General features: G+C 47.2%; 2 protein-coding genes and 2 long non-coding RNA genes across 6 annotated transcripts; 1 reads left to right on the top strand and 3 right to left on the bottom strand.

The window, feature by feature from the left end:
• Window positions 1–56,095: 56,095 nt before the first annotated feature.
• Window positions 56,096–220,381, bottom strand: LOC129385933 (uncharacterized). Of its 3 annotated transcripts, none has more exons than XR_008613403.2 (6): window positions 220,307–220,381; window positions 218,757–218,794; window positions 128,911–129,119; window positions 108,001–108,129; window positions 94,902–95,020; window positions 56,096–56,235 (listed from the first exon to the last, which is right to left on the bottom strand). XR_008613403.2 is itself a non-coding variant. In XM_055073109.1 (6 exons), the coding sequence occupies exons 2-6, from the start codon at window positions 218,770–218,772 to the stop codon at window positions 56,116–56,118; spliced, it is 489 nt and encodes a 162-aa protein (XP_054929084.1). In that variant the 5' UTR covers window positions 218,773–218,794; window positions 220,307–220,378; the 3' UTR covers window positions 56,096–56,115. The 3 variants fall into 3 exon arrangements, 1 of the variants encoding a protein (XP_054929084.1); XM_055073109.1 differs by lacking the exon at window positions 94,902–95,020 and adding an exon at window positions 107,889–107,903 and having other exon boundaries at window positions 220,307–220,378; XR_011895380.1 differs by lacking the exon at window positions 94,902–95,020 and having other exon boundaries at window positions 220,307–220,378.
• Window positions 159,549–163,590, top strand: LOC129385934 (uncharacterized). Its single transcript, XR_008613404.2, has 3 exons — window positions 159,549–159,957; window positions 160,708–160,853; window positions 163,522–163,590. It is a non-coding gene; the product is annotated as an uncharacterized lncRNA (long non-coding RNA).
• LOC140219244 (uncharacterized) lies at window positions 169,180–171,144 on the bottom strand. The gene is made up of 3 exons (XM_072289051.1): window positions 170,674–171,144; window positions 170,313–170,520; window positions 169,180–169,721 (listed from the first exon to the last, which is right to left on the bottom strand). The coding sequence occupies exons 1-3, from the start codon at window positions 171,142–171,144 to the stop codon at window positions 169,324–169,326; spliced, it is 1,077 nt and encodes a 358-aa protein (XP_072145152.1). The 3' UTR covers window positions 169,180–169,323.
• On the bottom strand, window positions 187,781–194,413 carry LOC129385935 (uncharacterized). The gene is made up of 4 exons (XR_008613407.2): window positions 193,961–194,413; window positions 192,868–192,993; window positions 190,457–190,655; window positions 187,781–188,030 (listed from the first exon to the last, which is right to left on the bottom strand). It is a non-coding gene; the product is annotated as an uncharacterized lncRNA (long non-coding RNA).
• Window positions 220,382–243,286: the final 22,905 nt, after the last annotated feature.

Here is a 243,286-nt window from a genome sequence, read left to right on the forward strand (position 1 = left end):
GGGAGAGGTCGAAAGCTTGGCTGTTCGTCGATGAAGCGGATATTATCATTTTCTTGCGTTTAGTGGGTTGCATGGGTTGGTTCATGGCGTGTGTCTGGACGACACATCGGGCATCGAGAAGGCGTGCGCTGAGCCCGTTGGTCATAGCGCATAGTCGGAGGGCGTGTTATCATCCTCGACTGTGGGGCTGCGCTGTACTCTACGGCCACTGCGGTAACCAGCGGTTGCCAAGGAGCCGAATGTGGCGCTTTCATAGCCTCACGTGACGTATACACGCCATGGTGGTCGACAGTTGAATGCAACAACTCTTCGCGGCGGGAAAGTTCCTAGCAAACAATCTGTCGGATGGTCGAAGGAAGGTCGAGGCATGGGCTCGTGTCCGCACTGGCAACCGTCGTAACGTTTGCCAACCGACCAAACTTTGGCGCAATCCGACGCATCTTCAGCGTTTCAAAAGTTCTGCAATGCCGAATGACGTCGGACACAGAACTGAGGCTCTCCTTTCCAATTAGAAAATTGTATACATCCTCAGCCACTCCTTTCAGCAAGTATCCAACTTTATCTTCTTCCGACATGCGATCACTGACCACCTTGCACAGCTTTAACACTTCTTCGATATACGTTGTGCATGTCTCACCGGGTAGCTGCGCCCTTTGCAACAGTGTCCGCTCCGCACGCTTCTTTTTGGCGACTGAGTCCCCAAAACACGTTTTTAACTCGTCAACGAAATGTTCCCACGTAGTAAGCGCGTCCTCGTGGTTTTGGTACCACACGAGCGCGATGTCGGTCAGGGAGAACACCACATTGGTAAGCTGAGCGGTTGCATCCCACCCGTGGGACTTGCTCACTCATTTGTAGTTGACAAGCCACTCATCGGCATCTTCCCCCGCTTTGCCTCCGAAGGTGGGTGGAACACGGTAGTGTGGCAGTGGACTGCTAGGCGCTGCCCTCGGAGCGGCTCCTTCTTCTGGCCTGTCGAAGACGGTCACGGCTGATGGCGGGAGGCCGGCAAGTCGACGGCTTCGACGAAGCCGCGGCACTGACGGTTCCGTTGTTGTGAGCGCTACCTCGCACGTCCACCACTTTGTTATGCACGAAGGAGACCGTTTACCACCCTTACGGATGCATGGAGTTGTTCACTTTAGGTCGGGAAGGTGAGCACAAGAGCGGCCAGCGGGTGGATCAATTCAGCGTCGTTCTCTTCTTCCTTACCCCACTCGGGACCGCAAGCACGTTCGCCGGTCTTCGTTTTCTTCATGCGTAACAATATATATATATATATATATGTGTGTGTGTAATCACGTTGTAGTGATCGTCAAGAACGCAGTAGCAAAGCTTTAAATGGCGTACTGGGCGAACTTGTGCCCACAAAGCAAATGACACTCGACGCACAACTATAGCGGCGAACACAGTCGGTGATCATCGAAAATCCAATCAGCGGGTCAAGCGGGTTGGCTTTTATAGATGTTTCCTCCAAGGTTCTAGTGTAGTGGCTGGTGCCCGCGTTGTTCACAGAAAGTGCAACACAATTCATGTCGCGCATGTGCTATGATTAATAAGATTCCGTTCGGATACATAGAAGAGACACAACAACGATACTATTGACCTAAGTTGTGATTCATGCAGGCAGGTCATGCGCTGAGCGATACATTCAGCCTGTTAGCGGGTGAAGTGCAGCCCCCGAGAAAAGGGTGAATAAGCACACTTGTCAATGCGCCACTCTTAAAAAGCGTTGCCGCGATGCTACAAATTCGAGATCAAGAAACTAAGGTACGTGTAGTAAAGAAAGACTTCAAGCAAACAAAGGGACTGAGTTAAGGCTGGTAAATGGCTTTAAGGCGCACAAAATGGACCATTTCAGGTCGTGAGCGGCGCCACTGTGATTGCAAAATGCCGTGTGGTATGACTTCATAGTCTAGTGCGCCAATATGTCAGAAGACGCCATGGTGGCTTAGAGGTTATGGTGTTGGGCTGCTAAGCACGAGGTCGAGCAAGGGAATCCCGGCCGCGGCTAACTGCATTTGGACAGGGGCGAAATGTGAAAACGCCGTTGTCTCGTGAATTGTTGGCATGGTAAATAAAAACCCCAGGTGGTCGGAATTAATGCGCAGTCCCTCACTATGGCGTGCGTCATAATCAGATCGTCGTTTCCGATAAAATTATGGCCGTGACATTTGACGTGTAGTATGACAATTAGGATGCATTTGAAAAGAATGATGCGATGTATAAAATAAATGTGATTCTAAAAATTTTCTAGAGCACTACTGCCTCCTTATAGCCCTTGAAACACAAGGCCCCGGACGCATGTGCAATGCAAAAACAGTTATCGCAGCGGCATCCTCTGGAACGAGGATGGTCTACGAATTTAATGCACTTGTAACATGTAAGATAACATCATTTAAGAAACCGAGGATTGCTTTGGTGTTAAATTGCGGCTCTCGGCGTCTATAGAGGGTCTATTACGAGGACATGAAGCACGGTCAGCCTCTCACCACATCTACCACAGGTAGGAGGTTCATTTCCAGTAAGCAGAAAATTATGGGTGCCAAACGTGTGCCCTATTCTGACATGACAGAATAGGACATCCTTTAACCGTGATTTTGTTATGGAGTGCCAGCAACCTAGCTGTGGCTTTATATAGCGCAGTTTATTATTAGTTTCTGCGTCCCATATGCGTTGCCAGTAGTTTCGCAGTTTTTTACGTAAGAAAGGCTTCAGATCTACGACAGGGACAGTAGCCGTGGAAGTAATAGCTAGTGAGGTGTGTGATGCGGCCATTTTGTCAGCTAGTACATTACCATTGATACCTCTATAGCCAGGTACGCAGCATATTACATGTCTATATGATAAATAAATACCGCATAAGAGTGAGTAAAGTTCAATTGAAACAGGATTTGTTAACTTTTGTAACGAAATGAGCGCTTTTACAGGACTTAACGAGTCTGTGAACATTATTGCTTTGTCATGTTTTATTTTCTTTATACGTTTTACTGCAAACAATATAGCATAGGCTTCTCCAGTGAAGATACTTGTTAAGGGGTTCAATACGTCAGATTCAGAAAAAGAGGGACCAACAGCAGCATAAGATACGTCAGCATGTGATTTTGACGCGTCTGGGTAGAATTCGGAGCAGCTGTATTCTGATTGATGTTCATGAAAAAGCATTGTGATTTCGAGATCATCAGCGTGCTTTGTGACCTCTACAAAGGATACATCACAGCCCATCACCTGCCACTCCAATGGCGGTAGTAGCTTAGCTGGAGGCATTAAGCGATATGCGAGAATTGGGACATCCACTTCTTCGCTTAGCTCTCTTACGCGCAGTGACAAAGGCACTCTCATAGAGGGTCTATTACGAAAAATGTTTTCATATGTCAAGTCGTTAGCGGTTGTGAAACACGAATGTTCCTTATTTGAGTGAACTTCAAAAAAATAGTTAAAGCTGATGTACGTTCTCTGAAAATGGAGTGACCACTCGTCTGACTCTACACCTAGACTTTAAACAGGGCTTGTTCTAAATGCGCCAGTGGCCATGCGGATACCGAGATGTTGAACGGAGTCTCACATGTTTAGCGCACTCGGGGCGGCGGAGTGATAAGCCACGGCACCATAATCAAAGCATATTTAGCGCCAGCAAAACAAAGACGGAAGGGAGACGACGCCGTAATGCGCTAACTTCAACAGCTTGATTTTCAGGAAATACACCTATATAACGCATGCACAGTGGCGCCACGTCATCCAAATCTTACCATCCAAAAAAAGCCGTCTCCTTATCTAACAAGTCAACTGAAGAGGTACTAACACACGTACCACTATTCCGCCAGATAGCCTGAGCCTCAATATTCTCCCGCACGTCTTTATGTTTGTGCTTCGCAAGAACCCGGCAGAATCCATAAACCAGCGCACAGCCGCATTCCTGACAGTGGGTTGACAGATGACCGTATTGCTTATTTTTCAGATTTAAGCTATGTTCCCGGCTATGTTTTGGATGGGTAAGATTTGCATGAGGTGGCGCCACTGTGCATGGGTTATATAGGTGTATTTCCTGAAAATCAAGATGTTGAAGTTAGCGCATTGTGGTGTGGTCTCCCTTCCATCCTTGTTTTACTGGCGCTAAATATGCTTTCAGTTTACCAACACGGCCAACAAATGGCACTGCTGACCATAATCAAGTCGTGATCGAACTAGGCTCCTGTAAAAATTAAACAGGCACCTCCTGTCGCTACCCCTAGTAGTGTGCGAGTGGACTTTAAGTAAGTTCATGGTTTTTAGACATTCTTCTTTAAAATATTTAATGTGTGGAATGAAAGTGGGCCTATACTCAAGTATAACGCCTAAGAATTTGTGCTCTTTGTTGACAGGAATTTGTTGTCCGCCAGTTCTACACAAGGATCTGGGACCAGGCCTCTCTTTCTTGTGACGAGAACACAAAAACTTTTGTGGGGGTTGATTTTAAATCCATATTGTTCTGCCCACATGGACACATTGTTTAGGGCCTGCTGTACCTGTCTCTCACACACTGTGAGGTTGCAGAATTTGGAACCTATTTTTATATCGTCTACGCAGACGCAATAAAAAATAGCTGGTGGCAGTGAAGCACGAAGTGTGTTCATCTTTACGATAAAGAGCCTGCAACTGAGGACGCCTCCCTGGGGTGCACTAGTTTCTTGTATAAATGTTCGCGATAATACGTTGCCGATTCTTGCGCGTAAGATGCGATTCGACAAATAGCTTTCAATTATTTTCAACATATTTCCACGGATGCCCATTCCCGACGAGTCTCTAAAGGTGGCGTCGCACCAGGTTGTGTCGTACGCCTTCTCCATGTCGAGGAATATGTATAACAAAAACTGTTTGTGTACAAATGGGTCACGGATTTATCCTTCAATACGTACACGATGATCGGTTGTGGACCACCGTTCTCTGAAGCCAAACTGATAGGGATCAAGCATTTTGCTCAGTTCAACGAAATGGATCAGTCGCCGATTAATCATTTTTTTGAAATACCTTACAAAGGCAACTTGTGAGGGCTATTGGGCGGTAACTTGCCACTGAGGAAGGGTCTTTGACTTGTTTCAATACAGGGACCACAATGGCTTCTTTCCATACGGTTGGAAGGTATCCTACAGTCCAAATAGTGTTGAAAAGTGCGAGTAGTGTAACTTGGGTGTAACTGTGTAAGTTTTTGATCATTCCATACGTGATTCTGTCAGATCCCGGTGCAGACCTCTTGCATACGCTCAAGGCAGCTCTCAACTCAGCCACACTGAAAGGAGGGTTGTACGGTTCATTACGTCGACACTTTATTTTGAGTGGCTTACATTCTTCTATTTGTTTATATTTGAAGAGAATTGAGAATAATGGGTTGAGCTCGACACGCTCTCATAGTGCTCCCCAAGTGAGTCTGCCTGATCTTGTAGGGTATCGCCTTGTGTGTTTGCGAAAGGGAGTGACTATGTTTGTCGCCCTCTTATCCTATTCACGCTGTTCCAGACGTTGGCCTCATCTGTGTAAGAGTTCATACTCAATAAAAACTTCTCCCAACTTTCTCTTCTGGCCTGTCGGCGGGTTCTCCTGCCTTGGGACTTCACTTTCTTCAAGTAAACCTTCAAGCTGTCGCTCCCTCTTGACCTGACGATTACTATCAGTGTTTACTGAGGTCCGGCTAATTTGGTTTCATTATATTGTAACCGAGGCAAATAGAAAAATTTAGCAAGGTTAGAAATCTACCTTGCGATCTACGACCTCAAACTGATGTTCTGGCACTATGTTTGAAGGTGAAATTATGAAAATATACGTTTGGCAGTATTTTCATAATAAATCAATTTGTTGGTGTGAAATTTGCCTAAAATGCTTTGATGGTCTAAACCGCTATTTTGTTCCTCTTTCTCTCTATATTGCTCATCACCTCCGATATATCTTACATTTAACTGCTTCTCATACAAACAATATCAAAAATGTTACAGTTGTTATAATGAAGTGGCATGATAATTAGACTCGGCTAAATCATTCGTATAATGTTGGATTTGGCAGGTGATACGGTTCTTAAAATATCTCAGATATCTGCAATGAATTCTATGTCTTGTACGCTGCACTGAATGGTCCACATTCTCTTCATGTGTCGAAAGAACTGTGGCCAAATCACTTTACCATCTGAAGTATAAGACATTACTGTATCGTCAGTGCAGAAGACAACAAACTTTATCCCTGCACCTACATCGACATCGACAATTTATATTTATTGAGGACGGCTCCGCGCGATCCGTCGTTGAGCGGTAAGAAAGAGTGGGCTAAATAAGTCTTGCTGAGGACAAGTCTTATCCCCACGAGCTCAACGAAAAATACGGCGGCGCCTTTAGAAAAATGGCAAAGCAGCGGTGGGAGATATGCTCGTCGCTGGATCTTCGAAAGCAATATTCGAGGATCTGTCAGATTATACGAAGTTTTCGTGCCCCTCTTCGACAACAATATTCTTTCAGTGCTCTAGCACTTGATCAATCTCTGACTGAAGTGCAGGTCGGCGAAGGCACCTGTAAGAGCGTTACCAGTAGAGATATTTCAATACGTCTTACATTGAATCAGCGCGCACCATCTCCCAAGATGCTCGACTTGACCTTTATTTTCCTAGACATAAGAGGAGCAGTTTTCCAAGAGATAAAAATTGTCTTCGACAATATTCTGCCAAAAGCCAATCATGGTCAAAAGCCAATATATGGCCGTCTTTAAGCTTAGATTGTAAGTTACCAAGATTTTCCCACAGTCTTCACGTCCATGAATGATGGCGAAACGAAACGTTGTTGTCTGTGAAATGCCTCAAGAAGAAGTGCTAAGCCCGATAATTTGCAATGTTGCTGTGATTGACCTTGCGAATATAATTCTTAATACGGTACGCATTGACACTTACGACGGCGACGTATTCTTATCTGCGTCCGGAGTCACGCGACCGCACATTAGTGCAAGATTGCAGTGAGTCGCTTCGTTTGGTTTCCAGCACCTGCAGCGCCAATCACTGCAAATGTCCACAGATGAGTCAGCTGCAGTAGCATTCACACTGAAGTTTATATGTCGGTATCTGATTATTATTAACGGCAATGTCCTTGCCTATATGACCGACCACAGATGCCTGGGCGTTTTCACACTGACCGCGGTATTTCATGGCCGAAGCATGTGTCAATGTTGCAGAAGAAAATACCTAGACTTGCTCAAGTTTCTCTCTTTTTGGCCGGTGCGAAGTGGGACCCATGTGAGCATTTACTATAGCGCTTCTACCAGGCTCTGTACGTCGGCTACATTCGGTATATCCTGCCAGTTTTATTAAGCATGAGCACGTCGCGCTTGCGCACGCTGGAAAGCGCCAAGGCACAAATGCTGACAACATAGCAAGGTGTTCAATATCGCACCTCAAAGTATGATACAATTGAGGAAGCTCGCGTGAACCTTACACCACTCTTTCTACGGATGCGACCGTGTTCGGGTGTTCCGGCGGCTGCTGCGCCGTCAACGACGCCAGCCCTTATCGACACTTTCCGACAAACGGCCTGAAACGACCAAAACACGGCCGAAAAACGAACAAAAGGTCCTGCGCTGTGCGATAATATTTGTTAGGTGGTGAAGCGTGTTCGCCTGACAAAGGTAGGCAAGTACACGTGTCAATATGGGCAAATAGAAGTCGATGAGTGGCATCGCGAAAAGACTGTTTTTGTGACTCCTGATGGGCTGTATGAATTCAAAGTTCCCTCTTTTGGTCTGTGTTCTTCCCCAGCCACGTTACAAAGGGTAATGGATAATGTTTTCTGAGATCTTAAGTGGAAGACTTGCTTAGTGTACCTAGACGATATGATTGTTTATTCTGCCGCATTTGATGAACATCTCAGACGGCTACTGCCAGTTCTTCAAGCCATACGGTGCGCTGGGCTTACCTTAAAACCTGAAAATGGCCATTTTGGCTATGAAGAACTACAGTTCTTGGGTCACGTTGTAAGTCAAACAGGTGTCAGACCTGATCCTGAGAAAATCGCAGCCATCGCAAAGTTTCCAAGGCCTACGGACAAAGAGGCAATCAGGCGCTTCCTGGGTCTGTACGCATATCACCGGCGATTTATTGCGGGTTTCGCACGCATCGCCTCAACGCTCAGCTGCCTAACCAGAAAAGATGTGACGCTTGTGTGGGGCGAGGAGCAGGAGACTGCATTTAACGAGTATCAGCACTGTCTAGAAACTCCGCCTGTTCTTGCCCACCTTGACGTGGATGCGCTGACAATGATCCACACCGATGCCATCAACGTGGGTCTAGGCGCCTTCCTTGTTCAATGGCAAGAGGGCGCTCAGCGAGTCATCTCTTACGTGAGTATAACAATGTCACGTGCCTGTGTCAAACTACTCCAGCACAGAGAAGGAATGCTTGGCTGTAGTATGGGTAGTTACCAAGTTCCGCCCATACATTTACGGCCGCCCATTTTAAGTCATAAGTGACCACCATTCTCTCTGTTGGTTGACCAACATGAAAGATCCATCTCCACGATTGGGCCGCTGGAGCCTATGGCTTCAATAGTACGACATGACAGTAGTCTATAAATCGGGAGGCAGCACTTAGACGCTGACTGCCTTTCCTGATCGCCCATCGATTTGTCAGGCAGATATGATGACGAATCCACAGGCTTTTTAGGAGTTCTCGATGCGGCCACCATCTATAAACAAGAGCAAGAAGACCAGGAGCTCGCTTCACTAATTGATTTCTTAGAAGGCCGCGCTCCAAACAAGCCCGGATTGTCATCAAGGGACCTGTCATCATTCTGCATACGCAACCCTGTTCTTTTTTAGGAGGAACTTCTCTTCAACAGGGAAGTGATATCTACTTGTCGTCCCTAAACTCTCAGAAATGAAATCTTGCAGGCCTGTCACGATGAAGCTGCCTCCGGCCACCTTGGCTACACAAGAACATTAGCACGGATCAAACAGAAGTACTGTTGGCCATGGCTCGCAGCACAGGTGAAGCACTACGTTCGAGTGTGCCTTGACTGTCAGCGACAAAAACTGCCACCTACGAAACCTGCCGGACTATTACATCCCGTTCCAGGGCCGGAAACGCCCTTTGCACAAATTGGAATGTACTTTTCGGGCCCATTCCCAATATCTGCTGCCGGAAATAAGTGGATCACAGTTGCGACAGATTACCTCATGTGATATCCAGAAACCATGACGCTTCCGAGCAGCCCAGAAGCCGATGCCGCACACTTCTTCCTCGAAAACATCGTCCTGAGGCACGGTGCTCCAGCGGTCATCCTAACTGACAGGGGAACCGCGTTCACGGTTGAACTTTTGCGCACCGTATTCACGCTCAATTGCACGGCACACAGAAAGACGACAGCCTATGACCCGCAAAGCAATGGACTTAAGGAGCGCCTCAACAAGACTCTCGCAGACTTGCTGTGCATGTATGTCGATGTGGAACACAAGAACTGGGATCAAATATTACCATACGCAAGGTTTGCTTATAATTCGGCTCGGCAAGAAACAACATGACGCTTTTCAGTCTTCTCCGCGGTCGGAAAGTGACTACAATGCTGGATGCTATGCTTCTTAATGATTCCAACGAGTCCGAGACTGATGCCGCAGATGTTAAAGAGCGCGTCTAAGAAGCAAGACCGCTCGCGTGCGTTCGCATAACTAGCCAGCAAGACCCTGATGCCCGGCGTTCCAATCAACACCATCGATGCATCGTCTACGAGCCCTGCCAAATTGTCTGGGCTCCAGTACGCCGCCGAACTCTCGCGGAGAAACTTCTACGCCAATACTTCGGATCATACAAGGTTCTATGACGCCTTAGCGACGTCAATGATGAAGTCGTTCCTGACAGCCCATCCTGCTCGAGGCGCCGTCAGGACCTGCCCGAGATTGTGCACGTGGTGCGCATGAAACCTAATTTTTTTGTAGGACATGGGCACTCTTTGGCTGGGTGGACAACGGGTGCTACCCGCCGAGCATCTGGACGGTGCTTCTTCTTGAGGGGGACAAATGCCGCGACGCTATCTGTGCCCAAGCACGCTGATAACGAAGACGATGAGATTTACTAGCTCCTCCTGCTGCACTTCCTCATTTCGGCGTTTTCACAGTGAGTTCCGGTGGTCATCGCGTGAACTTTGTTTATGTTGTCTTGCGCGAGAGTGACACCATGCTTGTTAATGTAATGAGTAAGCGAATGTTTACAACAATAAACGGCTGATAAAACTGCTACTCATCGTATAGCGCTGTATCTTTCGCTAATGCAATGGGATCTTCGTCTTTCGGGCTAAAATGTTTTCTTGTTCTAACGACTAGTATTGGCGTAGGAATATATATATATATATATATATATATATATATATATGTATATATACATATATATGTATGTATACATAGTGTTTGTAGTAATTTTCTGTTTTTTTCAGAAATTTAACGCATGGCTAACTTACATTTGCAGTGTGCTGTTGAGCTTGTAGTATACTATAGCTTCGTATTACATAACTTTTATACGCATTACCACAAAATATGTGAATTTTCTGTAGTCAGGAGGATTTGTTTGTAAACTAATCTCACACCAATGTTTAAGTTGAAAAAATTACCTGTAGTGCGTTTGTTGCATTGTATATATTGGCTTGCTTTCGTTTTTTCGTTCTGTATATTTTGCACATGAGTGAATGAACTTGCTGTTTTGATCTCAGGTAAGATTGCACGTATTGTAAGAGAACAACTTCTAAAATACAACATAAATGGCACGGGTAAAGAAATCATTCCCGCGGGGACTCACCGGTATCTACTACTAGCATAGGTGGACGCTGCTGTCCCCATTTGCCGTGGCATTCGATTGACAATCTCGAGTAGGACCAACGCGGTACGGCAATGACTGTAAGAAGTCAACGCAATGACAAATTCAGAATGTCGAAAAATAAATCACATCTACGAGCATGCAAGTACACTATCGTGAAGTCTATATGACGACAATGAATTCACAATTCATTAAATGATGATCATGACAGTATAACGACGACGACGTGAGTACAATGGGATGACGACGACAGTATGGCGACAATATGGCAAAGATAACGGTGTGCCGACAAGCAGATGACCAAGCTGGAATACCGACGATGGCACGACGACGGTGGTTTGATGACGATGGCATTACGACGACGCATGACGACGGATTCACGATAACAACTCATTGAGTGCGGTGCACGGCCAACGATGACCTGAAACGGTGGCATAATCACGAATATAGACAACAGCATGAATAGGATATATGGACACAGAAGGAAAGGCGATGACGAACAGATGAAGGCGATATGATGAAGAAGGCATGACGGCATTGGGATGATGTCAGCAAAGTAATGGAGATAGTAAAGCGGCCACTGGACGATGAATGTGTGACGGCGATGGCGCGATCACGACGGAATGATGAGCGTCGGTTGTCGAAGTCAGGATCACGGTGGCAGAATGAAGGGGACAGCATCATGACGACGGTGGAGGAACAAATACAAGACGACGACTTTAAGATAACGAAGAAATCACAATTATACTAAAAGGACGGTATCAGAACAATGGTATGCACCGTGTATGAGGACAATGGCATGATGACGCCTGTATCACAAAGCCTGTTTGTAGAAGGAGGCGTGGTAGACGGAGTGACGATGATTGCTCTACCACGATGACATTGTGGCACTACAACAGACGCATGATATCGACTGTCGGACGATGACGCAATTACGACGAGGAGATGATACTGGCGACAAAATCACGATTGAGTGGAGACAACATGCCTGCAAATGCAGAACGAAAATAATTCTAATCGATGGAACGACGAAAGTGCGATAGCGACGATTACATCACGACAATGGTATAACCTTCCTGAAATGATGACAATAGTAAAACGACAGCATAACGACAACAGCGCGATGAGAATAGGATGACTACGAGTGTGTGATGACGGTAGGCCGACGACAACGGCATGACGAGTCGAATGACAATGTTAGAAGGTCGAAGACGGGAAAGACCGCATCGAACTCACAACGACGCATTGAAAGAAAAATGCCTGAAGATAACTGTGTAAAGACGATGACGTGACAACAGTGGTGTGGCGAGTGTCGGATGATAAAACTGGAATCACGCCAATTGAATGGTAACGACGGCATCACGACCATATGCACATATGTAGTGGTCGAATCCATTGGACAAATAGGCCTACTGGGTCGGCGTAGAAATTTTGATGAAGACAACGACACCAGAGTGAGATCACGAAGCTGAAATTACAACTATAGAATAAGCGCGATGGCAGAAAGTTCACGACCATAAACCTAGCAATGCCTACTGGCAGACCACTTGAGTCACTGGTTCGGCGTAATATGCTATACAGTTATATATATATATATATATATATATATATATATATATATATATATATATATATATATATATATATATATATATAATGTATGTATATGTATATATATGTATATAAATGTTTTTACTGTGCACACCATTAGTTCCTGAGTTTTTATCATGCCCTACCATTATGCGTATTTTAAACCCCGTCAACTGTTCATGCACCTAGATTCCGCCTATCTTTGGTTGTAGTTTCGTTTCTTGGTACTGTTGTCATTGTAATCGGTATACTTTATAGTTCTGGTATCCAGTTTCCGTATGTATAATGCCAGCTAATATTTTTTTTCTCTCTTCATGTTATCCTTTTTCCCGCCCAACCTTGTACTTGCCGCCATACCACATTATCATCAATTCCTCTCCTTTATGTTAAACTGCAAATTTGAGCCGTACGTCGTACACCGACAAGTTACTTTGTACTTTTTTTATTACCCCCCTTACTCAATGCCCTGTCAAGGGGCCTGTAAGGTATGTTCAATAAATATATATATAGTGTGACACGTTGATGAAGATGTTTTCGTCTTTGTCAGAAGTAGACGACGCTCTTGACTCTGCGCGCTTTCTGCCATCTTGTTAGCTGCTACAATTATTGTAAATATCCTGTATCCTGTCCTGTTTTACCTGTCACTGTTTTACACCCCGTAACATTTTTGGCGGAGGTTGCTGGATCAATATCAAGACGGATTTACGCAGCGGGCGCTCCTTGGCTGCATCTACGATGTCAGCTCAAGGCGAGGATGCTTCAGTTACTTCGGCACCCATGCCCACTATCATTCCAGCAGAAACCCGCCACCCAGGAACCATTTCTGGCACCGACGACACTGATGTTGAAGACTGGCTTCAACTATACCAACGGGTGAGCGCCAGCAGCCACTGGGACCAGACCATCATGCTCACTAAATTGATATTTTACCTCGTGGGCCCGGCACGCTTCTGCTTTCAGACCTACGAGGAAGAACTTACCAGCTGGGACATTTGTAAACAAAAGCTCAAAATTCTGTTCGACAAGACTGTTGGACGTAAGCACGCCGCCCCAAAAGACCTCGCTTCACGTGTCCAGACGTGCACTGAATCCTACCTCACGTACATCCAGGACGTGCTGGTTCTCTGCCGTAAAGTGGATCCTAAGATGCCCGAACCTGATAAAGTTGCCCCTGTCATTAAGGGCATAGCCGATGATGCCTTCGATCTCCTTGTGTTCAAGAATTCTTCCACTGATTCTTCCACGGAGAATTCTTCGCTCTGATGACATCCTACATATCCGACGTGAAATAGAAGCCGCATCTCCTGTCACGACCCCAACCCATAGCCCCGAAATTGCCAGGCGACCCTCTCATTGATCCAGTCGGTCATGCGCCAAGAATCGGCCAACGTTGGCTTGACCAACGTCTGCCCAGTTAGTCGGCTTGACTACACTCCGTCCAGCGCTGTCAAGCACCCGCAGCTTTAATGTCCCAATGCGGTATCCCAACCCGGCCGAATGGCGTACTCGAGACGATAGGCCTACGGACGACCGCACGCCAAGTTTCATCCTAGACGCCAGCGCTAGTTTCTCCCCTGGCGGAACGATTTCATCTCCAACGGGTGTAAGTTTCCGCCACCGCTTCCCTTCGCGGTTGCGCCCGCGTTCATTTCGCGCTGCGCGCGAAACGCTTCTTGTTTGCGACGGCGCCTCTTCGGATGACCGGAAATTATAATTGCGTTGTTAACTGTCACGACAGCAATGCAAACACGAAAGGGTTGATGCCACCAGTGAAATTCTGCCGATTCACAAGACAATGGCGCGAAAGAAGCAGACGACAGACATGGATTACTGCGGTGCGCCGAGCGAAGTAAACAAGTGACAAACGAAGCGAGCTCGTTCATTGATCACTCCTGGGTGTATGACAGTTTTTATATGTAACCCACTAAATTTAAGAATTATTTGGTACATAATCCTTTTATTCATATAAAAACTTTAGGTTTTTCGGCGAGCGCTTGTCATGTCTTCTTTCTCGTGTTTCGCTCGTGTGTGTGCGCTATCTAAGAATGGAAACCACTTCTGTTGTATGCGCTAGCAGTGGCCGAAGTTCACGCGTGCTGAGAAATTGAATATGTGCACGATGCATTGAATATGACCGGAGTTCATTCCCGCTTCACCACTGCACCGATCGATCGAGTTACTGGACGATACACGCTCGCGTCTTGGTCGCACCGGATTGCTGAAGCAGGAACTATTCCTAATACTTTCAACTTCCGTCTCTTGAGTACTCTTAAAAAATGGCCAAGCTGTCTACATTGCTGCCTGTTTTCCATATTGTAGGGGTCGTACTAGTTAAAGTTGTGTGCGCATGTCGTACTTGTGCTTTGCAGCGATATATTTTTTTTATTTCCGCACAGTGTCGATGGAAGTCCGTTGTCACCATCAGAGACAATACGGATTTGTTGCAAACATAATGTGAGAAACTGCAAAAATGGCTTTAGCTCGTAGGTGCGTATGTATGTGCCGCATCGTATGTGCTGATGATTTCGCAGCGGCACATACGATGTCGTTTCCAATTACCTGTTCAGCGTCACTTGCATGGTTGAGCAGACGCTGCCCTTTTGCCGCATTGCAGCCATAAAAATAATCGTCAAGCGTACAGATCCTCTTAAAGGCAAATAGAAGCGTGTACAGTCTGTTTCACACTGAGGGGAAAACTTGGAACGTATTGCATCGCGATGCGGCAAGCAATGGAGTCGTGCGGCGGCAGCAGCTCGAGCAGGTGCAGACGCTTGAGGGGCGGTGTCGTGATCTGCGTCATCTGCTACGGCGGTGCGCGCTGGCCGCATTGATGGGAAGCGTGCTACTGTCAGGGGCAGTGCACCGATTTCATCGGTACTGCGGGAACTGAGCTGGTATTCTTTACTAAACGTTGTGCGACGCCAAACCCTGAGCCTTCATTGGCGATAATGGAGTTCCACAAACTTCTTTCGACAGCATGCTTCGTTCGTTCTTTCGACAGGCCGGGGTAATGAGGGCTGCACGTATATTTCTTCACTATGTGTGCTACCGTAATAAGCAGCGACAAGACGCATCAAGATGTGCGCGTAACGTGCTCAGTCTTTGTTTGACTCGAAAGGAAAACAAAGCACTCAACAATGATAACTATGGGGGTCGAACACGATGAAACAAACGGATACTATTAAAGGAAGGTTTAGGTTAAGACAATGAGCTGGAAGTGATTTTTCTCGACAGTCATTCACTTCACCAGACAGACCCTGCCCGCCGGCGTAGAATTCGACACGTCACGCTCGGAACTTCAGTCAGTATCTCGGCATGTCCCCAGCGGCAGCGATGACAGCGCTCATCCTGGAAGGTAGTGAAGTGTAGAATGACTTGAGCAGGGATGTGTTCGTTCGCAGCACGTCTCAGTCGCTGACGATGGTGGATCGAAGCCTACCCTCGGGCGACTGATAGAGGGGATGGTGCGGCAGCGATACTTTCAACGAGCCCCAGACATCTTAAATGATCTTGGCGCCCGGGGATTGAGGCGACCACTTCAAGAGAGTGACTGCGCGCTCTTCCAGCAGTTCTTGCACAACACGAGCAGTGTGGATCGGCGACCTATCGCGTTAGAATGTATAGTCGCCTTCCAGAAACGGGCCGTCAAGAATATATGGAATCAGTACGTCGTCTATGACTGCCCTGCAGCGATGAACATACTAACGATGAGATCGGCGCCCTGCAACTGACAGTAGAAGTTTTTCCGACAATGCGGCCAGCGCGCGCCGCCGTAGCAGACGACGCCGTTCAAGATCCCGCTCCTCGAGCACCTGCGTGAGCTGCTGCCACCGCCTGACTCAAGCGCTCGCCGAATCGCGATGCGATGCGCTCCGAGTTTTCCCCTAAATGTGAAACAGACTCTATATCGCCCTCCGAATGAAATGTCCACGCGCACACACGTAGGCACACACCACGGGCGGCACGAAACGTGCCCAAGCACACGCAGTGCTGGAGGCAATCAAGGCGGTGCGAACGAGAGGTGGGAGAGGAGTACCACCCGCTAATAGAATTTTTCTTCGAAAGCGGCGCTCTCAACCAACGTTACTAGGCTAGCTTTAGTTGTAAAACTCCCCGCCCGCGCGCTTGCAGCCGCTGTCGCCACTTCTGTGACAGCCGCCAGATGGCAACGCTGTTCTATCGGGCTCCACTGCAGACGCCTCGTCACAGACTTGAGCTCGTGCGGACGGGCAGTTTGCACGTGTTTCACGCTCGCTGGCGTGCTCCCTTGTCGGAAATAGTGATACCACGAGAAAGCGGTATCCCCATCCAGCAATAAGATTTATCGCGCCAGTTCGTTAATACTGAAAGAAGGGTAAACTGCACGAAAGGAAGAAATCCATACAGCGAAGCACAGAAGCTGCGTTTCTAATTGTCATGTGTTTCTTCCTGTCGTCTTAACGTGTCGCGCAGTTTAGGCTCACGAGCCTGAACATCTGGCCAAAGTGCGCGATTGTAGGATGATCTTCATCCCCACCGATGCTTCTCACCACGCCAAAGAAGCGCTACAAAAAGAAAGAGCAGGTCGGTCTTTCTACACACAAGGCACAAAAAAGAAAAAAAAGAAACAAGTCGGATTTTTCATTCCGCGAAGATGCTTAATCAGCGGAACTTAAACGTGCGGCCCCTGTTTTTATCACTGGGTTAATCCCGAGGGTTCATTAATGTATTTCTCAGTTATGAGGTTACACACACAATCGGCAGCGACGGAGAGAACGACGTCACTGACGGTATGCCCGCAGTCCGCAGTTCTCGCTTGCGTTCGATGTCTCGCGTTAGCTCGGCGGCGTGGTTAGCAGCCTTCGCCTGCGATTTGCCGCTTGTGATTCTTCGAAATTAAATTTCTTCAAAATGAAATTTTTCCGTTACGTAAGACCATGAGTGGCTCATAACCCCGTAAACGCGGCTTCCCCATTACGGCGACAGAAGTGAAGTGAAATTCTACGCTGGAAAGATGAACCGCCACGCAGCCAGCTGTGGAATACGACGACGAACTCGAGAGCAGTGGCACGAGCGCGTGCCGTTGATTTCGCAGAGAGTTGCCGGTGGGCACGAGGAATCGCTCTGTTTCACGCCGACCGAAGCGTCGCATTGCTGGCAGCACAGAAAACATGGTGCAACGAACTGTCGACATCGTTCCGATAGCAGCCATTGCAGCCAGCTACGCAGCACGTCGGCATCGCCTGCTGATATTCTTAAAAAAATCGGCGAAGGCTACAGTTCCACGGATGACATGCTTGCTGAAATTCGCTGTCAACAACGAACCACAGAATACACTAACGCTGCACCGCGTGCTTAGTCCGGCCCGCCCGCGTAGCCGGCTAGTGAGGAAGTGTAGCCGGGCGCGACTGCAGCGCCACGAAGGCGCGGGCGGGTGGCGGTTCCGCGCAACGGCGCCGAGTTTTAAAACTGAAGCTAGTCTAGTAACGTTGCTCTCAACGCCGGCGCAGCAGCGCCGCTCTCGGTGCCGTTCTTGTCCATATCCAACACTTGTGGCCGTATCGGTCATATTTCACGTCACTACCGCCCCCCGTGGAATTCGACCCTCTGGTTCTACCTCCTGTCCCACGCCATCCATGCTGCTCCTCGGATTCCCCCGCAAACACAGACAGTAAATACTGGCGACACTTCTCTTCGTACCAGCTCTAGCCGCTCTCCTTCGCCAACACTCCGCTTCTCCCGATCGCCCTCATCTCGTCGTTGGCCGTCCCCTAGCTCCTTCTGGCACACCCTTCCGGAAAACAAACGGGAGCATCACTTGGAGGTGATGATGCCAAACCGACATGACGCAAAAATCCTCTTCTGGCCTTGCCAACACATGGGAACCTCATTAAAGTGAACGTGGATGGTGTACCTGTTACGGCTCTGATTGACACTGACGCGCACGTATCTGTGGTGAATGCACAGCTTCGGAATCGTCTCAAGAAATTCCTCACTCCTGCCCCGTCTCCTGTGGTCCAAGTCGCCGACGGCGGAATACAATCCGTTATTGGCATGTGTCCGGCTCGCAGGAGTGTCGCCGGACATAATGCGTCTGTTTTATTTTATGTTCTAGAGCACTGGTGGGGGCGGGGGAGGCCCTTACGACCTCATCCTCAGCCTTGACTTTCTGTCTACACAATCTGCTTTTCTGCTGGTGTTGTGCAACTCACTCTACCTGCCTCTATTGACTCTCCCGATAGTGCTCCGATACAGCTATGTTCTACACAGCTAATTCGCCTCCCTCACCGCGCTGTTACCCACATAGGTGTCTCCCCCATTCCACCTATACCAGACGGTGACTATATTATATCCACTAATCCGGATGTCCTGTCCTCGAATAACGTGGCTTTTCCTCACACCGTCATTACCATTTCGGACAACACGGCCGGCCTTCCGCTTGTGAACATTGGACTTTGTACACAAGTACTTCCGCGCGGAATATCCCTTGCGCAAATAATGCCAGCCAGATACTTTTACATTTCGGCATTAATGTGTGACAGTTCCTCGTCTTCAACTTTTGCTTCGCCCCCTGTCCTTTCAGACATGAATTCCCTAGAAAAAATGATTGCTCCCGATCTTCCGCCTCAGACTGCTCAAGAACTACGTTGCATCCTTGGCTCATACTGGGACATATTCGACTTTGAAGAGCGCCGTCTAGGACAAACAGCTCTTTTAAAACATCGAATAAAACACCCGTATTGCGAGTTCTATCCATCGGCGACCCTACCGCGTCTCGCCTACTGAGCGACATATCATCCAACATGAAGTTGACAAGATGCTTTCTCGAGACATCATTGAACCTTCTTGCAGCCCATGGGCATGCATTGCTGTACTAGTTAAAAAAAAGGACAACAGTTGGCAATTTTGCTTCGGTTATTGACACCTCATCAAGGTAACAAAGAAAGACGGATATCCGCTACCACGCATTAACGATGCCCTAGATTGCCTGCATGGAGCACAATATTTTTCGTCCATGGACCTTCGCTCCGGCTACTGGCCAATTGCCGTCGATGACATGGACCGTGAGAAGACAGCTTTTATTACTCGCGATGGTATGGGTCTATTCAAAATGATGCCTTTCGGTTTATGTATTGCCCCGGCTTCATTTTAACGAATGATGGATGCCCTCCTACACGGTTTCAAGTGGTTCACCTGCCTTTGTTACCTGGACGACGTGATCGTTTTTTCTCCCACTTTTGCGACACACATTGAAAGCCTATCGACAATCCTATCTGTTTTACGTCAGGCGTGGCTACAACCAAATGCGTCCGACTGCCACTTCGGTCGTCGTGAAATTTCTGTGCTCGGGCATATCGCTGATTCTTCTGGTGTACGCCCTCATCACGATACACTACGGGCAGTGAAGGATTTTCCAGTGCGAACATGTGCCAAGGATGTTCGCAGCTTCTTGGGCTTTTGCTCCTATTTTCGTCAGTTTGTCCGAAATTAAAGACGCTGCATTCATTTGGCGCCGTGAGCAAGCTCGTGCTTTCATCGTGCTTATTGAGCTGCTTACGTCCCCGCCCATTCTCGCTCACTTTGATGCGTTAGCTCCAACAGAAGTCCGTACCGATGCCTGTGGCCAAGGTATTGGAGCTCTCTTGGCACAGAACCAACAAGGGCGAGAGCGTGTTATTGCCTACGCAAGCCAACTTCTTTCCTCTGCTGAGCGCAGTTATTCTATCATCGAACGCGAGTGTCTGACTCTCGTTTAGGCAGTGGGTAAATTTCGCGCCCATTTATACGGCCGCCAATTCACAGTCATCACTGATCACCACGTTCTGTGTTGTCTTTCATCCCTCAAAGATCCTTCAGGGCGCCTTCACCGCTGGGCTCTGTGCTTTCAAGAATACAACTATTCAGTTGTATACAAGACCGGCCAGTTACATCCAGATGCGGTCTGCTTGTCGCGCCATCCTGTCGGCCCTCCTGACGTTTCTGCGACCGGCATACCTGTCCCCGTTCTCTCTCTCACTGCTTTTCGCGACATTAGAGCCGAACAACGTCGGGACGCCTCCTCGCAACACCCTATTCAACGGCTCACTTCAACGATGCCCGATCCTTTCCTTCGCATGTTTGAACTTCAACGTGGTATATTGTACCGCTCTAACATGCGCCCGGACGGCCCTGACCGACTCTTCGTAGTGTCTGAGCATCTGCGTCAGGCTCTTCTCTCCCAGCTTCATGATGTACCGACTGCCGGTCACCTTGGCCTGTCACAGACTTATGACCGCGTTCTTCGGCGCTTCTTTTGGCCTGGTCTATACCGTGAGGTCTGCCGTTAGGTCTCTGCATGCGACCTTTGTCAACGACGCAAAAAGCTGACCACACTCTATGCCGGTCGTCTTCAACCACTTGTCGTACCATCTGAACCATTCTTCCGTGTAGGTGTTGATCTTTTAGGCCCTTTTGCTACGTCTCCTTCAGAAAACAAGTGGATTGTTGTAGCGACAGAATACGCCACCCGGCATGCAATCACACGGGCTCTTCCGACAATCTGTGCAACCGATGTCGAAGACTTCCTCCTGGAGAACGTCATCCTTCACCACGGCGTCCCTCGACAACTCTTCACTGACCGAGGCCGCTACGTTATTTCTAACGTTTTCAATGACATTATACATTCGTACGTGAATAAAAAGAAACTTACTACTGCTTACCATCCACAAACGAATGGTCTAACCGAGCGCCTTAACCGCGCACTCACTGACATGCTAGTCATGTATGTCTGCGCTGAACAGCGCGGCTGGGACATTGTCCTGCCGTTCGTTACTTTCGACTATAGTTCGACTCGCCATGATACCGCAGGCTTCTTTCCATTCTTCCTCTTATTTGGCCGCGACCTTACGCTACCTTACGACACCGTTCTGCATGCTAGTCTGTATTCCACATCCGAGTACACCCGTGAAGCCATACTGAAAGCACAAGAAGCACGCCATATTGCCCAACGTCGACATCCTGTGGAGTCGAAGGACAATCAGCGGCGCTTATATAACGCCCACGATCGTGACGTCTATTACACACCGGGCGCCCTGGTTCTCCTTTGGTGGCCGTTGCGACGCGTTGGCCTATCAGAGAAGTTACTTTCACGCTACTATGTACCTTACCGTGTCTTGCGTCAAGCAACTGACGTCACGCACGAAATCGCACCTCTTGAGCCCATCGTGGCTCATTATCGCTCCGACGTGGATCACGTCGCGAGTCTTACGTTGTATCACCCGCCTTCCTCCTAACCAGCATCGAGCCGGTGTTTCAGCCGCCGGACGTCATGTGACACGTTGCTGAAGAAGATATTTTCATCTTGGTCGGAAGAAGACGACGCTCTGGACTGCGGGCGCTGCCTACCATCTTGTCAGCTGGTACAATTGCTGCAAATATCCTGTAAATATATGTTTCACTATTTTAGCCCGTAACTGTATGTATGTATATATATATATATAAATATATATATATATATATATATATATATATATATATATATATATATATATATATATATATATTGCTACGGAATAGTATTTCCAATGCCGAAGAAGCGAGCAGTAAGAAGACGACGACGACGATTGGAGGCTAGCGTGGGCTGTTGCCCCTTGGCCAAGTGCGTCCTATCACGTTGTAAATATACTTGTATATAGCTTTTCATCTGCGTCTTCTTACGTAACATATCTGGTAGGGGTGGAGGTTCCCTGTACCTCGCCACGGAGCTTCGCAGTCGACGGTACGTCGAGCCTTCCTTCATGGCTCCCAGCGATGACAACTCGTCCCAGCCGCTTCCGACACATGCTGCCACTTCGACGACCTACATCACTCTGCCCGCTGCCCGTGATCCTGGCATATTCTCGGGCAAAGATATGAAGACGTCGACGACTGGATCAGCCTGTACGAACACGTCCGCCGCAATAACCGGTGGGACCCTATTTTCATGCTGGCCAACGTATCTTTTACCTCGGCGGCACACCTCGAGTTTGGTTTCGGACGCACGAAGATGAGCTCACCAGTTGTGATTCGCTCAAGCAAAAGCTCCGAGACTTGTTCGGCAACCCCTACGGTCACCAACTTGCCGCGCAGAAGGCACTTTCCGGCCGTGTGCAGACGTCAACAGAGCACTATGTCAGATACATTCAGGATGTCTTGGCCCCTTGCCGCAAAGTTGACGCACACATGAGTGAGTCGAACAAAGCAATCCACATCCTAAAAGGTGTTGCCGATGACACCTCCAACTTGCTCGTATTCAACAACGTCGCGACGGTGGATGCAGTTATAAAAGAGTGCCTCCACGCGGAACTCGCTAAAAGCCGACATATCAACCAGCAGTTTGCCCGTTTGTCCAACACCCCAGCGACATCTTCCTGTGCCGACGCTCCTCGCCCCAACAACACTGGCGATATTACCAGGATCGTGCGGCGTTAGTTTGACGTGGCCTATCCGGCTGCCTTCGACTCCAGCCCCACCAACGCACCTGCAGTCACGGTTTCCCTGATCCAGGTAGTTGTCCGCCAGGAGTTCGACAACATGGGTCTTCACGCCATCTGCTCGGCCCATCGCCCTGATACCCACCCGGCTTCTTGGATTCCGCCCGGTCCCACATCTTCTTACCCACCACTTTTCCGCAACCCATCTGAATGGCGCACTGCTGACGATAAGCCCATTTGCTTTCACTACCGTCGAATCGGGCACATTTCTCGGCACTGTCGCAGTCGCTGGACTTGCGCGACCTGGTCTGCTTATACTGCCTACCCTCGCCCCTCAGGTAACCCTTCTCGTCGCTATGCCGCATGCTCCAATAATGCGGCCACTGATTCTCCTGCCCCGAACCGCCCCTATTCTCGTTCACCTTCGCCCCAACGACGACAATCTCGCTCACCCCAGCCCCGTCGCTCCTTTTCGCCGACTCCCTTCGGACGCCGCTCCCAGCCGGAAAATTAGATGATGCAGCACCTCGAGGTGACGCTGCATTGCTCCCTACACCGCCAAATCCTCTACTGATGCTGCCCACTCATCTAAACCTTCTTGACGTGCAAGTCAACGGTGTTTCTGTATCTGCTGTTATAGGCACTGGGGCGCATTTGTCGGTAATGAGCGCGGACCTTCGTAACCACCTGAAGAAAATAAACACGCCCGCCACGACGCCTGTTGTCCGTGTCGCCGATGGAGGAACAGCCCCCGTAATTGGTATGTGTGCCGCCCGCGTCTGCTTCGCCGATCGCTCCACTATAGTGCTATTCACAGTCATCGCCCACTGTCCCCACGAGATCATCCTCGGCTTAGACTTCCTCTCCGCACATTCTGCTCTCATCGATTGTTCCGCCAGTACTCTCCGCCTTAACCTGCCTGTTCTGGATCCCACTGAACCACACCCCGGTCGCCTCAGTTCCGTCGACTTCGTCCGCTTGCCACCTTCGGCTCTGACTTACGTTGACTTAGTGTCATTACCACCACTGCCCGGCGGCCACTACATCGCGGCTTCTATTCAAGAGGTTCTAATTACACACGGGATCACAGTACCTCATACCGTTTAATCTATTTCGGTGGATTGCGTCTTCCTGCCAGTGGTCAATGTTGGCTTGACAACACAAGTGCTGCGACGCGGAATGTCTCTGGCCCAGCTTTGCTCATTCGAGGATTACTCAATAGCATCTATTGCAGTAGAGGGCAATTCAGCCGATCTTCCTCTACCATTGCAGTCGGCAACTTGTACCATCGCCGACTTACAAAAAATGATTGCGCCCGACATGCCGTCCGAGCATGATCGTGAGCTCTACCGCGTCCTGTTTTCCTACCACGATATTTTTTACTTTAACGATCGTCCTTTGGCCTAAACTACAGCTGTTAAACATCGCAATAATACCGGCGGTGCCCCTCCTATTCATCGCCGCCCGCATCGAGTGTCACCGGCTGAGCTTCAAGTTATTCACGCAGAAGTTCGCAAAATCCTTGCCAAGAACATTATTGAACCATAATATAGTCCATGGGCGTCACCTGTTGTACTAGTCAAAAAGAAGGATGGCTCATGGCACTTTGCGTGGACTATCGGCACCTTAACAGGGTTACCAAAAAGGACGTGCATCCCCTACCTCGGATTGATGACGCCCTCGACTGCCTCCACGGTGCTCGCTATTTCTCCTCTATTGACCTTCGCTCCGGCTACTGGCAGATTGCCGATGACGATCTCGACCGCGAGAAGACTGCTTTCGTAACACCTGACAGTCTTTTTCAATTCAAAGTGATGCCGTTCGGTCTATGTAACGCCCCTGCCAATTTTAGACGCATGATGGACTCCCTTCTCCACGGTTTCAAATGGTCCACGTGTCTGTGCTACTTGGACGACGTTATCGTATTCTCCCCAACGTTCGCTACGCACCTCGAGCGCCTCTCGGCAGTCCGGGACGTTTTTCGTCGAGCCGGTCTGCAACTGAACGCATCGAAGTGCCAATTCGGCAGTCGCCAGATTACCGTCCTTGGGGATCTCGTTGACGCGAACGGAGTACAACCAGACACAGACAACATCCATGCTGTTACGCACTTCCCTGTTCCGAAGTGTGTCAAGGATGTGCGAAGCTTCATCGGCCTTTGATCGTATTTTCGCCGTTTCGCAGAAGGATCGAAATGAGCCAGAACGGGAGGCGTTGGGAGAAGGTAGATTAGATGCGAGAATGCAGAGGCCTTGTTATCGCCCCACTGGAAAGGGGCGTCCTTTTTAAAAAAGCTCGGTTAGTGGTCGTGCTATGGCCGCGAAATTTTTCTGCGCCTACCGAAGTCCGTACTGATGCCAGCTGTTACGGAATCGGCGCAGTACTGGCACAACGCCAGTGCGACAACGACCGTGTTATCGCTTACGCCAGCAGGCTCCTCTCACCCTACAAGCGCAACTATTCCATCACTGAGCGTGAGTGCCTGGCCCTAGTTTAGGGGGTTGCGAAGTTCCGCCATGGTCTTTCCCTTTTCCGTTGTCACACACCATTACGCGCTTTGCTAGTTATGCTCAGTGAAAGATCCTGCAGGAAGACTTCGTCGCTGGGCCTTACGCCTCCAAGAATATTCGTATACTGTCACCTACAAATCTGGCCGACTACACAAGGACGCTGGCTCCGTGTCTCGTTACCCGGTAGACGAGCCCGACGACGGCAACAGTAGTACCACCAACGGCATGTTTTTCTGTGTCTGCTTTCGCTAACATCGCCGATGAGCACTACCGAGACCTATCGCTAGGAGCACTCATCGAGCGTCGGCGCTCTACACCTACCGACGCATCCGTTCGCCGATATGTCCTACAGGACGGCATTGTGTACCGAAGGAACTTCCTCCCTGATGGATCTGATCATCTTGTGCCAAAACATCTACGACAGACTGTGCTCTTAGAGATGCATGACGGACCCACTGCAGGACATCTTTGGGTAACCGGCACGTACGACCGCATCCGCCGCCGCTTCTATTGGCCTGGTCTCGCTCGCTCCGTCCGACGCTATGTTGCTGCCTGTGATGCCTGCCAGCGTCGGAAAACACCTCAGGTGCTCCCTGCCGGTCATCTCCAGCCGATCACGGTCCCTGTGGACCCGTTATTTCGTGTTGGATTAGACCTTCTCGGTCCCTTTCCCACTTCATCCTCTGGGAACAAATGGGTAGCCGTCGCAACTGATTAGACCACCCGATACGCTATCACGCGGGCTCTCCCTATCAGTTGCGCCACTGACGTCGCGGACTTTCTGTTGCGTGACATTATCTTACTTCACGGCGCCCCGCGACAGCTGCTTACTGACCGTGGTCGTAACTTTCTGTCGAAAGTTATCGCCGACACTGTGCGTTCCTGCTCCACTCAACACAAGCTGACTACCTCATACCATCCTCAAACCAATGGCCTGACAGAGCGGTTAAACCGCACTCTTACCGATATTCTGTCCAAGTACGTTTCCAAAGACCACCACGACTGGTACATTGCCCTGGCTTACGTCACATTTGTTTATAATTCTTCCCGGCACGACACTGCCGGATTTTCTATATTTTATCTAGTCGACGGTCGCGAACCGACCTTGCCCCTTGACACTGCACTTCCTCCTGTTGCGATCTCAACAAGCGAGTATTTGCGCGACGACATCGCCCTCGCTGACCATGCACGCCAGCTTGCCCGCGCTCGACTGACGGACTCGCAATCCACTCAGAAGCGTCAGTACAACACCCGCCACCGTGACGTACATTTTTCGCCTGGTGCGCTCGTGCTCCTGTGGTCGCCCTCTCGTCACGTCGGACTTTCAGAAAAGCTCCTTTCGTGATACACAGGGCCCTACCACGTGCTGCGCCAGGTGACGCCTGTGACGTAGGAAACTGCTCCTGTGAGCTCAACTTCGTCATCTACTCTGGCATCTAGTGATGCTGTGCACGTCAGTAGGCTCAAGGCCAACTAAACTGCCTCCGAGTGCAGCCTTTAGTCGCTCCGGGGTAGTGCTACGGGATATTATTTCCAATGACGAAGAAGCGAGCAGTAAGAAGACCACGATTGGAGGCTAGCGCGGGCTGTTGCCTCTTGGCGAATTGCGGCGTATTACGTGTAAATATACTTGTATAAACCTTTTCATCTGCGTCTTCGTACGTAACAACACACACACACACACATACATATACACACACACACACATATATATATATATATATATATATATATATATATATATATTGTTACGGGTAAAGTTAAACCGGCTTTATTTAAGGGACGAGATTGATGGTGAAGTCAAGATGGCGTCCAGAGGCTGCACCAGCTAACGTCTTCTTTCTTTTCTGCTCGCCCGGCTCATGTCGTAGCAATGCCCGGTTGCCAGACGAAGCCCGCTGGGCAAGTCCAAATCACTCGAAAAGCGTAGGGTGAAACCGCTTAAGACGGCAACATGTACTAACTGGGTCCGGCTAGACCGACGACCAGCGGACGTCAAGCGTGCCACCAGGTACGTCAAGTCACTCAAGCGATCTACAATGACGACTGGGCCCGTGTACTGGGGTAAAAACTTTTTGCATAAGCCACGTTTACGTTCCGGAGTCTACAACCACACAAAGTCTCCTTTAGCGTACGAGACAGACTGGTATCGGCTGTCATAGCGCTCTTTCGATCGGTGTTGCGATGCCACAGTACGAAGACGGGTGATACGCCGGGCTTCTTCGGCAAGACAAAGCGCCTTGGCAACAGAGCACTCGCTGTGAAAGTCAAACGGTAGTATAGTGTCAATGTAGCTTAGCGGTGAAGGTGCGTAAATGATACAAAACGGACTGTAATCCGTCGTCTCATGATTTGCAGTATTATAAGCATAGGTGATGAAAGGGAGTACGTGATCCCAGTCCTTGTGGTCGGAAGATACGTACATGGCCAGCATGTGAGTTAGAGTTCTGTTCGTACGTTCTACAGGCCCATTTGTCTGAGGGTTGTAAGGCGTTGAATAACGGAACTGCGAACAGCAGAGAGGAAGCAGTTCTTCTACGGCGTCCGCAACGAACTGACGACCGCGATCGCTCATGATGACACGGGGGGGACCATGTCGAAGAACAATGAATCGAAGCAAGAACGTCGCAACAGACGCAGCTGTTGAAGATGGCACGGCCGCCGTTTCCGCGTGACGGGTCAGATGGTCGACACATAGGATCACCCATCGGTTGTCATTAGATGATCGGGGAAATGGGCCCAGAAGATCGATACCCACTTGTTCAAATGGAAGGCGAGGCGGCGGCAGAGGTTGGAGAAGACCTGGCGGAGCGGTCGTAGTGTGCTTGTAGCGTTGACATTGTTCGCAACTGGCGACGTAGTGCTTGACTGTGTCCCGCATTCTGGGCCAGTAAAAACGATCCTGTGTCCGGTTCAACGTTCTGATGAATCCTAGATGGCCAGAGGTCACATCGTCGTGCATGGCTCTTAGTATGTCCGTTCGCAGACTCTGCGGCATCACCAGAAGGAAGCGTGCGCCTTTAGCCGAATAATTGGTCTTGTAAAGCAGGCCGTCACGGACACAAAATCGACCGGTGGCTCCAGGAAGCCATGCGGCTACAAATAGAGGTTCCAAACTAATATTATTTTCCTGCTCTGCTTTGAAAGTCATCGAGTCTGGGAATGTAGAAGAAATGGGAGCAACACAGTAATCAATTGTCTTCGTGACACTCCGTCGTCGTCAGAGGAAGGCGGGAGAGACAGTCCGCATCTGCGTGGCGACGCCCGGACTTGTACACTCTAAGAAAAAAGGGTGTGAAAAGTGAGTCACGGCAACTTCACTCTCTTTTTTTTTACGAAGACCCATTTTCGCGCGGGTAGAGTCACAAAACAAGAGTCAACATTAGTGTATGGATCGTTTGACTCTTAATACCACGCGAAGAGTCATCGTGGAAGATCGCGACTTCTCTGATATTCGAGATGAGTCTGGCGAGAGAAAGATTAAAAACGGTGGAGAAGAAATACCAGATAACGTCTTCTGTTTTAGGCAGTCTCTCGGGTTCCAGTCCTGGTTGTAATGCTGTGTATCATTCTCTCGTCCTTGTCATGTTCTGCAATTACATCGAACTTTAAATATCGATTTTCCTTGAACATGTTTGTTAATATCTCACACGCTTAAGCGATAGCTGGCTTCCTATGCTAAGGAAGACCCGGAATTGTCACACTGGATTCTGACCATAAGTAAATCTTAAAAAAAGCATTGGCTACAAAAGAGACTCAACAGTGTCGATTGTAAATGTAATTGCGCTACGTAAAATTAAATGTTGAGGATTTAGGTTCCAAAATCAAGATGTTGTTATGAGGCGCACGGTAATGGAAAACTGCAGATTTATTTTCAGCAGCTCGAGTTATTTAACGTGCACGGAATGCACAATATACGCGCGTTTTCGCATTCTGCCCCCATTGGAATGCGACTGCTGCGGTTGTGATTGGACCCGTGACCTCGAGCTCAGCAGCGCAACACCAAAGCCGCTGGGCTACCGCAGTGCGTTGCGTTCCGCGACCAGAAACAAATATTAACGTACGCAGCACTGCTTTTGAACCCCCTAGAAATGTCAAAACAAAAACGTAGCAGTTTCCCCCCAATGCTGCATGAACCACTGCACGAACAACTGCACGAACCAAGGTTCGTAGTTTCCTCGCCTGAATAAACTGTAGTAAACAATCGCTTACTCCGTAAATTAGCAAGCACGGGGTCGCGCGCGCACGTGCAAACATGAACAGATCTCACTTAATGACCGCGAACACTCGCTGTCACAGCGTCGGCGTGATGAAGGGCGCGAACAGAGCGGACGGAACGCTTCTGCTGCCTCGTCCTTCGAAGCGTCTCCGAAACTTGAAATGGCGCTATAAAAGCGCCCTCCCTCTCCCCCCCCCCCACCCCCTTGCTTTGCCCCATCGGAAATTATCTCCAAGACAGAGCGAGAGTGGCGCCAGACCGGGCTGTCGCAACGGCCAGAGGAGAAGCGTGCTAAATCAACGCCTCCTTTCCCGGGCTTGCGCGCGTTTTATCACGTGAACCCCTATAGATACTCGGGGGCACCCATCCAGGCAGTGTACATCTCGGCTCACTCTCGTACACTTCCTTTAACGCGCACAGCCAACGGCGCAAGATAGGATCTTATCGCACTTGACTTTATACGTAAGCTCACGGCACACCGACAGATATATTTCGGCGGTTGTGTCCATATAATTGCTATCGCAAAATTCGCAATAAATAGAAAATTTTATTAAGGATCAACCACACTGCTTCTCCATGTCGTGAGAAAGCGGTGAACGATAGCTCTAGAAAATGCGTTGCTAAATCTCCGCCAAATGACTACGCTCGCATTTGGTGACAGCGGCACACAGTCGCAAGAACTTGTGGAGGAAATACCGGAGTTCTGGCAGCTTCAGGTGCACTAGATCATTCACTAACATGGGCGGCTTTGCAGTTCTACCTCACATCAGAGCAAACTGCACTCGACAAATCAAGGGCAGCCGCACCTTTATAGCTAAGCAAATTAAGGACACTTACGCCGCGTCTTCACACTGCGAGCATGCACCGACAGCCCACTGATAGATATTTCAAACACAACCACGCTCGGACGAGCAAATTTTGCTTCTGCCAAGTGAACGTAGCGGGTATTTCAACACGCGTGTTAAATTCATGGCTGTTTCATTCGTGAACATTACTTAAGTGACGTAAAATTATCAGTGAGCAAAATAGTTTTTATTTCAACGCGAGGAAACAAAACCGAAACTAACGCAACTGTTTTGCTCAGTTGTGCAAATACAAAATGATCCAAAGCCGAAGCCGTCAATAGCATGACGCCATTTTGAAGTTGCGCTGCATCATGCGCGAGTACGTTGTCGTTGAGTGGTTCTGAAATAGCTGCGTTAGGGGCGACTGCAACCAAGCGTTGCGGCAAGTTACGGTGGGATCTACTGTCCGTGCTGTGTGATTGCGACGAGGGGACGGCCGCCAGCAGCAGCGTATCGCCGATTTCGTGTTTGCCGACATCGAGCAAGTGCAGCTCGCCGGACCGCCACAAGCGCCCGAAGTGCTGCGGTTTGCACTGCATCTTTCATTGTGATATGGGAGATCGCAACGGACAGAGACGACCAGAGGCATACGAACCACTACCAGCGGGGACCTGTGACTTGTGCCATATTTCTCTTAACGTCTCAGGTAAGCATATCAGCTTTTGTTCCGAGTTTACAAACGGCGCGTACTCGGCCCTTCCGGTATGGCTACATTTTGCGCCACGTTTCTCGTGGCAGTTCACTGACGTTTCTTAGGCATGCGTGCGCGTATGTATGCGAAAATACTACTGGCAGACGGAAGCCTCAGGAGAGCATCTGAAATTATTGCAAAGTTGTACTGCCAGGAGAAACACCGTTCTTAACGACTCTAGTGACAAGTGGCCTGTCGCATCGAAAATACGTAGAATATCAAGTACTGCGTAACTTGAACTGGAGATACAATACTAGCACCAGTGTGACTTTGGCTGGCGAAGACAGGTAGTCGAAAAGACAGCTTGTGTATTCTGAAGATTTACTAGCGCTTTAGGTATATTACCGCGAATAATAAAAGCGCTACAACGCTGTATAGCAGTGTCAGGCGATGTGGCAGCACATATATTTTAAGAGCGGTAAAGTGGCTGCATGCACAAGCGGACAGACTCAGCGCTTTAAAAACGCTGAAACAGAACAAATTTTATTTGCATTTGGCTGTAAGTAGAAAACACAAAACGCATTAGCTGACAATCTACGCCTATATATAATGTATTATTTTTACGTAATCTTTATTTTCACGGTTGTATATTTTTCAAAGCATGAATATGCTGCAACATTTATATAGTAAATCCAACTAGGCTTACATAACGTGGCTGTGTTATGTGGTGAAATTGTAATATTGCTACTGGATTTTTTATATTGAGTCAGGTGTTTTATGAAAAAAAGGGTCCTTTTATTTGTAGCTTTATGTTAGGGCGTATAGTTGCCACGCAGAAATGAGTTCATTGCAAGGTTTTACCTTCCAATGAGCTGCATATGAACCGAAGTTTATCCTGTCTTGGCTATTGTAATGTGCATACAACAATTTTAAGTATATACAGCTGTAGTTGGCTTAGTCGCTGCAGCATATTTTGTGAAAGTAGAAGGCCATTTATTATTTTGCTGCTTCCATGCAGAAATACCTTTTTTCTTGTACCAAGAAACGCTGACAGTATTGAATAAAATGAAGTATGGTGTATGTTTCTACTAATTTAATAAAGGAAATTTCGTCTGTCATGTATCAGACATTAGTTTACCTTCTTGTACTAAACAATGCGTTATGTCTTCGGCTACTGCTGTTGTCCTGTGTATTTTGAATTTTGAAATGTATTTTTTTTTAGGTATTCAAGAAATGGCCGCAGCCAGAAGTCGCCATCTTATCCAGCACTTTATGGGCGAGACAAATCGTAGCAGGCACTTTCGCATATCTAATTAGCATATGATGCTATTTGTTGTAATTTTTCTGTCCACTTTCCTGTCTTTATGCATTTTCCTATTATTGTGCAAAGGGTAACAGTTTTACATTGAGACAGAGTAATCGCCCAAAGGGGAGACATGGCTGGAGGAGACAACAAACACAAGCCTCCCTTGTCCGTATGTCTATGTTGCGCAGTTGCTCTGTCATTATCTACCAACAAGCCCAAGTTCCTCATCAGCTACATTTACTAATGATCCGTCATTACAATTTCATTGACATAACATTGAAAGTACAGAGATACACAGGAAGACAGACTTGAACTGATGAAGAGCCATAGAACAAGGATCGCTGGAGTCAATATTTCGACAAAGAGAAGGAGATTTTTCTTCTCAAAACATTGGCTCCAATGAATTTTCTTGTTCAATCACTATTCACGATTAAAAGAAAGCATTATTGCTCTTGCTGAAGTATTATGCATTATGGCATAAAAATTAGCAGGGTGAAATATCAGGAATGTCAAAATTCTCGTATATTCCAGTGCTAGAGCGAAAGCCAGGAAAACAAGATGTACAGAACCACATTTTTATTTTTCACTGGCCAGCTTGGCCAGCTGCATTCCGACCTTGCACTTTGTTGCATTAATGACCACTGGAATTCGTTAATTGAATTAGCTTGGTGATTTACTTCTATTAAGAGACATTGAACTTGTAATGATGCAGCTAAAAATAATGCCTGTAAAAAAATTGGCAATGACATTTTAAGGTGGCAGGCTTGCAGTTGACTAGCAGATCACTTGATGGTATGAGCTCAGGTTTCAACCGAGCTTCCACGCACAAATCAGTTGCACATTTTTCTTTCATTGTTTAGATTTTCATAAACATAAGTACTGTTTCATTTTTGGCGGGCTTCTAGTTGTGTCGTAGGACCTAACTGTTTACCTTTATTTGTATTGGTAGCCGTATTACACAGACAGCTAAATTTTTATTGTAAATCGTGACATGATAGGACTAAGAACAATTCTGCCAATTTGTTGCAGGTACACTATGGCGGCTCCTGCTCCTGCGTCCTACCACCCCCCTGTCCTAACTGCGTCCACTAGGGAGTTGGGAGCCTTTGGCGGCTTCTGCCACTGCATCCTGCCGCCACCATGTCTTAACTACGTCCACTAGGGAGTTGGCAGCCTTAGTGATGATGCCAGCAGGCTGACAGCCGACAGAAAGATTCATGTAAATACCTGTAACTAAGCAGCGTCTTTTTGAGTGAAATGGCTTGTAGTCACTCAGCAATGAAAGAAGTAACTTCAAAGCAGTTCAGACTCCCTGCTATCTGTGCTGGGATGCTCAAGTCTATGCATTTTGTCTTAGCCGCCAAGAGGCTATGTGTATTAGGCGAAATGCGATGCAAATTTTGAAACTACAAGAGACCACTTGTACAATTTTTTTCTTGCTTAACACAAGAACTACTTTGATAAAGCTTTACCAATTTAAAAACAATACAATGTACTCTCATACATGGTATTTGGCATAAATTTACTAGGGCTTCCTCAATCGTAAGTAGGCCGATAATGGTGGATCCACACGACGGACGAAATCCATCTTTTTCGCGACGGACTGCGCATCACGTGACTACGCGCCACGAATTTGTGCCGTCCGCGCGTCGTCCGCGAACCCCACGGACGGGAAATGCCGAGCTATTTTTCACATCCGGATTTTGGGGGTCGAATGCTGCGGATTTAGCCTAGCATGCTCTACAGTCTAGCAACAAGCGCGGCTTTGGGATCTTTCTGACACAGCTTCATCGCTGCTGACACCATTCGTGTCCAATCCGGACAAAACAACAGCCATTGCGGCCAACCGTCGTTTCCTTTCGATCTCTATTTTCATTCAGAGTGAAAACACCTATGACAAATTCTTTGTTACACCAATGGCGCCATCTAGAGTGAGTAGAAACAAGCAATTATATTAACTTACGGCCACTGAGATACGCTCGGGCCGCCGCAACATCTTCGAGGCGATGTTCAGCCAATACAGCCACTCTAAGCTGTTAAGAATGGCCGTACGGGGTGGCAACGTGCCAGCTTTCAGCCCGCTGCACGTGTTCCAAGCCCATCAGACGGGGCGCCCTTCGGAGAACTGCGAAGGGCCGGCAGCCACGTGGCGCGCGATCAGCTCAGGAAATTGGTACTTGGCCGAGCCATCCGGGACAAAGCAGAGTTCTACGAAGCCCTCTGACGTCGGCACTGAAAGCTGGACGGTACCGAGAACTGTCCGGCCTTTTCACCTGTGTGTGAGTGCAGCACGAACATTTCCGTCCACGAGGCTCGAACGTGTCAGCCTTTGTGTGTGTAGGCTCGAACGTGTGTGCCTTTGTGTGTGTGAGCCATACTGCGGGGCGGCGGCAAGTTTACAATGATTGGACGAACATTCCCGACCATTCCTGCTCCGTCCACGCCGAGCTATGACGTCAAGCGGAGAGCTTATAAGCAGCGTTTGCCAATGCAGACTGCCAATGTATCTTGCTTAAACTGTTAATATGTGAATAAATCCTGTTCACCGAGTTCCTGTCTACGACCTTCATCCCCTTCAAATGGTGGCAGCGGCGAGATAGTCCGACTACTCCTACATCAGGTCGACAGCGGTAGGACCGTCCGACAAATCTTACAACCGGTGGCAGCGGTGGGATGCGACTACGGATCCTAGATCGGCCTACGACTCGGGAGACAGCAACAGCAGCTGACGGACGTTGGCACATGGTGACCGACCGGCATCCTGATCAAGTTGGAGACTACTTGAGATTGACCACCTCTTGCAACTGACTGGATACGGCGGGGAAGGACTGGTGATATGGTGCTGCTTCAGTGGGTAAGTGTTTGGTCTTGGCTGTAAGATTTACCAGGCTTCAATTTCACTGTGTTTTTGGATTTGATTCGCTGGGGTCTTTTTCTTGTATTTTGATTTGCGTGGGTATCGCAACAAGTATTGTGTGACAGCAGAGCCAAAGCTTAAAGTAGCGACCATGGTCCTAATGTGTTTGGCGAGAGCTGACCTGTTGTGGTTGTGTGAGGAGATCGGGGTGAACGTAGATGAGAACTTGAAGGAATCAGAAATTCGTAAGACAATTCTGGAAAGTGAGAATGATTTGAAATTCATAGAGCAAATGGGCAAACGAATTCTAAGTAAGAAACGGGAACAGGAAGCAATTAGGCAAGAACAGGATGAATTTAGGCAAAAACAGGAAAAAGCTAGGCAGAAACTAAAAGGCGTTTCGCAGGAAGAAGGCCTAACAGCAGTAATGAGGCAGTACATTGATGCACTGAACAAAGAGATTGAAGGTTTTGAGCAGTTATTCGAGCAAAGTCAACAGTGGTTTGAAAAATCTGTAGGCTGGACGCAGCGAAAGTGGCAGGAAGTAAATAGCAGATTTTGTTCAAAAGCCGAGGAAAGTAGTAGTACCTGTGAGAGTAGCAGCACGTTTACAAGTGAACTCGAAGTGCTAGCAGCTAACGAAGCCTTTGTGGCAACAGAGGCCGTTAAAGGCCAGAGTGAGAGCGACGAGGTGCTGTGCCAACAGATGACTGTAGAGACAGCTAGGCCAGCTGCGAACAAATTGGCATAGTTACCGCGCGTGTGCGTCGCATCTCATGGTAGCGAGGTCGTTAGCGAGGTACAGAATACTACGGACTTGACAGACGCGAGCACCCATGTCGAGTCAGATCTGCGTGCAGAAGTGAAGTGCGAACTGGACGATGCAGTTGAGAATAGTTCTCGGGGTGGCGAGCTCCGTAGCTCACGAGAGAACAACTGCATTGTTCAGGGATCGGTGCCGCTCTCCGCCAGTCTAGATAGCCTAGATGGGGATGATTCAGTTATTCTTCATTCGGACTGTGCGCGTGAGACAGTGATCGATACCGACGGGTTGTGTGCAGATGCACAGCGTGAGCTGGGCAATGCAGTAGAGGGCAGTTCGCAAGAGTGCGAGTTGCATAACTCGAGTAAAGCCTGCTGCATTGTGCCAGAGTCGGTTGAGCTGTCCGCCAGTCGAGGGAAAGTGAGAGTAGATTTTAATGTAAATCACTCAGACTTTGCGGGTAAGAGACCGATCCGGGCCGACGAGATGTGTAACGGCCAGCACGAGGCGCGAGATGACGGCATGAAAGAGAGTTCGAAGAGAAAGCTCCGCAGAAAGAAGCGCCGAAAGGATCGGAATGCGGTGGCTAAAGTAGCGAAGCCAAAGACGTCGACAGGCGCGAAAAAGCAGGGCGCGGAGAAGAGACAGGTGCGGTCGTCACGGACGATGTTGATGCATCCTAATCGTTCGAGCTACCGGTCAAAGGGGGACCGCGAAGCATGTTCGGCGCGGACGCGGACAAAGGGCACGGGGCAGTTAAATTCCTTGTCGTTCCGTCGTTCTCTTCGAAGCTCAGCGTGCAGTACAAAGAAGCGCAAGGTGGCAAGACGAGACCAGGTGGGGAGTAGCGACGCGGTCAATCGAGGACATGCTGAAAACGAGGCGCGAGGATGCAAATTGGCAGGGGACTCAAACGTCTTGGGGGAGCTGATAGTGAGTCAGCCCTTTTGTTCTTCCCCCGTAGCCAGAGTAGCTTTTAAACCGCGACCACCTCGGTTGCGGCTGAAAGTATGAGTCAGTCGTAAGCAATCGGGAACGGGAGGCCAAGAGAGCTGCCGTAGTAGTGTTGTTTTGTTTTATTTTTGAACATTTGCAAATTTTCGCGATTTGAGACTAGGATTGCTTTCAATATGTAAGGTATGAGCTCTGTTTATGATTTGTTTGAGAAGCTCGAGATTTGAAAGACCCGTTTTAAGTAAACCTGTAGTCTCGCGAGGTGTTCATTATTAAGTATATAGGCCTTCTTTTTTTTGTGTGTGTAAGTAACCTGAGTGTCAAGGTTATCTGTGAGAGGCCTATAGTAACGAGCGTGTGTTTTAGTTAACCTTCTTTTTTTATAAGCGTTTCTTTATTTTCTAAGGTTAACCGCGTAGATTTTCAGTAAGTGCGTGATTTGCACTGAGAAGAGCTCTTAGGTCCATTAGCACGTGCCCTGTGTGGACTAAAGGAACAAATGTGAGTCAGCGTGATGAAAACTTTGTATGATGCAAGCACGTGTTCGGAATAGGGACCACAAAGCTAGCGCGATTGGGATTGCGTACCTGTGGAGTTGGCCAGACTGTTCAGTGGCAACAGTACGTGAGATAAGTACGCCACTGCGATAGGGTAAGAACAGGCTGTTCGTGAAGTTAGGCTGCTTATGTTATGTTTGGGTATTGGTGTTTGAGAGCCTTCGGTTTAACTCTGCGTAAACCTTTACTCTTGTGCACCACGACAGTCAGGTTTGGTCGAACTGAAAAGGGAACGTGAACGCTCGCTTTGGCGGCACGAAATTTTGGGGAAAAATTTGGGATTCCCAGTTGAGTGACTTGCATTGGAATTGTGATAGGAGGCCTGGTGGGTTAGCAGCTGATTCCGGGCGTTTGAACGCTGAGCGGTATTGTGTTGCCGGGTCGGCTCTTCTGTGCCAGTAGTTTTAAGATGGTTGAAGGCATTCCAAGTACGCAGGGGTTGCAGAGAGCAAAGCCATCATCTTGCTCGCCAGCCATTCTCTTCCTGCCCAGCGGTTGCCAGCACTGGCCAGGCGAGATTTTCCGGGCCATGGAGGAGCTGTTAAGAATGGCCGTACGGGGTGGCAACGTGCCAGCTTTCAGCCCGCTGCACGTGTTCCAAGCCCACCAGACGGGGCGCCCTTCGGAGAACTGCGAAGGGCCGGCAGCCACGTGGCGCGCGATCAGCTCAGGAAATTGGTACTTGGCCGAGCCATCCGGGACAAAGCAGAGTTCTACGAAGCCCTCTGACGTCGGCACTGAAAGCTGGACGGTACCGAGAACTGTCCGGCCTTTTCACCTGTGTGTGAGTGCAACACGAACATTTCCGTCCACGAGGCTCGAACGTGTCAGCATTTGTGTGTGTAGGCTCGAACGTGTGTGCCTTTGTGTGTGTGAGCCATACTGTGGAGCGGCGGCAAGTTTACAATGATTGGACGAACATTCCCGACCATTCCTGCTCCGTCCACGCCGAACTATGACGTCAAGCGGAAAGCGTATAAGAAGCGTTTGCCGGCTGCTAGAGGGTGCTCGTGTCGTGCTCGTTGTCGGGAGCTGAGTGCTCTGTCATACTAGAAATGTACTAGTGATCTGTGTGCTCGTAAGCTGTTCGCTGTATGTTAGTCTTGCGGGCTCCATATGGGAGTCGCGCTAGACTGCCAATGTATCTTGCTTAAACTGTTAATATCTAAATAAATCCTGTTCACCGAGTTCCTGTCTACGACCTTCATCCCCTTCAAATGGTGGCAGCGGCGAGATAGTCCGACGACTCCTACATCTGGTCGACAGCGGTAGGACCGTCCGACAAATCTTACAAAGCCTACACGCCGAGAATCTGAGTATCGCTTTCGGAAACGGTGCCCACTCATCACGAATACATTGCTGTCGAAGCTTCTGGACACAAATTTAAACCAAATACAATCCTCAGTTTGAAAGTTACGGGCCACACAGTGGACGACGACGACTTGACATGTTCAAGGCGGACAGCAGTCGCTTCGGGCGTAGCCGCCATCTTTATTTTTCCATGGCGGTCGTCTACTCAGTCCGTCCGTCGTCTGGATGCGCTTCGCAGCCGGACGGGCGGCGGAATAAGCGTCCGCGGCACAGATTTGCGCGGAGCCGTCCGTCGTGTGGATACACCATAAAAGTACACCAAAACTGACTTCTTTTCCAAGTTCATCCTCCTTTCTCTGCACTGCTTCATAATGTATCTTTCTGATACCATTCTTACACGCAGCACAAGTCCTAAACACATGGATTGCATAAATTTGCAGCTTTTGCTGTTGGTGACTTCTGTGAAAATAAAGTTAATAAGCTATTTTTTCCATTTTTATTCAGCCATAATAAACTGAGCGGTGGCTAATAAGCAGTTAACTTTTTGGTATAAGGCCTCTCTTCATTGTCGTTAAAAATTTGGCCCTCTTAATGAAGGAACCAAATTTTTGGCTATGCCATTTTATGATGGTGCGTTATACAAAATTTGACATAATGTTTATGCCAGTGAAAAATTTTTTTTGCTTTAGGTATTTCGTGAAATTGAGATTTGTTCTATATTGAGGTGCCCTCAGTTTTCAAACAGAAATTCCAAATGGTCGTGTGCCAGGTTGGAACAGCTGGCATGGAATAGCCTACTTACACAAATAGGGAGGGTCTTCTACACTTGATTTTATGTTAAGATACTATTATTGATCCACAAAAGACAAAATGAAGGATTCCATTCTATAAGCAGCTCTTCACATTCATTTACACTTTTGCACATTTATATACCTTGAGTCTGGTGACTTGTGTCTGTTTTCATCATCTGCTATGTGCAGATGGTAAACTTCAGATTTGCCCTATGGTACAGAATATTTTGGAGCTTAAATATATGGATCTGTGTTATTCAGGTTGCCTCAAAATTTTACTTAAGCCATGCCGCACACTTGGGCCAAGCCTCTTGCGAACGACGTATAACCAGGCTCAACGCATGAGGGTCGAGTGAGTCCGGAGATCAAGGCAACCTGCTGTGCAACCAGCGTGCAACCTTTGGTGACCCCTCTAATGTTCTACCTATTTCACAGCTGTGCCTCACCTACCATCTATCCAAACAGCATCACCATCTGTGATCACTTATCGAACCATTGATGAATGTTGGGGTGGAGTGATTTGAACATTCTATTTGTCTCTTCAAATTCTTTGCAAATATTTCTGCTATTATAATTCATATGTCTTTAGTACCTAGCTTTTAATAGTTCCTTTCTCTTAGAATTCTCACCATCTACTGCTGCTATTATAATGTATACCTGCCTTTAAGCCCTGTTTCTTGTAGTTCTTTTGTAATTGTGGATGTAATTGATAGGTTCCTAATTTTTGTTATACAGAAGGCCAAAATGCCAACTTACGGCATTTTTTCTTCCTTTGATAATCTACAGCACTGCAATGTGTTCAAGAAATGTAACATAACACGGGCTCTGGTGCAGGATAAATTTAGGAGCAATATAGAGTACTTATTTCAAGCACCCATTATTTTTTAAAAACTCAAGGATATAGGAGCACAAGAAAGAAATTATTGAACTGGAAAAACATCGCTTCCCCTCATAAGTCTGGTAATAATGTGACTTCCTTTCACTGCAAAGATACTGGTACTCGCAGACAAGGTTTCAGACATGAAAGCTATGATACCCTTGGCATTTCTCAGTGCTTATTTGCCACACTGACGAATGTCAAAAGCAGCATAGGTTTCATGCACACATTGGTTGTATTACACCTTTTGAGTATTGCATTTCTTAAACACTCAGGTTTGCAGCAGTGCTTTAAATAGCAGATGTATTTCCTAATTTTCAGAATTTGTTAGTGCAAGAGTAACGCTACAGATCATGTAAAAATAATTTTACAGACTATATGTCCATGGATGCATGGTTCTTCTGATGACGTAGCAGTGCCATGTGGTTGGGGGATGAATGTCTATTTCAGATTTAAATATTGGCGTCCAGGCCTGGGTTAGTATCCTACACTGAGTATTCTAGGTAAGAGCCTAGTTACTCGAGGAAAGTGAATTAAACTAGGAATTATAAACATCAAAGGTCTTGTTCGGGACACTAATGTAACAATCAGCAAGATTCTTTGTGCATTAATTTCCAGATTTGCAAGATTATATTTTGACTGGTTTCATTAATGCGAGAACAAATATTTGTTTATTCTCATGCTAGAGTTGGCTGCCCCCATTCGCATACAACCCCTTTACAGGCTAAAAATTCAGTGTAATAATAGGCTGTTTGTTGGTTTTGCACCGTCAGTGTTAAGGGATGCAAACGGTGACATACAACAGAATGCAGAAAAATGTCTAAGGAATGCAAGCAGGGCATAGGGCTTTTTAGGCAGATGCGTGCATGTGCTATTTATAAAACTCCCTATGGTATGCCTCAAGGCATTTTTACCCTTTTAGTAGAAACATTGACGCCCACTTATTAAGGGGAAATGCTCCTCGAAACCACTTTTTTTAATTATTTGTACTAGAGATTTGAATGTGCCGCCATTCATAGGGAGTTTTATGTAGATTTGAATTGCCATTGGTTTTTGTGTAGCTGGTGTTTTTTAGTTATGTCCTACGTAGTGGCAATATATTTTTATGGGCACTTTCGTGTGTAAAAAGTTTCGCAAATAGTTTCATGCTGTATCTTATTTAGCTAGTTGTATACCGTGAAGTGGCGATACCTATCCAAACAGCTTGTACAATTTCTGGAACTATGCAAAAATATCTAGGCCACTTTAAATAATTTTTACAGATTGCAATTTCAATTAGATATCGGTATTCTGCACATTTTGAAGAGTATGTATGCCAAATTTCTTTTCTATAGAACAATTATAAGTGCACAAGGTCATTCTCATGCCATTATGAGAAAGAATTATTGAAGTATTCTCAATAATTTTTTTTCACAGAGTACATGAGAGGTATGCAAGATTAGTAGGCAGGCCTTCCTGCCTGCCTACTATCTTGCATACTTCTAGTAACTTTACTTGCTGTTTGAATAGATATCGGCACCTTGCAGTCTACAGGGAGCTGAGTTAGCTGCAGCACACTGCTTCTTGTGAAGATTTAATACACAAGAAAATGCCCGCAAATATCACTATGTATTTTGCCGTTGTGTAGGGCATAACTCAAGATGCACCTAAACAAAAACTAATGGAATATATGAAATCTGCATGAAGAACTCTACAATTGGCTCTCTTTTCAAACCTCTAGTACAAATAATAAAAATATTTCGAGTATTATTCAATCAGCAAAACGTTCCCCTTGCTACAGTGACCTACAACATAGCGACGCAAAGTTTAAGGCAAGTCCTTTTGTCGAAGCGAATCTGGGCTGTCTTCCCAAGAGCTTCTGTTAAAGACGGTGAATTTTCCTGCATTTGCCAGAAGTGCAATACTAAAATGTTTGTGAATGTGCCATTGGTATTGGCACGCTAACAGAAAAAAACACAGTTCTGTGAAATGTAGACTTGATTATAACTTTGTTGGGCATTTAAATTTTGACTCCATTTATTTATGTTGTGTTTTGTACTGAGTGTTTCAGCGGTGACTGCCACTAATTATTGAACATAACTGCTTCATGACAGTGCGACAATTTTCACTAACAGAAATTTATAGCAGTGGCAGGCATTAGAATTACAGTACTCAATAACGTCTACTTTGTAAGAACTCAGACTAGCACCAGTTCTGAGATACACATACCCAAAAAGTAATGATCAAATAGATTTCTCTTCCACACAGAATTGTCCCACAAGGCTTACAGGAGGCTTTTTGGCAAAGTAATATCTGAAAGATTAAAGCATGTTCGACCAAGTATGGTGACAAATATTTCAGAGCTGCCAGTCTGAGGACTCCTACAAACTAACAATACCTTCAGAACTGACTAGCTTCAATATTGGGATGTCAGCATTTCCTTGAAATTAATGAAACTTCAATTATCGTGATCTTGTTTAAGAAGACATTGAAATTAACATGCAGTTCTAATCTCTGTCACTTTTGTAAATATTTCCCAATTATTTTTTCAGGCTACAGTTTTTGGTAATAATGTTATTCATTGCAGAAAGAGCTAGTACATGGCATTTAATAAAAAAAGGTACTGGTCATTGTAGATTTTGCGTCTTGAGCATTTGTTCTGTTCCACCGCTGTTTCTTGAAATCTGAAATGATGTACTCAGCTCTTTGTTAGCGATAAACAGGGAAATCTGTCACTATGTTTTGTTTAAAATGGAGCTGATCAACCCAATAGTTAGGCTATTTGCTAATTATAAATTACAACGATAACAGCACAGGACCATAAAAACAGATTGATGCTGAATAACAGCTGCGCCCAGCTACATCCACGCAACTGTGCCACACAATGTGCATGTGTTCAGAAGAGCCAAATGCCCCAGAGAGAAAGCAAGAGTAACTTATTGTTCGTCATCTTGTACAAGCAGATTATGCGCCAGATGTAATTTATACTCAGTAAATACATAAATCAGTCACGTGAGGTGTCTTGCTTTAGGTTGCAAATTCGAACTTCTTGTCATCTTCCTTGTTTTTATTTTGCTTTCTTTGAGAGCATGAGTGACTTGATTGCCTTGGCACCTATTGTCAAAACTGCTTCATCACTGGGAATCACGAAAGTTCATTTACACATAAAATTCGCAGTAACTGATATGGTAGGCTTCGACCTTAATTTTCTTATCTTTCATATGTTTATCTACCAAGTAGTTGTATCGTTCATTGGGACGTATCCACGCAATGCACAGTGGGAACCCAAATTATAAATATCTATTCTTGCTTTCTACCCTGCTCTACAACATAATGAATATACAAAGCAAAACTATAAGGTTGCAATTGTCCCCCTTAACCAGAGTTTTGCTTAGAATTTGAAAAACAACATTGACATCCTGCTATGGTGTGAGAGTTTCTTTGGGCACCAAGTGAACTGCGTAGCACCTGTGCTAGAGCACATAACAAAGCAGAAAATCGCACCAGATTGGAATGGCAGTGTTAAGTTAAGAACATATGTTTTATTTCACACACCATTAATGTGGCATATCATCTGCTCTCGTTTTGTGGGAACGCATACATTGGGAAGACAATTTTTTGCGCCAATCTTACCTTAGCGGGACACCAGAGAAACGTAGAAATCAAGAACAGGTATTCACACTTTGTTGCCCACAGTGTATTATCTGGATGTGTTTCACTCTACAAAAGACTGCTGTGGTAGATAATCATAAAGACAAAGACAAAAGAATTAAAAGAGGTATGTGTCAGTCATCCTTCCATGACATCCAGTGTTTATAGAAACACTTCTTTCTGTATATGTGCCAAGCCGTAGGGAGGCTTTACGTAAATCAATCATGCTTTCCAAGTTAAAAATCGGAATAAGGACAATCACAAGAACATTGTATGAGTGATTTGTAAATGTGGCACCTAATGTAACTTATTTACGTATGCGCTGAGGGTAGATTACAGCCAGGGCATAATCTGCTCTTACAGGATAACTTGTGATGAGTAAAAGAAACTTTCTTCACATCTTCCTCCTTGTTTCTTTTGGATCTTGGTGCACCATGTATATTGTTACGGCTGCATGCATGCAGCTGGGTATAGGTTATGTGTTCTGCTTCCTCCCTTGTCCTCATTATTCATGTGCTATCTTTGCCGTAACAAAATACAGCTACCTGTGCTACATATTTTGTCAGCGTGTTTGCGTTACGGCAAGTTTTGTATTAGTGGTTATTGCAATCTGTGAAATTGTCTGTGTCAGCTACTATACTTTGTCTTGGAAAAGTACGTTTGTCAACATAAATAAACAATTAGTATAAATGTTGCTGTATTTATTTTTGTAATATTATCTGTTGTGAAGCTTTTATACACTGTTGCATGTTGTTTGACAGAATAAAATTGATGCACAACTTTTTAATGTAGTATTTTTCAGATCAATTTTCAACTGACGCTAACACGCACAAGTTGTGGGGGAAAAGTGCCAACAAGAGTACCATAAGGTAGGACAGCTGTTTTTACTGTTAGATTGGATTATCAATTGCCAAGCAGTTGTTTTTAGCAGGCATAGTATAACGCATAGATTATGTAATATAATTTGGAATATTGTTTTTATTGCACTTGATTATCTGGGTCTCCTCTGTACATAAGTGCAGCCTTTTTTATTTGTTATGTGTAGCTTACTTGCTTAAAATGTTAAATCGTAAGTTCTAAATAAAAACATGTCTCGAAGAACAGTGAAATAGGTTTAACTTAGAAATGTTTTGACATTAGAGACTTTTGCAGCGCTGAATTGAACTTCTACACGAGTTACATAATATTTTGGTGTCTCGTTATGGTTGCGAGTTGCATTGCAGTGTCATGCTTATGCACCTGCAGGCTACATATATTTAAGACTGTTTTGCTTGGTTGGCTATTGATTCCAGTTTAATAGTAATGAGAACTGTCTTGCTTTCATGGTGATTCTGTGCTGACTACTACATTTGAATTTTCCAGAAGATAACAAAGGGTGATGAAATGTTATCTTTTTGTTGCTAACCTGCCATGTCTTTTTTGGCAAGCTTGCTATGGGTTCTTTCGTATATGTTGTCTTTTTACAGTAGTCATCTTGAGAACTAGCCGTAGTCGTGCGTACTTTCAGCAAAAGTTGGTGACACATTTTGAAAATCGGTTCGACACTGCCATCCGAGAGTCAAACGATTTACATGGATTATTTATTTTACTCTATTTACAAGAGTCCTGCACCACGCACTAAGGGTAACTTGACACACACTGCTAGAGTTATCAGACTCATCAAGAATAGTTACCCGAATCCTTCCGCAGTGGTCATGTGACCCTTTATCTTGAGTCGTCTGACTCATGCAGAATAGTTAACGGACTCCCTCAGCACTAGTCGTGTAACTCTTTTGAGAGGGTTAGCAGACTACTACAAGAGAGTTCCATGACTATTGTGTGTGGAGTCACGTAACCACCTTGTTAGTCTCGGCACAGATAGTCTCGGGACTCTCTGCCGAAAGAGAGTTCGCGTGTCTCCCACATAGTGTGTCGTATACGTGGCGATTCCAGACTCTTCGAAAAGAGTAAGAGCTACTCTTTTTTTTCTTAGTGTGTAGGAAATAACGAAGTCGTACTCCTGCAGTCGAAGAGCCCAACGTGCCAGTCGTCCACTCGGGTCAAGGAGATTCATTAACCAGCATAACGCGGGGTGGTCGGTAGCGATAGGGAACGGGCGTCCCTCGATATAGGGCTGAAATTTGTGCACAGCGAAAACAGCTGCCAAGCATTCTTGCTCGGTCACACTGTAATGACATTCTGCCTTAGTCAAAGAACGACTAGCATAAGCCAGAACGTGTTCAGCTCCTTGATGACGTTGCACTAGTACGGTACCGATGCCGATGGCACTGGCATCAGCGTGCACTTCCGTAGGTGTGGATTCATCGAAGTGACGAAATATGGACCCTGACGTCAGTAGAAACTTTAGCTGGCGGAACGCGGCCTCGCAAGCCGATGTCCAGTTGAAAGGGACGGCTTTTTGGAGAAGACATGTTAGGGGGTACACCACGTCGGCGAATCTTGGGACGAAGGTACGAAAATACAAGCACAGCCCCAAGAAACTCCTCAACTCCCGCACTGACTTCGGTGCTTCGAAGGAGCTGACGGCCTCAATCTTCCGTGGATCTTGCCTCACACCGTTTTTGTCGACCAGACGCCCAAGTACTAACGTCTCAGTTTCCTTGAAACGGCATTTCTTGGAATTTAGGATCAAACCGGCTTGTTTGACACAATCCAGAACAAGGCTGATACGGCTGTTATACTCGCTCAATGTGCTGCCAAAAATCACCACATTGTCGAGGTATGGTATGGTATGGTGAAACCTTAAAGAAGTCCTGCAGATCGTGAGTCCTCACGAAGCGGGCCGCTCCCACGTGCGAACCGGAAGGCCCAGCCTTTCAGCCGCATTGTGGGCCTGCTGGACAGCCCAGAGTTGGTCAGCCAGAAGAGGGCTGCGGAGAACCGCCTCCCATCTGGCCGAGCTGTTAGCGATGATAGAGCGTGACCGGGCACACTGCCAGAGCATATGGTCTAATGTGGCTATATCTCCACAATCGTGGCAGGTAGCGTTGGTGTAAGTATTCGGATATATTTTATGTAAGAGCGACGGATTCGGATAGGTATTCGTTTGTAGTAGACGGAGCGTTAATGCTTGAGCTCTATTGAGGCGCGGATGAGGAACAAAGTAGGTTCTACGGCTGAGATAGTAGTGTCTAGTAATCTCGTTGTAAGTGGAGGGCGTGTCCCTGTTCTCTGGGGAGTCGGCTTCCGATTGGTCGAGGCTAGCGCGGTGGGCAAGTTCACGCGCAGCCCCGTGAGCCGACTCGTTGAGGTTGGGAGGAGCACCCTTTATCTGACCCTGATGTGCCGGAAACCAATAAATGAAGTGGTGCGTGATTGCCTTGCCCCCAATAAGTCTGAGGGCCTGTTTGGAAACGGTGCCTTTTTCAAATGCTCTGACTGCAGATCTTGAATCACTATAGATGACATCCCGTGAGCTATCCAGCAGGGCTAGTGCAATAGCCATTTGTTCAGCTATTTCGGAGTCCCTCGTCCGAACCGAGGTAGCATTGGTGATTCCTTGCCGACCATCAACAGTGACGATGGTGAACGCCCGACGTCCCTTACCAGAAGCGGCATCCACAAAGCTGACCTGTCGCTGATCAATGTGTATTTGCCTAAGGAGGTTGGCCGCCCTTGCCCTCCTTCTGCCGCGATTATGATCGGGGTGCATGTTCCTAGGTATTGGCGCGACCGGTATTGTCGAGGTAGCACAAAGAAATTTCCCATTTTATTCCTCGGAGGATAGTATCCATGAATCGTTCGAATGTTGCTGGCCCATTTCAACGGCCGAACGGCATAACGTTAAATTCATAAAGACCGCCTGGTGTCACGAAGGCCGTTTTCTCCTTATCGTATGGGTGCATGGGTATCTGCCAATACCCTGATCACAAATCCAGTGATGAAAAGTAGGCAGCGTAATGTAAACAATCGATGACATCATCAATTCTAGGAGGTGGATACACATCCTTTTTGGTGACCGCATTCAGTTTCCTGTAATCAACGCAAAACCACCAAGATCCATCCTTCTTCTTTACTAAGCTCACTGTGCTGCCCACGGACTTGAGGACTCTTGAACAACACCTTTCCGCAGCATGTCTTTCACCTGTCCTCTCTGCTCTGTCCTCTCTGTTGAAGAAACGCGGTAAGGCTTTTGCTGAATGGGGTGCGCAGATCCGGTGTCAATTCTGTGGCGAGCACGAGTACGCGGAAGTGAAGCCTGCTTGTCGCCTTGTGTGAAATCGAATACAGAAAGATGTGCCCACAAAACTTGTGCGAGAGCGTGGCGCTCATGTGAGGGCAACGCCTTGTTGATCATCCATAGGATCTGCTTTTCAGAAGTGCTTTGGTGAGGATCGCTAGTATGAGACTGCTCCTCCTCGCTTAGAACTGTAATGGAGCTGTAAGTAATCTCGTCAAATTCAGCGAGCTTCATATCACACGGAAGAACAGCACGGACGCAAGAACAATTGAAAGCCCACAAATTTGAGGCGCCATTCACTACTCTCACGACAGAGCGTGGTACAAGTGCATCTTTCTTTGCGCAGCTCAACGTAAGTAGCTGGACTTGCGCGTCAAACGATGAAAGGTCGGCAGCAGCGGAGTTGACAGGGATACGTGACAGCGACCAAGGCGGTAGCATCAAATCGTTCGAAACAACACAATAGTTTTTCACTGGTAAGGATGTGTCAGCAAGGGTGGAGGGAAGCGCGCTATTCAAAGTAATTTTGCCTGTGCCACAGTTAACGGATGCACCAAAATCCTGAAGAAAGTCAATCCCGAGAACCACATCATGAATGCACCGTGGTAGTACGAGAAATTCTGTTTTAAGTTCTTCTCCTCCGAACAAAACACTTGCAACACAAATACCAAGAGGAACTAGGCACTCTTCACTGACACCACGAAACGTCACATCACCATTCCACGGGAAGATAACTTTCCGACCCAGCCTCTCTTTGAAAGTCACACTCATGACGGAAACGGCAGCACCAGTATCCACTAATGCTGTTGCAGGTATACTATCAATTAACACACGCACTTTGTTCTTGACCATCATAATAGGCAGAGGAGTATTTCGCAGAGACGCAGACTGTCCGGCGACCTTACCTCCATCGGCCGCGCCGGCTAGTTTCCCGACGGCGGTGGGGACGTAGCACGTCGCCGTGCTGACGGTGGACGGCGTTGGCGACTGGTTGCGGGCGTCAGGCTGCGGTCTGAAGCTGGCGAGCCACTCCTTCTACTACGTTGACGGAAGGTATTCCGGGGTGGCGCGCCTGTGGTGTTTGCTGTATGAGGATCTGTCGGCCAACCGTCGTCATAACTGTCTCGTTCAGAATTAGGCCAAGTTGGTGGTGTGCCATATGTTGTTGTCTGTCTACGCCGGCGACAAAAACAAGCAATGTGTCCTGAGGCGCCACAGCTGTAACACACAGGCGATGCGCGACCGACGTTGTAAGCCTCCGGGTCAACCCTGAGACGCTGCGAATAATAAACGCGATCTTCCGAATTCAGATTCGTGGTGGAAGCTCGACGAGTTCGTTGATCGTGCGTCATGTCGCCGGGAAAGGTACGTCGGTGCTGTCGCAGCTGATCGACTCGACACTCTGCAACGCCTAGCATGGCAGACAATGCGGCCACAGCAGATGCACGTTCTTGAGGTTGGTTGGAAGCGCAGCCAAGCTGATCGACATCCGCCCCTTTGGTGTGTCGTTCAAGTTCTTCGCGCACAATTTGTCTTATAGTTGCCGCAAGGTCAAATCGAAAACTGTAGTTGTCATTTTCGTCAACGCTTGCCACCGTTGTAGCATTTGCTAACCTGCCGAACTGTGGCGTGATACGGCGCAGCTTCAAGGCCTCAAATGTGCAGCAATGCTTGATGAGGTCGGCGACTGAGGCGAGACTCTCCTTTCCAATTCAATAATTGCACACATCCTCGGCTATGCCTTTGAGAAGGTGTCCAACTTTGTCCTCTTCGGACATTCGAGGATTGACCGTTCTGCAAGGCTTCAGGATTGCCTCTATGTACGTAGTACAGGTCTCATCTGGGACTTGAGCACGCTGCAGCAATGTCTGCTCCGCCCGCTTCCTTATCGTGGTGGAATCGCCGAAGCACTCTGTGAGGTGAGTAACGAAGCTGTCCCACGTTGTGCAGGTATCTTAATGGTTCTCGAACCACACTAGCGCAGTGTCTGTGAGGAACAGAACCACATTGTCGAGCTGAGCCATGGAGTTCCAGCCGTTGTACTTGCTAACACGCTTGTAGTGGGTTAGCCATTCCTCCACGTCTTCGCCTAATTTTCCTGAGAAAGGGCGGGGCTCCATTTGATGCATCAAGGCGCCGGTTGTTTGCACTGGAGCAGCCAGAGAAGGCTGTTGGTCGCCGCTGTGGGACATCGGGATCTCAAGTGGTGTTGGAGGCAGGCGAGCGAAGCGTCGCTCCGACGTAGCACTTGCTGCAGCAGCTCCGTCGTCTTGGTCGAAGTCCCCCCCACCTCCACCACAAAACTGTTACGGTGAATGTTAAACCGGCTTTTTTTAAGGGACGAGATTGATGGTGAAGTCAAAATGGCGTCCCGAGGCTGCACCAGCTAACGTCTTCTTTCTCTTCTGCTTGCCCAGCTCATGCCATGGCAATATATATATATATATATATATATATATATATATATATATATATATATATATATATATATATATATATATATATATATATATATATATATATATATGTATGTATATACACATTGCTTGTTTTTGTCGCCGGCGTAGACAGACAACACAAAACAAGGTAAAAGCGGAAGCCAACTATTCGACAAGTTCACTTGCCCTTTTTAATCCGACATATGCTTTCCTCGCCAAGGTATACAGGGTGTTCCAACTAACTTTAGCCAGAGCTTAAAAACTGAATTGAATTGTACGATGACGCGACCAAATCCATGTTGCTCACTTTTACGTGTAGTGGGTCACTCACTCATAATTAGTCACGATTATTTAACCAACCTAACCAGCTGTAGAACGAAACAACGATGGTCCAGAACACGGCGAAAAGTGGACACAGCCTGGCTGGGCTCTTTTCTGGAACCGTGAAGGTTTGGTCTTTGTAAATATATCGTAAATAGTTTTATACACGTAACATTTGGTGGAGGATGGTGTACTCGCCTTCTTCGCAACGCAGCTCCGCAGTGGACGCAGTTTGTGACAATGGCTCCTGGGGAAGACACGTTGTCTACGCCTGCACCAGCACTACCGGCTACCCAGACCCTGCAGGTTGTCCTTCCACATACGGATGACCGCGGCACATTCTCCGGTCTCGGTGGTATGGACGTACAAGAATGGCTCATCATGTACGAACATGCTTGCAAGGGGAACAGGTGCGACCTGTTCTATGTTACGGAACTTTCTATGTTAACGGAACTCCATGCGATTGCTCCCAAACACGCGAAGAGGAATTTACGAGCTGGGAGCTGTTCAAGCAGAAGCTATCCGGCATTTTTGACAATCCCTCTTGTCGACAGCTAGCTGCTAAAAAGGAGCTCGCTACGCGCAGGCAAAGAGCTACCAAGCCATACGTTTGCTATATACAAGACGTCCTCGCCCTTTATCCTAAATTCGGCACGTCTATGGCAGTGTCCTACAAGGTATCAGATATCCTAAAATGCATTCCGTATGACGGATTTTATCTCCTGGCTTTAACGATGCTTTGACTGCCGACGCCGTCGAAAGGGAATGCCGTCGCTTCGAGCTAGCAAAGAACCACCGTGTCGCCCATTAATGTTCCCCCTGCCGAATACCGCCACAATATTGCCTTGGATCAACGAAGACAGCCCGCCACGGTCATGCGACAACGTCACTCGCATTGCGCATCGCTAATTTGAAGCTGTGTTTCGCGCCTCCCCCCGCAGACGCTCTGGCACTACTCCACCGCAACAATATCATTTGTTGAGTACGTGGTGCGCCAGGAAGTCGCTAACCTGAGCTGACCTGCTAAGTTAACCACCCTGACGCCAGCATGACTCCTCCTATGACCATGCCCTACCGCAGCCCTTCCTTCCTTCCCGTTATTGGAATCTGTATGCATGGCACACACCAGAAGACTAACCGGTCTGTTTCTGCTGCAGCCGAATTGGTTATGTTTCCCGGCACTGCCGCAGTTGTTCTCCGCCCGAAACACCTTTTGATATCCCTGCACAATGCCTCGAAGCGCTTCCCCTAGCTGCTCCTTCGCGGCTTCCAACGCCTCTGGTGCTGACCGCCGTCGTCAATCACGCCCACCTCAACTTCTCCGCTCTACTTCGCCGTCGTACTCAGGAGCCACCCTGCCCGAAAACTAGAGGATGCGGCACCTCGAGGTGGTGCTGCACTGTCCGACTTACCGCAATATCCTCCACTGGCGCTATTAACAACGTGCAACCTACTACATTTTCAATCAAACGGCACACCTGTCCAGCACTCATCGATGACGGTGCACACAACTCTATGATGAGCCCTCTACTTTGTCGCCATCTAAAGACAGTTCTCACAGCTGCCATCACTCGGGTCGTACTCATCGCCGATGGCAGCATGGTTGGCCTAGTAGAAATCTGTACATCCCTCGTCAGCGTTGCTGGTCGCCATACTGTCGTCCTTTAAACATACTTGCCAACTGCCCCCATGACCTAATACTTGGTCTAGACTTTCTCTTTGATCATTGTGCACTCTTCGATTGTTTCGCAAGCACTGTTTGCCGTGACCTAGCTCTCCTCTCCAATGCGCCTCCGACTGTCTGACTGACTGAGCAGTCCGACTGACTTTGTTCATGTCCCACCGCACGTCCTGATGTACATCGAAGTGCCACCTTCGCGCCAGTTCCAGCTGGTAATTACATTGCTCCACCAATTACTGCCTTTGTTCTCCCGCACGATATCACGGCCCCTCATGCCGTACAAGATTTCCTGTAGTGAATTTTGGCTTCACAAAGTAAGTGCTACGAGCAGGAATATCCCTGGCCACGATGAGTGTTTTGCCAGATCACTTCGTTAACAATTTTCCCGTCAGCGATTCCTGTGAGCCTTGCAAGTCCGCCAGTAGTTCTGGCAAGGACATTACAAAAATGATTGCCCCGGACCTCTTTCCTGGTGAAGCTGAAGCTCTCCGTAACCCATTGAATTCTTATAGAAACATTTTCGGCCCAAACGACCATCCCTTGGGCCAGACATCCCTTGGAGCTGTGCCCGTTCATCGACAACCCTACCGATTTTCAAAGCTGGCGCGCCAAGTCATTTATTTTATTTATTTCTACACACTGCAGCTCCATAGGAGAGCTATTGCAGGAGTGGGCAAAACAGTGGGGAACAAAAAATAAAGGTAAATCAACAATGACTGTTTGACGTAATACGCCTGCAGAAACCCGCAAGGTGAAGAGAAGTAATGAATAAAGGGATAATCAGACATCCACCCGTTCGTAGCAATTGCTACAAAGGAAACCCATACGGGTTCCTCGAAAGAAAAGCCTCATAGTTGAAGAAAAATTCGTCCTGGTTCGGGACTCGAACCCGGGACTACCGCCTTTCCGGGGCAGACGCTCCACCATCTGAGCTAACCAGGCGGCTTGGCGATGGCAGATCGAAGTTGAATTTGTCGACAACACGAAGCAAAGGCAAGTGTTTGACGTAGTATTTCTGCAGAAACCCGCAAGGTTGAGAGAAGTAATGACTGTTTCAACACCGTTACAATCATTTACAACATCTTACGAATCGTTTTCATCAATCCTTAAAAGCAACGGCACAGCGATATGCATACACAAAAAGTATAAACTAAGCCTAATTTATGAAGTTAGACGTACTGGTATTCATAGAGAGCACTTTCGAATACGCTTATCGGGAGTGAACGAAGGCAGCCAGGTAAGGAATTCCATACTTCTATTGTGCGGGGAAAGAAGCTGTACTTGAAAGCATTTGTACGGGCATAGAAAGGGTTAAGATTATGCTCGTGGAAGTTACGCGTGCAAGAAGGCTTGGTGAAAGATATCCAAGCAGTGTTTGAAGTATGATAGGACTTGTTAATTATGTTGCGCAAAAATTTTATTGATTCCACATCACGACGTACTGAACGCAATTGTTTCAGCATAGGGAGGGCAGACGACGGTGAAAAAGAGCGGTCATGCGGGCGAAAAATGAAATGGACTGCTTTTTTCTGAACTGCTTCTAGTTTGATTATGTTGGTTTAATTATGGGGTGACCAGACTGTTGCGGCATAATCTATAATAGGGCCAACAAGAGTTTTATAGATTAAGAGTTTAGTTGCCTTCGGAGCCTTTTGCATAATACTACGTAAGTATCCAAGTTGTTTTAGGGCCTTGGAACATGTTTGGTCAATGTCTGTAGTCCTTCAGAGATTGTGAGTAAATGTTACACCAAGGTATTTGTATTGTCGATCTCTGGTTAAAGGGGACCTATTCAAGGACTATGTCGCCATTACAGGTGCTGCCCTTTTCGTGAAGGAGAAAACGACCGTTTTTTTTTTTAATTAATGTTCATTTTCCCTTTTTCACACCATCACCGCAAGAGACAAAGGAATCGTTTAGTCGCTTATAACTAGCCGCAGAGTGAGTCACGTCATCTAAGACGCAATCGCCAGCACAAAGACGAATGCTGGATGAAGCATTTTTGAGAGGTCATTGACATAAATTAAAAACAATAAAGGACCCAGGACGTATCCTTGAGGAACCCCGGCGCCTACTTCAAGTATGGATAACATTGCAGAACTAAAGTCGACGTATTGGGACCGGTTAGAAAGGAAACTAGTAATGCAATCGACCAGACGGGAAATTTTTAGTATCACATTTAAATTTTGCGAGAGGTGAGAGTGAAGTAACGAAACGAAAGCTTTAGAAAAATCAATGAAGATAGCGTCAATCTCTTAACCGACTTCAAACATGACATTCCTTATCAATTAGATCTCGGTAAACAGCGTAATAGTACTGAAACAACGTCTCAAGCCATGCTGAACATTAGTTAGAATGTTGTTGGACTCAAGAAAAACTATTATGTGTTTGTAAATAATATGTTCCAGCATTCTGCACAATTTGGAAGCTGAAGAAATTCGTCTGTAATTCATTACGTCTGTCTTATCGCCTGTTTTATACAAGGGTATTATTCTTGCAAGTTTCCATGATGAAGGAACCATTCCTGTATCTAGAGACTTATTGAACATAATTTCAAGATAGCGTGATGTCCATTGTGAATAGAGAAGTAAAAACGTATTCGGAATACCATCAGAGCGACTAGAATTTCTGTGTCTAAATTCAAGATCAGATTAGGAACACCTTTAACGCCAACTCAAATGTCGGAAGTAGAAAAATCTTAATCATTATCAAAAGCAGGGTGATTTTATTCCTAACCAATACCGCAATTTGACACAAGAAATAACCTGTCCTTCATCGTTTTTGCTGAATAATGACTATCTATTAATGGACAAAGATTGGTTAAACACTGAAATGGGTGAACTTGCCGAAGTTGTTAATTATAATTCTCTTACTGCTCGTATTTTATTGCAGCTGTTCTTAATAACTTTTTTTTTGCTGTTGAGCCACTTTCAACTCCATGTAACATATCATAGAAGGTCTCCCTACAGTGTTTGCACTATGTGACCTCCTGTACATTATCGTACCCACCTTTGTATATGCTTCTTTATCAAACTTCAAGCTTTAACGCATTATCTTAAACCAGGGCTGAAAACTAGGGATTACCAAAAACTGAAGTTCATGATGGAGTTCCTTTCTTCACCAGTTGTGCGGGATGGCAACATGACGTTTTAGTCTATGCGAGTGCGCGTGCGGTTAAGAGCAATTTGGAAAGGCCAAAGTTCTTTATCATTTGAAAAAGAAACACGACGAAAAAAACTCAAATTCATATTCGCGCATTACACGCTATATGTGTAAAATATCATTCAAAGACGATAGACTGCTGAGGATAATAACTGCGGCCTTCATACTGCTGCTATTGAGAATTCTGGTTAGTATGCGCTCAACTGCCAAAGCGCCTGACAGACATATCAGCCTCAGCTGCGGGACTTGGAAAATATTTTATTGATTTTTGGGTATACGTAGCCCAGTTAAGACAGACGTACAGTAGAGTTCCTCGTACCGATCAGAATCTCTCAGTGCTGGATCGTCCGTTACTATGCCCCAACATCTTCTATTGGCCTGGAATGCAAAGTTCATGATTACGTAAGTTGCAGATAATTTCCGTAATATATTTTCCCCTCAATCTAGTGCATAAATTAGAACGCGTCTTTCATAGGACAGTACAATACCGTTTTATTGGTTTACTGCGTGGCTTCAGTTGGGGTATGTTCTGATATTGCCCTTAGGTAAAACTTGGCGGGGCACCACAGTTCTACTCAATAACATACTAGAAGTATTTGAAGATTCAACAAAACACCCAACATCTACGGTTACCAAAATTGAAAGTGAAGGACAATACAATGACTGTTACGAGGGCGAATCAGAAAGTCCTTGCCCCTGCTTTTTTTGCCATAATAAGCTAGATACATGTGTATTACAAATGCACGTACCATTCTCCCTACCTTACATTATGTTTCTACCTAGTACCCACGGTGGTTTAGACATTTGCCCCATCGCAACATTAAGTTTGAGATGCCCCAATAAGCGACACAAGTGGCCTCTTCGAAAGCACATTGTCATGCAAGTCTTCACAGTTTTGCGAACTCCCGCCACCACCACCACCTCACACTTCTCAAAACGAGACACGTTTCCCCATACGTGGGCAGCGTTTCCCTGTTCATTTCGATGAGTGTTCATCCCTTTCTCCATACAAAACAAGTCGCACTTCGTTGCTCGCTCACCGTGGACGTGTGAATCAGAACCACCATAAACAACTTACAGGAGCGCCGTGCCCCGAAGCTACCGGCAAATAAGGCTGGGCCAGCCTAAGAAAAGTGCACTGCAGACACTGGATATGTTGACTTCACATTTACAGCCGCAATTCGGCTCAAGAAAGGGGGTAAAAGTTTTCTAATTCGTCCTCGTGTATGAGGGTTTCCCCTCTGCAATGGAAGCGAGACTAAAACGGCGAGAAATATTACTATTGAGCTTGTATTATGGCCGTAGTGGCGACGTATACTCTACAAACAGTGTTTTCTTAAATATACGTAGATACGAGGTAAATACACCTAGAAAAGGACGAGTAGCAATACTACCGTTCGCGGCACGTGCTGGAGAAATGTGTGCAGACCTATCTGCCAGAATTATACAAATCCAGAATTACCTCAATTACAAAAGAGGATTACCAAGTAATTCTGCTCAATAATGCAGATACTGCTCCCACTGATCAATACTATGTAAAAATCGAAGCCACCTAATGATAAAATTAAGGTATTTGAAATGTACAAGACACACGTCGGCCAAATACACAAAAGCACCTCGATACTGGTTCACAATTTGTATTTGTACCTGCGGATTTTCTCAGACTCCAACGTACCAATAACATGCAATATAATTTGCCGCCAATCTAACTCGGGTTTACCAAGACCAATCACACGCTGGCCATCTCGGGCACACATGCTCCTAACTAGGGCTCGTTTAGTTTAATGAAATCCCCCAGTTTTGCATAAAATCCACGGCTCCCACTCAGCCAATCACAAACGCTGACAGTCTCTCAGGTTTATCCTCAGCCCGACACACACTCACCGCCCTTATTTCTGTTTGTAATCAACGATCATTAAGACTCATCTCGCCACGCTTTATTACTCAGGTCTTATGTGTTCCTTTCTAACTGCATCACCCTCACGAAGGTAAAATTAGTGTAAGCAAGAGTGACTGCTATAAATAGTGGGCATGCAAGCCCATGCCGAAACGTATTGGGATTAAATATTGTAATAATAAAATTGTTCTGTCACAAGCCATGTTACTGAGTGAAGTAATTCATGAAAATCAGCTAGGAAATAGCGGTGTGCGTCGGTTGGAATATAGCATGCATCAATAGCTGGGCGGGAAGCGTTGTTTTTCAAAGACAATTTCTAAGGCTGTAGTTACTGTTATTTCAGCACACTGAAGACATTTGTGTATACATATCAGTACGCCGCCACCCCTTCTATGGGCTTTGTCGCGTGGAAATATAGACAAAAATTGCGAAATCTGAATGAATTCCCGCATTTCCAACGGCTGAGTTAAGCCAAGTTTCAGTAATAATGGCGATGTTCAATGACGTTGTACTGAGTAGGCTTAGAGGGCATCAGGTTTGGGAAGAATACTGTGAATATCGGTGTAAAGAAATGGAAGGAAGTTGCTGGGACAGTTATTGGTACGGCTATTAGGATAGTCAGATGCTAGGAACCCGGTGATCGAGTTACTACCTTATCAGAACTATGGTTATATGTGTAAGTTGTACTTTCTATCAGTAATATGTGGTGACGCACTTTGAAGGGTCTCGGTTGTGCTTTTCCAAACATAAATAGGTGCCCTATAGCAGTTAGCGAGTTAGGAGAATAGTCTTCCGAGATGAGGTATTCAGTTCCTTTTTGTTTTGTAGCGCGCGACATAACACGCACTCATTTACTTCAAATGGGCGAATTTAGCAGTGATAGGTTTATTTTTCTTACTATTAACGCCAACTAATCTGTGTGCTCTTCCTGTGTCTGAATGCTCAATAGGGCTGTTTAGTTTTGCACTGTAGTGCTGAATCACTAGGGTTTTGGACGCAGCGCATGTTTCGTTTTCAGCGTTTCTCAAACCAACGAAGACAAGATGTGATATTCACGCCCCATTTTTGGAATCGTCAAGTTGAGCCTGAATGTTTGAAGTAATAACTTCGCGCCATAAAAACACGGAAACAAGAAATGCGGACAAGGACAAGCGATACTCACAACTGTTTAACGGAAGGAAGGATAAACAGTTGTGAGTAGCGCTTGTCCTTGAGCGCCTTTCTTGTTTCCGTGTTTTTTTATCGCGCTAAGATACCACTTCAAGTATGTACGACCAACGAGCCCAACATTCAACTCTCCTAGAGCCTGAATGGACGCAATTCGTTCGTAGACGCTCTGTTCGGCGAGCGTCTAGAGCTCGTCGACTTCATTTTTTTACCGCGACAAGTGCTGAGCAATCTTCGTCTATCTTAGTTTGTCATTTTTATGTCATTAAAAGAGTTGTCACTCTGAGATAATCTTTGCTTTATGACTTAATGTCATTTGGAATTGATGCTTGGCCAGTACAAATTTTGTTAAGTGCTTCCATTATGTGATTTGGTGCTTCATTGCTGCGGGTGTTGGGCCGGGGTTAAGCTCGATGTCACCGAATAAAATTCGTAGTTGCCGAAGAACACGAAAACAGTCGAAAAAGCTTCCGTAAAACAGCTCCGGCTTGGCAGCACCAGGAAAGCAGCATAGCGAGTGCGTAGAGGCGTAATTAAGGAATAGTGGGAGTTTACCTGCGTGAGAATCAAGCGGCTTAGGTTAGCGTTTGTAGCCATAGCTGTGGCGCTGCCAAACCCATGAAAAGCCGCACGAGATCCGATCAGCCTTATAAGGCAGAGTCGGGGAAAGGGCGAAGAAGTTTAGCAATTAGATGAGGCTGATACCACGAGGATATGCGCAAGCCACTGCGGGAAAAGGCTTAGTGCAGCCACACACTTGGATTTTTGCGATGCGCCGATGCAGCTGCAGGGCGAGTGTTGTGGTTTTACAGGCGGTGGCGTACGAGGAATAGTCGATTGGACAAGGGGCCTGAGCTTTCCCGGATCATCGGCGGCAAACCCATCTCCTGGTTCACGCGCCGGCAATACTGGCCTGGAAACATAGCCGGGCTTAGTACGTCACGCTAAACGGTGAACGGCACGGCCAATTCGCGAAGAGCATTGTGTGGGTGGGGGAACAGGACCGGCGGTTCCTTCGGTCCCACCAGGAGTTTCCTCGCTGTGTTGCAGGAGGTAAGACAGCAAGAGCATGTGCCGTGATGCTGCGAAACCCATATATATATATATATATATATATATATATATATATATATATATATATATATATTGTCATGTGGTAGTGACGTTAAAGAACACAGTAGCAGTACTGTGAAAGACAAAACTAGCTTTTATTGGGCGAACCAGTGCCCACAAAACAGGCTACAGTTAAAGCACCACGAAAGCGGCGAACACAGTCGGCGATGGTCGAAAATCTGATCAGCGGGTCAAGCGCGTCGGCTTTTATAGAGCAGTAATCGAATGTTCCAGACTAATCGTTGGGACCCGCATGCCTTCTACAAAGTTCTACAACATTCGAGTCACGCAATGAAATCAGATAACACAAGTTTCGGCGACGAACAGACAGCGGATAGAAGCATCGATAACTTTCCAGAAACTTCGGATACATGCAGACGCGTCCTGCGCTGTGCGATAACATTTGTTAGGCGGCGAAACGTGGTCGCCCGTTAAATATAAGTACACGTGTCAATATATATATATTGTTACGGAAGGATGAACGAAGACAGAGGAAGAAGAAGATTGCGAGACGCTGGCTGCTGCGTGTTGTTGGGGGTCACCATTCTTGTCTACCCTGACTCATCCTGTATGTATATTGTTAACATAGTCGTTATATATTCTAAACATCCCCGTAACATATTGGTGGAAGTTGCGGGCTACTACGGCTGGAAACGGAGTTCCGCAGTGGACGTCGCCTCACCGTCCTCACGATGAGTGACTGTGAGCACGCGGTATCAACGTCATTCCTGCCTCAAACGTCACCGTCGCCACCTACGTCGCTGTCGCATTTCGGTTGCGGTTGTGCAACCCAAGAACCCTTGGACATTCTGCGAGACCGATGGCGCCGACGTTGAAAAGTGGGCGGCTATGTATGAACGGGCGAATGGAATCAACTGATGGGACCGTACGCTTATGCTAGCCAACCTGTTGTTCTACCTATGAGGCACGGCAAAGTTGTGGTACGAAAACCACCAAGAGGAGCTCACCAGCTGCGACCAATAGAAAGAGGTGTTGACAGAGTTGTTTGGCAAACCAGCCGGCCGTAATATTGCAGCAAAGCGGTAAGTGGCCTCCCGTGCCCAATCCCCCACGGAGTCCTGTTTCTCGTACCTCCAGGACGTGCTGGTAGTTTGTCGTAACGCCGATCGCGAAATGATAGAAGCTGAAAAGGTCGGGGACGTGATTAAGAGCATTGCTGACGACGCCTTTAATCTTCTCATGTGCTAAAGCGGTTCTACAGTTGGTGCCATCGTTAAAGAGTGCCGACAATTCAAGCAGGCAAAAATCCGACGCGTCTTGCAACCATTCGCCAGATTTCCCAATACTGCCGCGATGTCGACGCGTGGAGATCAACCCGCACAGTATCATGCGTCGCCATCAGACGACGTGTTGCGAATCGTTCGACGTGAACCGGATGCGATGGCGCCCGTAGCTTTCTCTTCACGTAGCCCTGATGCTACCCCTTTTTCGGTTCCACTCGGACAAGTCATCGTGCTCCAGGAACTTGAAAACATTATATTACGTTCTGTCTTTAGAGTCGCCAAACCCAGAGCTAACCAACGCCCTTCTACTATTTCCGATCCAACCCGACGCGTCTCTCCGCGTTATCGCAACCCCATTGAGTGGAGAACTGCGGACGACAAGCCGATATGTTTCACCTGTCGCCGCATGGGTCATGTCGCCCGATATTGTCGCAACTCGTGGCGCTCAACACCTCGCACGCCCAACAACCCGAGCCGTTTTAATGGAAATGCCCGCAATGTTTCGCCCACTACGGAGTCCAACAGCGCCGACAACTCTGCTAGGAACACGTAGTACAGTCGCTCACCATCACCGCGTGGACGCCAGTCGCGCTCACCGTAAACACGTTGCCCATCTTCCGGCTCGTCGCAGCCACGTCGCATTTCGTCTACTGTGGCTTTCGACCGCAATTTTTCCTAAAACTAAGCATTGCAACTAAGGTGCTTCTGCATTGCCTACTACTAAACCGAATCCTCTGTCTGTGCCCACAAGAAGAAGCGTGATTGACGTTAAAATAGTTGGCGTACCTGTCCAAGCACTCGTCGACACTGGAGCCCACGTTTCTGTGATGAGTGCTAGCTTACGTAGACGTTTAAAGTAGGTCCTCATGCCAGCAGCTGCCCGAGTGCTTCCGGTGGTCGACGGTGGCGTGCTGGTTGTTCTTGGAATGTGTACTGCGTGTTTAAGGATAGCCGGCCGCCCAACTTCTGTTCTCTTTGCTGTGATCGACAACTGCCCTCACGACGTTACCCTTGGATTGGACTTTTTATCCACTCCTTCGGCTCTCATCGACGGCGCGACCGGCGTTCTTCAGTTGGAACTACCTCAACTCGTCAATGCTCCGAGCACTGCCCCGCCTACTTGTGCTCGCTTCACGATGCGCGTCTGGCACCCGAGGCAGTTACTTAGGTCATTTTGACAGCTCAGCCGCAGGTTCCTGCCGGTGAATATGTGCTACGCCCCCTTGTCGACTTGCTTTTTAACCGGAACGCTGTTGTTCCGCATACGCTGGTTACGGTTACTAATAACGACGTAGTTCTACCGCTTCTGAATTTCAGCTTGTCCCCTCGAGTGATCCCGGCGGCATGTTCTTGGCTAGCGTTTCAAGTAGTTCCCAATTTGACAATGAAGGTCTCAATGTCGAGAGTGGTTTCTTAGTGTCAATTGCAGTTCACAGCTCTGGTTCCTTAACGGACCACCTCGCGAAAATGATTGCACTTGACCACGCCTCGGCACAGGCCACGAACATACGTCGCCTGCTTGAATCGTACAGTGACATTTTTTAGTTAGGAGATAGGCCTTTAGGCCAAACATCTGTTGTTCACCACAGTATAAACACTGGAGACACGAATCCTATTCGTCAGCGTCGCTATCGTGTATCGCATGCTGAGCGTGAAGTCATCCAGTTGGAAGTGGACAAAATGCTCCGCAAAGGGGTCATCGAGCTATCAGCCAGCCCTTGGACCTCGCCTGTCGTGCTTGTGAAAAAGAAAGATGGTACCTGGCGTTTTTCCGTCGACTATTGCCACTTAAACAACATTACGCGAGAAGACGTCTACCCAATACCACGCATCGATGACGCCTTAGACGGCTTGCATGGAGCTAAATACTTCTCGTCCATGGATCCTCGATCCGGCTACTGGCAGATTTCAGTTGATGAAATCGACAGCGAGAAGACGGCCTTCATCACGCCGAATTGCCTATATCAGTTCAAAGGCATTCCCTTAGGCCTATGGAATGCTCCGGTGACATTTGAACGTATGATGCACTCTCTTCTGCGAGGCTACAAATGGAACACCTGTGTTTGTTGCCTTGACGACGTTATCGTTTTTTCTCCCACTTTCGGCACCCAGCTTACCCGAATCGCTGGAATTCCTGCGATCTTCCGAAAAGCCGGCCTCCAACTGAACTCCACGAAGTGTGAGTTCGGGCGCTGCCAGATTACCGTGTTGGGACACCTGGTTGACGCATCCGGTGTTCAACTATACCCAGAAAAAGTTCGCGCCGTACTCAGTTTCCCTGTGCCACGTTCTGCTTCTGATGTGCGCTGCTTCTTCCAACTGTGTTCTTACTTTCGCTGTGTCGTCCAAAACTTCGCCGATGTTTCTCGGCCTTTGACAGATCTTCTAAAGAAGAACACGTCATTCTTATGGGGTCCGGAGGAGGCTTACGCGTTTGCCGTTCTCACCGTATTTCTGACCACTTCTTCCATACTTGCCCACTTTGATCCATCTGCACCGACCGAAGTCTACACTGACGCGCAAGCGGCCATGGCATCGCGCTGTTCTCGCCCAACGCCAGAATGGTATCGAGTGCGTGATAGCTTACGCCAGCCGCCTCTTCTCATCTTCCATGCGAAATTACTCCATCACCGAGCGGGAGTGCTTGATTTTGTTTGTGCTGTCGCCAAGTTCCGGCCCCATTTGTACGTTACAGACCATCACGCACTCTCCTGGACCTGACAAGATGGCTTGGTCGCTGGGCTTTGCGGCTCCATGAATTTTAATTTATTGTCAGTTGCAAGACTGGACGCCTCCACAAGGACGCTGACTGCCTCTCGTCATCCCGTGGATTCGCCTAACTTTGCTGCGCATGATCTCATGACCTGCATGATGGCTTTAACTGACATGACCGGCATGAGCGCTGACCAACAACGCGACGAATCCTTGCAGTCCATCATCGCCGGAGTGCAATCTGGTAGCACTGACGGCGCGTGCCGCATGTTCGTGCTGCACGACGGCATCTTCTACCGCAGCAATACGACCCCTGATGGCCCTGAGTTGTTCCTTGTCTTTCCTCGTCATCTTTCATCCATCGATCTCGAAGAACTTCACGATGTACCTATGGTGGGACACCTTGTAGGTTTGCGTACATACGACCGCGTGCGACGCAGGTTCTTCTGGCCGGGTCTCTACCGCTCCGTGCGTCGCTATGTCGCAACTTGGGAATTGTGTCAGCGCCGGAAGAAACTTCCTCCGCCACCTGTCAGACGACTCCATCCAATCGAAATTCCCTCGGAACCGTTTTTTCGCATAGGCCTTGACCTGCTTGGCTCTTTTCCGACGACGACGACTAGAGGGAATAAGTGGATCGCCGTCGCTACTGATTACGCGACACGCTACGCGATAACAAAGCGTTGCCGACTAGCTGCGATACCGACGTCGCCGACTTTCGCCTTCATGACGTTATTCTTCACTATGGTGTGCCTCGACAGTTACTTACAGAGCGTTCTTGTCTTGAGTTGTCGACGACATCCTCCGCTCTTGTGCCCTTCAGAACAAGCTGTCCACCGCCTACCACTCACAAACGAACGGTCTTACGAAACGTCTCAACCGAACGATCACAGAGATGCTGTCGATGTACGTCTCCAACAATTACCGTGACTGAGACGCCACGCTGACCTACGTGACGTTCGCGTACAATTCGTCGCCACATGACAACGCAGTATATTCACCCTTTTTTTGTGTGGTCGCGAGCCCAAAATTGTCGTTTGAGACCACCTTCCCTTCGGTACCACATGTTACAGCTGAGTACGCTCGTGAAGTCATCGAACGCGCTCACATCGCACGTCAAGTCGCCTGATATAGTTTATTAGCCTCGCAGCATATACAAAAACAGCGTTATGACCGGTGCCATCCCGTTGTTAAGTTCGCGCCAGGTGCTTGAGTGCTCCTTTGACCACCATGTTGTGGAGTTGGCCTCTCCCAAAAGCTTCTCTCCCGCTAAACAGGGCCTTATAATGTCCTACGGCAAATTACAGACATAAATTACGAGTTTTCGTCGCTACAGTTTGATGCATCTTCAAGTCCGACGCCTGTTGACGTCGTGCACGTTTTGCTGCTGAAGCCATACATCGCTCGCAATTCTTCGCCTATGATGCGCCAAGACGGCGCTTTACCACCTCAGGGTCCTCTTACGGAAGGATGAAAGAAGACAGAGGAAGAAGTTTGCGAGATGCTCGCTGCTCCGTTTTGTTGTTGGACAGCCATCCTGTCTACGCTGACTTATGCTGTATATATATCGTAAATGCGCAGTCTATATATTCCTAACATCCCCGTAGCGCTATATATATATATATATATATATATATATTGTAACGACGTGGGATCGACGAGTATGCGTGGCAGCACCGCCAAGAAGCGCACTTTATCAGTCGTCCAAGGGAACAACAACAACGTCTTCTTCGTTTCCCCCGCATCACCTAAAAACCCGCGCTACTTCAGCGTCGTCCCCACTGGCGCATACCCGCTGAATTATAGTTCTGCCAAATATAGTTGTGTCATTTGCTCCCCCTTCAGAAAAGATCATCGTCCCGATGATAGAGGCTTGGAAAGCAGCGGTAAAGAACTGCGCAGTCTTGGCAGTCCTCATAGTACGGCTTCATCCGCAGCACGTGAACGACCTCGGGTAAATGCCGTCGGCGCTTTGAACAGTGCGAGCTGTCTGGAACGACTTCGTAGTTGACGTCACTGATGCGTCGGAGAACTATGTAGGGCCCGAAGTATTTGCGTAGGAGCTTTTCAGAGAGCCCACGCTGTCGAATAGGTGTCCAGATCCACACTTTGTCGCCGATGTTGTATGTTACGGCTTTGTGCCGAAGATTGTAGCGTCTGGCGTCAATGTCCTGTTGTTCGCGGATTCGCAGACGCGCAAGCTGCCTAGCTGCCTCTGCTCGGTGTGTTACCTCTTCAGCACCCGTCTCGTTGTCGTCAAATTCATGAGGGAGCATTGCGTCTAATGTTGTTGTAACCTCACGGCCGTATACGAGACTGAAGGGCGTCTTGCGAGTGGTCTCTTGACGAGCCGTATTGTACGCGAAGGTGACATAAGGTAAAACCTCGTCCCAGTTCCTATGCTCTACATCTACGTACAGGCTGATCATATCAGCCAATGTCCTATTGAGTCGTTCTGTCAGTCCGTTCGTTTGAGGGTGATACGCTGTTGTTTTCCGGTGGGCGGTACCACTTAGACGTAGAACGATATCTAAAAACTGGGCCATGAACGCAGTACCTCTGTCCGTGACGACTACTGCGGGAGCGCCATGCCTTAAAACGATGGATTCCAGAAAAAATCGTGCCGCTTCATCTGCTGTTGCCCGTTGCAGGGCACTTGTCTCGGCGTATCTAGTGAGATAATCCGTGGCAACGATTATCCACCTATTACCAGTAGTAGACGTTGGGAAGGGGCCCAGAAAGTCCATGCCTACTTGTGCAAATGGTGTGGCCAGTACGTCAACAGGGTGCAGTAAGCCGGCTGGTTTGACGGATGGCGGTTTACGACGTTGGCAATCCAGACATGTCTGAACGTAACGTTTAACGACCGCAGTAAGTCTCGGCCAGTAGTAATTCTGCCGAATCCGTGCCAATGTGCGAGTATAGCCCAAGTGCCCAGCAGTCGGCTCGTTGTGGCAGGCGTGTAAGATTTCACGTCGAAGCGGTGATGGGACAACAAGTAAGTAGTTGCTGCCGCTAGGCGAGAAGTTCTTCTTGTAGAGGACGTTGCGACGCAAGCAGTATGATGCCACCCCTCTTGCGATGAGCCTCGGCACGCTGTTGGTTCGTCCTTCGAGGTAATCAATAAGCGGCAGCAATTCAATGTCATCCCGTTGCTGGCGTGAAAGATCGGCAGTATCCACGAGTCCCAGAAAAATTGTGTCGTCATCGTCTTGTGCTGCCGGCTCAACAGGAGACCGAGAAAGGCAGTGGGCGTCTGCATGCCGTTTTCCCGACTTGTATGTAACAACAAAGTCGAACTCTTGGAGTCGAAGACTCCAGCGTGCGAGCCGGCCGGAAGGATCTTTCAAATTAATGAGCCAGCAGAGGGAATGGTGGTCACTAACGACGGTGAAAGACCGACCATACAAATACGGACGAAATTTCAGAACTGCCCATACCATTGCGAGGCATTCTTTTTCAGTGGTGGAGTAGTTAGCTTCGGCTCGGGATAGTGTCCTACTGGCGTAAGCAATCACTTTTTCGCTGTCGTCCTGCCATTGTACTAGCACCGCCCCTAGACCGACATTACTGGCGTCTGTATGCAATATCGTCGGGGCTTCCTCATCTAAGTGTGCTAATACGGGAGGCGATTGCATGCGTTGCCGGAGCTCGTGAAATGCCCGCTGCTGGTCTTCGCCCCAAGTAAAAGGCATATCTTCTCGGGTGAGCTGTGTTAACGGCCATGCGATACGCGAGAAATTCGCAATAAATCGCCGGTAATATGCACAGAGTCCCAGAAAACGTCGTACGGCTTTTTTGTCTGATGGAATCGGGAAATTAGCGACGGCGGCAATTTTATCCGGATCAGGTCGGACTCCTTGGCTACTCACGACGTGACCGAGGAACTGGAGCTCATGAAAGCCAAAATGGCACTTCTCAGGCTTCAAAGTAAGACCGGCAGAGCGTATTGCTTCAAAAACAGTTTTCAGCCTTCGTAAGTGTTCGTCGAACGTTGCGGAAAAGACAATCACGTCATCCAAGTACACCAGGCATGTTTGCCATTTGAGTCCGGAGAGCACAGTGTCCATTAGACGCTGAAATGTTGCTGGCGCCGAACACAAACCGAAAGGAAGTACCTGGAATTCATAAAGTCCGTCAGGCGTCACAAAGGCTGTTTTCTCACGGTCTCTCTCATCCACTTCGATCTGCCAATAACCGCTTTTCAAGTCCATTGAGGAAAAGTAGCACGAGTCTCGCAACCTATCCAAGGAATCATCAATACGTGGCAGTGGATAAACGTCCTTCTTTGTGACCTGATTGAGCTTCCGATAGTCGACGCAGAAGCGCAGGCTACCGTCCTTCTTCTTCACTAAAACTACAGGTGATTCCCACGGGCTATTAGATGGTCGTATAACGCCATCTTCTAGCATCGTCTTCACTTGTTTTTGTATTGCTTCGCGTTCCTTTGGGGCCACACGATAAGGGTTTTGTCGGATGGGTCTGGCGTCGACATCAGTAATGATGCGGTGTTTGGTAAGTGGCGTTTGACCAACTCTTGACGCAGAGGAGAAACAGCCCTGGTACTGCTTGATGAGCTCAAGCAGACGGGTCCGCTCAACGGCCGTTAACGTCGGATTAACGTCTACAATAGATGCAGCTGTGTGGATTGTAGAGGCCGACTCCTGTGCTAAGTGGCAGTCTTGTATTTCTGTCACTTCGTCGAAATAGGCGACAGCAGTGCCTCTAACGATGTGTCGGCGCTCCCTACTAAAATTTGTCAGCAAGAGTTCGGCGCTTCCGTCGATTACATTGATAAGTGCTCTGGCAATGGCCACACCGCAATTCAGTGCTTGCGCACTGATGTGTTCAGCGACTCCAGTCCCACTTTGCAGGCTGTCACAGCGCACCTGTAAGAGAAAGCAACTCCGCGGCAAAAGTATGACGTCGTCCGCGGCAATACGTAAGCGAGGTTGTTGTGGCTTCTCATGGGTGACATTATCTGAACTCGTGGCAAATGTAACGCTTCTGTCACGGATGTTAATCACGGCGCCGTACTCCCGTAGGAAATCCATGCCCAATATAAGTTCTTTACAACACTCAGTAAGGATGACGAGGTTGACGACGAAGGTTGAACCGGCGATTAAGAGTCGGGCCGTACATTTCCCGACAGGTGTCATCAACTGACCTCCGGCGGTTCTTATGTTGGGCCCGTGCCATGGTGTCTTCACCTTCCTCAGTTTGTCAGCGACCTGTAAGCTAAGGATTGAAAAATGGGAGCCAGTGTCAACCAGAGCGGCTATTTCGTGGCCGTCAATGCAAACGATGAGCTCGGCGCTGACGATGTCAGTTACGTTTTTCGTACTTCTATCCGTCGTATTCGTCGTCGTGCTGGGCGTCTTTTTCGTCAATGTCGTCTTCACGTCGTCGTTCGTCGATAACGGGGGATGTGGAGCAGTTAGAGTATTGGCAACCTCACCCCCGGAGGTCGCTGCGGCTAGTTTCCCCGTCGAGGGCTAGGCGATCTGCCCCTAGTGACGTCAGCAAAACTGCGACGAGTCGGCGAATGGTAGCGCGCCGGAGATGGAGAAGGAGAACGTGGTCGCGGCGTCGTCGTATTTGGTGGCTGACTGTTCACAGGAGCGTCGTTGTAAGCGCGTCGACCGTCGTACGGAGAACAAGCATAGTTAGCAGGAAAACTTGGGTGTTGAGCGGCGCGATAGTTGTTCCATTTGCGGCAAACTCTATAGACGTGTCCAGCTTCACCACAATGGTAGCACACCGGTCGTCGATCGACGCTGCGCCACAAATCGGTTTTCCGACGCTGGTAGTTCGGCTCTCCATGGAGCCAAGGAGTGGCGTGCGCATGTCGAAAATACGGCGTTGTTTGTGCTGGCATGATCGGCGGGGTCGGTAGAGTCGACGAGGGTGGCGATGTCGGCTCTATTTGTGGCGTAGGTGGTGTTGTAGTTATGGGAGTCAACGGCGCTGAAGTTGCGTTGAGTGGACGGCGAACAGCTTCCGCATAAGTGAGGCGCCGCGGAACGTTGCCACAGTCTGGCGCTGAAAAAGCTTGCCGGACTTCCTCCCGGACTACATCAGCAACAAAAGATAACGCTGGCGTCGGTTCCGTAGGCGCAACCACAAAGCCGAGCTGCCGAAGCTCTTCTCGCACCACTTCTCGGACAACTTCACGCAGAGACATGTCGTTACTCGCAGCCAGTACGGAAGTGGTCGCCGTCGAGTTGCCCATGTCATGCTGGCGGTATCGTTGATGCAGGGCCCGTTCAATGGCTGTAGCCTCTTTTGTGAACTGTGCCACTGTTGTCGGTGGATTTCTCACAAGGCCGGCAAACAGTTGCTCCTTCACTCCTCGCAGGAGATATCGCAGCTTTCTTTCCTCTGGCATGTCTGGGTCTGCCCTACGGAAAAGACGGGCCATGTCTTCCGAGAACATAGCAACACTCTCATTGGGCTTTTGAACGCGGATTTCAAGGAGACGCTGCGCGTTTTCCCTCCTGTCAATGCTTGAAAAGGTATCCAGCAGCTGTGTGCGGAAGTCGTCCCACGTGGCAAAGCTCCTCTCCCGGTTTACGTACCACGTACGAGCATTGTCCTTCAAATAGAAATAGACACTCGAGAGTTTGTCCGCCGAGCTGGTCTTATGGTTATACTGGGCAACGCGCTCGAACTGGTCTAGCCAATCTTGGACGTCTTCAAAGGCATCACCATGAAAGCTCTCCGGGACCATAGGATTCTGCAGTGTTACTTGCGATGGAGCTGCGGTGGCCATGTTATTTGTAGGAGGCAAACGATTTCTCGAAGTTTCTTGCTGGGGACTGGACTCGGGCGCTAAGCCTAGCAGGCGACGACTGAAGCGGTGGACCGGTGTTTCGATGCGCGATGGTGATTCCGGGCTCGATCGTCGGCTCCGCGAAGGGGTGCCAAGCATGAAGAATACCCAGCACCTCCACCAGTGTAACGACGTGGGATCGACGAGTATGCGTGGCAGCACCGCCAAGAAGCGCACTTTATCAGTCCTCCAAGGGAACAACAACAACGTCTTCTTCGTTTCCCCCGCATCACCTAAAAACCCGCGCTACTTCAGCGTCGTCCCCACTGGCGCATACCCGCTGAATTATAGTTCTGCCAAATATAGTTGTGTCAATATATATATATATATATATATATATATATATATATATATATATATATATATATATATATATATATATATATATATATATATATATATATATATATATCAGAAGCCACAAAAACTGTCACCAAGGACAACATAGGGCTAATTACTTATGCTTAATAAATGAAATAAAGAAATGATAAATTATGTGAAATAATGTGGATGAAAAAACTGCTTGCCGCTGGCGGGAACCAAACCCACAAGTTTCTCGTTCTCGTGACGCCTGCGGCAAAAAGGACGTTCCACGTCCGCCGCCAAGGTATGTGAGTGGTGGCACTGGCTAACACTCTCAGGGTTATACTAGGACAAATACATACCCAAGAAACTGGATGGAGAAACAGCGCCGCGGTAGCTCAATTGGTAGAGCATCGCACGCGAAATGCGTAGATTGTGGGTTCGGTTCCCACGAGCGGCAAGCTGTTTTTTCATCCACTTTAATTTTCATTAATTTATCATTTCTTTATTTCATTTATTATCCATAAGTAATTGTCCTTGGTGTCAGTGTTTGTTGGCTTCTGATATGACTAATAAAAATCGGGCCCCTCGGTTAACTCCCTTTCTCCTCGTTTATATATATATATATATATTGTAAAGAAGATTTATTGGGGTTCGTAGCGACTGCCGGTTCTACGATGCACCGAGCAGTTCCCGAGCTTGAGCTTCTGCTGCGAGCTTGATGCTGCCGATGCTGCTGACCCAGTGCGCACGTTCGTTATCTTCCTTACAATGGCCCCGCGGAAATAAAGGAGCCATCCTGGCGACTTAGGTTTCTGGAAGGACGGTAGAATCGTGATACGGCTTGAGACGCTGAACGTGAACGACTTCGCGGTTACGACGTCGCATGTCGGACGGCGGCGTTAGCGGCTCAATCAGGTAATTCACGGGCGATGTCCTCTTGAGAACGCGGTATGGCCCGTCGTACTTCGGAAGGAGTTTTGAAGCGAGCCCAGGCGTGCGGTGTGTCACTAACAACCATACGAGAGCGTCGGGAGAAAAGTGGGAGTCGAGTTCTGGGCATCGTGAACGGCTCTTTTACGGTTCTGGTCGTCCGAGGTGAATCGGCGGGCCAGCTGGCGACATTCCTCGGCATGTCTGGCGGCTTCCGAGATCGGCAGGCATTCGGATGGGTCTGGCCGGTAGGGCAGAAGGGTGGCGATTGTGTGCGAAGGATGACGGCCGTAAAGAAGGTAAAAGGGTGAGAATCCGGTAGTGGCCTGAATCGCGGTGTTGTAGGCATAGGTGAAAAATGGAAGAACGAGGTCCCACTTAGAGGGATCAGGTGAAACATACATGGCGAGCATGTCACCAAGAGTTCGATTAAAGCGTTCCGTGGTACCGTTAGTCTGTGGGTGATAAGCAGTGCATTTACGATGAACAATAGCGCATTTAGCAAGCAGTTGTTTGATGACTTCAGATAAGAAGGCGCGGCCTCTGTCGCTTAAAAGTTCGCGTGGACCTCCATGACGAAGGAGAAAACGGTGAAGTATGAAATTGGCGACCTCTTGCGCTGTAGCATTTGGTAGAGCAGTGGTCTCCGCATAACGGGTTAAGTGGTCTACCGCAACGATTATCCATCTGTTGCCGGTAGGAGTCAACCGAAGTGGCCCGTAGAGATCTATGCCCACGCGATCAAAGGGTTGGGATGGGCATTGCAGAGGCTGGAGTTCAGCGGCGGAGTTGTGTGGTGGCGCTTTACGGCGTTGGCACTCACGACAAGAGCGGACGAACGTTCGAACGAAATTCTACATTCCCCGCCAGTAATAGCGGTGTCGAAGTCTTTCGTAGGTTTTGAAAAGTCCCGCGTGGCCACACTCAGGGTCGACGTGGAACGAGGAGCAGAGCGCTGATCGTAAGGTTCTCGGAATGACGAGCAACCAGGTGCGTCCCTCTGGGGCATAGTTGCGTCGATATAGTAGCTGGTCTTGAATCGCAATATGAGGAACTTGGCGCCGAAGCGTACGTGACGCTGGAACTTTCGACGTATCCGAGAGAAGGTCGAGCAGAGATGCAGTCCAGGGATCATTACGCTGTGCAGCAGCGATAGTGTCAACGTCCAGAGAGGATAATGTACACTCCCAGGCGGAGTCGTCACGGGCCTTCGGGGGAAGCGGCGATCGGGATAGCGCGTCAGCATCGGAGTGCTTTCGCCCGGAACGGTAAACCACGCGGATGTCATATTCTTGGATTCGCAATGCCCAGTGGGCAAGGTGGCCGGATGGATCTTTGAGCGTCGACAGCCAACATAGTGCGTGGTGGTCGGCCACTACGTCAAACGATCGGCCGTATAAATATGGGCGAAACTTGCCAAGCGCCCACACAATGGCCGAACACTCCTTTTCTGTAACGCTGTAATTGGTTTCCGCCTTGGTTAACGTGCGACTCGCATATGCGACGACGTATTCTGTGTGGCCAGGTTGACGCTGTGCCAACACAGCGCCAAGGCCTACATCGCTTGCATCGGTGCGGATTTCGGTTGGCGCTCGAGGGTCAAAATGGCGAAGAATGGGTAGCGTCGTGAGAAGACGGCGCAAGGTTGGAAGGCGTCGTCACACTCTGGAGACCATGATGAGAGGTCTCTAGCGCCACCAAGGATCTGCGTGAGAGGCGATATAATAGACGCAAAGTTTCGAACGAATCGTCGGAAGTAAGAGCAGAGGCCGATAAAACTACGTAGCTCTTTCATAGTGGTAGGTTTTGGGAGCGCAGTAACAGCACATAGCTTCTCGGGATCCGGGCGAATTCCCTCCTTTGACACGACATGGCCTAAAATTGTGAGCTGACGAACAGCAAATCTACACTTCTTCAGGTTAAGTTGCAACCCGGCGTTGGTCAAGCAAGTGAGCACGTGCTGGAGACGGAGCAGATGCTTGCGAAATCAGGGGCGAACACCACAATATTGTCAAGATAGCAAAGACAGATTTTCCATTTGAGGCCACGTAGAACATTATCCATCATCCTTTCGAACGTAGCAGGAGCGTTGCAAAGTCCGAAAGGCATGACGGTGAATTCATACAAGCCGTCTGGTGTAACAAAGGCAGTTTTCGGGCGATCGGCCTCTGCCATCGGAACCTGCCAGTAGCCTGACCGCAAATCCAGCGAAGAAAAGAACTCGGCTCCCTGTAAACAGTCCAGAGCATCATCGATGCGTGGTAATGGGTAGACGTCCATCAGCGTGATCTTGTTCAAGCGTTGAAAATCAACACAGAAGCGGATGGAACCGTCTTTTTTTTTTTTGGGACGAGGACCGCGGGAGAGGCCCATGGGTTTTGGGAAGGTTGAATGACGCCTCGACGGAGCATGTCATCGACCTGGTCCGCAATGACGCGACGTTCCGTAGCGGACACGCGATATGGTCTTTGTCGCAGCTGTGAGTGAGAGCCAGTGTCGATGTAATGCTCGGCCGTCGATGCGCGGCCAAGAGATGGTTGCGCAACGTCGAAAGAACGGCGGAACTGCTGAAGGAGTGCGAGAAGTTGAGATCGCTGCGAATGCGCCAGATCTTCGGCGATGAATGGGCTGAACACACCAGTGCATGTTGAGTTGGGTACGGAGAGGGCACTCAGTTCATGGACGGTAGTAGCAGGCGCTTCGTCGAGGACGGAGACAGTTCGTGTTGAATCGACCGACTCGACGTCACCAAGGCATTCGCGGCTGAGCAGTGATAGCGGCGATGAAAGATGATTGTAAATGGGCATCGTGCTGACACCGGCGGCAAGGTGAAGAGCTGCAAAGGGCAAGGGAAGCGCTTTTCGGGTAACAAAGTGATAAAGGGCATGAAGAAGACCGTCCCGTCGGATATGATACTACAGAAGACTGGCACGAATGCTGAAGAGCGCGGAGGAATACACGCGTCTTCTTTCACGACAACTTTAGCGGCAGGATGAGCATCGACGGAGGCTAGGTCACCAAGGTGGAAAAGTTCAATCTCAGCCCGAGCGCAATTGATGGCGTTGTGGCGTGAGAGGAAATCCCATCCTAGAATAACGGCGTGGGAGCACGATGAAAGAACTATGAATTCAGTCTTGTACAAAACATCCTCTATGGTCACAGGGGCAGTACAAGCAGCGGTAGGGCGAACGGGTTGAGCACTCGCCGTTCGGAGCGACAATCCAGACAGAGACGTCGTCACTTTGCGAAGCGAACGGCAAAATCTTGCATCCATAACTGAAATAGCGGCACCGGTATCGACGAGGGCGACTGTAGCGACATCTTCGATAAACAGATCAATGACATTAGCCGGTAAAGGAGGAGGACTTCGGCATGTCGACACTTGCGCAGTTCTTGCCTCAGGAACTGCGTCGTCTGGTTCCGTTAGACTTCGTTAGAGACGGGCCGTCGACGCATAGGGGAAAGCGATCGGCAACGTGGGGAGGGTGACCGCAGGCGTTCGAAGCGAGGACGGCGATCAGTCTGGGAGCGAGCTGGTGATGGGTCGAAGGATCCGTAAGGCGCAGGTGGATCAGGCGGCACATAGGGCGCGCGGCGATCGCCATCGAACGCCTGCGATCGGCGGCGGCAGAACCTTGCGACATGACCGGGACACCTACAGGCGAAGCATATAGGGCGATTGTCCGGCGTACACCACGGGTTAGTGACGGCAGTGGTGGTCCAGGGGACGGGAGGGGGAGGGCGGTGCACAGGCTGCTGGAAGCGACGCACGGGCACAGTGCTAGGGGCCATTGCAGCAACCGTAGCATAAGTGAGTGGTGTAGTCACGACATCTTGCTGGTGAACAGCTGGCAGCGCTTCCGTGACCTCTTCATGGATCACGTTACGGAGATGAGATGGCAAAGTGCTGGCAGACTCCTGAGTAACGGACACCAGACATAGCTGTCGTGCAACGTCTGCGCGGACGAAATCCTTGATTCGGGTTATCAGGGAGGCTTGTTCTGGGCCGGTGGTCAGGCTGCAGAGTGGCGTCGCATTTGGTGTGGGATGTCGCCTTGTCGGAGCTCGCTGCTTACGCAACTCATCATAGCCCTGGCACAAGCTGATGACGTCGCCAACAGTGCGTGGGTCATTGGCCAGAAGCATCTGGAACGTGTCATCATCGATTCCCTTCATGACGTGCTTGATCTTTTCCGCTTCCGTGATGGCAGCGCTCACGCGCCTGCACAAATCTAGAACGTCTTCTATATAGCTGGCGAACGTCTCACCCGTGTCCTGCGCGCGTGTACGCAAACGCTGCTCGGCTCGGAGTTTCCTGACGGCGGGTCGGTCAAATACTTCGGTAATCAAACTCTTGAACACCGACCACGTTCGGATATCCCTCTCATGATTTCTGAACTAGAGACTGGCCACGCCCTCGAGATAGAATGATACGTAAGCCAGTTTATCTGTGTCATTCCATTGGTTATGAACGCTCACCCGCTCGTAGGACAAGAGCCACTCTTCAACGTCGTTGTCGTCGGTTCCGCTGAAGATGGGAGGCTCCCGTTGGCGGACGGTACCAGGGCAAGGGACGGGTGGCGGTGGAAAAGTCTGCTGGTCGGCGTCCGGCATGGCAGAGGGTAGCGTCCGAGAACGGAGTTCCAGGATGGTAGAGTGGAACGTTACCCCGCACGGCTCCACCACTTGTAAAGGAGATTTATTGGGGTTCGTAGCGACCACCGGTTCTACGATGCACCGAGCAGTTCCCGAGCTCGAGCTTCTGCTGCGTGCTTGATGCTGCCAATGCTGCTGACCCAGTGCGCACGTTCGTTGTCTTCCTTACAATATATATATATATATATATATATATATATATATATATATATATATATATATATATATATATATATATATATATATATATATATATATATGTATATATATATATATATATATGCTGTCTCCTTTTCAGGAACAACGTGTGCAAAAAGTTTTTTTTTTAGTTTTTTAGATATTAGGCGAGCGTTATAAATTGTAGAGCTGCCGTTATTACCAGATATATTATCCACACTTTGAAGATAACTCTTCATTTCACAATATTCTTACTTAGAACGAGTGGATGCAGCCTAAGTGCCATGTCTGTCGAAGCTTTAAGCTTTCTTGCTGGTTTATAAGCTTTACGAATAATCTCTGAATCCTCCTTTTTCGAGGCTTTTTGTTCGTGATGCGTACATTGAAATCACCTGGTGGCCTCAGTGCACTAAGTAGGGCAGCTTCTTTATGCTTCGTTACAGTAATGTCAAGGTAATTGGCTTTACGTAGGTATGGTTAAAAGTGGTTCGGTAACTGCGGCTGCGGTAATAAACTGTGCATGCAAGCCCTCCAGACCACTATTCCTGTGTCTGATGAACGGCGCAGAGTTTACCCCGTTGCCCTTGCAGAACTACAAATACCACTGAGATACAAATTAGCAAAAATTGAAGAAAAACTATTAAAAAAATTCTGTGCGAAAGTAAATGAGTTGGATCGAACACAGCGTTTGTAAAACATTCTCTTATTCAAGTTTTAGAAGTTGTAATACTTCGGCTTTCAGCTATGCTGTCAACTGTGCCGTCTTAGCTGTAGGTTACAGCAAGTTTAAACTTCCTGGAAATAAGAAGGGTTTTGGGAGCTCGGTTTAGGAGAGAAAAGTAATATACGTTTTGACAATTTGAGGATGGTGAGTGTAATGGCTTTATACTAAAGTAAAAGCAGGTTTGCCGAGTGGCAGTGGTAGGGCCCTAGTCGGGCACTCAATTCCAAAGAAAGAGCAGTAGGCAATAACCGCCGAGCGAAGGCAAGGATAGGTAAAATGGGATTTCCTAGAGGTGCAGACAACGTATAATGATGCATGGTCACTACAAGGGCTCCCCCCATGGAATGCCAGAAGCTTAGGAGTGACTGGCGGAAGGAACGAAGAGTTAATTTTAAAGATAAGTTGGTTCCACGCGGTCGCGGGACACTGTCTCTCCGTTACCGCGTGCGTCAAATTCCTATGTTTTCTCTTAACGCGCAGCCACACGAAAGCATCCTTCATTGGAAGGAGCCAACGGGGCTTGATAGAGCCGCGCAGCAGGAAGATGTGCGTGGCTGGGTCCATTCTCTGGAAAATAAACAGAATCTGACCGCGAGCGATACGTGGAGTTGCAGGTAGAAGCAGGTCGAGCCAGGGATGTAGCCTCTTGCCTGCGTGGCCGCGGGCAGAGTGCCTTGCTGGGTACCGAAGAGTGGCCTGGAACAAGGATAGCTGACCCAAAGAGAATCTTGGCTGCGCTGACGCCGAGGTCACCCTTGATTGTTGTTCGCAGCCTTCACACCCAGTGCTGTTTGTAGAACGTGGCGGTCAATAACGCCTTCAGTTGTCGGTGGAGACCCATGACCATGCCATTGTTCTGTGTGTGGCAGGCCGTGCTGCTGTCAAGGCGCATACCGAGCAGTCTTGCCGGGGCAGAAAAAAGCGAGCTTTGAAATTGTCGGCCTCGGTGTGTAGTGATTCGCAAAGAACAATCGTACCACGACACCCACTTAACAACAAATGCTTCCGCCACTCTTTTGCCCGTGAAGTCTTGTGGAGGCGCCACTTTAGGCCTCCTTGGGTACCGGTCGACACAAATGAGGAGGTACCTGAAACCTCGGCAGAACAGAAAAGGCCCCACAAAGTCCAAATTACCGTGATTGAAATGGCTCCAGAGTGGTCGAAACGACCGCACCGCTGACCGTGCGTGATGGGTCAATTTCACGGCTTGACACGCTTGGCAGCTTCATGCGAAGCTCTTCATTCGAAGGGATCTGTGATAAGCCTCTTTCTCCCTGTGAGGCCGCGATGGCTAAGTCTTCGCAGTAAATCAAATATTGGCCGCCGAAACTGATGGCCCACCAGCGGGAGAGGAGCTGCCTGCAATGCGGCGCACGTGGCCTATGTTTTCAGAAATGCGGCACCTCCGCAAGCTGGAGCGACGAGCCTTTTGCCCGTAATTGGCACAGCTCGGGGTCGTTTTGCTAGGTGGAGCCTAAAGCTTCGAAATTCATAGGGCCAGCAGGCACCGCGCCGATTAGCAAAAATCTGTCAGCACCCTGATTTCCGCCCGCGAGATATGGCGTATGTCCGTTGAAAATTCGGACATAAAGGATGGTTGCCGAAGCCCAAGTTCAGAGTACGAGGAACTGCTTTTCTTAAAAACGAAGGTTAACGGCTTGTGGTAGGTAATAATGTAAAAGCTACACCCTTCAAGAAAAAAGAAGAAACACGGAAATGCCCGTCGGGACGTGGGCTGGTTTTCTGACGAACCCTGTCACTTGTACGAATGACACCATGTTCCTATATCATGATTGGCTAAAAAGAAAATTGAATCAATCGTTGTTCAAGTATGTGAGTGTTATCAAGTGGTAGTTCGTTAGTGCAAGTTGCAGAGAGGCATTTGCTAAATGTTTCTGCGCTATCTCTTGAGTAAAGCGCGGCTCCGTTTTCGGAAATTAGTTAGGAAGCAGTGTGATTTGGTTTTTGATTAACTATCTTCCAAAACTTCTTCGGACCCGTTTTTATCATATTGGGAAGGGTGCGATTGAAAAACTTGTCTTTAGCCTCGAGAATTGCAATTTCTGTATGGCGTGCTATGGTTTAGAATTTTGCAAGTGTTCTGGAGCATTCGTTCGGGCAGCTTTTCTGAAGGGTCTTTTTTTCTTGCTTATGCTTTTCTTCAGCTCGCGATTAAATAATCGATCTTCTGCCTCGAACTTATCGTTATTTTTGGCACCCACACAGTTTCAACTTTTTTTTAGTTTATCGCGGAACAAGCACGAGTGATCATTTACCGTTCTTTTTTGAAAAGTGTTTGCAAAGTTTCTTGTAATAGAGGCTGACATACCAATCATTCTGCCGGTGTCGGCGTGTGCGTAGTTGAGAATGCATTTTTAATTCTATTCTGCTGGGTAGGTTTAATTATATAAAGGAACACTGAACCACCATATGGTCACCTATTTGTTCTAGTATGTGCGTCGCAGCAAGGCCAGGATGATCTGTTAAAAAAAAATATCTAGTACGTGATCACTACGTATCGTTTTGCGCACGATTTGAGTTCATTTGTGAAAGTGAAAGGTTTGTAGAAAATGAATACGGTGAGATCTGTTGCTATTTGCCTTGAGAGACGATGTCGACCACTCGAAACTTGGGTAATTAAAGTCACCCCTGCCCCCTAATATCAATATGTATTTTGGGAAGTGGGATACTAGTGGACAATTGCATGCGCCACTGACATGTTGCGCAGGTCCAATGCGTGCAGATACCCATAATATTTCAAGAGAAGAGTCGACAATCCCTATAGATGGCTGATAGTCATTCTTAATGGCTATAATACCTCCGCATACTCTAAGCCTTCCCTGTGCTATCAGAAGGTTAAAAAAGACGGGCCAAGTGCTAATTCACTGGTTTTGATTTCAATGGAAAGCCACGTTTCCGTGCCTCTTAGTATTTTAGTGCGCCATATGTGTAATAAACGCTGCGCAAATTTGCCATCGGCAACGAGACTGCATCTATGGACGTAAGCTTACGCCTTTCGGTTGGTTTTCGCCAATTTCTAAAAGGTTGCTTCATTGCAGCAATGTGTACTGCATTAGCAGTGCCTGAGTGATACCAGTAAATCGAGACTTTAAAATGGAGAGTTAAAAGTAATAAAAACAATCGCTTTCTTCACGATTGCTCTTAGCAAAGTCGCATAACTTTCTGCGAGCCAACTATACCTAAGGCCTAGCCAGTATGGCATGTGACGCACTTTAGGTCTAAATTATTGCCTACCTGTGGGAGGAAAACGCAGAAGTTAGCACATGCTGCTTGTGGCCTCAAATCGCAACATGTAGGTGCTGTGCTGGAGGTTTTATAAGTCCACGTGGCGCTGCCCCCAATACCGGTGACGCAGGCCCATTGAAGTTCGATGCTCAACCCAGATGACCTTCAGATGATGCAAATCTTTGGTGATTTATGATGGGTATCCAAGCGGCACACAGCGTCGCGCACGAATCAGCCTATGGAAGGAAAATGGGCCACTTAGCACATGCTGCTCGTGGTGGCGAATCGCGACGAGTAGACGCAGTGTTGGTGGTTTTGTAGGTCCAGGTGGCACTGTCCCGACATTGGCGATGCACACTCAGTGAAGTTCGCTGCTAGACACACATAACCTTCAGATGATGCAAAGCTTCGGTGATTGAAGATGGACGGCCAGGCAGCACACGGCGTTAGGCGCGAGTCAACCTCTGGCAGGAAAACGCGCAACTTAGCGCATGCTGCTTGTGGTCGCAAATTATCATGATGCGTCACCTTGTGTTTCACGTGCAGTGCATCGTTTCGGGGCTTCATGAGTTGCGGGTACTAAGCAAGCATCTTGTCATACGTTGAGACCGGCCATAACGTGCGGATGGCAAATGAGGTGAGGTGTGACTGCAGGCCAAGTGCGTCGAAGGATGTGACGTTATCCTTAACGCGCCGATAGCGAATACACATTTATGTTGAAATGGCTGAGGATGTCAGCTCCTAGTAGGGCAAAGCTGACGTTGGCGATCACAACCACCCATTTGTGCAAGCGCCGCAGTCCGATGTCTAACGTTGTCGTTTGGAGCCCATACGACGCGACGCCAGTGTTGTTCACTCCGTGGAGCGTACTTGTGGACTTGGCGTGTTAGCGAACTGCGGCCGCGGCGGGAACGATAAAAAGTTCGGCTCCGATTTCTATGGGAAGACCGGTGCCGGTGACGCGGTCGACTACGAAGAGCAGGCCGATGTCGCATACCGCCGTTAGCGACTGGGCGGCGCGTTTCGCGTCCACGAACAGGGCTGGGTGCAGCGACTTGCTTGTGCGCTAAAGCGATGATAATACCAGCACAACTGCCGCGGCAAGTCTCTAGGTGCGCTGAGAGACTGTGAAGCCGAATGGTTGCGGCGAAGTTGGTTGCCAGTGTTGCCAGCAGTCATGAGCTTCTCCAGTGCACTGGTAAGGTGCTCGACTGCTTCCACCAGGTGCGAAAGTCGGTCTCCTGGTTCTGAGACTATCGCAGCGGCGATAAGTAACACTGCCGAAGACGAGTGGTTGCTTATGCTGTGTTAGCAAGTGCAGCTAGCCGATGAACACTTGTCTCGTCGGAAGCCGCCAGTGCGATGCGTGTGGATTGTGGGAGGCACCGCAATTATACCTCTCGCTAAATTGGAAGCTGGTTGTTTGCGCTCAACCAGTAACTGATGCATCCGGTGCAGGAGTTGTGACAGTCGTTGTTCGCCGAGTTCCCCAGCGAGGAGCTGTTGGCGCATAGTGTTTTGATGGCTCGAGGTTCTGCAAGACCATGCGTTCCAAGTCGTCGTATGCTGTCGCCGAAACTATGTCCAATAGCAAGTAGTCTCTGACATCGCCGAAGTCGGAGGGTAGTGCGGTGAAGCCGTGCAGGTACTTTGCTGTCTGTGAAGTGATGTGCCGGAGTTGATAACAGTCCTCCACTTGCATAAACCAAACTGGACAATTCTTAGGCGAAAAGCTGGGAAGCTGAAGCTCTGAGGTGATGACAGGAGACGTTATCGTTGCGTCTTCTCTGTCAGCAGGAGTAGAATCAGTGTCGTTCATGGCTAGCGTCGGCAAAAAAAACTTAAGTGTCCTGGGTCATCGCTTGTTGGGAGCTCGCTTAAACGGATGCAAGTACATTTCCTTAAAAAACCTTTTTTGCACAGACAAACAGGGACAAAGAAGAGTAACAACACAAGGACGAGCGCTAATTCTTCTGGATTGTAAAACTTTATTTGTCCAACAGATGTAGGGAAGGCTTTAAGCCTTCCCACCTAGACGACGGCCAGGAGTCCTTGGACCCTAGCGGCGGTTTCACCCAGTCGGACGGTCTTCAGTTGAATCTCCGGAGCGGAGCTGAGTAATAAGAGCTCCCATTGTTCTAAAGACTTTATTCTGCCCTCAGAGGGAGCCTGTGGGCGTTCCCACAGAATGTGATTAAGATTAGCCCTGGCTTTACATAGCTTACACTGGCTGGAGTGCTGACCCGGGTAGTAGAGGCTGCAGGACACCGTGCTTGGAAACGAGTTGGTTTGCAGGCGACGCCAAGTGGAGGCCTGGCTCTTGTTTAAGGATATATCAGCCGGAGGATATTTAACCCGCCCTAGTCTGTAGTGTTGTGTGATCTCTAACACACTAAGCGGTCGCGCCCCGTGAAGCCTTCGGCTAGCCCATCAGCTCGGAATGCAAGTCCTCGTTCCCAGCGAGGGAGGCGTGCGCAGGGGCCCAGATTATTTCAATTTTCCTCCTATCTCTGCAGGTCTTCAGGATTCTGTTCGCCTCGGGAGAAATTCTGCCACTGGCTAAGTTCATCACCGCAACCTTAGAGTCGCTGACTATAATTTTGGCTGAAGTACTTTCAATTGCAAGTCCTATGGCAGATTCTTCTCCAATCTGAGAGCAGTCAATTGGAACTGTGCCACTGGCTATCAATCTAGTTTCAGCGCTCGCTACAGCTAGGGCCATGCGGCCGTTGCCATAGTCTGCAGCATCAACTTAGAGCACGTCCTTCGAGTTTTTGAAACGCTTCTCAAGAGCCTCGGCCCGTTTCTCTCTGCGTTCCTTGTGATGGATTGGGTGCATGTTTTGAGGTAGTGGTGGGATTATTAGTCGGTTCTGCACGCTTCGCGGCAGGTCAACTTTGATGCCTTCCTGCCCCTCATAGTTTATGCCTAGCTTAGCTAGGATTTTTCTGCCCGTAGGGCTTCCCGCAAGTCTCATACTGCGAGATCCTCACTGCTTCAATTATCTCCTCAAGAGTGTTGTGGAGCCCTAGAGCTAAAAGCTTTTCATTTGCAGTGCGGATGGGAAGCGCCAGCGCCTGGTATATACTTGACGTATGTGCCCTCAATCTTCTTCTTCTCGAATGACCTAAAACTGAGGAAGGGAGCAACATAAGCTATTCCACCTATAACAAATGCCGGGACTAGCCTAACAAGGTTCGCTTCTCTCATCCCAACCCACCTGTTGGCAATGCTGCGGATCAGCCTCATGGTCTGCAGTGCGCAGCTGTCTAGTTTCCTTGTTGTTTCGCCATTAAAGCTGTTGACCTGAATCAAGAGTCCCAGAACTGTGATTTTGTCTACTTTTGGAATGGGGATCCCCCCAGCTGTGAGGGAGATTTGCGGTTCCTCCTTACTGGCCCTGCCTTTCGGCTGGTATAGAAGCCGTTCCGATTTTTGTGGTGAACATTTAAGTCCCGTAGGTCCGACGTAATGTTCAACTGCCTGGATAGCCCTTTGGAGGCTCTCCTCTATTTGGGCATCGCTGCCCCTAGCTATCCACAACGTGATGTCATCAGCGTCCATGCTGTGGTTTAGTCCTTCAATAGCCTCCAGTCTTTCAGGGAGTTTGATCATGGCCAGATTGAAAAGAAAGGGCGAGAGCACAAAGCCCTGTGGGGTCCCTTTGCTGCCTAATTTACTGTCATTCGATTGGCATTCTCCAATCTGGATTTTTGCTTCTCGGTCTGACAAGAAGTCCCTAATGTAATTGTAGGTTCGTTCGCCTACTCCCACGTCCTGAAGGTTCTCAAGAATGGCTTTATGTGTAACGTTATCAAAGGCCTTCGCTAGATCAAGCCCTAGGATTGCTTTTGCGTCCCCAGTTTCCGCATCGATGATTTGGTGTTTTAGTTGCAGCATTACGTCCTGGGTGGAGAGCCTGGGCCTAAAGCCCACCATCGAATGCGGATAGAGGTCATTATCCTCCATGTAGTTATTGAGCCGCGTTTGAATAACGTGCTCTATAAGCTAGCCTGCACAACAGGTTAGAGAGATAGGTCTTAAGTTCTCTATCTGGAGTTTCTAGCCTGGTTTTGGGATCATCACCACCTTAGCGGTTTTTCACTGATTTGGTAGTTTACCCTCTTCCCAGCACTTCTGCATAAAGGTTGTGCAGTTATAGAGTTATCGTCTAGATTGCGAAGCATTGTATTGCTAACGCCATCCGGGCCTGAAGCTGATGGGGTTTTGAGCTTGGCAATCTCCGCCCGGACCTCCGCCTCGCTGATGGGTTCGTCTAGGCTGGAGTTGCCTACGCCTTCATAGTTAGGTAGGAGTTCCTTGCTAGTGTCCCCTATGAATCTCTCCTGTATGCCCTTCATTAGATCTAGCTCCGTTCCTTCGTACAAGTGAAGAATTTTTTGTAGGGTCTGTCGCTGCGCTGTTTTGCAGCCCTGTGGATCCAGTAGGTAGCGGAGCAGATTTTATGTCCTAGCTAGGCCTATATTTCCATCCATCCTATCGCAGGTGGACTCCCAGTTCTGCCTGGTTAGTTTGAGCGCGTAATCTTCTATATCTTTATTGAGCCTAGCGATCCGTCTCCTGAGATTGCGGTTCCACCTTTGCCTCCTGAGCCGTTTTTTCATGCTGAGCTTAGCTTCCCACATGTGGAGGAGGTGGGTGTCCGCTATCTCCAGCACCGAGTCCTCTGTTATCTCCTTGGTTGTGTTCTTAACGTCCTGGCCCAGTTTCTTAGCCCATTCATCAATATCCCTTATCTCACTCACTGCCGTCTCGCTTCTTATTTCGCGAAAGGCATCCCATTCAACAATTAGCTTGTTTCTGCCTTTTCTCCTGGCAGGGCCTGCGCTCACCACTGTTTCGAGAATAAAGTGATAGCTACCTAGGTTTTCCTTTTCCTGAGTATTAACCCAGGTTGCATCTCCCACGTTTTTCACGAAGGTGAGGTCGGGTGAGGTGTCTACGGTGACACTATTCCCCGCTGTAGTAGGGGTTTGGGGGTCCGTCATTAAGGTGAGCCCCTCTTGCTCTGCATCCAGCCAGAGTTCCCTTCCCTTAATTCCTTTTTTCTGTACCCCCGGGCAGCGTGTTGGGCGTAAAAGTCTCCCACCACTACCAATGCTTGCCTGTTGGCAATCTGCACAGTTTTTTGGAGAACAGGTCCAAATCGGGCTTTCTTTTGTTTCGGGCCGCTATAAATATTGAGAACGAAGAGGCTGCCTTCTGTCTTTTTTGGTGGAATGAGTTCAACAAGGACGTGGTCTACGTTGATAACCTCCGTATCGTGCTTAACGACTGCCAAGTTTTTCCTGACCAGGGTGGTTACGTCGGATCTTCCATCATCTGTACTAAATGATATGTAGCCCGATAATTTTGCCATCGCCCCAGTTTCTTGTAAAGCGATTACGTCCGGATTGTCTTTTCCAAGAAGGAGCTGCTGTAGGACCGCCCTTTTGCGACGGTACCCGCGGCAATTCCACTGCCAACTCGTGTGTCTATTGTGATTTGGCATGATTGAATTGTGGATTATCGCCCAGTGGTATTAGGGTCGCAGCGGTCATAGAACCACCATGTACCTTCTGCTCTGTTTCCCTCTGCCAGTGATTAATGCTCACCAACTCGGCCCTGTGTTTCTGGCTTTCTTCCGATAGCGCCTTGATGGCTTGGATGACTGCTGCGAACTTTGCCTCCCAGCTCGCCTGGCAGTCGTCCCTTTTCTTGCATAGATCTGCCATTGTGGGCTCTTGCGGCGCGTTCGCGCCTGGTTTCCTTTTCAGAGGTGGGGAGTGGGTGTCATCTACCTGCATCGCCACAGTGCTTTTAACGGTTGGGTGGGTTCTAATCGTGTTAGCTCTTTTGACTGCATTAGCTACTTTCTCCCTAGCATAGCGTTTTCCATTTCGAGGTCATCTACTCATTTAATGAGTTTCTCTACCGTGATTCTCATCTTGGCGAGTTCCTCAGACTCCGTATTTTTAGAGAGACCTTATCTACCCAGCTCACCTCCCTTTGCTTGTTGGCTTCATTCCTCGGCCTTGACGACGATCTTGCCCTGGAGCCGGAGTGGACCTCGGAGCAGGAGCGACCCCTGGAGCTGGAGCAGCCCCTGGAGCTGGAATGGCCCGGGGGATCGAGGCGAGGGAAGGAGTCGGAGCGGCTCCGGAAGCCCTCCCGGTTTCTTGAGCGGCTTTTCTGCCCAGACGGTGGTGTTTTCTTCGCCTCCTCTTCTTGGAGCTTCCACTCCCACTGGCGTTTCCTGACGATGTACGGAGTTTGGTAGATCTCGCGACACTTTTTGTTTCCCAGTTCATGTCCCTTTCCACAAAGAGCACATTTGGGATCGCACACGTGTCCATTCGGTGGCTTCACCGTACCGCAGCCGCGGCACTTGACGTCGTCCGGGTCCGGACACACATCAGAGCGCTGCCCAAGATGTCCGCATGCGTTGCACATTTCAAACTTCTTTTTCTAGAGGAATCACTTGAGGAGCCTGCCTCCATAATAAATCCAAAACGGCACATTCTCATTGACGAAGAGTATGAGAACTGAGGTCGATGTCTTCCCCATTCTTCTGACCCCTTTGATTTTGCGGTTCTTTGAACAATCCAGGTTGTCCAGAATCTGTGCTTCCGTGTGTTCCACCGGGATCCCACGCATAACTCCTTTGCCACTACCTTCGGGGGCTGACAGGTAGGCGTTCACTTCGTATTTTGCCTGATCAACCTGAAGTATATTTATCTTCAGGTACCGATGCATTCTTTCTTCACTTATGGTGCCCACCAAAATGGTGTTTTGCTTGGTGTTAAGTTGAATAATGTCTTCCTTAGCCTCCTTCAAATTCACGCCTGCAGCGGCTCGAACAATCTCATATATCTTGACATCTCCACCCAAAGATAGAGCTTTCAATCCTCCGCTCGTTCGGATTATCACCTTATGCAGGCCAGTAGGTAGGCGTGGTTGCTGCGACGCCAAGGAGCGCCGCGCCAATTTCCCCTCCGCCATCTTGATTGATCTGGTGCTCACGTGGCCGCCATCTTGTCATTTTCCTCGATCCGAGCCGACACCTTGGCTTCCTCCTTCGCGGCCGCCATCTTGGCTGTCGCGTTGCTGGTTTGTGTTGATCGTGAACCAACCGACCTTTTCGGAAAATTCTTCAGGAGAAATATCCTCCCTTTGAACAACGACCTCCATTTTCGCCGAAAATATCCTGCCCCAGGGGTCGGCGGCGAGGCGCACCTATGCTTGGCCGGCGGGCAGTGGTCGGAGTCGACGCTAGGTCGAACGCAGCCGCCGGGACGACGCATCAAAGTCGAAAAATAGCCGAAAATTTGGTCCACTTACCGCAATTTCAGTATCCAGGTGATCCTGGTGACTTCCGCTAGTTGGAACAGATTCGTTTTTTTATTAGCGCTTTTTTTTACGAGCGCTAATAAAAAATGAATCTGTTCCAACTAGGCCGACTCGCAGTCATGCTTCAGTTAATTTCTAGTTCTAAGCGCTCGTCCTTGTGTTGCTACTCTTCTTTGTCCCTGTTTGTTTGCGCACAAAAAGTTTTTAAAAAAATGAGTCTGTTCCAACTAGGCTGACTCGCAGTCATGCTTCGCATGCAAGTAATACGCGTTTGGATTGGTTGAGAACGGGGAGTCGACTGACTTTAATGTAAAGTCAAAGCAGGATTGTCCAGTGGTTATGTTGGCGCCCGAGCCGCGCAGCCACCTCAGTTTTAAGATAGAGCAAGGGACAATGGCCCCCACGTGGATGCTAGGCGAGATAAACTGGGATTTCACAGAAGCGGGGACACCGTATAGTTACGGGCGGTCACTTTATGGTCATGGAAAGTGTCATGCCGGACAAAAGTTTTTGGAAATAATTACTGCACATTCGTATCATTTTTTTCTATTTTCATGAATCATAAAGCGTTAGTGAGTGGTTTCTGCAGGATCCTTGGTGAAATAATCAAAATACCTGGTAATATTTCGCGAAAATAATGTGTCCCCATGGGCGATGTGTAGGGTAAGTTTATAATGAGGGGGAAAATTACAATTTGTCCCCAATCAAGCGTGCAAGTGATCAGGAGGTTTACGTATGTGGAGGAGACGAAGAAAGCAGGATTTACCTCGCTCCTTAGGAAGATCTGGGGAAGAAACGGACATGAAATCTTACAAAAAATCGTGGCAGGAAGGAGGAGTGCTATGTTACATGCTATGGTCAATGTTCAGACGAAGTAGAATGTGCGTTGGTATATTGCTGGCTCTCCAAGATTCTTAATTTACTGGAGACGAACTAGCACTATGCACTGCTTCAAGAAAGACGATGACGATTTGGTCGAAACCTAGTACCTGTATTGCCTGAGCCATGTGACCTCTCGGTGCGGTGTTTTCCTCTCTGAGGGTTTCATTAATCAAAGCATAACGCATCTGTCTTCGCGTTCATGGATATGCCGGGCCCTTTCTCGACCTACAACTGCCTAGTTGGACGTTCTCTCCCCTTTCTGTCATGTCTCAGGATGCCGCACAGCCCCACGCCTGCCGTCTAGTGCAGTGCTCTAGCTCAACGAGGTCATCCAGTCTTCAGCGGCAACGACGACCATAACGTGGAGGATTTGCTGTCGCCATTCGATCGCGTGAGTGCGTATGAGAAATCGGATGAGACAAGTAAACTAATTAAGATCATCTTCTATGCTTCTGGAGTCGCTATCGCTGGTTCCGAAATCAAGAATCGAACCACAGCATCTGGATAGCATTGACGAATTGTTTCAAAAAAAGTATTCGATGGCCCTGCTGTGCGCAAGCTTCGAAGGAAGCTGCCCTTGTATTGCCGCGCCTAGCAAAACAGTGCAACTGTAGTTGAGCTTTGCCCACGCATTAAACTCGCTATGCCCGAAACAGATAAAATCAAGAATGTCATGAAACTATAGAGGGAAAACACGGGGAAGGCGGGAGATGGAAATACAAGACGATGAGCAAAACTAGGAAAAGGTGAAAGCAGGAGCCGACGTTTCGACAAGTGCACTTGTCTTAAAGGCAGCATATGCTTTCCTTGCCATTGTATATTTAGGTGGGGTTCTTCAAAAGGGGAGAGGGCGTAAGGAGGCTGAGTGCGGCAACAAGCGAAGGTGTGTTAGCGGCAAGGGCGTATAATTGCGTATAAAGGAGTGCTGTGGACACCTGTCACGGCCACCTGTCAATCACTTGTCAACGCCCGTGTGTCAGCCGGCGTGTCAACAGGCGCGCACAGCAGCCCTCTATTACCTGTTTCGCTGGTGGTCGGGGGCTATCGTTTCCCTGACAGAGATAATAGAAGGAGCGGTAGAAAGAGCTGCTGGTGAAAAAAAAAAATAAAAGAAAGGGAAATGCTGAAATGGAATAAATAAATAAAAGGGGAGAAACGAAAACAAGAAAGAGAAGAAGAAAAAGAACGCTAGGAAACCAAACTAAGTGTTGTTGCCTATAGCTTCCAATTTAGCATAGCGAATAGATTCTAAAGCTTCCTTAGAAACGTTTATGCCTATTGGTTGTAATATCTTGATCTGATGGATAAGGTATGATTCTCTGTATTTTATTTCTCGTTCAGAAGGAAAATTCGACTGTAAGATGTTGAGTTTAGGTTCATCAAAATTATGAGCTGTTTGGATGAAGTGCTCTCGTCTGCACGCAATCTCCCCAGGCAGTGATACGTCCCGGACATGTCCCTGGTGTAGCAACCGCACAGCGACACTCGCGCACATAACACATGAATTGCGCCACGAGTCACAACACACACACTCACTACGTGGTCTTGGGAGGCGAGACTCTCCGAACTGGACTTTGGAAGCCAACTGGCGACCCTCGACCAGGGCCTGCGAGCCGCGATCGCCAGGGGAGCCCTGTCAAAGGGAACCACCCAGGAATAAACCCAGCAACGACTTCTGCGATAATAAAGTTCCTCCTCCTCCTCCTCGGCCACGGCTTTGGGAAGATATTTAGCTGTGTCCGCGCGACGTGCGTTTAATCTGACGTTCATTGATTGTTTCGTTTCGCCGATATATTGTTTATCACAGAAGGAATATTCAAGGAAGTTGATCCGACTAGGAGAGTGGTGAGCATTAAGTTTGCTACTCGTGTGAAAACGATTGAAATGGCTAATTAATACCCGCGCCACACGGGCAACTCGGATCTCCTTCAAACTCCCTTCCCTTAAAGGACCGCAAGGGAGTTTCACATCAAAGGAGTTAGCCCCGTGTCACACGGCCTATAAGCGAGCTTTTGAAAGCTGCTGCTGGGGGCCCATTAGGCGCTGCTCACCTCGTACGCAGCCCTGAAATAAACACGTTATATATTGCTAAAAAATTTCGGGAAAGACGTGAATCACTCATTTCGCATGCGCGAGACGTGGGATCGCGTTGACCAAAACAACCCAAAATGGCGGAGTCAGGGCAAACGCAGCAGCCATTCCGAAAACGCCCGGTTCGAGAGTCGAATGTAGCTGCTCAACTCAAATATCTTTGTCAGTGCTCAAATACTATATTATATGCAATCAAAACAGTTATAATTTCTGGTAAAAGTGCAATTAATAAAACTGAGGGTGATTTCTTGACTAGAAATTCAAGCGCGCGGGGAGCAAGAGTACTCCCTTCAGTCTGCAAGGGAGATCTTCCATCTCCTTTCGCTAAGAACTTCCTTAAACTTGCTTTGCTAAAGGACTGCCGTGTGACACGGCGCGCATCTCCCTCGAGATAAAGACGTCCTTGGTTGAAGCGAGTTAAAAGGGCTTTAGCCGCGTCCGTGTGACATGAGTATAAGTCGCCTAACGCGCTTGTACCTTGTTCCAGTAATCTAAATATGTCGTCAAGGTAACGAATATAGGTGTGGGGTTTTTGAGGGTGGGATTTCAATAGGTCTGCTTCAAGCTGTCCCATGAAAATGTTCGCGTACGTGGGAGCGAATGGTCTTCTCATAATAGTGCCGAAAGTTTGGAGGTAGTGAATAGACTCGCATTTAAAATAGTTTAACGTGAGAACTAACCTATGGAGCGACAGGTAAACTTCAGGAACGTGCGCTTGGAGATTCATCGCGAGGGATTTAGAAACGGCTTCGATTCCTTCACTCATGGGTATATTAGTGTAAAGGGCAGAAACATCCAAAGGGATTAGAATATGGCGGTCGGTAAGGATTTGGTTGGCGTTGATGCCATCGATAATTCAAAGCAAGTGCCGTGTGTCTTGAACAAAAGGTGGTGGGGTGGTGGGGATGTTTGATAGGTCGTGATTTAACAATTTAGATAGTGACTCAGTAGGTGTCTTGTAATTACAAACAATAGGCCAACCTGGGAGTTCTGCTCTATAGATTTCTTCGACCGGAACTTTATGTGTTTTCGGAAGAGGATAAAAGCCGCTGGCTTTTGTGTTCTTGGGCATCATGAAGCCTGATTCAGATTGCCTGATTAGTTCCCTGGATAGGCGCTCCGCTATTCTGTATTGACAGTATTGGTGGAGTCAGAAGTTGGGTTGGAGTCGATTTTTCTGTAATGGGTTTGGTTGCTCCATCTGCAAAGGTATAACACAATTCTCAAGGCAGATGCGCATCAACAATAGGCCAGGCGTAGGAAAACAAGATAGAGACTCTCTTAGACCACCTAGCGCGTGGACACCGAAAACCGAACAGTGCCCAGACCTGGATTTATACATAAAGCTGATCTCAAAGTAAATTATAAAGTCAGCGCGGCATTACCACGAAGGCAAAAATTTGTCGCCCGCTCTGCAGCAAATCCTTGAGAAACTCGCGGAAAGGAAAGATGTTGTCATAAAACCAGCAGACAAACGCGGCAGTATCGTAATCGGGCCTATAGAAAAGTACAAAATGAGGCCTCCAAACAACAGACCAAAAAAGACCCATTAGAGAAACCTCGGCTCTAACCCAACTTCAGACTGCCGCAATGCTGTCAAAAACACAATAGCAGCGCTCTTGTCCAAGGAACTAATCACGCAATCTGAATATCGCTTCATGATGCCCAAAAACAAAAAGCAGGCGGCTTTTACCTTCTTCCGAAAATACATAAAATTCTGGTCGAAGAAATATTTACAGCAGAAATCCCCGGTCGGCCTATTTGTAATAACAACACACCTACTAAGTCACTATTTAAATTCGTAAATAAGCACGTGTCAAACGACCCCACTACCCTCTCATTTTTTGTTCAAGACACACAGCACTTCCTTCTAATTATCTACGGCAACCAATTCCTTTCCAACCGGGCTATTTTAATCACTTTGGATGTTCCTGCCCTTTGCACTAACATACCGATGAGTGAAGGAATTGAAGCCGTTTCTAAATCCTTCGCAATGAATCCCCAAGCGCACGCTGCCGAAGTTTATCGGTGGCTCCTTGGGTTAGTTCTCACGCTCAACTATTTCGAATTCGTTTCTATTCACTACCTCCAAACTTCCGGCAATAGCATGGGAACACCATTCGCTTCCACGTTTGCGAGCACTTTGATTGGACAGCTTGAAGCAGACCTATTGAAATCCTACCCTCTAAAAAAAAACACCTATCTCTGTTACAATGACAACAAATATACAATACTGGAACAAGCTGCAAGCGCGTTAAGCGAGTTAATTAGCCATTTCAATTGTTTTCACCCGAGTAGTAAACTTACTGCTCACCACTCTCCCAGTCGGATCAACTAGTTCGACCCGACGGTCTACATAGAAAACGGAAAACTGAGAACGACGCTTCACCGGAAGCCTACGGAGAGCCAGCAATATTTAGACTACAACAGTCATCACAGACGACGCTGCAAGCAAGGAATTTTTGTCGTACAGGCAAAACGAATAAGAAGAATCTGAAGCCAAGACCACGATTACATCGAACACCTAAATGACCTTAAAACAACGCTAGCAGAAAGAAACTATCCACAAGCTCCTCTCGATAGAACTTATCATATCGCGTCGAGATTGGAGAGGCAGTCCGAATTAGCGAAAAAACAGCCTGCACAAGAATCTGACAGACCGCCAGCTTTTATAACAAAATATTCTAATGCAATCTCAAACATAAGCAACATCCTACGTATATGCCACCCAATATTATGAAGTAATGAGCGTTTGAGGAAAGCGTTCCCGGATGTTCCAAGGGTTACCTATCGCAGCAACAGAAACATTAAAAACGTATTAGTGTCATCAGTCACCCGCAATAAGAGCATGTTGTCGCCTCAGGTGCAAAACAAGCAGGCACCTTCGAAGTGACAATAAAATTAAAAGCACCGGAAATAGCTACACACACGAAGTCAAATCTAGCTTCACATGTACAAGTTCGAATGTGATTGATATGCTTGAATATTCCTTCTGTGAGAAACAATATATCGGTGAAACGGGACAATCAATTAACGTCAGATTAGACAGACATCGCGCGAACACAGCTAGAGAGCTTCCTAAAGCCCTAGCCGAGCATTTCAACCAACCCGGTCATAACTTTGACTTACTTAAGCTGGAAACCTTACAGTCGAATTTTCGTTCTGAACGAGAAAGAAAAATCAGGGAATCATACGTTATTAATAAGGTCAAGACATTACAACGAATCGGTATAAACGCTTAAAAGGGAGCTTGAGAATCAATTCGGTATGTTAAATTGCAAACTATAGGCAACAACACCTATTTTGGTTTCATAGCGTTCTTTCTTTTCTTCTCGTTCTTTTTTCCATTTTCTTTCCTTTTATTTATTTATACCATTTCAGTTTTTTCTTGCCATTTATTTCTTTTTTTGACAGCCAGCTGTTTCTACCGCTCGTTCTATTATCTCTGTAAGATACACGATAGCCCACGACCACCAGCGAAACAGGTAAGAGAGGCCCGCTGTGCACGCCGTTGGCACGCCGGCTGACACACGGGCGTTGACACGTGATTGACAGACGACCGTGTCCCTGGCCTTGCGCACAGCACTTCTTTATTCGCAATTCGACACCCTCGCCACTAACACACCTTCGCTCCATGCCGCACCCACCCTCCTTACGCCCTCTCCCCTTTAGAAAAACTATACCTACATATACAATAGCAAGGAAAGCATATATCACCTTTGAGAAGACAAGTCCACTTGTCAAAACGTTGGCTCCTGCTTTCAACTCGTTCTCGCTTTTCTCATCAGCATGAAACGATAGAGTATGACGCCTTCCAAATGCCTTTGACGAAAAATCTGCAAATGAATGACGTGGCCAATACCCTGTGCCAGAGTTACGACAAGCTTTGCACACAACGCATTATTACACACCCATCGATTGCATCGGGCGACATGGTTTCGGACCAAACAGACAGCTGCGGTGCTGCTCCCTCCCGCTCCTCATTCGTCGACCAAATCAAATAATTCGTTTGAGAGGAAGTCTTGCGTCAGTGGTCACTTCTGGCTGCTACCCAGTTGTGTGAGTCCTCTTTGGCTCCACAATTCTGACTCGTCATGCATGACCAACTCAGCGGTTCACTACCTTTCATTTTTCAGCCATCTTCTGTGCCGGCTACACTCACATACACTGCCCTGGTCTTATTTCTTGAAGCAGCGCGTACTGTTCGTTCTCCTCAACACTAATAATGAGTGATCTAAAGTGCTACATGCGGGCAAGTTTTGAAACGGAACCGAACCAGTTAATAATGTGTAACTACAGGGAACGAAAACTCCTATTTCACAGGCTCCGCAAAGCAGCTTCGGTAGAAATTAGTTTGTAATTCTACACGGTAGGCAACATCTACTGTGCGGGCTTTCTTTTCTTTGACCATTGCAAATCTTAATGTTGACTGTATTTTGATGTGTACAGCATCGACAATACTCTTGCCCTAACTAGTAATCAATTGAAGCTTTAGACTTATACAACGATAGTATTATTTGTAGAATCATTAACTTTAGGAAACGTCTACTTTTATAAGTGGAGTACTGCTGCTACTGTGTGCCGTCAAATAATTCTGTGAGGAACTAATTGTCTTTTGTCACTGCAATATCTAGAGATATTTAAAATCTCAGGTAATCTACTAAAATCATCTTTGGCCCTCCATGCTTCACCATCTGTTGGGATAATCCCGGATATGGCTGGTAATTAACAAATTATTCAACAGCGGCCTTCACCGACTCTTTCTCTTAATCCAATATATATATATGTTGTTACGGTGAAGGGAACGAAGAAGCTGGATTGGACTAGACGAAGACGAAGTCTGGCAGTTGCCTGAACGCCATATACGCCACTTGTAAATATACGTTATTTTTTACACTCGTGGGCCTGCTTTCTTTCTGCAACATTTTGGTGGAGGTGCTGGGTACAATCACGGAACTTCGCAGCGGACGTCATCTACCTGCCGCCACAATGTCAAATCAGCGTACACAAGCGACAACGCCTCACCATCCCATGCCAACGGGCATTCTCACTCATCCGCGGGACCCAGGGACATTTTGTGGCACGGACAACGCCGACGTCGAGGACTGGCTTACGATGTACGAACGAGTGTGCGACAACAACAGGTGGGATCCAACAATGATGCTAGCAAACGTCATATTTTACCTAAGAGGAACAGCGAGGCAATGGTACGACACACACGAAGCTGACCTAACGAGCTGGGATGTTTGCAAAGAAAAAATGCGAGACCTCTTTGGCAGACCTGTCAGCCGTCAGGTGGCGGAAAAAAAAGAACTTGCGTGTCGCGTTCAAACGTCCACAGAATCCTATGTCGTCTACATACAGGATGTGCTGGTCCTCTGTCGTAAGGCTGATAACAACATGACCGAGGCAGACAAGATTGGTCACATATTGAAAGGTATTGCAGACGATGCCTTTAATCTCCTGATGTGCAAGGATTGTGCCACTGTGGATGCAATTATAAAGGAGTGCCGGCGCTTCGAACAAGCGAAGGGCCGCCGCGTCGCTCAGACTTTCGACCGGTTGCCCAATACCGCCGCGACATCTTCTTGGGAAGACCCGCCGCGCTTCGTTCAGCCCACAGGACCGGAAGAAATCACGCGCATCGTTCGCCGTGAGTTTGAGGCCATGGCTCCGGCTCCAGTCCGTTCTGACTGTCGGGAAAGCGTGCCCGCTATCTCCCTTATACAAGCGGTCGTTCGGGAGGAAATAGCAAGTTTGGGCATTCCATCTCTCTGCACGGACCGCCATACAAACACCTACCAGATTTCTCCGGGCGCTCGCTCCCAGACGCAAAGCTTTCCGCCCCATCGTCGCAACCCAGCTGACTGGCGCACAGCAGATGATAAACCTATCTGTTTTAATTGTTCCGGTATTGGACACATCGGCCATCATTGCCGCAACCATTGGTCGTCGCCTCCTCGGTGGTCGTCTCCGAGTCACTACCGCCAAGTACCAGACAATCGTACATTCTCGCCCTATACGCCGGCTAGGAACATCAACGCCGACAGTGCTCCACCAAGACCCAGCCGCTCCCCGTCTCCGCAAGGTCGTAGGTCCCGTTCGCCTCTCGTTCACCGCTCTTCGTCCCCTTCTGCAACCGGTCGCTTCGCTTCGAGAAACTAGGCGGTGCAGCTCCCGGAGGTGAACCTGCAACTCCGACCAGGCCCAAAAATCCTCTGTTGACCCTGCCTACATGAAACCTACTGGGCATGGAAGTTGGTGGCGTTCCTGTTAGATCTCTCGTTGACAGAGGAGCGCAGCTTTCAGTTATGAGCGCTGCTCTCTGCCGAAGGCTCAAAAAGGTTCTGACACGCGCCGTACCATGCACTGTGCGAGTCGCCGATGGGAGTACTTCACCTGTCCTTGGAATGTGCACAGCACGTGTGACCATTGGGGGCCATTATGCCGTTGTTCTATTTATCGTCTTTGAACATTGTCCACACGACCTAATTCTCGGCCTCGACTCCCTTTCCAAACACTCTGCCCAAATTGACTGCTCCGTAGATGTTGTACAGTTGGATGTGCCGCTTCTTGCCGACGCAACAACTTGTGTTTCACACCGCTTATGTTCTGCTGAGTTTGCAAGGCTGTCTCCACAAGCGGCTACAAATGTCCTCCTGACGTCCTGTCGTCCCGTACCTGATGGCGAGTACGTCGTGTCGCCGCTTACTCACGAGGTTTTGTCGCGCAATATTGCCCTACCGAGCACCTTAATCCGGATCCGCGAAAACTGCGCTCGCGTGCCCATCCTCAATTTTGGATTTTCGTCGCATGTGCTGCCATACGGTATCGCCATAGCGCATATCACTCCTTTGGAAGAATTTGAGATTTCTTCTTTGACCTCTGACTCCTTCGTCAGTACCAACGGACTTTTGTCACCCACTCCTCCGTACTCGACGCCTGCGGACGATGTTTCTAAGAGGATCGCCCCTGACCTTCCTTCCGAACAAACAACAGCTCTTCGTCACCTCCTGTCATCTTTTCGGGACATCTTTGATTTGGACGACCGTCCACTTGGCCAGACATCTGTTGTCACGCATCGCATCAACACCAGTGACGCCAGCCCCATTCATAGGCGGCCATATCGTGTCTCCGCAAAAGTAAGGGCCATCATACAGAAAGAAGTAGACGTGATTATGAACAAGGACACCATTGAAACTTCCAGTAGCCCGTGGGCATCACCGGTTGTCTTAGTACAGAAAAAAGACAACTCGTGGCGCTTCTGTGTTGACTACCGTCACCTCAACAAGATAACAAAGAAGGATGTTTATCCCCTGCCGCGCATTGATGATGCTCTTGACTGCCTTCACGGATCCCAATACTTTTCATCAATTGACCTCTGCTCCGGTTATTGGCAGATTAGCGTCGATGAGATGGACCGCGAGAAAACAGCATTCGTCAGACCGGACGGTCTGTACCAATTTAAAGTCATGCCGTTTGGATTATGCAATGCGCCAGCTACATTCGAGCGCACGATGGACTCTCTCTTGCGCGGCTTGAAGTGGTCTACATGCCTCTGTTACCTCAGCGATGTGACTGTGTTTTCGCCGAACTTTGAGAGCCACCTGCGGCGCCTCACAACTATACTCTCCGTGTTTCGCAGGGCTGGCCTTCAGCTAAACTCCTCTAAGTGCCATTTCGGTCACCGTGAAATTAACATGCTCGGCCATCTCGTAAACGCCGCCGGAATCCAACCTGATCCACAGAAAGTTCACGCCGTGCGAAACTTTCCTGTACCTTGTTCAACAAACGATGTCCGCAGTTTTCTGGGCTTATGCTCTTATTTCCGGCGATTTGTGAAAAATTTTGCCAACATCGCTCACCCTCTCACTGCCCCTCTTAAGAAAGACGTCTCTTTCTCTTGGGGACCTCTGTAGGAGAAAGCCTTTTCTACCCTGATTGAGCGGCTTACAACTTCCCCAATCCTGTCACACTTTGACCCTTCTGCGCCCACTGAAGTAGGAACTGACGCGAGCGGTCATGGCATCGGCGCTGTCCTCGCTCAGCGTCAACAGGGCCAAGACCGTGTCATCGCTTACGCTAGCCGCCCTCTTTCCACGCCCGAGCGAAATTACTCCATTACCGAGAGAGAATGTCTCGCGCTCGTATGGACGGTCGCGAAATTCCGGCCGTACCTTTTCGGTCGGAGCTTCTGCGTCGTAACCGATCATCACGCCCTCTGGTGGCTCTCCTCTTTGAAGGACCCAACTGGACGACTTGCACGTTGGGCATTGCGTCTACGGGAATATACATTTTCTATTACGTATAAGTCAGGGCGCCTGCATAGAGACGCTGACTGCCTGTCCCCCAATCCCGTGGATCAACCGGACGATACCGATGCAGACTCGGACATCAGTGTTCTATCCATCTCCGACTTCCTCCATATTGGCGACGAGCAGCGCCAAGATCCTGTTATTCGAACACTTATGGAACGCCTAAGTTCCTCGCCCAATGACCCGTCCCTCCGCATGTTTACTTTGCGCGATGGAACTTTATACCATCGTAGCGTTCGTCCTGACGGCCCGGAGCTCCTCCTAGTCGTTCCCAAGCACCTTCGTCTAGCCGTGCTCCAGCAACTTCACGACGCTCCTACTGCTGGACATCTGGGCATCACTCGTACATACGACCGCCTGCGGCGCCCCTTCTTTTGGCCCGGCATTCTTCGCTCTGTGCGCCGTTATGTCACTTCTTGCGACCTGTGTCAGCGCCGGAAGACGCCTGCTACGCCTCCCACTGGTTTGCTTAAACCAATCGATATCCCCCCAGAGCCTTTCTTTCGTGTGGGCCTAGACCTCCTGGGCAACTTTCCAATTTCTATCAAAGGCAACAAATGGATTGCTGTAGCAACCGATTATGCCACGAGATATGCCATCGCGCGAGCGCTACCAACCAGCTGCGCTACAGATGTCGCAGGCTTCTTACTATACGGCGTCATCCTGCACCACGGCGCCCCTCGCCAGTTGCTGATGGATCGCGGCCGCTATTTTTTATCGAAGGTCGTCGATGACCTGCTCCGCTCCTGCGCAACAGAACACCAGATTGCTACCACGTACCACCCTCAAACGAACGGCCTCACCGAGCGACTCAACCGCACGCTAACTGAAATGCTGGCCATGTACGTTTCCGACGATCACCGTGACTGGTACGTCGCTTTACCATACATCACTTTCGCATACAACTCGTCCCGTCACGACACAGCCGGATTTTCACCATTTTACCTTTTGTATGGCCGCGACACCACCTTGCCCTTTGACGCGTTGCTACCTTCCTCAGTACACTCACCCATCCTTGGTTACGCTCGCGATGCTGTTGACTTAGCCGCCCAGGCCCGAGATGTCGCCCGTCATCGCCTCACAGTCTCGCAAGCTGCTCAAAAGCGACGCTACGACCTTCGGCACCGAGACTACCATTTTTCACCTGGTTCCCTTGTCATTCTCTGACGCCTTCACGTCGTGTCGGCTCGTCGGAAAAACTACTGTCCCGGTATTCTGGTCCGTACCAAATCTTACGCCAACTGTCCGACGTGACATACGAGATCGCCCGAGTCGGTCAGCCTTCAGTGCATCGCAACGTCACCAGCGATGTTGTTCACGTCGCCAGGCTTAAGCCCTATGTCCCCCCCCCCCCCCCCCATTAAGTGAGGCTCTATAATTTGCACCGGGACGGAGCTACTCCACCGGGAGGGTGATGTTACGGTGAAGGGAACGAAGAAGTTGGATTGGACTATGCTAATTGGAATACGCCAGTTGTAAATATACGTTATTTTTTACACTTGTGGGCCTGCTTTCTTCCTGCAAGAATATATATATATATATATATGTATTGGTAAGTGCACTTGCCTATCTTTATCGGACAACCACGTTTCGCCGCCTAAGAAATCTTTTCGCACAGCGCAGCAACCGCCTGGATGTATCGGAAGTTTCTCGAATGTTATCGATGTTTCTATCCGCTGTTTGTTGTCGCCGAACCTTGTGTTATCTGATTTCATCGCCGGCGCGAATGGCGTAGACCTTTCTGGAAGACACGCGGGTCCCAGCGATTAGTCTGGAACATTCGATGACTGCTGTATAAAGGCCGGCGCGCTTGACCAGCAGACCAGGTTTTGACGATCGTCGACTGTGTTCGCCGTTGTCACCGTTTTCAAACTGTAGCCTGTCTTTGTGGGCACAGGTTTGCCCAATAAATGTTAGGTTCGTCTTTCACAGTATTGTTACTGCCTTCTTCATAAGGCACTCCACGTGAAAATATATATATATATATATATATATATATATATATATATATATATATATATATATATATATATATATATATATATATATATCTATATATATATATATATATATATATATAAGCTGATTACGATCGGCTTATATTAGGCTATGTTCGAGCGCATCGTGATGTCCTCAGACAAATACGATGGCGTGGTTTTATCCTCCTCGCCACGTTTTTTCTCAGAGAGCACTGGTAAGTGGCGCCTTTATGCCGTCGTGTCTCGAAAACAGGTGCGTATAGAAAAGCCGAAAATTAAAAAAAAATTAAATTATGGGGTTTTACGTGCCAAAACCACTTTCTGATTATGAGGCACGCCGTAGTGGAGGACTCCGGAAATTTGGACCACCTGGGGTTCTTTAACGTGCGCCGAAATCTAAGTACACGGGTGCTTTCGCATTTCGCCCCCATCGAAATCCGGCCGCCGTGGCCGGGATTCGATCCCGCGACATCGTGCTCAGCAGCCCAACACCATAGCCACTGAGCAACCACGGCGGATTCGAAAATCTGAGTTGCCACGATATGTATCGATTGACTTCATTACTCGATAGGCGAATGACGTAGTGTATCTCAGGTGCCTTTCACCCTTACAGTAGGTAGGGCGCGTATCGCCCAGACTGCGAAAGAAAAGCGCGCGTGCAAATCGCAACGCCTGGAGCAGAAACGGGAATGCGCGAGGTGACGACGGGCGGTACAGGATGCCGACAAAACTAGCGCGGCAAACGCGGTCTATGCGTGTCGCCAGACAAGACGACGCATATTGCGAGGCGGAGAGTGCTACCGAGTAAGTTTAGCACAAATGTGTCACTGTCAATCGATACAAGGGTGGCAATGCCAGGTCCCAAGTAGAAATGCTGCCCCATAACTTCGATGCCAGTTGCAACGTGCATCGTTGACTCTGGTTTGACAACGACCTTACTATCATGGCCACATTCAACGTCGGCGTGAAGTACGGACTCGTCAACGGTGCCATCGGCATAGTTGAGAGATCGAGTACACAGAAGGCGACGCGCACGTCGCAGTGCGCATTTGGGTCAAGTTTGATGTGCCAGATAAAGGGCACCTGGCTCTAATCAAAGCCAAACCCCTCGCGCATGCTGCTTGGAGACGGAGTATCAAGCTCGTGGCTTATTGGGTTTTCATTTAGTGGCGTAGCTTCATCTCACCCTTTATAGGGAATGGACTGAACGGCCGACTAAGGCAGCTTTCTGGGGTGCAAACTAGTGTGGTCACCATGCACAAGTCTCAGGGGGCCATCAACTCTGACGTGGTGTACGAGTACGGCCAGAGGCACCCATAGAAGCTAACGTATGTGGTATTTAGTGTCTGCACAGACGTGAACAGTCTCTACATTACCAATGCTAAGGGTGATACCACAGTCTTCCATACTAAAGAACACTTGGATCGCAACCTACAGGACGAGTTTAAGCGCTTATACAAACGACAGCTTCGTACTGTAACCAAACCGTGCGCTGCTCGGATCCTCAAGCCACATTTGCTCGCGCTTGGCCCGTTGAACGTGAGGTCGCTGCGTTTTCACGCAGCGGATATCGTCCACAATGCCGCTCTCGGAGACGTGCATCTTGCGTGACTGTGAGAGACCTGGATGGAGGTCCTGTTTCAGGTAGATTGCTCCACTGGCGTTGTGTGCGACAGGCACATCGTTTCCAGGCTGGGCGTGGTTGCGGTCTAAGCAAACTAAGCCTGTGGGGCCATTGCACTCTATGCCTTACCGACGACGGGCGAGAGCCCTGACGTGGAATGTGCCAACGCGTGCACCGTGGAGACTGGGGACGGAATCATTGTCGCCACCGTATACGTTAATCGCGTGACGTCAAATAGGGACCTTCAAGACTTCATGATGGCCACATTTAGGTAGATCCTTCCGGTGCACACCAATTTCGAGTTCTAATTCGGGAGCTGCATTCATGTTTCTACCAGGGCTTCTGCCCTTTGCTTGCGTACGATGCTCGTAAAGGTTTACCGGAAGAAGTTGCAAAGCAGGCCCAGGTAGTCACTGTCCACTCTCGGTTCTCAAACCAGGTCATTGCGATATACTCTAAGGAAATGCACACATGGCGCCATTTCTCCTCAGAGTGCCAGTTGTTGAACGTCGCGATGCCTTCGTGAGTCTCCAGCAAGCTTTCTGGCTCTTCAAATGATGATCCTCGAAAGGTCGGTGGCACCCTGGACTGTTGCAAGACGATAGGAGACATTGGTGCTCTCATTTCGGCAGTTGGCTTCAAAGTCTCCGTTAGAATTCGTTGCTCCGAGGTCAATTTTTGCAATCTGCGGCTAGCTGGGTCATCCGTTTCGACGCGGACGGTTTCCTCAGGGCTAAGGCTTGCAGGGCGTTGTCATTACACAAAGACGTACCTCCACCAGATGTCGCTTTGCAGTAACGGTGAGTAACACCGTAGTGAAAACTCTGAGTCTCGAAAGCCAGTCTTCATTGGGCGCACATGTGCCCAGAAAATCAAGCAGCATTCAAATGTAACGATAGTAGCGAGCACACGTGGTGACCGTCGACTGCGCGTTTGACCCACTGATCATCTGGTCCGCGGGTCAACAGCGCAGGCTATTAAACATGACTCGTAGAATGTTCAAGCGTTATCGCTCATGCCCGGGTGCCTTCCAGAAACTGCTAAATTGTTCGCGTCCCGCATGCAATTAGATTCGACTCGGTGGCTCACCACAGAGAATGACCAGCACTATTGATAAGTTTAGAAAACTTCGCGATACAGGCAGGTCCGTTTTGTGCCTAGCTTCGACGTTTAACCTTTGCAAGAAGTGATAAGCGGTCACCGCTTAAGATAACCAACTAACCATGCCAATATGTTTGAGTGATGCAGCCTCCACAGAATGTGCTGCTTCCCGACAGGCACAGTGCCCTTGATACAAGGGGCATCGCAATGCTTCAATGAGGAGGACCGCCACCAGCAGCGCTGTACTTTCAGTGCAACTAAAGCACGTAAAGGGGCTATAAGTAAAGCCGATGAAAGCATAGCGAAACCACCCACGTCCCTATTTTGAAATTGAATACCTAATCAGCATCGGACAACCATATCCCCGACGATATAGCATACATGCAGCTGCTCAGGCAGAAGGCTGCCTTTTGTGCACAAAACAATTTAACTATCCCCAGCAGGCAAACCGCTGCCCTGGCTTCACCGCAGAGCTGATGAACGCAGCGTTATTGTTTTGTAGTGGTGCGACTATCGACCCTAAAGGAGGCGAAGCACCCTAGCGTGTTCTATTCTCGCGTGCAGATAGCGCGAGAATTGAACAAGCTAGGGTGCTCGACCTTATCGCCCGCGGTGGCGGCCGCTATTCAGATCCTGCTGCACCATGGCAGTCAGGTTTAAATAAATAGTGGTCGCGGTGGTCACCTCTCCACGCCGCCCTCCTCGAATTGGTGACCCGGAAGATCGAGCCCAGCCATGCCAGCGTCAGCGCACCGGTTCTACCAAGGCAAGTGACGTGCCCTCACGCAGTCCGGCAGACGTCCAGTGCTTGTAGTGTTTCCGGGAATTCTACACAGAGATGTCGGACAAGTGGTTCCTCCAGCTAGACAGCCACTTGCTTCTCAACAAGGTTCCATGCTCCGGCTGCGTTGCACGCTCCGCTTGTCATTCCCCGGCCCCGACGTCTACGTGTACTTGCTGGCAGTCGTCCTTGCTCACTGTATCACCTCGAGCGGTCACTCACAAGAGCTCTCGCAGTTTCAACCGTTGAGTCACTCCGCGTCTTGTCGGCTCATATCACCTTCATCAAATCTTGCCGACTATCAGCACACAGTCGCAAGTCGTCCGCTTTCCTTTCGGGGGCACCTCACTCATCACCGTTACAGAGGCTCTCCCACCGGCTTTACTAGGTGCAAATTTCACTCTTGCAGGCCTGGGCATGCCACAAGGAGAATCTTCGCGATGAATTCAGCGACAACCACAGCTGTGATACTATTGGTATTCGAGATTTCGCCCAAGCAGCAGCAGGGGGACCTTCAGGCGTTCTGTGCTCCCAGCGTCAATGGTTACATGATCAACCGAAGTTTTGCAGGAGCAGCTCTACCGCCTGGTTTATTCAGTTCGATCATCACTTCTACGCCAACATCGTAAGTGACCACAACTTGCGCTTTCTCCACGCAACTCCCGAGCTAACAGACGGTCTACTTTTGCGGGTCCTACTTCTACAGTCCGGGGCATCTACGAGAACCTGCGGCAGGTCGCGATTTCGCACTAGTGTATCACTATGTCCGCACCTCGCTCATAACCTACCCTGCCGGTGTTGCCTTGTACATCCTTCCCGGATTGCAAAAACCCGACCCCACCAACGACGACACCAGCTTCACACTTTAGCCGGACTTCTTTACCTCGCTTTTACCATAGGACTTTATTTCAATCGCGATTCGCAAAAGCAAAGCGGCCCTGTAATGGCGGGACGATCGCCTCCACAGCGGCCGTAGAAGAAGACGGCTCGCGTGCATGTAGCGCAACGATAGAACACGCTAGGGTGCTCTGCCTCAGTGGTCGTGGTCTCGACTTCTCCAGAGACCTCGCTGCACCCTGCATGGCCGTCCTAAATAAACTGTGGCCGTAGTGGTTTTCTCATCTCATTTGCATAGTGGTTATCTCTTTGTATCACCCCCCACAAATTGGCGACCCCGACGAGTCAGCTCACCCATGCTGGCGTTTTTCCCGCTCGCCCTCTTATTTTTCATCCGAAAGCATTAAACGACCCACTGAGCAACAAAAATGACCCAACCCTTCCTCTACCGGAAAATGTGTGTAAGCGAAACTTGTGCGTGCACCTGGCTTTCCGCGTGGTTAAGTAACCCCCAGATAACGGTGCGGGACTCCTTCAGCCTCCCATGCCTTCACATGGGGATCTTGTTGCTATCGGATCGCCTGGGCTTGGGCTGCTCTAAAGGCGCGCTTATTGGCTGACGTTATTGGCGCGCGGGCGAGCATCGCTGCACGCCGGGCGCAACGGAGCGCGCTGGCAGCATTGGCTTAGCGACAGTGAAGAACCATTGGTCGAACTATAGACGCTTTTCTCGGCGACGTGACGGGATGTGTTCTGAAGCTAGGTCGACTAATTTAACCCTTAACGGCAGGTGCGACGCTCAGACAGTGCAGACTCACCGCCGCTCGTCGAAGGCGGCCTGTTCCTCGAGGAAAAGCAAAACGCGGGGCGACCCATCCATTTTTCTAGACTGAACTGCACGTAAGCCAAGCGGGCGCAGCGCATGAAAAAGCCTTTCCTGCACGTTCCATCTCCGGTGGAAGCAAAACGGCTCTTATTCTTTGTACGCGTGGCGTGCGTGCGCAACCAATCAAACCACCCTATTGTGAGCTGCCTTGCTCTGGGAGCAACTGGCTTTTTTTGCGTGACTACATCGGCGCCGAAACTTGGCATAGAGCGGAAGCTTTGCTTAAATAGGCAGCGGCGTCCGTAGCAGCAAAACGCACCATAGGCTGCTACGTCTCATCACGAGTACGTTCACGTTGGATGTGAGGACACGTCACGAGGGGCGCTGTTAATTCACGCTGCCTCACGCTTGCTAGCTCGGGTTTCACCCAAGCAGAGCTAGCGAAAGCGAACGCGTCGTGCAGCGCTACTGCGCGAAGGAAGAGTTCGTCGCCGCGACGGGACGTTGCTTTGCTCTCGGAAGCCCGCGTTATCTGCGCGTTTCTTGGCGCGCAAGCTTTCGTTTGCGTTCTATCTGCGCCTCTGTAAGGTAAAATCATGACGGGCCAAGCGTCTCAACGTGATCGCCTGCACGCGAGAAGTTCACAACTCGAAGGATCGCTCAGCGGTGCTCAATTGGAAATGAATGTTTTCGCATTCGCTGCTCCTAAGTGGCCAGGCATATTCATATGTCTTTGTAGCGGTCGCACAGCCTTATTTGGCCGCTTCAAAATGTCATTGCCGATGACGCGCGAGCGTCATTGCCATCCGCATTGATAGATCGTCTAAACAACCTTATTTTTGTCAGTGTTGTTTGTACAAATGAGGCTTTCAATGCTGCTTTGATGAAGCATGATATTGAAGTTGTGCATTTAGTAGTTTCTTTTCTTTTTTAGTATTTCCGTGGTCATTGTTCTAGTTATTCCTTTTTTACTCTTTCTATACATAGTGTATATATATATATATATATATATATATATATATATATATATATATATATATATATATATATATATATATATATATAATCTATGTATTTTTCACAGTCTTGCACAGCAAGCATTCTTTTTCGATTTTTTATTATTATAACTAGTGTACTAGCATGCTGTTTTTTTTATAACCATGCGATTATTGCAGGCTCGTCCATTTTCGTGTCGATCTGCGTTAGGAGCAGATGCCTTTGTCAGGCTATGCAGCCCTTACCTTGTAATCCCGTTCCTGTAAATCAGGGCAAATAAACTGCAACTCACGGTAGGGAATGTGCCATGTATGCGCTGGTATTGCTTTGCAACGGTGCTTCACCAAACACACTCACCTGGTAATAAAGTGCGTAGCAGTTCCTTACGAAGTCATCGTAACCATAGTTATATTGATAAGAGGGCGGGCTGCAGCTTGACATGACTGTGGTGAACATAATTTTATAGCGCGTGTGGCCCCCAATACGCTGCGAGAAAATGCGAGAATACATTGTTAATACGCAGGTGCTAAAAATAAAAGCGCTACTTTTGTAGTCGAATTTCTAACTTTTGTTTCGCAGCGCTGCAAATGCAAGGCAGGGGGTACATAAGATATCAATAAATACCAGCGAACGTCCTAATAATTGATTCAGTTAGTTGGAAAATATACTCGTATACTTTTAAGACAAGCGTATATACAATATTTTCCTATTCAACCAATATATGTCTTGCATATAATGCAAACGAGCACCAAAAAGCGTCATTGTGATGATTCAAAAAACAGCATACATAAGTGGCACCACTATGGAAAAATTCACACCTCTGTTGAATTTTGTTTTTGGCATAAGAAAGAAATCTCTCGGCAATTTTCCTCGCTTCGCTCGGCTGAAGTAGGAGATCCTCCGGCTCATTCGCTAGTCTCTTATTCATTCAGGGTCAGTCCATGCCAATTGTCCAAGATGTGGCGCTGAGCCACCGCACATTTGGCTGACGAAACTTGTGGCTGTTTCCTGTACCACGTGGAGCATTAAGTAGAAAAATTTCTGAATAAAAAGAGATGTGTGCCGTGGTACCCTGGTGCCGTTATAGAGCCTTTGTTGACACGTCTTTTTGCAATAATTACGAAATTTTGGTGTCCCGATGCCTGCTACATATTGTCAAATATAATAAATAAATCAACGTTAAAGATTTCCTACTAAACAAGCTCGCGGTCTCCCTGAGTTATTTAAGTATTTGTGTGATTTTCAATAATGTACATTTTGGATTAAAAATGGTTATAAGAAAATATGATCCAAACTCTCTTTACAAAAATTGTGAGATTGAAATGCAAAGTATAATACATTTTATGGTGTTCTTTTTTATTGACGCGGTCAAGTGCGAGCGAAGCAACTTTATCAGGAATGCCTGCAGAACTATCAGCTCTCCCCTGAAAGAGAGACGTCATCGTGACGCGGCCACGACGTCATCCCGCAGTGCGGCGCTTCTACTCCGGCCGCACGACTCCCTTCGATCGACCACGCCTGCCACTCTTTTGGGGTGGCAGCCTCCCTCCGGTTTCGCTCGGTCGTTGCTTTTCGAGGGCCGCCGAGATCTGCTTGACGGCCTGGGCTTGGACCTCGCGATCATAGCTCCTGATTGCGGCCTCGAGCCACGGCGGGATCGTTGTCATCCTTGGAGCTTCGTGCGGATTCTTGTCACCGTCCCAAAGGATGTGAGTTGCAGTGGCCCTTTCCCTTCGGCACACACAACACAGATTACTCACATAAACACTGGGACACACGTGCCTCATCAGCACCGGGGTGAATAACGACCGTGTCTGAAGTTCTCAGTATAACACCGCTTCCTTACAGGTCAATCCCGGAAGAGTTAGCGGCATTGTCCTTCTCTCTAGTCTGTACCACTTCACATTTTCTTTGTAGGATGTCATTCTGTCTTTCGTTTCCCACCTACACGACGGGTCGACGGCAGTAGCAGCGGCAGGGTTAGTTAGTCCTTGCGCCGCCATGTTCGACGTCTCGTTGTGGTTTGCGTTGCCGCTGTCCGACACATCACTAGTCAAGTGCGCCGGCAATAACTTTATCACGACACATCACTTTTCCCTGGCGAGATCTACCGCCCCGCCAAACAAGCGCGGCCTCACCACACACTTTTGCTCTGGCGTAATTTCTGACTGCCGTGCTTTGATGCCGTGCTGCTCGCTCTGCATGTTTGGGGCGTCTCTTCTTTGCATTTGTAGCAATATGCGCTTTCCCTGTGGCACACCAAGCGTTCCAACTTTGAGATCAATGTACCGTCCATACCCCTGGCGTTTTTTCGTCCACGCCGCGCTGGTACCTGTGCATGTTCGCGGCCTCTCTTCTTTGCACCGTGTAGCAATCTGCGCTTTCCTTCGGGTACATCAGGCGCTGCACCGTCGAGATCTACGTAGCCTACGCGCCGTTTGCGTTTGTGCTTCGACGCCTCGCTGATCACTGTGTCATGTTCACGGCGTCCTTTTTCGCACGTGTAGCAATGTGCGCTTTCCCTCTGGTACATCAGACGTCGCACCGTCGAGATCAATGTAGCGTCCATGCCCTTGGCCTTTCTGCTTGGACGCCGCGGTGATGGATGCGCGTGTTCGCGGCGTCTCCTCTTTGCATGTGTAGCAATATAGGTATTCCCTTTGGAACACCAAGCGTGGTAACGTCGAGGTCATTGTAGCATCCATGCCCTTTTTGTTTGTGCTCCAACGCCACGCTACTCGCAGTTCGTGTTCGCGGCATCTCTTCTTTGCATATGTAGCAAAATGCGCATATTCGCGGCGTCTCGTCTTTGCACGTGTAGCAATGTGCGCTTTCCCTCTGGCACAATATGCGCTTTCCCGTCGAGATCTATGTAGCGTACGCGTCGTTTGCGCTTCTGCTTCGATGCCGCGCTGCTTTCTGTGCATGTTCGGATCGTCTCTTTTCTGTACGTGTAGCTATATGAGCTTTTCCGCAGGTATGTCAGGCGTCGCACCGTCTAGGACAATGCATCCGATGCACCGTTGGCGTTTGTGCTTCGATGCGGCAGTGCTCGCTCAGCATTTTCGAGTTGTTATTGTTTGCATGTGTAGCAGTATGCGTTTTCCCTGTGGCAAACCAAGCCTCCCACCATCGAGATTAATGTAGCGTCTATGCTCTTGGCGTTTCTGCTTCGGCGCAGCACTGCTCGCTGTGCATGATCGGGGCGTCTCTTCTTTGCATCTGTAGTAATAAACGCTTTCCCTTTGGCACACCAAGCGTTCCAACATCAAGATCAAACTACTGTCCATACCCTTGCCATTTGTTCCTTAACGCCGCACTGGTCGCGGTGCATGTTCGCGTCCTCTCTTCTTTACATGTGCAGCAATGTGCACTTTCTCTGTGGCACACTAAGTACCCCAAGGTCCAGATCAATGTAGGGTCAATGCACTTAGCGTTTCTGCTTCCACGACGCGCTTCTCGCTGTAGATGTTCGCGGCGTCTTTTCTTTGCACGTGTAGCAATATGCGATTTCCCTCTGGTACTTCAGGTGTCGCACCGTCGATATCTATGTAGCGAAAGTGCCGTTTGCGTTTGTGCTTCGACGCCGCACTGCTTGCTCTGCATATTCGCGGCGTCTCGTCTTTGCACGTGTAGAAATATGCGCTTTCCCTTTGGTACTTCAGGCATCGCACCGTCAATATCTATGCAGCGAAAGTGCCGTTTGCGTTTGTGCTCCGACGCCGCGCTGCTCGCTTTGCATGTTCGCGGCGTCTCCGTACATGTAGCGAAAATTGGAGGATGCTTAAGCTCCGCCTTGAAGAGTGGAACGGGATAGCGTTACCACACCCGGTTCGCACCGCCCACTCATTCGCTCGGCATGCTCATAAATCACAAAGACGAAATGTGGCCTGAGGAAGCGGAACGAACCAAAGAACTCGGTGTCTCGGAGGGAGAAACGATCTACGTGAGCCAAACGTCGTGATAGGCACGGACAGCCGGGCTGCGACAGGCCATGAAGGCGGACGCGATCATGGGGCTGGCGCCTCGATGAGATGGTCCTCTATCTCTCTCGGGAGCAGCACGCAGACGCATGACTCCTCGCCAGCAGCACGGAAAACATTGCAGGGGACGCCTTCCCACCAGAAGCACTACGGCGTAGCGATCACGTCAGAGGCGTCCCGCATCGGACGGTGCACTTAGGAATCACGCTGTGATCGGAAACAGGAGCCACGTCGCCTAAACACGGGGGTTGGTGGAGTGACGCAAGTTTGAAGTTGGAAGGGGAGATAGCGAGAAAACTTATTAAAAGGAAGGGTATTGGGCAACCTCGCACCGGTCCCCGCACGGCCCCAATGTGTTCAAACGAGACGAAGGGGAGAAGCGGGCGAGTGGTGCGCCACCTCTCGGGGCAGCGCTGTACATTGCGAGGAGAGGGTCTTCTGTGTTAGCCAGAAAATGGGCCTGCGTGCGCGCGAAGCACAGAAGAAATGTAGCGGAAACGTACTTCGCTACGCGTTTACCTGCGACTTCTGTAATTTACATGCTCATAATAACCGATATCCACCGCAGTATAACTTTCTAAGGCACGTTTCTAAGGCAACACCGCATTCACTAGAGACGCTATTGTTGCGATTTGGAGCATTGAACTCATGGCGGAGTGGTAGTGTCTCCGTCTCACACTCCGGAGATCGTAGTTCGATTTCCACCCAGCCCATTTTGCAACTTGTTTTTATTTATGAATTGCCTTCGGCCATTTTTCTCTTCCGGCCAACACCGAGGACGCCGGCGACACCGCCTTTTCTGCGACACAAGCTCCTTAATGCTGTCGCGTTAAGATCAAAGCCACTTAGAAAACAATATAAGGCCACCACATCACCTTCTCTCCTTGTCAATACGTCACGAGAGTCGGATGTTAGCGGTGGATGGGGGAGCGCTGCGTTTTTACAACGCGGCGCGTGTTCTGAAAACTAATTTTCTCCGTGACTGCAACGCTAGAGCGGCAACGCGTGGAGCTTTTTCTCGGTGGCTTTGGTGGGGCTTGCCGCACCGTAAACGCGGTTGCTTTCCTTCGATTGTGCGTGGTTCGTCGTACAAGAAAGCGCAATGATGCCTGTCTGTTGTTGCGCAAGAAACTGCAAGCTCAGTTACGACGGAGGACGAAGTGTCCGAGTGCACAAGTTCCCATCTGACCGAGCCCCTCTGGAAGCATGGACGAGAGCTGGAAGGACTTCTCGCCAACGAAGTACACACTGGTAAGCATTTCTTCTCTCTGGTATTATTCTGGGTTTCCCGACGAATAGGTTTTGTCAGCATAGTGCGCAATTCATCCGTGAATGCGTGCACAATAGATGGGTCTGGGCACCTGTCCACGCGCTTGTAAATTCAACATTTTCGTAGAGCTTCATACCTGTAAATTTATTTTTATTTCAGCTGTGTGAAAAGCATTTCTTGCTATCGGATTACTTGAAGACATCTTACACGGACGTCAAGATAGGAAAAGTGGTCGAAGCTGCCATGAAAAACATTCGTCTGAAGAAAACTGCAGTTCCGAGCATATTTCCCAATTGCCGCGCTTATTTATCGCATCCGGGAGCGTGCGTTCGAGAAGCGCTGGGTGCGAAAAGAGCGCGCTTGGAAGCCGCATCTTTGAAAAAAGCAATAATGCTTTCTCAGCAAACTCAAGCAGAAGAGGACGCCAAAAATGTGGCTGGTAGCTTTGCGGACTTGCTGAAGGTCTTTCCAAGCTTTCAAAGTTCGGACTTCTGGGCAGTTTTGAACAAGGGCTCCAAGGTTTTCTTTCTGGACTTGTCACTTCAATCTGCTCCTGCAGTCCGTACTTCGGTGGTCCTTTCCACAGACCTGCGCGTCGATGTATTTTTGGTGAAACGGGTGTGAGGAAGTGTGGTGATGTGTTAGTTCCTGAAAAGCTGTGCGACTTGAGAGATTTGAAAAGTGTGTTACACATGATCGAACAGACACATAAAGATATCAGCACTGAGCGTTCTAAAAAGGGCCGTCATCTACTGACATTTCGTATGCGAGTCTCAAGAATGGCATTTGAAAGTGATTAAATTCTTGAAGAGTCACGTTGATCTTGTTATGAATAATGCTGGCCGATATCCCTCGGTTTATTGGTGAAACTGGTGTGAGGAAGTGTGGTGATGTGTTAGTTCCTGAAAAGCTGTGCGACTTGAGAGATTTGAAAAGTGTGTTACACATGATCGAACAAACACACAAGGATATCAACACTGAGCGTTCTGAAAAGGGCCGTTATCTACTGACATTTTGCATGCGAGTCTCAAGAATGGCATTTGGAGGTGCTTAAATTCTTGAAGAGTCACGTTGATCTTGTTATGAATAATGCTGGCCGATATCCCCCGATTTATTGGCTTTTGCTAGTTTTTTTTCACAATTTCACTTCATGCATACATATTCCTGATAAGTTCAATGAAGCTTAAGATGTCGCATCCTGATACGATCAGAAGACTGTGTTCATCGTAAGAGGTAAGCCCTCAACGGAGAAGCAAGAATGTAGCTTTCGTTCCTATGCAAAGCGCATTCTAAGCACATATTAAGAGCATGAAAAGACTGTAACGTTAATGTTTGATGAGGTTCACCTTCAATCATTTGTTGGTTACAAGGCTGGCTTTGGTACTTGTGCTGCGGTAAATTAATCGACTTCAGCAAAAACTGCCCACGTATTTATGATACAGAGCCTGCTTTCTTCAAACAAGGATGTTGTACACATTCTTCCTGAGCACTAATCGATGCTAAGGCGCTGCACGACTTCCTTTGGAAGATTGTTCTTGATCTAGAAGCATCTGGTTTTAGAATAATCGCAGTGATCTCGGACAATAACTCCATTAACAGAAAAGCCATGTCCTACTTCGCTAAGACGGCAAGTGTCAGCATTGTTTACCAGCATCCTGGTGACCCATCACCACCCCAGTCTTTCGTGGTAGGCCCAGTTCAAATACTAAAGTGTATAAGAAATAACTGGCTGAATCAAAGAAACATTGGCAAATGCATGTACTTTCCTGAACCGAAAAATGATGAGGCTGAACCAAAGATACTTACAGCCTCTTTCAAGGTATTATGCCAGTTGCACGAAGCTGAAAAGCATGAGCTCTTGAAGCTAGCGCCATAGCTCACTTTGAAGGCACTGAACCCCTCGAACATGGAACGGCAGAACATTAAACTGGCCTTAAAGATGTTTAACTCATCTACTGTTGCTGCTCTCAGTGTCGCAATGTTCCAGCATGCAAAGGAAACATCTCCATATGTCGACATGATTTTGACTTGGTGGAACATTGTTAACGTCAAGACGCCAAGAAAAGGACAGCGGTTACGAAATCAGTTGCAAGGTCCAATAGTTTCATCGTCATGTCCTCAACTAGAATTCTTAGAAATAATAGTTCAGTGGCTTGATGACTGAAAGCCTCAAACATGACAATGGCTGCCTGACACGTGAAACGCACACAGCTTTCAGCCACACTACCCACGCCTTGCAAGAGCTTGCCAGATACTGTCTCGAAGAGCTTCATTTCGAGTATGTTCTTTTGGGCAAATTTCAAACTGATAGCTTGGAGGATCACTTTCGAAAGTACTGGCAATTTTCTGGTGCCAATTACCACGTGTCTATAGGGCAGATATATGAATCTGAAAACAAATTGAGTTTGCAGAAGGTTCGGTACCTTACAGATTTGGACATGCTACAACCACCGAGCGCGAGCACGTTGAAGACAAGTTTCACGTCACTGCGACCGACCCTGACATTGAGACAAAACGTCAAGGCTACCGGCACTAACCTATGTTGTCGGCTATTGTGCCCATGCAGCTCTAAAAAAGTTGACATGCGCATCTTGCAACGAAAGCCTTGTGATGCAAGACGTCGATAAAGATTATCCTGACAATCCATTAATGACGAAGATGACGGGGGTGGCCTGAAGTTTCCACAAGCAGTTGTAGGTAATGCTGTACTCTTTACTGAAATTATATTCGACAAGCTCAGGACACCAGAATATGCCGTGTGATTTTTCAGCCTTTCTCGGCAGAAAGATAGTCTTGTCGACCTTGTGTTCACTGCCCTTCATGACTTTGAGGATGTAGAAGTGTGTGATTTCGGTTGTCCTGCACAGAAGGTGATGAGGCATGTTGTAAGTGCTGCAGCGAATACACTGCTGAACAACTTGTGCCGCACAAAAAATGACAAATTACGCAACGCCAAGAACGACTGAAAATTTCAGACCTTGAAGGCCTGAGATATGTTTCTCATTATTTATTTTTTATTCATGAAGCTCTGTTTTGCTGAAGATCTACGTATATTTGTGTTGGCAGAACCCTTGTAAAAACAAACCTGTGGCGTAGCTATGATTTATTTGCCTACATTCTCAAAATTTAAACCCTGCATATTTGCCAATTCAAATGTTCACGTTTGAGCCTATTGTGCAACCTGGGCCGGTATTTTGTAGCGATGCCTTTTCCGATTCTATGTTCTTTCAGGCTTTTCGCGCTTGGCCACTTGTCAGAGCGACGGTCTGCCCACATTATCAACGCAATCAGGCGGCCGTGTGTGGTGGATGATAAGAATAGCGTAGAATAAGGCATAAGGCGTCGCTACAAAGAAGCGGCCCTGTTTATGATTGGAACTCTCCATGCTACTGCAATCGATTAATTGCATGTTGTCCTTCAAGACAGAGAGTAGGCCTCTCGTTTTCGAATTGCTTTTCACCATTATCTCAGCATTTTACGAAGACCAAGAAGGCCTGCAAACAAGGCGGGTGGAAATAAAAGAGACACAAGAAATGGTACAACAAAGGCGGATTTATTCTACTTGACAATTACTTGTGCGTGCCATATAGCGATGAAATTGTAGCAATGAAATGAACCTCAATATTCGTGCGTCTAGCTAGAACTGTTTTACACAATGCAAGAGCGAGAATAATAATTGTTTATGGAAGATTTCAAATGTTTGTTTTTGAATGCAGTTCTTATCATTTCTGAATAAAGTATATTATGTGTCTTCAATATACAGTTTTCCTCTTTCTTTCTTTGCGTCTAAGGTTGAAGTAACTAAGCAGCATGCAGTTTGCCTGTCTTAGTCCCAACCAAATATCACAAGGGCAATAAGCGGATCATGTTGCGATACACGCAAAAAACAATGTCGCCATTCAAGTAATTTAAGGAAAGTATGAAAGAATGTTGCTTTCTATGGTGGTGTTGACTGCGGTGAACCGGCGGCACCCCTTATTTTTTGCGTCAGCAAAACGTGTCTTGCTTTTAAACCGAAGCATATGCATTTATAGGTTGCTATCACTTTAAGGAGAGCGCTAATTTTCCGAAGCCATAGTATGAACGACGCGCAAGGAGACATCCTGCAAGCGCAACGAACCCAGGCAAGGAGACGCCGACGGCGTCGACTGTCCTGCCCATCCGTCTAGCGTGACGTCACACTGGCGTACGGAGGCCATATGTTTTTTTTTTTTTTCTAGGTGGCTTCGGTGAAGATGCGCTTTCCATGTGGCACGTCAGGCCTCGCACCATTGAAATTTATGCAGCATACGTGCTGTTTGCGCTCGTGCTTCGACGCCTCGCTGCTCGCTATCCATGTTTGCGGCGTCTCATTTTTGCACGTGCAGCTATGTGCGCTTTCCTTTGGCACACTAAGCGTCGCACCGTCGAGATTGATGTAGCTTTTATGCCTTTCGCCTTTGTGCTTAGACGACGCGCTTCTCGGTGCGCATGTTCGCGGCGTCTCATCTTTGCACGTGTAGCAAAAATTGGAGGACGCTTAAACTTCGCCTTCAAGAGTGGAACGCGACAGCGTTATCGCACCCCGTTCGCACCGCGTACTGAAACGCGCTACGCTAGCCAAACGTCGCGATCGGCACAGATAGCCGGGCACCGACGCGCCGTGAACGCGGACGAATCATGGGGCGAGTGGCGCGCCACGTGCCGGGGCAGCGCCGTACATTGCGAGGAGGGGGTCTTCTGTCTTTGCCGCAATGTAGCGCAAACGTACTTCGCTACTCGTGAAACGGCGACTTCGGTAAGTTACACGGCCATAATCACCGATATACACCGCAGTATAACTTTCTACGGCACGTTTCTAAGGCAACACCGCATTCACTAGAGGATTTCGTCCCGTTTTGAAGGAACGAGCTGGTGGCTGCCTTATATGTAAACAACTAGAAACCATTGACCACGTTTTTTTGCATTGTTGGGTAGGGGTTTTCTTTTGGGACGTTCTTCAAAGAACACTACAGAAAGAATTGCCCTTAAGTCCATTAGGTATTAGATTTTTGACGGTAGAAAATGAGGACGGCATGCCTTTGGACCTAATTATGCTAATGGGTCTCCACTGCTTATGGCGGGCTCGAATGGCCGGTTTCTTTTGTGAGCCTGACAGCCGGCGTGCGCGGCTGCTCCTCCGGGAAGCTATTTCCAAGTTCATTGATGTAATTAAAGAACAAGAATGTCCTCCGGATTGGCAGGCGAGCATTGAGCCCCTCGCCACATTAAAGGAATTTGAAAACTGGACATGGCCAACCACAGTGTGACTGGCCGCACAAAGTTGAATGTGTGTTTGTGTATATTTATGTATCGCTTACCTTACTTCAAGAAATGATGCCCCTTGTGTTAGCTTGGTGAAACTTCCGGCAATAAAGAAAAAAGAAGAGCTCGTGGCTGAGTGGTAGCGTCTCCGTCTCGCACTCCCGAGACCCTGGTTCGATTCCCACCAGCCCATCTTGCAAAATGTTTTTTATTTATGAAGTGCCTTTTGGGATTTATCGCTCACGGAGCGCCGCCGACGCCGACACCGACGACACCGGCTTTTCTGCGACACGAGCTCCTTAACGCTGTCGCGTGAATATGCGCTTTCCCTCTGCTAAATCAGGCGTCGCACCGTCGAGATAAATGTAGCGCTCATGCCCTTGGCTTTTGTGCTTGGACGCCACGGTGATCGATTCCCATGTTCGCGGCATTGCATGTCTAGCAATATACGTATTCCCTTTGGCACACCAAACGTAGCACTGTCGAGATTATTGTAGCGTTTATGCCCTTTGCGATTTGTGCTTGGAATCCGCACTGCTCCATGTTCGTGTTCTCCGCGGCTCTTCTTTGCATGTGCAGCAATATAGTTTTTCTCAGTGAAACACCAGGCCTCGCACAGTCTGTATCAATCTAGTGTACGCGCTGCTTGCGTTTCGACAGCGCGCTGCTCGCTGTACATTTTTGCGGCGTCTCTTCTCTGCAGGTGTAGCAATATGCGCTTACCGTCTGGTAAATGAGGCGTCGCACCGCCGAGGTAAATGTAAGGTACGCGCTGCTTGCGTTTGTGCTCCGACGCCGCGCTGCTCGCTATGCATGTTGGCGGCGTCTCTTCTTCGCACGTGTAGCAATATGCGCTTCCCATGTGGCCCACCCAGCGTAGCACTGTAGAGATGAATGTAGCTTCCATGCGCTTGGCTTTTGTGCTTAGACTACGCGCTGCTCGGTGTGCATGTTGGCGGCGTCTCATCTTTCCTCGTGTAGCAATATGCGCTTTCAGTGTGGCAAGTCAGGCGTCGCACCATCGAGATAAATGCAGCGTTTATGCCCTTGACTTTTGCGCTTTAATGCCGCGCTGCTCGCTGTGCATGTTCACGGCGTCTCGTCTTTGCACGTGCAGGAATATGCGCTTTCCCTGCGGCACACCAAGCTTCGCACCGTCGAGAACGGTACAGCGTTCATGGCCTTGAATTTTGTGCTTCGACGATGCGCTGCTCACTGAGCATGTTCGCGGCGTCTCTAATTTTCACGTCTAGCAATATGCGTTTTCCCTCTGATACATCAGGCGTAGCACCGTCGAGGTCAATGTTACATCCATGCCTTTGGTGTTTGTGCTTCGACGCTGCGCTGATCGCTGTGCCTGTTCGCGGCGTCTCTTCTTTGCTCGTGTAGCAATATGCGCTTTCCATGTGGCACATCATGCGTCGCACCATCGAGATCAATCTAGCTTACATGCCCTTGGATTTTGTGCTTGGACGCCGCGCTGATCGATGCGTGTGTTTGCGACGTCTCCTATTTGCACGTGTAGCAATCTAGGCATTCCCTTTGGCACACCAAGCGTGGCAACGTCGAAATCAATGTAGCGTTCGTGCCCTTTGCGATTTGTGTTTGGATGGCGCGCTGCTCGTTGTGCATGTTGTCCGCGTCTCTTTTTTGCATGTGCAGCAATATACGATTTCTCAGTGGCACACCAAGCGGCACACCGTCGAGATGTATGCAGCTTGCGCGCCGTTGGCGTTTGTGTTTCGACGCCGCGCTGCTCGCTGTACTTGTTTGCGGCGTATCTTGTTTGCAGGTGTATCAATATGCGCTTTCAATGGCACAATCAGCGTCGCACCGTGATGATAGTGATCTAAGGAAAGGAAGGACGCTTGATTCTGCAACCCGTGAGGGGTCGCACCGTCGAGATCTATACAGCGTCCATTGCCTTGAATTTTGTGCTTCTACGCCGTGCTGCTCGGTGTGCATGTTAGCGGCGTCCCTTCTTTCCACGCGTAGCAATATGCCCCTTCCCTCTCATAAATCGGGCGTCCCACCGTCGAGATCAATGTAGCATCCATGCCCTTGGCTTTTGTCGTTCGACGCCACGCTGCTCGCCGTGTATGTTCACGGCGTCTCTTCTTTGAACGTGTAGCAATATGCGCTTTCCCTCTGGTACATCATGCGTCGCACCGTCGAAATATATGGAGCCTACGCGCCGTTTGAATTTGTGCTTTGACGGTGCGCTGCTCTCTGTGCATGTTCGCCGCGTCTCATCTTTCCACGTGCAGCAATATCTGCTTTCCCTGTGGCACATCAAGCATTGCACCGTCGAGATCAGTGTAGCTTCCATGCTCTTGGCTTTTGTGCTTAGACGTGGTGCTGCTCGTTGTGCAAGTTCTCGCCGTCTGTTCTTTGCATGTGCATGTGCGTCTCCTCTTTACATCTGTAGCAATATACTTTTCCTCAGTGGTACACCGGGCGTGGCAGAATCGAGATCAATCTAGCGTACGCGCTGTTTGCGCTCGTGCGTCGACGCCGCACTGCTCGCTGTGCATGTTCGCGGCGTCTTTTCTTTGCACGTGTAGCAATATGCGCTTTCCATGTGGCACACCGAGCGTCGCACCGTCGAGATCAATGTATCGTCCATGGCCTTGGCTTTTGTGCTTCGACGCCGCGCTGCTCTCTGTGCATGTTCGCGGCGTCTCTTCTTATCAGGTGTAAGAATATGCGCTTTCCCGCTGGGAAAACAGGCATCGCTCCGTCGAGATCTATGACGCGTACGCGCCCTTGGCTGTTATGCTTCGACGCCGCGCTGCTCGCTGTCCACCTTTGCGGCGTCACTTCTGTGTACGTGTAGCAATAGGTGCTTTCCCTCTGGTACATTAGGCATCGCTCCGTCGAGACCTATGTAACGTATGCGCCCTTGGCTGTTATGCTTCGGAGCCGCGCTGCTCGCTGTGGATGTTCGCGGCGTCTGTTCTGTGCACGTGTAGCAATACGCGCTTTCCTTCTCGTACACCAGGCGTCTCACCATCGAGATCTAGATAGCGTACGCATCGTTTGCGTTTGATCTTCGACGCCGCGCTGCTTGCTGTGCATGTTCGCGGCGTCCCATCTTTGCACGTGCAGCAAATTGCGCTTTCCCTGTGGCACGCGAAGCATCGGACCATCGTATTAATGAGGCGCCCATGCCCTTCGCTTTTGTGCATCGACGGCGCGCTGCTCGCTGTGCATGTTCGCGGCGCCTCTTCTTCGCACGCGTAGCAATATGCGCTTTCCCTGCTGCCGCGCAGTTTCATCGGCCTATGCTTTTATTGGTGATGTTACGTGCATAATTTTACCTTTAGCATGGGCGCGTGGCCCAGCAACTTACAGGCCGTTCTGACCTATCGCACTATTAAGCACTGGTCCAGCGCAGAAATAAGTACGGATCAGAAGATAAAGACAACAAGAATGGTTGACGTCTGGTCATGCCCCAAATTCTATTCACATCCGACTTGCCAAGCAGTGAACGCTTACTGACCTATCGGTCTTGTCGCAAGCGTCTGATGGCGCATTTTAAGGAGATCGCCGCCTGTTCACGTGTCCTCCAGTACGTCGACACTTCGATCACTCTGCGTCTACAGATATTGTTACGCATGCCAATTGTTTCGGGCTAGGAGCTGTTCTTGCACAACGGAAGAATACCATTGTAGAGTACATCGTGGCGTATGCCACCAACACCTTTACCAAAGCCGAGACGAACTAGCCCGGTGCTGTGTATGAATGTCTGGCCAGTATTTGGGCTATCAGAATATTCCGTTCTTCCATGTCTGGTGGTCCATTTGTCATACTGGCCACCATGTGCTATGCTAGCTATCTTCATTAAAAGATCGAACTGGTTGGTTCGCTCGTTGGGTAATGTGCCTACAAGAAGGTATTTGATTTTTTGACCCCTCAAGACGAAAGCATTCACACGCGGACACTCTATTCTAGTCAACCGCTGAATTTTAATCCTTTCTGCTCGTCTATTCCCATCTGCAGTGTCTTCGCCCTCAACATTTGCGTGAGTAATCAGCGTAGTGTAGTGCCCATGGATCTCTTCACTTCTAGACTTCCTGTCTAGGCGGTCGCAACTCTCACCTGTCGGATGCTTCGTCGCTATGCCACGCACGTCATCAATCGGGATAGCCTAATCTACCGCTGCAACTAGAACTCCAGCGGCTACAAGTGGTTCATTCTTATTCCCCGATGCCGGCCCTCCGACGTCTGCCCCACTTTTCTGAACGGCCCGCTGTGCTACCAAGCTGGTATATGATATACAAATTCTCACCTCTAGCTTATTTACTACTGGCGTTGAATCAATCCTTTCGTTCACCTGCATCTCCAGTATGTCACCGACGCAACAACGACGCAAGACGCCACCTGCACGTTTTGCCGGCCCCTTGCAACCTTACCCATACCCCGGTTGAGCCTTCGACCACGTCGACACTCACTTATATCGTCCGCTTTGCACCATTCTTACTGACATACGCAGTGTTATTTTGCTATCGAGCACCTCACGCGGTGCGCTGAAGTTTCAGCGGTGCTCTTATCTGCAACAACAAGGTATATTACCGGCTTTATCTTTGAAAACATGATTTTCTGACATGGAACACCTCGAGAATTACATCTCGACAGCGGTCTCGTTTTTCTCTTCGATGTGATTACAGCATTGATAAAGGAGTTTCGGATCATTCACCGCACTGCTACAGCATATCGCCCACAAATTAATAGCTTGACAGAGCGTTTCAATCGCACCCTTGGTGAGATGTAGCGATGTGTGTTTCATCCAACTACTCGAATTGTGATCAGATTGTGCGGTTCGTCCAATACGCTTAAAATAGTGCCACGCAAACTATCACATGGTTTCACCTTTATTTATCCATTACCGGCATAATACGTCATGCACTACAGACACAATTCTAGACTACCGACTGGATGCTTCACAGTCGGTGACTCTTTCCCGAGTGGCTGCATACGCCGAAGGATGCCGCCAGCTGGTTCAATTATTCACATCCCAGGACCAGCGGCACCGAAAGCATCGCCATGATGCACCCGCTACGACTAAATCCTTGCTCCCGCCTCGCTGATCTAGTGGCGGGTCCAGTCTACTAATCCGGCCCTTCCCACAAAGCTGCTCTCTAAGTATCACGGTCCTTTTCGGCTACTGCAACAAACATCCACGGTTAACTGTTCCCTCGAGCCAATGAAAGCTTCTTCAGACCGGCGTCGTGGCGGCCAGGAAATTCTCCACATCGTCGTGCTCAATGAGTGCAACGTTGCATGGATGGCTCCTATTTCGGTGAGGAGTGATAGTACCGAAGGCACTGGCCATGTTGCATGTAAAGTTAGAAGAAAATAGAAGCACTTGCTCACCCGCTTCAACATAGCTTTGGCTGACTTGTTTAGTTTTACCGCTGTAAAGCTACGTCAAGTGCTGCTTGCCAAACAACCCCTTGTAGCTTGATTAATATATCCCGCGGACAAACGCCTACATCTGTTCCATAATATATCCATTACCTAGGAGCATTGCCTGGTATTGCACCGTTTCTCTTCCACTGTTTGTCCTCGTTCATGGCAACAATTGTAATTTTATTCTAGCAGGATAACACTGCCTATTTTCTTTCCATATGCACAGCTTCTTTTTATTTACCTCTTTTTGTAGTTGAAGATAATATATTTGGCTAGCCTTCAACATTTCATATCTATAAACAAGCGTTGATTTGCGGGAATTGTTTATATTACCATGACAGTTTTCGTAAAAGCGAAGTATTTTCTCTTGCAACACAATCAGGTTGTTACAGTTTTTGCCCTCCCATACTAATTGTCTGTCTCGAACAACGGAATGAATAGAACAACTTCTTTTTAGCCACCGATGAACAAGGAAACCACTTCGGTTCAGACATCCGACTGTTAGCAGAAATGGCTCAAATAAATTACTGTGAAGCACACGCCCATCATTTTTTGTTGTTCTTTTTGCTTTATATTGTTCAAATTAAAGTTTGCCTTGATGCCACATCTTGCTTGTTTATTTAGTGAGCTAAAGATAATGTAAGTGCTTTTCATAGCTTTTTAATCTAGCGTTTTTTGTGTGATCCCTTTAAAGTGAGATATCGCATAGTCATTTATTTTTTTATTGCTTTTAAATGTTATATACAGAACACATTCGTGTAGTCTGCAAACATAACTTGCTTTGTCGAGGCTGGCATCCAGAAAGTATGTGTCGTAGAGCAGAAAGAGTTGTGGATGTAATATAGAAACTTGCGCAACTCGTTGGGGGAATTTAAGCTCACTTGATGTAGATCTTTTACTCGCACATGCAAGTGTTCGTCCGCCAGGAGTTGGCGAAGCTGGGTTCCTCATCAGCAGTCCTTTCTGTAGGTACCCCTGCAAATCCCACCAAGAACCAGGTCTACCTTCACGCTACGGAAAGGCGGCTGACTGGAGAACGGCCGACGATCGACCAATATGATCCAACTGCTCGCTCGTTGGACAAAGTGCCCGCCGCTGCCTCAGTAGCTGATCATCGACTTCAACCTGGACCACTCGAACCCTGGAGGCAACATACGGCGTTTTTCTCCTCGATCCGATCAGCATGCTTCTGATTCCGCTATTCGACGCTCCAGGTTTTGCCGCTTAGCGTCCCCACAAGGCCATCGATTTCTATCGACACGACCATAGTAGTCTTTGTCCCCTGCATGGCCTGGCACCTACTCTCCGCAAAATTAAGCCATGGAGTTCCAGGATGTTATGCTGCATCAGTGACCCGGTATAAAAATATTCTGCTGACTGCAACTACGCGTTGATACCTTCTGGGCATTCAAGTGGACGACGGTACCGTTACGGCTCTCATGGACACCGGAGCGCAGATCCGGTGTTCATGATCCGCACACCTGCCATTGAGAGCGCAGTATGGGTCGCTGATGGCAGCAGGTCTGTTGCTCTTGGAATGTGCACTGCCCAGTGTGCATTGCTGGTCATCAGACCACTGTTTTGTTTGCCGTGCTTGCGCAATGCCCTCACGACGCGATCTTCAGCCTAGACTTTCTCTCGATACACTCTATCCTTATCTACTGCTCCTCAGGTGGGCATCAACTGGAAATTTTTTTTGACGCCCACGAAATATCCGACACACCCAGCACCTTACGTTCTCTAGAGTTCCTCCATCTGCCACCGCAAGCTGCTACGTACATCCCATTACGTCCCTCTCCTCTTGTGTGACATGGTGATTACGTTGTCTCCCCGATTCCTGACGTGTTCCTAATGCACTTTCTCGTCCTCCCGCACACTTTGGTCACCGTACGCATGAACACCTTGCCTGCCTCTTTTGAACTTTAATCTTACTACACACGTGATACCTGCCAGTATCGCGCTTGCCACTGTGTCGTCGTTGCAGAAGTGCAATGTTTCTGTGTTGACACTCTACGGCCCTCAATTGTTTCCGGCTCTCTCACAGCTATCGTGTCACCATGTGCCGATTTCGCAAAACTATACGAAGACATTCCACCTACGAAAGTAGGCGATTTTCGTCGGGTATTGGTGTCCTATGTCAACGTCCTTGATCTCGAAAATTGCCCTTTAGTTCAAAGATCGTTGGTTGAGCCCGTCATCCACATTAGCAATGTTAAAGCGTTTCCCCGGCGCCCTTATCGCGTTTCCATTGTGGAACGCGTCATAATCTTACAAGAGGTCGAAAAAATGATAGCCAAGGACCTCATCGAACCGTCCTCCAGTTCATGGACAGCTTCCGTAGTGCTGGCCAAAAAGAAGGAGAACACATGAGCATGTTGTGTTGAATATTGACTCCTCAAACAGATAAACAACAGACGTTTATACTTGCCCTGTAGAGACGACACACTGGACAGTCTTCATGGTGGCCAATGTCTCTTTCCTACTGGCCTGCCTACTCATCATAAATTGCTGTTGACTCACTCGACCGCGAGAAAACCGCGTTCGTAACTTCAGATGACCTCTGCCAGTCACGCCTTTCGGTATTTTCAATGCCCCGGCCATATTCGAGCGTGTGATGCAGTCGCTTCTTCGTGGCTTGAAATAGGCTACCTTCATGATGTCATACGTTTCTTTTCGTCAGTATTTGATAGCTATTTTCAGCGCCTCTCCGCGATTATCGAGATGTTCCGCAATGCCAACCTACAGCTCCAAGCCGCGAAATGCCGTTTCGGACGCCGGGAAACAACAGTAGTTGGTCATCTCGTATACTTGGCGTGTGTCCAGCAGATCCTGAAAAAAACTTGTGAAAAATTGTCGGTCCCTTGTTCGGCTTGACACGACGAAGCTTCATTGATAATGGCTCTTAATTTCGCCGTTTCATACGTAATTTCACCGAGATTGCGCGGCCCGTTGCAGCGCTCATCATAAAAGACGTTGCTTTTACTTGGGACTCCTCCCAAGCTTCCGCCTTTTCAACGCTTATTGATGCCATCACACTTCTCCTATTTCAGCACAATTTTATTCGATTGCGCCGACAGAAGTTCACACAGATGATAGCGGCCATGGAATCTGTGTCGTCCGGGCTCAGCGTCGGGACGGACACGAATGTGTTGCTGTTTAGCGTAGCCGCCTCCTGTCTGCTCCGCAGAATATTTGCTCAATCAAAGAAAGAGACCGCCTTGCTGTTTCCTGGGCTGTCGCCAAATTTCTGTCTCTATCTGTTTGTCCGCACCTTTACCCTCGTAACTGATCATCATGCCCTCTGCCATCAGGCCCTACAGGCCGTATTGGTCGTTGGGCTCTTCGCCTTCATGAATACTCGTTTTCTGTAGTAGACAAGTGCGGTCAGCTTCAGCAAGATGCCGATTGCCTGCCACGGCATCCTGTGGATTCCCCTGGTTTTCGAAAACAAGACACCAAATATACGGGACGAACAGCGCCGCGACTCGGCTTTACATTTTATCATCGACAGTCTTAGCCCTGCCACACCCAACCGTTCACTACACTTGTCCTACCTTTACTACGGCACCTTATACCGCCAAAATATGCAGCCTAGCGGTCCTGATGGCCTCCCCGTCGTGTCTGCACCTTTTCATTCTGCTGTCTTTCGCCAGCTTCACGATGAACCCACTGCTGGTCACCTTGGTATCAACCGCACTTATGATTGCGTCAGGCGCCGTTTTCTTCTGACGTGGTCTCTGCCGCTCCGTGCAACGATATGCGGCTAGCTGCAACCAATGTTAGTGCCGCAAGCTACCAGCTATATGCTACCGGCCCCTCTCCTTCCTCCTATCGACATTCCCACTGAACCGTTATTTCGTGTGGGGCTCGACCTTCTTGGCCCCTTTCCATCCTCAACATCAGGCAATAAGTCGGTGACCGTCGCGGCCGACTACGTGACGCGATACGCCTTTGCCCGTGTCCTTCCAACCAGCTGCGCTACGGATGTCGCGGACTTTCTCTTTCATGACATGATAAATAAGTCAAATGAAATTGTGTCCTTTCCGTGCCAAAACCACTTTCCAATTATGAGGCACGCTGTAGTTGGGGCCTCAGGATAATTGGACCACCTGGGTTTTTTTAACGTGCACCTAAATCTAAGCACACGGGTCTTTTCACATTTCATCGCATCAAAATGCGGCTGCCGTGGCTTGGATTCGATCCTGCGACCTTATGCTTAGCAGTCCAACAACAAAGCCACTAAGCAACCATGGTGGGTCTTCATGACATCTTCTTGCATCATGGTGCTCCTCGACAGCTTATGACTGATAAAGACCAGTACTTTTGTCTCACTCATCGAGGACATCTTTCGCTCATGCTTGACCCGCCACAAGCTCACAACTGCTTGTCACCTACAATCGAATGTACTCACAGAGCGTCTTAACCGAACTCTGACGGCTATGCTTTCAATGTGTGTCTCCGCCGACCAGTGCAATTGAGATGCTACTTTGCCATATGTTACATTCGCCGACACCCTGTCCAGGCATGACGCCACTGGCTGTTCACCTCTTTAACTTCTGTATGAACGCTCCATCTCTGCCTCTCGATACTTTACTTCCTCTGCTCATCCACTACGTATGTTCGCGATGCCACAGTGCGCGTCGACACAGCTCATCATATCGCTCGCGAAAGGCTCACAGTGTCCCAGTCTTCCCAAAAACCCTGTATGACAGTAGCCACAGAGACGTTTGTTGCTCGCCAGGTGCCCTCGCGCTACTGTGGTCTCCGTCCCACTACATCGGTGTCTCCAAAAAACTCTTCTGCTACGACGGTCCTTACAAGGTGCTACGACAAGTCGCCGACGTTACATATAACATCAACCTGTCGTCAAACCTGCGCCGTCTACGCCACCATCCTCTACTATGGTGCATGTAGTGAGACTTGAGCCGTACGTAACGGGCCCCTCTGGTCTGCCATAACTAGTACGAGCTAGGCGGTCTCGCCCCCCCCCCCCCCCCCCCCGGGTGTGGGGGGCTGTGTCAGGGAACCGTGAACGGGTTCTTACTGTCGGTCGTACGAAGACGACGGCCACGAAGTGGCCAGAGGCATTCGGGAAAGTCTTGCATCTGTCACTACTGCTTGTGGCTGTTGTAATCTTGTATATAGTGATACTTTCTAAATACACGTTATCTCTTTAACAATATTTTTCTATTATGCAATGCCGCATTAGGTGACAAGTTAGCGACGACTCCGGGATTTACTCGGAAAAAGATCTGTACTCAATGAAAGAAGTCAAGTCGCATTTACGTGTCGCAGCAAATAGCTTCGTTATGTACTCACTTGCATCTGCCCGAGCTCCATATCAAAAACCATCGCCATCTTGTTGCCGATCATAACCTGTTTGCTGAACAACGCCTTCGTGAGTAGTTCCCAGATTTTTGGATCGCTGTTTGGGTCTATGACGTCCCAGACGCTATGTCGTTCACACGTTGTAGCCGCAGCCAGTAGGGCCAATATAAGCATCAGCAATATTTTCCGAGACTTGCGATCTGAAAAAAATGCGCGCAGTTCCCACTAGACTTGCGAGGCTGGTGCCAACAGCGGAGCTTGTGGTCACCCAGATTTTGCGTGGCTTGCCTAAATTGTGTGTAGGTTTTTCAAGGTTTTTCTAGGTTTTGCTAAGCTTTCAGTAGGATTGGCTAAATTGTTTCTACGTTTTTTGCAGGCATTTCTAGTCAAAGTTGGCAAACACCAAGCCTGTACAAATTTCTTTGACTGTATTTGGGAAGAAGCCCCACTTTTAGCATAACACGCCATCCCAATTGTGGTACACATGTATTCGACAAGTAACTTGTGCTTGCTAAGGTCGACGCTGTCTACGCCAATCCGCTTTCGCGCGGAAGAACGTATGTTGGTCAGACTGGCAGTTGCATAAATGAAAGGCTAAATATATGCAGTCTGCACTAGTGCAAGCATAGTGCAAACGGCCGATCGCGCTTTGATGGGCCGTTCGCATCCCCCATGTCTCGGCGGCCGTTACACTGGAAGGTTTCGAGCATTCGCCAGCTGGGGCTGCTTTCTCGGCGACTTCGAGCGTTCAGGCGCCGACTCTCGCGTACCCTGGACTGAAACTCAGAATCCTCGACTCGGCGTCTCCTCTTCTCAGCCGCAGCTTCGGCGCAGTGTTCTGGATAAGCTCGGCGGCGGCGCATCGCTTCTCGATTGGCAATACGGCGCTCTTCGTCCGGTTTCCCTTCGGTTTTCCCAGTGCAGCAGCACCTTCGCGCGGAATAGAGAAGGCGAGAGGTAGGTCGCCGCGCAAGCTCTTCTGAGCGTTTACTCGCCTACGTGCATGGGGGAGCGAGGAGGTTACGTGGCATGGTGCTATTGCAGGTGGTTTCTAGGCAACGCGTGGCGACGCACAGCTAGGCTGAGTTTTCTGGTAACATTCCGTGGCGTAACTAAAAGCTAAGACAGCTCCGCTGTTAAAACAAATACCTGACACCAGAGGCCAGAATACGTCGATAATATAAAGCATTAAGCCGCTAGTATTAAGGTCTATCGAGTGCCTTGAAATTTCGAACAAAATAATATGAATCTGACTATTTAAATCATGCTTGAATCAATAATACCGTACTCATTCCGTGCTAAGTATTTATCTGAGCATGAGTTTTTATTGAAGTCGAGAGCTGCAACTGTACTTAAAATAGACTATTTTAAAAATGCTTTCAACAAGAAGTGTTTCATTTTGTTCAGCAGATGTAGGTTTATTGGCATTCAAACACCACCTTTGATATGTTTCGAGGTACTTCCGCTCCTCTTTATAAGCATTGCACAGTGAAGGTTGAGGAGCAGCGGACCAGTGGACCATTCGGGGAGCTAATGACTGAGGCTGCAGTTTCCAAATTTTTGTCACTGCAGTACCCTTACATTTTTTCGATTTCCTATCGTTCGCATCGGTAACTGCGGGACAAAGGGCTTAAACTGGGAGAGGGCATAGTACAGGCATTGACCCGAGGCCAAGATCGTAAAATCGCGTCGCTTTCGGCTGAAAATGCACAAGCTGCTTCAGCGGAAGCAGCAGATGAGATAACTTCAATACTCGAATCCAAGCTAGGCCCAAGGGAGAAAGAACAATTGAGGAGAGCCTGCCAGCTGACCAGCTCAATGAGAGCGTAGCACTAGAGTGTCAAAGTACAAGCCTGCAGGAAGAGCAAGCTGACGTAATCGCAAGCGAGACAGGGTCGTTATAATCACCGGCCTCAAAGAACTTTGATAAACTCTTACGTGTGGACAGAGAGTCACTCGCAGCGGAGCAAAAGAAGGATGACAGCTTAGCTAAATTATACCACACAGCTAAAGAAGGCATTGCTAGGCGGAATGTGACGATAGAAGAGAGAGGAGGATTGTTGTATCGGCACTACAGAGATCGAAAGGGTACGATTCTAGATCAGTTAGTCGTACTTACTAAGTACAGGGAGGACCTTTTGAGTCTCTGTGATGGCAATGGGTGGTCCGGCCAACTAGGCATAATCAAATCAAAGGAAAGATTGCTTATGGAATACTACAGGCCTGGCTGTTTCAAAGACGTAGAAAACTTTGTAAGATCATGCGACGCCTGCCAGCGCTCAGGTAAACCAGGAGAGACATGGAAAGCTCCACTAAAGGTAGTGCCCTTAATAACAGAAGCTTTTAGACGACTTGTGATAGACACGGTAGGGCCTCTACCAAAAACGAAATCGGGTTACAGGTACCTGTTTACCACGCTGTGTCTGGCTACAAAGTTTCCAGAAGCAATCCCTCTGCAAGAGCTCAGCTCCACCGAAGTAGTAGACGCGCTTTTGACAGTATTTGCACGAGTTGGGTTTCCAGCCGAAATTCAGACGGATCAAGGGTAAGTATTAACCAGCGCACTGACTTTACATTCTTGCAAAAGCGCGGGGTAAAGTCGATACATAGTTCCGTCTATGACCCTCAGTCAAATAGTGTAGAGAGCTGGCATTCAGTGTGTCACATATAAGAGGGAAGATAAAATAAAATGGTAGACGAAGAAAGGTTTCAAGAAGACGACGAGGATGGCGTTAAGAATGACGTGGATTAACCGAAGACGAAAGAAGATAAAGAAGAAGTTCTCAATGAGGTGACAAGAGATGATTGGTGGAGAAGAGAAGAAGAAGAAGTATCCGGTGAGATGGAAAGCGATGATTGGTGGAGAAGAGAAGAACACGCAGAGAAGCGTGGACTACCAAGGCTATAAAAGGGCGAGCCAGGGCGAGACACGAGGGGGAAGAAAAAGCAACCGAGACTCGGCGGGTCAAGGACGGTTCGACCGGAAGAGAGCGACGCCGGCTACTGCTCCGGTGAGGTCGCGTTCTACGGCTTTGCACCGCAGACTTCCTGGCGTTCCTGAGCCCATTCCGGGGAGTCCACGGAGGACGCTACCACCTGCTACGGCCAGGGGTGTCTCTACCGCTGTTGCCACTCTTCCGGGTGGTGCCCCGACGCGAACATCATCGGTGACACCTCCACGGGCGTTTGGACCGGGAGCGTGTACGACGCAACCAACGACGCCGGCAGCGACGCCAGCCCTAGAACGTTGAATGCCACTCCGACGCCGGCTACGGGACCCACACCACCCCACATCCTCACCGAACCAGACGTGAGCACGAACGCCAACCACTAACAGTAGAACGCTAGTGGCAGTGTTACCGGGTCGTATGTACTGATAGTCTTTGTATCTTGTGTGTTAGTTTTGTGATGTTTGTGTGCTGCTGTTCGTGTCGCGTGGGTTGTAATAAATGAGCATCTGTGCGGGTACACTTGTCGCCTAGTCCATTCTTTCGGCCAGAGTGTTCACCGGAGGAGATCCGTGACAAAGACAAGTGGCGAGCCTGCCAGGATTCATTTCCGTGTTTCTTTTTGATTTGTATCGGATCTTTCCGATCTCTCTACGGCGGAGAGTATGGATGTGGCAAAAACGCTAGAACTTGCGCTCAAGCTAGGGTTAAGCAAGGAAGAGGCGACGCATCTCTGTGACGAGGAAAAGAAGAGGCATTTCGTGGAAACAGGTGTTCATTTTCTTGGAAACAGAAGTTCACATTGTGGAAACAGGTGCATATTGCAGGAGGCTATGACGGTATCACGGACGATGATCAGCGCTCTTTAGCTGGTACCGAATCTCCTAGACCGGCCACAGTTTGTCCCAGAAAGTTGATGGCTCGCTTCGATGACAAAAGAGATGATTTGGACGCGTATCTGCAACGATTCGAGCGGATAGCTTTGGGGCAAGGCTGGGAGCGTAGTGAATGGGCCACGGCATTGAGTATGTGCTTAGTCGGGGAGGCGCTGAATGTGTTTGGAAGGATGCCGGCTGCTGAGTCCATGGACTACGAGAAGGTTAAGAAGGCACTCCTCGAAAGATTCAGGCTTACGGCAGAAGGTTTTCGGCAAAGATTTTGCACCGCGAACCCCGAGGATTCTGAAACCGCTAAGCAGTTTTCCTGCAGGCTGACCAACTATTTCGATAGGTGGATCGATATATCCAACACGGAAAAGAGTTTTGAAGGGGTGTGTGACAAGCTGGTCACAGAGCAATTTTTAGCATGTTGCAGCTCAAAGCTGTCACTATTCTTGAAAGAAAGGAAGTTGTGTTCATTGGAAGAGTTTGCCGACACTGCAGACCAATTCCTCCAGGCTCAGGGGCTGAGAAATATGAGTAAGGGGAGGGAGGAGACTCAGGAGGTCCCAGAGACAGATGCGGCAAAACCAAGAACACCTGGTGGTGCACCTAAGGTGCCAGTAAGGAGGTTTCTCTGCGGCAAGGTGGGACACCGTGCAGCTCACTGTCGGACCAGTAACGTTGCTCAAAAGACGCAGGCTCTGTGTCAGGGTTGTAAGAGAAGAGGGCACACTGTGGATGAGTGTCGGTATGCATGCGTTGTCAACTCTCGGGCAGAACTTGTCACACCACCTGAAGTTCCACAGCTGAAGGAAGTACAAACGCCACTGGGAAACGAGGTGGTGAGTGGAGAACCCAAGTCAAAAGCAGCAACGCCGGTGGTGGTTGGGTAAATAGGGGACCGTCCTGTATTGGTGCTTAGCGACAGCGGAGCCAACACAGTTTTGGTTCGGAGAAGCCTGGTGAAGGACGAGGATCTTACAGGGGAAACGTCGGTTGTCACTCTTGTAGGTAGCACTGGTACGTCCCCGAAGCCAGGATTCTTGTGTCCATGCCATATTATACCGGAAAGGTAGTGGCAAAATGCGTAGAGCAGCCCATCTACAATCTCATCTTGGCAAACATTGCGGGGGCAAGAAGTGTCGAGGACCCCGATCCCGAGCGAAGGATGCTCGACGTTGAAAAACACCCCAAGGAGGAAAGGCCCACGACAGTTCAGGTGGGTGATGGGGCAGTCAGTTTATCGTCGGCAGTGGAGACAAGAGCTCAAGTGACAGCCAGAGCAACGCAGTGTCCACTCTCTACGCCCGTTACGAGGTGCCTGAGCATAACACCGGGTGAAATTGCAACTAGGCAAAGAGAAGACCCGAGCTTGAAAACCTGCTTCGAAAGAATCGGGGGAAAAGTGGAAAGGAAGAGGAGCCGTACGTCATTGGAATATGTAGTCGTAAATGGTCTTCTGCACAGGGAATGCACATTTAGTTCCGGAAGGTGGGTCCAACAGCTGGTTCTACCGAAAGATATGAGAGAGACAGTGTTGCGATTAGCACATGACGCCATTATGGCGAGACACCAGGGTGTCCAAAAGACGGTGTCTAGAATCACCGAGAAGATCTTCTGGCTAGGCGTCCGGAGTGATGTGAAACGCTTTGTTCGCTCATGTGACGTGTGCCAGCGCACAGTTCCGAAGGGTAGAGTTGGTCCCGTACCTCTGGACAAGATGCCAGCCATCGACCTGCCATTTCAAACAGTGGCCGTCGACATTGTAGGGCCAATCTCTCCAGTATCCGCCAGAAGCAATATATGTGTTCTTACTCTGGTTGATATGGCCATTCGTTATCCTGACGCCATTCCATTGAAAACTATTGACAGTATGCAAGTGGCGGAGGGTCTTGTGGAGATGTTCCCGCGTTATGGGTTCCCGAGGGAAATTTTGAGTGACCGGGGCGCGAACTGCCCGTCGCAGCTGATGGAGGTCAACCGCCTTTTGTCAGTAAGGCAGTTACTGACAACGCCTTACCATCCCATGTGTAATGGCCTTGTAGAGCGGTTCAACGGTACCCTCAAAAGTATGATTAAGAAAATGTACCAGGAAAGGCCTCAGAATTGGGATAGATATCTCCCAGCTCTTTTGTTCGCTTACCGCGAGGTGCCGCAAGTGAGTCTTGGTTTCTCGCCCTTCGACATGTTGTATGGGATAGCCGTTAGAGGTCAACTTACAATACTCAAGGAGCTGTGGGCCAATAAAGCGATCGCGTCGGATCTCCAGACAACATACACATATGTTCTTGAGTTGAGGGAGAAGTTGGAGGAGACATGCAGGCTTGCACATCAAAACTTGGAAAGGGCGTGCGAACGCTATAAGGGCTACTACGACAAGAAAGCCACGCACAGAAATCTGAAGCCAGGCGACAGGGTTCTCATCCTGCTACCCACGGATCATAATAAGCTACTGATGCAGTGGAAGGGCGCTTACCTTGTGACGCAGAAGAAAAACGACATGGATTATGAGTTATTGGTAAATAACACCAAGAATGTTTTCCACGCAAACATTTTGAAAAAGTACGAAGAAAGAGTTCCCGTACGGTGCGCCGCCGAGGTAGTATGCGCGGTAGTGGCAGAGGAGACAGATGATGTTGCCGAGGTGCCCACGTGCAGTCGAAAGAACACTGTAGGATGGGACTAGGTGGTAATAGACCCCGATTTGAATGAAGACAGAAGGTCACATATAAAGGCCCTACTTCAATCCAAGGGAGATGTGTTTTCGTATGTGCCGGGAAAACGGATATCATAAGTTGCAAACTAGATCTCGTACTCGAACTAGTGTGAAACAATATCCACTGCCTCTAGTAGTTCAAGAGTTCATTGAAAATGAGGTGCGGGATATGTTGGAGCTTGGTGTAATTGAGAGGTCATGGTCAGCATATAATGCGCCTCTCGTGGTTGTCAAAAAACCCGATGGTACTAGCCGACTGTGTATATATTTTCGCCGGCTAATTGCCATCATAGTACCCGATGCCGAACCTATACCAAGAGCGGACAAGGTGTTGGCTAAGGTGGCTCACAAAAAGCCTTTCTCTAAGTTTGACTTAGCTAAAGGGTATTGGCAAATACCAATGGAAGTCTAAAGAGAAGACTGCCTTTTCTTGCTCGGCAGGTTTATTCCAGTTTAAGTTCATGCCGTTTGGTTTGAATACGGCGTCCGCAATATTCACAAAGCTGATGAGGAAGGTGTTAGGGGGGCTTCAAAATGTAGAACATCATATTGATGACATCCTTGTGGCAACAGATACGTGGGAAGAGCATATAATAACGCTGGAAAAGTTATTTGATAGAATTCAACAAGACAGGTTGACCATAAAACTGGCAAAATGTGAGGTGGGCTTTGAAGCCAATTCTTTCGCCGGACACAAGCTGGGGATGGGCCGCATAGCGACAAAGGACGACATCGTGGTCAAAATACCGCAAGCCCAGACACCGACGACCAAGAAAGAAGTACAGTCGTTCCTGGGTTTAACAGGTTACTACAGGGACTTTATTCCCGATTATTCCCACATAGCCAATCCGCTTGTGGAACTTGCTAAGAAGGGGGCAAGCAATAAATTGAATTGGACTGCTGAACTTGAGGATGCTTTCGTGATGTTAAAGTGGCATATGGCAAAACCGCCCGTTCTACTTGCTCCGAATTTGGATAAGGAGTTTGTGCTGCGCACTGATGCATCTGACAGAGCTTTAGGAGCCGTACTCTTACAAGAAGAAAACCATGTGCTGCATCCGGTATTTTTTGCAAGTAAGAGACTATCGGCTACTGAACGCAACTATTCCCCGGGTAAGGAATGTTAGCGGTGGTGTGCGCAGTAAAAAAAAATTCACATTCATCTTTATGGGAGACATTTCAGAATTCAAACGGATCATCAGCCGCTTGAATACTTAACCAAGGCCAAAATGAACAATAGTAAGGTCATGAAATGGAGTCTGGCCTTGCAAGAATACTCATTTCAAGTGGAATATATTAAAGGCAGGGATAACGTTCGGGCGGACTTCATGAGTAGAGCCAACTGAACAGCTCTAGGTGCCTCTGGGAACTATCTTCTTGTTGCTGCTGTGCTACGTATCTCAGGGATGTATCGTGTTGGTGTTGTTGTGGTTGTTGCGTGATTATACAAAGGAGTGTGTTGTGGACATTAACATGTTTATTAAGGACACCGTGTGGACAACGGCAGTGTTCCGAAAACGCAGTTTGGTTGTGAACGTTAACGTATTTGTTAAGGACACTGTATAGACAACGGAAGTGACGTGTTAGTGATGTGCTTTTGGTGTGTGCTGGTCATCTGCGTTGTGCTGTGTGGTGTGCTGGGGCCAGAATCGCCACAGAAGATAGTCGGCTGGCTGGATGGCTTGAAGAGGAGGACGACGTGAGCAGTTTTTCAGGGAAAAACTCTTGAGAGAGGGGGCCCTTGTCACATATAAGAGGGAAGATAAAATAAAATGCTAGGCGAAGAAAGGTTTCAAGAAGAGGAGGATGGCGTTAAGAATGACGTGAAGTAACCGAAGACGAAAGAAGATAAAGAAGAAGTTCTCAGTGAGGTGACAAGAGATGATTGGTGGAGAAGAGAAGAAGAAGAAGTATCCGGTGAGATGGAAAGCGATGATAGGTGGAGAAGAGAAGAAGCCGAAGAGAATGATTACGTGGACTAACAAGAAGGCTATAAAAGGGCGAGGAAGGGCGAGACACGAGGGGGAAGAAGAAAGCAGCGGAGACTCGGCGGGTCAGGGACGGTTCGACCAGACGAGAGCAACGCCGGCTACTGCTTCGGTGAGCTCGCGTTCTACGGCTTTGCACCGCAGACTTCCTGCCGTTCCTGAGCGCGTTCTGGGGAGTCCACGGAGGACGCTAGCACCTGCTACGGCCAGGGGTGTCTCTACCGCTGTTGTCACTCTTCCGGGTGGTGCCCCAACGCCAACATCATCGGCCACACCTCCACGGGCGTTTGGACCGGGAGCGTGTACGACGCAACCAACGACGCCGCCAGCGACGCCAGCCCTAGAACGTCGAACGCCACTCCGACGCCGGCTACGAGACCCACCCCACGCCACATCCACGCCGAACCAGACGTGAGCACGAACGCCGGCCACTAACAGTAGAACGCTAGTGGTAGTGTTACCGGGTCGTGTGCATTGATAGTCTTTGTATCTTGTGTGTTAGTTTTGTTAGGTTTGTGTGCTGCCGTACGTGTCGCGTGGGTTGTAATAAATGAGCATCTGTGCGGGTACACCTCTCGCCTAGTCCATTCTTTCGGCCAGAGTGCTCTCTGGAGAAGATCCGTACAGTGCTTAAGCGAGTATTGCGGGTGCTCTGTTACGAGCACAACGAGGACTGGGAGAACTGTCTGCCGGCAACTTTGTTTGCTTTGCGAACGGTTCCACATGAAGCTACAGGGTTCTCGCCAGCAGAACTAGTGTATGAGAGGACACTCCATTGTCCACTGAGAATGTTAGGAGAGATGTGGGAGGAAAGAGGAGAGAGTCAAACAGTGGTTGAATACGTGCTATATCTGCTGGAACGGCTAAGCGCAATCCATGAACTAGTCGAAAAGAACATGGGAGTAGGTCAAAAGAACGCCAAATTCTATTACGACAAGAATGCGAGGCTTCGTATATTTAACGCCGGAGACCAGGTAATGATCCTCAATCCTTCATGAAAGAACAAGCTTGAAGGTCACCGGGACGGGCCGATTAAAGTGTTGCACAAACTTTGATATACTAACTTTGCTCTGAAAATGCTTGATCGCAGGAAGGAGGTGAGGATATATCACTGCAATTTGATGAAGCCGTATGTAGAGTGGAGCGGAGTCGTTAACTATACCATCAATGAGCAGAATGACACTAGTACCAAGTTTATAGAGTGTAAGGCGACCTCCAACTCTGATAGCGGCCTAGAGGTAGTAGTAAAACATTCGGTAAGCTCGCATGCTCTTAGACCCGAGCAGCTAGGTGAGCTAAAAGGGGTGTTAGGGGGAATATCTCGACAAATTCAGCGATCGTACAGGTAGAACCGAAATAATAACGCATGAAATAGAGCTGATATCAACCGAAACCGTAAGATCAAAGCCTTACAGGGTTTCTCCAAGACAGGGAGAAATTATGGAAACAGAGATACAGCGTATGCTAGAGTTGGGCGTTATTGAGCCCGCTGAGACACGTCACCGCTAATACTGGTAGAAACCCCTAACAATGACCTTCCTCCATATGTTGACTACAGGAAGTTCAGTGCCTTCCCTAGGGATCAGCTTGACCCGATACCCAACATTGAGGAATGAGTCAAAAGAGTTAGCGCTGCTAAATACATTTCAACTGTAGATCTCGTGCGGAGGTACCGGCAAGTTCCCCTTTCAGAAAGTGCCAGCCGCTATGCCGCATTTATCTCCCCTATAGGCACTTATCACCCTCTCACCCCAAGCTTCGGGCTGAAGAACGCGCCGTTAAGCTTCTCTACGTTAATGGATATGGTCCTAAAAGACTTGCAGGAGTTCGTCTTGCCATGTCTTGATGATGGAGCAATTTTTTCGGACAGCTGGAAACAGCACGTACCGCACCTCGAACAGGTGTTCTCACGGTTGAGGGAAGCAGGCTTAACGATAAAGGCGGAAAAGTGTAGATATTGTTTTTGGCAGGTTACATATCTGGGCCATGTTGTCGGCCAGGGCACGAGACAGCCGGCCGAGCTGAAAACAGCTGCGACTTTACATTTTCACAGCCACGCGCGAAAACAGACATTCGTTCATTTTTGGTACTTGTCGGGTACTATCAACGGTACATTCCAAATTACTCGCAAATAGCAAGTTCTTTAGCGGACGTCCTCTTGAAAGGAGCACCGTGTAGCGTGCACAGGGACAAGGACAAAGAGAACACTTTTCAAGGTTTGAAAACGCTATTGGTTTCTCGTCCTATGCTTCGCGCGCCAGACTACACAAAGGAATTCATAGTTCAATGCGACGCAAGCGACAGAGGTCTGGGCGTGGTACTTCGTCAGGTAGGCGACGATAACGAGGAGCGTTCTATCCTCTATGCCAGCCGTAAACTAACTATAAGAGAGGAAGCCTACAGCGCTTCAGAGAAGGAATACGCTAGTTTAGTTTGGGTCGCCCAGAAGTTGTGTTACTTGTACGGAACAAGGTTCATCTTCGAGACCCACCACTGTCCTCTGACGTGGCTCAATCAAATCTTACACAAAAATGGCCGCTTGCTCCGATGGAGCCTAACTCTCCAAGTGACCAACTTCTCTGTTAGATATAAGAAGGGAGAGTTGCATAGCAATGCGGAAGGTTTCAGCAGGCTAATTTGAATTCTGCGTTTAAAGCTCCCGCCTAAATTTTAGGGTTATTATTGTTAATTTTGTTAAGCCAAGAAGAGCCCCTCTCATTTATCAGGTGTCCCTCCATGATTGCTGAATTTGTGAGCACGAAATTGCTTCCGAAATTGGCATAGCGAAATGCAGTTTTCTTGTTTCTGCACCTATGTTTTCTTTGAAGCCTAGCGGGTCTAAAGTGAGATCCAAGATACGTCATCTTGGCGCAGAGCCGCGTTGTGGGGTTCGCTTCGCAGTTGCCTGTCCTTGTTGGATATTTTGGGGCGGTGACACCATAACACAAGTGGTCGTTGCGAGCCAAGGCATCACCCCCTGGCGACCAGCCGTTTTCTTCCTACCCAGCGGTTGTCAGCGCTGGACAGTGGAGAATTTCTGGGCCACGGAGGCGCTGTTAAAAACGGCCATCTGAGGTGCATGGTTGCCAGCCAGGTGCGAGGGCGCCGTCCACTTTTCCTGGAAAGCCACCGTCATCCTCTAGGCAAACGGCGTCACTAAGTCTACTGTGTGCGGAGGACAATACGCCGCGTTCTCAACTCTTCGTCGCGGGATTGCCGAGATGAGTTCGACGAACCAGGCTTTGCGACTGAACACGCCACCGCCGACCTGTCTGCCGGGAGCGGGGGAGTTTCCGAGGGAACGTATTTGGCGGCACTGTCTCACGCACCTTTCCAGACGTAACCACGAGTTCTGCGAAGACCGTCTGCTTTCGCCGGGGACCGGGAAACCTGTGCGGAAGTGTGTGTTTGTAAGCCCTCCCTCTCAAAGGTGGCTCGGCTAGGATGAGTCGTCGAACGTTTTCCCTCACCTAGGGATCTAGGGAGGATAGAGTGTTTATAAACAGCTGTTGTGCGGCTGCTCAGGCACTTTCTCTTGCAGTCATGCTAGACTGATGAACTGCAACGTCTGTATGTAGATATTGTAAATAAACCCATATTCTTCTTTCTCGATGAGAAGCAGTCCTTCCATTCAGCAATGTTCTTAGCGTGGATAAGATGGACGACGGTATGGGTCAGCTACCATTTAATTCATGCCCGACTCCAATCTTAACCACTCGTCACGAGCGGTGGCATTGACTCCCAATCCTTACGCTGTACACACCAAGCAGGCATGAGTCGTTCCATGGCGATACGTTTGAAGATGTGGAAGACTGTTAAGAATTCTTGAACCTGGTCAGAGATTTCAACAGATGGGACGAGACACGGAAGCTTCGCAACGTGTACTTCGCGTTAAGAAGGTGAGCGACGACAGAGTATGTAAGCCATGAACCGGCGCTATCGCAAATGGAAGAATTTCGGCGACATTTGTTCGCGACATATGTCAGTACTGGTTGCCAAGAGAAAGAAGATAATGCTCCACAAGCAAGGAACCCGCGCACTAACCAGCGTCGATGTGTATAACGAGGACATGTCCCGCCTCTTCAAGCACGCTGATCGGAACGTGGCCGAAGAGAGAAAATTACACCATCTTATGTAGGGCGTTAAGCAGGAACTTTTTGTAGTACTGGTTCGCTACACACAACACAGTGTTGCTGAATTTCACACCTATGCGATGACCATATAGAACGCGCTGCAGCAGCGTGACACTCACTGCAATCATGAAATTAGCAGCGAACCTGTGCTTTCGACAGGCCTAGAAAGTAACAACAATTCGCTAAGGGAAATGGAAAAATCAATCTAACGAAGGAGCTTCGAAAGCTGCATTTACCGCAAATCACATCATTAGATTCAACTCTTACCGACGTCATTTGGGCTGAAGTTTGGTAAGCTATTCTGAAGTCAGAATTCGAGGCGCCGCCTGTGCATCTTGAACGATAACTGCCGGTACGTTGTGGGCCGACATAAGATAGTAGCGACCGTCTGTCACTGATCTGCACCCCGCTTCTATGAAATGCAGTGACCTCGCCTGGCCTCCACGTGGGGGTCATTGCCGCCAGCTCTTTCTTGGGATGTGAGGTCGCAGCCCGACAGGGGAACCACCACTGCCACTCGGCAAACCTGTTTACTGTGAAGCATGTCAGTCTACTCTTCATTCTCAACCTGTAAAAACTTGTGTTACTTGCCACCGTTCAACCCAGCTCTAAACAAGTGCTGACCCGGACGTGATGTCTTGTAGAAGCGTTGCCTCAGGAGACATTGAATACCGGTCACACACGTGAGGAGGTAACTGATACCTTGGCAGGGCGGAAGAGGTCTCACCTAGTCTAAATATATATAATCGAAACGGCTCCCTTGTGGTCGAAACGGCTGCACCGCTGAACGTGTGTGCCGAGTCACTTTCACGGCTTGACAGAGTTGGCAGCTTCTTTCCCAGCTTCGAACGTCATTGTTGATCCATGGCCAGACGAAGCTGTCTGAGATAAGCCTCTCTGTCACTTTGATGACGGGATGCCTTAGCTATTGCAGTGAATCGAATATTGGATGCCGAAACTGATGGGGCACGAACGGGCGAGGAGCTGCCTGCGATGTGTCGCACGTGACCAATGTTGTAATATTGGGAAGGGGCCCATTCGCAAGCTGGAACGACTAGCCTTTTTCCCGCAATTCGCGCAGTTCGGGGTCATTTTGCTGAGCGGAGGCTAGAGCTTCGAAATCTATAAAGCCAGCAGGTACAGCGCTGATCCACGACAATGCGTCAGCTGCCTGATTTTCGGTCGCGGAAATATGGCGGATGTACGTAGAAACTTCGGAGATAAAGCAAAATTGCCGAGGCTCACGTTCTGTATACGGCGAACCGTTGTTCTTGAAAACGAAAGGTAATGGCTTGAGGTCGGTCAGAACGTAGGAGCTAAAGCCGGACGTTATCCACACAAGTGTGAGTGACAGTGTGGTCATGTGCCGGGGATGCGGCTTGAGATAGCCTATACTCTGATTTCATGAATAAACCATTGGCAGCCTGCGCTTGTAGTGTGCTCTGTGTTTCTTTCACTGTCCTCGTTTTTGCGCAGTTTTAAGCTGCCTCCATGGATATACTAAAAGTGAATGCATTGGTTAAGAAAATTTTACTTAGCTGTTTCTTAAAGAAGTTTCGATTAACTACGAAGTCAAAATCTGTTTCGAGTTGATGAAGAAATGACTTCTTTTTATACAGAATGAACGTACATACGCACAACCGTGTTGTGGGTATGTGTCGTTTTTGTTCTCTAAAGTAGTAACACGATTTATCAATGCTGCTATTTATTTAAAATTTTTCTGACGCACATCTGGCAGCAGCCTGAAATAAAATATTTCGTCAGCTCTTTAGATATGTCTCAAAAATAAAGATGGTGGTCTGAGATCCTGTGGGTTTCCTGAATCGCTGTCATAGCACCGAAGTATTCGTTCTTGCAATATCAGTAATTTATGGGAATTAGCATGTGCTGTTCCCCGTACTCTTGCCATAACATAGTTTGGAATAAAGCAGTGCGTAATGCTTACATTTCGTTAGTCACAGTCATATGCGCTTGGCATTGTACCTCCATTGTGAGACGTCATTGACGAATGCCAAAGAAACCAAAGAAGGGAAGAGCCACAACCCGGAAATATAGATGGCGGCAAATGCAAAAGGGAGAAGGAAGATGAGAAGGAATTAGAGAGCGTGCGCTGCGGGGGTTCGGACGAGTGACGACCAGGAGGCTGTGCCGGTTCGTGGAGCAAATGACTAAAGCGACGCTGCCTTACATGGACCTTCATCATCGACCGAGCTCATAAGCCTCTCCGGCAAAACAAGCCCGCAGAAGAGTCCCTTGACAGATAAAGGTAGGTCTGAATTTTGCACTTTGATGCACCATGGTAAGACCTACTGTCAGACACCGTCAAATGAGTCGATTTAAGGACAGAATACTGTATAAATTATGATAAACTTAGTTCTGATATATTCGAAGCAGGTTGTGCAACTGGGACAGCTTTTGAATATCTTGCGTCAGGCGGCATTACAATGCGCCGTTCCAAAATGTGACGCCGTAAAGCCGGACAATTTCGATGGTATGTAAAAGGCTGCAGCTGCATGCATTGTATGTTGTGAATGCACCTACTGACAAAACTGATGTGCTTAGGATGTTGACAAGGGCGGAAACACAGGTTATTTTTGTCGGGAATTGCGAGAAAGCCGTTCGACATGAGATCCTAACGCCAGGTAAATGACACCAGGAAGCAATTGAAACAGAGCCTCCTGACATGGTTTGAATTGGGCCGGTTAAAAGAGCTAAACAATGCCATTTTCTCGTAGATAAAGTTGGGAGCCTTCAAGAATAATTTATTAAAAACAAAGGCTACATCTGCTTGCTGACTCAAGCATTATTGATACATCAGTGGTGCCGCTGATTTTGCTGGGCAATAACAAGACCTATCCGAAGCAGCTCCTGGCTAGATCTGCTAAAACGGAAGAGGACCTCCGTCATCCGGGACAACCTATTTGTACACTCCTTTGTGCATGACAACCGACGACTAACTACGCCAAAAAAACTTACAATGTCGGTGAAGTGGACACCTGTAGCAGAGTAACCCAGGCCAGATAAAAGCAGCGCCTAATGGGAGGTTACTTGGCAGTCAAGGGATCGAAATCCAGGCAGGTGGTAAGGACAGTGAATCTCTGTGAGACAGAGCCGTTGTATACTTATAGAAAAGTAACACATTTCATGCTCAAAAAAATAATGGCAGTGGCACGCATATGTTGGTGAACACAGGAGTATGTGCGAGTCTCATGAGGTGCAGGGAGACGAAATGGAAATTTGACTATGTAAAACACTGGGGATGTCAAGCTACAACGGCTGTAGAAGAGGCCTCCATTACTAGACAATAGGTAATCATGCAATAGAGGTTAAGGCACTTGTAATCAATGATGTGACTTCAACTTTCATATTGTCGGGGTCAGACAAGACACACCTGGAGTGAAACATCTCTTAGATGAATTAGACTCGACTGAACATTACAACAAAGCTGCCAGGCACAAGAAAAACTGGTTGAGACGGTGATAAATACTGAAGGGATAGTGACAACGTATCCTTACCTCATCTGCGTTAGAGCTAACCCTCCGGCGACATCATTTTTATAACTTCAAGTCAAGCTTCAAGAATGAAAGAACTCTTAGTGAAGCCCTATCTGCCACCTCAGGAGAAGAAAGTATCGTTCAAAATCAAACTGTCACAAATGATACACGCTAAAATTATCAGACCTTCCACATGCCCATCTGTATCACCTATAACAACTATAGGACGACAATTTAACGTTGTATACAGACAATTAATTGAGATATCGTCACACGGACTTGTTTGCATTCCCTATGTCTGGATCGATTGTGATCGAACTTGTGTCCAGAAAAACATGCTGCACTCAAAGCACAACGATAGCGGTGAACACAGTCGGCGAGCCTGAAAAACATGATCAGCATGTGAAGTGCCTCGTCTTTTATGCATGACTCTTTGAAGGTTCTAGTATAATTGCTGGTGTCTGCATGTCTTCCAGTAAATACCACACAATTCGTGCCGCGGAGAAAATCAGATTACACAAGGCTCGGTGACAAGAGGCAACAAATAGAACCATGGATACCAGTCAAAAAACCTCCGATACATACAGGTGCGCTGTGTTTTAGGAAATAACGTTTAGCATTTGTTAGCTGGTGATAAAGAAAGAAAGAGAAAGAAATGCACTTGTCAATGTGCATCCCCCCTTCTTAAAAGCATCGTCTCAATGCTACAAACGGGCAGAAGAGCGCGAAACAAAAGTACCCGCAGTAAAGAAAAGCAGCAACAAAGCAACAAAGAGACGAATGGCATCTTAGTTGTCTTTAGGTGCTCGAATGCGAAAGCATTGCCTGTTTTTTCAGCACAGCTCATTGATATGCCATGTCCTATCAGATGCCTATTGGCCGTCATTGTACAGCAGTACTTTCTTAGTGGCACATACCCAGTTACCCATGTTGGCGTCCAATAAGTTCGTTGGCGAGCGACACGAACCAGTGCCACTAGCCTAGTGCCCAAGTTGAGATCCAAGGTGTTCATCGAAGACAATCACAGGTCAAGTGGAAGAAACCTTTCACTCCAAGTGGGCGCCAAAGAAGCCGTGGACTCAACTGCTTCAATAACTCCAAATAAAAAAAGCTGTTCGCTAATAAACCCTACTTTTATTATCACCAATGTTGTGGGTTCGATTACAACCAAAATTCATGGTTTTGAGTATCGAATTAAGCTTACCCTAATCAACATCAAATGTCGTGGGTTTAAATCCCACCAAAGGTCGACGGCAGATTCGCACCAAAGGTCCTGAATTAGCGCGCCCTAAAAACCTGACCCTAATAACATTAAGTGTAATCAGCTCGATTGTCTCAATAGAATATACGTTAATTACCTGCGCCATAAATCGCCTTCATTAACACCAAGGGTCGCGGGTTGCAATATGATCAATTGTCTTGGGTTCGACTCCCACAAAAGGTCTGGGGTTCGCAGCCTTTTTCTAGCAGCGTGCGCTCATACAAAAGCCTGAGTTTTCGCCTCATGAGCCACATAATGCTTTCGCATTAATAAAGCGGCGAAGGTATTGAGCAGGTGCAGAAAGGCTTAGGAAGCAAACTGTGGCTGACTTCAGGTCTGGCGCGCCGCCGCTGTGATTCCGAAATGCATCTGGCACGACGTCATATTCCAGTGCGCCAATCGTCGAATGATGTTCTAGTTTCCAAATTACTGTGACGAAGTAATAATGGTGAATAATACAGCAACAAAACTGTCAATGATGAATATAACTTTTTCTTGGTCGAACTTGTGCCCACAGAAGCTAGTGTCACTCAAACCACAGCGATAGCGGAGAACACGATCGGCCATTGTCAAAATCTGTTCTGCGGACCAAGCGCGTTGGCATTTATACATGAGCAATCGAAGGTTCGAGAGTAATCACAAATGCCTTCGTGTCTTCCAGAAAGTACTACACAATTCGCGTCGCTCATACAGTCAAATCACAGAAGCTTCGGTGACAACAGACAATGGACAGAACCCTCGATAACATTCCAGGAATTTCCGACACCTGCAGGTTCGTCCCGCGCAGAGCGATAACGTTTAACATTTTTATCCGGGGGAAACGTGATCCCCCGAAGAGGATAAACGAGTACACGTTTCAATGCGCCCCACTCAAAACGCAGAGTCTGAATGCTACAAACATAACAGGAGAAGGAAGAACAAAGCACATTTATAAAAGAAACATAACGAAACTACAAAGATTCTAGGTTATAAAGTCGAACGAAAAAAAGTCCGCTATACAAAGTCCCAAAGTTCGTTATCACTCGTAGAACGGTTTAAGTATCACAATGTGAAATATTTCAAGTCGTGAGCGGGGCCGCTGTGATCACGAAATGTTTCCGGGTACGACCTCATATTCCAGTGCGCCAGTGCGTCCGATGGCCTTGTAGGGTTTGGCTGTAAAATCTTCTGATTCCTCGTCAGCGTAGCGGGCTCCAAGCCTAAACACGGTCGCCAGGCTCGCAGTCCACATCTCGTTGTCTAAAGTTGCTGTGCCGGCTGTCGGTCCTCTGTTGCTTTTGATGCGGAGGAGGGCGAGCTGTGGGGTTTTTTGGCATGCTGTAGATGGGCGGTGACATCGAAATGCTCTTTGCCGGTGACATACGGCAGCATGGCGTCGAGATACGTCGTCGTGATCCATGCATAAACCAGCTTGAACGGCATCAGTTTAGTTCTTTCTTGCCCTGCCGTACTATAAGCAAAGGTTACGTATGGCAGGACCGCATCCCACACTGTGTTCAACGTTGACGTACAATGCTATCATGTTTGTGATGGTCTTATTGAGGAGCTCCTTAACACCATTCGTCTGCGGGTCGTAGGCAGTTATCCTACTTTGACATGTCTGGTTGTATTGCAGAATGACTTGTGTGAGCTCTGCTGTAAAGGCCGTTCCTCTGTTGGTCATCAGGAATTCTGGAGCTACATGTCGCAGCAGGATGTTCTAGGCAAGGAATTTCACCCCTTCGGCTGGACCACCTGCCGGCAGAGCTTTTGTTTCAGCGAAGTAGATCAGGTAGTTCGTTGCCACGACGATTCACTTATTTCCAGATGTTGACGTCTAAAAGATGACAACAAATTCATCCCCATCTGCTGGAATGATCGGGAAGAAGGGTGGATCGGCTGTTGTAACCAAGTTGGCCTTGGCGGTGATGTCTTGCGTCGCAGACAATGTCAGAATGTCTTGACGTATCGATTGACGCCGGTGGTCAGGAGCGGCCAGTAATAACTTTCGTATATTCTCGATAGCATCCGGGAGAATCCGACTTGCCCAGCGGTCGGATCGTCATGTAGGCCGTGCAGTACTTCTGGACATTCCGTGCTGACGGAACAATAAGTTAGTTGGCGCGGGCTGGTGAGAACTTCTTCACGAGCAGGTTCTTTTGTAACGTGAACGAAGACAATCTGCGCTTAAATACCCTAAGGACAACGTCGGTGTTGCCTTGCAAACACTTGACAAAGCTTTTTAGGTCCCGGTCTGCTCGTTGCTGTTCAGTGAAGTCTTCCGCTCTTATTATTCCGAGGAAGGCGTCGTTATCCTCGTCGTCTTGCGGCGGGCGATTGATGGGAACGAGTGATAGGCATACGGTGTCAGAGTGTTATCATCCGGATTTGGAGGTTACCGTGACGTCATATTCTTGCAGCCTGAAGCTCCACCGCGCTAGTAGTCCTGACGGGTCATTTAATCTAGCTAGCCAACACAACGCGTGATTGTCGCTGACAACTTTGAGAGGCCTGTCATATAGGTAAGGACAGAATTTTCGTGTAGGCCAAATCATGGCGAGGCATTCGTTTTCGGTCATACAATAATTGCCTTCCGCTTTTCACAGCAATCGAATCACGTAAACTATCACCCGTTAAAGTCTGTTTTTCCTCCGGACATGGAAGGCACCGAGGCCTTAGCTACTGCTGGCGTCTCTGCGGATTTATATGTCGGCGTCCTCGTCGAAGTGCACAAGTACCTCTGGCAACTGCATGCGTCGTTCGAGTTCTTGAAATGCGTCGGTCTGCGGTGTTTCCCCTTGAACACGACATGATATTTATTAAGATATGCCAGCGGCTCAGCGACGCGTGAAAAGTCTTTGACAAAGCGCTTTTAGTGGGCACACCTGCCAAGAAATCTACGCATTGCCTTCTTGTCAAAGGGCTGCTCGAACTTTGTAATAGCAGCTATCTTCTGCGCGTCGGGGCGCACTACTGTTTTGCTGACGACATGGCCCAGGAAAAGCTCATTGTGAGCGAAGCGTCACTTTTCCGGCTCCATAGTGAGCCCTGATGCCTTGATGATCTCTAGTACTGTCGCAAACCGCCTCAGATGATCATTGTAATTTCCGGCAAAGACGACAGCGTCATCAAAGTAAGCAAGTCGGGTCTGCAACTTCAATGCTGCTAGCGTTGCACCCATCACGAGCCGGAACGTTGCCGTCACAGAGCACAATGCCAATGGCATGACCTTGAACTCATATTGGTCGTCAGGCGTTATGAAGGTGGTCTTTTCGGTATGTCTCTGCTTGACGGCTGTTTGCCAGTAGCCACTCTGGAACTCTATTGATGAAAATTATTTAGCGTTGCAGAGCCAATCCAATACGTCGTCTATTTGTGGGAGTTGGCATACGTTCTTCTTCGCGATGTTGTTCAGTCGACGATTTTCAACGCAGAAACGGAGGGTTCCGTCCTTTTCCTTCACCAAGGCCACGGAAGATGGCCTAAGGTTTTCCGACGGCAGCATCATGCCCTCGCGCAGCATTTCGTTGACTTGCCCTGCAGCTTCACGTTTTCCTGTAAAACCTTGGTAAGGGCTATAGCAGAGTGGTCGAGTGCAGTCTTTTAATATTACGTGAAAGTTTGCAAGTTGTGTGTGTCGAATTTTCAATAACGTCAAAAAATCGTCTTAATGTCATCAAAGAATAATTCTGCGCTGTTGCTCCTTACTCATGGGGAGACTTGAGTATATGTCCAAGTATACTTTGGGAACTATGGTCATCGCGGTACATGCGGCAAAACCCGAGAAGACCAAGGCATTGCTGGTTTGACAATTTCTTCGATTTTTGCGACCGTCTTGCCCTTGTTGATGTACTTGAACTTCTGGCCGAAGTTTGTCAGCACCACTTTCACTTTCCCTCCGTGCAGTCGACCGATCCCTCTTGCGACGCAAGTTTCACGGTTGAGGAGTGGACTCTGGTTGCCCTCGATGACGCCTTCAATGTCTGCGGTTGTTTCAATGCCGACAGAAGTGACAATACTCTAGCGAGCCGGGATGCTGACTTGGTTCTGAAATACACTCAAGGCACGCTGATTGGAAGGCCTCTCCCTGGGTATCGCTTGTGTGGGGACAGCGCTATCGACTTCGACCTAGGGTTGATGATTGCGCCATATTCGTTTAAGAAGTCCATCCCAAGAAATATGTCTCCCCAACTTCACCTTTACTTTACCTGCACTTCATTGGACTGTATTTTAATCATGCTCCGCACTAGGAGGGGGCCCTATAACGGCTCGACTATCGCCCACAAAACAGGCAAGATAAAGTAGTGGAGAAGCTCAAGTGTAGGCAGTGCAAAAATAGAACACGCCAGCGCGCACGACCGGAGTGGCCGCGGTGCCGACCACTCTCGTGATCCCACTGGACCGTAGCTGCGGCGACTATCTCTTCGCACCGCCTCTCACAAGGGCAATGTTGCCAGTCAGGCACGGACAGAAATGCTTTGCTTGTATCCTAGATAGCGTTCGGGATTTAGAGAGTTTTAGTATAGCGTAAAGCAGCAAACGCAAAGAGTTAGCGTTAGCGTTAGCGTTGCGTGCACCACACTGCGCATGCGCTATACGTAAACGCTGCTGGAGCTCTTGCGTACGTACGCTATTTTCAGGATTTAGCGTTGAACGCTAACGCACGCAAGGGGAGCCTTACGTACGGCAAGATGGCGGCGCCAGTCGAAGTGAGAGCAGCCCGCTTCGGATCTATCGAGTCGTCTGCCTGCACTGCTAGGCTCTATCCTTCCCCACTAATGCTCGTGTTCGCCTTAGATTTGTGTGATGATGCTTCGGCAGCGGCGCACAGGTGACAAATGGGCGTTGTTTCCGATATACGTCCTCGATTAGCCGGGCAGTAGGCTTAACTAGAAGGTTTGCTAATGTTTGCTCATGTTTGCTGTATCCGCCTCGAGATGGCGCCCAAGTGTATTTCGCTCGTTCGCTTGGTGCAAAGCCGCATGTCAAGCCGATGCATGTCACGTTTCCCGCGGCAAAACAAACTAGTGTGGTCGGTGCTGTGGTCACGATGCGTGTGCGCTTCACCAACGACGACGACATGAACCTCCTGAAGGAGGTTTTCGCCGTGAACCCATTCGGACAGATGTCATGATGGACGGCCGTTGCAAAAAACGTTGGAGACGCCGTTGTACCTGCGAAAACCTTCAGTGTGCGTGCAGTGCGGGAGCGACTGGATCTTCTGCTCGCCTACTTCAAGGCAAGGGACGAAGCAAACCTTAAGAAGTAAGCATAGCATACCTTTCTGCACTCTTAAAAAAAAGAGAGTCAAAAGAGGGTCACGACTACCTCGACTCTCTTTTTTCAGTCGCTGACTACCTTTTTTTCCAAGGGTAGTCACGAAACGAAGTCAGGAATGACGCATGAAATGGATGACTCCCATGGTGCTTGAAGGGAGTCAGTGAAAAGCACATATGATGTTATAGGTTGCAACGAATGTGGATTCGTTGGTTCGCGATCACTCAATCAAATAACTGATTGACTATACCAAAGAAGACAGCATATGTAACTACCCGAGTTCAACTCTATAGCCGCAAAAAGTAAAATGTGTTTCATGCAGTGCTGTATTACTGCATAATCAGCATAGCAAGAAAGTCAAATTGCTTTTTTTAATTATTCAGTAAGAAATAATTGAAGGAGGATGGTACAACGCGAAACTCCATAAGTAATAACACGGGTTAGTATAATTATGCAACACGCTGTAATATAATAATATTTGGGGTTTTACGTGCCAAAACCACTTTCTGATTATGAGGCACGCCGTAGTGGAGGACTCCGGAAATTTTGACCACCTGGGGTTCTTTAACGTGCACCTAAATCTAAGCACACGGGTGTTTTCGCATTTCGCCCCCATCGAAATGCGGCCGCCGTGGCCGGGATTCGATCCCGCGACCTCGTGCTCAGCAGCCCAACACGCTGTACATTAATATGTATTTTGTATATAAAGATACCGTAAGGGGGGGGGGAGGGGGAGTGCATGAATATTGATTGACCATGCACAGAATGGAAAAAAACAAGAAAAAAATACAACACGAATATAGATAGACACAATGTCAACAGAACACAAACTGTGAAGTACACCACTTAGAGTTCATAACACAAAGCTAAGCAAATATTACTATTTTTCAATGAAACAACACTAATTCACATCTGGGTACCACTTTCCCTGCCAGATAAAGATCGAGGAACTCTGGTAATACCTCATCTTCTGGCTGCGCCGCACAGACCACATTGCGTTTAGATGCCTTAAATGCTTATCGATGTCTCCTGAATTCAAGAGGTCCCATCTTGTCTAACAAGAACAGAACCTCATCCTGAGCCGCAAAAATACCTGCAATCTGTGCAAATTGTGGGTCGTCTGCCTTACCCGTCGTGGTTGCTCAGTGGCTATGGTGTTGGGCTGCTAAGCACGAGGTCGCCGGATCGAATCCCGGCCACGGCGGCCGCATTTGAATGGCGGCGAAATGCGAAAACACCCGTGTACTAAGATTTACGTGTACATTAAAGAACCCCAGGTGGTCTAAATTTCCGGAGTCCTCCACTACAAGTGCCTCATAATCGGGAAGTGGTTTTGGCACGTAAAACCCCATAAGTCAATTTCGTCTCCCTTGGCTATTAAAAGCACATCTCCCACATAATATGTCATTTGCGGCATAGTGGCTGACTTTACCTGCCATACGTTACCTGCAGGCAGGTGCTCCTCAATGCACCTATGTAAAACAGATCTTCGCACAGGTTTCAGACCTGGCATGGTGTGGCGTTTGTTGAAGACAATCTCACGGAATTCATAGCTTTGCGAAAGTTGGTGAAGCTCTGCAAGTGTTTTACATATGTTTTTGAAAGTTTTTCACCTTTGCTGCCTTGAACCTCATACGCCAGATTTGTTTGAGTGGTCGGAAAAGAGAGATCATGCGTGGGTAGTGCACAAGCTAATGTAACTTAGGGATTATGCGGGCTTCTGGGTAGCGGGTAACGAATGAACGGATAAATTCTTGAATTTTCACCTCCATATAAACAAGAGACTCTAAGGGAAGCTCATCAGACAAAAGCATGCCTACAACTTCTTTGAATAGGAGGTAAACCTCCCAGCCTTCGTTTCCCTCTAGAATTTTAGAAGCGAAAATCTGAGGTAACAGTCCTAAAAGGCACCACTTCTGTGAAGCAGTGCCCTTTAGAGGGGTATTGCCTCGTACGAAGGCTTCTGTGGGTCGTGGTGGTCTGTCAACGCTTTAGATTTAGAATCTAAAAACGTTGTGGTCTGTTTGTACAATCATGGCGGCCACGATGGAATGTGCAAACTTCGTGTACTGTTCTGCAAACCCCTGTGCAATAAACGTGCAAACCACTGCTGTTCTTGCTCAAATTTTGAAGAGCGATCGCATTTTGGCGTCGACTTTACACCTGGCACAGTTAAATTCCTTGTTTGTAAGAAAAAAAAACGCAAGTTTGCCTGCGCCCATGAGGCTGCAAACAGCTGCCGTAACGGCGCAAGCATAAACCTGTTTCGCCGCCTGCCGTCAGCTTTAAAAAGCAGCGTCTTACGTTGGACGGTCGCCTGTTCCAGGAGCAGGCAACACGCGACAGCGCTCCCTGATATGCTGCTTTCTTCAGCTGACGACAGGCGGCGATACAAGTTTATGCTTGCAAGGTAGCCGCAGCAGCTCGCATTTTCGTGAGCACCGGTAAGTTTGCATTGAAAAAAAATCAGGCAATTAACTGTGGTAAGTGTTATACTAAACGAAGTAGACACCAAAATGTGGTCGTTCTGCCAAATTTGAGCAAGGATAGTGCAGCGGTGAGCGAAAAATGTTTTGCGAACGCACGCAGCGAAATATTCAGGACCCAGCACATGACTTATGGCTTTCGTATTTACTTCGACTTTGGATTCGCAACTATGAGAAGCGCGGGGATGGCTCTGCCGGCACCTTGAAATCTACGGCGGTGAACGAGTATCTACACGCGAGTGGCATTCCTCTCTTGCTTGTGTTGCGCCTGTGGAATCTGACAGCGGTGGCAGCATGTCGTCCTATCCGCCTTCAACTGAACGCCCGCCGACTGATGTGGAAGGAGCGGTTTGCCTCTTGCTTGCGTTGCGCCTGTGAAACCCGACCGCGGTGGTAGTATGGCGTCTGATCCGCCTTCAACTGAACGCTCGCCAACTGGTGCGGAAGGAGCGGTTTGCATGTTGCTTGCGTTGCGCCTGTCAAACCTGAGAGCGGTGGCAGCATGTCGTACGATCCGGCTTCAACTGAACGCTCGCCGACTGGTGCGGAAGAAGCGGCTTGCCTCGTTTTGCAGGGGCCATCAAAGAAAATCGTGAAGCTCACAGGCGCCCGGAAGCTCACCGACCTCCACGAAACTTGCGGACGGGAGGGTTCGTGTACCCGATGACAGGCAACGACCTTTTAATACAGGTGAGCGTAAATGTACTGCGCGTTATGGAGCGCAAAGAGGATTTGGTCATTGTTTGCTTCATATGGGCAAAGTAGCAACAGTATGCGTAGCGGAAATGTCGAGCACGATTAATAACTGTTCGGTTGCCGCGCGTTGAAGTGACAGATCGAGTGTTACGAAATCGCTCTGTGTCACTTCACTGTGCTGCCAACTACTAATATTTTTGTTTCGTCGCAGCCAATGCACTTGACCTTAAATTGAGAAGTGTAGCGCATACTTGCCCGTACGAACACAACGTTGTTCAACTATAATTATTGCCGTGTCGAGAAGCCGCAAGGAAACTAGGCTTTTCAAGACTTCCATCTTCTGAAAACTTGTGCAGTTGGTTTACTACTGATATTGAGGTCAGGTGTGCAATCGCTTCCCTATCTCGTAGGAGAGGGAGTAGTAAGAGCTTCAGTGAATGTAATGGTGCTTTAGTTAGCATAACTGGTCGCAGTATGCCATATTCTGCAAATTTCTGCAGCGTTTAACTAATAAAACGGGCAAGACGCGGAAAGCGGACTTGTTGTTAGCCTGTTCCATCTTTGTCGTCATTTGTGTGCTGCAACATTCACGCAGCAATGAAGTTAAATTGAACCAACTGAGGAAAAAAAAATTGCTGGCACTTTCAGCAATAGGACTATGAAAACCTTGGGCAATCAGCAATATGGCTCTATCTTTGTGAAATCATCTGGTCTTATACACTGATGGTTGCTAACATTGCATAAATAAGCTTAGCCTTGTTAGCTTAATGCGTCCTGTACTTAGCTCACATATGGGCAGCAGGATTAGTGCTGTGCTGTGCTGCGATGGCTCTAAATAACAAACCTGTATGGGACAGTGCAGCAACCATAAAAAAACTATTGATAAACCATCTGGGTGTGCTTTCAGATCTTCCAACGACCGGTTCCAGTACTACGTTGACATGGGTGAAAGCACGACGGTGTGTGATGGAGCATTGATTAACTTGGTTGTCTTCCCAAGCCACTCCAAAGCATCAGAGGCACCAAAAAAGCCGTATGCACCCGATCTTATTTAATCTGTACTCGTGCATTAACTCTGTATAACATTAAAACCTGTCGTATGTTGGAAAGCCATAATACCGGTATTTGAGCAGTACTTTAAAGAGCCCCTCACCAGGCCACATAGCTAATTGAATTATACGCTGGAAGTTGTTAGGTGCCCTCTTGGGAGCATTCTACTGCAAAAATTTCAAATTGGCTCATTAATAGCTGAGATAGAAATATTGCAGTTCCGCGAACGCATGATTTAAGGAGGCGAGCGTCACAGCCAAAAAGAACACTTGGATGCCCCTTGCCAAGCCACTAGTGGACAAAAGGCTGCATGTTGTTCCATACACGCATGAAGTGGCCCACGATTTAAAGAAAGTGGCCAGCAGGTACAAAGTACCTATTATTTTCTTGGCTCCACGGAAGCTTACTGGCCTGTGCCCACGCATCTCAGACCCACAGAAGCTGACCCTTTGTGGTAAAAATCATACAAGGCCATATGTGACTTGCGCGGTCGGTATGGTGTACGAAATTCCACTTGATTGCGGCAGGGTGCATATCAGCCAGACAGGCTGTTGCATCAACGATTTGGCAAGGGAACATGAGCTGTCTGCCAGGAATAAGATTAATGCGCATTTGCCTATGCACTGCTATTACTGCACGTGTGAGCCATATCTTTTCCATATCCGCATTTTTGGTAAAAGCAAAGATTGTTTGCATGGGAATTAATGGAGGCCTGTTTCATCAACATGAAATGTGATGTCTATGTCAGTGATACATCTGTGGCTTGAACTGAACAAAACGACAGTTTCTGCACTGTATGACTGAATAATAATGCAAACTTGTTTGAGTATTGCGTGCGAACGTATGTGCGCACATGGCCACCTTCACCTATAAATATGATCCTGTTTGCTTTCAATAAAGTAGTAGCAAGTGACACTCATTGCTGTCCTAAAGCTTTTTTCTGCCCCTAGTTGTATCTTAACTTTGGGGAATAAGCTCATTGGAATTTAGTAAACAAATAAATGCATGCCATAGGGGCAATTCCACTATGTAAAAATAAAACGTTTTTTCCCCCTAATATTTTTATGTATCTATATAGTCCTAGTTCCTCTTTTATAGCATACCACTGTCCTTGTTAAATATTGGAATGCTCTGCTACTATTAGATATGACAAATGAGGTGTATTTATGAAAACATAAAAACAAAAAGCTGCAAAATATTTTTTTAAAATTTTGTGCAGTCTAGACAGCCCAGAATAACTGATGATATATGAAGAGCTTAAGAAGCACAATCATGTTTGTGACTCCTCAATCCTTCCATATCACCTTTCAAAGTCTTATCCGACCTTTACATTTGTATCTATCTCAGTAGCTCAGATTTATGTAATGCTGAGGGAAAATTTGACTTCCTGTTTGAAATAATAGCCATGTCTCACAAAAAAAGCTTATACGCAAAGACACCTAGAAGTTATCAGAAAAAATACATTCAGTGAAATATTAATTCATTAGCCACCAGAAATGTGATAGGGAGTTAATAATGTTTGGATAAACACAAGCGGTCTAGTTTGTGTATTTGAGAACCAGAATGTTCTAGTATATTTTTGTTCTATCAAATCATCCTTGGCCTTTATCTGCCCTGCTTTTGTTCTCTCTTTCTGGTCCCAAGACAATGCTAGTCTGGACTTGGCACTTTATGGCCCAGTATTTGTCCTTCACAAAGCAATAACTCTGTAGACGATGTAGCTAGCAACAATTTTTCCTCAGAAGGAATGTTTGCAGGTGCGTCACTATGGTTGCTTATTTCACCTTGGTGGGGGAGCTTTTTGCTCATGGTACCAATGTCTGTGAAGGGACCAATAATGCGTCTTCCTTGTGCATGGTACCAATGCGAAAAGGGGGAGAGGGATCGTGGTGTGTTGGTAAGGAGGTATCTGTATACGGGGTGATAAAATTCCTCTTTAAATTTGATTTTAACAGCCCATTCATGCTGTAATGAGTCAGTTGTCTCAGTCAGTGATTTTTTCTGTTCGTATATCATTATCCTTGAACAGCAATGGGCTCCATTTGCCATGGCAAATGTTCCCATATTTATCAAGAGCCCTTCCTGTATTCTTAGCTCGTCACTAACTATATAGTAGGTAAACTTGAGCATGTGAAGTGATAGTCTGTGATACCACATATTTTGTTTTTCTAGCACTGGATTTTGTTGATTTCAATGCATACTTCTCTTTTTAATGCTGTCTGGTGTGCAGCTGGACATGTGGAGAATGCAGTCAAAGGACAGCACAAGGAATTGTCAACATACACACTGCCTCCGATGCCCATTGACATTGCTGCACACCTCTGGAATATTACAGCAGGAGGCGTGCCTGGCAATCTTCAAAAGAAAATTGAATGGATTGCCTACAATTCGTCATCTCGGACAATGTAAGTCACAACAATTACCGTGTTTCATATGAAATATGGGGGGTTTGGCTACCAGGAGCGAAAGACAGTCATGGCTAGATGAATCGGTGCAGCGCTGCATGCGTCATGTCAAATTTGTGGGTTCGGTTACCACCAGCAGCATTTCTTCTACTTCCATTCGTCTTTCTTCACAAAAAACAGTCATGAAAGCTACAGAAAGGTTAACACTCAGTCATAATTTGTCATGCTTCAATGGAGCAATATCCGCCGTGGTTTCCTTGCTATGAGACTTGGGTTAATGAGTGGGCGAGGGCGCTAGAATGATGCGTTGAATAAAGCTTCTTTAGCTGCTGGTTACAGTTCTTATAGGTAGCGTACACCACAAAGGTAAACGAGTACATAGACAGAAGTGCCGACTGTCAACTGAGATATCATTATTCAATGTGCCGAATTTACACAAGCAAGTGAAAGAGCTATCTGAAAAACATTAACTTCTGAAGATAGAAACAAGAAAAGCGGACGAGTGGGCAAAAAATGAACGACGCTGGAAATCGAGATACAAAAAAAATGTAAGATTGCATCACAAATACAGGCCGTTCACGTGACTTCCAGAAAAACTTTAGCTCTTTTTCTGATAGGGCAGTCAGAAAGGCATCTGCAAGGTCAGGCGCAAGGTTTGGCATGTTGACTCCACATAAAAGTTTGTGTACGAAATTTCTCTTTCATGCGGCGCTTGTTATATGGGGCAGACTGCCATATGCCTTCATGAGAGGTTGTGCGAACATGCATATAATGTGCGCAATGGCAGAGAAAGTTTTTTTGGCACATCATACTAGCATGCGTGGCTGCACTCCTTGGTGTGAAAGAATGTCAGTTATTCACAAGCAAAGGGATGGTCTTACCCATATCATACTTGAAGTAGCACAATTGGCATGGGAGCAGAGTGCATGCATCAGCAAGCCATCCATTGCCTTATCAGAAAGAGAGCTCAAGTTTCTAGGAAGTCAAACCTACGGGCAGCATTTTTTATGCAACTCTACATTTCTTCGTGTGCCTCTTGATGGTCTGCTTTGTTCTCCTTTTTAGTAGTTATTTTTCGGATAGCTATATCACTATTGTGTGTATTCAGCAATAAAACCTCCATTGGTAGTCAGTGCTTGTGTCTGTCCTCGTTTAACCTTTGCTCTGTACACTCACTATAATGGGTCAACTAGCTTAATAAGCTGCCCTTGTGAATTCCTCTAGGAGATGTTCCTTCAAATTTGTATTCATGGCTAATTTTCCCTTGTGTGCATGTGATAGTAATAAGCTAATTTGAAATATTAATTAAAGCCTTTTATAACATCTTGTTTGGTGAAAGTATTTTAACAGTTTGTGAACTCTGGTCATGATTATCAGTTTATCTTGGCTATTGCAGGACAAAAGGATTAAATGTTACCCATGTCCTGTGTCAAATCCATCTGATCAATTCTCAAACCTCGGTCTTGTCACGCACCTAATGCTTTCATGGTGCAGTTTACTTAAATTCTCCCATCTGATGACTCACAGTTCAACTGTTTGATATTATTTCATGGAAATGGTTGCGCTACAGTGCTGTTGCATATTGTTTTTTGTGTATTGTTTGATGTCGAAGGTTGATGCATGCTTTTTTAAACATCAGGTACCCAAATAAATTGTGCAATGTTGCTGCAAGGAGCCTCGTAAACCAGTACCCAGCACTGAGGGACACATTGCACCTTGGCCATGTAAGAGCATTTTCTTATAACTTTTTTTTTTATCTCCTGCACTCCCTGCACAAAGGAGATGTTAAGCATATCCTGGCCAAGGCAGCCTTATTTCGATGGGGGCATAATGCAAAAACACCCGTGTACTTAGATTTAGGTGTACGTTAAAGAACCCCAGGTGATCCGAATTTCCGGAGTGCCCCACTACGTCATGCCTCTTAATCAGATCGTGGTTTTGGCGCATAAAACCCCCTAATTTTTTTTACATTAAGCATGCTGCCAAAGCCTTTCTTAGTACTTTGTAAAGTTTATGGCCATCCTTGCTTGCAGCTGTTCAGGTCTGTGTGCTTGTGATTGAGTAGAGATGTGGTGCTCTTAAAGCTTTGCAGCTTAACTAAATATGAAGATATCAACAGCACCTCTGCATCTGGCATGCATATGGCCGCCTCTTGTAAAATTAATTGCATGCTCAGCTAAATATGTATTTGGTTAAATAATATATTTTTGTACCTGTAGTCATTTTCATGCATTAAAGTTTTGACCAACACCAATACTGAAAGTAATTCTCAGATATTGTGTTGAAAGGTGTGCTAAAATAGCTCACTTGGTACATTTTGGAATGTGAAGGAAACAGTGCAAAAAGCAAGCTACGGTCAGGGCAACTCCATGTTTAACTGTACTGTGTTTGCAGTTTCTTTCAAAACCTGAAAACTGTAAGCCATTGAACTGTTGATTAGGTATGTAAAGTCAATTGCTTTCATTTCATTCCAGTTCTCATGGTATATGTGCCTAAGAAACAAGTACAAAAACACGCGAAAGTCAATGCCACCAGGATGCCCTGAAGTCGATGCAGAAGTGAAAGCAAGAAAGGCAAGCGAAATTGTGACACATGCTCAAAATCTGGATTTTGAAGACAGGTGATCAGCTGGAAGTTTGCATGCATATTTCATGAGATAAACTGACTCTCCTTTCTTTGTTATGTGGCTTAGTTGAAACATTTAGTTGCTTCTCTTGATGTACTTGTTCGTTTCATTTGCATTTTTTCTTTAACAAATGCAAACATGCAATCCGGCTATAGCAACCATATCTGCAATGCTGTCATCAGAGATTAAGAGAACCTAGAGTGAAACATTAGTTCAAGATGTAGTGGTAGATGCATTTATAGACTAGTAATAGAGCATTCGTACTGTGATTTATATTGATATACATGCTAAGATGTAGTGAAAAGTGTGTGGCTATGTTGCTCTGACACTTCAGTTGTTTTAACCCTTCATTGAGGAGTTCTGCATACAGTATACCAAAAAATATGAATTTTTCTTGCTGATTTTTGGCATTGGGTAAGAAATTCCTTGGTAAATGTATTGAGCCAGCACTGAATGACTGGCAGCAAGTGTCATTTGTCGGTTTAGAGCAGGAACACAGGATGGGGAAAAAAAAGACATGGGACTCGTTTTCTTTGGAAAGCACGGTCAGAGGAGACAGACCAGTGCAAGATCTCCTGCTGTTGTGACCTCAGACACACAATGCGAAGAAATGTACACCTACAGTACACATTATGCAAAGAGCTCTCTGTACAGATTCCAAACGCAGCCATATGTCGCTTGGGGAGAAGCCCACTTCCCCATACTACTAAAGGCGTTTCTACAACATATCCTTTATTTTCGTTGATTATGCTTATTCTCAATGTCTTTTGCACATTTAGGTATAAAATAATTTGTTTTGTATCTATATGTGTGGTCATTAAAGGGTTAAACAAATAAAGTGGTTCCAATGAATGTGAATGTATAACTTTAGCGACTCTAGTTGCAATGTGTTGATCATTCCACAATCTTTGTGAGACCACGAAACGGGAACTAGGCAGCATGAAAATGACTCAGCAGTACCAAGAAGGAAGCTTCAGCACTTATACAGTACTGCAGAATACACTTCATCTACGCTGTACCTGTGGTGTCCTTTCTATTATGGGGTCTTGATCCCACTACGGGGAAATAACTCTGCTTTGCAAGTGCATTGCAGTACTTTAATACTTTAAGTGCTTGCTGCAAAAGAAAAGTGCCATTAGAGTAATACAAAAGGATCATGTGTTATGAGGCAGTCGCTAGATGTGGTATGTCACAGCACTGAGTTGCCGGTGGCCATTATAATTAGCTGTTTTCTGTGGCATTGTTGACTTGACAGAACATAGTCAGCATTATTTGATCAATAAACAATACTACATAATTCTGGCCCTTATATGGAACTTTGTCTCATCTCTGTGATTCGCGCTACCCACTTTTGATGTTACTGAGATGGAGTGACTCCTTGCAAAGCAGCAGGGTAGTCCTGTTAATGATGCTGTCATTCACACTTACACAGATTGTTTAGTAGGCGTTAGCTCAGTGCCATTCCCCCATAGAATCACAGCTTGCATTTCATTCATGTATTATAGAAACATTCTGTAGATTTCATGTGAAAATGTGACATTGGAGGCCATTATGCTACAAGTTCACAGCAGTGAGCCCCATTATTGGAAGACAGTTGTTGTCTCAAATTACTTACAGCAAAGTGAAGCCATGTACATTCTCACCTTAACTACTGCAGTTTAGTATGGGCCACAATGACCAAAACAAACATAAATAAGGTTCTCGTATTGCAAAAGAAAATTGTTCGAATAATCGCTAATGTTGATAATACAGCTACCTCCAAGTGTGCTTTTGAAGCACATAACATTGTCCGCGTCAATCATTTGTATAACTTTAAGTTGTTACAAAAAATTTGTTTTTCAACGGCATCCACTGCCGATTTTTATTCTACTCTGGCATCTTTGGACAGGCGTCGTGCTAACATACACACAAGACCTATTATTACATGGAATATACCATGTTTTTCCGCTAATTATAAATGACAAGTGTTGTCTTATAACCTGCCCCATGTTCTAAACACGTATAAACATACAGAAGGGTATACCAAAGCTGAGCTGCGGAAATATTTTGTTGAAATGTGATTTTAGGGCTTTGCTAGTAGATGCCGCATGTTTGCTTGGTTATTACTTTTATTATTTCTGAACATATGTGTGACCATTTCAGCGTTTCGATTTTATTGTTCAAATTTTGTGCAAAGATTGTTATACTGTATGCATAAATAGTGAATGTTTCTCTTCATTGAATCTGACTATTCTATGTGTGTCTGTTGAAGATTTCCTGTACCACTCGTGTGCTACTGCTTGTAGGGGTTTTCTGGACACAGTCAAGCTGTGCAGGCAGCTTTTTGCTAAAAACCTACCTTCCAGTTGAATCTGGAAAATGAACTTATACTTATATCCTCATACTTATTTAAATATGTTCTGCCTAGTGTGTATCCACATGTGTAGGCTTGTGATATGCCCTGATGGCAAGGCCATTTGTGGTTCGTTCAAAGAGAACACCAACGGATGCATTATAGCTATTCTCAGGCTCCTCTCTTCCTGCTGTAAACTGGATTCTCTGCTTATAAGAAATAAGTGTTCCTTGTGATTACTATATGTGCTCTTTCTAAAGGTTACTGTGATGTGTTCATATTCTTATTGAATAAAATGTTTACAAAGTTTTAACAGTTGTGTTCTTTCAGATCTTAACCGGAGCAGGCAGCATTTGACGCAAACATGGAGGCAGTGCTAACGGAAACATTTAGGAGGTGAGACAACAGTCTTTTTTTGACAAATTGGCTGAAATGATGGCCAAGAAGTTGGACATTTGAAACGTTATGGGATGTACTTACTATGCAGGCACTACGGGGATATTGAACTGGCGCTATTTATAATGTCCGGTTTTGCATTTATCTGGTCTTTAGGCATATTTCTTTTCTTCCGTTAGCATCGATGCTGTATGATTGCTTTGATTTGGTGAGATTGTAAATTTGTTGCTTAATATCAATCTTGAAATTTAATTCCTCTGTCCATGTATGCCTCCATGGCATATTGAAATAAATGAGCCCTTTGTCGTGGCAAAGGATTAAATCCTTGTTCAAATGCCTGAAATGCTACATTACCTCATAAGTTTGGACATATTGAAGCTGTTTAGTATGCCTTGTAAACTGAACTATAGTGTTTCTCAAGGTTGGCCATTGATTCCAATTGAGCAAATCAGACTGTTGTCTTCTGTTTTTGCCAGGTATAGTCCGTTGATGCATTCGAGGCTAATACAGTGATAGTAGTGAAATATTTGTTCTTGGTGTTTCACTCACTGTAGTGCTATGTGCTCAGTGTTTTTTTTAGTTGTTTATAGTATTGCAGTTTATCATAACATATAATGGTGGCTGAATAACTAGGCATTTGTTGCACATGCAAACTAAAATCTGTTATGTTGTGAGCTTCCATCTTAGGGTAGCGTATTGATGGAAGCGTATTGACTACCCAGGCAGAGGTGACAGCAGTTGCTGCAAAGGGTGTGGTTAAGTACCAGGAGGTAGTTTCACCAACTCTTGTGATGGTAATCATGTACACCACCATTGTCAGTCTTCAGATGACTACCCTAGGAAGGCTCATTGTTGCCATTCCAAAGGGTACCACTGACTACCAAGGGGTACTTGCATGGACCACTGAGGTCACATCAACTCCTGCTTTGGGAGTAATACATACACCTCAATACGTAGTTCTTGCGCGAGAGTCACCGGTACTGAGGGAGTCGCCCACACTGTATTTCCAAGAGAGTACCTGTTACCACCCAAAAGGTAGTTTAACCAACTCTTGCCATGGTAGTCATGTACACCACCGTTGTGAGTCTTCAGGTGACTACCCTAGGAGGGGTCATTGTTGCCATTCCAAAGGGGTACCACTGACTACCAAGGGGTACTTGCATGGACCACTGAGGTACTCGCATCAACTCCTGCTTTGGGAGTAATACATACACCTCAGTAAGTCTTGCAGGAGAGAGTCACCGGTACTGTGAGGGAGTCACCCGCACTGTATTTCCAAGAGAGTACGTGTTACCACCCAAAAGGTCATCATATGTGCGACGAGCAGATACACCCCGAAAAGAGTCGCTTGCGACTACCTTTTTTTTAAGAGTGTGCTCTTACTTTTCTCAGAATTAAACATTCTTGCGACGTAGACCAAGTGAATGTTCTTCGTTTTAACTGACCACCACTAGCGGTCCGCTGCAGTCACGATATACGTGCCCAGAAAGTGCAGAGTAATGCGTTGATTTTGGATTGTGATAAGTGTTTTCCCTAGAAGCGCGAGTGACGCACTCTGACTTCGCTGCAAAACGACAAAAGAAACAAAGTGGACGCACTACCTATATATTCACACGTGTCCTCGTTTATCTTTCACCGATGACCGCTTTTCACCTGCTAGCAAATTTTAAACGTTATCACTAGGCGCAGGACGCGCCTGCATTTATTGGAAGTTTCTCGAACGTTCTCGATGCTTATATCCGTTGTGTATTGTCACCGACGCTTATGTAATCTGATTGTATGAGCGATGCGAATTGTCTAGAAATTTCAGATCAGATTTCGACAATCGCCAACTGTGTGTTCGCCGCTGTCGTTGTGATTCGAGTGTAAAGTGTAATTTGTTTTTGTTTAGGACTTGAGACTGACTCCAACCAAATAACTGAATTTTATTAGCCTGACGTTTCGGAGCCCATTGGGCTCCTTCTTCAGTGGGTTGTCCTTCGGGGGGTGGCGGTGTGCCGCTTTCAAAGGGGCACTAAAGCGTAACAATAAATCAGTTTAGACTAATGAAGCATTGTTTGAGAACCCTGCAGGCAGTAATTAAAAAGAATTGTTTGATTATTAGATGAGAAAATGAAGGTCAAAATATCAGTATTTAAATTTCACACCAGAACCGCAGCGCTGGTACGTCAGCGGGACGTCGGGGATTCCAAAGTATCTTTTCGCATTTGGGCAGCTTTGCCTGAATAAAGGTTCCCGAAACTTGTCATGTTTAATATTTGGTTCCTTTAGAACACAGTGTAGTCAATCTGTACCGCTATACATAATTAGTAGGCCCTAGAAGATGCCATCAAAATCCAAGACGTCACAGCCCCCAGGTGCGGAAACTTAAGTAGGCGTCGCCACCCGTATTTCGTTCTTGCGCTTTTTCTGGCTTAACAAACGTCTTATCTTTGCAAGAGTGGTGTTTTTGTTGTTGTAGAACGATAATTTACTGATGCAGAAGAAATCATTTTTCACTTTAGTGTCCCTTTAAAGCGTCTTTTGTAAAGAAAGGAAGGGGGAGCACGGGAGGTGGGGAGACTCATCACAGACGGAAAGGTGGGGGGGAAACAAAAGGGGAGGGGTTGTTGACGGCCGTCGTGGTGCTGGGATGACCGGTGCTGGGGAGAGTGCTCGCGAGGGTGCCCTTGATGGGAGGCGGGGGGGGGGGGGGGGAATTACAAGGTCGCGCCGACGTTTTTGTGTTGGTGAAACAAGCGGGAGGCTACCTGGTTGTGCGTCCTTTTCTTCTTTTCGTCATGTCGCCAAGGCCATGGACATACACCGTGGGTAGGTTGCCCTTCACGCGGTTTATGTTATTCCCCGTATTCTGAATGTGCCATGACTCCAGTAGTAGTCTGTTTCGCCAGTTCGTCTCTGTTTGAAGGGTTTCAGTTTCCTGGAAAGCAATTTTGTGGTCGGCGCCTTCAGAGTGTTCAGCGACGGCGCTGCGAATACGGTTGAATGTTCTGACGTCGTTCTCGTGTTGTCTGATCCTTTCTTTTAGATTTTTGGTTTCCCCGATGTACGAGGCCGGACAGTCGGCACAACTGATTTTGTAGACGACGCCTTGAGCTTTTTCTTTAGGTGGACGATCTTTTGGTTTAGGGAGGAGGATATTAAAAGTGTTTATTGGTTTGTGCGCCACTTTGAGGCCTTCTTTTTCAAATATTCGGCTGAGCGCTTCGCTGGTGCCTCTGACGTACGGGATGGGCACTCGCTTCTGGGGTTGGGGAGAAGTCAACGGCTGAAGGTCCCGCATTTTGCTTCTTTTTTGTTGTCTGGCTGTTTTTTGAATGAAGTCATCTGTGTAGCCATTCCTCTCAAGTTCGTTGAGAACCGTTCTTTTTTCTTTCTTTTGATCCGATTCTGATGAGGAATGAGTTTTGGCTCGTTTGAATAAAGAATTTACAACAGACGCCTTGTGGTTTGCCGGATGGTCGGATTGGAAATGAAGATAGCAGCCTGTGTGGGTTGGTTTTCGGTAGACTAAAAATTTTAGAATGCCGTCTTTCCGTGTAACTTGTACATCTAAGAATGGGAGTGATCCGCTCTGTTCGCGCTCATATGTGAACTGTATACCCGGGTCTATGGAGTCTAAGTGTTTCTGCAAGTTTTCGACTTGGCTCGTCTTCACGATGCAAAAACAATCATCCACGTACCTACTGGAGACTACTACTGGAGTCATGGCACATTCAGAATACGGGGAATAACATAAACCGCGTGAAGGGCAACCTACCCTCGGTGTATGTCCATGGCCTTGGCGACATGGCGAAACGAAGAAAAGGACGCACAGCCAGGTAGACTCTCGCTTGTTTCACTAACACAAAAACGTCGGCGCGACCCTGTAACATCCCCCCCCGCCTCCCACCAAGGGCACCCTCGCGAGCACTCTCCCCAACACTGGTCATCCCAGCACCACGACGGCCGTTTCGGCCGTCGTGGTGCTGGGATCGGTTTCGGCATTCATAGTTTTACGACTGTTTTCTTCACCGTCACTACTACGTGATAACACACACGCACGTGTGTGTGTAGTCATGTGTGCAATGAAGCATACAACTGTAACGCATTGAAACTTTGCAGGTCCGGGACAGAAGAACAATACACTGAAAAAACACATCTACTGCAAGAAATATGGGACTTGGCGCAAGCGCACGGGTACGTAATAAAATAAAGCTGTCAGCAGCAGCGCGCCAAGCCGCCGCAGCCCTCCGCGACACTGCTGCTGCTAGTTTTCAACCACTGGCATCGGATGTTGATGATTCAGGTACATTTTCGTTCGTAGTAGTGTACACGGTGACAATGCATCAGCATTTCAAAGTGCTCCAGAAACAGGAGCTGATGCAATACCGTGATCACTGATGCTGCCCCTCTGAGCTTGTCTTTCGTGCTTGCTTTAACCTGTTAAAATGTTTAATTCTAGTGATCTGCCCTATTAACGCATGCGAAGTTACACCGTACATTTGAAATACTTTTTTCCCAAGAATAGCACTTTAATTTGTAAGAATGTCATTGCGAAAGAGTGAGGAAGTGGTAACGTTCCATGAATATGCATACTTCGTATTCACTTGTGTCACGCTACATATATACAACAATTGCCAAGTAACTGCACATGTGCTACTTTTTGTTGCAGAACTTGGGACTCCTTCTTTAAGTGTCGAGGAGGCAGGCGAAACGGCCCAGGATCTTTTAGACGAAATGTATACAGACCTTCCAGATCTGCCACCATGCGATGCCAGCCCACAAGCAGGCCCTAGCGGCATCAGCGGTCCATCGACAACACAGAAGGACGACACAGGCCGCACAGCTAGGAACCAGGGTGGTAGCAGTAAGTATTATTCAGCACGTGACATGCTGCATTTTTTAAGAGTCGAGACACTGACGAAAATGACAATTTACGGTCAAAACAGACCTTATCTGAATCTTGTAATTTGGCTTTTGTACTTCAAAACTTAGTTTACGTTCCTGCTTGACAGTCTAATGTGCTGTCTCTCAACTGCTGGCATCATCCGAGTACAGGCATGCGGCGTTACACTTATTCGAAATCATTTTTATAAATGCATATATCAAAGACGGTAGTGCCACATGCCTACGAACGTTGGACGTGTGATGTGAAAAATGAATTATGTACAGGCTACACTGAAAACTGATTGTGAAAACGTAGCGGTATTTCTCCATTACGTTAACACTATCCAAAATGTTCAATGCAGGACGGAAGAGGACCAACACTGCAGCTGGCAATGCGGACCATGACTTCCTAGAAAAAAGGTGGTGCCATGAGAGGCAACTAAAAGAAAAAGCTATAGAGGTGGAGCTTGAAAAAATAGCTTTGAGGAGAGAGGAATTACAGATGAAGGACCGAAAATCGGAGAGAAAATATGAGTTCCGACAGAGTAAGATGGAGAAGGAGTGTAAGCTCCGTGAGAGAGAAATGGAGCTGCGGGAACGCGAGCTCAAGCAAAGAGAGCAACTGAATGAAATCCTAAGCTCAAATCAGCAAGCCTTGTTGCGAGTTCTCTACACGCTTGCAAGCAAAGTTTCTATGCAATAAACATAACCAAAAGAAACAAGTGTGTGCTGTTGCTTTATTCTTAAAAAAAGTGTGTTGTTGGAGGCACTTGCACGTTTTATGAAACAGTTTAGAAATTACTATATACACACTACAACGCTAAACTTATGCATTTAAACTTAAACATATGCAATTTGTTCCACTGACTATTGCGTGGCAGGCTTCAGGTAATCCAGAAGACAAGGAGGCTGCAGGTCAAAATATGAAGACACCTGGTTACCATAAAGACAAGCGTGGCAATTGATGAGTAGGACGGCCACTCTGTACATACGAGGTATGGCCTGAAGTAGTATTTTCTGGTTTTTTTTTAAATCTAGGAAGGCAAATTGAGAGATGATCTTCCCAAACCCCCATTCAACTGACTGTCTGACGCTGCTCATAGCAATATTAAAATCCTGCTGTTGTTTTGTTAGCCTTGCCCCCCCATATGGTCTCATGAGTAGCTGACGGAGTGGATAGGCAGGGTCGCCATACAAGACAAATTGGTGGTTGTCTCCATTCAGCTGTTCAAGCTTTTCATAGAGCCCGCTCTCCCGGAGGATCCCTGCACATGAAGCATGAAAACAAGCATAGCAGCAGAAATTAAACATGCGAATAACCATTGAAATAAACAAGTTTATTGCGATGAAACACAAGTACAAGATGTGTGCCAGAGAAGCAACTGAAAACCGGTCTGTGCACATCATAATTGGGATCAAATGGTACTAACAAAAGGTCCCAGAAAAAAAGTATTGCATGTAGGCAAACTTATTTCATTTAGGTACTGCACCCTGGTACCTGATTACCTTACCTTGAGCATATTAGACAACTATGCAAACATGTTAAGCGCAGGTAAAATGAGTTGCACACATTTTTTTCTTTTACATAACGAGGAACATAAGTCAAAAGAAGAGCTTCCATTAGACCACACACAAATAAGTTTGGCTAGTGGTGCTTAAGGGCCAATAAAAATACAGGAACCATTCCCGTAAAGCTCACAAGCCGATATGAACTTCAATATAAATTTCAATGCACACTTTAACTGCGTTCTTAATTCTTTGTAATATCTGGTTAGTACCTTTACAGGGTTGCCATATCGTAAACATATATTCATATCTTGACTTACTAATAGATATACGAACACTTGATAACGTACCAGCATCATGCCTGCTCCCGGGGTACGGGCCATCCAGCTCGCATATCAAGCCGTTTGGGCACATTAACGATTGGTACTTTAAGGCATGTACCCGCTTGTGCCCAGAAAAATAAATGCGCTGATCTTGTGACGGTCTGGAAATGGGTCGCACCGTTCCGTTTATGAAGGCCCAGGAATTCTTCAAAGGCGCACCTTTACGATGAACCGCCTGTAAACGAAAGAACAAACGGTGACGCTGCAGAAAAGAAACAAAAATCGGCTGAGATAACTGAACATTACGTAGATGAGATAAATTTTGCGGCACCGTGGATGGAGCACGCGTTGCTGAAAACAATATCACATTCAAACGAGGAACGCTTACCTCGCTCATTGCTTCCAAGTTCTCGTGCGTCAACCACTGATGAACGGTGAGTTCATCTAGGAGAAGGCCAAACTTGCTTTCTACATGGAGCATTACTTTGTTTGTGGCACTTGAAATCACGGAATAGTGCCTCGCAAAGTATTCCTGGAGATCACATAACCGGTTTGGATACGCCAGCCTTCGCAGACACATGCACAGCGCTTCGTAGCCCGAGACGCGCACTCCCTGAGCGCTCGTCACATGTTCCGGTATCTGCAGGGCACTGAGAAGAAGTGGGAAATCTGCTTTCTGGAAGCGAAATTGCCGGCGAAACGTACTTTCCGGAATGGCCTCGATGTTGAGCAGGCCGCTTCTTGAGGACACGTACAACCTGCGCGGTCGCTCTCGTTCGCGAAGCAGGAGGGCATCTATATCATCCCAACTTAAAAAGGACAGGTAATATGGGTCCCACAGAACACTCGATCGCGGCATGCTAAGAATAATCGGTGTTACGCGACCCTCAATATAACAACACTGAAACCCAAGACATAGATGCGCAATTAACGCAGCGATTGTGGCTTTGGATAAGCTTGACTTAGGGACACACTTGCGGATTCGGCATTGGATCAGCTCGACATTTTGTGTGGATTTGGCTTTCCAGTACTTTGTGTTTTTACGTCTAGATGGCGCCGTATATGTTTGCGTTAGCGTTAGCGTTTTGCTCCGTTCTGCTATTCTAAAACACTGCCTTGTGCCGCGCAGTGCAGTCTTTCTTTGCGTTAGCGTTGCGTGGCACGCTAACGCTAACGCAAGGATTTTACGCTATACTAAAACTCTCTAATGTCGGGAGAATGAGAGGTGCCAGCGGCCGTATTGTGATGTAGTGCGTGAAGAACCTCTGGACGCCGAGCTGAGGGAACAAGGGAGCTGGTGCGAACTGGAGAGAAGTTATCCTTTACGACGACGTCGTTTTTCGGGGAAAACAAAAACAATCCTCGCTTAAGTGCCCTGCCGACAAAGGGGGTGTTGCCTTGCTCCACGACGCTTCTTAACTCCTGCTCCTGATAACTCCTGCTGTTCAACGAAGTCTTCCGCGAGTATTGTTCCCAGGATGGCGTCGTCATCCTCGTCGACTTGCTTCGGCGCGTTAGTGGGGGCGCGTGATGGGTAGCCGGTAACACGGTGCTTCCGTGTGCAGTATGAGTAAACAACGGCAATATCAAATTCTTGGAAGCGTTAGCATTCTTAGGCTACCTCACGCACTTTCCGAATCCGCATATCTATCTATCTATCTATCTATCTATCTATCTATCTATCTATCTATCTATCTATCTATCTATCTATCTATCTATCTATCTATCTATCTATCTATCTATCTATCTATCTATCTATCTATCTATCTATGGATGTATCTATCTGTCTGTCTGTCTGTTTGTCTGTCTGTCTGTCTGTCTGTCTGTCTGTCTGTCTGTCTGTCTGTCTGTCTGTCTGTCTGTCTGTCTGTCTGTGTATTTACATATCTATCTATATATCTATCAACCTATCTAATTTTGTATGTATGTTTGCATCTAACGGTTTCCTCACGAACTTGGGTTGGTGAGTAGTCCGCGATCAAATTTATTTATTTATTTATTTGTTTATATCTGATGCCCTCAGGGTCAACCGACATTACAGAGCGGAGTGGTTAAAATAGAGAAAAACAACAATTTTTAACCTACAAGAAGCAGTACAATGATTCTAATTATGCGATAATAGTTATGAAGAGGCAGAGAACATGTTACGAAAAATACTATATGTACGAAAAAGCAGTCCAGTGTTTCTATGTATACAATATTAGCTATAAAGAGACAGAATACAACAAGATCTTTCAGAGCATTAGCTAACGATGTCACAAATTTTTCATGATCTGAAATTGTTACTACCAATTTGGGAAAGCCGTTCCAATCATTTGATGTTCGTGGTATGCAGGACTGTAGGAGTGATTCTGTTTTACACAACGGAATGCCAACTTTATCAGCATGATCCAGACGGTGCAAAAAGTAATGGGGAGGAAGTATCAGTAAATCGCCAATGTAAGGATAATAATACAGCTTGTGAAGAAGGCTTAAGCGAAGCATCGCACGTCCAGAAACAAGCGTAGGTAGTTTAAGGTTAGCTTTCATCACTGTGATGCTCGCGATTCGATTGTAATTAGAGAGTATAAAACGGACCGAATTGTCTTGCACCATTTCAAGCGCATGTACCAAATTATTATAATGCGGATCCCAAACCGAAGCGGCATATTCTAACTTAGGGCGAAGGAGTGTTTTATATAGCCTTAGTGTGAGAGACGAAAGCAATTTTGCGAAGTTACAACGAAGATATCTGAGCGTGCGATTAGCGTTGCAGGCAACATCAGAGATGTTAGTATCCCATGTTAGATTGCTACTGATGTGAACTCCGATATACTTATATGAAGATACACTCTCCAATAGTGCATTATTTAAGCGATAAAGGGGTAAAGTAGTTATCTTTCTAGACGCTCGCATGAATTTGCAGTTTTAATGTTTAGTTCCATAAGCCATGTATCACACCACTCAAAGACTGCGTTAATATCAGCTTAAAGAAGAGTGGCGTCGTTATTTCTCGGAAAGTTACGCAATCATCCGCAAACAAATGAACGGATGAGGAAACGCAAGATTGTAAATCGCTAATTTAAATGAGGAAAAGAACAGGACCGAGCCCTGCGGTACACCAGAATGGACTGTGTATTCATCAGAATTCGCGCCGTTAGCTGAAAAAACTGAAAACAGTTATCAAGAATATTTTCAATCAAGATTAAAATGCAGGGATCGAGCAGCTTAGGTAGTCGTAATTTATAAATGAGCAGTTTGTGACACACTCTTTAGGAGCCTTTAGAAAGGTCAAGAAAAATGCAGTCAACCAAGGACCTATTGTCAAGAGTGGTGTTTAGTTTGTGTGCAAAAAGTGTTAGTTGAGTTTCATACGAGTATGATTGGCGAAATGCATACTGTGATGGTTCGAAAAATGAATGCGACTCGAAAAAACTAGCTAGGTGAGAAGTCAATATATGCTGTAGTATCTTACAAGGTAGACTTGTGAGTGAAATTGCTCTGTAATTTAGAGGGGAATGCTTATTGCCTGATTTATGGATTGGAATAACCTTCCCGACTTTCCAATCGGATGGAAGATAACCATCGTGCAATGATTGCTGGAAAAGTTAGTTAAGATGATTGATATGTAGCAAACTGTGCTTTGAATGAATTTCACGTTAATCTGATCACTAACCGGCGCAGAGTATGGTTTTAGTGACCTAGTAATGCTTGCGACACCATCATAGCTGATAAAGAGAGGGAACATTACATCATGGTCATGTGGTCGTAGCTGTGGAGGAGTGGAATTGCTAGGCAACGAAAAATGTTTTGCGAAAACTTCATTTAGTACTCCCGGACACAGTTTCGCCGCAATAGCGTCACCATTAAGGTTACTGAGCGCTATTATATTTTTACCTTTAAAATTAGCCATGCGTCAAAATTGTTTAGGGTTAGTTTTAAGTAAAGAAGGTAATGTGCTGCTTAGGAAGCTATCTTTGGCGTATTTTAGGGCCTGCGCGTACTCATCGGCACTCTGTGGGCTGACGAACGAGCATTGGTACAGCTTAGTTTAGCTGATTTATACAGGCACTTTTTTTATTAGACAAACGTGTTAGCTGACGATTATAGCATTTTGTTTTAGATTAGAGGTGATCGTGTGAACAGGGATCTGCCTATCTATTGATTCAGTCACATTACTAACAAAGACACTCCAGTTTCACTGAACATTACGTCATTCAAATTCATGCAAGTATTCATCAAGCAACAATGCGAGTTCATTAATAATTGAAAGAAAGTCAGCCTTGTTATAATTTGTTAATGTCTTCGTCTTTTTAATCGGTTTAGGTCGCTCGAGGAAAACTTGAAATGAAAGTAGGCAATGATCACTGATACCTGGCAAGCATGTTATGTCGGAAATAAGATAGGGTCGGTTAGTAAAAACAAGGTCAAGTGTATTGGAAACACACGTTGATATTCTTGTTGGTTCCCTAACGATTTGGGTCAGCGAAAAGGTATTGTAGAATGCTGAGAAATGCCATGGAGGAGTTAGGGTACACTGTGGGGGGATCATTGCCCCACATAATATTCGACATATTAAAATCACCAAGCAAGAAAATTGGCACTTTGGTTTGACGAGAGCCAAGACTATGAATGGCATCGTACAAATCGCTCAAATATGTTGCAGTGAAATTCACGAGTTCATGAATAATTCATCGTTAGCACAGCGGGTTTGTGTGCTGCGGTAAACGAGTTCGAAACCAATGACCGAACCAACTTGGGCAACTGAGTATATGCGAATCTGTACATAGGTGCCGGTGTTTAACCAACCTCTTCCACGACGACGTGCGTCACTGCAGATGGGGGACTGGTTGGTACCGCTTCATGACGAAACACGTTGACGCTGACTCGGAGCGCTGGGCATGTGCTACTTGCATTGTGCTGGTCTTCAATGAAAGTACAGGGATCGAAACGAGCCCCAATGGTCCATGGGACGCGTCCTGTGGCAGGCCTACAGGCAGATTGCTATCAACAGTAGAAGGCAGATAAAAAACTAGTTTTTATTCTCCCAAGCGCGTGCCTCGAGGAGCCCGAATACGGTGCCGGATCCTGGACAAATAAGGCTGCAACCGAGAAAGACCAGGGAACCGCTATTGGGCTCCCCCTTCCTTCCTGCTGTAGAAAACAATTTTGAAAAAAGCCGGCAGATCCCACCTACTTGGAAATCGATGTTGTGCGAAGCAGTGTGCGACGAGCCTACCAAGTTGACGAAACCAGCATGCGAGCACCAAGACCTACCTGGCTCTTCCATAACCTACATGACTCGCACATCCTGACATTCATGCCATGATTTATCATGTTCGTCATGCACGCTGTTATACTATGACAATTTTGGTAGATAACAGGATGTAGGTGGCTCTTTCATGATCTACGTGGTACGTATGTCATGACATTCAGGTCACGACCTATCATTTCTGTTCCTCCTACACTCTTCTCATATTATGCCAATTTTAGTACATAGCAAGTTAAGAAAACGACCATGAGGGCACTAAGATGTAGGTGGCTGTTTGATGACCTGCATCACACAGATGTCATATTCATGTCATGGCTGATAATTTATGCTCGTCATACCCTCTTCTCATGCTATGCCAATTTTGGTACATGCCAATTTAACAAAACGACCATGAGAGCTCCGAGATCTAGGTGGCAAGATAGATACTCTCAAAGAGGGAAAGGTTACGCAAGAAACGCTTCGCATTTCTTACAGAGATCTATTGCTGGGGATACAGGGCGGTTGCCTAGATAAACCATTTTCGATAGAATTGTCCCAAAAAATTCAATTATGGGGTTTTACGTGCCAGAACCATATTCTGATAATGAGGCACGCCGTAGTGAAGGACTACGGAAATATAGACCAGCTTGGGTTCTTTACCGTACACCTAAATCTAAGTACACGGGTCTTTTCGCATTTCGCCCCCATCAAAATGTGGCCGTCATGGCCCGGATTCAAACCCACGACCTCGTGCTTAACAGCCCAACACCTAGTTACTAAGCAACAACGGCGGGTGATAGAACTGTCCCGGAGCCAGATTCAACGTCAAGGCAGAGGCGTCATATGACGCTGATGTGAGCCCTGCGTTCCACGTAAACGCTATACAGACACGTTTGAGTGTCACAACCTCATCACGGCCTCTAAGATGAATTGTAAGAGTATACTTATCTCTGTGGAGATGTGCAGGAGAGGAACCAGCAACCAGTGGGTCGCGATGTAGGCATACGAGAAATCAAATCTGTGAGTAAGCTCGCTCATGAACCGCTGAAACGTTTGCGCGGTGTTTCAGAACCGGAGAGGCATGCATGCGTACTCAAGGATGCCAAAAAGGGTCACAGTTGTTGTCTTCAACGTATCAGTAGGCTCTAACGGTATCTGATGTTAGGCCCTAACCAAATCAATATTCCTTTACGTGGTCGTGCTAGCTTGAGAGGCCGCGAAGTCTTGTATGTTGGGCGGCAGATCGGCGACGGTGCAGGCATTGAGAGTGCTATGTTGGCCGCACGGACGCCAGTCGCCGTGTTCGCGCTTGGGAGCCATGTAGAGACCAGATGAGCAGCTGCTCGACAATGCACGAATGATCCCTCATTGAAGAATGTGATTGAACTCTACGTGCGATGGCAAGTTGTGTCCAGCAACTTCCAGTGTCCAGCAAGACGCCGTGGTCCCTAGTGACGATGTGGGGCGTCATACTGTGGTCAACTAGGAATTCCACGTTATTTGGCCGGGTGATGGCAGCGAAATTGGCAATAATCGAGGCGAAAGTTATTGAAGGCGTGTAGGCCTTTCTATGAGGTGGAAGCCACTGGTGCACGATGCCCTTGGGAAGACACTCGTGTCAAATGGTCTGCAAGGCGACACGAGCCTTTATCGACGCTGAAGCCGAAAGCGGCGAGGAAGGCTGCTCTTAAAGTGGCGAAATGCACTTCGGTTGCTATGAACATCCACGGAAACGTGCGAGTTTATGCGAGGTACATTGTGAGGAAACATTGTGCGTAAGTGCATGTTTTGGAGCTGTAGACCACTTGAAGCGGTGGAAAAATGCAGAACGTCGACGGTGAGTCCATTTAGCGGGGATCACACTGAACTCGGAACGGTTTGCGGAAGGGGCGCTACAGAACACCGAGTGTTCGCAGGGAAGTGCACCGAGCAGACCATTAAAGCACTATATATGTTAGCGATAGTTCAGCAGCGCAGGCTCAACGTCAATGCGCGGAACGGATAGTAGGATTTAACGTAGGGCCCCATGCAATCAGGCACAATGATTAAGTAGTTAATGTAGCGAAACATCAGCAGGGGACAGAATCAGACCACAAGGAGTTAGAACGCGCGGAAGATAAAAATAGAGGCGGTAAAATTTTGTACATGAGCATGCATGGTAGTTGGAAAGCAGAAAGAATGGCTCGAAACTTGAACGCAGCTCAATGACAACGAAATTAGTGTATAGACCTTGACCGTAACGTCATCTACGATATTTGGAGTAGCCGCCTGGTACTGACAAATGGATACGATATCATCATTCCTGGCACGGCTACGGCGCCAGCCAATGCGGACGCTGTAATACATGGCACCTTACCGACGAAGTGGACTTCGAGGAGAAGGAAAGGAAAGCGCCAGGATCGTGCGGCATACAGACAGGGCGGCAACCACGGAATGCGGATGGCTATCCTGTTACCTCCTTTGTGCATGTGAGAAAGCGCTATGGCAAATGTCTCCGTCCAAGCAATGTTTCCCGAGTGGTACTGCCGTGCCAAAGGCTCTTCGCTGATTTAGTAGATGTTTTCACCTACTGTACTAGGATTTTTTTATTACTGAGGGGAGATATCACTACCAACACCAGTCTCAACACTACATCAATAACAAATCAACTGCAGATATATATTGTTGACAACATGAAATAAACAAACAGCATGGAATTGAAGAAAACTGGCCTGCTGCGAACGATGCAAAGCTATAAGTCGTAGCAGGCATCGACGACAAGATATTGCGTTGTGTGGGCCAGGTCAGCACGTTGCGGAAAGTGATTCAGGAGCAGAGTTAACCAATTATTTTAAAGCTTACGGACTTTCGACAAAAGAAAACAAGGTTACATAAGCTATGTTACCGGCTACAGAGTGTAAGTACTCTATGGGTGAATATTTCTCTATTGAAATTCTTAATGTCATGAAAAAGCTTTATAACTTGGCCAAGACGAGTACAGAGGCCGGCAACAACGTACGTCTGTCGTATGAGAAAGTGCGGAATAACAGCGAGCAGTTTTTTTTAAGTGAGTCGAAGAATGATGGGGTCCCCGTGAGGCCCAACAGCGTCCTGGATGCACGTAAAAAAACCAAAACACAGTACCAACTTCGTTACGGTCTCGTAAACGACAGAAAGACAGGAAATGCACTTAATTATTTAGATGGAGGCAGCATTCTTAACAAACTAGACTCACTCCAATTATTGCTGATCCGTCATGAACCTGATTTGTAGCGATGACAGAGAATTGGCTGAGTGAAAACAATATGAATGCTAGGCTCAAACCACCTAACTATGCAATTGTACATAAAGACAGACCAACACGGGGCGGGGACGTTGCCTTGGTAATCGTAAAAAACATTTCTTTCAATATGCTCCCTCGTATTCATGATGTGAAAGCAGTGTTCACTCGCATTTTAGTACTTTCGCCTGTGTGTACCAGAGCCCATCGGCAGATTGTGAGGTTATCCACGCGCTACACAGCTACCTACAACGCCACGTATCAAACAATGAACTCATTCTATGGGGTAGTTTACCCTCCCACACATACATGCGAAATAGTTACGCTTTAGATCACCCTACACGAGATTAATCAGTAATATCTTTACGGAGATGAAGCCCGACGCACAAATGTGTCACAACTATTTGCATGGCAAAAGTTAGTAATAATCGAACAGGCTGGCACAAAAGTCACAGCTTCAGGAGGCAGTTTAGCACTTCTTCTTCGTCTCCGTCTTGCAAGCACGGTCCTGCTTAAATGCACTATAACATATTCCCCGGTCCTGGAACACCTTCCCGGCGCTTTCTAGAATAATAAGAGACTAGAGGAACTCTATGACTTTAAGCAGGACACGTGGACGACGTCAGTTCGTAGCTGGGATGATCATCATGTGCCTTCAACAGGGGTGATATCGTTGTATATATCACCTAATCGATGCAATACCCGGTAGGGCCGGTATAGCGTGACTGCAGTGTTTCGGGCAGGTCGACATGGCGACTTGGAGTCCACAGGAGACCGAGAATTCCGGGAGAGAACAGGCAATTGGGCAAGTCATACAAGCCCGACCAACGGCGTCATGGGCGTATTCCGTGGTATGTCTCTGGACCGAAGGCAGGAAGGTGTCAAAAGGCAGAGAGGGTGGCGACCAAACAAGCGGTAGAAAGACGAGAAACCAGTGGTGTCATGGCATGGTGAATTGTACGCAAACGTCATGCAGGGCAAAGAGCTGTGCCAATGCCGATAGTCTCACGAGAAGTACATCGACAACATCTCTGTAATTGTGCGATTCAGCCGTTCAGTCAGTCCGTTCGTTTGTGGGTTATAAGCAGTGGCGATCTCGTGTTCGGTGGCGCAGGAACGAAGCATGTCTTCGACAACTTGGGAAAAGAAACAGAGGCCACGATATGTCAGCAGCTGCCTTGGCACACCATGCTGAAGAATTATGTGTTGAAGTAAAAAGTCTGCTACATCTGTAGCACAGCAGGTGGACAGGGCACATGTAATGGCATAGCACGTTGCGTAGACTGCGGCAATGTCTATTTGTTTGCTTTTGTGAATATGGAGAAGCAGCCAAGAAGATCCATGCTGAGATAGAAGAAAGACTCCATTGGAACATCGATTGGATAAATCTGGCCAGCAGGTTGTGCACATGGACTCGTTTGACGCTGGTAGGGGTCGCAAGCCACCACATAACATCGCACACAGCGGTAAAGACCTGCCAGAAGAACTTACCTCGAACTCTGTCGTAAGTGCGGGAGATGTGAAAGTGACCGACAGTGTGCGCGTCGAGGAGCTCAGCAGAAAAAGTAGAACAGAGGTAAATGTTCAACTGGCTGAGGAGTTCTATAGAGATTTATACAGTACCAGTGGTACCCAGGACGATGATGGAAGAGAGAACAGTCTAGAGGAATTTCAAATCCCATAAGTAACGCCAGAAGAATTAAAGAAAACCTTGGAAGCTATGCAAAAGCGGAAGGCAGCTGGGGAGGATCAGGTAACAGCAGATTTCTTGAAGGATGGTGGGCAGATTGTGCTAGAAAAACTGGCCATCCTGTGTACGCAATGCCTCATGACCTCGAGCGTACCGGAAGCTTGGAATAACGCTAACATAATCCTAATCGATAAGAAGGGGCCGCCAAAGAGTTGAAAAATTATTGGCCGATCAGCTTACTGTCCGTTGCCTACAAAGTATTTACTAAGGCAATCGCAAATAGAATAAGGAACATCGTAGACTTCTGTCAACCAAAGGACCAGATGGGATCGCGTAAACGCTACTCAACAATAGACCATATTCACACTATCAATCAGGTGATAGAGAAATGTGCGGAATATAACCAACCCTTATATAGAGTTTTGATTCATTACGAGAAAGCACTTGATTCAGTCGAAACATCAGCAGTCATGGAGGCATTGCGGAATCAGGGTGTAGACGAGCCGCATGTAAAAATACTGAAATATATAGCGGCTCAACAGCCACCGTAGTTCTCCATAAAGAAAGCCACAAAATCCCAATAAAGAAAGGCGTCAGGCAGGGAGATACGCTCGCTCCAATTCTATTCACAGCGTGTTTATAGGAGGTATTACGAGACTTTAAAAGAGAGGAATTGAGGATAAGAGTTGATGGAGAATACCTTAGTAACTTCCGATTCCCTCATGATACTGCCTTATTTAGTAACTCAGGGGACCAATAGCAATGCATGCTCACTGACCTGGAGAGGCAAAGCAGAAGGGTGGGTCTAAAAATTAATCTGCATGAAAATAAAGTAATGTTTAACAGCCTTGAGAGTAAACAGCCATTTCCGATAGGTAGTGAGGCACTGGAAGGGGTAAGGGAATACATATACTTAGGGCACATAGTGACCGCGGATCCGGATCATGAGGCTGAAATAATCTGAAGAATAAGAATGGGCCAGGGTGCGTTTGGCAGGCATTCTCACATTATGAACAGCAGGTTGCAATTATCCCTTAAGAGAAAAGTGTATAACAGCTGCGTCTTAGCAGGACTAACGTACGGGGCCGAAACATGGAGGCTTACGAAAATGGCTCTACTTAAATGAAGGACGACGCAACGAGCTAAGGAAAGAAGAATGATGGGTGTAACGTTAAAGAATAAGAAAATAGCAGATTGGGTACTGGAACAAACGCGAGCTAATGACATCTTAGTTGAAATTAAGAAAAAGAAATGGGCATGGGCAGGACATGTTATGTGGAGGGAAGATAACCGATGGCCATTAACGGTTACGGACTGGATTCCAAGGGAAGAGAAACGTAGCAGGGAGCTGCAGAAAATTAGGTGGGCGAATGAGATTAAGAAGTTTGCAGGGACAACACGGCCACAATTAGTACATCACCGGGGTAGATGGAGACGTATGGGAGATGCCTTTGCCCTGCAATGGGCGTAACCAGGCTGAAAGAGGGACAACTAGCAGTAAATCTGGTCCATACGATCTGACGTTGCGCCGAGAAAGAATGTTCTCATGTAGAACAAACATTATGGTTGGGCGATCTGATTGTCCTGAAGTCAAGTGATCTATGATTTGACCAGAGAGGGTCGTCCTTTCGCTGCTCAGTAACAATGTTGCGAAAGTCTGAAATAGCTAGAAGGCAAGTACCGGAATACTATTCATCGTTGTCAGAAGGATCTAGAGGATGACGAGACAAGCAGGCGGCGTCCACATGTAAGCAGCCGATGCGAACCGGCGATGTCCAAGGACTCGAAGAGACCTCAATTACACTTTTGGTTAGCATCTTGTTCACTTCAGCTTCGATAGCGCAGCGTTCTGTGTGAAGTACACGATAAGGTAGTCGGCGGATGGAACCAGCATCACTGGCCTCAATCTTATGGGTCGCAACAGAAGTCTGTCCTAGCGGGCGATCCTCAAAGTCAAAAACGGCGTGATAAGGTACCAGGATGTGACAAAGACCCGCAGCCTGTCCAGGAAGGAAGCATCGAGCGATCATATTCAAAAATATGCCGAGATCGGACGTTGCGAATTTGATTGGACATCAAGCAGGTAGTTGCAGACGAGCGCGGAACATCTAATACAGAGATGATGGAATCTTTGATGGGATAAGCGTGGCCTGACGACATGTATTATGGGATAACTTGCGGAAATAAAACAAAATTTATTCAGGAAAAAATACGTTATCGGCGATAATCACAGCGGTATAAGGAAGGGAAACTGTGAATAGCAGGAGGACATTTACATTGGGAGTCAGCACATAGTCACCCTAAGCAAATGATGGGAAGCCCGCTTAAGGCATATACGTGGAGGTTTTAGGCGGCGACGGCGCGAAGCATACATCACATGTATGCTTTATATACCACATTGTCAAAGCATGCGGCATGGCCATTCGAGGTCTTGCTGTGGCATTGGCATGTTTTACTTCCTCATTTTAGTGGCAAAAGCATCGAGTGAAATTTACGATTGTTCCGGGGCACTTCCGTGTCGCTTCCTAAGACCACTGGAGATGACACTGAAAATAAATCAGGACAATATGGAAGAGAAATATACAGTACAAAATTCACGCGTTTCATTATAGATGAAATATCAGAGCATAAGTTTAGCTGCAACTTGAGCTACTGAAGTGTGTGGAATAGTTAGAATTATTTAGAAGTATCTGATTACCACGCACCAACGCACACAATCGTACACCCTTAAAATAAAGGTAGTCGCAAGCGACTTTTTTGGGGTGTATCTGCTCGTCGCACATATGATGACCTTTTGGGTGGTAACACGTACTCTCTTGGAAAAAAAGTCTAGGTGACTCCCTCAGTACCGGTGACTCTCCCGCAAGAACTACGTACTGAGGTGTATGTATTACTCCCAAAGCAGAAGTTGATGTGACTACCTCCGTGCTCCATGCAAGTACCCCTTGGTAGTCAGTGGTACCCTTTGGAATGGCAACAATGACCCTTCCTAGGGTAGTCATCTGAAGACTGACAATGGTGGTGTACATGATTACCATCACAACAGTTGGTGAAACTACCTCCTAGTACTTAACCAGACCCTTTGCAGCAACTACTGTGACCTCTGCCTGGGTAGTCAATAGACTATCTCTACGCTAAGATAGAAGCTCACAACACGATAGATTTTAGTTTGCATGTGCAGCAAATGCTTAGTTATTCAGCCACTATTATATGTTATGATAAACTGCAATACTATAAACAAAAAAAAACACTCAGCACATAGCACTTCAGTGAGTGAAACATGAAGAGCAAATATTTCACTACTATCACTGTATTAGCCTCGAAAGCATCGACAGACTATACCTGGCAAAAACAGAAGACAACAGTCTGATTTGCTAAATTGGAATCAATGGCCAACCTTGAGAAACACTATGCTTCAGTTTACAAGGCATACTAAACAGCTGCAATATGTCCAAACTTATGAGGTAATGTAGCATTTCAGGCATTTGAACAAGGATTTAATCCTTTGCCACGACAAAGGGCTCATTTATTTCAATATGCCTGGAGGCATACATAGACAGAGGAATATAAATTTCAATATTGATATTAAGCAACAAATTTACAATCTCACCAAATCAAAGCAATCATACAGCATCGATGCTATTGGAAGAAAATAAATATGCCTAAAGACGAGATAAATGCAAAATCGGACATTATAAATAGCGCCAGTTCAATATACCCGTGGTGCCTGCATAGTAAGTACATCCCATAACGTTTCAAATGTGCAACTTCTTGGCCATCATTTCATCCAATTTGTCAATAAAGACTGTTGTCTCACCTCCTAAATGTTTCCGTTAGCACTGCCTCCATGTTTGCGTCAAATGCTGCCTGCTCCGGTTAAGATCTGAAAGAACAGCACAACTGTTAAAACTTTGTGAACATTTCATTCAATAAGAATATGAACACATCACAGTAACCTTTAGCAAGAGCACATATAGTAATCACAAGGAACACTTATTTCTTACAAGCAGAGAATCCAGTTTACAGCAGGAAGAGAGGAGCCTGAGAATAGCTATAATGCATCCGTTGGTGCTCTCTTTGAACGAACCACAAATGGCCTTGCCATCAGGGCATATCACAAGCCCACACATATGGATACACACTAGACAGAACATATTTAAATAAGTATAAGGATATAAGTATAAGCTCATTTTCCAGATTCAACTGGAGGGTAGGATTTTAGCAAAAAGCTGCCTGCACAGCTTGACTGTGTCCAGAAAACCCCTACAAGCAGTAGCACACGAGTGGTCCAGGAAATCTTCAACAGACACACATAGAACAGTCACATTCAATAAAGAGAAACATTCACTATTTATGCATACAGTCTAAAAATATTTGCACAAAATTTAAACAATAAAATCGAAACGCTGAAATGGTCACACTTATGTTCAGAAATAATAAAAGTAATAACCAAGCAAACATGCGGCATCTACTAGCAAAGCCCTAAAATCACATTTCAACAAAATATTTCCGCAGCTCAGCTTTGGTATACCCTTTTGTATGTTTATACGTGTTTAGAACATGGGGCAGGTTATAAGACAACATTTGTAATTTATAATTAGCGCACAAATATGGTATACGTATTCCATGTATTAATAGGTCTTGTGTGCATGTTAGCACGACGTATGTCCAAAGATGCCAGAGCAGAATAAAAATCGGCAGTGGATGCCTTTGAAAAATAAATTTTTTGTAACAACTTAAAGTTATAGAAACGATTGAAGGCGGACAATGTTATGTGCTTCAAAAGCACACTTGGAGGTAGTTTATTATCAACATTAGCGATTATTCGAACAATTTTCTTTTGCAATACGAGAACCTTATTTGTTTGTTTTGGTCACTGTGGCCCATACTAAACTGCAGTAGTTAAGGCGAGAATGTACATGGCTTCACTTTGCTGTAAGTAATTTGAGACAACAGCTCTCTTCCAATAATGGGGCTCACTGCTGTGAACTTATAGCATAATGCCCTCCAATGTCACATTTTCACATGAAATCTACAGAATGTTTCTATAATACATGAATGAAATGCAAGCTGCGATTCTATGGGGGAATGACACTGAGCTAATGTCTACTAAACAATCTGTGCAAGTGTGAATGACAGCATCATTACCAGGACTACCCTGCTGCTTTGCAAGGAGTCACTCCATCTCATAACTTCAAAAGCGGGTAGCGCGCATCACAGAGATCAGACAAAGTTCCATATAAGGGCCACAATTATGTAGTATTGTTTATTGATCAAATAATGCTGACTATGTTCTGTCAAGTTAACAATGCCACAGAAAACAGCTAATTATAATGGCTGCCGGCAACTCAGTGCTGTGACATACCACGTCTAGCGACTGCCTCATAACACATGATCCTTATGTAATACTCTAAGGGCACTTTGCTTCTGCAGCAAGCACTTAAAGCTTTAGAGTACTGCAATGCACTTGCAAAGCAGAGTTATTTCCCCATAGTGGGATCAAGACCACATAATAAAAAGGGCGCCACAGGTACAGCGTAGATGAAGTGTATTCTGCAGTACTATATAAGTGCTGAAGCTTCCTTCTTAGTACTGCTGAGTGATTTTCATGCTGCCTAGTTCCTGTTTCGTGGTCTCACAAAGATTGTGGAATGATCAACACATTGCGACTAGATCCGCTGAAGTTATACATTCACATTCATTGTAACCACTTTATTTGTTTAACCCTTTAATGACCACGCATATAAATACAAAACAAATTATTTTATACCTAAATGTGCAAAAGACATTGAGGATAAGCATAATCAACGAAAATAAAGGATATTTTGTAGAAACTCCTTTAGTAGTATGGGGGAAGCAGTGGGCTGCTCCCCAAGCGACATATGGCTGCGTTTGGAATCTGTACAGAGAGCTTTTTGCATATGTGTACTATAGGTGTACATTTCTGCGCATTGTGTGTCTGAGGTCACAACAGCAGGAGATCTGGCACTGGTCTGTCTCCTCTGACCGTGCTTTCCAAAGAAAACGAGTCCCATGTCTTTTTTTTTTTCCATCCTGTGTTCCTGCTCTAAACCGACAAATGACACTTGCTGCCAGTCATTCAGTGCTGGCTCAATACATTTAACAAGAAACTTCTTACCCAATGCCAAAAATCAGCAAGAAAAATTCATATTTTTGGTATGCTGTATGTAGAACTCATCAATGAAGGGTTAAAACAACTGAAGTGTCAGAGCAACATAGCCACACACTTTTCACTACATCTTAGCATGTATATCATTATACATTACAGTACGAATGCTGTATTACTAGTCCATAAATGCATCTACCACTACATCTTGAACTAATGTTTCACTCTAGGTTCAAGGTGGCGATGCGATATGATATTTTGCTTCTTTGATCACCTACAAAATCTCTGATGACAGCATTGCAGATATAGTTACTATAGCCGGATTGCATGTTTGCATTTGTTAAAGAAAAAATGTAAATAAAACGAACAAGTACATCAAGAGAAGCAACTAAATGTTTCAACTAAGCCACATAAAGAAAGGAGAGTCTGTTTATCTAATGAAATATGCATGCAATCTTGCAGCTGATCAACTGTCTTCAAAATCCAGATTTTCTGCATGTGTCACAATTTCGCTTGCCTTTCTTACTTTCACTTCTGCATCGACTTCAGGGCATCCTGGTGGCATTGACTTCCGCATGTTTTTGTACTTGTTTCTTAGGCACATATACCATGAGAACTGGAATGAAATGAAAGCAATTGACTTTACATACCTAATAAACAGTCCAATGACTTACAGTTTTCAGGTTTTGAAAGAAACTGCAAACACAGTACAGTTAAACATGGAGTTGCCCTAACCGTAGCTTGCTTTTTGCACTGTTTCCTTCACATTCCAAAATGTACCAAGTGAGCTATTTTAGCACAACTTTCAACAAAATATCTTAGAATTACTTTCAGTAATGGTGTTGGTCAAAACTTTATTGCATGAAAACGGCTACAGGTACAAAAATGTATTATTTAACCAAATACATATTTAGCTGAGCATGCAAATAATTTTACAAGAGGTGGCCATATGCATGCCAGATGCAGAGGTGCTGTTAATGTCTTCATATTTAGTTAAGCTGCAAAGCTTTAAAAGCACCACATCTCTACTCCATCACAAGCACACAGACCTGAACAGCTGCAAGCAAGGATGGCTATAAACTTTACAAAGTACTAAGAAAGGCTTTGATAGCATGCTTAACGTAAAAAAATAGGGGGTTTTATGCGCCAAAACCACGATCTGATTAAAAGGCATGACGTAGTGGGGCACTCCAGAAATTCGGATCACCTGGGGTCCTTTAACGTACACCTAAATCTAAGTACACGGGTGTTTTTGCATTATGCCCCCATCGAAATACGGCTGCCTTGGCCAGGATATGCTTAACATCTAAAAGTGCAGAAGAAATAAAAAAAAGTTATAAGAAAATGCTCTTACATGGCCAAGGTGCAATGTGTCCCTCAGTGCTGGGTACCGGTTTACGAGGCTCCTTGCAGCAACATTGCACAATTTATTTGGGTACCTGATGTTTAAAAAAGCATGCATCAACCTTCGACATCAAACAATACGCAAAAAACAATATGCAAGAGCACTGTAGGGCAACCATTTCCGTGAAATAATATCAAACAGTTGAACTGTGAGTCATCAGATGGGAGAATTTAAGTAAACTGCACCATGAAAGCATTAGGTGCGTGACAAGACCGAGGTTAGAGAATTGATCAGATGGATTTGACACAGGAACGGGGTAATATTTAATCCTTTTGTCCTGCAATAGCCACGATAAACTGATAATCATGACCAGAGTTCACAAACTCTTAAAATACTTTCACCAAACAAGATGTTATAAAGGTTTTAATTAATATTTCAAATTAGCTTATTACTAAAACATGCACACAAGGGAAAATTAGCCATGAATACAAACTTGAAGGAACATCTATAGGAATTCACCAGGGCAGCTTATTAAGCTAGTTGTTGATCCATCATCGTGAGTGTACAGTGCAAAGGTTAAACGAGGACAGACACAAGCACTGACTACCAATGGAGGTTTTATTGCTGAATACACACAATACTGATATAGCTATCTGAAAAATGACTACTAAAAGGAGAACAAAGCAGACCATCAAGAGGCACACGAAGAAATGTAGAGTTGCATAAAAAATGCTGGCCGTAGGTTTGACTTCCCAGAAACTTAAGCTCTCTTTCTGATAAGGCAATGGATAGCTTGCTGATGCATGCACTCTGCTCCCATGCCAATTGTGCTACTTCAAGTATGATATGGGTAAGACCATGCCTTTGCTTGTGAATAACTGACGTTCTTTCAAACCAAGGAGTGCAGCCACGCATGCTAGTATGATTTGCCAAAAAACTTTCTCTGCCATTGCGCACATTATATGCATGTTCGTACAACCTCTCATGAAGGCATCTGGCAGTCTGCCCCATATAACAAGCGCCGCATGAAAGAGAAATTTCGTACACAAACTTTTATGTGGAGTCAACATGCCAAATTTTGCGCTTGACCTTGCAGATGCCTTTCTGACTGCCCTATCAGAAAAAGAGCTACAGTTTTTCTGGAAGTCACGTGAACGGCCTGTATTTGTGATGCAATCTTACATTTTTTTTTGTATCTCGATTTCCAGCGTAGTTCATTTTTTGCCCACTCGTCTGCTTTCCTTGTTCTATCTTCAGAAATTAATGTTTTTCAGATAGCTCTTTCACTTGCTTGTGTAAATTCGGCACATTGAATAATAACATCTCAGTTGACAGTCGGCACTTCTGTCAATGTACCGTTTACCTTTGTGGTGTACACTACCTATAGGAACTGTAACCAGCAGCTAAAGAAGCTTTATTCAACGCGTCATTCTAGCGCCCTCGCCCACTCATTAACCCAAGACTCATGGCAAGGAAACCACGGAGGATATTGCTCCATTGAAGCATGACATAAATTATGGCTGAGTGTTAACCTTTCTGTAGCTTTCATGACTGTTTTTTTGTGAAGAGTAATGGAAGTAGAAGAAATGCTGCTGGTGGTAACCGAACCCACAAATTTGACATGACGCATGCAGCGCTGCACCAATTCATCTAGCCATGACTGTCTTTCCCTCCTGGTAGCCAAACCCCCCATATTTCATATGAAACACGCAGCACTGTACGAATTCATCTAGCCACAACTGTCTTTCCATCCAATTCTCTTGGTATTTGTATACCCGCATAAAATGCAGCGCTGGTAGTGTTAGGGTTCGTGTTGTTAGCCAGAATAAAGAAAATGGGCTCAGGGCTGCAATGTCGACATTGCCATTGAATATTTAAATTTCGAGGTCATGAGTGAACTGTAATTCAGAACTAGTCGACGATGTATCAGTGATAAAAACATTTCGAACCAACAATGCCATATACACTGCTAAACACTTAAAAAGGCACTACACAATTTGGACATTGTTCACTGCCCCAATGCAAAGCTTTAGGAAAACATTTTTTTTCCCTCGGTTATCGAGAGTTTTCAAGGGGAACTATGCAGCAACTAAGTTATAATCATGAATAAGACAACAAAAACTTGTTTTGATTATAGACACCTCCCGCTTGCCTTAGTGACATAACCGCATGAGAATGGAGGGTAATATGCTTTCTAATTAACATTGTGCTTACCATTCATATTGCAATACAAGGTTGGGAAAAATGCGTGGCTGAACATAATTGAGACATTTACTGTGGAATGAATGCTCATTAAGTACATTCTATCCCAACTTTATTTACATCTGGCATAGGTTGGCAAGCTGGTGCATGAGTCGACTCACTCAGACTGATCTCGAAAGTGAGTCTCAGTGAGTCCGACTGAGTCGAATTTCTGTAGGTCTTAGCCAGAATGAACCTGGCTGAATAGAATTTTGGTGAGTGTGAGTGAGTTCTCATTATTTTACTGAGCAATGCATCCAGTTAATTGTTGCGACTTACATTGTCCGAGATGACGAATTGTAGGCAATCCATTCAATTTTCTTTTGAAATTTGTCAGGCACGCCTCCTGATGTAATATTTCAGAGGTGTGCAGCAATGTCAATGGGCATCGGAGGCAGTGTGTACGTTGACAATTCCTTGTGCCTTCCCTGTCCGTTGACAATTCCCTGTCCTTTGACTGCATTCTCCACATGTCCAGCTGCGCTACCAGACATCATTAAAAAGAGAAGTATTCATTGAAATCAACAAAATCCAGTGCTAGAAAAACAAAAGATGTGGTATCACAGACTATCACTTCACATGCTCAAATTTACCTACTATATAGTTAGTGACGAGTATAAGAATACAGGAAGGGCTCTTGATAAATATGGGAACATTTGCCATGGCAAATGGAGCCCATTGCAGTTCAAGGATAATGATATACGAACAGCAAAAATCACTGACTGAGACAACTGACTCATTACAGCATGAATGGGCTGTTAAAGCCAAATTTAAAGAGGAATCTTATCACCCCCTATACAGATACCTCCTTACCAACACACCATGATCTCTCTCGCCCTTTTCGCATTGGTACCATGCACAAGGAAGACTCACTATTGGTCCCTTCACAGACATTGCTATCATGAGCAACAAGCTCCCCCACCAAGGTGAAATAAGCAACCATAGTGACGCACCTGCAAACATTCCTTCTGAGGAAAAATTGTTGCTAGCTACATCGTCTACAGAGTTATTGCTTTGTGAAGGACAAATACTGGGCCATAAAGTGCCAAGTCCAGACTAGCATTGTCTTGGGACCAGAAAGAGAGAACAAAAGCAGGGCAGATAAAGGCCAAGGATGATTTGATAGAACAAAAATATACTAGAACATTCTGGTTCTCAAATACACAAACTAGACCGCTTGTGTTTATCCAAACATTATTAACTCTCTATCACATTTCTCGTGGCTAATGAATTAATATTTCACTGAATGTATTTTTTCTGACAACTTCTAGGTGTCTTTGCTTATCAGCTTTTTTTGTGAAACATGGCTATTATTTCAAACAGGAAGTCAAATTTTGCCTCAGCATTACATAAATCTGAGCTACTGAGATGGATACAAATGTCAAGGTCGGATAAGACTTTGAAAGGTGATACGGAAGGATTGAGGAGTCACAAACATGATCGTGCTTCTTAAGCTCTTCATATATCATCAGTTATATTTGGGCTGTCTAGAGTGCACAAAATTTTTAAAAAAATATTTTGCAGCTCTTTGTTTTTATGTTTTCATAAATACACCTCATTTGTCATATCTATTAGTAGCAGAGCATTCCAATATTTAACAAGGACAGTGGTATGCTATAAAAGTGGAACTAGGACTATATAGATACATAAAAATATTAGGGGGAAAAACGTTTTATTTTTACATAGTGGAATTGCCCCTATGGCATGCATTTATTTGTTTACTAAATTCCCATGAGCTTATTCCCCAAAGTTAAGATACAACTAGGGGCAGAAAAAAGCTTTAGGACAGGAATGAGTGTCACTTGCTACTACTTTATTGAATGCAAACAGGATCATATTTATAGGTGAAGGTCGCCATGTGCGCACATACGTTCGCACGCAATACTCAAACAAGTTTGCATTATTATTCAGTCATACAGTGCAGAAACTGTCGTTTTGTTCAGTTCAAGCCACAGATGTATCACTGACATCGACATCACATTTCATGTTGATGAAACAGGCCTCCATTAATTCCCCTGCAAACAATCTTTGCTTTTACCAAGAATGCGGATATGGAAAAGATATGGCTCACACGTGCGGTAATTGCAGTGCATAGGCAAGTGTGCATTAATCTTATTCCTGGCAGACAGCTCATGTTCCCTTGCCAAATCGTTGATGCAACAGCCTGTCTGGCTGATATGCACCCTGCCGGAATTAAGTGGAATTTCGTACACCATACCGACCGCGCAAGTCACATATGGCCTTGTATGATTTTTACCACAAAGGGTCCGCTATCTGTGGGTCTGAGATGCGTGGGCACAGGCCAGTAAGCTTCCGTGGAGCCAAGAAAATAACAGGTACTTTGTACCTGTTGGCTACTTTCTTTAAATCGTGGGCCACTTCAAGCGTGTATGGAACAACATGCGGCCTTTTCTCCACTAGTGGCTCGCCTCCTTAAATCATGGGTTTGCGGAACTGCAATATTTCTATCTCAGCTATTAATGAGCCAATTTGAAAATTTTTGCAATAGGATGCTCCCAAGAGGGCACCTAACAACTTCCAGCGTATAATTCAATTAGCTGTGTGGCCTGGTGAGGGGCTCTTTAAAGTACTGCTCAAATACCGGTATTATAGCTTTCCAGCATACGACAGGTTTTAATGTTATACAGAGTTAATGCATGAGTACAGATTAAATAAGATCGGGTGCATACGGCTTTTTTGGTGCCTCTGATGCTTCGGAGTCGCTTGGGGAGACAACCAAGTTAATCAATGCTCCATCACACACCGTCGTGCTTTCACCCATGTCGACGTAGCGCTGTAACCGGTCGTTGGAAGATCTGAAAGCACACCCAGATGGTTTATCAATAGTTTTGCACACTAGAAGTGAAGCTGTGGACACTGAACAGGCATTGACTAATTAAACAGCCTTTTTTCGTGGTTGCTGTACTGTCCCGAACAGGTTTGTTATTTAGAGCCATCACAGCACAGCACATCACTAATCCTGCTGCCCATATGTGAGCTAAGTACAGGACGCATTAAGCTAAAAAGGCTAAGCTTATTTGTGCAATGTCAGCAACCATCAGTGTATAAGAACAGATGATTTCACAAAGATAGAACCATATTGCTGATTGCCCAAGGTTTTTATAGTCCTATTGCTGAAAATGCCAGCAATTTTTTTCCTCAGTTGGTTCAATTTAACTTCATTGCTGCGCGAATGTTGCAGTGCACAAATGACAAAGATTGAACAGGCAAACAACAAGTCTGTTTTCCTCGTCTTGCCTGTTTTATTAGTTAAACGCTGCAGAAATTTGCAGAATATGGCACACTGCGACCAGTTATGCTAACTAAAGCACCATTACATTCACTGAAGCTCTTACTACTCCCTCTCCTACCAGATAGGGAAGCGATTGCACACCTGACGTCAATATCAGTAGTAAACCAACTGCACAAGTTTTCAGAAGATGGAAGTCCTGAAAAGCCTAGTTTCCTTGCGGCTGCTCGACACGGCAATAATTATAGTTGAACAACGTTGTGTTCGTACGGGCAAGTATGCGCTACACTTCTCAATTTAAGGTCAAGTGCATAGGCTGCGACGAAACAAAAATATTAGTAGTTGGCAGCACAGTGAAGTGACACAGAGCGATTTCGTAACACTCGATCTGTCAGTTCAACGCGCGGCAACCGAACAGTTATTAATCGTGCTCGACATTTCCGCTACGCATACTGTAGCTACTTTGCCCATATGAACCAAACAATGACCAAATCCTTTTTGCGCTCCATAACGCGCAGTACATTTACGCTCACCTGTATTAGAAGGTCGTTGCCTGTCATCAGGTGCACGAACCCTCCCGTCCGCAAGTTTCGTGGAGGTCGGCGAGTTTCCGGACGCCTGTGAGCTTCACGATTTTCTTTGATGGCCCCTGCGAAACGAGGCAAGCCGCTTCTTCCGCACCAGTCGGCGAGCGTTCAGTTGAAGCCGGATGGGACGACATGCTGCCACCGCTGTCAGGTTTGACAGGCGCAACGCAAGCAAGAGAGGAATGCCACTCGCGTTTAGATACTCGTTCACCACCGTAGATTGCAAGGTGCCGTGAGAGCCATCCCCGCGCTTCTCAAAGTTGCGAATCCAAAGTCGAAGTAAATACGAAAGCCATAAGTCATGTGCTGGGTCCTGAATATTTCGCTGCGCGCGTTCGCAAAACATTTTTCGCTCACCGCTGCATAATCCTTGCTCAAATTTGGCAGAACGACCACATTTTGGTGTCTACTTCGTTAAGTATAACACTTAGCACAGTTAATTGCCTGATTTCTTTTTCAATGCAAACTTACCGGCACTCATGAAAATGCGAGCTACTGCGGCGACGGTGCAAGCATAAACTTGTATCGCCACCTGTCGACAGCTACAGAAAGCAGCATATCAGGGTGCGCTGCCGCGTGTTGCCTGCTCCTGGAACAGGCGACCGTCCAACGTAAGACGCTGCTTTTTAAAGCTGACGGCAGGCGGCGACACAGGTTTATGCTTGCGCCGTTACGGCAGCTGTTTGCAGCCTCATGGGTGCAGGCAAACTTGCGTTGCTTATTCTTACAAACAAGTAACTTAACTGTGCCAGGTGTAAAGTCGACGCCAAAATGTGATCGCTCTTCAAAATTTCAGCAAGAACAGAGCAGCGGTTTGCACGTTTTTTGCACAGGGGTTTGCAGAACAGTACACGAAGTTTGCACATTCCATCGTGGCCGCAATGAGTTTACAAACAGACCACAACGTTTTTAGATTCTAAATCTAAAACGTTGACAGACCACCACGACCCACAGAAGCCTTCGTACGAGGCAATATCCCTCTAAAGGGCACTGCTTCACAGAAGTGGTGCCTTTTCGGACTGTTACCTCAGATTTTCGCTTCTAAAATTCTAGAGGGAAACGAAGGCTGGGAGCTTTACCTCCCATTCAGAGAAGTTTTAGGCATGCTTTTGTCTGATGAGCTTCCCTTAGAGTCTCTTGTTTATATGGTGGGGAAAATTCAAGAATTTCTCCGTTCATTCGTTACCCGCTACCCAGAAGCCCGCATAATCCCTAAGTTACATTAGCTTGTGCACTACCCACGCATGATCTCTCTTTTCGGACCACTCAAACAAATCTGACGTATGAGGTTTAAGGCATCAAAGATGAAAAACTTCAAAAACATATGTAAAACACTTGCAGAGCTTCACCAACTTTCGCAAAGCTATGAATTCCGTGAGATTGTCTTCAACCAACGCCACACCATGCCAGGCCTGAATCCTGTGCGAAGATCTGTTTTACATACGTGCATTGAGGAGCACATGCCTGCAGGTAACGTATGGCAGGCAAAGTCAGTCACTATGCCGCAAATTACATATTATGTGGGAGACGTGCTTTTAATAGCCAAGGGAGACGAAATTGACTTATGCGGTTTTACGTGCCAAAACCACTTTCCGATTATGAGGCACTTGTAATGGAAGACTCCGGAAATTTCGACCACCTGGGGTTCTTTAATGTGCACGTAAATCTAAGTACACGGGTGTTTTCGCATTTCGCCGCATCGAAATGCGGCCGCCGTGGCCGGGATTCGATCCCGCGACCTCGTGCTCAGCAGCCCAACGCCATAGCCACTGAGCAACCACGACGGGTAAGGCAGACGACCCACAATTTGCACAGATTGCAGGTATTTTTGCGGCTCAGGATGAGGTTCTGTTCTTGTTAGACAAGATGGGACGTCTTGAATTCAGGAGACATCCATAAGCATTTAAGGTATCTAAGCGCAATGTAGTCTGTGCGGCGCAGCCAGAAGATGAGGTATTACTAGAGTTCCTCGATATTTATCTGGCAGGGAAAGTGGTACCCATAGGTGAATTAGTGTTGCTTCATAAAAAAATAGTAATATTTGCTTTGCTTGGTGTTATGAACTCTAAGTGGTGTACTTCACAGTTTGTGTTCTGTTGACATTGTGTCTATATTCGTGTTGTATTTTTTTCTTGTTTTTTCCATTCTGTGCATGGTCAATCAATATTCATGCACTCCCGCCCCCCCCCCCCCCTTACGGTATCTTTCTATACAAAATACATATTAATGTACAGTGTGTTGCATAATTATACCAACCAGTGTTATTGCTTGTGGAGTTTGGCGTTGTACCATCCTGCTTCAATTATTTCGTACTCCATAATTAAAAAAACAATTTGACTTTCTTGCTATGCTGATTATGCAGTAATGCAGCACTGCATGAAACACATTTTACTTTTTGCGGCTATAGAGTTGAACTCGGGTAGTTACATATTATGCTGTCTTCTTTGGTATAGCCAATCAGTTATTTGATTGAGTGAACCAACGAATCCACATTCGTTGCAACCTATAACATCATATGTGCTTTTCACCGACTCCCTTCAAGCACTATAAGAGTCATCCATTTCATGCGTCATTCCTGACTTCGTTTTGTGACTACCCTTGGAAAAAAAGGTAGTCAGCGACTGAAAAAAGAAAGTGGAGGTAGTCGTGACCCTCTTTTGAGTCTCTTTTTTTTTAAGAATGTGTATTTTTAGTAACTCGCCACGTCCGCAAGACATTGGCGTAATTCCTGGAAACCCGGAAGTAAAAAAGCGACGTCGCTTATGACATCACACACAAGAAGGTGTAGTGATATTTATTCGGCTAATTATCAGAAAACAGTTGCCTCCCATAGACGGAACATGTGCCCAGCAGAGCGAACATGATGGCACTTCCTCCTCTTTCACTTCTCCTTTTGCGGCGCTTACCTGCTCGCTCGCAACAGCTGTGTGCGCGCGCTAATTACATGCTCTGAAGTCAGCATTAAAGAAGACGCTTCGCGCACCGCTCCCTAGCGGGCTACGGCCTGCCTGATGGCAGCGCTGCGCTTCCTCCTCGAACTCCCTCGCTCATCGCCCGCATGTTGCGCCAGGGGAAAGCTTTACTTACGTTCGCTCACTTACCATCAACGCCGAGGTGCGAGTGCCACAAAAAGACATCTAAGGTAAAAATTATGGTCGCCTACCATTTTTTTCTCGCAATAGAAGAGAATGAGAACCGATTTGTTTTTTGTCTTCCTCGTCCCTTTCTCTACGACGCGCTCACCCGTCTTGAGTAAATTGTGTTCTCACAAATAGCCGCCCGATTCTTTTTATGCCATCTCCTTCTCGTGTTATTACTGTAAAGGGCAAAATGCAATGCTTAAACACAAAGCCAATATGTATCATATGGTCTACCAACAGTCTACCCAGTGTAGTTATCACTGCTTTGCGTAGCGCCTACGGCACCATAAAGGAGACTAGCATAGAAATAGCATACGCTCAAAGGCATGGTCAAAACACACACTGCAATGGTTACAACTATAAACCGAGGATTGGTACCTCCTTTTCAGAAAGTGAGACTGATGGCTTGCAAGTTGCGCACCTTTCCTCTGATTTTGAAATCTCATAGGACTCCAGAATCTTCCCGGTCATCCTTCTCGAAATGCTGTGCTCATTACTTTTCTGTCGAGAATGCTCTGTCATGCTAATAACGCGCATGCCGTTAGTGACTGGGAAGTACCGGGCTCTCATCGCTAAAGAAAGGAAATACGGGCAAGACAGATGACGACTATCGTTGTGTGGCAAATATACACTCCAAAGTGTGCAACAGTTTTTAGAGTGTAGTAATTGCAAGTCTCCTAGACATGAAATGCGCGAGAACGATGCCGGTGGGTGACGCAAATATTTTATAACAATAGCGCTTTGAACTTTTGAGGTTGCATTGCGTTGATCTTGCACGAGAATGCCGCTTTATGTTTTAGCTCCAACGCGAAGCGGTAAAATTCAGAGAAGGTTTTTTTTTTTTTTTTTTTTTTTTACGATTGACGCGGCCAATTCCAATACGCCTATTTTCTTTGTCGAGTTAAAATTATCACAACAAAAATAGTTCACCACACGTGCACATACCGCGACGGATGATGCATAGCGCTTGTTTAGGCACCCGAGTGGAACTTCCGCATACTTTAAGTAACGCTGCACTGAAAGGCCACAAGTTCGTTTCCTAAAAACCTCGTATGAGCTGACATCCCATAAATATAATAAAGAATGCGCTTTGAGCTCGTTCTCGAAATCGTTCCACAGCACGCCACAACAACCCTTTCAAGCAGCACTGCCCACCTCAAACATGCAAGAGAGGAGGAAAGGCACACAGTGCGCCCTTTCTTTCTCACTGGACGAAAAGGTCGATATACATCAAACATGTACACTTCTATAGGGGAGCATCTTGCGCCACTTAGGTGGCGTGTATACAGGCTCCACAGTGATCGTTCACACTCTCTGATGAGTCGTGTACATGCGAAGAAACTACTTGCCTGCCGAAATTCTACATTTCTGTTTTTAGTGAACAAGGTTTTCACAACGTGCTATGTAATGACAGAAACCTCCTAACCTAATATATACAATCTGTATATCGTCTTGTATTTATTGCGAAAGGGCTGTTCATAATTCTTAAATTATTTGACAACTATTCTCTATTGTAGTTCATTCGGTTCGCTTCTGGCGCTATTCAATTCGTATTTGATTCGATCTGAAAAATCAGTATTCGCACATGCCTACGTCAGTATTCACTCAGAGCGAGTACTGTCCGCAGTTTTGATATTGTTTTAGACTCCTATGTACACGCGCGACGAGACTTTATGATGTTGAACAAAGCTACCTACGCGTAAACACAGAGCCTGTCTTTTTTGTATACCGGTAGATCTTAAGGCAATACGTACAAAACGTCTAAACATGGGCATTTGATGCTTGCATTCCAATATGCTTACTATGGCGAAAGCCTTATGTGGCTTATACCCCAGTAGTTTGAATAACTCGGCTTTTTCTACAGAAAGTCATGTGACCTCGACTCGCGCAGAGGATGAAGAATTTTATTCATTCACTCAAGAAAATGAAAGCAAGACAACAAACTATACAGGAGGAGGTCCCAACGCATGGAGCTGTATGGGGTCCTCCTGTTCTAATGAAACAGAGCGAAACAAATTATGGGAAAGCAAATGCAGCGAAGATGTAGAATTCTTAACATGTGCTAAATAAAGAAAACTAGTGAACCTAAAACATGCTATAACGCTTTTGAAAATTTATTTTTGTACTAAGTAATAACAAATCAGGTTAAGCAAAATCTAGCACAGAGGTACAGTTGTTACAAGTACTAATGCAAGAAAACAAGTTTCCTGACATATGGTGAAAGGTTAGACAGAAGTAATGTTTGACACGTACATGAAGCAAAGAAAGCATTCTAAATTACAAGAGAGCAGTCACAAGTTCAGTAAATATGACAAAGAATGGTTTTTAAAACTTCAATGCTATTTAAGACAGCTTCATGACAGTTGGAATACACTTACAGAAGGACATCACTGTCAACGCAGAAGTGACCTGTCCATAATTATTCTAATTTTCGACAATAACAATTTGTTGGCTGATGCAGATCGAGTTTTATTGCGATTAGCAAGTTGTTCGCTGTTTAAAATTAATGGAAGAATGCTTGAGTGAAGCGAATTGTCAACATGGATTCCCATATTTATGTTAAAGTGTTTATGAATTGTGAGCATGCGATGTTCTTGCAAGAGCAGATGCACTACATCGCGGTGACTGGCAAATAATAATTCGTATGGCCAGGTTCTTAACGTATTGTAAAGGATCAATATGAGATCTATAGGTGTTGCTCCAAGACGCAATGCAGTAGGTGAAATGAGTGTCAATGAATGCATAATAAAGAGATAGCAATATTTTTTTAAATGCGAAGATAAATACCTCAGGGCATACAGGCGTATGGGATGGGGGTGAATAAGGATGATGAAATGAATGAAAAAAATTTGCGGATCTAATGAAGTCCAATGATGATCAATAATGTGGTCCCTGCGTCCACGCAGAGTAATCTGTAGGATTATGAGACGAACGTCCAGCTGCTGAGATGTGCCGGAGCCTCGGCGGCTTCAATGCAGGGCAAACTCGCAGCAGGTGGTGGATGTCGGCTTCAGCGTTTCGCGACTTGCAGAGTGGACACCCAGGGCGAGGATATAACTGGCGAAAGTGCGGCCACTTCCGAGTCACGGCAGAAGTGAGGGCAACCTTGACCTGGATCTTCCGAAGCGCAACCTCCTCTGCACGTGTAAGAGCGCCGGGGAGGGTTACCGCACACGGAGGATTGAGAGCATGGGGCGGCGCCGGAGGTGCTCCATTCTTCTTAAAAGGAGGGTGCCTCCACCAAGTCGAAAGAGCTGAGGCAGTCACGATGGACAGGTCACTAGACGGGTTGTAGAATCAGCACGGCTTTGGAAGCTTAGAATGTCGCGTGGGTTCCACTCGACAGATATTGACTGCGGGATGCGTGCCGCCAGAAGATGAATCTGTTGACATGTTTCAGGGCGGCAACTGGCGCGTCGCAGAATCCACCTCACCTGGGGGAAATCATTGCGGATGACGATGCGGGCTGTGGGGACCATGGGAATGGCGGCCACTGAGCACAACGCTTCTCGAACAGCAAGGAGCTCAGAAGGAGGAAGGCGGTTCTTGTATATGAAACCGAGACGTCTTATTAAAGGCAGGTGGGCAAGTGAAATAAAGTGCAGGGGTCGTTTCACAGTCCTGAATGCTTGCATCAGCGTAAAGCACGATGGAGCCAACCGGCAGGTGGCAGTCTTGAGCTATAATTCGGTTGCGAAGCGACGCTGCCACGAGTAAAAATGTCGGGTGACGTATATCAGTTGGCTTGTTATCGCTCAGCTGTGCGAAACTCCAGGGAGTAAAAACTGGCGATGGTGGTGATAGAAGAGAGTAGGCGAAGCATAAGCCCTGAGAGCACACGTTACGTTTGAAAGGCTGGCCTTAAGCCTGTGAGCATCACGTCGCTGCTGCACCAGTTCATCAAGTGTGGTCAGTTGTGCATTTTTTGGAGAGCCACGATCGGCGCTAAGCAGGGAAGGCAGGTGATTACCCTCATTGCCTCGCGATTAGCAGCTTCCAGGCGATGCCATTGTGCCCTCGTCAAATGCTGGAATTGGGCTTGTTAAACAAGCTGTGGTTTCACTACCGCCTTCACCAATTGTCGCGCAACATATGAGCGGGCGCCGCGCGTTTTAGGAGCAATGGGCCTTATCAGACTCAACGTCTGCATCGCCTGCTTTTTAGCACTGGAGAGCCAAGCAGTTCCGGTTGCCGACTCGTGGACCGTCGGACCCAGAGTTTTTATAGTTGAATATTTTTGATGTGCACTTCAGGCTAGATGAAGACGAATGTCTGTTGCAGAGAGTTTATGCCGGCCTCAGCGATTGGCGACTGAGATGTAAGCATATTTGCTGACGGAAAGCTTAAGGCCGACCAATGAAGTGTAAGTGGACGTACTATCTAAACCTCACTGAAGGGCCGCGGCTTCAGTCTGCAGGTCACGATGAGTGCTCCAAACCATGGTGTCATCATTGTGCAACAAGAACTTTATGTCGGGTACATCGTGTAAGCGCCGTCCAAGTGGGATGAAAGCAATATTGCATTATGTGGGCAACAATACGATTCTCTGGGATACGCCGCGAAGAGGCACAAATGAGTCGACGGCGTCACCACTGAGGCGAATTGCAAAGTGTCGGTCTTCAAGGAAAGATTTGACAAAATTTCGTACTCTAGGTGGAAAATGCGGCATGTCAATTGAAGCCAAGATGGCAGCATGACTGATGTTATCTTACGCCTTTTTGATGTCCATAGCGAGGACAGTACGGACAGTGTGGCTAGGAGTTGACAATAAAACTGAGGATGCCGAGTCAGTCAGCTCATCCTCAGTATCTATGGATGGTCGGAAGCCAATTTGAGCAGTGTGGTAGAAACCATGGTACTCTATCCCGTACGACAGTCCTGCGGCTAGCATTTTCTCAGCAAGCTTGCACAACGTTGACGTTAGGGAAATGGGTCGGAAGTGGCGAAGGTCGGTCGGCGGCATGCCTGGTTTCGGAATCGGAATCACAATAGCTGACTTCAGGGACAACGCTATCTAGCCATACCTTGTTGATGGTGTCGAGGAGTTGAGGCAGCACAGCCCAACGCAGGTTCTTGTAAGCCTCGTAAGGAATAAAGTCTAGACCGGGTGCTGTCTTGCGACTGGTACCTTCTATCGCTGCCAGCAACTCAGGCATGGTGAAAGATAGCATGATTTGTAGTCGAAAGTATGGACGTGCTCTTATAAGAATCCGAATGCCATATGCAATTTTTTGCTTTAGATGTGAAATATGGTTAATGTACTTTAAATTCATGCCAAGGACCACCCCCAAAATCTACAATGGTTAGAAGCTTTGATGTGATAATTATCGATAGTTATGGTGGGAATATGTGTGATCTAAATATTTGTGAAACGTGCACCTGCCGCTGCTCGCGCGTTCGTCGTCGTCTCCTTCCACAGGTGGCCCGAATATCACTCATCATGCGAAAAAAGACAAAATTAGTTAAGAGATAGTTAAGAAATCGAATTCATGACCTCCGGTGGGAGTCGAATCCTGGAAGTCGAACGCACGATCTTCGGTGGTAAGGCGAATTAAGGCACATATAATTATTGTAGGGTTATTTAGGGCACTCGAACCCACGACCTTTGGTGGGAGAAAAAATGTAATAAGGAGGAACAACGGATTCCAGTGAGAATATCTAGTAATGTAATGAAAGTCTCTTGAGCGCGCACGCTTTCAACATCACCCTCTTTGGCGTATGCCGGTGACTGACAATTTTTGCTTTGATAGCGACCACAACGTATTATGAAAAATGCCAGCAAGCAGAAGTTGCCTCTCAAGCAAGTTTTAAATACTAAACAGTCTCCATTTTCGCATGCTATACGTGCCACATTGAGCATCTCGGCTGGAGAATCCTGAAGCCGCTGCAACCACAGTCATGATGTATCACCTGCCGAAATATTTACGGTAAAGTCTTGTTCATTGTTGCTAGTGTAATGCACTGCACCAATGCTAACGACAAATAATGCTCAGTGTTGTAATTTTCACCGATGATTTTCGTCCATAAGCGAAGGAAAGCCAGGTACTCTTTACAAAGATGCAGAAAAGGATGGAGGGAATCTCTTATTTGAGGCAGACTTGTTACTATTACACATGTTGCGGCCCCAGCATTGAGCGAAGGCAGATTCAAACCGCTGGGAGACAGAACGTTGTTCAGATTACGTTTTAAGTTTAATTGCCTGTGTTGCCATCGATAGACGGTTATCTTCACGGAATCGCCCTCAACCTTATTCTTTTGTAGAACACTGTCCACAAATATGGAAGAATTTAGGCAATATTTGGAGCAAGTTTATTGTCCAAAATTGTATGTGTATACTGCATACTTCACTGCGCAACAGGGGTTTTCATCAACCACCCTAACAAAATCTACGAGCCAGCACTTTTCCACGACTCGGTTTAAAATATGATAGCCTCCTGTTCTAGCATTTTGTTCAGGGTCATCCCTTCAATTTGACGTTTACCTCTCCTGACATTGCAGTTTGGTACGCATATTTGTCTCCATAGAACAGAAAAAGCCCTCGGATTCAAGGGCTGTAAATATTGTGACTTAGCGTAGCTCAAGACCTTTCGTCGGAAGAAATTACATAATCTCTGGACTGTAGTGGACACCATGTCTGGCAGCGACAACACGTGTTTAGGAGAAGTTAGTGTAGTTCGCAATCCTCCCTTCTCTCTAATTTGTCGGGCCCTGAGGCCCTCTCTGTAGCGCGCACGGGGGAAGCCTTTGAAACGCGCGCCACAACGGCACTCGTCGCATGGAGCATGCGCACCGATCGCGTTATCGTAAGAACTCGCGCGGGGACTGCCGGGAATGGAGCTGCCCGATAAGAAGGCAGCGAAGACGGCACTCGGGGCTTTTTGCGGGGCGCGGGCCTGGGGAGGCGCTGGTGGGGCGTGGCCCGTCTAGGTTTCTGTCCGAGCGTGCTACAGAGCAGGGGGAAAAGCGTCTTTGTATTGTGTCTGCATGAAAGAGTGCTCTTGTTGTTCGCTTTTGGGACTACCTGCGCGCCTGGTTCGGTGCTTGCTTGCTTTCTGCGCTTTATGCATTCTGTTATCGCCCGAAAGATTGTGTTGGTTGATGGTTTGTAGCGGCCGTTCTTTGGTCGCTCCCTTTGGCTTGTATATTTCGTTGCTTCGGTGTTTTGCTGCTTGCTTCTTTGCTTTTGCTGCTTTTTGCTGCTTTGCTTATTTACTGCTTGCTTCTTTGCCTTGTTCTTTTCTGCTATTGGCCGCGAGGCTGCGGTAATTTTGAGTGGTACATTCTATCGTAAATTAAAGCGGTTCTTGTTCCTTGCGCCTTTCGTCCTTTGTCGTGCTGGTTGCGGCTCGCGGACCCCCTGAGCGAAGGCGAGGGGCCTTCAAATTAAATCGACTGTTTTTAAAATTCGTCTCATATTTTCATGTAGCACCCTTCGTTCATTATAGTGCGCAGCGAAGGAACAAACAAAATACCACCAGCTTTTTCCTGAGGAAAAACCAGGCCGGCTCTCAAAGAACGTTTAGTTGCCGCTGACGTGCATAAGAATGTGAGTCATTTTTCGAATCAGAAAGAATGTGTTCCATGTATTCCTGCTTTCCGTGAGATTTTGCTTTCTACTTTGCAAGCACTCGCTTACAATGAGAGATATATGTTTCGTGAAACACAAGCAGCCCCAAAACATTTGAGCATGCGGCGGTCTTCCATACCTACCGCGTGTTTGGACTACGGTCTTAGAAAATAGGGGCATGTGGAAAGAAGTGCAGCTGGTCGACATGAGCCAGTTTATCCAAATGAGTTTTGTTTTGACAAACTATTTGTTCAGATGAGCACAAAATTTGGCGCATTGGTTCTGATAAGGGACCAGAGGCAGCACAAGGGCCCAAGGGCAAGGAGGAAAACGAAATGACAATTACGTTGCCGTCAAGAAGGCTCTTTTGGGTCAATGCGGCAGCACGAGTAGTCGCGACCCTCTGTCTCACTCTCTCTCTCTCTCTCCATATATATATATATATATATATATATATATATATATATATATATATATATATATAGTGCGGCTGCTGGTGTTCTCCGAACAACTATCAGTTGCACTTCGCTCCTTGAAGAGGCAAGACATCTGCCAAGTGCGCTTCCTAAACAACACTTTCCACATTTATCTCGAATTTACCATTCAATTGCCACTGAGTTCCTTTTTAAGCAATCCCTCGAGTTGGTCCCTACCATGAATCTATTTCCCAATATGGAAAGGCGCATGCATGTTCCGAAAATGATTTAGATTTATTCTGCTTTCAGGCTCGCCACAGGCAACGACTTTTTCCCAACAGGAATCTGCGTTTGGAGTTTATCACTTTTTGTAAATGGTGCACAGCTCAAGATGCATCGTTTATCTTTTTTGTAGTGACACACCTTTGGCGGCAACCGAAAATTGCGCTCGTCAGAATGATCACAACAGGAGCCGTACCATCGCATTTGCAGCACAGTAGCAGTAAAGATCACCCTAGAAGCGCGAGCCGGCCGGTACCTAGCAGTGGGGCACACGCTTGATTAACTAACCGGAAATTACGCACATGCGAATTATGTGTTTATTTATTGCCGTATAATTCAGCCCTACTCTAGTGGTATAGCAGGAGTGAAAACCATAAGTTAGCATGCAGGCAAGTTCTCATCACTAGAAGAAAAACAAGCATTCTATGTATTCGAAGCGCACTCTTTTACAGTGAATATAAATCCATCTATTGCCAAGGATCAGATAGTAAAAGATAATGAATTCCGGTTTACTGCGCATGCAAAAATTTCAATTGAACGTGAATTGTTGCATGTTGCCATAGAGCACTGTTGCCTTGTTTTGCGATTTGAACGTTTTATTCTGTTTGGTCCCATAAGCAAGTAGTGGAACTATTTTCAGCATCTTTATTTCTTTAAATTTTTTGTCTATGATTACAGCAAAAAAAATGGATGTTGCACTGTTTTTTTTTGTGCAAGTATGTGCAGCAACAATAATACGTTGAAAAAAAGTCACATTCCAATATACAGTTGCAATAGCCACTGCTATTGCATTAGGCACACAGATGCACCTAGTTTATCAGTATAACAATGAATTGTTTCATTCTAACTTAGTATGCCGGCACACACCTGTATATCAGGGAGAACGCGGCTTAAAGACCCGCCGTGGTTGCTTAGCGGCTATGGTGTTGGGTTGCTAAGAACGAGGTCGCGGGATCGAATCATGGCCACGGCGGCCGCATTTCGATGGGGGCGAAATGCGAAAGCACCCGTGTACTTAGATTTAGGTGCACGTTAAAGAACCCCCGGTGGTCAAAATTTCCGGAGTCCTCCACTACGGCGTGCCTCATAATCGGAAAGTGGTTTTGGCACGTAAAACCCCATTTTTTTAAGGCGCGTGATAGTGAAAAAACAGAACGCTGCCGCTGAAAGGCCGTACACAATAAAGCTACAGAACTTGAAAATTCCCGTCAACTGCTATTTTATAATAATGACGGTGTATGAAATTTGCAGCGTGTGCACATATAACATAAATAATGAATCTTACTATGCGAAATCAGTGTACTGGATCATATAGGAATTTAGAATGTAACTTTTAGCACTGGGCCTGTATAGTTACCCAGGTTAATAAGCTATGGGCTTAATAACTGTTTTTCCATGCAGCCAAATAAATTCAACGAGAATGCATGCTAGAAATGCTGTGCCGCTCAAAACAGTTTCCTTGATAGTTTGTGCAATACCAATACGTCGAATACTGTTTATTCGCTGGCTCGTTTATCCTTCGCAGTGCTTTTGCCCAAATAAATACCGCACATTACTGTGCAGCAGCTAATTTTTAAAACAGCTTGTAACACCAGTGTAGTTCTCCACAATTCTATAAAACCGTGTTAGGTTCTGCAATCTTTTAATGCAAGATGGTACAATTTCTTCGAAAGTGCTTGAAAATCCTATTGGAGACAGTGCTTCAAAAAGGCAATCATGGCGTGTGACTTTTTAATGCTGCTCCAACTACTTGAGACGATGTTGCTACAAATTGTGGCAATTAAGGTTGCATTCGTCTACTGACATATTTTAAGGAATTGCAACAGTTTTGCACAGTCTGAAATATGCAGTGTCTTTCTTGACATTGCCGAGTGGAGGAGGAATAAACTTTATTAGTTGAAATGAGCCGACGGTAAAATCGTCCGAGGTGGGCGGCGTCCCTAGTCCAGGATGCCGTGGGCTTGAGCTGATAGCTTGGCCCTGCTCACCAGGCGATGCTGGTCTTCAGGGCTCGAGCTTATAAGTTTGGCCTCCCACTGCTCGACGGTTGGTCCGGTGATGGGCGGTGTCGATGGATTTTGTTGACATTCCCATACCATGTAGTAGAGGGTATTGGGCGTAGAGCAGAAGGCGCATTTGTGAGTATAGGTCGTAGGGTACATTGCGTGTAGCAGGGTGCCGTGCGGGAATGTGCCGGTCTGTAGTTTTCGGAAGATCACCGCCTCTTCTCTTGTCAGCTGGGGATGCGGGGGTGGATAGATCCTTCTACCCAGTCTGTAGTGGCTCAGGATATCGGCGTATCTTTTCGGGACGCTATCTTGTTGGTCTACCGGTGCTCGTGAACCTGGTGGGATAGCCCGGAGAATGTGATCACGGGCAGCGGCATTAGCCGCTACATTATCCGCCAGGGACTCGTGTCCCGCGGCCCAGACAATGTACACCTCTGGAAAATTGTCTCGCTTTTCGAGGATGCTCAGGGCTTGTTTGGAAATGCGGCCCTTTTGGTAATTTCTACATGCTGTTTGTGAGTCGGTGATGATCGTGATTAGCTCTTCCTCTCGCTGGCCCGTAGTGGCCGCCAGGGCTATCACCGTTTCTTCCGCGCAGTCGATGTCTGGAGTGCTTACCGAGGCCGCTGCTACCTCTTGTCCTTGGCCGTTGATCACGCTGATAGCGTGGGCCGCTCTGTTCTTGTACTTTGCCGCGTCGGTGTATCGGACTTCTCCTTGTTTTGGTCCTTCGTAGGCCTTACGCAGAGCTTTCACTCTCGCTCGCCTCCTTTCTCTGTGGTATTCAGGGTGCATGTTTCTCGGGATGCTGGCCACCGTGATCTTCTCCCTCAGGGGTAGAGGAACCCGCTGTTTTCTGAACTCATATTCGACTGGGTAGCCCAGTCTTATTAGCGTGTCCCTACCCGTGCTGGTGATCTTGAGTCGCTCTATCTGGCTCGTCTTGTGGGCCTCTACTAGTTCCTCCCAAGTATTGTGGACGCCCAGGCTGAGTAGCTTCTCCGTCGACGTCGTAGGTGGAAGCCCCAGTGCCAGCTTGTAGGTCTTTCGTATTAGGGTGTTCAATTTGTCTCTCTCGCTGTTCTTGAGACCCAGGTACGGGGTGCCGTAAGTGACTCTGCTGATTACCAGGGCTTGTATTAATCTGATTGTGTCCTGCTCTTTCAGGCCGTGCTTTTTGTTTGTCACTCTTCGCACCAAGTGCGCGACTTGGGTAACTGTCGCTTGCAGTTTTTTAATGGCGGCGAGACCGGCACCGTCCTTCTGGAGAGTGAGGCCCAGAATACAGAGTGTGTCCACCTTGGGTATGTTGACTCCATTTAGTGTCAACGTTGGGTCAGGTGTCTCCTGCGGAGGCCGCCCTCTTGTCCTCTTTTTGAGGATCAGGAGCTCCGACTTTTCCGGCGCGCATGAAAGACCGCAGCGGTGCAGAAAATGCTCGTTCCTGTCGATGGCTTCCTGCAGGGCGTCTTGTTGTTCGCCCGCCGATCCCGTGCACGTCCACATGGTCAGGTCGTCTGCATACATTGCGTGACGGATACCCCTGATGTTCTCCAAGAGGTTCGGCAATCCCCTCATCGCTATATTGAACAGCAACGGGGAGATCACCGACCCCTGGGGGGTTCCTTTCTGCGGTATTTGGAGCTTCTCGGTCCTGAGATTCCCCAGGCCTATGGTCGCCGTTCTACCCGTCAGGAAGTCCCGGACGTAGTTGTATGTCCGCCGTCCGCAGTTGGTATGTTGTAGGCTGTTTAGCACTGCTTCGTGTGAGACGTTGTCGAAGGCTCCCTTCACGTCGAGTGCCAGGATGGCACTGTTGTGGAATGTGCTGAGGCTGTCGATGACTTCTTCTTTCAGCTGAAGTAGAATGTCCTGGGTGGAGAGGTTAGGCCGGAAACCGAACATAGTGTTCGGCAGGTGCCCACCTTCTTCCAGATAGGGCGAGAGACGATTGTGGCCCATGTGCTCGAAGAGTATCCAAAACATTCTTTATTAAAATTCAAACATCAGACTGCAGTAATCGTTATACACGTTACTCTGTCAATATGCAATAGATATGTAGGATACTTAAGGCAATACAAACACCATAAAGATGCACTAGAATACAGATGAAAATTTCCAACTGTAAAACACAACATTACGTGAAAATATTTTCGTTAAAGGTAAGACAAGCAAGGACGAAACCAAATAAACGTGGCACTATTGAAAACAACAAGAATACAGTTCTTTATAAGCACGCGAAATATCACAACGAAAACAAACAAGAGACGAACAACAAAGATTTCCAAATCTTGAATGACACTGCTCAGCGTTTCAATAGCAATGTGGAGGCTGGGAGGCAACACAACGAATTTATTGGAATTATTCAAGTATAGCGCAGACAGTCCTCTTTTAAAATGGCATCTTTTGCGCCTTCACTTTGGCGAAATCAGGTATTGTCTGTTGTAAGGATAGATCGCGGAGGCGGTCACTTTAAATGGACATGATAGCAAGCGAGTTCACCTTGTCGTCAAGGGGGCTCGAACGAAGGCGATTTTTTAACAGCGACAACTCGGAAAACGATCGTTCGGTCTTATAGTTTGCCACAGGTATGCTTAAGTACCTTCGCAAACAATAGAAAAGTTCGGAAACACATAAATAATGTTTCTTTCATGCAGCAACTTCATTATTTCCAGGGGACTGTGTCCTGGCACACAGAGTTCTGCAGAAAGTTCGCAAACTGAACGATTTCAGCGAAAAATGCTGGCTCCAAATCGTATTTGTAGGTTTTCACCGACTTCTCAGCCTGCTGTGCCAGAGAGGCCTCGCTCCCAACTTCTGTCAGCAATTTTAAGAATCCGAACTTTTCACAGAGTTCAGTGTAGGCAGCCTTTCGCACTTGCAAAGCAGAGCCTAGACTGTCAAGTACAACATTGTAGGTCTCTACGATAAACTTTTTTCTATCTTGTAGCGCACTATCACTTTTTCAATCCGGGTGCGCACTTAAAACGATGTGTTTGCCCTCATCCTGATAACATTGATCGGTACTTAGCGTGGGTGCTCTCTCTTCGAAGGTATCAAAGAGAGGTCGCAAAGAAATTAACAAGGCCTTCTAGAGAGCTCAGCAGGTCTGCAGCAGTTGAAATGTTTAGGCCTGGTTTCTGAAGTGCTACGCTCATTTTGCCAAAGTGCTCCAAGATTTCACCCCAGAGAATCGCCCTGAATGCAGTTTCTAGTTTAGTCATTTTCTTCAAAAGAGAGTGCGCTTCATTCCTAGTGTCACCGTTTTCTTCCTCGTTCTTCGGTATAGCTTCAAGGAAACACAGGACTGCACTGAATTTTTTTTTCCAATGGCCTTACATGATTCAGCGTGTCTTGACCACCGTCTCTGAGAGACTTTTCAAAACAAGCTGCTGGACAGTTCCGCCCATGCTGTCCAAAAATACCTCCATCGCTTCGGTGAGGCAGCAAAGAACACACACAGTCTCTGAATTACAGTGAAAATTTTGACTGCCTTAAGGCGACTGTCAACGTTACACGAGCCAACTAAGTTCAGTGAATGACCAGCGCACGGGACGTAGACTGCCAATTTGTTCAGGTGTTTGATTTGAGCTTGCAGTCTATGTATTTTCCTGACATATTACTCGCATTATCATAAGCTTGGTCCCTACAATCATCCATTGAGATGCCATTGGTCATCAAGAGGGACATCACGGTATTGAAAAGATACAAGCCGGTATGCGATTCAATTGGAACAAATCCAAGAAAGCGTTTGTAAACTTTCCCATTTTAATAGTATGGTAAAACAACTGACAGCTGATCAACATGAGCAAGGTGTGGAGTCGAATCAACGATTAAAGAGAAGTATTTTGCCAGTTTCACTTCGTCAACGAGATGTTCCTTGACAGCCTTTGACATATTCTTGATAAATTTATCACAAATGGTTTTTGACGGATACGATGGGTGACCTTTTCCTTTGTTCCCGTAGCGTTTGATGTGCTCCTCAAGGAAAGGATAAAACTTGGCAATGGTCTCAAGCACTCCCATATAATTGCCATTTCTCAGTGATCCAAAAATCTCCTCACTGCCCCTACACGCTTGGTTGCACTCAGCTAGAAGATTAACTACAACGACTAGGTGCTTCAACACCTCTGTCCAGTAAGCGGTCTCAATGACGAAAAGCTTAACCAGCCCCTTGTCAATTGTGCTGCTCGAGATAGAGCGGGTGAGCCATGCTGCCACGTAGTTCCAGCGCTCGACGCTATTTTCATGTGCGCAAACCATTTCTTCTGCTCTTTTCCAATCAGAAAAGCCGTGCTTCGTGAAAGCACTGGGGTTGCTTGAAATCTAAAATAATTTTGACATGAAACAGTAAACGGAAGCTTTCGAATCCGAGTACATTAACCAGTGCCGCTCGTACGTCTCCCCATTTAAAGCCTTTCGCACGAAAAGATGAGGTGACATAGCGTTTCTGAGTTTTGTATTGCCTTTCGGAAGACGGAAAATTTTCTGCCCGAGTCTGAAAATACGATAACCTTTTCTCAAGGCATACACTCCGAAAGCTGTCAGTAATAATGTCCGGCCAGTTAGCAGGGTCACTTCGGAGAATATCGCAACGTACCTCTTGCTGCGCGGTGTCTGTCCTTCTGTTGCCGCAACGAGAAGCCGTCTCATTCATCCTCTCAAGGGGCACTTTGTGGGTAGGAATATGATTATTAGCTGCCAGACTAACAGGAAACAAGTGAGTCGGTTCTAGGAGTGTCGTTTCCTGGCGCTCGTCGATAGAAGGAGGCTCATCGGGAAGGTTTGGTACCTGTCCATCAGCAGTAGTAGAAATCGGGCGTGGCGGACCGGAGAGCTGTGGCAGGCGCCGGCCAAGTAGCATAGACGTTGCTGACTCAGGAACAGGACAGGGCTCGGTTAGCGTAGGTTGCTCAGAAATATGGACGAGCGAGGTTGGCACCGTTTTCACAGGCTCCAGATAACCAAGATGAGTCAAACCTTTCTTCTTGCCAGGAAACCTTGGTGATGGAGTTGGCAAGTCATCCACAGGAGCACAGTCGGTACTATTGGGAGTTTCACACGGACTCCGGGTAGAGCGATCATACTGCTCCACGGAAGCTGCATTCAGTAGGTAGTTTGTCATATTTGGTAGTTTATTTTCATGCTCTTCTCGGTCTAACTTCGCCTTTCGTTTAGACTCACCACTTTGATGCTTCCGACCAAGCATTTTCGCATGAATGGATGCTAATTGTTCACCGGACACGTTGTCAGCCGACGCGACCGCAGCTGTCCAACGGTGGCCGTCCCGGTGACAGGCGCACGCTGCCTGGATGATCCGTGGTTAGCCTAGAGTGGTGCGTCCCCCGGAAGCTCCTCAGCGGGCGGACTTATGCAAGCTTAATCGGCGGCTCGGGGCTGAATCGCAGCACGCGATCAACTTCCTTCGATAGACGCGCGCTGCTTTTGTCTGTTACTAGCGCCAAAACAGGCGTTCACATACGCATACGAGTTTCTTGTACAAATTCCCTCCTTCTCCGTACCAACTCACTCCTTCTCCCGCTGCGGTCTCGCCTTCCTATTGGCTAGGAGCAATTGTCAGTTCTGGGCGGTTCTCGATTTTTATTTCGCCCCGTCGACGCCGAGTGCGAGAATGAAGGGGAGAGGGCGACTCCCAGCGCGGGCGAAGTTAGGCGCCCTCCGTCGCCTCTGAGTCATCTTTTTCTACTTTCTGGAAAGTTCGACGGCCAGCCTGACCTACTTTTTCCGTTGAGCGCGCGGGAGGGTGCGCAGCCACTAGGCAGGAATGGGTCCTGGAGACAGGCATTTGTGTCCAGCTCTCCAACTTCTCCCTTCACTCTTCCACAACCCTAGCCCAAACAGTGAACATTCCGTGTCCCACAGCGCGCGAACAAGAGCACGTGTGACGTCTTATTTCCTTTCCTGCCTAGACCCTGCCATCAGACTCATCATCATCTGCTCTCGGACTCATGCTCCCCCGCCCAAATTACCATCATGGTAAAGAAAAGAATGGGAGGCAGTGTTAGGTACTGCAGCACATCATTTCTATGGGAAGGACATCGGCGGAACTATTTAAAAGGTTGAGGGTGGCGTGGTGGTGACGAGGGGCAAGGGAAATTTAGGTCCTCATCCCACATTACATCTTTTAGGTGTTTCCGCCTTGCCCCTCCTCTCCAGAAAGCACTGGACAGACGGACTGACAAGAAACCACGAGAACTCTTCCAAGCAGACGCACCTCGCTTCGTAAGAAGGGCCCCACCGGGGTGGCGGAGGATTCCTGTTTTTGCAGCTCGACAAGCTCTCCCCAAATGATCAGGCTAAACGCATGCTGTTACATTAGGCGGGGGGCCCCATCTGCTCGTTCTGGTTTTCTTGCTTCATACATGTCGCTCGAAGTTCCGTTGCCCCTGGTCCTATATACTAACCAAGTTACAATAAATGGGCCCCCTTCTCCTACTGTCCGAAGTGAGGCCCTGGGCTCCAGCCCCCTTAGCCCCCTTAATTCAGCGCTGATCAGCGCTGTCAGAAATGTATACATCGCAGCTGTCAGCTGAGAAAGCGATTTGATTGCAGGCAGTAACCAGGCTGCGACCAGGTTTCGGTAAGGGAAACGATATTACAATCACTGTCGTCAAGATAGGAGGCTACATGATCACGCTTCGGCACTACAATTCGAATATTTCTGAGTGATAAAATGAAGGATAGGCCAAATGAATACGATTGTGACGTCGCGGTATTTAGTCATTACCTTGTTGCACCTGATGCCTGATGTGTCATCATGTGTATGTGTTATCACCAATGCGCAGTCGGTCCACTGCCAGTTAAGGGCTTTATTGTGTGTCTTTGCGCAGTCTAATAATTTTTTCCTACTTGCCGTGTAGCCAAAGAAAAGTCCTCCCGAATGCGAAAGCTCTGGTCTCTTTGTTTTCGCTCAGAGCCCGAATTTTTTTCTTTGCCCTTAAAAAAGTCAGCCTAGCAATGATGGACCTTCATTTTGTACCTTGTAACTGGGCACTGTCCGCAGCTATGCCGAGTCCCAATCCTCCTGAGCGTCATCTTCTATGCCAAAGAACAGTTGATTTCAGCGACACAGTTGATTTGCGGTGTCATTACATTTGTATGCAAACTTTTCTATCCGCACTGAAAAGTCGCACAATGAGTCGGATCTGCAACTCGAATCAACTAAGGAAATTAAGGCAGGTTTTGTCTCCTGCGGAGATGTTCACTTAGGCCATTTTTTTCTCTTCTCACGTACAGAAAAAGCAATCCTTACGTGAAATTCTTACGAGGCCTTAAATAACCAACTTAAATTTTGCTGCACCGAATTTTCACTTACCATCTGTTAAAAAAAACTGGCTAATCTTAAAACAGGACCAAAGCGAGGTAACGCACCTGTTTATTCCAAGAAGAACAAAGCATACCGGCAGCCTATAACTATGGTTTATTTAAACCTTCCGCTTCTTTCATAAGAAAAAACAATAATTTAGCATTTACAAAGTAAAATAAGGAGTTTAAAAGTGGGAACAATACCTTTGGGCTGGAAAAAATCTATTTGACAGCCATACTTAATGCCAAGTTCCGACTCTTTGATGACAACTTGCCTGATATGTTAACTAGCTACACTGGCAAGTTTAACAGGTAAATAAGCTTCAAGTTGTACTTACTACTACCCCTACTTTGGACCATAGAAAAGTTGTTTCAGACACATAATGCGGTGACATTCCTCATATTACAGTGGCATGTTTCCACTATGCAATTCCATACTTCTCACCCGCCGTGGTTGCTCAGTGGCTATGGTGTTAGGCTGCTGAGCACGAGGTCGCGGGATCGAATCCCGGCCATGGCGGCCGCAATTCGATGGGGGCGAAATGCGAAAACACCCGTGTACTTAGATTTAGGTGCACGTTAAAGAACCCCTGGTGGTCGAAATTTCCGGAGTCCCCCACTACGGCGTGCCTCATAATCAGAAAGTGCTTTTGGCACGTAAAACCCCACAATTTTTTCCATACTTCTTTCTCCTTTCTTTTAACGCTGTATCATATCCTCCATTCCTGTATACTGTTATTTTATGGTACCTTATTTCTTGGCCGAAGAAAGGTTATCAGGATCTAGAGTTGACAACGTCAAGACACTAACGTTAATGAACCTAGAATCGTCTCTTGGGCTTTATTGCTTTTGTTCTTTTTGTACTATTTTTTAACAAATACCATTCCATATGGCTAAAAGTGGAAAAGGTCGTTCCTTTCTCCAAACATGGTAACAAAAACTCACCCCTGAACTACCGAGTGATTTCCTTCACGAGCGTACATTAAAGATTCCTGGAACACCTCAATTACTCATGAATTTTCTTTAAGCGCCCAATTCTTACACCATTCCCCGAATGGTGAAACAAAACAAATTGCCTTCTTCGTATGCGTTTTGTGACAACCTTGATGGTAATGTACAGATCGATTCCACATTCCTTCAGTTCGTTAAAATTTTAACAATGTAAGCCACAAACACCTGCTGCTAAAATAAATTTTCCAAACTTGCACCCGACAAAACTTCATTTGGAGCAAGGAACTGCTAAGTAACCATTCGCAAATTACTATTAAAAAAGAACAACTTGTCTAGCCCATTTCAATTGCTATAAGGTGTTCTGCAAGGCTGTGTCCTCTGCTGTCCCTAATACACATAAATTACCTACCCCTACACATATCTGGGATTATACTTATGTTTGATTAGGTCTGTAATAACTATCAAGCATTACCAAACCATCTCAAGAATGTAAACTGGAGCAAGGTCCTTAACATGCTACAAAACGGCGATGACTGGGTAAAGACCCTAAACGATAATATATGGAAACTAAATATTGAAACTAGCATTATTTGCCTACTTCAGCTGAATTGCGGCTATCTATCTATCTATCTATCTATCTATCTATCTATCTATCTATCTATCTATCTATCTATCTATCTATCTATCTATCTATCTATCTATCTATCTATCTATCTATCTATCTATCTATCTATCTATCTCTTTTACGCCGACATAGTGTCCGAAGTTGTCTATCTGATTGTTCATCTAGGCATGGGCTCACAATTTTGAGGCCATCCTGTTATTTCCATCCTCGTAATTCTAGCTTCAGGATCTTGTCCCGCCATCATCACGCCTTCTGCTCCGACCAAGTGTCCCAAGTTGTTTAACAGCCTGGAGCTCTAGCTGTGTGCTTGTGTTCGTGATGGCGGCGTGATGGTTGCTTCGCCGTCATTGCAGATTTATTATACGACTATCGTCATGTCGTCGTTGTAACTCCATCTCGTCACGCCATCATCGCCGCATAGTCATGACGCCTTTGTGGGCGTTCCTTCGTCGCGTGTCTAGCTTCGAGATGTTATTCTCGTCACGCAGTCGCCGTTGCGCCTTCTACTTCGACACAGTGGTCCAAGTTATCTTATTTCTTGGCTTGCTGTTAGGCAGCAGCCCGTTCTGGATCTTTAGTACAGGGTTGTGATGGTGTGGTGGTTATTGCACCATTTTCTGATTCAAGCCGTGCTTGGCAGATTTGTGCGTTTATAAAAATTCATTCTTGTGCTATTCACACACGTTTAACATACTGAACACAAACGGATAATGCACTTTTCGTTAGAAAGTAGAGCCTTCAGTTCCGTTGGCAGTGGTTGCCACGATGATCATCTTTTGTACGTGCATTCGCCTACACGTTTGCTCTCTCCCCATGGCCGCCCCAACCCCCACTTGCAGAGCCCTATCTATAACGCATTCTTAATTTCGGTAAACGAAGCAACATCAAAGTACTAGTGTAGATATTCTGCTGGCACGGATGAAAATGCCTATAAGTGCATAGAGAACTATGACATGTTGTAAGACAACGTAAACAAACTAAGCTTTTAACACAGGTCTGACCGTGCGATATGATTAATGCAGTTTTCCTAAGAAGCGTGGATGAAGATCTGCGTTGAGTGCTAAACAAACGGTTCGACAAGGATCACTCGTAGCCGTTCGCGAACGAAAACTGAACGCCCTTTCAAGAGAGTTCCGCGGAGCTAACTGTAGGATGAAAAGTACTAATTGTTGGCTTTTGCCAATTAAGAAGTCTGTTAATTTGTGCACTACAGTTTGGACTTTGACATCATCGTAAACTTGACAGGTGACAGAAACAGATTTGCAGTATTCGCGCAAAGGATCGATAGCAAAGCGTAATTTCTGCATTGCGTACTTTGCGATTATCACATGTTGTTATAGTGTCGCGCCGAAGGACACAAAAGAGAATCATCATCATCAGCGTGGCTACACCCACTGAGGGACAAAGGCCTCTCCCATACTTCTCCAACTACCCGGTCACGTGCTAATTCTGGCCATGTTCTCCCTGCGGTCTTCTTGATCTCATCCGCCCACCTAACTTCCGGCCGTCCCCTGCCACGCTTCCATTTTTTTGGAATCCAATCTGTAACCCTTAATGACCACCGGTTCTCTTCCCTCCTCATTACATGCCTTGCCCATGTTCATTTCTTTTCTTAATTTCAACTAAGATGTCATTAACTCGCGTTTGTTCTCTCACCCAATCTGCTCTCTTCTTATCCCCCTTTAACGTTACACCCATGACTCTTCTTTCTATAGCGCGTTGCATCGCCTTCAATTTAAGTAGAACCCTTATTTAAGCCTCCAGCATTCTACCCCGTACGTGAGTACTGGTAAGACACAGCTGTTATACAATTTTCTCTTGAGCGATAGTGGCAACCTGTTGTTCATGATCTGAGAATGCCTGCCAAATGCACCTCAGCCCATTATTATTCTTCTAATTATTTCAGTCTCGTAATCCGGATCCGCGGTCACTACTTGCACTAAGTAGATGTATTCCTTTGCAACTTCTAGTGCCTCGCTACCTATCGTAAATTGCTGTTCTTTTCCGAGACTGTTAGACATTGCTTTAGTTTTCTGCATATTAATTTTTAGAGCCGCCCTTTTGCTTTGTCTATCCAGGTCAGTGAGCATGCATCGCAATTGATCCCCTGTGTTACTAAGCAAGCCCTTTCTGTGAAAGCGCGCTTCAACGCTAGGGAAGCAAATGTGGCAGCTCTTGCGGAAATGATGATGACCCGCCGATGACAGCGGGCAGCGCCACAGCAGGAACACTGCAACGCAACAGACAGAATAAGCATTAACGCGAAGAAAGCGTGTCTTGTACTGTTCAGTGTGCTGTTGCCCTAGGTGTCCTTGCACGAAAGGCAGAAAAATAAACAAGAAATGTCAAAATGGTCTTTCACAAAAACAGTGCCGAGTCCGTCTAACATATCTGTAGGAAAAGTTGTATATAGACGTAAGACGTACCTTTAGCCCCGGCCATTATTATTTGGGGTCGGATATATCTAGAACGGTGAAATCAGTGTAATGGGGTCAGACATTTTTTTTTCTAGTTTTTCAATACTTGTAGCATCGCTACATAGTTAGGTCCGTTATTATTTCTAAGTTTTGGTAATGATTTAGTCAACCTGTTACTAAAGACGCATTCATTGCAGTGCTTGCAGATCACTGCATTGCTTTAAGAAAGATGTGCGGCGAATGATAATCCTTTGTTTCAAGAAGCCCTGTTAATAATTGCTGCATGGCGTCAGCATTGGGGCAAGGAACTTAATCAGAGAGAGTCCAGTTCTTTTATATATAACATTAAATATTCCTTGCGATTTTTCTCATTGCTTTCATAATTTGTCTAGAAAAAAACTGAATACAAATGTATAGCAGTCACACTAACAAAACGCTTTTATGGTAGAGACATATTTGAAAAAGCTGCACGTCATCATTAACCAAAGTGTGGTTACATAAGAAGAAACCTATATCTGCAACATCAGAAACAACTTTACCCTTTAATGTCTATTTAAGGTTTAAACTTGAATATGCTTCGATTACTTGAGATCCATATACAAAACAAAAGCTGTTGGCTATTTAATGAGAGTACGAAGAAAAGCCAGTAAGTTTAGCTGCGGGAAATAGAGAAGACACTGTTCGCCCAACAGCTTATAAATTTTTATGCCATTCGAACGTTAGAAAAGGCGCAGGAAAATCAGTCGCCCATTGTTTGCATGGTAAAATCTTTCTGGCAAATTGTCAATAATCTTACCAGACTGTGTAAGACTCCAAGAAAGATGAAACAGAAACATATACATTCATTGTCCACAATTATCGCTCATGTTTTAGGACATTAATGTAGCTATTATCCTAGAACGCTGTATGAGGGAAACTATCTGCCAGTAAATACTTTTGAGACCGACGATACTGCTGACAAGCTCGACAGCAGTATTTTGAGGTTCTACATAGTACGCTCCGGCGGTGGGGGATTGTACTTGTGTATGTCGTGTACTTGTTTCTATTAGATAATTTTTGTAATGTTTCTATTATTTGTATTTAGGGTTGTTTATTCTATTTCTTCTGTACAGTTGTATTTTGTGTAATTTTGCTTCATGGTTTATTCATTGCTATCTACTGTGACGTGTACAGTGTTAGTACTTTCCTTGCACGTACTTGTTGGATCAGTTTAGCACTGCCATGCTTGTAAATAAACAAAAATTTAAAAAAAATGTCGTGGTGACACACAACCATTCAAATACAGATACTTCGGTGCAAAATCTCTATTCTTTGATGCATAACTGGCTGTCCTGCAATATTTCATTTAGTTGCTGTGTGCCAACAATAATTAGATATCTGAGTTGGTAGTTTCTACCGCCTCTTGAATTTCGCCATGTCGATAGCCTTGTTAAAGACATTAAAATAATTACCCCTGAACCTTTCTGCTAAGTTGCTACTTCCCTTGGACAAATAAACAGTGCGCATAACATACTGATGCCGTGGGAGCAGCGAACAAAGATAAATATTGTCGTACTCACGTTTGTATCTCAAATGCAAATAGCAATGATGCGTGCAATTAGGGAGAAAACTACAGTAGAAAGCAATATGGAAGTATCATGAGCCCAGCTGCATCTTACAAGGCAGCAACTGTTTTTAAATGAATACGAAGCTTTGATGCATTGTTTCGCTGAACATTTTAAAAGCCGATTTCTGTGTTAAGTGGTCTGAAGGCCTGCCCTTGTAGTTCGCTCAGTTTAATTCTATCCTCTAAAGTTTATTCTCAAGTTTTTTTTATCTCCCAATTATAGCCCATTGTGCATTGTATAACTACAGAAGGCTACACAAAAGTGGAAACTGCAAATAAAGCCTTCTACAACTACATGAACACATTATGCTAAACGAGGGCATGCAGATCAATATTTGGCCCAAAATGAAAAAAAAGAACAAGAAACGAAAAGAAACAAACGTACAGGGATGTAGATTCCAACATATCCTCTTTTAACGTTTTTTTTCTTTGAACTTGTACAACGACATTGGTGATTTCAGTGGTGAACAAAGGTTATTCCAAGTGGAGATGGCAAGGAAAGGAGTCGTTGGCTTGTCATCACCAATCTGTGGTTTGGTGATAATAAGGTGTTTGACAAAGCAAATCGCGCCATGTTATTGTTACTAATTATATATTCAGGAACGAAATTACCGGATACCTATCTAGTAATTCCTCTAAAAAAGAAAAACCAGCATGTGAAATTTACATAGTCTTTCAACGGGTGGTATTTGCAGCGACTGGAGCAAAGGTGCAGATGGTTGGTTAAGAAGAGAAAGTGATGACTCTAAGGGCTTGCTTTTGCATAGAAATAAGCGCAGCTTGTTGGAAGCGCTCTGGTGATGTGTAGCGCATGGCGTATTCTGTCTCCACAGCGATCCATTTGTTAACAGACGTGGATAGAGGGAAAAGGCCAAGTAAGTCCAAGCCAACGCGAAGGAACGGCTCCGGAGGAATATCGAGTGGTTGAATTCACCCGACAGGAAGCACCCATGGTGTTTTTCGGCACTGGCATTTTTCACACGCCGAAACGTATTTCAGGACGGAGCGGGCAATGCCTCGTCAAAAGAAACGTTGGTGAAGCCGGCCATACGTGAGGGAGACGCCAAGGTGACCTGCCGTTGGTAAATTGTGAATTTCTTGGAGATCGGCTGACCAGAGATGCTTAGGAACGACAAGGAGTAGGGCAGGACCCTCAGGGCGTACATTGTGGTGATATAATACACCATCCCGGAGAGCAAACATATGAAGGTACGAATCAGAAGGCGAAGATTCCAAGCCATCAACGATGGCGCGCAAAGAGGCATCACGGCGTTACTCTTGGGCAACGTGTAACAGCGGAAAAACGGAGACAGTGTAAGCGTCGGTACCGCGATCAGGGTGGGTGGGTGGTGCGCCCAACGGATAGCGTGATAAACAGTCTGCGTCTTAATGTAATCCGCCTGACTTATACAGAACTGCATAGGAACATTCTTGCAGACACCGAGCCCAGCGACCAGGCCGGCCGGTAGGATCCTTGAATGAGGAAAGCCAGCAGAGCGCATGGTGGTCCGGGATTACAGAGAAGTGCGCGCCATACAAGTACGGGCGGAATTTGGAAACCGGCCAGACGAGAGCCAGGCATTCAAGACCTGTAATCGTAACATCGTAATTGTAATCGAAAATATGTAACATAATTTACCCACACCTTGTTTCATTTCTCGAGTCAAACTTATTTTTCACCCCCTACCAACACAGATCTATAAAACACTTTTCCTGCGAAACACAGCTTTTGTCATCCACTAATGATTTATTCCAGACGATGGATGCTAACGGTATCATTGACTGCATTTGTTTAGACTTCGCCAAAGCCTTCTATGCTGTTTCACACGCATTACTTTTAACTAAATTAAGTAACCTCAACATTGATCCTAACGTGGTTGCTTGGATCAAGTGTTTTTTGTCTAACCGTTGCCAGTTTGTTTATGCTAACGAATGCTTATGTTCCACTGGTCGAGTAACCTCTGGTGTACCGCAAGGGTCGGTTCTAGGACCATTATTATTTGTATTTATATTAATGACCTCTCAGACCAAATTAAATCATCAATTATGTTATTCGCCGATGACTGTGTTCTCTATTGTGTCATTTCTAACTCAGGCGACTGCGATACTTTTCAATCATATATTGGCATAGTAACATCATGGTGTCTAGATCTCAAATGACGCTCAATTCTAATAAATGTAAGGCGATGCGTGTGTCCCTTGCTGTCAGAAATACCACCCTTCCTACGTACAATATTGACAACATACATGTAGAGAATGTTCCATCATACAAATATCTTGGTATCTACATTACACACAATCTTACATGGAACATTCATACAAATTACATTTACGGTAACGCTAATCGCATGCTTGGGTTTTTACGGCGCAATTTTTTGTCTGCAACTGCAGCTGTCAAGTTACTTCTTTACAAATCCTTAGTAAGGCCTAAACTTGAACATGCATGCTCCATTTTCGACCCTTCTACTCTAAAGCTAAAAAATGCCATCGAACCCATTCCAAACCGAGCTGCTCGTTTTATTCTTTCGAATTATTCTCGTCATGCAAGTGTCTCACCAATGAAACTAGCCCTTGACCTGCCTAACCTAGAATTACATCATAAATACTTTCGCCTATATCTTTTTCATAGGAATTATTACGCTAACGAAACACCTAAGGATGAACTAATAATGTCCCCGCCATCATACATATCGTCACGCACGGATCAACGTTTTAAGGTTGAAGTTCCAACTTGCAGCACCAACGTTTACTTTGATTCCTTTTTACCAAGAACGATGAATGACTGGAACCGCCTCCCTGCCTCCATCACTGCCATTTCTGACGCCACAAACTTGAAGAATATTGTTAACGAATTTGTTTGTAATAATCACCACTCCTCTCTGTAATGCCCCCGCGCCTTGAGAGTATGACAATAAATAAATAAATAAATAAATAAATAAATAAATAAATAAATAAATAAATAAATAAACAGTTGCTCTTCGCTGTTGTGAGGCGGCGGCTAGCGTATGCGATAACACGATCTTGGCCCTGTCGGCGCTGCGCTAAGACGGCTCCGATACCGTGATCACGCACGTCTGTAGGAGAGGATGGGTGAAAGTGGGTCAGTATAGGTGGCGTGGTGAGATTGTTGGTGAGGTTGGCAAAAGCGGCAGTTTGAGCGGGCCCCACGTAAACGGCACGTCCTTCTTCAGAAGAACAGTAAGAGGTCGGGTAATCGCTCCGAAGCCTTTAACGAAACGTAGGAAGTAGAAGCAGAGTCCTACAAAACTTCGGACACCTTTGACAGGCTGAGGTACGGGAAAAGACGTGACAGCATGAATTTTCTCCGGGCCTGGATGAATACCGGAAGCGTCGACAAGGCGGCCCATCACTCTAATCTGCCGACGACCGAAGTGACACTTGGGTTAATTTAGTTGGAGCTCAAGCTCATGGGAGACTTGAAGAACACCTCTTAAGCGCTCAAGGTGTGTCTCAAATATAGGTGAAAATACGGGAACATCGTCAAGGTAGCCGAGGAGTGTTGACCATTTGAATCCTTGAAGCAAAGGGTCCATAATACGTTCGATCGTTTCTGGGGCGTTGCGTAGACCTAATGGCATTACTGTGAGTTCAAACAGACCATTAGGGGTGACGAGAGGGGTCTTCCTTTGGTCCATTTTCATCCAGAGAAATTTGCCAATAACCGGAACGAAGGTCATATGATGAAAAGTAGTAGGCACCGAGGAGACAATCGAGGGCATCGCCAACGCGAGCCAGGGGTAGACGACTTTCTTGCTAATGCCGTTTAGATGAGGATAATCTACGCAGAAAGGGCATATGCCATCTTTCTTTTTAACAAGCGCTCCGGGTGACGGCCAAGGAATCGACAAAGGTTCAACAATGGCATTGGCAAGCAACTTGTTCACTTCATCTTGAATAACCTTACGCTCCGAAGCAGAAACTCGATATGGCTGGCCATGAATAGGACTGGAATAATCAGTATTTATGTAATGCTTAATAATGGAAGTCTGGCCCAATTGGCGATTGTTGAGGTCGAAGATGTTGAAGTAGGAGCCCAAAACGCGACACAGAGCTGCTGCTTGTTGAGGCAATAGGTCCGCAGCAATCATGGGACGAAATGTTGCATCAGGGCAAATACCATCCTGTGGCATGGTAAGGAACCTGAGCAGACATCAGCTGAAAACGCCGTGAGTAGTCTTCTCCTATAGCACGCAGCGCTGCAACCGATATGCCTTGGGGTAGAACTTCCTTTGTCAGGATAAAATTGACGACGGGGAGGCATGTCCGGTTATCGGCGACGGTGACGACGGAGTGTGGCACAGTGATATTGCGCCCTAAAAGGACATCAGGAACAGGTGTGGCGACGTAATCACCATCGGGCAGACGAAAAGATTATAGCAAATCGACGAAAGCCAAGGCTTTAGGCGGCAACCGGACGAAGGCGGTCGTTCTAAAGTTGTTCGGCAGTTCCGCACAAATATGCGCGAGTAGAGGATGTTCGAGGCAAATGGTACCGGAAGAACAGTCGATCAAAGCTGAATACGCCGTAAGAAAGGCGAAGCTAAACATTTCGACATAATTGCCTGTCTGGTTCGGAAATTGATTAGGACTTGAGACTGACCCCAACCAAATAACTGAATTTTATTAGCCCGACGTTTGGGACCCCATTCCGCTCCTTCTTCAGGGGGTTGCTCTTCGTGGAGTGGAGGTGTGCAGCTTTTAAAGGGTCTTTTGTAAAGAAAGGAAGGGGGGGCACGGGAGGGGGGGAGACACTTCACAGACGGAAAGCTGGAGGGAATTCATTGGAGGAAAGCAATTCGATTGAAATCTGGATTTACTGTACGGCGATTTCAATCTTTCCAGCCCCGTCCTTAAATGTTAAAAGTTTTGTACTTTCGTGGTGAGCATTTCTACGTTAGTTGCAAGTCAGTCTAGTTTTTTTCAGTTACAGCAACAAATTGTTGTGTAGACGATTCTTCTTTTGGTGCCTGTGTCAAGTCTCCCTTTGTGCTCTTTTCCGGTCGACATGTTTGGCACAATCGGGTTCCACGTTTAACCGTACTCATTTTAGTGTAGCTGATTTAGTTAATGTAGAGTATCGTTTTCCAAGCTGGTAACCTTCCTCGTAAACCGAACACGTTAAAAATTTCGCATCCGAAGGTCATGTCTTAGAACAAGCAGCACAAGAACAAGGAATTTCTGTGCAGTGAGCGGCGAAGAAATATAAATTGAAAATAAGTAACAGCAGGAGACTCATCTGCCTAAAGGAATTAAATGATTAGCTGCGGACACGTATTTGCCGCTAACTGGAAAGACCACGAGCGATGTTATTCCTTAAGTAGGGATTCCGAAGCGTCTGGGGCGCAGGCTAGGTGATGTGCAAACGCGAGGGGACCAGTTTTGTAGACGAAACTTGCAAACAGAAACCTCCTGTCTGCACAGGCTCTGCGCAGATCCATGGCCACCGATGCATTCGGCGGCATGGCCCCTGCCACAATGAAGAGTCCGATGACCGCATGAAGGACCTGCCGAAAGGCATGAAATGTTTAGCTCGGTAAACGTATTTCCCGCTGACTGCGTTAAGCCGCGGCAAATAGTAGTAGTCTACATAAATGTAGACTTAACACTATAACTATAATTTTGAATTCAGTCGACAGGATGTTCAGTGGTATGTTTTCTTTGTAGCGAATTTTGGTTGACACTAATGTGCGTAATCTACCAGCTCTTCTAGAGCGATCTCAATGAGAAGAGCTACACCTTTTGATATGAAAATGCTTCCCTGGGCTAACCAAGTTTCATGTAAAATGATTACGTCTGGATTTAACTAAGCAGTGATAAACGACACGTCTGTGGAAGCGGCAAGAATTGAACGAATGTTCCAATGCAATACTTTCAATGACCCTGTGGTTAACATGGTTAACCACGTTAACCCTGTGGTTAACGTGGTTAACCCACTCCAAGAAGCACTCCTTGTGGGCCTTAATAGGTGAGTACTTCATATTCTTATTTTGGGGTGACAAGGAAGAAGCAGGACTTAAAGATGACCGGCTACGTTTTTAGCTCGAGCCTAGAGTTCAAGGACAGCAGAAATGCTCTAGTGCAACTTGTGATTTTAATCGGAACTCGCTGAAGATTTGAACATCTGGACAAAGTTTGCCCAATCAAGAAATAAATTCGTTAGTGACAGTTTCCAAAGCAACTAAATTTAATTTTTACCTTCACATGATGATATAAATTCTTGAAACCGCAGATCAAAACATTGGGATGCCTGATACACAGCTCATAGTGAGTATGTTACCTTTGAGAATAATTCTGGCGTTATAGAAAACGTTATACGTTTTTATCCACAATGTTCGCAAATGTCGCCAGAAAACTAACTTTCGCGCCAAAACTGTATTTGGTCTGAAAAAGCAGCATGCGATATTTAACCTCTCTGAACCAATCACGAGCTTTGCGTGTCTCTGTAGAACCTTCATACTTTCATATTTATGAGTTATACCATGGGAGTATTATAATTCTTACGTGCGCACGGTGCACCAAACAAGTAGGCATGGGTGATTCGCAAGAAAAGTTTAACGTGACTGGGAACTCTCAACAATGTTCGCCGTGGGGACCAATTACACACTTACAGATAAAACAAAACAGGTAGGCTAGACTAGTCACGCAGTCTAATTGTTTCTGTGTGAGGGTACGTACATTACTCCGCGCTGTAAACATGAATGCAAGCTCCACCAACGAACTAGCCCGTTTCACCATGGTCTATGCAAAATCGCAACGTTTTTTTTTTTTAGTAAATTACGTTTACAAGCTCTCGAGATTGTTCTAATTGTATTTTGCGAGGTGAAGAAATAAAATTGCGAGAGCGTCGGAATAACTGCCAGTACACGAACACCTTGAAGCCGGTGATGCAAGATTTCACAAAAAATATTTGAGCGGCCACTTATGCCGATACTGTCTTAATTATTGCTTAATACAATTTTGGATCTTTTATCTTCTCACGTAGGTTGAACAGAAACTATAAATTCATTTTTTGCGACCGCTTTTTTGTAGGTGGTATATGCTACCATGTTCTTTTCTTAAGCACCATGTCCACCGCTCAGAAAGTCTGACCTTACACGTTTCAAAGCGATTCTCTGCCCATCGCAATCTAAAAATATAATGATATTGCCTCATTTTCATGAGAGCATAGAAATAACCTCACTCGACGCTTACATCGTGACAGTGGCGCGTGCAGTAGAACGCATGCAGTAGAGCCTTCATAGTTTATCTGAAAAAGAAATCTGACTTTAGCAGAGAAAGCAGAGCCTATGGCCGGATTATGTTATAGACTAAATCAATGTAGCACCTTACGCCGACCCAGCGGCTGAAGTTGCCTAATAGCATGGGCCAGTGGGTATATATTAGGGGTTGTCATGGCGTTGTGGTCAATGCATCGCTATGATTCCAGCTTTGTCGTCACAGACCGTCTTATTATTGTCTTCTCTTCAGTACTATCATCAAGTCGCCATCATATAATTGTCGCGCCTTCGACGTCATAGACTTTATTGTTTTGTATTTTTACTGTCGCTATTAAGTCATGATTATATCGCCCCTGTCATGTCATCATCGTCAGTCGCTAGCATGCCTACTTTGTACACCAATCGCTATGATGCCCGAGTCGTCGTACCATCATCATCATCATTCTAGCTACGTCATCTAACTCTGCGTAAGCCGTTGTCCTGACACATGTTTCGTGTTTCAGTCATCTTTCCGTCATTTTCGTCATAGACTCGTCGTGATCCCAGTGTCCTCAGGCCGTTGTCTTGCCATCCACGTCACTGTGCCGTGATCATACCGTCGTTGTCGTACATTCGTAGTAATACACTTGTCATCACCCATCGTCGTCGTGCTGTCGTTTCACCATCCTCATCACTTCAGTATTTTTACCCTAATGTCCTCATGTGGTCGTCGCCATACCACCTTCGTCAGCCCACCATTGAAATTTGTTGTTCGTCATTTTATCGTAATCCTATTATCGTCAGTCAATCGTAAATACGCCATCATTATCGTGCCATTCTCATTGCGTCATCGCCACACAAACGGTATGATGAATTCGTTGCCATGTCGTCTTCGTCGTGCGATCGTTCTCGTTCTCGCTGCTTCACTGGGTTGTCAATGCATCGTCTTCCCACCATCGTCGTTACCTCATTGTCCTGATGTCGTCGTCGTGTCCTTGTTGTCGTTATACCATGGTCATAATTGAGGAATGGACACATCTTTGCCGTCATGTCATCGTCACTATACGTTCTATCGGTATCGTTCGTTCTCTCTCATTCCATCTTCAATGCGTCAGCGTCATACAGCTGTCGTCATTCCTCCATAGTCATGGACAACCTTCTCCAACGAGTGGCGCAGTGACTGTGGGTTAATATAAAAGTATGTGGAGTGCAGCAGGAGCAGCGAAAGCCTCAGAACACAACACCTGTTAATTAAGGGGACTTCACTATGGTCTGTCACTCTATTACTCGAGTGAAATTACCATTACCATCGACAGTTATGGTGAGATAAGCTCTACGTAACTTTATTTCTGTTTATGTGAACTAGAATATCGGCTATGCCCACTTACTTTCTGCTCCACGCCGCTCTTTTCTTGTGTCTTGTCGTTACGCCTAACATTTGCCACTCAACTCCTCTTTGCGTGGTTTTTAACTTCTTCTCCATGTTCTAGCCCTATATGTTATCGCCTGCATATTGCACTGATTGCACTTTTTTTGAACAACAATGGGAGGTTCCAAGCCTGAAATTTGTTATGCCCGACGTATGCACTTGAACCATTTATTATTCTGCAAATATTTTTCTCCTGATTAGGGACCCCTATACTTAACTGATTTAAATAAACACGCTTCTGCGCTGACTCTAGAGGCTCAATGGCGATGCGGAAACCTCGTCCTCTTGTAAGATACTAATCATTGCCTGTCTTCTGCATATTATTCTTCGAAGGCGCTTATGCACTATGTCGATTGTGGTCCTCAATCATTTGTTACGATTCGTCCCCGCTGTATGTTAACAGCGTAATGTCATCTGCAAACTGAACGTTGTTTTGAGACTTTTATCGTTGATTTTCACTCCTAAACTTTCTCACTCCGATAGCTTCACTACTACACGGTGACCACATGAAACCTCCCTGATATAACAATGAAATAAACAGAACATATATTAGAATAAAAGCTACGGTTTGTGCCATCATGTGACACAATTCAAAACGTTTTTGTTGATTTTTTATCAGTGATTCTTGTTGTTTGTATGTTTTTCCAGGTGTTGAATGAATGCTAAAAGTGACAACATCTGAAGAGAGAGCCCAGTGTGTGGCATATGCCGAAAACCAGTCACCCATTGCTGCCCAACGAAATTTTCGACGTTAATTTCGTTCAACAGCCATGGGTGACTTAGTTTCCGCATACCACACCAAACTTTCGCGAGTCCTTTGAGGCGTTATCATTTTTAGAATTAATTCGCGCCTGAAACAAAACAAAGGGGATCGTCTAGAACTTTTTTTAATCTTCAGTTGTTGTGCATGATGCCACAAACCACAACTTCCTATGTACCATAGTTATTTTTTTCATTTCGAAATGAGGGAGGTTTTATGTGGACACTATGTACTTCTGGGGGGGCCGTTAATAGAATTAAAGAGGCTGTGTCTCCTTACTTAACCCTTTTTATAGGTATTTTTTCCACTTGCGGAGAATCATAATAGGCGTGGAATTTTAGTAGGTGTTTCCTTAGATATTCACGTATGCCTCCTTTGAAGTGGAGATAGGTAGGATACAGGACATAAGTAGGTGCGGTAAATCCAGCTTGTCTGGTTTTATATGAAAGCAGAGAGTATTTACCTTCTTGAACGCAGCTCTTAAGCGCCTTCTCCTGCGTTGAGCATCGGCGGCGTTATTCGTCGTATACAAGCGAAGGAGCACAGGCGAAAGATGAAATCGCGATACGGCGCGCAGCGGTACATAAAATAAAAGCGCGCGAGGAGGGAAGCGGAGGTTGAGGCTACAGAGAAAGATGCGCTGGGGCTACAGAGAAAGATGCCGGTGCATCGGCTGCTGCGTGACCAATCTCACCCGAACTTACGAAGGGTGGCCAGGGCGGCGCGCAGTGGAGAGCTACGCTTCGCCGTAGCGTCAGATGCTGAGTTCAGTCCGCGGTGCCAGCGTGTGTGACGTGTATCACTGCTCCTGCAAGGGGCGATGGCGAGCGGCTGCGAGTAAGGCTCGATGTGACGCTGCCTTGAGTGTTGTGACACTGGTGGTAGGATTTCCCTGCGGCGAAGGGCCAGTCTCATCGTTGGTGGAACGAAAGTGTCAAAGAAAGCGCAGTGCCGCGCAAGATGGGCTGTGCGGCGCAAATGGCTACAATATGGCGCCAGAGTAGCACGCGTCGTCTGGATGGAAACAAAGCGTGCTGCTAGTCACACTACTACTACTACTACTCACAACGTTCTCCTGCTAATAAAAGCGTATCCATTATTTTGAAAACCTATACATTATTTTTATTTCTTGACACGCTAAATCCAAACAAGTATGGAGCTGCGCTAAAATTTCGCAATATGGAGTATCGTAATCATCGGTAATCTTTTGCTGTGGAATTCGAAAGAGTTGTGAGAGGGGAAACACACTTGGCAGAAACATGCATTCGGTCAGAGTGCTTCCGTAGTTCCAATATAAAAAAACGCATTAGGGGAATCTGGTTCAGATGAAATTACAAATTAGAAGTGAAGGAACATACATATACAAACGTGTAAAAGGTAATAGTGACTGTCATTAGTAAAGCCAATGAATGCAAGGGCTCCTTTTGGAACATTTTTACTTGTTTATTGGAGCATAATAAAAGTGTGACTGAGATCTTACAGTGTGTTTTCTATCTTCAGGAGACGGGAAGTTCTGCTTTGTGACATTTACTTTTCCTGACATTAAGGAGGTATGGTAGGCGAAATGGTGCATGTTAGTTTTAACGAAATCTTTTAGAAACGGCTGCATGTATTCGCAAGAAATTTCACGCGCTTACAAAAGGGTGCTCTTGGCTACAACACGAGACACTTTGTGCATAGATGGTTTGCATTTCCTGTGGCCCACTCCAGCAATTTCAGGTGTGTTTAATTATTTGATGTACCTTTTCTCTGCAGCCACGCAGAGGAAAGTGATGATATTACAGAGTACTATTCTAAACACCCGTAGGTTGTATCTGAATTAATGAGATATCATATCGACCTTGGAGTTTGCACCGAGAAAAATTATATCTGTTTGCACAAAGCCAGAAGGGGGGTTTCTTGCAGTGTAAATTTTGCCAGTGTTATCATGCATATAATGAGATATTGTTTCTTCAGTTCAGAATATTTATGACTGGTTGTAGTGCATGTGTACAAAGTTTCACTTGAATGGGATGAATACTTTTTGAGAAAAGGAATATTGAACTTGAAAAATTATTAAAAGATGAAATTACAGAGAACTGAAGTTTTATGTTCCAATAGTGCTTGTGGATGCTCAAAATGCCTCAGGGGAATACATTTCACTGCTGACTTTCTTGCGGGTGTCTCCAAAACCTTTCTTAGTGTTCCCTTTTATTCGTCTTGGTTCCTTGCTCTCGGTAGAGTCATAGAATTCTGCCCTGTCAACACGCCCTTTGTCCATCCTGTCGAGGGCACAATTGCAAAACAGACCTGGAACGGACCAAGGGCCTCTAGAGCAGCTTTTCATGAAGAATTACCGTCATTGTAGTAGGCTACAGCACTCTTAGTTACTGTATTCAATGTGTAAGCACTGAAAAAGTTCTCACACGTGGGGACGCGGCACCAGATGAGTCGGTAGAGCGACTCGTTGGTGCTCCCGGTTCGTCAATGAAAAAATTTGCTCAGAACACCGTTTAACTTTGAAAGTTCTGTTTTTGTGCCATTTGCATGACGATCGTGCCATCTTCTGGCCAAGTAATACGTTTGAAACTCAAAACAGATGCGACCACGACCACGTAAACAAAAGCAAGACTTTGACGTAATAGTTCTTTTCTACAAAGGGCTATTCCGTCGAACTCTTGCTTCGAGCTCTTAACAAATTCGACTTTGCCATGCCATCTACTAGCCTCCTGGTTAGCTCAGATGGAAGAGCAGCTGCCCCAGAAAGGCGGTGGTCTGAGGTTCGAGCCCCGGACCAGGACGAATTTTTCATCAACTGGGATGCTTTTCTTTCGAGGAACCCTTATGGGATTCCTGTGGCGATTGCTGATTGGGTGAATGTCTCATTTTATTCTAATTAATATATAATGTTTAGTACAATTCATTTACTTACCACACACACACACACACAAACAAAAACAAAAAAAACACGCCATAAGGAAGAAAACCGCGAAAGACAACGATAAGCAAACCGGCCTCGGCCAACCATTTTTAAACGCCAGGGCGCGCGGCATACCTTGGTGCGGCATTTCAACTGCTTTGAGCGGACGCTCGAGGTCGCACTTTCGCAGGTTTGTTCCTCGTAGTGCAGTCGATTTTTTCTGCGCCAAAAATCCAAATTCAATTTTTTCGCGGGTTTACCCTACGATACCCCCAAAGAACATTTGTTTTTTCTTCATGTTTTCTCGCAATAAATGTCGTTTTATGTCGAATCTCCACCTAAGTCAGCGACATAAAAGCTTTCATAGTGAACGTGCTCTTTGTTTTTAAATTATCGCCCATGACTATATATTTACGCTGGGTCCCTAGGCTACGGGAAAAAGCACGAGGTCACAAATTTTATTTCCGAACTTTGTGCATCGCAAAAAATATAGTTAGGAATTAGGGGGACACTAATTTATTGTGATATGATTTGAAGTATGGATTGCACATGCCGATGTCACATTTATTGCACAGTGTGCGCTCAGTGCTGGTACAATTCTCTCAAGCGCACTTGCGTCTTTTCTTGTTAGGTGAGGCTAAAACAAAGTTGGCCACTTTGTCACAACCTGCTCAACCAAAAGCAACGTCACCAGGATTTCACGTTCTGCGACGACCAGTTCCTTTCGGCTTGTTGTCCTTTCTTGAATGATTGCCTTAAGCTATTTGCCTCCAGTATTCAAGCTGAGTCATGTTTGATCCTGTGCTGCGAATAAGCGTCCTACCGTTGGTGACGGATACATTACAAAGCCAAGTGAATATTGACCACGACCATTTCTCTCCACGAATTACGCTCCGGTAGGCACCTTTGAATCCATGTGGTCTGTGCCAGCCGAAAAGCATTTATTAGCTGCAACAGCATCTGGATGAGGCACATTGATCCTCTGCGCACGGAAATACCTGTCTGCATATGATATGGGTTTCTACGCCGTGTACGGTGCTTGCAATTGGTACAACAGAGTTGTCCATCCAGATAGCAACCATTACCACGCCGTCGGAAAGCGCGTGCTCTTTGTGGCTGTGGGGTTGGCGTTTGCGGACATCAGGGTGAGCGATAGGCTATTCCTTCGACACGTGGGTCTCACTCGCTGTACCCAAGGCTTTAAAACTGTGTCCTTTCAGATGCCTCACTAGGTGCAAGCTTGTGAAACATTTCTCAAAATATAAGTAGAGTAGGACATGAAGAACTTCAGTTGGGAGTTCATCCACCATATTATGTAGTCGTGCTGCTGCTTCCTCGAAGTCTTTTTCGTAGCGTGTGCTTGTTGCTGGGGGCTTTTGTTTGCTTTGGTAAACTTCAAAGTTTGCAAGACACCCACTTTGGCATTCACTTTGTACCCGAACCAAATTGTCTTCCCAGATATAAATTGCTTACAGCCACGAGGGCTATATGATTCTATCATACATTCGTCTTAGCAGAATTGACGCACATGTTGAAATTTGTGCAGAAACTTTTCATTCAATGTCTCATAAGGGGCCCAACTTTGCCAGGTTATCACCAAGAGTCGGGCTCGCATAGTCGGTGTAGTGTAGAAAGCTCCTTATCTGTATTAAACGGTTTCTTCGCATGTCGGTGTAAGCCATTGTGTTCCGCATGTCGGTGCTGCTGTCCCAGTAGCACTTATTTCCTTGCAAGCAGTTGTAACCAGGGAGAACCAGCACTCCTAAAAATACTTCATTTCTTCTTTCGAAACTTTAGGGTAAGGCACGTTATGAAAAAAAAAATGAGCAGTTCCGCCAGAAAGGCGAGTCACCGCTTGCGATAGCAAATTAGTAGATAGCTCTATGAAGTAAGCATTGCAGTTTTATTGGCCGTACAAACTTGCAAACATTCTCTACTAACTAAGTTAACTATGGCAGAATGTAAGTCTGACTCAACAAGGACGCAGAAAGAAACAGACACACGAAAACAGCATTCTCTTTGTGTGTCTGCTTCTTTCTACGTCCTTGTTCAGTCGCGCTTATACATTCTATTGTAAATTCAAACCAACTAACCCATGTTTTAGCTAAACTAACCAGCACCTTATCACGCACGCACAACTAAACATGAACACACATCGCTCGATTAAAGCGGAAACTCTGTGAAAACGTTAGAGTTAGTAATCGCGGCACTGCCGCGAGCCAATTGCCCTCCTTGCACCTGTCGCTTCAACGCGTACAAAGCGTCAAAACCACAACGCGTACGAAGCTACTGTAACTATGCGCACTCTGCAAACATCGTAGATTGCTTAGAAGATGAGGCCCGCGTAGACGCGCACTTTAACCATGTCGCAGACCGCTTTCAAGAGACACGAGCGCCGGCAACGCGTCTCTACGGCGTCCACCAAAAGCGTCTACTACGGCGTACGTGATTCGCGTGGCCCACGCCGTCGCAGGCGCCGTGGTTGTGTCCACTCTCTATGGAGCGCCGGGCGAGGAGGACATCGAGGCGCCGTAGCAGCAGCTGGAGAAGAACGCCCCTCACTTCTCGCGGAGCTACTACCATCGTGTGCGGACGTGAGGTTTGGAGCTCCTGAGTCAGCAGCAGACGCTACAGCGTCTCACGCGCTCTTCCTCGCCCTATTCCGAGCACGACAACGGACGCTTCCTGCGACCTTCGAGATACACGTGTGACGCGCCTTCGCTGCACTTGGCCTTCTTCCCGCTCGCGAGAAGAGGCCATCGCCATAGAGTTTCCTACAAGAATTACTAGAGGGAACTCTGGCGCTAGTGTCTACGGGAGCTGCAACGCGAGCGGTTGTCCCAGCATGGGAATTATGGGAAGTACATGGATTTGCCTAAACTTCGTCTTTTTGGCTTCAAACGGCATTGTGACTTTGTAAACTCGTCATTTTCAACAGTTTATTGCGTAATGAATAATTAAATACACATCATTAAAACTGCCCGGCGGCAGGATTCGAACACAGGGACTGTAGCACAGAAGCCTGATATTGAAACCATTTAGCCACGGGCGCATGTATCGACAAGCGAATGAGACGCACTTATGAATTTATCGCGGGCATGCCAGTACCTTGAGACGCTTGGCGCGTTTCGATTTGGCCACCTGGACAAGCTGAATCGTTGCAATTAATAGCAATTGTACGCGTTCCCGGCGTCTTCTGCACTTCGAAGAATATAGATTGCGCCGAAATATACGACAAAAAGGTTTATATAGCGTAATAAAGAAAGCCACAAAAACGTCTGAATCCAGAAGCACGAAGATCAGACAAATCCATGTACTTCCCATCATTCCCATGGTAGGACAACGACTGCAGCGCCAGAGTTCCCTCTAGTAATTTTGTAGGAAACTCTATGGCCATGGCAGCCTATGATGGAGTTTCGCTCGCCAAGCGAGCGCCCGCCGCCCGTGCGCCACCGACGCCATGCTAGCATGAGCCGGGTGACGCTCGGCCCCGCGTCCCTTGACGAGCTACGCGCCAGGGAGGATCTACATGTGAGGGCCTCACGTATGCTGAGCGAATGGCTTCGTCAACGGGCCACCACCACCACTGCTCCACCCGTGGTTCCCTCACAGACTGAGGATGCCCCAGGAGGCACCACGAAGCCGTCAGCCCCTGAGGTAGCCTCGGAGCCTCCCGTGGAGGGTTTCTCAGCAAGCGAGGAGCCCCATGCTTCAGTCCCGCTCCCTTCCTCTGACGACGAGGACATGGACCTGTCGAGCTCAGGAAAACGAGCTCGTGAAACGGAGAGCGACGACGACGAGGCAACCGCGCGTCGCAAGCAGCCGCCGAAGGCTGCCCCCAGCGCGGAGCAGCACGTTGAAGCCAGCGGCCACGTGGAGCAGGCAGGCCAGGGCAGCGTCATCTTGCCACCCTCCCGAGAAGCAGCCGCCCCCCTCTCTCTCCGGCCGCCCAAGCAGGAGCCCCTCCGGAAACGGCGGGCGCCACCTATCGGCGTCCCGCTGAGGCGTCAGTGACCTGTTTCGCGCCTCCTCCGAACGCGATGGAGCTGGCGGACGAACCTCACCCCCGCTCGTCCAAGCAGGGCCCCGAGCACCCCGCGGCACGGTTCCTGAAGGACCCACCACGCCAGCCTGCACCGCTGCTGAAGCGAGGGGGGAAGAAGCACCAGAGGCACAACAAAGCTCCTGCCGTTGCCTCGTCTTCGTCTCCCGTCGCTTCGGACGGCTCGCGGCGCCCGCCCGCCAGCCCTGTCACCCCCAGCGTGCCTGCAGCGGCTGTACTGAGGCGGACGCCACCCGCCAGCGAGCCAACCTCAGATGGCTTCACCCTCGTGCAGTCGAGGTTGGACAGGCGGCGTGCAAGGGAAGGGCCCTGGATACTGCAGCACTCCCGGTGTACCCTGCAGTCATCGGTACGGTGCTCTTCCGACCCTCGGCGCCCGGCGGAGCCTTCAGTAGGGCACCGCGCCTCGCACTCGCGGCGGCCCTCTCATCGCGGGCCGGTGTTGCTGCGGTGCGCGTCAACCGCAAGCGCAACATTGTGGCCGCCGATACGACCACTCGGGCATGCCTTGAGGAGCTGCTGGCAGTCACCGAGCTCCATGGCATTCCAGTGACGGCCTGCCTGCCGGCTGAGCATGGAAAGAGCACCGGCTACGTGCACGGGATGGACGGGATGCCTGCTGACAAGGACCTGCTGGAGGCCATCGAGTCTTCCGTTCTAGTCCACACAGCAACAAAGGACGGCAACACGGTAACCATACGGTTTGCGGGGCCGGTCCCCCCTGAACAAGTGAGCATCTTCAAGCTCTGGTTCAGGGTAAGGCCGGCAAGGCCTCGTACACTACAATGCCGGCAATGCGGCCGTTTCGGCCACGTGGTGGAGAGCTGCAAGTGGCCGACAGGCTGCTTTCCTGTGGCAGGAGTCATCCTGAAGGCTCCCCTCGCCAGACAGTCCGCTGTGTGAACTGTGGTGGCGCCCACACCGCGGACAGTCCGGCCTGTCCCAAGTGGCAGGAGGAACGACGGGTGGCCACCATCATGGCGTCCACCACTGCACTGTCCAGGCGTGCGGTGCGGGCAGCGGTCCGCGAGGAGAGCCAGTTGGAGCAGGCCACTACACCCTCGTCGCGCTCCTATGTAAACGCAGTCAAGGGCATCGCTGATCTTTCAAGGCGTCCGGTACCAGCCCCACGCAGCTCCCAACGCCCGGTGTCGCAGGCCACTGCTGTCCTCTCGACCACACCCCCTACCACCCCCGTGGTGCAGACAACCGTGGAACAGCTGGTGGCAAACCTGCTGCTGACTATGCAGGCAGTCAGCACCGTGCTTCCTCCTGACCACCCTCTACACACCATCTGCCTACAGGCAGTGGCACTCCAGAACCAGACCACCCAACATGGTTGATTCGTCTGCTACAAGGAAGGGCCGCCGTCGTCCAAGTGTTCTCCAGTGGAACGTCAACTCACTGCGGCGGCGGCATGCGGACCTCTCGCTACATCTCCTGCAGAGTGAATACGATGTGCTTGCTCTGCAGGAGGTATACGTTCCTGCAGAGAAGCAGCGACTGCCAGGCTATGTGGGCTACAGTGCTCGCACTTCCTGCTCACAGGAATCATGCCAGGCCGCCCCCTGCCTCTATCACACACATCAGCAAGGAGCTCCCCGCTGCGCAGTGTACGTGAGGCGAGAGCTACCCCAGGCGGAGGTACAAGTGGCTGACCTGACTGGCGGGCCGTTTGAGTGCTGTGCAGTGCGCGTACGCATCGGGGGCGCGGACACTTCTATCGCCTGTGTGTATGTCCTACCCTGCCAGCCTTGGGACCCCTCCTGCCTGCTGCGTTTGGCTAGTCACCTTGGCAAAGACTTCGTCCTCTGTGGCGAGTTCAATGCCCGCCGCACAGCCTGGGGTGGCCGGCAATGCTGTCCTCGTGGCAAGGCACTACGGTATGCTGCTGACCAACTCGGCCTGCAGATTCTAAACACTGGCGCCCCCACTTTCATCCGGCGCGGAGCTCGTCCAACACAGACGGCAATCGACCTGAGCATGACCACAAGGACTGCCGGTACAGCTGGGAGACGCTTCCTGACACATGGGGTTCCGACCATCTGCCCTTGCTCCTGACTCCTTTTCGAGGCAAGTCCCCCAGGGGCAGAAAGTGCCTCACAGTCAACTGGAAGGCCTTCCGTGAGCTCTGCCGGCCGGCGGACAACGACGGGTATCTGTTGCAGATGATCGTGGAGTGCGCCAATGCCGCTACCATACGCTCTACTGTCCCAGAGGGCAAACCAGTTCCGGATATACGACATTTAGAACTGCGAGCTGCTCGGCGCCGTGTGGAACGCAGGGCCCGGCGTACCATGCTTCCGGGACAATGGACGGCCTACCGCCGCGTGGATGCTGTCTGCCGCCGCCACGCCCGACGACGCAGACGGCAAAGCTGGGACAGCCTCTGCTCCACCATCAGTCGCAATCCAAATGGTGCTCGAGCTTGGCTGATGGATGCTCCAAGCGCGCAACGCCAGTCCTTAACCGTGGCCGTCCTCATCGGCATCAGCGAGCGGGCGCTGGTCGAGCGCCTAGCCGACCGGTTTGCTGAGAGGTCACCAGTCCCGCAGATCCTGCCCTCGACGGTCGCCACAAGACGCTGCCTCCCTCCCTGCCACCATCTAGTGTAGGTGGCAGCCCAGATCCCCGCCCTATGCAGCGAGCCTCTCCGCATGCACGAGCTCGAGTCGGCGCTAGCTCTCACACGATGACAGAATGATCCAGTAGCCGACGGGATAACCTGCCAGATGCTGCGTAACCTTGCAGAGCCACAACGGGTACGACTCCTGGAGCAGTTCAACTCCTCCTGGAGCACCGGGGTCCTGCCTGAGAGCTGGCTGATGGCTGTGGTGGTGCCTTTGCTCAAGCGACGGAACCCTGCGACTTCGCTCACCTCCTACAGGCCAGTCTCCCTTACCTCTGCCGCATGCAAGCTGATGGAGAAGATGGCCCTATCACGGCTCGAATGGATAGCTGCCGAGCTGAAGTACTTTGCAGAACAGCAATCTGGCTTCAGGCAAAAGCGCTCAACGGCGGACTCCATCGCAGATGTGGTGGCCACCCTGGAGGATGCCAGGGGCAGTGGGGACGTCGCCATGCTGCTGCTCCTGGACGTCCAGAGTGCCTTTGACCGGCTGCCGCACGAGGTGATCGAGGCTGCACTGGACTGCTTAGGCGTCACCGGATGTCTCCGGGACTTCATCTCTGCCTTCCTGGTGGGCCGGAGTTTTCGTGTACGGGTAGGCAAGGTGCTCAGCGATCCCAGAGACATCACCTTCAGTGTCCCGCAGGGATCAGTGCTGAGCCCTTTCCTCTTCAACCTGGCACTGGCAAGACTCGCAGCAGCACTACTGGCTGACAGCCGCTACCCAGTCCGCTGCGCTATCTGCGCAGATGATGTGGCGCTGTGGATACGAGGACCCAGGAGAAGCATCGCTGCCATCCGGGGCTCTCTACAGAGCCCCGGATGGCAGCGTCTCTACATCTCCTTCCTCGGTGGCATTGGCCTCTCCGTGTGCCCGGCAAAGACAGAGGCACTACTTGTACACCCGCTAGCCTCCGCACGCCTCTACGTGAAACAGCTGCTCATTGCAAACACCACCGTCCCATGGAAGCGGGAGGTCACGTATTTAGGCCTAAGCATTGATCATCGGCTCTCCTGGATTCCTGCTGGCAAGGCTGTCACCTCCAAAGTGCGAAGAGTCCAGGGGGCAGTGAACAAGATACAGCAGCGTGGTTGGGGCTGCACCGTCAAGTGGGCGCTGCGGATGAACCAAGCGGCGGCCACATCCATCCTGCTATATGCCCTGCCGCTGGTTCTACTATCTCCAGCCAGGAAGGAACAACTCGAGAGACTGCACAGGAGTGCAGTAAGGAGCATCCTCGGTCTCCCCAAGCACTCTCTAATTGCTGCCACACTGGCTGAGGCTGGCGAATGGCCACTGTCGCTGCACATGCTCCAACGTGCCCTTGGGCACATTGACCGTCTGCACCGTGCTCCAGATGGTGGGGCTCTGCTCTGCCGACTGTGGAACCAGCCGCTATCTGCATGGGGGGCTCTACGAGGAGCTGATTGTACAGCGACCAGTGCCCATGGTCACATCTCCGCCACACGAGTAGCCTCCAGAGGTGCACCTATCCCTGAATGGAGCATCAAAGCGCCGGACGCCAGCAGCAGCACTACAACAGGCAGCTACTGGCAAACTCCTGGAAGAGCTGGACGGCAGGCTGCTCGTGTACACGGATGGCTCTGTGCTCTCCAATGGCTCCGCAGCGGCGGCATGTACCATCCCATCAGAGGGCAGGAGCAGGCAGTGCCGACTTCCTTTTCGCGCGAGCTCAACAGCAGCTGAGCTGGCGGGACTCCACCTGGCTGCAGACCTCCTGGCTGAGGACGCCCCGACAAAACCAGTGGCGGTGCTAAGTGACTCGCGACCGGCTCTCCAGGCACTCTCCGATCACCATCGACACGGAGCCACTGAGACCCTCCTCAGAGCAAAAATCTAGGCCCTCTCGGCTGGGGGGGTAGCCATCTCCTTCCACTGGCTGCCTTCCCACGTAAGGATCGCTGGAAACGAGGAGGCGGATGTCCTTGCTAAGGCCGCCCACCACCCGACCGTTCCACTCACCAGAGCAGTCGCAGCATCGGACTCCTCCAGGCAGAGACTCAAACAGCTGCTCACTTCCAACCATCCGGATAGCAGGGTAGCTACCAACCGCGCCCCAAAACTCCTCCCTGAGAACGGTCTCTCGCGACGGGACCGTTCCACACTCCTTCGTCTGCGCACGGGCTCCGTGTGGACGGCAGCTAGGCTCCATGCCAAGGGACGCACCGCCTCGCCGGCCTGCAGAAGGTGCGGTGACACCGAGACCCTCGAGCACCTACTCTGCACCTGTCCTGCATTAGCGCAGGAGCGTGCTCCAGTCACTGCCACCTACCGACGGTATGGACTCCCGGCTACCTCAGAGACACACCTGCTCTTCCCGGCCCGATACCACCGCCCAGCACTGGCAAGCCTGCTTGAATATGTGTACTCAAACGGGCTCCTAGATCGCCAATACACTTCGGCATCGCATGGCCTCTGCCTCGAGCGCCGGCCATCGCCCCTGGATGATGCTGACGTCTGCTGCCTGAAAGCTACTCTCCCTTTCCCCCTCTATCCTCTCATCTTTCATTCCCCGCCCCCATCCCCATTACGCTGCGCCGTGCTCCCATATGGGCTGCAGAATTGAGCCTATTTTCCTTCTCCCAAATCACGAAGAAGAACGCCCCTCGTCCCTCGCGTGACCCCCTTGCCTCGCGTACTACAGGAGAGGACGCGCATCCGGGCCGCGTTCCTCGCTCGCGCACGCGAGGTTGAACCGCGTTCGCCGGCTCACCCTCACACCATTCCACTGATGCGGAAGTTCACGGTGACGGCGACGGCAGAAGTGCGCCTGGAGTATCCATATAATTGCGATCGAAATAGTGACACGTAGCTTTGGGTTTGTTCCACCAGGAGCCCCTGGCAGCCTCATAAAAAGATCTGAAGCAATTGTACAAGTAAAGGTCACCATACTTCCACTTCTAATTTGAAGATCAATTCGCTTCAGCACTTTCGTCACCCACAGCCTAAGTCACACTTGGTGATGCCTCACCTTGTTACCCAGGCTCAACTACATCGTCATTGGAGTCGCATCCATCAATAAAGCGCCCATCGGCAAGAATCGTTTCGGCACCGGGCCTCAGTTGTCGGCGGCGCAAATTATCTATGGGCCGCCAGATTGCTCATCCGCAGAGACTTGTAGATGTTAGGCTCCCGTGGCTCAATATAAATAGCCGACACATCAGTGTCGTCCTCTTCGAGTATTTTGACTATTTCTTCTAAAGTCAACCTACGTAGGAAATATATTGGCTAATGAGTGCCAAGCAAACACCACACATGGAGCGTAAAACTAAATTATAGAGTTATAAGAAGTTGCACAGCACACAGAGCCAAAGACCCAGCATGGCCATTTGGCAACACGTGAAATAACACGTTCCTACACAATATAAGCAGAGATTAATCTCTCACAAATAGTGACCAGAAGTCATACATTGCATGAGGTATACAGAGAGAAATGGACAATCCTGTTGATAAAATGAATACCGCAGATAAATCCACGGGAGCGTTCCAACTTGCCATGCCCGAACTACAAACCACTATTTTCCGCCTTTTTGAGCAGCCCTAAAATAAGAATAGACTACTTCTGCCACCTGGTGCCAGTAACCTGTATGCTAATCTTTCTAAAGGCACGTTGGGGCAAAATGAGTCAGGTTTTTGAATCTGTATGATTTGAAAGGCTTCGTGCACATCTGCGTGACTATATGGTCACGCTGCCACCTAATGAGTTAAGGGACTTTGTCAATGTTTTAGTAAGTTTCTTAGCCGTGTCTGCCAGTTTCCATATGTTTTAGGTTTAATTACCAGTCCAGAATGGACGCTGCACTGTTTGTGCCACAGTAACTATTCCAACATGTCGCTAACGTTTTAACTAGTCCACGCAAAACTGCATTTAAATTCGTGCCTACAATCGCGTGCAGTGCTTCCGCGTTTACCTG

This window comes from Dermacentor andersoni, chromosome 7 (genome assembly GCF_023375885.2).
Source record: "Dermacentor andersoni chromosome 7, qqDerAnde1_hic_scaffold, whole genome shotgun sequence".
Classification (NCBI taxonomy): Eukaryota; Metazoa; Arthropoda; class Arachnida; order Ixodida; family Ixodidae; genus Dermacentor; species Dermacentor andersoni.

Bases quoted from the DNA above. Each gene is read 5' to 3' on its own strand.
- LOC129385933 (XM_055073109.1), bottom strand. The intron at 108,130-128,910 runs GTGAGTACATAA...ATTTTCTCGCAG, and splicing joins TGGAGCTCGGGCAGATGCAA to CGTATTGGGGGCCACACGCG.
- LOC140219244 (XM_072289051.1), bottom strand. From the start codon at position 171,144: ATGCCGCGATCGAGTGTTCTGTGGGACCCATATTACCTGTCCTTTTTA. The intron at 170,521-170,673 runs GTAAGCGTTCCT...TTTCGTTTACAG, and splicing joins ACTTGGAAGCAATGAGCGAG to GCGGTTCATCGTAAAGGTGC. The intron at 169,722-170,312 runs GTACGTTATCAA...CTTCATGTGCAG, and splicing joins CGGGAGCAGGCATGATGCTG to GGATCCTCCGGGAGAGCGGG.